Source organism: Schistocerca cancellata, unplaced genomic scaffold (assembly GCF_023864275.1).
Source record: "Schistocerca cancellata isolate TAMUIC-IGC-003103 unplaced genomic scaffold, iqSchCanc2.1 HiC_scaffold_1167, whole genome shotgun sequence".
NCBI lineage: Eukaryota > Metazoa > Arthropoda > Insecta > Orthoptera > Acrididae > Schistocerca > Schistocerca cancellata.
Genome location: NW_026047166.1, coordinates 29,815 through 299,806, shown reverse-complemented (window position 1 = coordinate 299,806; position 269,992 = coordinate 29,815). Strand labels below are relative to the sequence as shown.

The 269,992-nt window shown below is 43.7% G+C and overlaps 1 protein-coding gene and 1 pseudogene across 1 annotated transcript; both read left to right on the top strand.

Moving 5' to 3' along the window:
* The first annotated feature begins 56,463 nt into the window (after nt 1–56,463).
* LOC126160940 (aminopeptidase N-like) lies at nt 56,464–180,191 on the top strand. Its single transcript, XM_049916940.1, has 12 exons — nt 56,464–56,500; nt 71,172–71,318; nt 86,677–86,860; nt 109,567–109,673; nt 110,493–110,648; nt 126,594–126,896; nt 143,941–144,124; nt 145,409–145,565; nt 150,283–150,364; nt 161,250–161,430; nt 166,433–166,608; nt 180,074–180,191. Exons 1-11 carry the CDS (start codon nt 56,493–56,495, stop codon nt 166,544–166,546), a joined length of 1,623 nt encoding a protein of 540 aa, XP_049772897.1. The 5' UTR covers nt 56,464–56,492; the 3' UTR covers nt 166,547–166,608; nt 180,074–180,191.
* Nucleotides 180,192–256,404: 76,213 nt separating this feature from the next.
* LOC126160942 (5S ribosomal RNA) lies at nt 256,405–256,524 on the top strand (annotated as a pseudogene).
* The last annotated feature ends 13,468 nt before the right edge of the window (nt 256,525–269,992 follow it).

Here is a 269,992-nt window from a genome sequence, read left to right as displayed (position 1 = left end):
AAAGTTTTAATGGTTCAAATGGCTCTGAGCACTATCGGACTTAACATCTGAGGTCATCAGTCCCCTAGAACTTAGAACTACTTAAACCTAACTAATCTAAGGACATTACACACATCCATGCCCGAGGCAGGATTCGAACCTGCTACCGTAGCGGTCGCGCGGTTCCAGACTGAAGCGCCTAGAACCGCTTGGCCACATCGGCCGGCGAAAGTTTTGCAGTGTGTAAATACATCCTTCATGCTTGTTTTCAAACTTAGTTCAACCTGTTCCCGTGAGTTGCGCCATCACAGCATGTCTTCAAGATGGCTGCTACACTTGACGTTCATGAGAAGCAACGTGCTGTCATAGAATTCCTGTGCTGTGAAAATGAGACAGTGGGAAACATCCACAAGAGTTTGAAAAAAGTGTATGGAGATGCTGCTGTCGATCGCAGTACAGTTAGTCAGTGGGTAAGCAGGTTACGTGATGAAAGCGGGCACGGCAATATTGAGGATTGTCCTCGCAGCGGCAGGCCTCGTACTGCACACACTCCAGACAATGTGCAGAGAGTTAACGAATTGGTGACTGCTGACAGACGCATCACAGTGAACGAATTGTCACACTACGTTGGGATAGGGGAAGGAAGTGTTTGCAGAATACTGAAAGTGTTGGCTTTGAAAAAGGTTTGTGCCAGGTGGGTTCCCAGGATGTTGACAGTGGCTCACAAAGGAACAAGAAAAACGGTATGCAGCCAACTTTTGGGACAGTACGAGAATGGTGGAGATGAAATTCTGGGAATAATTGTGACGAAACATGGCTCCATCATTTTTCACCAGAGACGAATCAATGGAGTGACATCATGCAAATTCACCCAAGAAAAAAAAAATTCGAAACCACACCTTCTGCTGGAAAAGTTACAGCTACGGTGTTTTTAGATTCCAAAGGACTCTTGTTTGTGAACATCATGCAAAGTGGAACCACCATAAATTCTGATGCATATGTGACGACACTGAAGAAACTTCAAGCTCGACTGAGTCGTGTTCGACCACATCGGCAAAAGCAAGCAGGGTGTTTTGCTGTTGCACATCAATACACGGCCACATGTCAGTCAAAAAACCATGGAAGCGATCACAAAACTAGGATGGACAACACTGAAACACCCGCCTTACAGTCCTGACCTGGCTCCATGTGACTATCATCTCTTTGGGAAACTGAAAGACTCTCTTCGTGGAACAAGGTTTGAATATGATGACGCCCTTGTGCACGCTGCCAAACAGGGGCTCCAAGAGGTTCGTCCAGAATTTTACCGTGCGGGTATACAGGCGCTGGTTCTAAGATGGCGTTAGGCAATCGAGAGGGATGGAAATTATGTGGAGAAATGAAAATATTGTTCCTAAAGGATGTATCTACACACTGTAAAAGTTTCAAACATTGAGAATAAAAGATGGATTTAACAAAAAAATAGTGTGCATTTTTCTTTTTGGAGTGACCCTCGTAAAATTCCCTAATCACACAAAAGGCCACCCAAGACAGAGAATTTCACCCTGCACTGGGAGGCGAGGTCATGAAATGGCGATCACTCATTGCGTGGCGTTGCAAATTTAGTCCGCCCGTGGCTATGTCGAGAGGAGGAAAATGTTCAAGGAGTCGTTGAGCTAGGAGATGGATGAGGAATAAAGAAGGCTTTCGGCGAGACAGCGCGGAAGCGAGAGGAAATCTGCCATCCATTGCCATCATCCGCCTTCCGACACCGTGATGACGATGCTTCAGGTACGGCAACACACGCGATCTATCAACGAGGAGACCGCTACGGGCAATCGCTGCAAACGCGCAGCACACCAGCAAAGCTGCCGACTAGCCCCCCCTCCCCCCCCCCCCCCCCCCCACAGCTGATAGGCTAGACGCCGTCGAGACGTAGCGCCTGCCGCCGTCATCGCCACGCGACGAATAACCGTGAATAATAATAAGATGATTAATTTTAATAATTAACAGTCTCAGTTGCACTGTTTGCCTAGAATTTACCTAGGTTTCAGTCGGGAAAAACCCAACCTTCTTCAGAATAACAGTAACTACCGTCTTTCCATTGTGGACATTGTCAAGCTAAAACTAGAAATCCATAAATATCGACAGACTATAAAACGTATCTGGAACTGCCTCGGGCCCACTTTGAGTTCCAGTACAGCACTCTTGGCTGCCTCATCGCGGTCGCGAAGTGGGGCCGGGCTCAAATGGCTCTGAGCACTATGCAACTTAACTTCTGAGGTCATCAGTCGCCTAGAACTTAGAACTAATTAAACCTAACTAACCCAAGGACATCACACACATCCATGCCCGAGGCAGGATTCGAACCTGCGACCGTAGCGGTCACGCGGTTCCAGACTGAAGCGCCTTTAACCGCACGGCCACACCGGCCATAAAGTGGGGCCGAGGCAGTTCCAGATATGTTTTATAGTCTGCCGATAATTAATGGATTTCTAGTTTTAGCTTGACAATGTCCACTATGGAAAGACGGTAGTTACTGTTAATCTGAAGAAGGTTGGGTTATCCCGACTGAAACCTAGGTAAATTCTAGGCTAACAGTGCAACTGAGGCTGTTGTAACCTCCCCACAATAATATAAATAAATATTATGGATGATGATTCTGGTTTAGTGTAACCTCAAAACAAAATTCTTTCTGATTTAATCTAAGCTCAAAATTCATTCACATTTAGCGTAACCTCACAACGGAAAAATTCCTAAATCTCTCAATTAAATTGTCACTCACTTATAACTTTTCAATAATTGACTGTGAATTTAACCTGATAAATTTTGGACGACAGCAGTGCTGCGTCATGGCCCTGAAAGATCATTCTGAATAAAAAAAGGAAAAATTCTTACCTCAATGAAGTCGCTGGATATATCTGCTCTTACAATATTTTTTTTTTTTTTTTTTTTTTTTTTTTTTTTTTGGCACAGCTCTGTGCAATGCTGGCCGACCTATCTGTCATATATGAAAGAAAGCAACTGATTTTTCTATTGCAATAATCGGGATGATCATGGATGGGAGAAATTAGTAAATTCTTTAAATTGAAATGAATGGTTGCTAAAAGTTACTTTTAATGAGGAAGATTATTATTACGATAGTTTTAAAACATTTACATGCGACTTGAGATAACGTTACTACATATGCGCGAGGCTGCTTTTTACCTTGTACAATAATACTCAGGCTCCGACATCGCTGCACCGCGACCGGGCCAGCCAACACGATACACCTGACCAGACCAGAGCAGACTCCAGACCAGACTAGCGACAACTTACTGCTACAGCTACACCATTCCTACTGCAGTCAACACTGCTCTCTGGTCAGAGACCTTGCATATCGCAGGCAGCGCATGAGCAATACATCGAAATTACATCTGCTCGGGCCTCTTACACTGTTAATTATTAAAATTAATATTTACACAGTTGCTGACAGGCACCGAAATGTTGAAGATATTTAAATAAGATGATTCGTTTCTCCCACCTTCCCCTTAATACGAGGGCAGTTCAAAAGTAATGCAACACATTTTTTTTCTCGGCCAATTTTGGTTGAAAAAACCGTAAATTTCTTGTGGAATATTTTCAAACATTCCCGCTTCGTCTCGTATAGTTTCATTGACTTCCGACAGGTGGCAGCGCTGTACGGAGCTGTTAAAATGGCGTCTGTGACGAATGTGCGTTGCAAACAACGGGCAGTGATCGAGTTTCTTTTGGCGGAAAACCAGGGCATCTCAGATATTCGTAGGCGCTTGCAGAATGTCTTTGGTGATCTGGCAGTGGACAAAAGCACGGTGAGTCGTTGGGCAAAGCGTGTGTCATCATCGCCGCAAGACTGTCTGATCTCCCGCGTGCGGGCCGGCCGTGCACAGCTGTGACTCCTGCAATGGCGGAGCGTGCGAACACACTCGTTCGAGATGATCGACGGATCACCATCAAACAACTCAGTGCTCAACTTGACATCTCTGTTGGTAGTGCTGTCACAATTGTTCACCAGTTGGGATATTCAAAGGTTTGTTCCCGCTGGGTCCCTCGTTGTCTAACCGAACACCATAAAGAGCAAAGGAGAACCATCTGTGCGGAATTGCTTGCTCGTCATGTGGCTGAGGGTGACAATTTCTTGTCAAAGATTGTTACAGGCGATGAGACATGGGTTCATCACTTCGAACCTGAAACAAAACGGCAATCAATGGAGTGGCGCCACACCCACTCCCCTACCAAGAAAAAGTTTAAAGCCATACCCTCAGCCGGTAAAGTCATGGTTACAGTCTTGTGGGACGCTTAAGGGGTTATTCTGTTCGATGTCCTTCCCCATGGTCAAACGATCAACTCTGGAGTGTATTGTGCTACTCTTCAGAAATTGAAGAAACGACTTCAGCGTGTTCGTAGGCACAAAAATCTGAACGAACTTCTCCTTCTTCATGACAACGCAAGACCTCACACAAGTCTTCGCACCCGAGAGCAGCTCACAAAACTTCAGTGGACTGTTCTTCCTCATGCACCCTACAGCCCCGATCTCGCACCGTCGGATTTCCATATGTTTGGCCCAATGAAGGACGCAATCTGCGGGAGGCACTACGCGGATGATGAAGAAGTTATTGATGCAGTACGACGTTGGCTCCGACATCGACCAGTGGAATGGTACCGTGCAGGCATACAGGCCCTCATTTCAAGGTGGCGTAAGGCCGTAGCATTGAATGGAGATTACGTTGAAAAATAGTGTTGTGTAGCTAAAAGATTGGGGAATAACCTGGTGTATTTCAATGCTGAATAAAACAACCCCTGTTTCAGAAAAAAAATGTGTTGCATTACTTATTGAACTGCCCTCGTAAATGAGTCGTGTCCAGGCCCAGTAAAATCGGCTCTTAGACTTGTAATTTCTGTTTCGTGTGTAAACGTTGCTGACATTAATGCACTCATTTCGTGTTTTATTCATCTAAACAGTCTGTTCCATTCGCTTATCAATCCCTTAACTTCATAACCTTCTGTGTTTGATTTCAGTTAATGTCTGATGGCTTCTAATGTGGGACGATCTCACTAGTAATTTGCATTCTAGAATTCCTTGGCGCTTGACATGGGGTCGCCTGACATGGGACCGTCTCATTAGTCACCTACATGCCATTTCATGTGACATGGGAGAAGTTTTCAGTTGATTATAATGGGGCCTGCAAACGCATATTTTCCTAGAAATCGACAAAAGAATCTCTTATGACTGACTCTTTATAACGATATGTTTACGTAATGTGTATACATAAACATAACAGTTATAAATGTCCCCGTTCGTAGTCGCTAATTATAACAGTATGTTTACTTTTGTGCTGTAACATTTAGCTACAATCAGCCGTGGAAATATACACTCCTGGAAATTGAAATAAGAACACCGTGAATTCATTGTCCCAGGAAGGGGGAAACTTTATTGACACATTCCTGGGGTCAGATACATCACATGATCACACTGACAGAACCACAGGCACATAGACACAGGCAACAGAGCATGCACAATGTCGGCACTAGTACAGTGTATATCCACCTTTCGCAGCAATGCAGGCTGCTATTCTCCCATGGAGACGATTGTAGAGATGCTGGATGTAGTCCTGTGGAACGGCTTGCCATGCCATTTGCACCTGGCGCCTCAGTTGGACCAGCGTTCGTGCTGGACGTGCAGACCGCGCGAGACGACGCTTCATCCAGTCCCAAACATGCTCAATGGGGGACAGATCCGGAGATCTTGCTGGCCAGGGTAGTTGACTTACACCTTGTAGAGCACGTTGGGTGGCACGGGATACATGCGGACGTGCATTGTCCTGTTGGAACAGCAAGTTCCCTTGCCGGTCTAGGAATGGTAGAACGATGGGTTCGATGACGGTTTGGATGTACCGTGCACTATTCAGTGTCCCCTCGACGATCACCAGTGGTGTACGGCCAGTGTAGGAGATCGCTCCCCACACCATGATGCCGGGTGTTGGCCCTGTGTGCCTCGGTCGTATGCAGTCCTGATTGTGGCGCTCACCTGCACGGCGCCAAACACGCATACGACCATCATTGGCACCAAGGCAGAAGCGACTCTCATCGCTGAAGACGACACGTCTCCATTCGTCCCTCCATTCACGCCTGTCGCGACACCACTGGAGGCGGGCTGCACGATGTTGGGGCGAGAGCGGAAGACGGCCTAACGGTGTGCGGGACCGTAGCCCAGCTTCATGGACACGGTTGCGAATGGTCCTCGCCGATACCCCAGGAGCAACAGTGTCCCTAATTTGCTGGGAAGTGGCGGTGCGGTCCCCTACGGCACCGCGTAGGATCCTACGATCTTGGCGTGCATCCGTGCGTCGCTGCGGTCCGGTCCCAGGTCGACGGGCACGTGCACCTTCCGCCGACCACTGGCGACAACATCGATGTACTGTGGAGACCTCACGCCCCACGTGTTGAGCAATTCGGCGGTACGTCCACCCGGCCTCCCGCATGCCCACTATACGCCCTCGCACAAAGTCCGTCAACTGCACATACGGTTCACGTCCACGCTGTCGCGGCATGCTACCAGTGTTAAAGACTGCGATGGAGCCCCGTATGCCACGGCAAACTGGCTGACACTGACGGCGGCGGTGCACAAATGCTGCGCAGCTAGCGCCATTCGACGGCCAACACCGCGGTTCCTGGTGTGTCCGCTGTGCCGTGCGTGTGATCATTGCTTGTACAGCCCTCTCGCAGTGTCCGGAGTAAGTATGGTGGGTCTGACACACCGGTGTCAATGTGTTCTTTTTTCCATTTCCAGGAGTGTATTTGCGAACGCCGACCGTGTGCGGCTGTTTCTTGTTGGATCGTCTGATCAGTTTGAAGTTGCATTGCAGAGGAGAGTAAATGCCTATTCCAAATATAATTATTTTTGGATAGCTCAAGATGAATTTCCTAAGGGACCGTAGTTTATCATGCATTTACCAGTAGAATATGGCGCGGAGAAAATATTTCGCCACATGCAACTTCCGTCCGATTTCGACAAAAGAATTCGTGACTATGAACTCTCTATTTGGCCGAAACATAAAGAAAATTAAATAACTTCATGAAGGAGTGAGACATAGATTCTATACTAAATAAATAGTTCATACACCAGTTCCATTTAACTCTGAATTTGTGGCACTAATAGATGAGCTTACACTGCATTGAAGGATTTAACATGGATGCCGTTTTGACTGGCACTTCTCTTCTCGTAATGAAGATAATTCCATTGACGTTTCCACATACACGTCGCACAATAAATCTACCGCTATGCAGTATTGCACTTTTACTTTACACTAAAATAATATTATTTTTAACGATAATAATACGGCGACAAGACATGCGCGTCCGACACAAGTTACAAGAGACAAGAGAAGAAAAAAATGAGTAACTGAGTAACTGTTAATCGAGAATATCTCGTACATCAAAATAATGTGTAAAAGTGTTCTTCATCTGTCCGTTTTTCGCGCCGCGGTTTTCAAAGTCAGTAACTCACTGCATCTCTGACGGCGCTTCGACAATAAACAAGTTACGTCACAGGTCGTTCACCTTTTACATTCTCACAACATTATTTGCTAACTGTAGGTGTTGAAATGTTTACGTAATCTGTATACATAAAAATACAGTTATAGCTTATGCACCTGTGATGCAAATGCTGTTCAACGAAAGTGATACTGGTGTAGCGAACAAGGAGTATGTCTGGGAAGTAGAGAATAAATGTTAGACTCCGAAGTGCATTTTGCAGTTTCTTTTCTTTTTTTTTTTTGTATTTTTTCCGTTTAGAAATTGGTAGGAATGGGAGGGTTAATAAGGTGAGTAAACCAGTAATGAATAATAACAAAGTGAGCCGTACGTGGTTCGTTCTCGTGCCATATCTCAGTTGACATCCTGTTTTTACTGTACTACCACCTTGTTATGTTAAGGGGCTCCGGAAAGGCTCAAAATCATGAAAAGTTCAATTTTTACTTTTTTGCGGTTTCTGATGTCGATGTTTGGTTTGTGGGGCGCTCAACTGCGTGGTTATCAGCGCCCGTACAATTACCCAATCTTTGCTCAGTCCAATTTCGCCACTGTCCTGGATGATGATGAAATGATGAGGACAACACAAACACCAAGTCATCTCGACGCAGGTGAAAATCCCTGACCCCGCCGGGAATCGAACCCGGGACCCCGTGCTCGGGAAGCGAGAACACTACCGCGAGACCACGAGCGGCGGACTTTGCGGTTTCTGAATCTGCAGACTATTACCTTTTAATAGATACATAATTTATTCAATTCTGAAGACTACAACTATTTTTAAATTTTTTTTGAAATGTGTTCTACATGGGCGTGACCCACGGTGGCGCTGTTAAACTGCTGTCAAATGGTGTTATTATTAACGTCCGTGTTCATGAGGTACATTTTAGTGATGTGAGATAAAGTATGTGTTGTGGCTAACCTGTGATGGTTCAATATATATCGCTGGTGTGATTGTCGATTGTTTCATGTTTATTTACTCTGTTGTTATCTCGAAAATAATCGTAATTAATTCTGTTTCTTGAGTCTCTGTTTTGTTGAAGTATAATAATGAGTAAAAGTAAAGTTATTAGAAATCCTCTGAAGTGTCGACGAAATGGTGAAGGCTGTTTGGGCTCTTTTTTTTTCATACTTCTTCAACCGATGAAAATCCCCAACATAGCTTGTGTCCCAAAGAAGAAGACAGTTGGTGTAAATATAACAAAGGATTGCTAACTGGTGAAGTGTACTGTCATAAGCATAGTCTGCCTCATGCAATAATGGAGGTGATAAAACCTATTTTCAGAGACTTAGCAGCACCTGAACTGTTGAAAAAGTGTATTCACAGAAAAACTCAAAACCCCAATGAAAGTGTAAATAGTGTTATATGGTCGAGAATCCCCAAGACTGTATTTGTTGGAATAGAAACACTTCACTTTGGTGTGTATGATGCTGTTGCGACTTTCAACGATGGCAACATTGTAAAGTGCAAGGTATTTAGAAATATGGGAATGAAGATAGGTTCTAACATGGTACGAGCGATGCTTGCTTTAGACAAGGAACGCCTTCGGGCTGCAGACAGGGCTGTAAAGAGTCTAGAAATACAAGCAAGAGTAAACAGGAGGAGGAACAAGAGGAAGCAGGAGGAGCAGTTTGCAGAGGATGAAGATAATCCATCCTATGGACCTGGAATGCACTAAAAAGTTAAACCAATCTTTGTCGCTCGATTCCCAAAACTTTTATTTTCTCATACTAATTACATGTTTTCTAAGGATCTTCCAAACATATTTGTTTCAAACTTTCAGTAAATGTTACACAGTACCTTCTGCATAATTTAACACAGCCTTTTTCCAAAAAACTGTATATTTTTGAATATATAAATAAAAAATTGCAAAAAAATGTTGTGAATTTTCATTACAATTGAAAAAAAATCATCTCTAATAACTGAACTAAAATTTTGTAAAATCCCTGTGTTAAGTTGTAGCCCATATTCCAATAAATAATCTGTAAAAAGTTAAACTTCCTACCTCAAATACTTTGTGAGGAAAGATGTAATTTATAAGCGTTATTTTAACATTGCAAGTATAGGGCGTTCCGGAGCCCCTTAAGTTCAACTACTGGTGTCACTGAGTTGCTGCCTCGCCTGCCCGTGAGCGGCAGCAGCGGCGTTTGTCGATATAAGCCCTGGCGTATTATCTTTGCTGACTGCTATTACTTCCCGGTTGTCGTGTGTTGGGAGTTAGTTCGTTCTACCAGTGAGTTGGGAGGCCCTAGCAGTGCAGTTCGGACGCGGCAGAAGTTCAGTCGGGGCGCGGCTGCAATGAGGTACGGACAGCCACGACTCGCCCGACGGTTGCCGATACGTACCACTTGAGTGCGGACCACCTCGGTTGGTCGTCGGTCGGTCGTCTTGTCGGACGACGTGTGTGTCGGCCGGCGATCGCTTATGGGTTGCCTGCATGTGCCGACTCGTGATTCATCCCTGTTATTGCCGTTAGTACGAGGTGCGGCTAGAAAAGAACCCGACTGATGCTGGAAAAAACATTTATTTACAATTATTTACAATTTCATGTTATCTCCTTCAATGTACTCTCCTCCTCGGTCTCTACACCACTCCATACGAATTTTCCAGTGTTCATAGCAATGCTGCAGATCATTTTCGGCAAGTCCATACATTACTTCCGTCGCTTTTTCTTTTACTGCTTCAACAGTCTCAAATCTAGTTCCTTTCAAAGCTGACTTGACTTTAGGGAAAAGAAAAAAGTCACAGGGGGGCCAAATCAGATGAGTAGGGTGGATGATCTAAGATGGGAATGTTGTGTTTTGCCAAAAACGTCTTCACTGACAACGCACTGTGAGCTGGGGCATTGTCGTGGTGAAGGATCCATGACTTTTTTCTCCACAAATCGTTCCGTTTTCTCCGTACTCGCTCACGTAGGGTAGCCAGGACGCTAATGTAGTAATGCTGATTCACTGTTTGTCCCTCTGGTACCCAATCAATGTGCACAATCCCTTTGATGTCAAAAAAAAAAAAAAAACAATCATCATTGCCTAGAATTTCGATTTTGACATTCGTGCTTTTTTTTTGTCGTGGAGAACCAGGAGTTTTCCAATGCATCGATTGGCGTTTAATTTCGGGATCGTAAGTAAAAAACCACGATTCATCGCAAGTAATAACATTTTGTAAGAAGGTGGGATCACTTTCAATGTTTTCCAGGATGTCAGAACAAATCATTCTTCGGCGTTCCTTCTGTTCAATTGTGAGACACTTTGGAACCATTTTTGAACACACTTTGTTCATGTTGAAACTTTCATGAAGAATCTGCCTAACACTTTCCTTGTCAACTCCTGTTAACTGAGACACTGCTCTGATTGTTAAACGGCGATCTTGTCGAACAAGTTTACCGATTTTTTCAATGTTTGCGTCAGTTTTTGCTGACAATGGTCTGCCAGTGCGAGTGTCATCACTGGTGTCTTCGCGGCCATCTTTAAATCGTTTAAACCACTCAAACACTTGTGTTCGCGATAAACAATCATCGCCGTACACTTGTTGTAACATTACAAACGTTTCACTTGCAGATTTTCCTAGTTTGAAACAAAATTTGATGTTAACACGCTGTTCTTTCTGTACACTCAACATTTTCCGACGCACAGACAAAACGTCAACTACATAAAACAGACGCCACGGGCAGACTGAGTGCAGGAGGCAGATGAAAGTCGAGCAGTAGGCGGAGCGAGAGTCACGTGACAGGCCACGCGACTTTCAGCCTTATTGCATTCGTTTTATTGTTTCACTAGTACTAGTCCGGTTTTTTTTTAGCCACACCTCGTATTGTCTAGTCCTCCGTGCAAGTGTTCGTGAAACTGTGTGTAGCTCGTGATGTCGACTGCTCAGTTATTTTCGTTCTGTCTCCGTGCTGATGTGCGGTAGTCGGTCGGTTTGTGTGGATCAGCCAGGAAATCTCCGCACGACGCAATGGGCCGGGCCCGCTGGCGGTGTCTACGCAATGATGGAGTACGTGGGAGCTGTTCCGATTGCTACGAGGTTCGTGGCTCACCGACCCAGGACATCAAAGTTGAGTCGTGATTTAATTACCAAAGCCAGACTGTTCACGTTGTGCCGTTGGTTTTCATGGTTTGCTGTTGGGGGGGTATTCCGGTGAGCAACAGCGAGTGTTCGAGTTGGCGAAAGTTTGGCCACCATCCGGTGGAGTTTAACGGTATTTTGGTTATTTGAAGTCCAAGTGCTCCAGCGGAATTTTCTGCCTTGTTAGCGTTCCGGTTTACCTGCCCTGCCCTGGCCGCTGACGTAAAATTCAGGCAGTGTCCTTTACTCACCGTATTGTCGCTGTCCAACACGTGTGTGTAGTTTTGACAGCTTATGCATACTTGGTTGTGGGCGGCTACGCCTTTTACGTTTTGGCTTCGGAGTTCCTTGTGTACTGGTCGGGTCGAAAGCAAGAGGTATTGTCGGCGGGTCCGTTGACTGTCTCTTGGTTGGGTTGCCGGCGGATCGGATATAGTTGGGCCGACTACCTGTCTCCCCTAAGCGAACGTTAATATTTCAAGTGCAGACCGATCCTCGGAAACTTCTGAGCGCCGCTGGCTGTACTGCCTTTTCTTACTGGTGTTTGATTGTGTATTTTAATGGCTTATAGCCGATGGTTTGAATTTGTATGCTTTTAGTTGGGTTTTAAATAATGAGTCTTCAATCGCTTTAAAATTGTTAGTTCCTTACTTGTCAAGTCTTGCACTGTTTCGTCCTTCATCCTCATTTAATATATATATATATATATATATATATATATATATATATATATATATATATATATATATCATATATATTTATCATACATATATATATATATATATGGCCTCCTGCCTTTTGAAAATATATTGTAGTTGTCTTTTTCAATAATGGGCCTTAAGCTGCTCTACAATTTAAATTCCTTACTTGTTAAATCTTAGACTGTTTGGGCCTTCAGCCCATGTAAAATATTGTTTAAAGATAAAGATTTCTGCCTACTAAAATTATTTTAGTTGTTTTAAGTCATCGGCCTTCAGTCACTTTTAAATTAAAGTTCTTGTCTTTCAAGTATCAGACTATGTGGGGCTTTCAGCCTAATTGAAGATAAGGCCTTTGCCTTTTTTTTTTAAATTAATTTTAACTCCAGTCTTAAATCATGGGCCTTCAGCCGTCTTTAAATTAAACTTGTTTGCTTTTCAAGTGTTAGATTTGTTGGGCCTTCTGCCAAGTTATAGAACTTACTTACGTGAGGCCTTCTGCCTTCTAAATATTCTCTTTTGAGTCTGAATTTTAAGTTAATGGCTTTCAGCCGTTTTTAAATTTAAGTGGTTGTGCCCTTAAGGCATGAGATAGTGTGGCCTATTCAGCCGATAACTAAGTTCAAAAAATTTTGCTGTATCATTTGGACAACTAAATAAAGTTATATGTGTTAGAGTGTAACTGACAGACCCCTTTTGGCCCCTTTCCACAATTCCAACTTGTAAGACGTGTACATTGCCGGCGATGGGCGAGGCATGACAGAATCTCTGACCAGAGAGTAGTTTGTCGTTAGTTGTTGCTTGTCGCTAGTCTGCGCGAGTCGACAGTGGTAGTCTGGTGGAGTCGGCATGTGTCGGCTGTGTGCTCTGCTCGCGACTCTGGTCAGGACTCTGGAGGATGAGTATTGTTATAGAAGGTAAAGAAGCAGCCTTGCGCATATTTAATAATGTATGTTAATTGTGTTTTAATTTGTTCCAAAAAAATTGCCCCAATAATAATTTTTATAATATAAAGTAACTTTTTTAATGAAAAGCATTCATTTCAATTTAAAGAATATTTCCAATGCATGATCATACCTTCCAAGATAAAAAAAAATATACGCCAGCATTGCACGAAGCTGTGTCGAAAAATATCTTCTTAAGAGCAGATATATTTGCAGTTTTCATTGAGGTAAGAATTTTTGCTTTTTTATTCAGAATACAGGGCCGAAGGGCAGCGCTGCTGTCCTCATAAAATTTATCAGGTTACTAAACTTTTTTATTATTTTGGTGTTTAGGAATTTTTCAGTTTCGAACTTGACATTAAATGAGAAAAGAATTTTCTCTGCCTCGTGATGACTTGGGTTTTGTGTGATGTCCTTAGGTTACTTAGGTTTAAGTAGTTCTAAGTTCTAGGGGACTGATGACCATAGCTGTTAAGTCCCATAGTTCTCAGAGCCATTTGAACCATTTTGAGAAAAGAATTTTGAGGGAACATTAAATATGAATGCATTTCTGCACACAGACTATAAATGGGAGCCAATTTTGCTCAGAGGTTACAATATTTAAAATTCATTTAATTATTATTTTGTGGGGAGTTTACACTTGGCTCATTTTCATTTTAATTTTTAATTTTTTTAAAATTATTTTTGTGGGGAGGTTACACTTGGCGACATCCGGCTAGGATCGTATTTCTTTGTGAATCTTCTGAAAAGTAGTCATATATCTGCTCTTATTTACTCGAATGTAGTTTGCATCTGGCGCAGCGCATTTTACTAATTTGTCACTCTTTCTTTCACAGATCATCGGCAATTTGTTGGTCTTTCTTGTATTTGTGTTTGTTGCATTTTGCATTGCCCTTGTTTCGTTTGTGCTTAATTCTGATTTGTGAAAAATGCCGCGAAAAACTGTTAACAGTACATCGCGATGTGTAATGAGTGAAATAGCCGACTCGAATAATTTGACCGATAGTATTTGCGACACTCAGTGTAATGATGATAACCCCCTAATTGTAGACAATCAGTGCGTACCGACCACTAGTAATGATTTTAATGCTAATGATGGGCAAATAAATTCAATTGTGTCGTCTGTTAATTTAACGACAATGGATGACGCGGCACGTTCTGTTACAATGAACGCTGCCCAGCTTGACACACCCGGTTTGCAAAATTTACGTAATGAACAGATAATTATTTCTAACGAAAATGAACAATGTACTCAAAGAACGACAGATTTATTTGATTCCGAGGTAGTGACTAACAGTGGACATCCGTTTGGCAAACCCTTTCAAGAATCACAGAATAACCAAATGGTTACACAAAGCGTGACAAGTGCCCATACACCATCACACGGTACAGAGAAAACAGTGGCTAATATTGGCATGGATCAAGTTATGGCATTATTGGTACAATTTGGTGAAAATGTTAAACAACTACTTAATGAAAATTCCAGACAACAGAATGAAAGACAAGACAACAATCACAAACAACTTAATGACAATCTCAAACAACTTAATGAAAAACAAGACAACCTTAATGAAGATTTCAAACAACTTAGTGAACAGAATAAACAACTTAATGAAAAACTAGATAACAATTCCAAACAGCTTAGTGAACAGATTGCAGCCGTTGCCGCGCAATGTCATGATACTAAAGAACAATTACGTGAAGAAATTAAGGCTTGTGCTAGGAAAAGTAGTGAAGAAATTAGATCTGTTGCTCAAGAATTAAATAATAGACATGCAGCTACAACAGAATCACTTAGAGCCGAAATTAGTGCAGTCGGTAAACAGTGCTCTGAAAACGCAACGCAGTTACGCGACGAGTTTAAATTAATGTCAGCAGAACTTTTGCGCACACTAGATGCAAAAGTAGACGCGAAATGTGACCAACAGAACAGCCAAATTGACGAACGCTTTAATCACCACCTACAAAACAGTGAAACGCGTTACCGTAAATTCATACAGGAACAAAATAAAGTAAAACGACAAGTCATGGAAACAATTACCGCACAGAGACAGGAAGAGAAACGCAAATTGTTTACGAAAGCAAAAACATACGTAGACAATAATATTGCTACAGTATCAGACGAAATTAATACAATCAAACAGTTGAACACCGAATTGCGTGATGAAATTTCTGATCTTAAATCAAAAACAGATACACATACAGTAGACTTTCAGACAGTGACCGACAGACTTGAACAATTAGAATTAATACAGCATTCCGATGCCATCAAAGCAGACGTTAAAAAATTGAACGAAACCACACGTAAATTACAAAAACAAATTAATGCTTGTGACACTAAAAACGATGATCAGGTAAAAATACTGACTGAAAAATCTGATGAATTGGCCAGTTGTATTGACGTTATTGAAAGTAATAATGACAGCAAATCAGACGATACTTCACCGATTTCGTTTAATCAAACACCTGAATTCCAAAATTTACAGCAGACGATCAGTGAGATAGATTCGTCCAATAATACATTACGTAGAAAATTGTCAACTCTACAGCAAGAAGTGACAGAGTTGAAAAATGTTTCAGTCAATAACACGTCACAGCATACGGCACATTCCGAACATTTCTCACACTCACACAGCCTGTATAATTTAGGTAATTTACAGAGAGTACGTGACTTAGATTCCGAACAGTCTCAGACAAATAGATTTTCATACAATCCTGAACCTGTTCAAACATTCCGAGACGATAATTTTGATTACAAGCATTTTCCATCCGTGAGAAAATTTAAAGTATTTAAAAATGAAAGAACACAGATTCACCCCTTGGATTGGATACAACAATTTAGCTTTGCTTTTCCACCGACTTGGCCCGTAACACACAAACTTGAATTTATTTGCAGTTTTTTGGAAGGCGAACTGGCAACTCGTATGAGACCGATCGCGAGACAATGCTACTCAGTAGAAGAATTTCAGAATGCTTTTCTGTCAGCGTATTGGTCGAAGACGACACAGCGCGGAATCAAGGATCAATTAATTAGTTTACCGAATTATGAGAACTCAAATTTTCCCACTGTCACGCAATTTTTTGAACACATGGTCCAACAAAACCAGTACTTGAGTGAACCATACAGTGAATCTGCACTTATTCAATTATGTATTTCTAAGTTACCACGATCATTAAGAGTGTCACTTTTAACGGGTCAACAGAAAGAAAATATTTCGGCATTCAGAGATCTGTTACAGCTTTTGGAAGTGCAGCAATCGGATTATTCCTTTATAAACAAAACTTTTTCATATAATGACCAAGGTCAACAAACATACAGCAATTATGATAAGCCACGCAATTTCAATAGCAAAGCCAATAGACACTTCAGAAATGACAACCACCAGAATTTTAATAACAGACAAAATTTTAATTATCAGTATCGTCAGAATTATCAGCAACAGCAAACACATTTTGGTAACAATAGAGGCTTTTCTCCACTACAGCAACAAAACCAGCCGGTTAGCATACCTAACCAACAATACAGTCTGCAAGGTCAACCAAGCTTTAATGTTTGGCCGCCTACGCGTATAGAGTCAGCTCCAACAAACAGTAACGCACAGCAACGAGGAAACCAGTACGTACAGAAAACACACTATTTCAATTCCTATCGCAATGCACCGTATAGAAATGACTATCACGACAGACGTAAAAGTAATGAACACAATTTTCAGCGTACATTTAATAACAGTCGGTCTTATCAGCAGCAAAATCATCCGCAACAACATATTATCATGAATGAACCAGACAGTAGATATCATCCCGAACGTAATACGTCAGGACGAAATAACAGAACAGTTCAAATAGTGGAAATGCCACAGCATCCTCTCGAAAATAAAAGCACGTCAGATAGAATTTGACTAAATACAGTACAGGTTGCATCTTCCAGCAACGTAAGCGATACTTTTGACACGCAGAATCTTGTTCACGAAATGTTATTTGAAACATGCTTTGTTGAATGCACTTCTTTTATCACATCCAGATCTTACTAGAAATTTTTCCATTGCCACCGACAGTTCTAACACCGCTTTAGGCGTACATATTTTTCAGGAAATTGAAGAAGATGGTTGTACAGTAATTAAAAACATTGCTTTTGCAAGTCGCATTCTGTCATCTGCTGAACGAAATTATTCTGTTACAGAACTTGAAACATTGTGTTGTATGGGCTTTTACCAGATTTAGGCATTTTCTTTATGGAAGACACACTACCGTTTACACAGATCATAGAGCGATACAATTTTTACTTTCGGCTAAATTTACACACGACAGATTAAGTAGATGGAAACTTTATTTGCAGGAATTTAAATTTAACAATTGTTCACATTCCCGGCGCACAAAATATTGTAGCAGACGCACTATCCCATTCTCTTAACAACAATCAGCAAGACATCGCAACCAACTTCTGCAAAGCAAATTTCAGCGTCATGTACATTCAACAAGTTGCATTTGAAAATTTCATTTCGTCGTCATTACAAGACATAGCACAAGAGCAGAGTAAAGACAACGTATGGAAAGAAATTAAACACCTTTGGCAAGATAGGAATAATGTTACCATTAGAAACCATTACACTGTACGCAATGACATTCTGTTTCGCCGCTCTCATCCTGACAGCAACAATTGGTTACTATGTATTCCTGACGAGCTTGTTGACAAATTAATTTGGTATACTCATTTAAGTTACGCACATTACGGAGCCAGAAAATGTTTTCTTATACTGAGTCAGAACTGTTATTTTACCAACATGGAGAAACGTATTCGACGAGTTTTAGCGTCATGCAAAATCTGCCAGAAAGCTAAGTCAGACACAACTTCACATATTCCTCCATTATATCCAATTGTACCTGTTAAATTGAGACATGTGGCAGCTGTAGACATTTTTGGTCTGATTCCCAGAACTAATAGAGGTTTTTGCTACATCTTTGTCGCTGTTGAACTCACTTCAAAATTTGTTACCTTCACTCCGTTACGCAAAGCTACTGCTAAAACTGTTTCGAAAGCATTTGTAAAACATTTTCTATTTCATGTAGGGCATGTGTTGAAAGTAATTTCCGACAATGGTTCACAGTTTCGATCTGCTATATGGACACGTATGTTACGAGCTAGAAACATTTCTCCGATCTATATATCCAGGTACCATGCTTCTTCGAACCCTTGTGAACGATTAATGAAAGAAATTGGTAAACTGTGTAGAATATACTGCCATAAAAGACATATTGATTGGGACACACACATACTCTCATTCCAGGATGTAATTAATTCAATACCAAATGAATCTACTATGCTATGTCCGTCTGTTATACTGAAAAATGTTGAACCACCTAACAAAATTAAAGAATTAGTAACCTTTCCTACATCTTGTCGACTACTACACCATGAAGTGCTGTAAGGGTGACGCAGATGACAGCCAAAGTGGTCCTCCTATGAAATGCATTGGCATCACAGACCATGACTACTGGTTGTCGGGCCGTATGACGTAAGAGAATCTGTTTGGTGTCACACCGCCGACTCGTGCGTCTCCAGACTCGGCTTCGTCCTGGAATCTCACTGTCCAGTGTAGAATTGCCTTCGGTGATGAGTCCCTGACGACTAGCGAAGACGTGTCTGCAGACGCGCCGGGCAGCTGTGGGATGTCAGTCTGCCGCGTGACACGCGGCCCCTACAACTGGGTGTGATCGTCTGGGTGCCATTGCATTTCATAGCAGGACCATCCACTTTGCTTTTCATCCGTGACATTCTTACAGCAGTACGGTACGTTGACGATATTCTGCGCCCCATTTTGTTGTCCTTCATGTCAAGACCTCTTAGGCTTACATTTCGCCAAGGAAATGCAGGTCCACACGTGGCGATAGTTTCTGCTGCTTGCTTCCCAATCCTTCCTTGGCCAGCAAGGGCGCCGAATATATCCCCAATTCAGAACGTTTGGAGCATCATAGGTAAGGTCCTCCATTCAGCTCGGTATTTGGACGATCTAACACGCCAGTTGGTCAGAATTCGGCATGATATTCCTCAGGAGGACATCCAACAAGTTTGTCAATCAGTGCCAAGCCAAATAACTGCTTGTATAAGGGTCAGAGATGGACGAGCTCGTTACTGACTTGTTCAATTTATGAAGCTTTACTCTTGAATAAATCATCCAATTTTTCTGAGATTGTAATCTTTTGTTTGTCTGTACATACGTGACATCTACTGCTTTCCGGCCCATCTGGATAATTCCTTCGTGGAGCGTTTCTTTATTAGAGTTTAAAAATGGTTCAAATGGCTCTAAGCACTACGGGACCTAACATCTGAGGCCATCAGTCCCCTAGACATAGAACTAATTAAACCCAACTAACCTAAGGACATCACACACATCCATGCCCGCGGCAGGACTCGAACCTGCGACCGTAGCAGTCGCGCGGTTCCGGACTGAAGCGCCTAGAACCGCTCGGCCACAGCGGCCGGTTTATTAGAGCATATACTAAAACATTTGCCCAGATGGATGTGGCTGGCTCATCACTAATAAAAATGGGAAGGAGCCAGCTAGTCTAATGTTAACATTGGCTCCCCTTTCAGCTTAGAGGAGTACCGATTTGTCGCATTATTTAAGAACCCGTGCTACAGTAGCCCTGTCGTCAAACTAAAGAGCCTATCACCGATCAAATGCTTTATCACCTTTTGATCAGTATAAAAACAGTATTTAGTTAGAATATTTTACACAACTGCAGTGATCCCAAATGCGCCATGTTCTGAGAGCTGGTCATTGCAAAACAGGAATCAACGATTCTGCACCTACGTACATAATCCATTGGACATACTCTGGTGCATGGAGGATGGTACTTTGTACCACTGCTAGTGGTTAACTTTCCCATGAGGACTGAGGGAAAAACGACTATATGCTTCTGTACGGGTCCTGAATGTTTTTGCCTTCACGGTGCTTGTACGTTGGTGCTAGTAGAACCATTCTGGAGTCTGTGGCAAATGCCACTTTGGCAAACTTCCTCTGCAGTCTTCTGTGAATGGAATTTGTGAATGGAACTTCTTCTCTCCCAGGGATTCCCATTTGAGCTCATGTAGCACTTCCGTAATAATCGTGTTGATCGAACCTAGAGATAACAAGTCTAGAAACACACTCCTGAGTTACTTCAATGTCTTCCTTTAATTCGACCAGATGGGGGTACTGAACACTAACTAAACACAAGCAGTGCTTGAGAATAAGTCACGTAAGCGTTCCGTATGCCGTCTCCTTTATAGAAGAGCTAGAATTTCATGGAAGTTTTCCAGTTACTCAAAGTCTCCCATTGTAAGGAGGCTGTTTAGGTTTTTTTATTGGTAACGCCACGTAGCGCTCTGTATGAAAATCACTGGCTGTGCTGCGTGCAGTCTGTGGCTGATTTGCATTGTTGTTGGCTATTGTAGTGTTGGGCAGTTGGCTGTGAACAGCGCGTAGCGTTGCGCAGTTGGAGGTGAGCCGCCAGCAGTGGTGGATGTGGGGAAGTGAGATGGCGGATTTTTGAGAATGGATAATCTGGAGGTGTGTCCATCAGAAACAGTACATTTGTAAGAATGGATGTCATGAACTGCTATATATATTATGACTATTAAGGTAAATACATTGTTTGTTCTCTATTAAAATCTTTCGTTTGCTATATATGCCTATTAGTAGTTAATGCCTTCCGTAGTTTGAATCTTTTATTTAGCTGGCAGTAGTGGCGCTTGCTGTATTGCAGTAGTTCGAGTGATGAAGATTTTTGTGAGGAAAGTGATTTGTGAAAGGTATATGTTAATGTTAGTCAGGGCCATTCTTTTGTAGGGATTATTGAAAGTCAGATTGCGTTGTGATAAAAAAATATTGTGTGTCAGTTTAAGCAAAGTCATGTATAATTTTTCTAAGGGGACGTTTCACCATTCACGTCCCTCACAGTCGAACTTACATCCTTGTCCATTTCATGCCACTTTATCACACTATGATAAACATTTCATTGACATGATTGTGTCAAGCGGTACACCACTAGCACTTATTCAAACATTACAGGAATGATTTTCCTACTCATCTGCATTAACTTTCATTTTTACACATTCAGAACAAGCTACCACTCAGAACACCAAATCGAAATTTTGTCCAAGACATCCTATGCCCCTGTACAGTCACTCAACGATGACACTTTGCCATACTCTATAGCATCATCAACGAACATTCGCACATTGCTGTTTACTTTATCCGTCAGATCGCTTATATCTATAGAGAGACCAAGAACAGGCCTATCAGGTTTTCTTAGGGCACTCCCAACGAAACCTTTGTGCAGTTGAGAGGTTGCATGAGCCCCCTCTCGTATTTCTATCTTACGATTTACCTCTCTAATTGCATGCAGTGAAAAGTCGCTATTCCTTCACACGTGGACTTCCCACACAGCGTCTCTCGTCACCCGGGTGGTCCGGTGACAGGCGGGCTCTGCTGATCTGGAAAGCGTTAAGCCGACGGGTGTGAGGAAGTCGAGTGAATGCTTTGCAGACGCCGACATTGTCAAAAGACACGCCCGGAGGGGTCTGAAGTAGCGGCTGGGCTAGAGGTTCCGTTACTTCGCAGAAACTTAGCGAAAACACTTTCTGGCGGGCTACCAGCGAGGCGTGGGAATGACTTGTGTACCCAGGCAGCTGTGGCGGGCAAATTCCCGCGCTTTCTGCGAAATCGTAACTGTGATTGGCTTGGTCAGGGCATAGCTCCATGACGTAGCAAAATCGGCACAGAAATTGGCGCCAAGAATCTCCATTGGTGGAATGGTAGTGCTCTGGCAATAGAGTGGAATTTTCCGCCGGTTTTCGAGTTGCTCATTGGAACGTTTAACCACGGCCACTGTCGTGGGGGCGGGAATGTTGTGTGTTCGGCCTTTATGGGTGCTCTAGGTAGTCGGCTCTCGCCTTTCGGTCGAGGACGTCGAAGCAACCAGCCATCGCCTCCGGTACGCCAGATCGTGTTCTGGCAGTTAAGAAGACAGTTTGGTAATGTATGTCCGTAGCACCGGCAGATAAGGATTTTCCTAGGTGATAATCAGAGCTCAGCAGAGCGCGCCTGTTCGTCTTTTTCTAACTTTGTTCTGTCTTGAGTAGCAGCAATTAATGTTGGGTTAGCTGTGTGTCTCTCTTAAGATTTGAGTGGCAAGGAATTGGCTCCACATACCACTTCGTCTTAAACCTCACAATCTAGTTTAGGGACAACTTCACCTTCATAGCGTTTGTTTGAGTATCCAATTTGAGCCAATTTGATGTATTATAAATGTTTCATGTATTTTTGTTTATTATTTTGTGTTTAGTCTTAATAAATCATATTGTTATTTTGGACAGAACTTTCATTCTGTTAATCGGTAGAGCAACCCTATCATTCCTCACTATGTTAATGAAACCTTCGTTTATTTAACTTATTTATCAAATTAAATTATTGCAGGTGCCAAACTCTCTTCTACTCCACTGGCAGGGTTGATTACAGTCAGTTCGCATATTTTTTTTAATCCTTGTGCAACGGCAAAAGTTGGAGTTAGAATAGGGGGGGGGGGGTGGCTTAGAGCATCATTTACATATGTAGATTCTAGAAGAATTGAGTGTTAAATACACTGCTAGCCCCGGCACCTCGCACGATGAATTGACAATTCACTTTATAGATGACTTCCCTTCTCCTTAGTGGAGGCCCCAGCACAGCTCTTGTTTTCCTCTCGCCACTCGGGGTGCTCATGTTGGTGAAATTTGCAGGAACAGTGCCACGCTGAGGTGAGGTGAGGTTGGAACTGTGAGACTGTGGTCAGCAGTGGGCAAATCTTCTGTGTCGTACCGCGACCTTGCCTGGCACTCTATCTTAGCTTGTTTTGCATTGGCGTGACCAGTTCAGGGAGTTGCTGGTGGCAGCGCCGTTGTATTGTTTTTTCTTCTCATATTCTATTTTATTTTAGTTGCTGGCTGGATACTGAATTAGAGTTTTTGAAATGGAAGTGTTTTATCACTTTTAACTGTGAAGTCATAAATGGAAGTTAATGAAATGGTTAACAGCCAGCTCCCAAACAGACACCATCAAACAAATCTGAAATACTCTTTCTAGGAAAGAGTTGTTAGTTGCACTGCCTTTTCAGTGGGAACCTATACCTCTTCTTCCTGCTACAATGGCCATCTCAAATACACCCACCGTAGAAGTTGCTAATTGTTGACTGTGTCACCTAATAAAACAAACTTCTATTTTGATGCAGTGAGATGAAATGTTTGTCAAATAAATAGCCAGGCACTGTGTTCCACTTCATTTTTATATTAACTGAGAATATAATCTTATTCAGAAAACTGTTATAACAGAAAGAGCGATAGAGATGTTCGCTTTCTCTGTTCATCAAGACATACCACATGTGTACAGAGGTTGGTAGCTGCCATGGTGTCCCTTTCCTAGGATGAGGTGGTGGTTGGATGACTTAAGTTAGTAGTGGCAGTCCAACTACCCTTTCTTTCCCGCCATTTTCTTACGTTAGTGGAGATAGCCTAATTGACTTACCTTTCCTCCAAAATTCAAACTTCCTGCCAATTCCTAGGAAGAAGTGGTAGTCGGATGACTTAGGTTAGTGAAGGTAGCGCAAGTGAGCTATTTCCCACCATTTTCTTAGGTTACCAGAGGTGCGTTGCATTGTGCTGATGGAATTTGAACTTCCTGCCATTTTCTGGGGTAAGGGGGAGGGGAGAGGTTAGGTTAGTGAAGGTAGCCCAATTGAGCTATCTTCCTGGCAAAATCCGCCATCTTGGACGATGTCATGCGCTGTTGCCAAGTCTATAGGCCACCATCTTGGATGATGTCATCTCCGCCATCTTGGATACATCTGGCAACAATGGAGAGTGGGGCGACACTGGCCTAGTCCCACTAATTGCATTACTTCACTGGGCTTGGCATAGTATGCTCTGCCGAAAATTACTAAAGCGAAAATTCAGTTTATTACTGATAATGATGAACTCCAATTTGTTGAAAGGTATTAGAGGTGTTCCATTGTTCATAAAGACATGCTGTTGCCAATAGCAGATTCGTGGTCTTATGATGACAACATTTTTGCATTTTATGCTGCATATTTTTATGTCAAAGGACTGTACAGCTGGGTGGTGTTAAAGTACTTTCAAACGTTCAGTTTTGTGTGACTTTCTCCAGAAAATGTTGTCCTTTCGATATGGAAAACATGGAAATATCGAATTCCAATGTACATTACATTTAAAAGTGGCTTTCTAATATTCTGGCAATATCCACGATTTTCGTTTACATTTGTCCTTATGCCCAGAAAACATATCACCATCATCATATAGTAAGAAAGGAGAAATCTGAAACAAAGTTTGCAACATAAAGTGGTTTAAGAAAAGATCAACGAATTTTATCATTTAACCAGGATAAAACCATACGTTGAAATTAATGCACTAAATTGCATGAGCAACAGCAGCAAGAAGATTATTTTCAAATTAATGAACAATAGTCTGCTTGAAAAAATAATGCAAAATATGATAAATAAGGCTAGCGATATCCTGTCAAGTCAGATATGGAGGAGCTGTATTAATTGCCAAACCACATTTACAAAAGAGTGTCGGTTGCCAAATTAGGAAGCATATTTTTCGCTAAATCGGGAACTTCTGTAATTCATTACAATAACTGAATTTTTCGTCATTCCTTGGCAGAATACGATAATAATATTAAAAAGTAGAACACTTCACATATGCTCATCCGCGTGTGCAGGTGAAGATGCTTGCATATTTTTTAAATGTGTGTGTGTGTGTGTGTGTGTGTGTGTGTGTGTGTGTGTGTGTGTATGCGTGTGGTTGTATGTGTTTGACGCTGCCAGTTTACGGAATTCAGAGGCAAATAAATGGTTCAAATGGCTCTGAGCACTACGGGACTTAACTTCTGAGGTCATCAGTCCCCTAGAACTTAGAACTACTTAAACCTAACTAACCTAAGGACATCACACGCATCCATGCCCGAGGCAGGATTCGAACCTGCGACCGTAGCGGGCGCTCGGCTCCAGACTGTAGCGCCTAGAACCGCACGGCCACTCCGGCCGGCAGAGGGAAATAGATTTGAAAATGGCACCTATATTCGAATGAAACTTCAGTACCTTTTTGGCATGAAAATTGTATGTCTTTGAACATGACGCCATTTTAAGCAGTTCAAAGACAAATATCTTTGAACATAACAACATTTTCATATAGTTCAAGTGAAGATTGCGTAATCTGACAGCTACATTATGTTTGGCATCATCGTTTTAATACTACACTGTTATTGACTGGAGAGGGAAGACCCAGGACGAGAGTAAGGGGTGCAGAGTGCAACTGGGTTAGTTCTGCCACCTTAAAAATTTCCTGCCACCGCCATCGTCTTGTATATTTTAAAATTTCCACAACCGCTAACTTGCATTTTTAAATTTTTCTGACAGTGTCACTCTGGATTTTTTGGTGGCTGCCGTATCGACTATCGATGCACACATGAACTATGTGGCAGGTAGAGCTTTGTTATACTATTATCAAGTGTTGTGATCTCATTGCATTTGTGAGAACTCTTTACAGGGCCATTAATTTGGCGACACCAATTATTTAGATTTTACGTCACAAATCCACTGTAAGGACCAAAATTATTGAAAAACGTGTCTTTGAAATATCTCAATCTCAAATAATTCTCAGTTATAGTAATTCTCGACCTCTTTGGTGCGTACTTCACATTATTAATACATACATCAATTTTTTTGTCGTTATGGTCGCGTTTTTGAATATGCACTTTTGAAACGCTTCACAAATGTAAGCACACCGATACTTCAATCTAATTTAATCTCCTAATTGACAAATATTCAAGCAATTGTAGGTGATTAAATTGGTTACATCAATCATGCATTTCAGGCATTTCTCTCAAAACGATGAACTGACCTCCTTCAGTAATAATTCTATACAAAGCCTAACAGTCTGAGATTGATTTTTAAATTTCCTACTTTCACTGCTAACAATGCTTGTTCTTGCGGAAGAGAGAAAAAAAGATAAGAAAAGGCTGTTGATGAGATTGTCCTTTTGCCGGAATTTTTATTAAAGCGACGAATGCCCCAGGTTCTTTATAACAAACTGGTAACGGTAATAATCTACACTGGCGATTATTAAAGATGTCAAAACCAAAAACCGGCTTCTTATAATTCACGAGGACGGAGTTATAAAAATTATTTACAGTGAGTAGATGTGCCCTTCAGATTCAGTAAGGCTTGAAACGAGATGTTTTTTTTCTACAATTTTGATTAGCATTTTTACGTTTTTGAGTAAACCATTAACCTACAAGAGAGAAAAATATAGCTGTCATGACGAGATGTGAGAAGCCAATGATCTTCACTCCAATCCTAAGTATTTACTAATACAGTAATAAGCATGGATAGTGACATTTTGAGACCGTGGCTGTGTACATAATATAGGCTGATTCTTTCAAAGAAAGAAACAGAAACCAGCCACTATTAATAATGCTATTTCTTTAAGTAAATACCGCCGTAACCGGTTTCGAGATGGCTGTTCACAAGATGAACATTTAGATGCTTTTCTCATAGAAAAATATGGAGCTGAGTCATAGCTGTCAGATCCTACGTGGCTATCAAAGTTGTCATTTTTGGCTGACACCACAAGCTCATGAATGAACTGAATTTGAAACTTTAGAGAAAGAATAACCTCGTCTGTGATCCCTACCGATTAATCAAAGGACTTCAGAGAAAGCTGTCATTGTAGTACAACACGCAGAGAAAACGTTACCCATTTTCACTGCTTTAAAGAGTTTTGTGCTATAACACCGAAGATGTCAACCTTCCTTTTCCCCAAAAAATTATTTGTGGCTTGGAGAAGCACTTTTTGGGGAGACTGTCACATCTCAACAGAAATGAGAATGATATTCTTCTGTTATAGAATCCGTTTGATTGTAACTTTGATTTGCAAGCAAACGAATTGTCGAAAGAGAAGGAAAACTTGTCGAATTTGACTGGTGCATTGTATTGTATTGTACTGTATGTTAATCGGGGACCTAGAAACGACGGAGAGGCTCCGTCCCCGCCGCAGTCGCAGTGGTCCACAACCCCACGACGACTACCGCAGTCCACCCCTCCGCCGCCCCACATCGAACCCAGGGTTATTGTGCGGTTCGGCCCCCGGTGGACCCCCAGGGAACGTCTCACACCAGACGAGTGTAACCCCTATGTCTGCGTTGTAGAGTAATCGTGGTGTACGCGTACGTGGAGAACTTGTTTGCGCAGCAATCGCCGACATAGTGTAACTGAGGCGGAATAAAGGGAACCAGCCCGCATTCGCCAAGGCAGATGGAAAACCGCCTAAAAACCATCCACAGACTGGCCTGTTCACCGAACCTCGACACAAGTCCGCCGGGCGGATTCGTGCCGGGGACCAGGCGCTCCTTCCCAGTCCGGAAAGCAGTGCGTCAGACCGCACGGCCAACCGGGCGGGCTTACTGTTGCATCCTTGATGTCGTGTTTCTGAAGCTGAAGACATTTACTGCCGGTATGTATCAGCGTTTGGAACAACTAGTACACTCCTGGAAATTGAAATAAGAACACCGTGAATTCATTGTCCCAGGAAGGAGAAACTTTATTGACACATTCCTGGGGTCAGATACATCACATGATCACACTGACAGAACCACAGGCACATAGACACAGGCAACAGAGCATGCACAATGTCGGCACTAGTACAGTGTATATCCACCTTTCGCAGCAATGCAGGCTGCTATTCTCCCATGGAGACGATCGTAGAGATGCTGGATGTAGTCCTGTGGAACGGCTTGCCATGCCATTTCCACCTGGCGCCTCAGTTGGACCAGCGTTCGTGCTGGACGTGCAGACCGCGTGAGACGACGCTTCATCCAGTCCCAACCATGCTCAATGGGGGACAGATCCGGAGATCTTGCTGGCCAGGGTAGTTGACTTACACCTCCTAGAGCACGTTGGGTGGCACGGGATACATGCGGACGTGCATTGTCCTGTTGGAACAGCAAGTTGCCTTGCCGGTCTAGGAATGGTAGAACGATGGGTTCGATGACGGTTTGCATGTACCGTGCACTATTCAGTGTCCGCTCGACGATCACCAGTGGTGTACGGCCAGTGTAGGAGATCGCTCCCCACACCATGATGCCGGGTGTTGGCCCTGTGTGCCTCGGTCGTATGCAGTCCTGATTGTGGCGCTCACCTACACGGCGCCAAACACGCATACGACCATCATTGGCACCAAGGCAGAAGCGACTCTCATCGCTGAAGACGACACGTCTCCATTCGTCCCTCCATTCACGCCTGTCGCGACACCACTGGAGGCGGGCTGCACGATGTTGGGGCGTGAGCGGAAGACGGCCTAACGGTGTGCGGGACCGTAGCCCAGCTTCATGGAGACGGTTGCGAATGGTCCTCGCCGATACCCCAGGAGCAACAGTGTCCCTAATTTGCTGGGAAGTGGCGGTGCGGTCCCCTACGGCACTGCGTAGGATCCTACGGTCTTGGCGTGCATCCGTGCGTCGCTGCGGTCCGGTCCCAGGTCGACGGGCACGTGCACCTTCCGCCGACCACTGGCGACAACATCGATGTACTGTGGAGACCTCACGCCCCACGTGTTGAGCAATTCGGCGGTACGTCCACCCGGCCTCCCGCATGCCCACTATACGCCCTCGCACAAAGTCCGTCAACTGCACATACGGTTCACGTCCACGCTGTCGCGGCATGCTACCAGTGTTAAAGACTGCGATGGAGCTCCGTATGCCACGGCAAACTGGCTGACACTGACGGCGGCGGTGCACAAATGCTGCGCAGCTAGCGCCATTCGACGGCCAACACCGCGGTTCCTGGTGTGTCCGCTGTGCCGTGCGTGTGGTCATTGCTTGTACAGCCCTCTCGCAGTGTCCGGAGCAAGTATGGTGGGTCTGACACACCGGTGTCAATGTGTTCTTTTTTCCATTTCCAGGAGCGTATTTGCGAACAAACATTTTCAGAAACGCAGTATGTTGAGTCAGCACATCGAAAGAGAAGGCTGATGAGCATTCGACAGCAGTTTTCCTTATTGGAATCAACAATACCAACTGAAACATGGCTGATATCGTGAAAGCCAAACGCTAGTTTCACAAATCTCTTTAACGTTTTTGCTGCTTTGTTTGTGATATTCGGATATTTGCACAGTAAGTGTGATGTAACTCTCTTTTTGCTAACGTCGCCTTCTTTGATAACTTGTTAGTAAATAAATATCTTCGTTGTCCTTGTTTTTCTTTGTGCATTGCTTGGCACTCGCCCCTAATTAAGACGGAATGCTGCACTTAGTTTTTCGTCTTTTTTTCCCAGAGCTTTCGTTCCGGTTTGCAAGTATTATAAAGAACGGCGATGCTGCTTCTCATTTGGTCAGTTATCTTCTCCACTGTGAAAAAAGTTTGACAATCTCTCATCTACGAGACAGTGTCTTGTACCACTCATCATCATCATCATCATCATTTAAGACTGATTATGCCTTTCAGCGTTCAGTCTGGAGCATAGCCCCCCTTATACAGTTCCTCCATGATCCCCTATTCAGTGCTAACATTGGTGCCTCTTCTGATGTTAAACCTATTACTTCAAAATCATTCTTAACCGAATCCAGGTACCTTCTCCTCGGTCTGCCCCGACTCCTCCTACCCTCTACTGCTGAATCCATGAGTCTCTTGGGTAACCTTGCTTCTCCCATGCGTGTAACATGACCCCACCATCTAAGCCTGTTCGTCCTGACTGCTACATCTATAGAGTTCATTCCCAGTTTTTCTTTGATTTCCTCATTGTGGACACCCTCCTGCCATTGTTCCCATCTACTAGTACCTGCAATCATCCTAGCTACTTTCATATCCGTAACCTCAACCTTGTTGATAAGGTAACCTGAATCCACCCAGCTTTCGCTCCCATACAACAAAGTTGGCACTTCGATGTATTATTCACAGAAGGATAACCTTGTCTTATGCATGTTCAAACAGGGTTGTTATCGTTAATAAAAGGGAAGCAAAGCTGATCTCTGAACAAGATATGGTACCACAAAGTCACTGATAAAAGTACCACTACAGGTATACAGGCTCTGCTAGTGTCTAGTTAGCGTGAGTTTTCGCGGGCTCACTAGTGATTTCTCAGACGCCATCTAGTTCTGTGAGCCCATACTGTTACTGTTGTGGGTATACTATGAAGCGACTACAGCCTTGGTTTGATTCTAAATATCAACAACAATATGAAGGAGCCTGACAACGGTCTCACGCATTATTAGTCTTTCCGCAGAGCCTTTGTCTTGGACCGAACGCTACCCAACAAGAGTCTGTAAATTCCCCTAGGTCGAACATTCTATCACGCAGATACACATGTCAGATCTAGAGCTGAGACGTACAAGCTGCTTCGTACTTTCGAAGTCTGTCCATTCTGTTGCTTCGGCACGATGAGTCTTCGACGGACCGTCGGTACTCAAATGGTTCAAATGGCTCTGAGCACTAAGGAATTTAACATCTGAGGTCATCAGTCCCCTTGAACTAAGAACTACTTAAACCTAACTAACCTAAGGACATCACACACATCCATGCCCGAGGCAGGATTCGAACCTGCGACCGTAGCAGTCACGTGGTTCCGGACAGAAGCGCCTAGAACCGCTCGGCCACCACGGCCGGCCCTGTCGGCACTCGAACAGCTTTTCATGAGTGTAGTGGGTCAAAATACTTCACCGCCTATGTACTTGACCGCTTTTATCTCAACATTACTGATAGCTTATCGTTGCCTTGTGGCCTTGATTTTTCCCTAGCATATCAAGCTGGAAATATATTGACATCTCATTCGAACTACCTGCTCTAATATTCGTTGAGTAATTGCTACACAAATATAACATGATTGTATTCTACAACCTGTCACAAATATCGCAGCAGTAACAGACGTTTGACACAGAATATGAGCAGCAAATTTGAATAAAGACATATTAAAGATCAGATACCTTAGTACTTCCCCTTCCATTCATATCATCAACACTATCTACTTCTGGTCTGAGATCTTTCATCCTGTTGCAAACTTTTCATTTATTGTGCCGGCCGAAGTGGCCGTGCGGTTAAAGGCGCTGCAGTCTGGAACCGCAAGATCGCTACGGTCGCAGGTTCGAATCCTGCCTCGGGCATGGATGCTTGTGATGTCCTTAGGTTAGTTAGGTTTAACTAGTTCTAAGTTCTAGGCGACTAATGACCTCAGCAGTTGAGTCCCATAGTGCTCAGAGCCATTTGAACAATTTTTGTTTCATTTATTGTTTGTCGTTTGATCTGGACGTAGGTCTGACATTTCTGCTGAACCCATTAGAATGACACTTCATAAATGTGCAGGGACACTACACATAACCATACCTAATGCTGTGCAGGAAAACCATTCTCACGCAGACCCAATCGTCTCAGAATGGATAAATACGAGTAGTGTCTGGCTTTCGAGGCGCTCTTATACCATTGTTCCTGAAAAGCAGTGGAAACCTCAGGTAGCGATAGTGGATGTGGACAGCGATCACGCACTCTTCCCTCCAAAGTAGAGCACGAAGGCTCAATAACATGAGATCTGGCGACTACGCAGTTTCCTGATTGTGGAGCTCCCTTCGTGTTGTTTTGGTGCAGACAGGGTTCGCAAGTGCGACATTCAGTTGTGCAGCGACTTTTACAGCTGTCGTCCTCTTATTTTTCGTCTGTCATGGTCGAGTCGAGGGGCATGAAAGGGAAGCAGTGGTTGGGAAAGGAGTAAGACAAGGTTGTAGCCTCTCCCCGATGTTATTCAATCTGTATATTGAGCAAGCAGTAAAGGAAACAAAAGAAAAATTCGGAGTAGGTATTAAAATTCATGGAGAAGAAGTAAAAACTTTGAGGTTCGCCGATGACATTGTAATTCTGTCGGAGACAGCAAAGGACTTGGAAGAGCAGTTGAACGGAATGGACAGTGTCTTGAAAGGAGAATATAAGATGAACATCAACAAAAGCAAAACGAGGATAATGGAATGTAGTCAAATTAAGTCGGGTGATGCTGAGGGAATTAGATTAGGAAATGAGACACTTAAAGTAGTAAAGGAGTTTTGCTATTTAGGGAGTAAAATAACCGATGATGGTCGAAGTAGAGAGGATATAAAATGTAGACTGGCAATGGCAAGGAAAGCGTTTCTGAAGAAGAGAAATTTGTTAACATCGAGTATAGATTTAAGTGTCAGGAAGTCGTTTCTCAAAGTATTTGTATGGAGTGTAGCTATGTATGGAAGTGAAACATGGACGATAACTAGTTTGGACAATAAGAGAATAGAAGCTTTTGAAATGTGGTGTTACAGAAGAATGCTGAAGATAAGGTGGGTAGATGACGTAACTAATGAGGAGGTATTGAATAGGATTGGGGAGAAGAGAAGTTTGTGGCACAACCTGACTAGAAGAAGGGATCGGTTGGTAGGACATGTTTTGAGGCATCAAGGGATCACAAATTTAGTATTGGAGGGCAGTGTGGAGGGTAAAAATCGTAGAGGGAGACCAAGAGATGAATACACTAAGCAGATTCAGAAGGATGTAGGTTGCAGTAGGTACTGGGAGATGAAGAAGCTTGCACAGGATAGAGTAGCATGGAGAGCTGCATCAAACCAGTCTCAGGACTGAAGACCACAACAACAACAACATGGTCACTAGACACACACTTTCTTTCCGGCTTGGTGGATGATGTTTTCCTGTTACAAAAGCATCAACCATATGAGTCCCAACAATTTGCCCACGTCCGCATTCGCTTAATGCGCTCACAAGCACGTAGAATGTTGTTTTGACCACGACTGACAATTGAACACACATTGAAGACATTGCACAGGTGCCGTTCGTGGTCAAGTGTAACAACGCAACCTGCAGGCTTGGCTGTCATCTGCATTTGTGTTCAAGTATGTAGTCCTCGCTGTGTCTACATATTTTCATCCGACCTCTCATGCATTCCAAATCAGATTATCACTACCAATGACATTCCATGATTTTATTATTTAGGTGTAGACATGGACCAACTGGCAAGTATCTTCCATAGTTTCAGTTTGTTTCTACTCTCTCCTCTTTTTCCTTTCTTGGTATTCTGTTATTGTATCACATAATCATCTAAGTAGGAACGTCATTGGCAGCCACCAGCAGCGGCTTTGTGATGGGCTACGAAAAGCCGTGAACTACACTGCGCACCACAATTGAAGCGTCACTTTTTCAAAACCCCGTAACTGTCCCGCATTGCGTCGCACAATTATAAAATTCGGATGAAAGTTGCCTAAAACGACCCTCTGTAAAGAAGCAAAAGATGGCACATTGGGACCTCACACTCGGGTTCGGTGACACTCTAACCAACAAGGCGTCGACGCAAGCGAAAAAAAGACCAGGGCGCAGAAGTTCGTGTGAGGTGGGCTGATGATGTCACTTTGGCATCAAATTTCACCACAATTCTGCACAACGTCACGGTTGACGTGTTAAACGATGGAGAAGTCGGTACCACGCCTTTTACCCAACGTTCACCACTTCTATTGAAGCCTCTGTGATGGAGGACGGAGCTACGACGCCCTGTGTTGAAATCGCACTGTTTTCTCATGAGTGGGCGAGGAAATTGCTTCAGACACACCACCATTCGTAATCGATACGAAAAAGCTTGAGATAACATAAAGGACATCAATGGCACCACCCCTTCCTTTGGGGAATTGGTTCCCAAACATTTGGCGGTCTAAAACGACAGTTCGCAGCGCGATGGGCAACAGGACGACATTCTTGTCATTCGACACTGCTGACATCCCCCGGACGATTAAACCCTTCCGTGCGGACATCGTGGGGTTGCAACACCCACTGAACGTGGCTCTTGATGTATCGGCACTTTATTTCTTCATAGCGTCGCAATACTTTTTCATTTAGTGCCTATGGAATTTTGCCATGCTGTATGGGCGTTGGAACGGCATACCCGAGGCTCAATGAAACCACGTTTTCCAGGAGAGCCTCCTCGATCCAGAACGTGTTGCTCAGACCAATGCCCAACTCCGACTACTACTGCTGAGCCCGTTATGCCGTGCAGCGCCCGTGCGCATTTTCCCGCGCTCGCCTGCCATCCACCTTTTACCGCTCCCTTACAGACAGGGTATTCACCCGAGGTTTTGCATTCTACATATCCTAATACATTGCTTACGTATGGACCAGACGCACAATTACAACTTTAACATCTTACAACAGTTTCAACATTTGTTACACTTCAATTCTATTACAATATTGCTTGAAATTTGACATAAACATTAATATTCACATTGAAAATTGTTTACAGTTTCCTTAACATAATGGCATGAAACAAAAAATAAATGAAATCAGAACATCGATTACACTAATTTATCGAAAATCAGAAGAAAAAAATTATTATATGTACAATAGTACAGCGTTGTTGTTGTTACAATCTGACTCCTGTAATGAGTAACGCGGCTGCAATGTTTTCTCTGGTATACAGCGCTGAACTACTAGGGACCGTTCAAAACCATCTGAAGAAATTTGAACATGATTTGAAGCAGTGAAAGGTTTGTGAGGTTTTTCAGCCCTCTTGTTTCGTGCCCTCCTGTGATGTGATCACAGGGATGTGCAATGTTAACATGTGGGTGAGTAAAACGGCAAAGGGCCCTCCTAACACTTTCCAGTTGGGCAACATCCTCGGCGCCAGCCACGCACCCTCAGTGAGTACTTGAAAAATGTACTTGTCGAGAGACTTTGACCTCCATTCATCTGAGCAGCGCTCGGTGCTGCTCTAGCGCCTGAGGGCAGGCAACCCCTCAGACAAACTTTAGACTGCATGCCCACAAGCAGGCGCTAGAGCAACTGTGCCCAGCATCTGCCCTTTCCACCCCTAGTGTCTGTCAACTTTTTCACGTGCAAGTACTGTTAGTTGGTATACCATATTCTGTAGCTTGCATACTCTCTTATTGGGCCTAAGATCTTCCTAAAGACCTTTACATTCTCGGCTTCTAGCTTCCTATTCAGATCTTTCCTACTTATTGCGAGGAATTCTACTATGTACAGAGCCTCTGGGTGAATGACGGCACCATAGTGCCTCGGCTTGGATTAAACAACACAGATCATTTCTTGTAAAAATCCAGTCAGCAGATATGCAACTTGTTGATGCAGAATGTGAAAGCATATGTCTCGGCGATATTAAGTACTACCCATTTTCCTACGCTCCTTGGTACACCAAACAGGTTAGAACACTGTTGCAGAAACAAAGAAACAAACATGCCAAATTTAAGCAAATTGGCGATCTTTTACAGAAGCTCGAAATTTAGCACGGACATCAATGCGAGATGCCTATAACAGTTCCCACAATGAAATTTGTCTCGAAACATGGCTGAAAATCCAAAGAGATTCTGGTCTACATCTACATCCATGCTCCGCAAGCCACCTAACGGTGTGTGGCGGAGGGTACTTTGAGTACCTCTATCGGTTCTCCCTTCTATTCCAGTCTCGTATTGTTCGTGGAAAGAAAGATTGTCGGTATGCCTCTGTGTGGGCTCTAATCTCTCTGATTTTATCCTCATGGTCGCTTTGTGAGATATACATAGGAGGGAGAATATACTGCTTGACTCTTCGGTGAAGGTATGTTCTCGAAACTTTAACAAAAGCCCGTACCGAGCTACTGAGCGTCTCTCCTGCAGAGTCTTCCACTGGAGTTTATCTATCATCTCCGTAACGCTTTTGCGATTACTAAATGATCCTGTAACGAAGCGCGCTGCTCTCCGTTGGATCTTCTCTATCTCTACTATCAACCCTATCTGGTACGGATCCCACACTGCTGAGCAGTATTCAAGCAGGGGTGAACAAGCGTACTGTAACCTACTTCCTTTGTATTTGGACTGCATTTCCTTACGATCCTTCCAATGAATCTCAGTGGTCGTATGTGAAGTATGTCAGCGGCAAGAAACAATAAATGCCTTCCCTGCTCGATAGCAATGGAGATACTATCGAACACAGTGGTGCCAAAGCAGAGTTACTAAACACAGCCTTCCGAAATGCCTTCTCAAAAGAAAGCGAAGTAAATATTCCAGAATTCGAATCAAGAAAGGCTGCCAACATGAGTAACGTAGAAGTAAATATCCTCAGAGTAGTGAAGCAACTTAAATCACTTAATAAAAGCAAGTCTTCTGGTCCAGACTGCATACCAATTAGGTACTTAACAATCATATACAACCATTCGGTCGACGAAACATCTGTACCCAAAGACTGGAAAGTTGCACAGGTCACACCAATATTCAAGAAAGGTAGTAGGAGTAATCCACTAAATTACAGGTCCATATCGTTAACGTCGACATGTAGCAGGATTTTGGAACATATATTGTGTTCGAACATTATGAATTACCTTGAACAAAACGGTCTATTGACACACAGTCAACATGGGTTTAGAAAACATCGTTCCTGAGAAACACAACTAGCTCTTTATTCACACGACGTGTTGAGTGCTACTGACAAGGGATTTCAGATCGATTCCGTATTTCTGGATTTCCGGAAGGCTTTTGACACTGTACCACACAAGCGGCTCGTAGTGAAATTGCGTGCTTATGGAATGTCGTCTCAGTTATGTGACTGGATTTGTGATTTCCTGTCAGAGAGGTCACAGTTTGTAGTAATTGACGGAAAATCATCGAGTGAAACAGAAGTGATTTGTGGCGTTCCCCAAGGTGGTGTTATAGGCCCTTTGCTGTTCCTTTCCTATATAAAAGATTTGGGAGACAATCTGAGCAGCCGTCTCCGGTTGTTTGTCGACGGCGCTGTCGTTTATCGACTAATGAAGTCATCAGAAGATCAAAACAAACTGCAAAACGATTTAGAAGAAATAGCTGAATGGTGCGAAAAGTGGCAGTTGACCCTGAATAACGAAAAGTGTGAGGTCATCGACATGAGTGCTAAAAGGAACTCGTTAAACTTCGGTTGCCGTAAATTCCACTAAATACCTAGGTATTACAATTACGAACAACTTAAATTTGAAGGAACACATAGAAAATATTGTGGGGAAGGCTAACCAAAGACTGCGTTTTATTGGCAGGACACTTAGAAAATGTAACAGACCTACTAAGGAGACTGCCAACACTAGCTTGTCTGACCTCTTTTAGAAAGCTGCTGCGCGGTGTGGGATTCTTACCAGGTAGGACTGACGGAGTATATCGAAAAAGTTCAATGAAAGTTATGGGAGAGAGTGTCACAGAAATGATACAGGATTTGGGCTGGAAATCATTAAAAGAAAGGCGTTTTTCGTTGCGACGGAATCTTCTCACGAAATTCCAATCACCAACTTTCTCATCCGAATGCGAAAATATTTTGTGGACGCCGACCTACATAGGGAGGAACGGTCACCACGACAAAATACTGGAAATCAGAGCTCGTACGGAAAGATATAGTTGTTCATTCTTTCAGCGCACTATACGAGATTGGAATAATAGAGAATTGTGAAGGTGGTTCGATGAAACTTCTGCCAGGCGCTTAAATGTGATTTGCAGAGTATCCATGTAGATGTAGATGTAGATGTAGACACTTGAACTTTTCTGCCAATCCAGTTATGTTCTTATCTACATCTAGTTCTCTGGGCGCTGGTTTGATGTTAGCTATAAATTCTTATTCTCTAAAGAGATCTGGAGGCATCTCTTATTCTCTTGGGTGTCGAATTAATTGATTTTCTTAGTGGTGATGCCGAAAGAATCGCAAAGATTGCAAAATCTGCCAGGGCTAGGTCCGTTGGCAGTGCCTAACTACCCCTATTATTGAAAAAGGCGTTACGAATAGAAAGCGATGAGAAAAACATCTCAGACAATAGTTATTAAACTTGTATGGGATAAAGACCCCATCCACTGAAATGTTACAGACCTATTTGCTTATCAAGCATCTCGCACAAGGTATAGAAGCGTCTGTATAATGACTGGTTGCAGCCTCACGGGGAGCTCTTGGTGCTTAACCAGTGTCAGTGTGATTCAGGAAAAGGAAGTCTATAGATGACGAAGTGAATTAAGTTCTTCATATTGCAGAAACTTCGATGCCGGTACGTGCAATTGCTCTCATGGTTGACATCTCAGGAGCCTGTGACAATCTTCAGTGGCCTGTGATGTACGTCCTCTCCAAGATCTCCGGGTCCACAAATGCCTGTACCAGATATTGTCGATTATTATAGCGGACGTACCAATAAATGGCACCTAATTCACACCAAGGAAATACAAAAATCACTAAGAGCTGTTTACAAGACAGTCTTGGATGTTTAAAGCCACACCATAATATCAGCTTCCCTGGTATTTTCACTTCGTGTTTCTCTGTAATAGATGAATGATATCTGGCATTGACCATTACAGTAACTGACTGTAGAGCAACGTATGATAAGAACAGTTCAACGAATCCCTTCTTGATACTGATAGCGTTAATTCCTGAATGGCAGTCACTGCTGATTTCGTTACACCTACATACAAGTTTGTTCCCAGATAGAAAATAAAAATAAAAACCAGAATACAGAACAACTAAGCTTTTTATACCCGGAAGTTTAAAACTGCCAATATCACCATTCATCTGTCGCTAGGTTTTTCTAGAATTATTCTGATTCACCCATGTTTCAAAAAGGTAATACGCTGTAGAATTACCTTCATCTCTCCAAGGAATTGATCCCGTGCTACTGATGTGTCACTGTGTTATACTAAAAATTACGTTATATAACTGTTTTAACATATTTAAAACTAATATATTTTAAAACTCTTTGCATCGACGAAATACGATATTATTCATCATTTTAACAAGTTGACATGATATTAAGTCCACTTATTTCATACAAATTTCAAACACGGAGTGCCTTAAAACTTTAATGTATAACCATTGAATTTTTTTACTGGTTTCGTGGAATTTGGTTGCCTTTCAGGTGACAGGGAGCTAATATTTTCAAATGTTCCTACACCCCTAACACAATTCGCTTACAAGTCTTTTACTGACCACAAATGGTGCTACAGTCCGTTCTCGTGTCTTCCAAATGTCATGAATAAGGGCTTACTTTCAGATTCAAGTTCGAAAAAGTTGTAAACAGAAAATTAAGCACTCTCACCTGAGTGTAAAACACTTAACTTGTATTGTCGTTTCTTTATGCATCGCACTAGTTCATTTACAGACAAACATTCGTAGCTACATGACCAAAGAAAATGCCACCGACTGTTGAGATGCAAAGAATAGTTCTGTCGCACAGTGAAAGAAACTGTACTGTTGCGATGCAAGGTGACATCGCAGTTTGAAGGAGAGCAGTTCTCAGCTAGGCTCTCGGAAAGACAATAAATGTTATTGGCTGCTGGTGGTTTTGGAGGGGGTTAACCAGAACAGCTAAAAATTGGATCGCCTCCTGATCTGAAGCAAACTGTAGACACCAACAAATCTCTTTTTCCGCTAGCTTGCGGTGATAGTTGTTAGCCAAAAGTAACTCGTAGTAGCAGCAGTAAATGTCTTTACTGATGCCCTGTAGCTCTGTAATATTCTCCCTGTCCCGCATAAACTGACTACAGAAATAATTAAATTCAAGAAATAAACTTGTTGTGTTTACAGCTACTTCTTCCAATGTACGCTAGAACTAAGGGTTAATAATTAATGGAAATTAATCACAAATGAATGACACAGTTAATTGTAAAAAACTTTTCAAACAGAGAATATTTAGTCAGTGTTAAAGACTTCGCACATTGACTGCAAATTAACTTCCTGATGTAGATCAGCCCTTGGACCGTAGGAAAATAATATAAGTAAGTACTAATTCTGTAGTGGACTGACCAGACAGCCAATCCACTATGACTTGTAGCCGATTAGCACGCGTTAAGCTCACGCAGACTGGCGTGAAGTCTGGAACAATTAAAGGAGTTGAGTCTAATAAATAAAGTACGTAGTTGATGTAATACTTAACTTTAATCCATAATTGGTATACATCGGTTTGATGGTTCATGCTTCATTAGATACATAGCAAAGGATAAATGGCGCCTTGCTAGGTCGTAGCAAATGACGTAGCTGAAGGCTATGCTAACTATCGTCTCGGCAAATGAGAGCGTATTTGTCAGTGTAGCATCGCTAGCAAAGTCGGCTGTACAAGTGGGGCGAGTGCTAGGACGTCTCACTAGACCTGCCGTGTGGCGGCGCTCGGTCTGCAATCACTGACAGTGGCGACACGCGGGTCCGACGTATACTAGCGGACCGCGGCCGATTTAAAGGCTACCACCTAGCAAGTGTGGTGTCTGGCGGTGACACCACAATTTCTCTTTTGGAAGTAGCAATAGCCACAATAAGGAAACGAAAGGTGCCTGTAAAGTTTTATTGTTGGATGGATCTGAATGAGGTACTTTTATTTAAATGGTACTACTTCAAGGATATTAGGAGTTTCATGTTAAGGAAAACACTGTAGGAAGGCAAAAATTTCATGAATGCATGGCAGACGGGAATAAAGTCTTAAAAGCGTCAGTGTAATTCACTGAAGTACCAGAATGGTGACTCGAAGGTGTGAAATGGTCTGTGCAGACACAGATGAAATGTTTTCAGCTCAGCGGTTTTAGTAAGACAATGGTAATGTCAACTGGAATAGCTTTTATGAAGGGTGGACATTGGAGATATTTTAAAAGATCAATGGCGTGCATCATTATATGAGATCAGGTTGTTCAAGATAAGGTCGATTTTGTCTCATTGATGGCCACAGCGAAATCTCCCAGCACGAATTTGGCGCGTGATAAGTTGTTCTTCATTCGGGTTCTTCACAACGTTGGACATCCCGTGTTTCTCAGAACGCTTAGTATTCCATTGATTGCTTGCTGATTATACCATCCAACGTATCTCCACTTCTTCTACTGGCTATTGATGATGGAGACTTTCCATGAGTACGTACAGGAGATAATTTGCGCAATGGATATTTTAACGCTACTGTCACATGTACGTCCCCCAGTAGGAGTACGTTATTCTCATTAATTATGTAAATTGTCATGTGAAAACCTACCCGTTTCCTAATATTATCCTGTGGATACGATAGAATGTTAGGATAAGCCGACAAAATACAATCCCCCTTTTAACGAATAAATTATAAAATGTACACATGAGACATGAAAATACTGCGCACAGACAGGAAAATATTATGTGCTAAAGGATAAATGCAGTGATTTTCATACATTCATTCATCATAAAAAAACAATTTAAAAAACTAAGTAAGGACTACAAATCTGAGGTTCTCCCTTTATTAATACTGGCCCTTGAACTGTCCGGCTCTGCTGTATAATGCACCCGCGATCTGTGATTAGGAGCGGAGTAACTGACACCCCCGCATAATAAGTAGCGAGAAGGAACTACTATCTCAATCAGCAGTATGAAATCACAGTGCGGAACGGAGTAGAACACGTGATTCACCGATGTAAATTCACTTCCACACACGCCGGTGCATAAGCAAGATCATCGTAATGACCAGAAGTTATAACCGCAGCACTTCTCGCCTCAGCGAGGTGATAGCGAAATTGTACTTCACCATAATTACTGCCGAAGACGACCGTTGACTGTCGTGGACCTCCAACACGACCCTCCTGCTCCACGACCCCGTAACGACTGTCTCCTTTTTTCTACTCTCCTCTTTTCGCTGCTCAAAATCTTTTCTCCCCCTTAAATTTGGGTGGCAAATCATCTTTCCGGAAGGCGCTCGTTTCTGAACGCCGACCAATCCAGATCGAAGTTTCTGGAAGTTCTTTCTACGAGGTATGGCTAGAAAAAAACCGGACTAGTACTGGTGAAACAATAAAACGAATGCAATAAGGCTGAAAGTCGCGTGGCCTGTCACTTGACTCTCGCTCTGCCTACTGCTCGAGTTTCATCTGCCTCCTGCACTCAGTCTGCCCGTGGCGTCTGTTTTAAGTAGTTGACGTTTTGTCTGTGCGTCGGAAAATGTTGAGTGTAGAGAAAGAACAGCGTGTTAACATCAAATTTTGTTTCAAACTAGGAAAATCTGCAAGTGAAACGTTTGTAATGTTACAACAAGTGTACGGCGATGATTGTTTATCGCGAACACAAGTGTTGAGTGGTTTAAAGGATTTAAAGATGGCCGCGAAGACACCAGTGATGACACTCGCACTGGCAGACCATTGTCAGCAAAAACTGATGCAAACATTGAAAAAATCGGTAAACTTGTTCGTTTAACAATGAGAGCAGTGTCTGAGTTAACAGGAGTTGACAAGGAAAGTGTTAGGCAGATTCTTCATGAAAGTTTCAACATGAACAAAGTGTGTTCAAAAATGGTTCCAAAGTGTCTCACAATTGAACAGAAGGAACGCCGAAGAATGATTTGTTCTGACATCCTGGAAAACATTGAAAGTGATCCCACTTTCTTACAAAATGTTATTACTTGCGATGAATCGTGGTTTTTTACTTACGATCCCGAAACTAAACGCCAGTCGATGCATTGGAAAACTCGTGGTTCTCCACGACAAAAAAAAGCACGAATGTCAAAATCGAAATTCAAGGCAATGATGACATCAAAGGGATTGTGCACATTGATTGGGTACCAGAGGGACAAACAGTGAATCAGTATTACTACATTAGCGTCCTGGCTACCCTACGTGAGCGAGTACGGAGAAAACGGAACGATTTGTGGAGAAAAAAGTCATGGATCGATCCTTCACCAAGACAATGCCCCAGCTCACAGTGCGTTGTCAGTGAAGACGTTTTTGGCAAAACACAACATTCCCATCTTAGATCATTCACCCTACTCACCTGATTTGGCCCCCTGTGACTTTTTTCTGTTCCCTAAAGTCAAGTCAGCTTTGAAAGGAACTAGATTTGAGACTGTTGAAGCAGTAAAAGAAAAAGCGACGGAAGTAATGTATGGACTTACCGAAAATGATCTGCAGCATTGCTATAAACACTGGAAAATTCGTATGGAGCGGTGTAGAGACCGAGGAGGAGAGTACATTGAAGGAGATAACATGAAATTGTAAATAGTTGTAAATAAATGTTTTTTCCAGCATCAGTCCGGTTTTTTTCTAGCCGCACCTCGTATGTCCGTAGGAAAGTACGCGAATACCTGCTGCCACGTGTTTTTGGCCGACCAGGCCGCCTTCTCACGCGCTCCCCTTTTGCAGGCTGTCCAGCTCACGGGCGGGTCCCGTGCCTGTGCCGACCTATTGTCCGAAGGAATGTGTGATCTTCCTGTGTCCTTCCGCTCTACCACGGATTTCACAGCTCTGCTCGTTCCCCAGTCACCCAACGTGCAGACATTATACAATAAATTAAGTGTACTAGACGATGTCAGTCGCATACGTGTTTTTAATGAACGATCACAAAACTGATTTTTCTATCAATGAAGGGGCTTACTTATGTCGTATTGGATGCAAGCGCGGTTTCTAAGTTGTAAAATAACGCCACCTTACAACCAAAGTTGTTGATCTTGGTGATAAATACCTGATAAAGCCGTGAAGTTAGTTTATGTGCACCTTAGATCATCACCCGGTATAAGGCGTGCTGAAGTTGTTCAGACAAACCAAGATATCCCTGTTACTGGAATGCTGCATTTACATTTGATACAGGTCGAGTATAATTTACAAATACAGAGTATAATTTACAAATACAGCAGATTATCTTTACAAGATTTTTAAATAGTTTTAATTCGAAATATCAATCACTTGGTATACTAGAAACAATTCTAATGTGACCATAAAAAAGGAACAATTTAGTCGCTTTTAGGGTGGAAGTAACTGAACAGTCACTACCCAGAATGTCTACTAGTGTCATTACAATAATCTCTGTTAAAATATTCTGTCACATCTTTATCCGGGGGCACGAGCAAAAGCGTCTTCTATGCACTCGCACGCTGTTGACGTGTACTTTCCAGGTTTCACTCCATCCAAGAAGATACTCCTATTGGTCAGTTATTTTAAAATAGTAGAATCCGACGATCTACCATGACCATTGCTATGTCTACGGCACTATTTGTGCTAATTTTATCTGGAGAGTATTGGCAGAATCCGACGTTGTTGACGATCAGTTTGGAGCAGAGGAAATGTAGGAACAAAATGGTTGGCTCTGAGCACTATGCGACTTAACTTCTGAGATTATCAGTCGCCTAGAACTTAGAACTAATTAAACATAACTAACCTAAGGACATCATACACATCCATGCCCGAGGCAGGATTCGAACCTGCGGCCGTAACGGTCACTCGGTTCCAGACTGTAGCGCCTAGAACTGCACGGCCACTCCGGCCGGCATGTAGGAACACACGAGTAAGTACTGACATTATGACTTATCTTAAGACAGATTAAAGGAAGGCAAATCTGCATTCACAGCATTTGTGGGTCTAGAAAAAACTTTTGAAAATATTGACTAGAAGATTCGAAGTACATTAAAAGAAGGTAGTAAATGAGAAAGGACTGGGAAAGGCTCGATGCTGTTCTATCAGTGTATTGAACAGGCAGTGAAGGAAACCAAAGAGAAATTTGGAAAGGTCATTAAAGGTCAGAGAGAACTAAAAAAATTTAGACTGGCCGATGACATCGTAATTGTGGCTGAGATGGAAAAGGGACTGGAGTATTAGTTGAATCAATTGAACGGGATGGATAATGTTTTGAAAAGAGATGAACATGAAGCTTATGGAGTGTAGTCGAATTAAATCAAGCGATGATGAGGGAATTAGATTAGAAAATGAGACACTGAAAGTAGTAGATGACTTTTGCTATTTGTGCAGCAAAATTACTGACAATGTCCGCAATAAGACGCTATACAATGCACAGCGGCAATACCAAGCAAAGCATTTATGGACAAGAGAACTATTTTAACATCTAATACAAATTTAACTTTTGGGAAGTTTGTAACGTTGTTGCTTTAATTTGTGGTGTAAGCGGTGCTGATAGACAATAAAAGCGGGTTAAAAGCTGTGAGCTGTCTGGGGAAGTTAACCTTGCATTACTGAGCAACTGTTTCACCAGGTATCCAGTCTAGCTTACCAAATTCCCAACCAGACTAACATTAATTATAATCTTTTAATAGTCATACGACAACCGATGATATATATATAAAAGAGAATTTAAATAAAAAGAAATAAATCAGTTTATATTTGGAAATTTATTTTAACATTGATCATTGAAATTTCAGCATATTAAACTTGAGTCATCACTAAGCTGGTGCCTTATTTAGGATTGTGTAAATGTGAGTTTGTAATCGTACGGAACACATCAAATAGGGAGCCAAGATTGGGAGACTACATACAACACTGCATTCATAAAATAACACACGAAGAACGTTGAAACATATGCAAGAGGAAATTAACCACAACCAACCGATTCAATTTTCACCCAAAGAAATTACGTTCGTAGCGCAGTCCTGTCCGTCATGTAATTACCACACACTGGTATACTAAATTCATACTAACTCTCTGTGAAATCTTCCCAAAAAGAATAGCTGAGGGCTACTTTGATGATTACACCACATGCTCCACGTGGTCAACTTGGTTTACACAAAGAGTGTAACTCCACAATAATTTTGATAATTAAAATAAATTAGATCGAAAAGCAATTTACAAAAGAAAAACCTCGAACTGGTTACTAACGTCTTACTATTAACCTGATGGGTCAAACAATTGTATAAGCGCGTGGTACTGGTCTCACAAAGTACACCCCACATGGGTTGAACATAAAGAAAAGTTGCTATATTGAAAAATATTGTCAAGACGAGACGTTGTAATCTCACGCATATTCGCATTTAAGATTGATGATCTTAGTTAGAGTTACTGATCAACACATGGTTCCACTTTACTCACAAAGTAGTGACAAAGCAACTACCGGAATATATTCTGAACTTCACACTCGAATTACACTGCGCTGCAATTTAAGATAACATTAGATATTTTAGAGCTAAACCTGAAATAAAGGTGATTAAATTTTCAGTTAGGCTGAACTTAAGAAATCCATTGTCCTACGGACTTAGCAGACACGCGCTTAGCCGGAGATCTTACCACTTCAGACGCTCGCCATGGACAGACTGATCTGGTCCCTTCCTGAGGGTGGCTCCCAAATACAAACGGAAGTGGCCAGAGAGGCAGCTTCCTATACCAACATGACAAGGGACAGACAGGACCATACTAAGGATAGAAACCTCTTTGCTTTTAGAAAGCGTAGCTACCTGTTCCGACGTTGGTCCTACTGTTCTCTAGCAGACAGGCTTGTCTGCTACCCTCAAGCATGCAACTAGAAATACATTTGCTCATTCATCCTCTCACACAGAAGGGAAGGGGGATGACAGTATCTTATTATATACAGTATATAAAAGAAAGCGGATGTAGGTTCCGTATGAGACTGTGTGACATGAATTACATGTAAACTGTGTTTTAAAGTGTAGTAGTGTGACAGATCGTTCTTGTTTATGTGTAAAAGTAACACGTTCCACTACTCAGTCTCCACCCAGATAGTCAGAAACGCCACAGTAAATTTAGAAGAGGAATTTATGCCGTAAATGACAACAGATTTAAAAAATTAACATGAAAGGAATCCAGCAGTTTTTACCGAAAATATTTGTGTGGAGTGTAGTAAGGAAGCGAAAAGTAGACGATAAGGATAGAGGCAAGAAGAGAATGGAAATTTTACAAAGTGGTGTCATAGAAGAATGCTCAATATTAGCTGGGTAGAAAAGGTAAATAATGAAGAACTACTGAATAGGATCGAGGAGAAAAAGAAATCATGGCACAATTTGACTAAACAAGGTATTGGTTGATGCGATCGCAAGGCATCAAGGAATAGTCGGTTTTCGATGAATGAGGAATACAGTCAATCGGTCGCGTAAAGTTTATTGTAATAAGCCTTGAAGAGGTTTCGAACAAACATTGAACTGAACATGTAGCGACCATTTTCGATCGATTCCATGGGAATGATTGTATCCCATGACTGCGATGTAACTCAGACAGAAAGGTCAGCAGCGATCGTAATGTCATCTATCTTTTATATTGCATTGCAGAGCCAGATTTCCACTGACAATGCAGCTATCATCAGTGTTATAAATACAAGAATTAGACATAAAAACAGTTCATTAATCAACGCCAAGTCACAGTTGTACACAGTTACAATTCCACAATTACAAACCGTTATAAATCGTCACGTAGACTGAACTTAATCATAACGACACATATTTCAACCTAACTCAGGCATGTACAAGCATTACTCCAAATAACACCGCTGTTTACAAGTTAAGAATGTAAATTATAATCTTACACCGACTCGTTAATCCTGGTCCAGTGTTTTATGGAAACAAATTATATATCTATCTATTTCAAGATAATTGATTAAGTGTAACGTACAATTTGTAATTATTTTTGAACTGACATGCCTGTAGACGAAACTGTTTTTTATTACTATTCTTATTAGAATTCAATGTATACAAAAATTATATTAACCCATTCTTTTACACACTGACATAAAAATAGGGGGCGTTTGCTGTCCAGTATGACGTAATATAACACCTGTCATAATGATTTTTTGAATTTATGTGCCTCTATACAAAGTTTTATTTTAATATAATTACTAACTGAACTACCTGTATTTGTATTTTTATGTGTATAAAATTTTTGAGTGTAACCCATCCTTTTACATATGGACAAAAAATTAGTCTGTTATAGCTGTCCTTTATGTCATAATGTAACACATGTCATAATGATTCTTGTCATAACGACTTTTTGAACTGTGTGCCTGAATACAAGATTGAATTTTCTTGGTATTACTATTTGAAATCCCTGTATTTTTATGTACAAGTTGTTTTACATATGGGCAATGAACAGAGGGGGTTGGCTATCCAGCATTACATAAACCTATGTTAGGTCTGTGGATTTATAAACAGCGGACTCAGTTGGACTGATGCATGTACTTGCCTGGGTTATGTTAGAATGTGTGTCGTTACAGTTATGGTCAGTCTACATGACTACTTACAATGGTATTATGAATGTGGAATTGTAATTGTCTGCAACTGTCACAAGGGTTTTGATCAATGTGCTGTTTCTGTATCTGATTCTTGTGTTATTCGTATTCATAGCACTGATGACAGCTGCTCTGTCAGTTGAAATTTGGATCTGCAGTGCAATAAATAAAACAGATGCTATTACAACCGATGCTGACCTTCTTTTTGTTCTGTATAAAATGATTAATTACAAAAACATATGTGCTGGTGAAAAATGATATAGCAGGACTTTAACATGATATTACAAAACCCAAAAACGAAAAATATTCTTTATGTAAAATCTGTATAGCCAGATTACAGTGCCGTCTGGTGTGCTGTCATTAAGAAAATACAGAATCCGCCAAGCAGAGGGAAAACAACGTTTCCGAAATGGAAGTGAACACAAACATAAGCCAAAACAACATGCAGTTGCGAGCGAAGGCTTAAAGCTTTTCTCAAGTGTAGTTGCTCATTTAAAATAAGGCCATCTTTACTGGTTATATGTCTAAAGATCTGAAATGCTCCCAAGACAACAAGCTTCCACCCTTTCTTCTCTCTATACAGAATCGTCATTTCGTCTAGTCCGTTTGTATCTTGTCTCGGTGTTAATAAATGCTCCTTGAAAGTGTCGTTATGAACATTGGCAACTTTTCTTAACAGCTGTTCCCTGTACCTTATGTTAAAGGCCCTACAGGTCTGTAAATGTAAAACAGCGCACACGTATCGCCAACAATTTTGTAAACTCCTGCGGAACTTAAAGAGTCCTTTGAAGATTTTAAGGTTTGGATCAATATTTTTTTGGAAAACCGTTATTTGTGGAGACGACAACTATGCAGCCATATGTCTCAACCAACAGCCACTGAATCTTATACGACCCATTACCTAAGTAAGGTACTGCAATAAAATTTATTTAATCATTATCCCCATTTTGGCAGTTACCAAGAGTAGTAAGAAGGTACGATTTGGTCCATCCTTGTTTATTTATTTATTTATTTATTTATTTATGCATTTATTTTACCTGGCAAGATTAGGGCCTTCAGGCCCTCTCTTACACCTAACCAGGCATACTCAGATTCAACAAATTTCAGTTTCTACAGAACATTAAGGGCATATAACATGTTATACAGTATTAATGTTAAAGAAAAAAAATAGAGATTATAAAAGTAGTACAATGATAATTATAACAATCAAAAAATAATTATAACAATCAAGAATAATAATAATAATAATAATGACTATGTATATGAAAGTAAACATATTTTTCTTTTATGAATGTCAGTCCTATTGCTAGTTGGGAATTTTCTCGTTATATTCTCGCAGCTTGTGAGTTATTCTCATCAAGCAGAGACATAAGACGATAGAATGGGGTGAAAGAGATATAGAAGAGGTAGATAGGTTAGAGGAAGAGAAATAGAATGGTAAAATTCGAAGCTATGATGGAGAGGAGAGAGAAAAAGATGAGAGGGGCACAACAATGGTGGCTATACCGTCCCTAATATGTAAGTCTTGAGTTCCCTCTTGAATGTTAAGTGGTTCTGAATAAGACGCAGATCACAGGGGAGCGCGTTCCATAGTCGTATGGCTGAGATGGAAAATGACATGGAGAAAGATTTTGTGTTATGTAAAGGTACAGCCAAGATGCTAGACGTATCCGATCTGGTATTGCGGTTGTGGAATGATGCTTTACGAAAGACGTCAAAAGATACTGTCATCTGTTCGCGTAAAATTGAGATCCAGAAAATTAAACTCACGATTTACATTTTATAACTAGTAAGTGAAAATCGTGAGCTGAATTGTGGAGGAAATAGCACATGGATAGGGTTTTGCTGTCACTCACACGCCACTCCCACACGGGAATCGTTGACTGACTGGCGAAGCGTCCCTGCACAGTGTTACAAACAACATGCTGTATGAAGATATGGGTTACAGATTCCTGTTCAGTACTATGTAGGGCATTTAAAACGTGTATTGTACAATGTCTTTTTCATGGCAGTTTCAAGAATCGAAGCAAACCATTCCCACATAACTGTTTACGGAGAATTACCACTGATTCCTCTGACTATTTATGCAGTAATGACACCATTTTTAAAGAAAATCAGTAAAGCTGATTTATTTTTAAAAAACTCATGCATTTACAATTGCCTATTAGTGCTACGCAATTGTAATTTGAGTGGTTATGGTTTTCTACTATATAACCTAAGGCATTAGAATCAAGATTTTACTGCCAAAGCGTATGAGAATCACACAATTGCCAAACAGTTATAGCAAGTGTCAGCAGAGGTACCGCAGCACAATACCGCTGCTTGCTGGCGTTTAATACGCGTGGACAGTCCACCTGCATTCTTATTCTCTACAAAGTAGTATTGTTAAGACATTTAGGCCAGTACTACATAGTTCTATATTGTCTATAAACAAGCGCCTTGTAATGTGAAATATTCCAAATATCAGTCACAGCTCATTCGTATTGAGGGACAATACTAATAGCTTTCAGAATCCAGTGAAAGTATATATGAAAGAGCCAACCTGTACACGACAAATCACATTCTTCTAACGTAACATCAGTAATAAAATGACTCCAAGGACCATACTTGATTTGATGCATACCATGAAAAATTGGCACATTTGATGAAATGACTTTAAGCCAAAATGGCAAGTTATTAAGAGATTTTGCTATATTTAACCAGCTAAAAATTACAAATGCCTTCTTCAGCAAGAAAGTCATAAATAAATACACCCGAATTGCAAGGGATTCACACTCAGTAACTGATTGTGTAATAGCTAGTAAAAATTAAGCTTTCACATTCGAGATACTCATGTATTTATAGGTAGTGATACAGGCTCTGATCACTTACTGGTTACTTCAAAGACTGAAGTGTGGGAAGATGAAGGAAACAGACAAACCTAAAGAAATTCAAAAACTGACGCATGAAATTTAAAATTCGTCTTCTGCGGGAAGAAAGCATAAGGAATTTATATCACAAAGACTCACACACGAACTGCAAATGGTTGGCACTAAAGACAGTATTGAAGAAGAATGGGGAAGGTTAATACCAACAATGTGCAAAATAGCTAATGAGGCACTAGCGAAAAGTAATGAATTAAACAGAAAAGGGGTCTGAAAAAATGGAATACAGAAATAGCGAACAATATTAAAGAAAAAAATGCTTTAGTGCCTATTTACAAACACGAACAAATGAAGCCTGGGAAACATATAATCTCGAAAGGAAATAAAACAAAAAGTTTAGTAAAAAGATAAAAGTTGTAAGGTGCAACGGTCTTGCACCTTACATGAGTCCATTTAACGTGACTGTAATCACTTGACGAGCACTTTAGGTCAATAAAAAAGGACTGATAGCGGCGCAATCGCTTTGTAGATAAGTTGTTGTTTGTTGAAGTAATACTCTAAATTACGGTGTAGGAAATCTATGTGGAAACGCATCGGCACACTGGCTATTAATACAGCGAGAATTACGCGATTTTGTAATTATAAGATTTTACAGAGATGCAGTATGCGAGACAGAGCTCGGTTACCTCCCTAGCTTGCCGCCGAAGTCCACAGCCTGACGGTATGAATGGTGAACTGGGAAAGTTCTGTAATCCGTTTAGAGGGGCCACAGCTGCCGCCAGCCTCTGAGGGATGTGCGGCTGCAGGTGTTCAAGTGTTTACCAAAACAGAACAGTGGATAGCTGGACGGGCTTTCCTGAAAGTGCTCTCGCCTATGTCCCACTAATTTTACGCCTTCGAGTAACTCAAGTGGGGCAGGCCAGGAGTTCCGAATAACAAAAACTTTCAATGCAGGAGTCTGTGTTCGCTACGGCGGGAATCTTGCAGGGAAAATCTCGAGTGGTCTCTTAGGAGATAAATTCCAGTAAACGTGTTATTGCCCACAGCTGTGGTTCTTCCCAGCCGGCGTGGGCGGAGTTTACTAGTGAAATTTTGTAGCAAGGGAAGAATTGTGGCATTTTGCTCTGATTATTGCAGATGAAGATTAGCATCTCCAAAACGAAAGTAATGTCAGTGGGAAAGAGATATAAACGGATTGAGTGCCAAATAGGAGGAACAAAGTTAGAACAGGTGGACGGTTTCAAGTACTTAGGATGCATATTCTCACAGGATGGCAACATAGTGAAAGAACTGGAAGCGAGGTGTAGCAAAGCTAATGCAGTGAGCGCTCAGCTACGATCTACTCTCTTCTGCAAGAAGGAAGTCAGTACCAAGACTAAGTTATCTGTGCATCCTTCAATCTTTCGACCAACTTTGTTGTATGGGAGCGAAAGCTGGGTGGATTCAGGTTACCTTATCAACAAGGTTGAGGTTACGGATATGAAAGTAGCTAGGATGATTGCAGGTACTAGTAGATGGGAGCAATGGCAGGAGGGTGTCCGCAATGAGGAAATCAAAGAAAAACTGGGAATGAACTCTATAGATGTAGCAGTCAGGGCGAACAGGCTTAGATGGTGGGGTCATGTTACACGCATGACAGAAGCAAGGCTACCCAAGAGACTCATGGATTCAGCATTAGAGGGTAGAAGGAGTCGGGGCAGACCGAGGAGAAGGTACCTGGATTCGGTTAAGAATGATTTTGAAGTAATAGGTTTAACATCAGAAGAGGCACCAATGTTAGCACTGAATAGGGGATCATGGAAGAACTGTATAAGGGGGGCTATGCTCCAGACTGAACGCTGAAAGGCATAATCAGTCTTAATTGATGATGATGATGATGATGATGGAAGAATTGTGGAGAAGAGTTCTATTCCCAGGCCGTACATTGGTCGGCACTGGCAACTGGGTATTTTGACAGCTTCTAGTGATGTGATTCACTCGGTAAAAGTTGATGTGGGAAGACAGAGGTGAAGAGCGATCTTGCTCGACTCTCTGTAGATGTCTTCCGTACTGAGCTCTCGTACTGAGGGGATGTTAGCCGGCCGAAGTGGCCGAGCGGTTCTAGGCGCTGCAGTCTAGAACCGCGAGACCGCTACGGTCGCAGGTTCGAATCCTGCCTCGGGCATGGACGTGTGTGATGTCTTTAGGTTAGTTAGGTTTAAGTAATTGTAAGTTCTAGGGGACTAATGACCTCGCAAGTTGAGTCCCATAGTGCTCAGAGTCATTTGAACCATTTTGGAGAGGATGTTAGCCAAGTCGTCTCCCATCTTGGTCTTTCGCTCTGAGAGGGCCACGCCAGCTCTTTGGTTCCAGGAAGATTGTTGCAAATAGGTAAGTTTACGGACAGCGGTCTGTTGTCCGACTGTTGTAGGAGTGTACTTTCCGAGACGACATACGACGACCGCACAGCCGCGCCGTCGCCGTCGGAGACCGCTGCTGCAACGGGAATATTACAGTGAGATCGCTCCCACTTCGGCCTGTGCTAGGAGTCACCTTAAATAGTTGGATCATCTAGAATTTCTGTTTCCACAGAGGTTTCACGATACCTTGGGGTATAGTTGTTCTTCGTATTTTACGTTTTGTGTCGATGTCAGTCGGTCAGCCAACTTATAAGAGATCGCGTTTTGGACCGATTTTAACACAGTTCACTGCCAATGCCAGTTAGGAGTGTAATTTCTAAATTATTCATTGTGTATTATTCAGCATTGATCTGAAGGTTATAATAAAATTATTGTGATTCAGTAGAGCCTTTACTTTTAGTAGCTGATCCTGAATTCACCCTTTTGCTTCATTTTATTTTTGTGCATGTGTTTGATGTCACTGAACACCCTAAGTACTCGAGATCGTCCATGTTTGGAAGTAAAAATAGGTGTGATTTATCGTCAACACTAGCACCGCAGATTAATTAGGGACGACAGGACCATAGCGTTATCCATTTTAGCGTAGAGTTCCACTCCCAATTTCTCTGTAAGTTGTTTGTCAGGAGCGAACACACGCAAAATCGGACAAGCACCGGGTGCGGTGTTACAAAGTTTAATAAAAAGATACCATAATGAATCCTGAAAAGCATTTATTGCTACTGTTGGACATGACATTCATGGAAAACAGGACATAGTGTTTAAAGATACAGTGTTAAAACCCATGAAACACATGAATAAAATAGGAAATATACTGCAAACATTAACATAATTACTTAAAACCAGTGGATATACCATTACAGAAATTTGCAGTATGCTAAAGATTGTGAAGAAAGTTATAATATACAAACTGAATCGTCAGATCTAACAGACAGAAAAGAATTAAAAGTAGCCTTAAATGTAACAAAAATAAGAAAGCTACTGGTCTGGATGAAATTAGTACTGAATTAATCAAATATGGAGGAATAATTGTAGAATTTTTGTTCCTCCATTTTTTAAGTATATATCGCATGAACTATTCAATATACACAGCTAAAGTTATTTCTGTATGTAAAATAGGCAGTAGTAAAGACGCTGGAAATTATACAGGAATAAGTTTACTTAATGCAGGATATAAAATTTACAGGAAAATTCTTAATCAAAGATTACAAACTATCGCTGACTGAATAACGTCAGAAGAACGGTCAGGCTTCAGAAAGGAATGACTGTGTAACGAAAACATATTTATAGTAAGACAAATTATTGAAAAACGTCGGGAATTCGGCTTAGAAACGCGTGTAGCATTTATTGATTATGAGAAAGCGTTTAATAAGGTAGAAAGACCCCTTTTATGGTAAATATTAGAAACAGATGCATTTTCTAAATATTTTATCAATACCCTAATGAGTTTATACGTAAATACGAAAATATTTGCAGGTTCAGGTTCGAAAATGTTGGATGAAATTTTAATAAACCAGGGAATTCGACAAGGATGTAGTCCAACAGCCACTTTATTTATTATCACCCAGCTATTTTGAGCCTCAGTCCTTCTGCGTGCTCCTGTCCAAAGTTAAGTGTTTCAAGTTTCTCTTTGACATATGACACTAGTGCCCATTTATCTAGTTTGATGAACATATATCCTTCTACTTGTTCTAGTTAACCATTTCTACTTCGGTAACCATTGAAGTTATAACTGTCTCATAATCATTGATACGAATTTTAATGTGAACATCCTCAAAGAGGTCAGGTCTATTAATTACCATTAGATGCAAGATATTGTAAACTATCTGTTTTAGGTAATTTTCAGATAACTTTTAATAGGACGTCTTATTGCGCCCACTATTAAAAATCTTGGAATTTTACCAGTTAAACGTCGCAAGATTAAAATCTCGAAAGATGAAAGAATGGTTGGGAGATTTACTAGTAGGAAACTGACATTTTCTTACATTTTCGGTGCACCAGAAGGTTAGTCTGTTGGGTGATAGAAAGATTCAGTTACTACCTATATGTCCACCTTTCACGCCCAGTATTGCCCAGACAATCTCCTATGCAGCTTCAGTTTCCATCTCGACGGATCTGAGTGCCTTGTCTACTACAACAAATACACCACTTCCCTTTCCCATTAACCTATCCCTTCGATAAAAAAACTTAAATTTTTCCAAAAAATCTAATTGTTATCTATTTCAGGTTTTATCCAGCTTTCTGTACCTGATATTACGCGAGCTCGCTTGCTTCATTAGGATAGCTTTAAATTTTGGCACTTTTTTGCTAACGCTTGAGCAACTAAACACTAGAATTTTAATACTCTCGCTTGTAGGGACCTCTCTTTCCTTTCTTTGGATCTTAACACCGATACGTGTCTGCTACAGGTGTTGTTGTCTGGACTGGATGGAAATTCTCCTAATCCACAAAAAACCTCGTGTGCACCCCACACGCAGAGGACTCTATAGTTCTCAACCTAGCTTGTTACAGAACTTCTGAAGTATCTACTACAAGCCGTCCACTCGATTCAAAACCAAAGTGTAACCATCAGTTCTGGGGCAGTGCTGCAAACTAAGAGCTTGCTGAGACTGCTTAAGCAAGATCTTTCAACAAAACGACTTTCAGCACGACACTGATTAAGCGACAGTTCGCTTGTACTCTATGTTTTGTCCCTAAGTGAGCCACTGCTTCGATTGTAACGTAGAGGGACACCTTTTGGACACTCAGCTAGGGACGTCTCTGATTATCTGATTGGCGGATGCTTGAGATGAAGGAGTAAACAGACATACGAGGTCTTTACACGCACTAGAGTGGTGTCTGGGGTTTCTCAGACGTCATCGGAAAGACAATGTCAATCTTATCTCTGGTGGTATCATATATGGCATTAAGCGGCGGAAAATGTGAAGTACTTCAACTTGTATTCCACTATAAAAGCCACTCTAACATAACTTCGTTGTACCAGTCTGTTATAAACCGAGGAACTCTACGTACTTGTCTTGTGGAACCACTGGCGGCTTCAGAAATTTGAAGCATTTGTTGATGAAAAGGTACGTCATAAGAATCGTATCATAGAATTAGGTATTACATTTATAATAATCCACCTATTTAATGTTTAGACAACTGATGTGTTGGCTTATTACACATTTACATCATATATGGAAGTTGTAGATCAAATTTATCATTCTTCTTCGTTTTGTTCTTTTAGTACCGTCTTCTTATAGACGTTTGGCAACGTGTTTAGTATATTCTTCTCTTCTATAAGTACCCTTTCTTCAAAGGTAAGTTGCTTCAAAAAGTTGTTAAGAATTTACTTTTTTTGAGTTGGCTACCAACTTAACAGTTTAACACTACAGTGAAGTATTTCGTCGTCGGTCAGATCTGTTCATGCGAAGGTACGTATACATTTCAGATCCCTTTATTCATGAACGATGTCTTAACTGCACAGGTTCCTACCCCGTGCAATGTACTGATACGAGGTAACCCTTCACCATTTGCCAACAGGTGTTACGTTGCAGAGCTCGACTGCATACCAGATTCGTAAGTTTTTCTGTTGGTGTCCACTCATTGGCGATTCTGGTTTTCAACTGTCAACCAGCATCCTAGGTATTTCAGTCTTCTTACCCTCTCTGGTATGCTCCACACAAATTGATGATCCCATTGTCTAACTATTCTTTCTGGTTACCAAAGTTTTTATTTTTTGGAAACTTATATTAAGTCCGACTCTTTACTGGCGATGTTAATTCTGTCGAGAAGGAATTGTAGGCCTTATAAGACCCCAGTGTTACAGTGTATTCGGCATAGTGTATAACATTCAAGCATTTAACATTGGTTCTGAGTCATTTATTGACATCATACAAAGCATTCCCTAAAACTGCTACAGAATTTAAGTTGATGTGTGCTGGAGATAATCCGCATCCTTGAAACTTCCTGGCCGATTAAAACTGTGTGCCTGGCCAGGATTCGAAACTGAGACCTTTGCCAACTTTGGATCCCAGTCCGTCACGCAGTTTCAATCTGCCGGGAAGTTTCAAATCCGCACACACTTCGGTGCGGAGCAAAAATTCGTTCCGGAATATAAGTTCTCAGCTGATACCTTTCAGCATTCTAATGTCGTCTGAAAATTGGCTTCTTACCATGATTCGGGTCATTCTTTGCAGTGAAGTTGTTTAATTATATGAGTTGATGTTTGACGTTGTCAAACACTTTCTCAAAATCGATAAAGCAAGCGAAGGACGTTCACCTACAGGTAGAGACTTTTTTGAACTAACACCTGTTTATGAAACAGGGCATCTCTTGTTCCGATATCACTACTAAATCTGGACTGCGTTTCGTTTATGTTTCCATTTATTTTTCTGTGTAGAGGGCAGTGCAGAATTCTCAGAACACATTCAGAGCAGTGTTAGAATCAGCCTTCCTTGACAGATTTATGAAGATGGATTTAAACCTTTCTACCGGTATATTCTCAATGTTGTAAATGTTACTGAAAAAATTTAAGAGAATTTGGTCTTTACTTCATTTTGCCAATCATAAAATAATTGTGAAATATCGGGACCGTTAAACAATAGTTTCGTTTTTATTATCGAAGAATTTTCTGCTGTCAGTCACGGTATCATTTTTATTTACAGGGTGTTTCAAAAATGACCGGTATATTTGAAACGGCAATAAAAACTAAACGAGCAGCGATAGAAATACACCGTTTGTTGCAATATGCTTGGAACAACAGTACATTTTCAGGCGGACAAACTTTCGAAATTACAGTAGTTACAATTTTCAACAACAGATGGCGCTGCAAGTGATGTGAAAGATATAGAAGACAACGCAGTCTGTGGGTGCGCCATTCTGTACGTCGTCTTTCTGCTGTAAGCGTGTGCTGTTCACAACGTGCAAGTGTGCTGTAGACAACATGGTTTATTCCTTAGAACAGAGGATTTTTCTGGTGTTGGAATTCCACCGCCTAGAACACAGTGTTGTTGCAACAAGACGAAGTTTTCAATGGAGGTTTAATGTAACCAAAGGACCGGAAAGCGATACAATAAAGGATCTGTTTGAAAAATTTCAACGGACTGGGAACGTGACAGACGAGCGTGCTGCAAAGGTAGGGCGACCGCGTACGGCAACCACAGAGGGCAACGCGCAGCTAGTGCAGCAGGTGATCCGACAGCGGCCTCGGGTTTCCGTTCGCCGTGTTGCAGCTGCGGTCCAAATGACGCCAACGTCCACGTATCGTCTCGTGCGCCAGAGTTTACACCTCTATCCGTACAAAATTCAAACGCGGCAACCCCTCAGCGCCGCTACCGTTGCTGCACGAGAGACATTCGCTAACGATATAGTGCACGGGATTGATGACGGCGATATGCATGTGGGCAGCATTTGGTTTACTGACGAAGCTTATTTTTACCTGGACGGCTTCGTCAATAAACAGAACTGGCGCATATGGGGAACCGAAAAGCCCCATGTTGCAGTCCCATCGTCCCTGCATCCTCAAAAAGTACAGGTCTGGGCCGCCATTTCTTCCAAAGGAATCATTGGCCCATTTTTCAGATCCGAAACGATTACTGCATCACGCTATCGACATTCTTCGTGAATTTGTGGCGGTACAAACTGCCTTAGACGACACTGCGAACACCTCGTGGTTTATGCAAGATGGTGCCCGGCCACATCGCACGGCCGACGCCTTTAATTTCCTGAATGAATATTTCGATGATCGTGTGATTGCTTTGGGCTATCCGAAACATACAGGAGGCGGCGTGGATTGGCCTCCCTATTCGCCAGACATGAAACCCTGTGACTTCTTTCTGTGGGGACACTTGAAAGACAAGGTGTACCGCCAGAATCCAGAAACAATTGAACAGCTGAAGCAGTACATCTCATCTGCATGTGAAGCCATTGCGCCAGACACGTTGTCAAAGGTTTCGGGTAATTCCATTCAGAGACTACGCCATATTATTGCTACGCATGGTGGATATGTGGAAAATATCGTACTATAGAGTTTCCCAGACCGCAGCGCCATCTGTTGTTGAAAATTGTAACTACTGTAATTTCGAAAGTTTGTCTGCCTGAAAATGTACTGTTGTCCCAAGCATATTGCAACAAACGGTGTATTTCTATCGCTGCTCGTTTAGTTTTTATTGCCGTTTCAAATATACCGGTCATTTTTGAAACACCCTGTATCTTGCATGCAATGTTCTTTGAGATTTAATTCTATTCCCATGGCCTTTTTCACTCAAGTGCAGATAAAATTAAAAAGCGCTTGGCAATAGGAATTATTTTCTGAAACGTTTAGTGCACAAGATGAACAAAAGTGGTAAAAATCATGACTGTTAACAGTGAAGCAGTTTGATAATAAAAATGAAATTATTCGTCGTTAGAGAGTGAGTCAGCAGTCTCGTTGATAGCGCAGTCAGTTTTGTCGATGTGGGTTTATTTTCATCAGTCTGTGGAGAACAAGGTTGTTAATAAAGATGTTTTTGCTATTATCGAATTGGCTCCCCACGCTGTGGTGGTACACTTCAATAGTTCATAAGGACTCGGTGCCAGTTAAGTGTTGCCGCAACCCTACAGCCTCCCGCGAGGTCCTCGGGTTCTCAGTGAGAGTGCCTGTTAGCAATATGAGAAATCGACACCTCGTCTTTATAGAGTTTGGCTTCAGTGAGCTTCCTCTGCGGTACTGATAAAAGATTTCGAGTGGCTGAGATATATGCCTTGGCCTGCTGTTGCTCTTTATAAAGAGTGGTAATGATAATTTGTTTTTTACCTGGCATACGTGCGTCAGTACTCTAACTTTCAAGATAAGATCAGTTAAATAATGTCAGATGGCAGCTAGAGATTAAGAAATTTGACTTGCACTCGTTTTCTATGCATTCAAAAGGATATTCGTGATATTCTTAGTACAGGAAAGGGATACCAGAATGGCCTACAGTGTCCGTTCGTGAACTTCGTGCAGATCTTTGTTCAGTCTATAATGTATTAATGTAAGAAGAGAATAGATGCTGAATGATGAATGTATGAATGCTGTTTGCCGCTAACTTTGTGTAATGTCTTGTCTGTATAGACGTGTATCTGTTGCCTTTAAGATCCCTTCACTTTCACACATAAATCTATACAGTAAAGTAAGGGCCTCCCGTTTTGTCTTTAGGCTGATCCGTGATAAGACAGGCGAAAAGTTAGACTAATGGAGGCTTATGAGTATTTTCTCTAATTTCATTCGCTCTCTCTCTCTCTCTCCTTTATCTATGTACAGTTTTAAATATAATATTTCATTACGTGAAATCAGCCCAATACAATCTCTGGTGGAGCCCTTCGTCTTAGTATTCAGCGGCTGGCTTGCTGTAAAAGATCTTTACATTTATTATTATTGTTAAGCGCTGCATTCAGTTGGGAAAATCGATCGTTTGAACAATTCGTTCCTTTTACGAAAGATTTCGAATTCCAGATGTGTACGAAGCCTTTTTGGACGATTTAACAAAGACTCGGTGATTGCAGGCTCTCTTCGACACAGCTGAAACCTCCACACTAATTACAGGGCCAACGCGATCATCAATGATTCAGACAAAGAACTCATTCGTTCATTCACTCCAGAATAAAAGGGGTCACAAACCTTATTTATGAAGGAAATTGTATATTCAATCCATCTCCATTACATGTCCATATCTCTGTTGATTCCAAGTCTTAATTCTTTTCCGTTTACAGTCTTTCTTTCTCTTCAAATAACCCGCTAGTGGCACAAATGTTAATAGCTCGCTTTAGCGAGAAGAAAAGCAAATATGTCTCTTTTAGAAACCCGTCAATCTTTCGACAGATACTTCCGAAGCTGTCCTCGTTACCAGTCTAACAACCATGGAGAATACATACATGTATCTCTGTTATTCCAAAGAATAAACGTACTAGAAAATACTTTGGCGTCGACGAGCTGTCGCCGCATATGTTACTAGAAAATCAGATCAGATACTTTTCCAAAGGAAATAAATGTGGATGGTTTGATTGACAATGATTAATTGGTACGTGGTAGAGGGTAATTTTCCGTGGGGAGATTGCAAGTCGTCTGGGAATTCTAACTCTGTCATCCCTGTTGGTCAAATTATGCTCTCCTTCTAAAGTGCCGCGCGGGATTAGCCGAGCGGTCTAGGGCGCTACAGTCATGGACTGTGCGGCTGGCCCTGGCGGAGGTTCGAGTCCTCCCTCGGTCATGGGTGAGTGTGTTTGTCCTTAGGATAATTTAAGTTAAGTAGTGTGTAAGCTTAGGGACTGATGACCTTAGCAGCTAAGTCCCATAAGATTTCACACACATTTAAACATTTTTTTTTCCTTCAAAAGTAACTTTTGCCTTCCTTCGGTGAAGATTAGAGAAATAAACGGTTTGCATTTGAGTCACACCTCCATTATCATTTCAAACGAATATGTGCACAATTCTGTTGGTTGACTTGCAATATGGTTCTAACAGAAATATTTTCGTTGTATATACAATCTTTACATACACAGTCTCCGACAGTCACAGATATAATTTTCTGTATGCCCGTTATTGATGATACAGTTTGTGAGATGGGGACGTAAATAGTGTTCGAGTATATGCCCGTGTACACCAGGGTTAGCACGAATATGTGTCATGTTATAATAAAGCGAAGCTAGAGGCTGCAGAACGCTGACTATATTTTTTTAACTGAATTTATTGACCTTTAGCTTGCACCATACCAGCAGCTCATACTTTCATAGTCATTTGTTTGTTTTCACGCACACAGTGAAAACATAGTTACAGATGGACCAGTACTACATAATCAAGTGTTATAGAACACTTTCGTGCACCTCATTGTTAGAAGCGGATATCTGTGGCAACGATGAATCTGTAAATGGCGTTGAAAAGCCTGTTTTGCTAACAAAACCGTCATACAGGTAGGCAACGTGTGACCAAGCCTACAAGTTCTTGTAAAAGCATTGTCTTAAAAACTGAGCCAATGTTTTATTGTTCACGGGTGGCTCATGGTCGAAGGTAATGGCGATTACCACCTTTCCGTGAGAGAAATTCAACGCAAGTTGGACGATAAAACTATTTAGTCTAGGTCAGGGGCGGGCAAACGTTGCACGCGGCTCACGAGCGCACAGCGCTGCACGTGTGCTGCTCGCGTGCAGGCGTCGACCGGGGCTGCGGCGACAGCCGGCAGGTTGCGGCAGTGTAGTGCCAGGCTAAGCTGCGGACGTTGATGCGAAGCGAGCACTATGTAGTGAACGTTGTATTTCAAGAAACGGAGAAGTGGAGATTTGCTATCTTTTAAAAAGTAATGGGAGAATTATTTTTTCTTTGTGCAAAAACGTGAAAATTCGAAATGTTTAATATTTGGCAGTATTCTCGCTGGTCAACGGAAGTTTAGTATTGAAGGCCATTATAATAAATTTCACAAGGACGAGTACAATTTATTGTCGGATTCTGAGCAGATGGGGAATTGACTGAGCTTAAGAAGAGCGATCTGACGATACCAGATGAATCTGTGGTAGCTGGCCGGCCGGAGTGGCCGAGCGGTTCTAGGCACTACAGTCTGGAACCGTGCGACCGCTACGGTCGCAGGTTTGAATCCTGCCTCGGGCATGGATGTGTGTGATGTCCTTAGGTTAGATAGGTTTAAGTAGTTCTAAGTTCTAGGGGACTGATGACCACAGCAGTTAAGTCCCATAATGCTCAGAGGCATTTGAATTTGTCGTAGTTGCTGATGTCACGAGAAATCTGCGACTTTCTCTCGTCATGTCTCTCATCTAACTGATTTAATATTTTATGGAGCACTGTTTTCAAGTTTTCAGGACGACAACAATAATAGCCCAGCGGTATGTGCAAGTTATAACACTGCACTTAATGTAGCGAGAGCTGGAAAACCATTTGCTGAATTAATAAGTCTCAGTTAGGAGCAAACATCAGTGATGAAAATTGACGTTACTGTTTGTGTTTGTCTGTATGTAGAAATCTTGTTCCAGATATTAAACGTATTGTAAACTCCACCTGTGGTAATTAAATAAAACGTATCGTAGGTAATAGGTACTCTTTCAAACAATGAACTCTTTCAAGCACTCCTACTAACCTTATTCATTCACTCAATAAAGCAAGCTAGGACACAAAACGCATTACAGAGGAAGGAGCGGACAGAAGCTATGGTGGGGAGGGGAGATAAGCGGGTGGCCAGCTTGCCCCTGTGTGCACGCAGAACACCTGTTAACTGCACGCGTGCAAGTGCACCGCACATGTGCAGGATTCCTGCCCGCCCCTGGTCTAGGTGCTGTAATGGTCTTCTTTGGAATCTCCTGAATATCTAAATACGCTTGGACTAGGTGAGGAATAATTCTAATGATCTACAAGCTCCCAGTTAAGAATTGTATAGTTAGGATTGAGGCGATAGATTTTAGACCGATTAGATTTTTTTTTTTTTTTTTTTAGGAAAAAATTTGGGGCAGAGGCACCTCTGGCGTGTATGGTTCGGCGGCTAGAGCGCTCGAGCAGCGAAATGCGTTGATAGGGGTGCAGCGCATTGCTCCCAAGCAACCAGCCAGCGCTTTGCATTGGCTTTTATTGATTCTTGCGAGATAACCGTCAGATACAGATCCGTAGGAGCAACACATACATGGTTATTACAAATGACTGAAGCGATTTCACAGCTCTACAATAACTTTATTATTTGAGATATTTTCACAATGCTTTGCACACACATACAAAAACTCAAAAAGTTTTTTTTAGGCATTCACAAATGTTCGATATGTGCCCCTTTAGTGATTCGGCAGACATCAAGCAGATAATCAAGTTCCTCCCACACTCGGCGCAGCATGTCCCCGTCAATGAGTTCGAAAGCATCGTCGATGCGAGCTCGCAGTTCTGGCACGTTTCTTGGTAGAGGAGGTTTAAACACTGAGTCTTTCACATAACCCCACAGAAAGAAATCGCAGGGGGTTAAGTCGGGAGAGCGTGGAGGCCATGACATGGATTGCTGATCATGATCTCCACCACGACCGATCCATCGGTTTTCCAATCTCCTGTTTCAGAAATGCCGAACATCATGATGGAAGTGCGGTGGAGCACCATCCTGTTGAAAGATGAAGTCGGCGCTGTCGGTCTCCAGTTGTGGCTTGAGCCAATTTTCCAGCATGTCCAGATACACGTGTCCTGTAACGTTTTTCTCGCAGAAGAAAAAGGGGCCGTAAACTTTAAACCGTGTGATTGTACAAAACACGTTAAATTTTGGTGAATTGCGAATTTGCTGCACGAATGTGTGAGGATTCTCTACCGCCCAGATTTACACATTGTGTCTGTTCACTTCACCATTAGTAAAAAATGTTGCTTCATCACTGAAAACAAGTTTCGCACTGAACGCATCCTCTTCCACGAGCTGTTGCAACCGCGCCGAAAATTCAAAGCGTTTGACTTTGTCATCGGGTGTCAGGGCTTGTGGCAATTGTAAACGGTAAGGCTTCTGCTTTAGCCTTTTCCGTAATATTTTCCAAACCGTCGGCTGTGGTACGTTTAGCTCCCTGCTTGCTTTACTCGTCGACTTCCGCGGGCTACGCGTGAAACTTGCCCGCACGCGTTCGACCGTTTCTTCGCTCACTGCAGGCCGACCCGTTGATTTCCCCTTACAGAGGCATCCAGAAGCTTTAAACTGCGCATACCATCGCCGAATGGAGTTAGCAGTTGGTGGATCTTTGTTGAACTTCGTCCTGAAGTGTCGTTGCACTGTTATGACTGACTGATGTGAGTGCATTTCAAGCACGACATACGCTTTCTCAGCTCCTGTCGCCATTTTGTCTCACTGCGCTCTCGAGCGCTCTGGCGGCAGAAACCTGAAGTGCGGCTTCAGCCGAACAAAACTTTATGAGTTTTTCTACGTGTCTGTAGTGTGTCGTGACCATATGTCAATGAATGGAGCTACAGTGAATTTATGAAATCGCTTCAATCATTTGTAATAGCCCTGTGTAATCAGTTATTGGACGTACAATCGTATGGTAAAATTTACGAAACAATTCGCAGCTAGCGAATATACGTTGCCGTTAGTTCTTTGAGACACATGAGAAATTGCCTCGGACCGGGTCTCGGACCAATATACCCTACTTGTCGCGAGCGGTCGCCTTCACTACAATGGTCATTGAGCACTTCTCCAGGAGCGACCCAGACTCCCATATGTGAAGCAGTCACAACCCTTATGATAGCACAATTCGTGATTCCCGCACACGGAGACAAATGTTATATCGTCATGCATGTCTGAAGGACGGTGTACTGTGAAGAAACGGACACTCTATAAGAAAGGCGTTGTAACAATCGATGATGAACGTTAAAATGTTGGTGCTGTGCCGACGTTCAAGTCTACATCTACATCTACATTTATACTCCGCAAGCCACCCAATAGTGTGTGGCGGAGGGCACTTTACGTGCCACTGTCATTACCTCCCTTTCCTGTTCCAGTCGCGTATGGTTCGCGGGAAGAACGACTGTCTGAAAGCCTCCGTGCGCGCTCTAATCTCTCTAATTTTACATTCGTGATCTCCTCGGGAGGTATAAGTAGGGGTAAGCAATATATTCAATAACTCATCCAGAAACGCACCCTCTCGAAACCTGGACAGCAAGCTACACCGCGATGCAGAGCGCCTCTCTTGCAGAGTCTGCCACTTGAGTTTGTTAAACATCTCCGTAACGCTATCACGGTTACCAAATAACCCTGTGACGAAACGCGCCGCTCTCCTTTGGATCTTCTCTATCTCCTCCGTCAACCCGATCTGGTACGGATCCCACACTGATGAGCAATACTCAAGTATAGGTCGAACGAGTGTTTTGTAAGCCACCTCCTTTGTTGATGGACTACATTTTCTAAGGACTCTCCCAATGAATCTCAACCTGGTACCCGCCTTACCAACAATTAATTTTATATGATCATTCCACTTCAAATCGTTCCGCACGCATACTCCCAGATATTTTACAGAAGTAACTGCTACCATTGTTTGTTCCACTATCATATAATCATACAATAAAGGATCCTTCTTTCTATGTATTCGCAATACATTACATTAGTCTATGTTAAGGGTCAGTTGCCACACCCTGCACCAAGTGCCTATCCGCTGCAGATCTTCCTGCATTTCGCTACAATTTTCTAATGCTGCAACTTCTCTGTATACTACAGCATCATCCGCGAAAAGCCGCATGGAACTTCCGACACTATCTACTAGGTTATTTATATATATTGTGAAAAGCAATGGTCCCATAACACTCCCCTGTGGCACGCCAGAGGTTACTTTAACGTCTGTAGACGTCTCTCCGTTGATAACAACATGCTGTGTTCTGTTTGCTAAAAACTCTTCAGTCCAGCCACACGGCTGGTCTGATATTCCGTAGGCTCTTACTTTGTTTATCAGGCGACAGTGCGGAACTGTATCGAACGCCTTCCGGAAGTCAAGAAAAATAGCATCTACCTGGGAGCCTGTATCTAATATTTTCTGGGTCTCATGAACAAATAAAGCGAGTTGGGTCTCACACGATCGCTGTTTCCGGAATCCATGTTGATTCCTACATAGTAGATTCTGGGTTTCCAAAAACGACATGATACTCGAGCAAAAAACATGTTCTAAAATTCTACAACAGATCGACAGTCCTGTCCAAGTCCTCAAAAAAAAAATGGCTCTGAGGACTATGGGAGTTAACAGCTAAGGTCATCAGTCCCCTAGAACTTAGAACTACTTAAACCTAACTAACCTAAGGACATCACACACATCCATGCCCGAGGCAGGATTCGAACTTGGGGCCGTAGCGGTCGCGCGGTTCCAGACTGAAGCGCCTAGAACCGCTCGGCCACCCTGGCCGGCTCCAAGTCCTGTCACAGCTCTATGTTGTCAGGTAAATCACATTTCTTAGCCATATACTCGTATTTTATGTGCTCCTCGAGGGCTAGCTTACCGTCTTTGAAGAGTCGCAGGTATTTGAATAACATCTCCAAAGGGAAGTGGTGCGCTAATGTCGCTGACAGTTTCGCTATGTGCCTTGAGAACTGCGTTCGATTTAGCAGTGGATATGGCCGATCTGTTTCTTGAGACCCACTGTTGGAGCGCGAACATTGCAGTTCTCAGTTGTGATTTTACAATCTTCTAAATATGTACTTTCCACATAAATACATATATCGTCTGCGTTTTATAAAACTTTCACCTTCTCTGGGAACACCATATGTAGATATTAAACAGAATACGTACTAGAACAGACTCTTGCGGCAACCCCATACTCATTGTTCGTGGTCCTACTGTACGTCCTTCTTGTAAGACTAGTAGCAACCGATAAGAGAGAAAAATTAACAGGTGTTTCACAAATGGGTTTTGTAGCTATCAATAGGAATACTACTTACTGTAGGTGCTGCTTAGGTCCGTAAACAAAAGCTAGAAGATAAGCATTGCGGCTGAAACAGAACTGTATGTCACTAACCACACGTAGGAGAAAATCTGCAGTATCTTTCCCGTTGAGAAAACCCAGCTGATTACTAGAGAATAGGTAATCAATCAACCACTCTAATCGTTGTTTGACCATTCTTTCCTACACTATGTACGGACGACGTAGTAATGTTAATGGTGGGTACGACGCCACCGAACTAGAATATCAGGATTTTTTTCTGGTTTGAACACAGGAATCATTCTGCCTAGCTTCAGGGGTTGAATATCGAAGCATTCAGACCACATTTTATTTACAAATACGGAGGAGGTGCTATTGTCCTTCGTATGGCAAAAATGATAGCATATTGTAGTGGACTGGGTCGGGGACAGTATTTTTCGCAGAGGAGAAAGTTCTCTGTCGACCATTGCGAATGACTGTAGAAGACCGTGACTTCATCGGGATTTGGTCCTCTATATTAGGATATTGTGTGACGGACGGAGGTGTCTGCTTTTGTGACGTATGTTCCATAATACTCCTCGAAGGCAACGGATTGAAATGGTGAGGTGTCGAGGATTTGTTGAAGCTATTCAGCTTCTTCCACGGTGTTGACATTGTAGCGTCCTTAGTTGTAGAGTTGGAGAGGATTTTCCAATTTGTCCTCTTCTTATTTTAAAAAAATTCTTGGTTACCGCTTGTATTTTTTGTGGGCTTGTATGATTTTACTTGGTACTATGTCTCTTACATTCGCTCATTGCTTCCTTATCTTCGTTTATGGCTAACATTCGGTAATCCACCACATAGGAATAGCTCTGTTTGTGGTATAAAACGGCATCTTCTAAGGAATTTCCTTTACGGCGGCGTTAGTGGTGCACTGTGTTAGTTTCTTCGGAAGTCTGTTATTGTGGAGGTCTTACTTTTAAAACATTTGTATTGCAGTCATCTTTCCCGGTTTTCCATCTCTGAGAGTCGTGGATCAGCGCGGTTCTTCCTCTATACCAAGAGAAGTCAGAATAATTAGCATTTGAAAGGGAATCTAGAGGATCTACTTTTACCTGTGCAGTTCCAGTCTCTTCTGTACCTAAGGTCCATCACCGTTCCCTTTGGATCCCTACGTAATTCGGTGCTCTCCGATACACACGATCGAACAGCGGAGGAGTGGTGCTCAAGCGTCAACTTTAGGTTACAATATCTCCGGATGTAATTAACATTTTACAATGCAACAAACGGCACTGATTACCTATTTCTTTACATGTTCAGATGTGCTAACAAAACTAACGGGGTTCCATTTAAAAAAACGTAGGTTTCTGTTAAAAATCATACTTCTGTGCATTTTTGTACGGTTGGTATTAAACAATTACAGTAGCCCCTCTCCTCACGTTCGGTCTGTGGAATCGGTTCGTCAGTATTTGATGTGGTTTACGAAATATATCCAGCGGTAACGTTAGGTGACTCACCCTGTATACTGGATTCACTATCGCTTTTTTTCCAGTCAATTGCGACTTTGTGTTGGGCTAGAGATTCACGATAAATATAGGCTAGGTAAGGTGCCAATGCCGTTGAATACCCTTTGCAAAACCGAACTGAGATTTCATACGGACCTGGTGATTTATTTGCTTTCAATCCTTTCAGCTCTTTCTCTACGCCTCGGATTCTTATTACTATGTCGTCCATACGGTGGTCTGCCCAATGATCTAATGCTGATATGTTTGCACGATTCTCCTATGTGAAGGATTTCATGAACGTGAAATTTAACACTTTGGCTTTCGTTTTTCTGTCTTCAACTGCCACACCAGACTGGTCAAGAAGGGATGAATGGAAGCCTTAAATCCGCTTAGCTTCCCTTTGAAGTGCTCTCTGACGCCGTTGCTGCCTTGCAACTAGATGGGAAAGTAGCCGCAAAATAGAATATGTTCACAACATAATTGCCCCTTAATAGAATCAGGCAGGTTAAGATGGAGCTAACTAAACACGTGCCGACATACACCAACATTGGTGGTTCTTAAGTAATAATAATGCATGATGGACAGCCGGCAAATGTTCTGGATGTGGCCAGGAAGGCTACGTCAGGTCAGCGAGTCTCTAACGATGCCTTATGCAACACCCACTGCCAATCAGTAGCAGGATCATGTGGCCACGACCTTCCCCCTCACGCTGCAGCAGTGTGGCCAGTATCTTCTCCTGACAAAGGGCAGACTCTCTCTCTCTCTCTCTCCATGAGGATTTACCTACGTAGCGTAAGCGTAGGCCGTGCATGCTGCATAGAGCACGCCAACTCGGCCTGCGGGTCGCGCGAGGCGTGTTTACGGTCTGCAGCCGCTTCGACCGCATCGACCTTCAAAAAAATGGTTCAAATGGCTCTGAGCACTATGGGATTCAACTGCTGTGGTCATAAGTCCCCTAGAACTTAGAACTACTTAAACCTGACTAACCTAAGGACAGCACACAACATCCAGCCATCACGAGGCAGAGAAAATCCCTGACCCCGCCGGGAATCGAACCCGGGAACCCGGGCGTGGGAAGCGAGAACGCTACCGCACGACCACGAGATGCGGGCGCATCGACCTTCAATCGTACAATATTTCCCAGCGTCTTTTAAGCGAAGTATGAATCACAATAGCAACATGCGTTACATCACTATACGCGTCTTTTCCAGAGCGTTCGAATGATGGTAAAAAAAGTATAGCGTCCCATTTAAAAAACATGTACTTGCCTCATTATCTCGGTCAATACAAACGTTGTGATTATTGTGCATGTACCAAAGTTTGTGCCCCATAATCGGCTATGATTCGTCGAACACCGCTTGTCGATACGTGCAATCGCCAACGGAATAATGGAGGTGTTACGTCTTACGCGACTCACCCTATATATATATATATATATATATATATATATATATATATATATATATATTCACTTCTCGGGCCGCACTGATACTTGCTTTGGGCCGTCGGTTCGACACCCTTGTCATAGAAAACGTCTGGGACTATTTGGAATAGCAAAGGAAACGTGGCAATCATCACCACAGTTTGAGAGCCCTACAGGATCTAATCATCAGTCAGCAATGAGTGCTTTCATCTGGACATGACACACATGAAGAATCTTGTGGACTAAATTCCTCGCAGACTTGAGGCCATTACCAAGAATATATGCGGTGTTACACTGTGTAACACTGTGGTGTATCCTGGCAAATAATTTTTGTCCATTGTGCTTATTTCTTTACTCCTTTTGAGCTGTTTTGTCACAAGTTTCTTAGGTATTTGTAATTTAGTTGTTTGAGCCTGAGAATGGTCAAACACACGGCCTGGGTACGTGTTGATGAAACATTTATTTGCGTGTGCTGCGTCCAGGTGGTGCGTGATGGCAGGTGCGAGGTGCGTGGCGGCCCTGCTGCTGCTGCTGCTGGCGACGGCCCACGGACAGTACGACCGCCTGCCGGGGGAGAGCTGGCCGCTCCGACAGAGGGTCGACCTCACGGTCCACCTCGGCGACGAGGGGTGAGTCACCAGCTGGGTCTCCTGCTGCATTGCTGCCACATAGCGTAACTCAGTGACCCATGCTGCACTTGGCGGGACCACAGCCACTATCCACGCCAGTTCCTTCCACAAAGGAAGAGAGAGAAGTATAACCAATTCACTGATTTCAGTCACAGATTAGGAGTCCTGATTAAATTTTGTACAATTTGATACTAAACTCAGACCGTTCAGTTGATTAACTAACAAGTTGCCAAGCTTAATCTCCCTTTAGATTCTACTGAGTAAATTTTCTCAAAAAAACAGGCACCACCAATTTGTCTAGACAGAGCACAACCGACTGTAGGGGCGGGGTAACTTCGATATTCCCTTTTTAATTAATATAGGAAACCCCATCTGGTGAGCAAGATGTATGAAACAGGCGAAATACCCTCAGACTTCAAGGAGAATATAATAATTCCAATTCCTAAGAAAGCAGGTGTTGACAGATGTGAAAATTACCGAACAATCAGTTTAATAAGCCACAGCTGCAAAATACTAACACGAATTCTTTACAGACGAATGGAAAAACTAGTAGAAGCCGACTTCGGGGAAGATCAGTTTGGATTCCGTAGAAATACTGGAACACGTGAGGCAATACTGACCTTACGACTTATCTTAGAAGAAAGATTAAGGAAAGGCAAACCTACGTTTCTAGCATTTGTAGACTTAGAGAAAGCTTTTTACAATGTTGACTGGAATACTCTCTTTCAAATTCTAAAGGTGGCAGGGATAAAATACAGGGATCGAAAGGCTATTTACAATTTGTACAGAAACCAGATGGCAGTTATAAGACTCGAGGGACATGAAAGGGAAGCAGTGGTTTGGAAGGGAGTGAGACAGGGTTGTAGCCTCTCCCCGATGTTATTCAATCTGTATATTGAGCAAGCAGTAAAGGAAACAAAAGAAAAATTCGGAGTAGGTATTAAAATCCATGGAGAAGAAATAAAAACCTTGAGGTTTGCCGATGACATTGTAATTCTGTCAGAGACAGCAAAGGACCTGGAAGAGCAGTTGAACGGAATGGACAGTGTCTTGAAAGGAGGATATAAGATGAACATGAACAAAAGCAAAACGAGGATAATGCAATGTAGTCGAATTAAGTCGGGTGATGCTGAGGGATCAGATTAGGAAATGAGACACTTAAAGTAGTAAAGGAGTTTTGCTATTTGGGGAGCAAAATAACTGATGATGGTCGAAGTAGAGAGGATATAAAATGTAGACTGGCAATGGCAAGGAAAGCGTTTCTGAAGAAGAGAAATTTGTTAACATCGAGTATAGATTTAAGTGTAAGGAAGTCATTTCTGAAAGTATTTGTATGGAGTGTAGACATGTATGGAAGTGAAACATGGACGGTAAATAGTTTGGACAAGAAGAGAATAGAAGCTTTCGAAATGTGGTGCTACAGAAGAATGCTGAAGATTAGATGGGTAGATCACATAACTAATGAGGAAGTATTGAATAGGATTGGGGAGAAGAGAAGTTTGTGGCACAACTTGACCAGAAGAAGGGATCGGTTGGTAGGACATGTTCTGAGGCATCAAGGGATCACCAATTTAGTATTGGAGGGCAGTGTGGAGGGTAAAAATCGTAGGGGGAGACCAAGAGATGAATACACTAAGCAGATTCAGAAGGATGTAGGTTGCAGCAGGTACTGGGAGATGAAGAAGCTTGCACAGGATAGAGTAGCATGGAGAGCTGCATCAAACCAGTCTCAGGACTGAAGACCACAACAACAACAACAACAACCCCTAAGACGGCGAAGTCCAGCAAAATTCCCTGGTCATTATTTCAAATTTAGGCGACCATTGCCGGAACATTGGTGATGAAAACGTGTCGCATGCAGAGGGACAAAGAGACCATTTCTCCGCCGGAGCGATGCCGCACCAACACCTCGTTTCCACCCCCTGTCACGCTAGCTACGCGAATCTCTTTGTTAACTGCCGACACACACCGAGGGGCGGCGTCCGAGTCTGGAAACAGCCCGGAGAGACACTCTCCAGCCCACACAGATTCTGAACGAGTCTGTATCTCGATAGTCGTCATGCGACAGTTACTGCAATTTTGTTACAACTGTTACCTTCCATTTTGCTCTGATTGTTGCCAGCATCATATTTAAAGTACCAGGGAAGCAGGTTGCTAGCCTTACTCGCCCCGAGTCCCATTGGGTTTTACCCCTAACGGCTGAGGGACTAACCGGTGGATTTGGTAGTGTTTGCCGAATGAGCACAAAGGTGACCACGACTCAGAATATGTCCGAGATGCCCAGCCTTATTCCAAAGTAACTGGTATCCCGACTGTCGGGACCACTAACTTGGCCACTCATACGCCACAGGTCTTAAATGGCTACACAGGATAATTGAAATGGCATGGGAGTCGGGACATGTTCCATCAGACTGGACAAAAGCAGTAATCACACCAATCTTTAAACATGGAAACAGAAAAGATTGTAACAACTACACAGGTATCTCTTTAAGCAGCGTTGTGGGTAAAATCTTCTCAGGTATTGTTGAAAGGAAAGTGTGAGTATTAGTTGAGGACCAATTGGATGAAAATCAGTGTGGGTTTAGGCCTCTTAGAGGTTGTCAGGACCAGATCTTTAGCTTGCGGCAAATAATGGAGAAGTGTTATGAGTGGAACAGGGAATTTTATCTATGCTTTACAGATCTAGAAAAGGCATATGACCGGGTTCCTTGGGGGAAGTTATTGTCTGTTCTACAAGATTATGGAATAGGAGGCAAACTTTTGCAAGCAATTAAAGGTCTTTACATGGAGAGTCAGGCAGCAGTTAGAGTTGACGGTAAATTGAGTTCATGGTTCAGAGTAGTTGCAGGGGTAAGACAAGGCTGCAACCTGTCTCCACTGTTGTTCATATTATTTATGGATCATATGTTGAAAACAATAGACTGGCTGGGTGAGATTAAGATATGTGAACACAAAATAAGCAGTCTTGCATATGCGGATGACTTAGTTGTAATGGCAGATTCGATTGAAAGTTTGCAAAGTAATATTTCAGAGCTAGATCAGAAATGTAAGGACTATGGTATGAAGATTAGCATCTCCAAAATGAAAGTAATGTCAGTGGGAAAGAAATATAAACGGATTGAGTGCCAAATAGGAGGAACAAACTTCCTGGCAGATTAAAACTGTGTGCCCGACCGAGACTCGAACTCGGGACCTTTGCCTTTCGCGGGCAAGTGCTCTACCAGTGGTAGAGCACTTGCCCGCGAAAGGCAAAGGTCCCGAGTTCGAGTCTCGGTCGGGCACACAGTTTTAATCTGCCAGGAAGTTTCATATCAGCGCACACTCCGCTGCAGAGTGAAAATCTCATTCTGGAAACATCCCCCAGGCTGTGGCTAAGCCATGTCTCCGCAATATCCTTTCTTTCAGGAGTGCTAGTTCTGCAAGGTTCGCAGGAGAGCTTCTGTAAAGTTTGGAAGGTAGGAGACGAGGTACTGGCAGAAGTAAAGCTGTGAGTACCGATCGTGAGTCGTGCTTCGGTAGCTCAGTTGGTAGAGCACTTGCCCGCGAAAGGCAAAGGTCCCGAGTTCGAGTCTCGGTCGGGCACACAGTTTTAATCTGCCAGGAAGTTTCATATCAGCGCACACTCCGCTGCAGAGTGAAAATCTCATTCTGGAGGAGGAACAAAGTTAGAACAGGTGGACGGTTTCAAGTACTTAGGATGCATATTCTCACAGGATGGCAACATAGTGAAAGAACTGGAAGCGAGGTGTAGCAAAGCTAATGTAGTGAGCGCTCAGCTACGATCTACTCTCTTCTCCAAGAAGGAAGTCAGTACCAAGAGTAAGTTATCTGTGCACCGTTCAATCTTTCGACCAACTTTGTTGTATGGGAGCGAAAGCTGGGTGGATTCAGGTTACCTTATCAACAAGGTTGAGGTTACGGATATGAAAGTAGCTAGGATGAATGCAGGTACTAGTAGATGGGAAGAATGGCAGGAGGGTGTCCACAATGAGGAAATCAAAGAAAAACTGGGAATGAACTCTATAGATGTAGCAGTCAGGGCGAACAGGCTTAGATGGTGGGGTCATGTTACACGCATGGGAGAAGCAAGGTTACCCAAGAGACTCATGGACTCTGCAGTAGAGGGTAGGAGGAATCGGGGCAGACCGAGGAGAAGGTACCTGGATTGGGTTAAGAATGATTTTGAAGTAATAGGTTTAACATCAGAAGAGGCACCAATGTTAACACTGAATAGGGGATCATGGAGGAACTGTATAAGGGGGACTATGCTCCAGACTGAACGCTGAAAGGCATAATCAGTCTTAAATGATGATGATGATGATGATGTTACCTTCCATAACTTTGGGAGAAGCCTTGTGTTTAGCCCTCGGAAGCGGGCCGCAACTACGGATGTTACGACTGTGCTACCGCGGCATGTGTACTGCGAAGTATCGACGTTGCATATCCACATTTTGTAACGTGGTAAGCTCCAACGTCTGACCCCTGTTTTCTGTGGTAGTGTTCGTAGTTACCCATGGCAGGCTTCTTTCAATCTGGGTTACCCTCCGCACTCTGTCTAGGGAGTGCACTTAATTGTGATATTGTATCTGTTTATCGAACTGTGGTACAGCAAGAAAATTGCTCTCCAAGAGGCTGTTATTTGTGAGCGATACCTTAGCGAAGACATTGTGGTAGGACTTCATCGTAAGTTCTCAATGTACGATTTCATTACCAGAATATACGGACTTTCGGTGCTCTGTAGCTCCCATACTGCCCCTCTTTTGTTTAATTGATTTATCACTAGACAAAAAGCATCTGCAGTGGAGAGTAAGTCCAACACTACTACAGTCCAAGGGACATAAGATGTTGAAGAGTGGTCTCAAATGGGACAATGACTGTTAGTACATATCCGCATATCCGAAAGTCATTTATTCCCTCTTTTCATAGTCTGCAAAGCTCGCCCCCGGTGGTTGAGTGGTCAGCGCGACAGATTGTCAATCATAAGGGCCCGGGTTCGATTCCCGGCTGGGTCGGAGATATTCTCTGCTCAGGGACTGGGTGTTGTGTTATGCTAATTATTATCATTTCATCCCCATCGACGCGCAAGTCATCGAAGTGGCGTCAAATCGAAAGACTTGCACCCGGCGAACGGCAGAACCGCCAGGAGGCTCCAGTCACACGACATAGTCTGCGAAAAAAAATATCAGCTGCAATAGCTTACCATTCGAAAAACTAGTGCCGGGGCAAGCAGTGTATTTAACACTAAATTCCTCTAGAATCTACATATGTAAATGATGCTCTAAGGCCCCCCTATTCAAACTCCGACTTCTGCTGTTGCACACGGATTAAAAAATACGCGAACTGACTCTAATCAACCCTGCCAGTGGAGTAGAAGAGAGTTTGGCACCTGCAATAATTTAATTTGATAAATAAGTTAAATAAACGAAGGTTTCATTAACATAGTGAGGAATGATAGGGTTGCTCTACCGATTAACCGAATGAAAGTTCTGTCCAAAATAACAATATGATTTATTAAGACTAAACACAAAATAATAAACAAAAACACATGAAACATTTACAATACATCAAATTGGCTCAAATTGGATACTCAAACAAACGCTGTGAATGTGAAGTTGTCCCTAAACTAGATTGTGAGGATTATGACAAAGTGGTATGTGCAGCCAATTCCTTGCAACTCAAATCTTAGAGAAAACACATAGCCAACCCAACATTAATTGCTGCTACCTAAGACAGAACAAAGTTAGAAAAAGACGAACAGGCGCGCTCTGCTGAGCTCTGATTATCACCTAGGAAAATCCCTGTCTGCCGGTGCTGCGGACATACCTTACCAAACTGTCTTCTTAACTGCCAGAACACGATCTGGCGTACCGGAGGCGATGGCTGGTTGCATCGACGTCCTCGACCGAAAGGCGAGAGCCGACTACCCCCAAGAGCACCCATACAGAACCGAAGACAGAACATTTCCGCCCCCACGACAGTGGCCGTGGTTAACCGTTCCAATCAGCAACCCGAAAACCGGCGGAAAATTCCACTCCATTGCCGGAACACTACCATTCCACCAATGGAGATTCTTGGTGCCAATTTCTGCGCCGATTTTGCTACGTCACGGAGCTATGCCCTGAGCAAGCCAATCACAGTTACGATTTTGCAGAAAGCGCGGCAATTTGCCCACCACAACTGCCTGGGTACACAAGTCATTCCCACGCCTCGCTGGTAGTCCGCCAGAAAGTGTTTTCGCTAAGTTTCTGCGAAGTAACGGAACCTCTAGCCCAGCCGCTACTTCAGGCCCTTGCGGGCATGCCTCTTGACAATGTCGGCGTCTGGAAAGCATTCACTCGACTCTCTCACACCCGTCGGCTTACCCTTTCAAAGTCAGCAGAGCCCGCTTGTCACCGGACCACCCGGATGACGAGAGACGCTGCGTGGGAAGTCCGCATGTGAAGGAATAGCAACTTTCCACCGCATGCTATTAGAGAGGAGAATCATAGGATAGAAATATGAGAGGGGGCTCATGCCACCTCTCACTTCTAACTCAAGGATTTCCTCAGTTGGCCTCGCGACGTATTTCTGTTAACTCCAAAGGAAGATCCCTCAGAGGAATGCGAACTGAATTTGGTTTCACTGCATGGCAGTCAGACGCGCTCATCACTGTCCTACGGAGGTAGACAGATATGCTATCCTACCACTGTCCAGGCCTCTTGAGATGCGTCTTCGTCCTGGAATCTCAGTGACTGGAGTAGAATTCAGAGATGAGTCTCGCTTCGAAATGAGCGCCGATGAGCGGTGAAAATTGCCTGGAGGCGCCCCGGACAGAAATAGGCTATCTTACGGCCACAAGGCCCGACAACGGAGACTGATGGTCTAGGATGCCATTTCTTTTCTTAGTAGGACCCCGTTCATTGACATCCGCGGCGTGCTTACAACACACCAGTACGACGTCGATTTGCTACGCCCGGTTCTGTTACTCTTCCTGGCAAGCCATCCTGGGCTTACATTTCAGCAATTTAATGCCCGCCCACACACTGCGAGAGTATCTACTGATTGTCTTCGTGCTTAACGAACCATACATTGCCCAACAAGACCGCCGGATCTCTCCCCAGCTGAGAACGTTTCGAGTACTATGGGCAGGGCCCTCCAACCAGCTCGGGATTTTGACCATCTGACGTGCCAACAGGACAGAGTTTGGTAGGATATCCCTCAGGGGGACATACAACAACTGTCTCAATCAATTCCAGGTCAAATACCTGCTTGCATAACGGCCAGAGGAGGACCAACGCGTTATTGACTTGCTCAATTTGTGAAGCTCTTTCTCTTGAATAAATAATCCAATATTTCTGAAATTGTGATCATTTGTTTGTCTGTACATGTCTATCGCATCAGTGTCTATCACATCTACCGATTTCCGTCGCATTCTCGTAAATCCTGCGTGGTGGGTCTTTTTTTTGTCTTAATGTAGTAGGACAAATACTAATAATTATAGCCGGGCCGCTGAAACAAGTCACTTCAAGATCACTCCTGAAGCGCCGTGTAGTTGGCAATGTAACTAACAAGTGAGGAAAGCGAGGCACTGCTTCTTCTGAACCAACAGCACCGCTTACGGCGTCGACGCTACCACGTCGCCGGCTTCCTTGTAAACATTGTACGTTAGCGCGCGAACGCCTGCTTTTGTGTTGTGTTGTGTTACCGTCTCGACTACAGTTTTTGTTTATTAAACAGTGTCACCAAAATGATGTCGTTCACCAAGCGACAATCCGTTGCGCCGTAGAGTGCCATTAAATAGTCAGGTTTTGGAATTGCTGCGGAGGACGCGTGAGTTTTACGAGCAAGAAAAACAATTTTTTTCTGTTCATGGGCATTCTTCGATTTCTGCCGATAAATTATAGAGAGTACCTCAAGAACTCTAGGATTCAGTCAAAAAAGCCGCTACGGTCGCAGGTTCGAATCCTGCCTCGGGCATGGATGTGTGTGATGTCCTTAGGTTAGTTAGGTTTAAGTAGTTCTAAGTTCTAGGGGACTGATGACCTCAGTAGTTGAGACCCATAGTGCTCAGAGCCATTTTTGAACCAGTCAAAAAAAAAAAAAAAAAAAAGAAATGGTTCAAATGGCTCTGAGCACTATGGGATTTAACTTCTGAAGTCATCACTCCCCTAGGAGTTAGAACTACTTAAACCTAACTAACGTAAGGACATCACACACATCCATGCCCGAGGCAGGATTAGAACCTGCGGCCTTAGCGGTCGCGCGGTTCCAGACTGTAGCGCCTAGAACCGCTCGGCCACTCCGGCCGGCTAGGATTCAGTCAAAGAACAGTTGTAAGGAAAGGGGTGCTACTTCAATATTTGCAAGACACTGAAGTAAACAGTGTGGAAGAAACCCCCTGTGGGAGAAACAGTGTGTTTTTAAGTACTCCGAGAGAGAAAAAGAAAGAGGCCTCGTCCTGTTACAGATATTGATTCTTTCCAACCCGATGCAATTCGTCGGCACATATACGGATACTATAAAAAGCGAGAATACCCCACAATAGCGAAGTTGCTAATTTCTTTAAAAGAAAGCGAACTTTTCTCAGGGGGAAAATGTCACGTAAAATGATATTAAAAAGTATGGGCTTCCGTTTTAAAAAGTTAGATGGACGAAAACTGTTACTTGAATACTGTTTTACATAGGGCTGTCCCAACACTTTTCTTAAGATAGTGCAGATATAGCTGACGGCTTAACGCCACAGCTAGCTGTAAGTCGCCATTCATTTCTGTAACAGCAGCTCTATGCGCTACAAAGAAAACATGCGTCACTTGTAGCCAAACTCGTCGAAGAGGGCACAGCTTAGCATGGGAATGAGCGGTGAATCAGTTGTTGATCCCCTCGCTACAAATCTGTACTCTTCACATTATTTCACGAAACTGAGGAATGACTGAGCTGCAGATTTTAAATATACACCAATACTCTGCAAACCACTCCTCGGATTACGGCCTAGGGTACTTCCCGTCCCTATTAGTCACCCGTTTCTCTGTACCATCCTCGATTGGTGAGTGGGCATGACGACTATTTACTTTATCACTAGTTCTATTTATTCGTCAATTTTTACATATTACAACAGTAAATCTCTCCATGACGTACATCGCCTCTGCAGCGTCCGTCATTGGAGTTGGTTGGACACCCCCATAACGCTCTCACGAATACTAAACGATCACGTGACAAAGCACGTCACTCTGATTTTTATCTTCCGTATCTCTTCTGTGAATTCGAGCTGGTAAATGACCCAGAAAGATGAACAGTACTCAAGAATCGATCGATCAAATGTTTTGTAAGCCAATTCTTTGTAATGGGTAAATCTGTCATGAGAATCTCAGTGGAAGGGGCTATCTCAATTCAACAACATATTCGCCGTGAGTGTCGATGAGGTCATCCAATTTGGTCTCCTTTCATGACTATGTATTTTTGGATTCTTTTATGATGACATACTTCAATAAAATCTGTGGTGTCACCGCCAGACACCACACTTGCTAGGTGGTAGCCTTTAAATCGGCCGCGGTCCGCTAATATACGTCCGACCCGCGTGTCGCCACCATCAGTGATTGCAGACCGAGCTCCGCCACACGGCAGGTCTAGAGAGACTTCCTAGCATTCGCCCCAGTTGTACAGCCGACTTTGCTACAGATGGTTCACTGGCAAATTACGCTCTCATTTGCCGAGACGATAGTTAGCATAGCCTTCAGGTACGTCATTTGCTATGACCTAGCGAGGCGCCATTATCATTTGCTATTTATCTTGTGATGCATGTACCGTCAGACTGATGTTCACCAATTATGGATTAAAGTTAAGTATTTCCGGAGCTACGTACTTTTCTTCCTACTATAAACTCCTATAACTGTTCCAGACCTCACGCCAGCCTGCGTGAGCTTTAACGCGTGCTTTTCGGCTACCCATCATAGTGGCTTGGCTGTCTTGCCAAGTCACAACAAAATCTTCTCAGTTTACAAGCTGTGTCATTTCAAATGAAACCACTGGAGTTTTCGATAGGTGGCTCTGCCTTCGTCATTAGCCGCGCGGGGTAGCTACGCCGTCTGAGGCTCCTTGTCACGGTCCGTGTGTCTCCCGCACGTCCGAGGTTTGAGTCCTCCCTTGGGCATAGGTGTGTAGAGATGGGGGATCCGCTCCTGAACTGATTCATAGAGTTGAATCTTTCAAAGGAGTGAACAATCAGTGATTCAGAAAAAAAGAACGGTAGCTCCAAACGTTTCCCAGGGCAGAGAGAGAGAGAGAGAGAGAGAGAGAGAGAGAGAGAGAGAGAGAGTGAGAGAGACGGAGCATATCAGCGGCGCCTCTGCTGGTCAGAGCACAGTGCACGCCACACAACACAGCCGGCGCCAGCCTCTGCCCTGCTTCTACCTTGGCTGCCTGCATTGTGCAGTGCCCCATTGGATTTTGTGTTTCACATATGCCGTGCCGTCTCTGTGCGTCCTCTGCCGCGTGCAGTGTCTGGCGCAGCTTAACTTACCATCGGACTCTGTCGGCGATCGTTTCAGTCACACGTCCTGCCCTCTGGGCAGTTGATGCGAGCAACAGGACAGAGAGCCTCCTAGCGGAGAACATAAGAACTACTTGCAACAACCTGCTCGCAAGAGAACGCTCCCCCCACCCTCGGAACTCGCCCGCTCAACGCTCACCCCACCGTTCTCGACTCTAGCCAGAGCGTTGAGCAAAGCAACTCAGGTGTCACTCTGGTCTCTACGGTCTTAGCTCACGCAGTAATACAGCTCGCAGCTTGACCTACTCGACTCAGTGTCTCTGCATCGGAGTTCGTCTCTACTGGATATTGTTCTTCGTAGTAATACCGCTATGTATATTACATTATTATGTTATGTATACATCATTGTTTTATTTCATTTTTATTTGTTTAAACTGATCAGATTAGGTTCCTGCCGACTCCTCTTACTATAGGATTTTTATTATGGACATTCGAATTTACGCTTTAATTATGAGCGAACCGATAAACGTATCGCAAAATGTGATACACCAATATTTTCCTTGTTTTATTCTGCGTGAGGCTATATGCAGCACTTTAGTCTTACAGTCAAATTTATATATTTTTTTTCTTATTCTGGTACGGATTTTGCGATTTTAGGCGTCTTCAGAAGGAAACGTTCACTTTAAAAATATATGGCTTGCGATGTATTTGTACGAGGTAAATGAAATTTTAATACATTATAGCCAAATATATTGTTAATGTAAATCTCAAGTTACAACATTTTCCGATCACCCAAAAAACCACGATAGTGCAAAATATATCAATAATCAAAAACTTTGTCATATCGTGGAAATTTCAATAAACAATACAAAATTCTTACTCATTATCTGTGTTACTTCAAAATAGGATCAAATAAGATCAAAATACAGGTATAGTACTGGAATAAACCAAGTTTAAAGGGCAATGTGCCTTCCATTTATTTTCTATTGTGAATGAGTGGTGAGTCATGAAAAAGAGCTAGTTCATTTCAGGGAGTGAACAGTTCTTATCCGATTTCTGAAAAGAACAGTTTTGCCCATCTCTATAGGTGTGTGTGTTGTCCATAGCGCAAGTTAAAGATTTAGTAGTGTGTAGGCTTAGGGACCGATGACCTCAGCAGTTTGGTCCCATAAGACCTTACCTCAAATTTCCAAATTCCATCATCATTAGGAGTTAAAATTGCTGACTGCCGTGGCTGACATGGTGTTTTGCTTATATTGATACAATGTCAGCACGTGGAAGCTCCCTGAGAGAGCCGCAGGACGCATGTGCGGAAGGCGAGTTGGGCAGGTCCTAGCAGCTCTGTCCTGCCACGGGACAAAGACCCATGAGAAAGACAGGCTCGGCGTGTACGTCACAGCATGTGACCCTACAGGGCTTACGAGCGCCTTCAGCAGTCTCCGGCAGGGACCAGTAACTATTATAGATGTGTTTAATAATTCTCAAGTGCATTTAAATGCGTGCACGCTCTCGATAGCAGACTACGAAGTTAAGACCTTTAGTGAACAACTTTTTCACTGACGTACGAATTCCCGTGGGCCCTGTGTGGAACCGAGCTTTCACGAAACCTGGTGGACAAGGCGACTAGTGTGACGTCACAAGTTCGTTGCGGGCCCCGTATTTTTTGTAGACCCCGCGTGGGACCGAGTGACGTCAGATAGCGCAGGAGTCCGGCGCCACATTTGGAACTGACGGTCCCATGTTCCTACAATCGTCAAGCCTCCCTCTTTACTTTCGTCCGATGTCCAGTTTTATTGAAGGCTTTACTTTAATAACTATGGTAATAAATTTAACACTGTTTTATGGGGCGGTACTTCATTTCTTGCTTTGTCACTTAGATGCTGGGGGACAGACGTATGGGTCAGAGTCATGAGCCAAAGTCTCGATAACCACAAAGCAGAACGATTCGCTGACGTCACGAACACACCTTCTGCTGAAGGTTCATTCTTCCTGTAGCCTACAGAAAATAAATAATCACTTTTACAATTACAGTATTTACTGATTTTTAAACATTAATACAAATTAAATCACCAAATAGTTACACCCAGGTTAAAGTAAAGGCCAGAAGAAGAGTAGTCGAAGAAGTACCTGAAGATGAGCGTCTAGAATGGCGTGTTAGCAGTGACACTTGATGATAATGTGAACAAGCTGAGAGTTTTCCAGGTGATACAGTGTACGCTAGCACATACATCGTGTGGAAATGTTTTACCTTTAGTTGACCATTGCTGACAGATTCAGCGTAAACCAGGACGAGACGACGAATAAAGCAGAATCCAGTAACAGCTGCTCTGAGGAGACTGTGACGTAGCGAAGCTGTCGGTGATCTACTTGAGGTAACTCCCCCACAAGAAACTGGCGTGTGCTTGCCTTACTGCCTGAAAGCAAAGAAAAGGAAAAAAAAAGAAGCTGTGTTCCATGAAGGAATTATCAGATTGAGACGGAAATCGATGAGTGTGATACGCATGTACAAACGAATTATTACAATTTCAGAAAAATTGAATGATTTGTTCATGAGAAAGACCTTGAAAAATTGAGCAAGTCAATAATGCGATGGTCCACCTCTGCTGCCCAGGGCGTCTCCAGTGTCTGCAGACATGTCTTTGCTTGTCATCGGGGATTTATATGAAGCGGGACTCATCACTGAAGACAGTTTTGGTCCAATAAGATTCCAGGAACTTCTGGAGACGCCCCAGACAGCGGTGAGATACCAACCTGACTGTCGCCCGTCGTAGATAACCAGGAGTGATGGTCCAAGGTGGCATTTCATTTCATAGCAGGACCCTTTGGTTGTCATGCGCGGCACTCTTACAGCACAGCAATATGTCGACGATATTCTACGCCCCGTTTTGTTGCCCCTCATGGCAAACCATACTGGGCTTACAGTTCAACAAGATTTCTACCGCTTGCCTCCATGCTTGGTAAACTCTATCTTGGGCAGCAAGGTCACCGGATATCTTCCCAGTTGAGACCGTTTGGAACATTAAGGACAGGGCCTTCCAATAAACTGGAGATTTTGACGATCTAACGCGCCAATTGGGCAGAATCTGGGATTATATCCCTCAGAAAGGCTTTCGACAACTCTATGAATCAAGGCTATGCCGAATAACTACTTGCATAAGGTCAGAGGTGAACCAATGCGTTGTTGACTTGCTCAATTTGAGAAGCTTTTTCTCTCAGTGAAACTTATGTGCCGTTTCCTGATGTTACTTCTCTAGAGTGAGGTAGTGTTTTAATTGTGATCTCGCTCTGCTCATGTGACCATTATCTGATGTAATGGTGTTCCCAGTGAATGCGACGATCTGTTAGTCTTGGCCGGCCGCAGTGGCCGAGCGGTTCTAGGAGCTTCAGTCAGGAACCGCGCTGCTGCTACGGTCGCAGGTTCGAATCCTACCTCGGGTACGGGTGTGTGTAATGTCCTTAGGTTAGTTGGGATTCAAAAATGGTTCTAATGGCTCTGAGCACTATGGGACTTAACATGTAAGGTCATCAGTCCCCTAGAACTTAGAACTACTTAAGCCTAAATCCAAACTGAAGCGCCTAGAACCGCTCGGCCACACCGGTCGGCTTAGTTAGGATGAAGTACAGGGTGGCGCACGAAATGTGTTACCAATTGTTTCTTTCACAATTTACGACGCCCATTAGATATCCCGCTGCCATCTCTACAGCAGTACCAGCAGAGCTTGGAAAAACAATTGAGTTACGAAATGACGTGTAATTCACGATACTGCCGCTAGGAGACTAGTAAGCAACAATGGCTGACAATGGAAGACTGACGACATTGCAACGTTCGGCAATTATGTTACTTTTTCATGAAACGAAAAGCCTTGTTGTGGCTCAGAGGCGTTTTCGACAACAGTTTAACACACGATGAGTCCCTTGCAAGAAGACCATTCACAGGTTATACGATAAATTTGTACAGGAAGGAACAGTATTGGAAGCGAAGCGACCTCGGCCTAAGCCTGTTTGTTCGCCGGAGAATGTTGAAGCGGTACGAGTTGCTGTACAGAGAAGTCCCGGGAAATCGTGTAAAAAGGCAGTAGTGCAACTGGGAATATCCAGACGCTCCGTTCAACGCATTCTTAAAAGTGACCTCCATATGTACTCATACAAGATGACCTGTGCACAGAAGCTCACTGAAGAACACAAGCAGCAGAGACTACTGTTTGCTCAGTGGGCGGAGGATAGGGAAGAAACTGTCAACAACGTTTGGTTTTTAGACGAGGAGCTTTTTTATTTAGACGGTGTGGTTAATGAACAAAATGTACGCCTTTGGGACACTGAAAACCCACAACTGCTTCATGAACGACAACATTATGCTCCGAGGATTACAGCGTGGGCAGCAACTTCAGTGTTACTTTGAAGGAAGTTAGGAAACGAAATGGTGGACATATTGAGCATGTACTGAGTTAGAACAAATCTCCATGGACAGCTCTTCATTGTAGTATATGTTCCTTTCAGACTGTATTGACAATAAAGTTTATATTAAAAAACAAAATGGTAACACATTTCGTGCGCCACCCTGTAGTTCTTGGTCTAGGAGACTGATGACCTCAGATGTTAAGTCTCTTAGTGCTTAGAGACATTTGAACCATTTTGTTTGTCTTGTGTGACTTTACATTAATGTTTCATCGAGTTGTGTAATAAAAGTGGGCTATGTAGCCTGCTCAAAATTTATGACAATATGTCCTACCGGTTGGTGATCACAGGTAGGTGTCGGTGATCAGAAGATGGCTGACAACTTTAGACGAAACTAGTAATCAATAAAAATAATAAATTGCTATCGCGACCAATAAAGGACTTGTTCTGAATCCAATAAATGTAAACAAAGATGTAAGGAGTCTGCTGCCACTACAGGGACAGCAGCTTCACCTTCGAAGGCCGGACAAACCTGACGGTGGTTGCGGTGCGCAACACAACGCAGATCGTGCTACACGCGGCGCTCGGCGTCTCCTCCGTCACGGCATACGACGCCAGTGGCAGCCCCGTCAGCTCCAGCTACGAGCAGGGAGCCTTCCTGGTCGTCACACTTGCAGAGCAGGTGAGCAGACCTCGACTTAGTGTAACTGGGCCCGTTTATATTTCCATTTGCACGCGCTGACTATGACTACCCCCATGCCGCTCCCCCTCCCCCTCCCCCACCCCCTTCCTCTCCCCCATTCCCCTGTCGTGAACGGTCTTGCCGATGTGGATACACCGATTCCCGTCCGATCACTGAAGGTAAGCGCCACACGGCGTGGGCATTACTTGGACGTCGTAACTGCCGTCTGCTCCACGTCTGGTGTGCAGCGAGCTACCTTAATTTAAGTATTAACTGTATTTTTCTTACTTGTCACTTCTTCTTCCGTGTGTATTTGCTTTTAGGAAGCTTTAATTGTCGGGTGCTATTAATAGTGTTCCATAGATTTCGTGTTTGTTTTGAATACAGTCAGAGAGAGTCCCTTTAGTCAACCATAGTGCCGGTAGTGCTAGTGTTTGTTTTGAATACAGTCCAGAGACAGGTAGTGCTATTTTAATTGTTTTGTACAAGAAGTGGCTAGCAACCACAGTTTAGTGAATAAACAGCCGCCTTTAGTGAATTAGCAGTCTAGTTAAAGGTTGATTAACCCTCTTCAGTAAATTGATTCCTTAGGATGGATAGGATGTGTGACTGCTGTGTACGGACGCAGGAGGAGCTGGCCACTGTTCGCGAACAGCTGAGCGTGTTGATGGCCGCGGTCAGCCGTCTTCAGGCTGCTGCCTCGGAGTGTAGCGGCAGTGGGGAGTCTGGTGCGTCGCAGGGTACACCCCAGGTGTTACATGCTTCACCCACTGTCCCTGCTGTCGAGACATCTTCGCGGGTACTGGGCGCGGTTGGGCCACCCTCTCCCCAAGGGGAGTGGCGGGTTCAGCGGCGTTCGCGGCGCACGAGGCGGAGGGTCAATGTGGAGGCTGGCCGTGTGGCATCGCCCGCTCTGCCTGTGAGTGGACATGTGGCTGCTCCTTCAGCAAGGTCCGAACAGGCACACGGGGGGAGGGGTTTATTAGTTATTGGGAGCTCCAACGTTAGGCGGGTGATGGAGCCCCTTAGGGAAATAGCGGGAAGGTCGGGGAAGAAGGCCAGTGTTCACTCTGTCTGCTTGCCGGGGGGTCTCATCCGAGATGTGGGCATTACTTGGACGGGTGACCGTCCAGGTGCGCTGAGCGCTTTTCACATTTTCCCCTTTGCCTTTACGATAGAGAGGAGTTCCTGATAACCCATCTTTGCACCAAACGCTCTGGATTCAATTCCAAACCTCCCCACAGTGGACACTGTTGATGGTGATCCGTCCATCGGATGGGGTGTTAAGCTCGGCCGCTTCGGTGGTGCCCCACGAGAGGAATAAGCTATTTGCCGGCACCGAGTTTCACTTGATCTCTTCTCTCACCGTCTCCAACAAGAACATGAGACTACACTATGCACACACCCATCACAGTCGTCTGCACTTGACAGATACACTTACGTCCACAGCTCTCCCACACTGTGAAAGAAAGATGCAAGTGGGCGCAAAGGATAGGGAAAACTTTTCCACTTAGGCTGCTGAACTTGCCCTTCGGGGTCTCGCAGTCATTAATGCTAGACGACTTTACTTTTTACCCCCTGCCTTCCACAACTCTATTGTAAATAATAAAGAATAAGAGAAATATTGATATATTTTGAGATCATAACTAAGCAAAACACTATATTTAGCCGATGACAGCCTTTACTGACATTATACACTGATAAACGACGCAGGGGGCATGTATTAAAACCACAGCTAGATATACAGAACTACGATCAGGCCAACCTAGAGAGCAGATCAAGGCAATAGAGAGGAATATTCTGGTGAATCTTACGACATGGCTGGCGACGTCGGTATTACAATCGTAGCACGAGAGACTTGGGTTTACTCATCATCATCATTTAAGACTGATTATGCCTTTCAGCGTTCAGTCTGGAGCATAGCCCCCCTTATACAGTTCCTCCATGATCCCCTATTCAGTGCAAACATTGGTGCCTCTTCTGATGTTAAACCTATTACTTCAAAATCATTCTTAACCGAATCCAGGTACCTTCTCCTCGGTCTGCCCCGACTCCTCCTACCCTCTACTGCTGAATCCATGAGTCTCTTGGGTAACCTTGCTTCTCCCATGCGTGTAACATGACCCCACCATCTAAGCCTGTTCGCCCTGACTGCTACGTCTATAGAGTTCATTCCCAGTTTTTCTTTGATTTCCTCATTGTGGACACCCTCCTGCCATTGTTCCCATCTACTAGTACCTGCAATCATCCTAGCTACTTTCATATCCGTAACCTCAACCTTGTTGATAAGGTAACCTGAATCCACCCAGCTTTCGCTCCCATACAACAAAGTTGGTCGAAAGATTGAACGGTGCACAGATAACTTAGTCTTGGTACTGACTTCCTTCTTGCAGAAGAGACTAGATCGTAGCTGAGCGCTCACTGCATTAGCTTTGCTACACCTCGCTTCCAGTTCTTTCACTATGTTGCCATCCTGTGAGAATATGCATCCTAAGTACTTGAAACCGTCCACCTGTTCTAACTTTGTTCCTCCTATTTGGCACTCAATCCGTTTATATCTCTTTCCCACTGACATTACTTTCGTTTTGGAGATGCTAATCTTCATACCATAGTCCTTACATTTCTGATCTAGCTCTGAAATATTACTTTGCAAACTTCAATCGAATCTGCCATCACAACTAAGTCATCCGCATATGCAAGACCGCTTATTTTGTGTTCACATATCTTAATCTCACCCAGCCAGTCTATTGTTTTCAACATATGATCCATAAATAATATGAACAACAGTGGAGACAGGTTGCAGCCTTGTCTTACCCCTGAAACTACTCTGAACCATGAACTCAATTTACCGTCAACTCTAACTGCTGCCTGACTATCCATGTAAAGACCTTTAATTGCTTGCAAAAGTTTGCCTCCTATTCCATAATCTTGTAGAACAGACAATAACTTCCTCCTAGGAACCCGGTCATATGCCTTTTCTAGATCTATAAAGCATAGATACAATTCCCTGTTCCACTCATAACACTTCTCCATTATTTGCCGTAAGCTAAAGATCTGGTCCTGACAACCTCTAAGAGGCCTAAACCCACACTGATTTTCATCCAGTTGGTCCTCAACTAATACTCGCACTTTTCTTTCAACAATACCTGCGAAGATTTTACCCACAACGCTGATTAAAGAGATACCTCTGTAGTTGTTAACAATCTTTTCTGTTTCTGTAAACTTGGGTTTACTGAGCAAACGAAATGCCGTGCGTATTTAAGCGACATTAATGTTTTCTATCCAAGGCAATGAACATCTAAACTGCTACTAATTGCAAGACGGTAAATCCGTTTAGCACGAAGCATCCATGGCGGTGACAATACTCCAGCTTCTGGTCCGTCTCGGAGTTCAAACTGAATGTTCAGGACGTGGTGACAGCGAGACCTTTTATGGCTTACCTGGTGCCATTCTTTGGTTGAGCCGTGGCCAGCTCGCATTGATGCCGTTTGTTCTTTGGCAGTTTGTCGCAATCGAGTGGCGTCTTATTTCTCCCTGAGTTACTAGCATTATGAGTTGCTGACTTCCTCGGTCAGTGGCAGCAGCAGTGCTTGTCGATACTAGTACTGCTGTACCAGCTTTGGTGTGACCGCTATATTCCCGTTATTATATCTCTTAAAAAAAAGTAATGTAACTATTTATTTTGAGGAAACACTCTCCTAGTAAATTCGTTTGTCCTTTGATTTATCGTGATCTGTTACTGAATTTTAGTGGAGTTAGTTTTTACTTTTAGCTTCCAAAAAAAAAAAAAAATACAAAAGAGATACAATAAGCAAAATAATGAATTTCGTAGGTTGCCAATTACGTATTATATCTGGTTTTATCGAGCGCCAGGCTCCCTACAAATTACTGTAAATGCAATAGCGTAATAGTACTCAGCTCTGAAATTATTACTATCACAGAAAATAGACAAGTTTTAATAAAATTATTTCACTGGATTACTTCAATTAATCTCACAGAATATTTTTACTTAATTTCTTCCGTTCCGGCTATTAGACATAGTGCTGTGAAAAAATATTTTTAAATGTACCGCGTAATGGCGGCTAATTGTTAACAGTCAGAGATTACTGTTACTCGCTCCGCAGCAGCTGGAAACGTGCTAAATAATTTTCATTAAATATTCTTTTCGTAAGATAAACGTGGCGTAGGTTCTTGAAATAACACACGGAGATCACTTTATACTAATATATTCTTACTAGGACACAGTTTACACCATTAAATATTTGCAATTACGCTACGACAGAAACAAATGCTAGCGCAGCACAATAGCTTGCGTACCTTAATCCAGCTAACACCAGAACGAACAGAACAAAACAGACTAGACCGAAGAATGAACATTGCATTGTGTTTTATACTCTTACAGAGACGATAATACTTCTTTTAATTACTTACACATTATAATCTCATACACTAAAAATAAAGTCTTTTCTGCATTTATCGATATATATTGTATATTTTTACAGTTAAATCAATGATAAATCAATGTTTGCAATTCATTTTGAGTCACATACAGTCATTTTTATTTATTTTTCACCTCGATGATGGTGAATATTGCAAAAGGGGCACTACACCGTTTGGTGGTGTGTGTGGCAGTCAGTCGGTTGGGACAGAGCAGCGAGGAAGTTTCCGCCGCTCGAGGTCAAGGCCGGGACTGCTGGCGGCTTGCACGCACGGTCGGATTGCGAGGTGCTAACTGTGAGAGCTACAAAGTTCGTGGTGTGTTGGAGTCGGCGAAATTTTGTAGCCTTCTTCCTGTCTGGTCTTTAACTATTAAAATGGTTGTTACTTATCAGTGAAGTGCACCAGCGCTATTTTTCTGCCTTGTGGCCGTTAACGCCCCAGTTGCCTGCCCTGGTCGTTAGCGTAGTTTTCCAGCAGTGTGTTTTTCCTCGCCTTGTTGATGCTGTTCGGCACGGCACGTAGTTCGACAGCCTTTCAATTGTTTGTTCTATTTTTTTCTTGAGAGCGGTTATTGTGCCTTGGCTGTTTTTAGACGCCACTTTTAAGACGTAGTGCGGCTGGTATCTCCGTCCTCAGATGATATTTTCCGTTGTAGTACCGTTGGCCGGGCAGAAGGGAATTGATTAGGTTGTCGGTCGATCCTTCTGCCGTCCCTGGGTCGGGTTGCCATCCGATTATTTAACCTTACTCTTGGCTGCCTGTCTCACCTCACCTTACATTACGGGCTTTGGACGATTTCTTTAATTATCTAAATAAAATTCACCCAAAAATACAGTTTATAATGGAAATAGAAAAGGAAAACAGAATATCTTTCTTGGATGTCTTAGTTATGAGACGGCCCGATAGAAGCTTGGAATATAAAGTTTTTCGGAAGGCAACACATACGGACAGATATTTACATAAAAATTCTAATCATCATCCTCAACAAAAAAGAGGTGTCATAAAAAATCTCGTCGATCGAGCGGAACGGATATGTACACCTGAACATTTGGATGCTGAAGTGAAACATCTGAAGCAGTGCATGGGGGCTTAATTAAATATAATACTGCAGATATTTTTTTTTTTTTTAGTTATGCTGTGTGTCCGATTACGCAAGTCTCGTAAACGGCTGGCCCTGACTAGTTTTAGTACGCAATCTGACTGCTTAGAATGACAACAAAGAATGTAAGAAAATTTTCGTTAACACAGTTAATTAATTAAGTCCCCAGCAACTATAAAACCTACGAAACCAACAAAGCACAAGTGTAGCTGTTCTGTATGTGGTAGTATGACCCAACGCACATCTGGCACGGTTCTTCTTCAACAAGACAAGAATTTTTAAATACCAATTATACTGACGTGATAAAAGAAAATTACAAATACTATAATTGTGCAAGAAAACCAAAATTACACTCTAATACAAGAACACACGCCAGATGCTTTGTTGACTGAACCTGTAATGACACATTATTCAGGTCACTGAAAGAATAAAAGAATAAAAGAAAATACCTCCATATATATTGACGAAATGCACTCTGACCATTACAATATCTCCATTAGAACAACATCTGCTATCTCTCCCATCAAACCACTGCATAAAACATGGAACAACACTCTCCACTACCACATCTCACTCTGACTTCACGACAAGCAGTGTCCACCACAACTTCTCGGTAAGAGCTGCCTGCCGCTACATCTCAATAATCACTGCCAGTGGAGGCGCGGAACAATACTCTCTGGCGGGATCTTTGGCGCTGTGGCTCAGTGTAGCCACCTTTCAGCAGGTTTTTGAAAAAAAACGGCTACTCAAGAAAAGAGATAAATAGAATTTTGCGTCCAAGGAACAGAAACACAAAAGATAAGAATGAACCACAACGGCAGAAAAATACAGTAGTTCTCCCTTTTATTAAAAAAGTAACAGATCGGATCGGTAAGATTTTACGAAAACATGACATAAAACCGATCTTTAAACCAACAAAGAAAATAATTCAAGTACTACGATCTGTGAAGGATAAACGCCCTCCCGTGTCGACATGTGGTGTGTATAAAATTGCATGTACCTGTGGTAAAGTTTACATTGGTACTACCAAAAGAAGCGTAAACACGCGACTGAAAGAGCATAAAAGTCTTTGTCGACTTGGAAAAATAGAAAAGTCAGCTGTAGCGGAACATGCTCTTCAACCAGGCAACCACCAAGTGAAGTTTTCGGATACCGAAGTTTTATCTACAACGGCAAATTACTATCGACGGCTTTATAGAGAAGCTATCGAAATTTATAAACATAACGATAATTTTAATAGGAAAGAAGAGGCTATGAAACTTAGCGATATATGGACAGTGGCTCAACAAAATTGCTAACAATTTTTATCTTTGACAAGGTGGTAATCGATAGTTAACCTTATCTTTGCTATGGATTATCATTGCTCATCACGTGTCACCTGAACCACGCCCCCTTTCTCACAATATATAAGTCGCTCTCAGACACCCGACCAGTCAGTCGGCAAGACTCAGCGGAGCAGCGCCTCTGAGGAAGTCCAGCGCAGTCCTGGACGAAACGTAAGGAGCAGAAAAGTTCTTGGACCACGACCTCACATCCCGGAAAGTATATCAACAGCCATGTCAACCGGTCGTGAAAGCCTTCATTCTACATTACAGCTACCTCCTCAGGCAGACCCTTGGAGCACTTCTGAGCACCACTGTTCTGTTGCTTTTAGATTGTGATTTTCATTTTAGTCTGATGTACTGTGCGAAGCCTTCAGCCGTCTATTAATTTAGTTTGTTTTAATTTTAACATAAGGCCTTCAGCTGACTTAAATTAAAGTTTGGATATTGATTTGTTTAATAACTAAAATTTTGAAAGTTTGTTCTATCTGTTCTATCTGTTGTTGCTCTTCAATGTCCAGTGTGTGGCCTTCAGCCAAGCTTTTATGTGAAATGTTGTGTCTAGACAAGACAGCCTAGACACAATGAGAGGAAGCCGAAAGGCACGCGCTTAAACTCACGCAGGCTGGCGTGAGGTCTGAAACAGGATATGTAATGAATGCTATAAAGAAAAGTACGTAGCTTCTGGAATACTTAACTTTAATCCACATTTGTAGAACATCGCTCTTGATGATACATTAATAGAATCTCAATATCAATGGAATACGGCGCCTTGCTAGGTCGTAGCAAATGTAGCTGAAGGCTATGCTAACTATCGTCTCGGCAAATGAGAGCGTAGTTGTCAGTGAACCGTTCCTTGCAAAGTCGGCTGTACAACTGGGGCGAGTTCTAGTACGTCTCTCTAGACCTGCCGTGTGGTGGCGCTCGGTCTGCAATTACTGACAGTGGCGACACGCGGGTCCGTCGTATACTAGCGGACTGCGGCCGATTTAAAAGCTACCACCTAGCAAGTGTGGTGTCTGGCGGTGACACCACATGAAATATTTTTAAGATAAAGAAAATAGAACTATGTGAAATATTTTTAAGATAAAGATAAAGAAAATAGAACCGTTGCCAAACACAGGACCTGACCACGTCTATTTTGTCAAGAGAGGTTTCCTTTACAGGCTCAGTACAACCGCCAGAGATGCGGTTCTCGCCGTGTCCCTATGACTCCAAGAGGAAGAAGAACGATTCTGGAAAAGTTGTGTAATTTTTAACAGTTGCCGTCATTTTAAATAAATTATCTACTCCTCTTAAAATAGCTTCACCCTAAATCTGTTTTCAGGTTTAGGTTCCTCAGCAGGTGAAAAATCATTGTTATGGAGTTTCTTTTCCCAAGGAAATTACGTTAATGATTTAAATCGCGATTGAATTTTCAAGGAACTCGAAATGTACTTGATAGGAAAATTATGGATGCAGCAGTGGGCTGCTCACTCCCAAAGGGTTCTTACCTCTCAACTGATTGATCGATTATTAATTCTGGCTGTATTACAAACCAAAAAGCACTGGGCAGTTTACAGTTCCCATTTAAAACCTCTAGAGGCTTTTGTGGGAAAGTCGTGAATTATGGATATGTGCACAGTGTGACATCATGGCTGTAATCATGTGTGCAGTGTATGGTCAATGCAGGATGTTTCACACATAGGGGCAGCACTCTCTCTCTGTCGCTGCGCGCAACCAGTATCCCCACAGGCCGACTCTGGTCACCGCATATTCTCCGGCTCCTCCCCCGTGTAGTGTGTTAAGTGGCGTGTCTGTTTCAACTGAACGAGTCGAATTAGTAGTATAATTAGTAGTATCACTGCGTCATTCAGCAGTTAAGGCTGCTGTCACAGTGGTTTCTGTTGTATACAGACTCAAACGGAAGTCTTAAAGTAACGGTACTGCATCAACTGATCAGTTCAAACACTGTTTTTCGAAGTCAGCACTTCTTCTTCACCTCTTTACACTGGACAGTTTCAGCCCCAATCTGGGTCTGTTTGCAACAGAAGCTGACCATCTAGTTCTGTTTTCCCACCATCTTTCAGTGTTTACTCTTGCCTCTTTTTCTAACATCCACATCTTACAGCCCTCTATCCTTTCGTCTTCCTCTTGGTCGTTTCATATACATCTCCATTTCATGCATCTTCTTGGAAATCCTCTTGGTTTCGATTTTCTTTATGTGTCCATTCCATATTAACCTTGATTTTTCTGTTCTGGTCTGCAAGGGTTCCTCTTTCACTATTTCCCTTACACTTTCATTCTTCAACCTATCTCTCCATGTTCCTCTTGTTCTATTTCCGAAGAACTTCATTTCACGTGCTTGTAGTCAGCTTACGTCTCATTTCTTTATTACCCATGTTTCAGACCCATAGGTCAGTACTGGAACGTAGTAACCTATACTTATTAATTCTTTGTTTTTTTTTTTGTTGAACATCTTTGTCCTAAACCAGGCTCCGAACACTCCAACAGAATGCTTCTCCCTGTCTACCGCTTTCAGTGATCTCTTTCTCACTTCTTCCATTTCCTGTATAACGCTTCCCAAGTGCTTGACACTTTTCACCTTCTTCAATAGTCCACCGCCAATCCTTATTCCGTTAATTGGTCTATCTTTCTTCCCAGTTGTAGCCAGGGTCTCACATTTGTTGACATTAAATTTCATTCAATAATCCCTCACAGTTTCTTCCCAATCTTACAGCTGTTCCTAAATCTTCTTCTTCCTGTTTCCCCAGATCACCATTAGTACTACAGCTGGCTGTTTCCGCACATGCCTGATGGAAGATCGCTCGCGAACGGCGAATTGTTTTCTGATGAATCTTGGGTATATTTATGAAGCTATGTGAACACGCCGAAAAAACCACGGTTCGTTGTTGGCTAAATTCTGTAAGTAGGCTGTTTATGTTTTCTTATTGGCAACGTTACGTAGCGCTCTGTATGAAAATCACTGGCTGTGCTGTGTGCAGTCTGTGGCTAGTTTGCATTGTTGTCTGCCATTGGAGTGTTGAGCAGCTGGATGTTAACAGCGCGTAGCGTTCACATGAAACGTCCCCTTAGAAAAATTATACATCACTGTGCTTAAACTGACATACAATATTTCTAGCGCAACGCAATCTGACTTTCAAAAATCTCTACAAAAGAATGGCCCTGACTAACATTAACCTATACGTTTCACAAATCACTTACCTCACAAAAATCTTAGTTACTCGAACTACTGCAATACAGCGAGCGCCACTACTGCCAGCTAAATAAAAGATTCAAACTACGGAAGGCACTAACTACTGATAGGCATAGTTAGCAAATGAAAGATTTTAATAGAGAACAAACAATGTATTTACCTTAATAGTCATCAAAAGTCATAATATATATAGCAGTTCATGACATCCAGTCTTACAAATTTCAAAACTCCGCCATTTCTCTCCCCACATCCACCACTGCTGGCGGCTCACCTCCAACTGCGCAACGCTACGCGCTGTTAACATCCGGCTGCCCAACACTACAATGGCAGACAACAATGCAAACTAGCCACAGACTGCACACAGCACAGCCAGTGATTTTCATACAGAGCGCTACGTAACGTTGCCAATAAGAAAACATAAACAGCCTACTTACAATTCACTGTATCATTGCCAGCAATTAAATACTGCATTTGACGATCTAAAGCAACATTTGGCAAACATAATCCGTACCATATGTACGGAATTTACAGACCCGTTTCGCTACAAAGGGCAAATGAACTATTCAGATGTTACAAAGGAAGAAAAGTACTTACGCTTTTAAGTCTCGCTTTAATATTGATGTATGGCATCTGTTCTAACAAACAAACATTCACCGAAGAACTCGGATAGTAAGTGCGTTGTGGTCCACATAGGAATTATAGTGGTCGATTTGCGCAGTTGGCCGCTCTAATGCAACAACAGAGACTGACGGCGATTGTTGAAGGTTTCCTGACACCAAACAAACTGGCGTAACCGACGAAAGCAATATCTGGCATATTCCCTCATATGACATAACGAAGTGAGCTGTATCTGTGGCAGAGACTAAACCCTGACTATCAGAGCAAGGAACGTCGAGTTGAGTGTAAACTGCAAGACAACCTTTAGTTGAGTAAGCACCGCCGGCCGATGTGGCCGTGCGGTTCTAGGTACTGCAGTCTGGAACTGCGAGACCGCTACGGTCGCAGGTTCGAATCCTGCCTCGGGCATGGCTGTGTGTGATGTCCTTATGTTGGTTAGGTTTAACTACACTCCTGGAATATGAAATAAGAACACCGTGAATTCATTGTCCCAGGAAGGGGAAACTTTATTGACACATGCCTGCGGTCAGATACATCACATGATCACACTGACAGAACCACAGGCACATAGACACAGGCAACAGAGCATGCACAATGTCGGCACTAATACAGTGTATATCCACCTTTCGCAGCAATGCAGGCTGCTATTCTCCCATGGAGACGATCGTAGAGATGCTGGATGTAGTCCTGTGGAACGGCTTGCCATGCCATTTCCACCTGGCGCCTCAGTTGGACCAGCGTTCGTGCTGGACGTGCAGACCGTGTGAGACGACGCTTCATCCAGTCCCAAACATGCTCAATGGGGGACAGATCCGGAGATCTTGCTGGCCAGGGTAGTTGACTTACACCTTCGAGAGCACGTTGGGTGGCACGGGATACATGCGGACGTGCATTGTCCTGTTGGAACAGCAAGTTCCCTTGCCGGTCTAGGAATGGTAGAACGATGGGTTCGATGACGGTTTGGATGTACCGTGCACTATTCAGTGTCCCCTCGACGATCACCAGTGGTGTACGGCCAGTGTAGGAGATCGCTCCCCACACCATGATGCCGGGTGTTGGCCCTGTGTGCCTCGGTCGTATGCAGTCCTGATTGTGGCGCTCACCTGCACGGCGCCAAACACGCATACGACCATCATTGGCACCAAGGCAGAAGCGACTCTCATCGCTGAAGACGACATGTCTCCATTCGTCCCTCCATTCACGCCTGTCGCGACACCACTGGAGGCGGGCTGCACGATGTTGGGGCGTGAGCGGAAGACGGCCTAACGGTGTGCGGGACCGTAGCCCAGCTTCATGGAGACGGTTGCGAATGGTCCTCGCCGATACCCCAGGAGCAACAGTGTCCCTAATTTGCTGGGAAGTGGCGGTGCGGTCCCCTACGGCACTGCGTAGGATCCTACGGTCTCGGCGTGCATCCGTGCGTCGCTGCGGTCCGGTCCCAGGTCGACGGGCACGTGCACCTTCCGCCGACCACTGGCGACAACATCGATGTACTGTGGAGACCTCACGCCCCACGTGTTGAGCAATTCGGCGGTACGTCCACCCGGCCTCCCGCATGCCCACTATACGCCCTCGCTCAAAGTCCGTCAACTGCACATACGGTTCACGTCCACGCTGTCGCGGCATGCTACCAGTGTTAAAGACTGCGATGGAGCTCCGTATGCCACGGCAAACTGGCTGACACTGACGGCGGCGGTGCACAAATGCTGCGCAGCTAGCGCCATTCGACGGCCAACACCGCGGTTCCTGGTGTGTCCGCTGTGCCGTGCGTGTGATGATTGCTTGTACAGCCCTCTCGCAGTGTCCGGAGCAAGTATGGTGGGTCTGACACACCGGTGTCAATGTGTTCTTTTTTCCATTTCCAGGAGTGTAGTTCCAAGTTCTAGGGGACTAATGACCTCAGAAGTTGAGTCCCATAGTGCTCAGAGCCATTTTTTTTAGTAAGCACCGTTGTTGAGCCACGACACAAAACGGCAGTCAGTCTGCGACGAGAGCGCTGACGTCAATCACATCAAGGGCTGGTGCAACAACTGCTCAGGCTCCGACAGCTATTTATCACCCACCAAGAATTTTTGAGTAGGTCAGCCTATAACTTCTGATGTTAACACTGTAGTGATCTCCAGGTATAAATTTCGAACTATTGCGCCGGCCGTTGTGGCCAAGCGGTTCTAGGCGCTTCAGTCCGGAACGGCGCTGCTGCTACGGTCGCAGGTTCGAATCCTGTATCGCGCATGGATGTGTGTGATGTCCTTACGTTAGTTAGGTTTAAGTAGTTCTAAGTCTAGGGGACTGATGGCCTCAGATGTTAAGTCCCATAGTGCTCAGAGCCACACATTTTCACAGTGTTAGATGTTCGCTTCACGGTGTGCCAACAACATTTGAACCATTCGAACTTTTGCTTTACAAATCGTATTTCAGAAAACGAATATGTTTAAATTTTTTTTATTTTTTTGCCAGTGTATAAGCTAAACTTTCATATTTTATTATTAGAATAAAAGTTCAACCATATTTTCTGTACGTTATTGAGACTTAAAGCTCACAGTACTTAGATGTAAGCTTACTTTGCTTTACTTTCCGTGTCCAGGTGAAAACATCTGTAGTCTCTTCTTCGAAAGCTCTGTGGCTTTAATGGCCTCGTGATTCCATAAAAACAAATCTTCCGCTGTCAAACAGTCTCCATCCTTGGGCACATGAGCAAGTGTTTAACCTACGTTTCTCCGCATTCACAATAGTCTCTTTCAGAGTAGCCCCACATAACCACGTTTACTTCGCATCAGATCTACTCATACCTCCCCATGTATTATATTGTAGCTACTGCCCTTGTTTTGTGTGATTTCCTCTTTAGGATGCAGGTTTATATTTTGCACAGACTCCAACCATAAAGAGAGACGGCGGATCTCAGGTTGGCCTTCCAGCAATACTGTCCGTTTTATAAAGCTCTTCCTTGACTTCGAACGAGTTGGAAGAATTTACTTTGGTTGGGTTTGCTGTTTTTTCCTCTCTGTTTCACTGGCTACTTTTTGTCTGGTATTTTGTGGCGCTATGGCCTCAGGTGAGTATATTGTGTGGGCAGACGTACGCCTCAGACGTTCGACGACAATCTTGACGGTCTCATTTAAAGCGACGTCTACTTGTTTGGAGCGGAAAGACGTCTCACATACAGGTACTGCGCATTATCCATCTGCAAAACAGTCCTATTACCGATGATGGAAGAAATTGACACTACGGCCTTCATGTTGATCCAGTTAGTTTAAGTATAATATTAAAAACTGGGTCGTTTTGGAAATCAGCCTTATGCAAACACAATTAATTTATTTTTATATTTCCCCAGACATGTTTCGACACCAATGTGTCATCTTCTGTGGGTTAAATTCTTTATTTCTGTACAGTATAAGATCACATTTGTAATACTTTAACTACTGTAGGCCTAGGAAATACAATATTTGCAATTTGCTCCGTTTTGCTTTGGACGCTCACCTTAAAACTACACCGCTAATTGATCTGTATTATTGAACATCGATTTTAGTGCTCGTTTTCGTCGTCATCTGCAAACTAGCCTGGAGAAAATTATTGCATATTTGTGGATAGCTGCTTCGACGGTAGAGGTTATGTACGTTTCTGTACTTAACATTTTCCGTCCTGTTTCGTGTCCCTGGTTGGTGTCTCAATCAACTACTATTTAGTGGATTGCTTCCACTCAGTTTTTCATAAATTTCCGCTCACTACTTCACCTCACACGCACTTACACAAAAAGTGGTGAAGTGAGATCTGAGCAGACACTTTTGGCAATACACTCAGCGAGATGTGTCGTGTTACTTTCGTTGCTCACTTGCTCATCGTTGGAGTCTGCATATATTAGTATTTTTATTTCTGGCTGGTGTGGCTGGTTATTTGCCTGCGTATTGTACACGTTAGGGGAAAGAACGCCCCCTTGCGGTAATCGATTCGTTTGGTTTCTCCATCTACTTTTTTCCCTGGTTCTTAACATGTAATTCAGTCGAATATCCTTCGTTATTTCACAGACTTTCGTGAGGAGTCGTTGGTGATTTACTGCATCATATGCAGCGGAAAGGTTAATAAACACATCTGCGGTTATCACTTTCCTTTCAAAACCATCTTCAATGTATTGAGTCAGATTCAGTATTTCACTACAACATTTTCCCTGGTCTTGTAACGTTACGAGTATACGAGGTGTGGCTAGAAAAAAAACCGGACTAGTACTGGTGAAACAATAAAACGAATGCAATAAGGCTGAAAGTCGCGTGGCCTGTCACGTGACTCTCGCTCCGCTTACTGCTCGAGTTTCATCTGCCTCCTGCAGTCAGTCTGCCCGTGGCGTCTGTTTTAAGTAGTTGACGTTTTGTCTGTGCGTCGGAAAATGTTGAGTGTGCAGAAAGAACAGCGTGTTAACATCAAATTTTGTTTCAAACTAGGAAAATCTGCAAGTGAAATGTTTGTAATGTTACAACAAGTGTACGGCGATGATTGTTTATCGCGAACACAAGTGTTTGAGTGGTTTAAACGATTTAAAGATGGCCGCGAAGACACCAGTGATGACACTCGCACTGGCAGACCATTGTCAGCAAAAACTGATGCAAACATTGAAAAAATCGGTAAACTTGTTCGACAAGATCGCCGTTTAACAATCAGAGCAGTGTCTGAGTTAACAGGAGTTGACAAGGAAAGTGTTAGGCAGATTCTCCATGAAAGTTTCAACATGAACAAAGTGTGTTCAAAAATGGTTCCAAAGTGTCTCACAATTGAACAGAAGGAACGCCGAAGAATGATTTGTTCTGATATCCTGGAAAACATTGAAAGTGATCCCACCTTCTTACAAAATGTTATTACTTGCGATGAATCGTGGTTTTTTACTTACGATCCCGAAACTAAACGCCAATCGATGCATTGGAAAACTCCTGGTTCTCCACGACAAAAAAAAGCACGAATGTCAAAATCGAAATTCAAGGCAATGATGATTGTTTTTTTTTTTTTGACATCAAAGGGATTGTGCACATTGATTGGGTACCAGAGGGACAAACAGTGAATCAGCATTACTACATTAGCGTCCTGGCTACCCTACGTGAGCGAGTACGGAGAAAACGGAACGATTTGTGGAGAAAAAAGCCGTGGATCCTTCACCGAGACAATGCCCCAGCTCACAGTGCGTTGTCAGTGAAGACGTTTTTGGCAAAACACAACATTCCCATCTTAGATCATCCACCCTACTCACCTGATTTGGCCCCCTGTGATTTTTTCTTTTCCCTAAAGTCAAGTCAGCTTTGAAAGGAACTAGATTTGAGACTGTTGAAGCAGTAAAAGAAAAAGCGACGGAAGTAATGTATGGACTTACCGAAAATGATCTGCAGCATTGCTATGAACACTGGAAAATTCGTGTGGAGCGGTGTAGAGACCGAGGAGGAGAGTACATTGAAGGAGATAACATGAAATTGTAAATAATTGTAAATAAATGTTTTTTTCAGCATCAGTCCGGTTTTTTTCTAGCCGCACCTCGTATCTTTACAATTAGAGAAGTTAATATTTCACAGCGAATAAACATTTTCACAATTAACCTCTGAATTAACAACTTTTAAACACTTCATGCAATTCTAACTTAGGTGACACCACTTTTGTAAAAGAGCGTCAAAAGACGCTTCTGACAAGCTGATCTAAATAATTGTTTAAACAATATTAACGACAATCTGTTGTCATTTATCGTAAGCGTACTTGCGCGAGAATACTGGGTTATTTGCTTATCGACAAAACTTATTTGTATCGTCTGAGTGTCTAATGTACTAGTTTACTCCTTGAAGTAGTCAGGTAAGTCAGATGATGTCTGTAGTGCTTAAGAACGATGTATTTTCGATGGGGACGGTCTTCAGCCAATGGAAAAGCATACGGTAGTGGAACACTATGGGAGTCGAGTGGAGACTGGGACTTTACGAGTGAAGAGCGCAAGGGAACGATTCTGGAAGCTTTTACGTTGTACTTGAAGGAGGCAGTCCTGCCTGTGGTAACGAGTGGTATTCGATAGTGTAGGTAACTGATTCTGAACAGTGCACAGCCGCTACCATACTTCATCAACAGAAAGGAGTTTATACACTTCGTTAGGCTGGCAACATGTACAAGTATGTAAACAAACCAAACAGGATGAGTAACACAGTGAGGTCAAAGTAGTTGTGTGTATATTAGTGTTACGTCTATAATAATGGCAGAAGACTAATAGTGCACCAAAACAACAAGTGCAAACAAAATGAAAATTGGGAAGAAAAATGTTCGGAACACAAAAATCATGCTTTTGTTTCGTAAATAGAGCGGTAATGCGACTTCCACGTGACCAGGTGAGAGGAAACACCGATGCCAACGAAAAACAGGAAGAACACTAAGCTGGAATTGAACTGTTTTATGACCTGCGAATAATACACGTCAAAACAAAATTGTATCATAACTGTATCATTATACATCTCACTGATCATGCCTTAAAGGGACAAAAGGCGAAACCGTCTGGGAAAATAAAATAAAGTACTGCAAGAAAACTGTGCTTGCTGCGGAGAATGGCCACGCAAACAAACTCGTGATAAGTGTACTTTTGTCTTTATTGTTCGTAGGACCACTTCCCGTTTACTTGAGATGTCCTTTCCTGAATAAACACTATTCAACATAATTCTCTGTCGTCTACATTCATTGCAGACGTTATAATAGAATCCTTGTTATTAAATTGTTCATTCAATTTTTATTTTGTATTTCTGTGTATTTCATTAACACCCAACTCTACCAAAGCCTAGACTATTTGACTGCTCGAGCTATTCTTTTTAAACAGAGTCGTGCATAGCCCAAGCATCTAAAGTATGAGTAACCGCTGGTAAACACGCTCTGTGTTGCTCGTAGAAGATGCTATTTAGAAGAGCAACTCTGCAGCCGTAACCGTTAGCTTGTTCAGCTTGTTCAGCAACACATTTTGCACTGATTTTCGTTGCTATTCTCGACAAATTCTTACAAGTACCTTTTGTAGGTGATAGGTCAAGGAAATATGGCGACAACTTTTTCGCTCGATCGGCTCTTTGCCAGGCTTTAGTAATGCTACTACTTGTGCTTTCCTCCCCAGTTTGCGAATCTGAAGCGTTTACCAACATCTGTTCATCATCCTCACTAGTCTTTCATTAGGTTTTAAACAAAACTGCTTTATTTGTTCAATTTTTATGTTGTCATAGCCTGCTGCTGTTTTTTTTTTTTTTTTTTTTTTACTTTCTGTTCTCGCGCTGCTCTTTCCAGTTCCTCGTGTGAGAATGGAGCTTTTGGAGATTCGCTCCCTCCATCTGCGTTTCGCTTGAGATTCAATCTTTTCGCCATCTGTCTTGTCTTTCCATTCAGTAGCAGTTGCTGAGCAGTCTGGTTCAGGACGACGACTGAACTCAATGGCGGACTCGTAGGATCAAGATTTTTTTATCAGATTTCACGCTCTTCGACTGTTCTGTTTCATGTCCAGATAGGGTAGTAATTCAGCTTATCTCTTCTTCCTTTGTTCAGCTTTGTTTCAGAGTAGTTCTTCTCCGCTGAGAAGGATCTGCGTTGTACTTGCTACGATAGTCGACAAAGATATCTTGTGAACTTGCGTCGAGGCCAGATGTAAACTGGGTTCTACATCCACGGAATATACACTGAAGAGCCAAAGAAACTGGTACACTTGCCTAATATCGTGTAGGGCCCCCGCAAGCACATAGAAGTGCCGCAACACGAAGTAACATGGACTCGACTAATGTCTGAAGTAATGCTGGAGGGAAATGACACCATGAATCCTGCAGGGCTGTCCATAAATCCGTAAGAGTACGAGGGGGTGGAGATCTCTTCTGACAGCACGTTGCAAGGCATCCAGACATGCTCATGTCTGGGAAGTTTGGTGGCCAGCGGAAGTGTTTCAGCCCAGAAGAGTATTCCTAGAGCCACTCTACAGCAATTATGAACGGGTGGGGTGGCGCATTGTCCTGCTGGAATTACCCAAGTTTGTCGGAATGAACAATGGACAGTAATGGGTGCAGGTGATCAGACAGGATGCTTACGTAAGTGTCATCTATCAGAGTCGTATCTAGACGTATAAGGGGACCCATATCGCTCCTACTGCACACGTCTCCACACCATTACAGAACCTCCACCAGCTTGAACAGTCCCCTGTTTACATGCTTGTTCCATGGATTCATGAGATTGTCTCCATTCCCGCGCATGTCCATCCGCTCTATAGAATTTGAAACGAGATTCGTCCGACCAGGCAACATGTTTCCGTCATCTCCAATGTCGGTGTTGACGGGCCCAGGCGAGGCCTAAAGCTTTGTGTCGTGCAGTCATCAAGGGTACACGAGTGGGCCTTCGGCTCCGAAAGCCCATATCGATGATGCTTCGTTGAATGGTTCGCACGCTGATACTTGTTGATGGCCCAGCAATGCAATCTGCGGAAGGGTTGCACTTCTGTCACATTGAACGATTCTGTTCAGTCGTCTTTGGTCCCATTCTTGCAGGATCTTTTTCCGGCAGCAGCGATGTATTCACAGAACACTCGTGAAATGATCGTACGGGAAAATCCCCGCTTCATCGCTACCTCGGAGATGATGTGTCCCATCGCTTGTGCGTCGACTATAATACCACGTTCAAACACTTTTAAATCTTGATAACCTGCCATTGCAGCAGCAGTGACCGAACAACTGCGCCAGAGACTTGTCTTATAGAGGTGTTGCCGACCGCAGCACCGTATTCTGCGTGTTTAAATATCTCTGTATTTTAATACGCTTGCCTATACCAGTTTCTTTGACCCTTCAATGTACCTCCTTGACGTTATCTTTGAAAATCAACAAGTTAATTGTAGTTTTCTGCGTCTGTCTCTATGCTTTCAACTTCGAGAAACAGTTGTTTTCTGAAAGCCTTCCATTTCGCTTTCTTGAAGGTAAAACAGTCTACTCTGATAACTCCAGAAGCTGTATAAGAGGCAGGGAGATGTTTTGTCCTGGGAAAAGTTCTTTTGCTATTTTTGTAACATGAGAAGCGATGTTCTCAGTAATCGAGATGTTGTCAGGATTATACCCTCATCATTATTAAATGATGGTCTTAATTTAGGATCAAAAATAAGCTGCAGTTCATCTCTTTCTGCGTAACTCCCTAGTTCCTCCCCATTTTCAACAGCTGAGTTACGTCCCCAATTGACACTTTGACAGTTCAAGTCTCTCAATACAATCTTTAAGTTTTGGTTATGAAAATTATTTGGCGTATTTAGGGTAAAATCAACATTAGGTGGTTCGTGCACTGACATAACACTAAGTTATTAAAATTTAAATGTTTTTTTTTTGTCTGTGATACATGTTGACTTAATATCTATATCCGGTCTTCCAATGCTAGCACTACCATATTGTTCGTGAGGCTTTCTAATATCATCTTCATCGCTTTAATTATTGGTCTTCAGTCGTATACCCTCTCTGTTTCTTGCAATGACTAAATGTCCCATGAGTGTTGTTACACGTGTCTGACAGTTATATTTGCCTTTCTCTTGATAGTACTTCAATCTTTAAAGAACTCGTCACAATTATAGGCCTTGAAAATGCCCGATTTTTTTGTGTTTGCTTTCTCTGATGTTTACCAGTGGTAGAAGTATTAACCATTGACACTGGTTCAACGCTTCCAGGGTACGATTATGTTACTAAAGACATTGTGCACTACAAAACCATTTGTCGATCACCTTACTCCAGAGCTGTTGTGTAGTGCACCTTATCAGATTAACAAATAAACCGAGTAAGGACACTTCCAGCGTATTTGATTTAATTGTCAATCTTCACACTCTAACACAGAAACTTCATGTCTGCGAAAAACAATCACGTATAGCAATTAGACGTCTGCCAAGCTCAGACTGCTCACTTTGGGCTATTTAACAAGTAACTGCATTCTTTATCATAACAAGTAAGCTGCGTTTCCGATATATGGTTATCGGGCTATTTTTGCTAGATTCGACATCGCCTACGTTTCTCTGACCTCATTGTTAGTTAATTTTTACGTACCTTCTTTGTTTTTATCTTAGTACAGTGCTTTTCGGCAAACGTCAATGAAGGGTCTGGACCACCAAAAGAAAGCGTATAATATACACTCCTGGAAATGGAAAAAAGAACACATTGACACCGGTGTGTCAGACCCACCGTACTTGCTCCGGACACTGCGAGAGGGCTGTACAAGCAATGATCACACGCACGGCACAGCGGACACACCAGGAATCGCGGTGTTGGCCGTCGAATGGCGCTAGCTGCGCAGCATTTGTGCACCGCCGCCGTCAGTGTCAGCCAGTTTGCCGTGGCATACGGAGCTCCATCGCAGTCTTTAACACTGGTAGCATGCCGCGACAGCGTGGACGTGAACCGTATGTGCAGTTGACGGACTTTGAGCGAGGGCGTATAGTGGGCATGCGGGAGGCCGGGTGGACGTACCGCCGAATTGCTCAACACGTGGGGCGTGAGGTCTCCACAGTACATCGATGTTGTCGCCAGTGGTCGGCGGAAGGTGCACGTGCCCGTCGACCTGGGACCGGACCGCAGCGACGCACGGATGCACGCCAAGACCGTAGGATCCTACGCAGTGCCGTAGGGGACCGCACCGCCACTTCCCAGCAAATTAGGGACACTGTTGCTCCTGGGGTATCGGCGAGGACCATTCGCAACCGTCTCCATGAAGCTGGGATACGGTCCCGCACACCGTTAGGCCGTCTTCCGCTCACGCCCCAACATCGTGCAGCCCGCCTCCAGTGGTGTCGCGACAGGCGTGAATGGAGGGACGAATGGAGACGTGTCGTCTTCAGCGATGAGAGTCGCTTCTGCCTTGGTGCCAATGATGGTCATATGCGTGTTTGGCGCCGTGCAGGTGAGCGCCACAATCAGGACTGCATACGACCGAGGCACACAGGGCCAACACCCGGCATCATGGTGTGGGGAGCGATCTCCTACACTGGCCGTACACCACTGGTGATCGTCGAGGGGACACTGAATAGTGCACGGTACATCCAAACCGTCATCGAACCCATCGTTCTACCATTCCTAGAGCGGCAAGGTAACTTGCTGTTCCAACAGGACAATGCACGTCCGCATGTATCCCGTGCCACCCAACGTGCTCTAGAAGGTGTACGTCAACTACCCTGGCCAGCAAGATCTCCGGATCTGTCCCCCATTGAGCATGTTTGGGACTGGATGAAGCGTCGTCTCACGCGGTCTGCACGTCCAGCACGAACGCTGGTCCAACTGAGGCGCCAGGTGGAAATGGCATGGCAAGCCGTTCCACAGGACTACATCCAGCATCTCTACGATCGTCTCCATGGGCGAATAGCAGCCTGCATTGCTGCGAAAGGTGGATATACACTGTACTAGTGCCGACATTGTGCATGCTCTGTTGCCTGTGGTTCTGTCAGTGTGATCATGTGATGTATCTGACCCCAGGAATGTGTCAATAAAGTTTCCCCTTCCTGGGGCAATGAATTCACGGTGTTCTTATTTCAATTTCCAGGAGTGTAGTTATCGATCCATATGCAGAAACTGATTGGGGCCTGAACAGATTTTACCCTAAAGGTGAAGTTGAAATTAATCGTAAGATTAGTCGGTAATCTCTAAAGCCGGCCGGAGTGGCCGTGCGGTTCTAGGCGCTACAGTCTGGAACGGAGCGTCCGCTACGGTCGCAGGTTCGAATCCTGCCTCGGGCATGGATGTGTGTGATGTCCTTAGGTTAGTTGGGTTTAATTAGTTCTAAGTTCTAGGCGATTGATGACCTCAGAAGTTAACCGCATAGTGCTCAGAGCCATAATATCTAAAATAAAGAAATTTATTCGTCTTAATTCCGATTTTAACAATTCCAGTGAGGGTACAGAAACGAAACTACCTTGTCTTTTAAAAGTAATTCTACTCTTTCTGTAATTTTTGCCTTTACACCCGGCTACGTACTCTAGGTAGCAGATTACGAAAGTAAACGCTGCGGTGATAAAAAGGAAAACATAACTACGCACTTTACGTTTCTCGTGTTTTAGTTGACCTCGGGTAGCAGTATCACGCTGGAGGTGGACTTCAGCGGCGAAATCGGCAACAGGGAGGACGGCTTCGCTAGATACGACTACCTGGAGAACGGCCAGGAAAAGTGAGTACAGCAGTTCAGTAAGTACAGTTCATCCAAGCGCCACTGGTGCTGTCCAAAGGCCAGTTAATGTGCAGCCTAGAGCTCCTGGAATCTAGTGTCCCATTCTTGATCTACAAGAAACTTTGGACATTGCTCAGCACAGTCAAACGAACGAGACATTTTTATGCGATGTGTCAACTGAGGTCATAATCGTTCTACACCTTTGCTGGAACGACAGAAATGGTCGGGCTACTCTAAAGAGAGATCAAAATACACAGACGGTGTACCTGGGAATAAGGAACCAATAGTTGGAATTAAATATTCCCTATGGTACTAAGTCTCCAATGAGCAATGCATGTTTGTTTTGTTTCATAACAAACTACAGCCTACCGAATCGACGTTGGTGAAGCTTCCTTCTAAAACATACAGTCATCTGTGAAGTGAAACTACCTGGTATATTAAAACTATGTGCCGGATTGTGACTCGAATCTATAACATTTCTCCTTCTTTTGTGAAGGGCAGTGGCAGAAGTGAAACTGAGGGGTCTAGTACTGTATTGTGCTTAAATAGCTCAGTCAGTAGGGCACAATCCCTCCAAAAGCAATGGTGCCATATCCGAGTCCCAGTGCGGTACACAGTTTTAATCTGCCATGAAGTTACCCATCGGCGCTCACTCCGCTACAGGTGAAAATTCATTCTGGAGTCCCAACCTTCCATGCATCGTCCAGTCTCCCAGATGTCTTCTTCAGTACATTTGACCCATTTTTGTTGTGTGGTTCGGCACAAAAGAGTGATGACGGATGTAGCTTCCAGTGTGTGACTCGGCCGTGCTGTCGGCAGGGCGATATACGCGACGCAGTTCGAGCCCAACTTCGCGAGGTCTGCGCTGCCCTGCTACGACGAGCCGGCTGTGAAGACCTTCTACACCCTGAGCGTGCGCGCGCCAGACGGCTACACCGTGCTCTCCAACACTCCAGCCTCCAGCATCGACGACAGGTAGGCCCATCTGTGACGCTGCCACTTGTAAACCCTTCACATAAAGCTTTAGAAATCCCCACATTTGATGCTTTACTTCCGGACTTGGCCTATCTCACTGACAATTTCTTGCAGAAGGATGGAAACCTATGATGATTAAAAGTCTTCTGTTTGTTGTACCCTGTCACTATATAAAAAAACTTTAATTACAAACTTAAAACGAACGTTTTGACCGTATTGCAGCAACCTTCCCCAGGGCTAGCCTCGTTTTGGTGGAGAAAAGATGTCTACTTTAGACGAACGGTGTCAATACGTTGTATTTTTGAAACTTTGTTGGTCGTAAAATACAGGGTGATTCCAAAAGGATACCACAACTTTAAAAATGTGTATTTAATGAAAGAAACATAAAATAACCTTCTGTTATACATCATTACAAAGAGTATTTAAAAAGGTTTTTTTCATTCAAAAACAAGTTCAGAGATGTTCAATATGGCCCCTTCCAGACACTCGAGTAATATCAACCCGATACTCCAACTCGTTCCACACTCTCTGTAGCGTATCAGGCGTAACAGTTTGGATAGCTGCTGTTATTTCTCGTTTCAAATCATCAATGGTGGCTGGGAAAGGTGGCCGAAACACCATATCCTTAACATACCCCCATAAGAAAAAATCGCAGGGGGTAAGATCAGGGCTTCTTGGAGGCCAGTGATGAAGTGCTCTGTCACGCGCTGCCTGGCGGCCGATCCATCGCCTCGGGTAGTTGACGTTCAGGTAGTTCATAACTAACCTTTTTCGTAGGACTCTCCATACAGTTGATTGTGGAATTTGCAGCTCTCTGCTAGCTCTGCGAGTCGATTTCCGTGGGCTGCGAACAAATGCTTGCTGGATGCGTGCTACATTTTCATCACTCGTTCTCGGCCGTCCAGAACTTTTCCCTTTGCACAAACACCCATTCTCTGTAAACTGTTTATACCAACGTTTAATACACCACCTATCAGGAGGTTTAACACCATACTTCGTTCGAAATGCACGCTGAACAACTGTCGTCGATTCACTTCTGCCGTACTCAGTAACACAAAAAGCTTTCTGTTGAGCGGTCGCCATCTTAGCATCAACTGACGCTGACGCCTAGTCAACAACGCCTCAAGCGAACAAATGTACAACTAAATGAAACTTTATAGCTCCCTTAATTCGCCGACAGATAGTGCTTAGCTCTGCCTTTTGTCGTTGCAGAGTTTTAAATTCCTAAAGTTGTGGTATTCTTTTTGAATCACCCTGTATAGTAGGCTAGTCTGTCATATTTTTGAAACTTTACTGGCCCTATAGTATAGTGGGCTATGGCGTGCTGACACCGTTCATCTACATTCATGCTCATCAATTGCAGAATGTGGTGCCACACAACGTGGCACTACACAAAACTAGCGCTAACACCATAATCACATAGGGAACACACACGACACAGATCTGTAGGTCCACGGTATTGGTAATAAGTTGGGAAAACCGTCGCGAAACACATGTGCTACAAATCGCCACTGTTTTCTGCGCATGTACCCCGACATGAATATGGGATATGATCATCATGCACACGTACACAGGCCGCACAACGGGTTGACATACACTGGATCAGGTGGTCGAGCAGCTGCTGGGGTTTAGCCTCCCATTCTTGCACCAGTGCCTGTCGGAGCTCCTGAAGGGTCGTAGGGGTTTGAAGACGTGCAGCGATACGTCGACCGAGAGCATCCCAGACGTGCTCGATGGTGTTTAGGTTCCGAGCAAGGCTACCTGCAGTACTCCGCGGCCATCTACGGGCACTGGTGGTGAGATATCGGTCTTCTCGTGGTGTTGTACACTGTCGACGTCCCGTAATGTAGCACCTGGAAACGTTTCCTGTCTGCTGGAATCGAGATCACACTACATCTACATCTACATTTATACTCCGCAAGCCACCCAACGGTGTGTGGCGGAGGGCACTTTACGTGCCACTGTCATTACCTCCCGTTCCTGTTCCAGTCGCGTATTGTTCGCGGGAAGAACGACCGTCTGAAAGCCTCTGTGCGCGCTCTAATCTCTCTAATTTTACATTCGTGATCTCCTCGGGAGGTATAAGTAGGGGGAAGCAATATATTCGATACCTCATCCAGAAACGCACCCTCTCGAAACCTGGTCAGCAATCTACACCGCGATGCAGAGCGCCTCTCTTGCAGAGTCTGCCACTTGAGTTTGTTAAACATCTCCGTAACGCTATCACGGTTACCAAATAACCCTGTGACGAAACGCGCCGCTCTCCTTTGGATCTTCTCTATCTCCTCCGTCAACCCGATCTGGTACGGATCCCACACTGATGAGCAATACTCAAGTATAGGTCTAACGAGTGTTTTGTAAGCCACCTCCTTTGTTGATGGACTACATTTTCTAAGGACTCTCCCAATAAATCTCAACCTGGTACCCGCCTTACCAACAATTAATTTTATATGATCATTCCACTTCAAATCGTTCCGCACGCATACTCCCAGATATTTTACAGAAGTAACTGCTAGCAGTGTTTGTTCCGCTATCATATAATCATACAATAAAGGATCCTTCTTTCTATGTATTCGCAATACATTACATTTGTCTATCTTAAGGGTCAGTTGACACTTTGTGGCACACGGAGGGCCCGTGCTACGACCTGCTGTGTTTGACCAGCCTCCAGTCGCGCTAATATTCTACCCCTCATAACGTCATCAATATGTGGCCTTTGAGCCATTCTCAACACAAAGTCACCATTAGTACATCTGGAAACGTCTGCACACTTACTCGCTGCACCGTGCTCTGACATGCACCAACACACCTCTGCGTATGTGGACTGCTGTCAGCGCCACCGTGCGACGACCGCAGGTCAAATGCACCGCACGGTCATACCCCGAGGTGATTTAAACCCGCAAACCGCCCACCAGAGCGTTGTTTCACCATGTATCAGCATTATCCTTAATTTATCAGCATGAGTGTACAATAAATAGAATCATCTCTTATCCACCAAAATCAGTATTGCCCTGAGGAAGGCTGTTGCAGTACGGTCGAAACGTTGATTTAAATCTTATAATTAAATAATTTTATACAATGACGCGGAACAACTCTCGGAAGAATTTTAATCATCAAGACTTGGGCCGCAGAAACCTAAGAGGGCTGTCCAGAAAGTAACTTCCGATCGGCCGCGTAATGGAAACCACAGTGAAAATAACAAACGTTTTATTTGCAACAGTTAGGTACACCTTCTACCTACTTCTCTACGTATTCGCCGTTCCAACTTCGAGTGTTGTCGTAGTGTTGTAACAACTTTCCAATATCCTCGTCATAGAAAGCAGCCGCCTGTGCTTTCGGCCAGTTATCTGCACCGGTCTGCAGCTCGTTGTCTGTGGAAAAACTTTGTCTTCATAGCCAGCGGTTCTTGTGAGCAGAGATGAGACTCAGGGAAAGCCAGTTACGGACTGTATTGTGGGTGATCAAACACTTCTCGTTGGAAACACTGCAGGAGCGTCTTCATTGCCCCTGCAGTGTACGGCCGAGAATTGGCTTGAAGACGGAACTGCTCGACAGTTGTGTTATGTGGGCTGCATGACACAGGCGAAATCTCTAAGCAGGCCCTCCTACTTAGAGGGAGACGTTATTCCCTACGCATCTTTACGTGCTCACTTTTCGCTCAAAACTGAAAAGAACGACGCGACACGATCGACGGGCATATTAGAGACACTGCCCAACACATGCGTGCAAAACTTTTGCGGATTTTCCCAGTGGTTTACATTTCGCAACCGATCGGTACTTACTTTCTGGACAACCCTCGCAAATTCACATAATTTATGGTTTTAAAGAAATAAAGAATGTTGAAGCCACGTAGTGAAATTTTCAGTTTAGCGGGGATGACATGCGTTGTAAGGGTCGAAGGAACGAAGACGGCAGATGAAAGTCTATTCCACATCTTATTCAATCTTCAAGAAAGCGAAGGAGAAATTTGTAGAGTGAGTTAAAGTTCAACAAAAAGTAATAATAACTTATGAGGTTTGTCGATGACATGTTTAATTCTGTCAGGGACACCAAAGTTCTATGAAGATTAATTGAAAAGCGTGACTATTTCCTCTTTCCTCGGTCAAGTGAACCATTACGTGGCAGTCATTTCCAGAATGATGTATGTATGCAGACGGAAGAGACGAATGGAAATTTGTATCAAAGCCGGGATTCCCACCCGTGTCTCCCGCTCACTAGACAGATGCACTAACCACTACGGCACAGTGGCTTTGTGCAACTGCACGGAATACCCCGTCACGCCTCCATACTCAATCCAAATTGCCATTCGTGCTTCAGCCCACTTGGTACTCCCCTTAAACTTGATCAGCACTGCAGAGGCTCTGCAGCTTTACTGGTAAAGCACATCAGCTTCGAGCAAAGCGGTGAATTCTCCCTGAAACCAAGGTGTAGGTGCTTTCATTAAATGAAACTTATTTTGTCCCAGAGACCTTTTCAAATCTCAAACATCTATGATATACATATATGCACACTGTAGCGAGGAATAAAATTTTTATCGAGACCAGGTTCGAACCCTTGTCCCGTGCTTCTGAAAATTTGGACTGAGGAGGGAGAAGTGTTAGGGTAATCCGTGAAGTTATGCAAAGCCACTGTACCAGGGTGGCGAAGCTGTTAGCGCATCTGCTCCGTGAATGGGAGACCTGGATTAGAATCCCGGGCAAGGTGCAAATTTTTATTCGTCACATCAGTTCGCATATATACAGGGCTATTACAAATGATTGAAGCGATTTCATAAATTCACTATAGCTCCATTCATTGACATATGGTCACGACACAATACAGATACGTAGAAAAACTCATAAAGTTTTGTTCGGCTCAAGCCGCACTTCAGGTTTCTGCCGCCAGAGCGCTCGAGAGCGCAGTGAGACAAAATGGCGACAGGAGCCGAGAAAGCGTATGTCGTGCTTGAAATGCACTCACATCAGTCAGTCATAACAGTGCAACGACACTTCAGGACGAAGTTCAACAAAGATCCACCAACTGCTAACTCCATTCGGCGATGGTATGCGCAGTTTAAAGCTTCTGGATGCCTCTGTAAGGGGAAATCAACGGGTCGGCCTGCAGTGAGCGAAGAAACGGTTGAACGCGTGCGGGCAAGTTTCACGCGTAGCCCGCGGAAGTCGACGAATAAATTGGCTCATGCCACAACAGGAGACCGACAGCGCCGACTTCATCTTTCAACAGGATGGTGCTCCACCGCACTTCCATCATGATGTTCGGCATTTATTAAACAGGAGATTGGAAAACCGATGGATCGGTCGTGGTGGAGATCATGATCGGCAATTCATGTCATGGCCTCCACGCTCTCCCGACTTAACCCCATGCGATTTCTTTCTGTGGGGTTATGTGAAAGATTCAGTGTTTAAACCTCCTCTACCAAGAAACGTGCCAGAACTGCGAGCTCGCATCAACGATGCTTTCGAACTCATTGATGGGGACATGCTGCGCCGAGTGTGGGAGGAACTTGATTGTCGGCTTGATGTCTGCCGAATCACTAAAGAGGCACATATCGAACATTTGTGAATGCCTAAATAAACTTTTTGAGTTTTTGTATATGTGTGCAACGCATTGTGAAAATATCTCAAATAATAAAGTTGTTGTACAGCTGTGAAATCGCTTCAATCATTTGTAATAACCCTGTACATCACAGGTTTGAGGCTTCAAAAGGTCTCTGGAACCATAAAAGGTTCGTTTGATCATCAGAATGGCTACAAGGCGATGTTCAAGGCGGCACGTCTCCTGAACAGCCAAACAGAGACTTCAACAACCAGGGACTACGCCGAGTCATCATTCGGTGGGAAAATCAGCAAATTATTTGAATTGAGGGGTGTAGAAAAGGATTAATACCTCGTTTGATGGTTGTAGCTCGATTTTTTTTTCCGACATGATGATTGAAACTGTTACTGCCACTCGTAGGCCACATAAATTCACAATATGTTCTGTAGAAACGGATGTCACTGTAATATGACAGTACTTCTGTACATTTCCCAATCAGGGTGAACATACCTCTGCTCAAGAAATCTACGGTCAACTAAGGTCGATACCAAAGCCAATTCACTCCCAAATCGATGAGCGCTGATGTAGTCACTATAAAGGTTACAGGAATCCAATGTTACGAAATTCCGTAAATACCACAACAGTCTCTGGTCACGAATATTTCTTTATTCAATTGTTATTTCAATCCTTACGATCATCTTCAGACTGATCTGTCTTCATGAAGCTAACAGAGGAAGTAAATTAAATATATAGCCATAAATGGCATCGTCACATAGAGTAACATGACGTATAGTACAAAACGAACACTCCAGCAACGTCTAGCCATTACGGGTAATGAATAGTTACCATTTTATCTTGATTTTATCCTGGTCCCGGCGGAGGTTCGAGTCCTCCCTCGGGCATGGGTGTGTGTGTGTTTGTCCTTAGGATAATTTAGGTTAAGTAGTGTGTAAGCTTAGGGACTGATGACCTTAGCAGTTAAGTCCCATACGATTTCACAAACATTTGAACACTTTGATTTTATTCTATGTGACGATGCCATGTATGGCCATGTGTTTTATTCACTTATTTTGCTATCTTCTTGAAGCAGATCAATCTGAAGATGATCATAATGACTGAAATCGGTAACTGAATAAACAAATATTTGCTACCAGAGACTTTTGTGGTATGTACAAAATTTGGCAATCAAATTCTCTGTGCAGTTCAACAAGATCTCCATAGGGCTGTGCGGCATTCTTGAGTAGTAGTGATTTAAATAGCTTTTAACACCACTGGTACTGATTATGATATTAATCATCTCATTAGCTGTAAGACCTTTGAGTCGGTACTTTCCATTTTGTTACCTGGACCAACATTTCGGTCACTATTGCAAGCGGTCTTCGTAAGAATCATCCATTTATAAGTGGACTAGTCTCCAGGTCAGCTCTTATATAATGTCATTACATCCAGTTCGTAGTGACAGTTGTCAAGAACTGCAGGAAACTCGGTTTCAGTAGCACGGCAGTAGGGTTCAAATGGCTCTGAGCACTATGGGACTCAACTGCCGTGGTCATAAGTCACCTAGAACTTAAAACTACTTAAACCTAACTAACCTAAGGACAGCACACAACACCCAGCCATCACGAGGCAGAGAAAATCCCTGACCCCGCCGGGAATCGAACCCGGCGGCAGTAGGGGGTAGATGGGATCTGACACCTTTTATGAATAGTAGTTACTATTTTCATATTGACTAGTCTTGACGAATGACGGCCAAGCCAATACAACGAAATCGCACTAGCGTGGAAGAATGTATCTGATACTTCAACACTTACATGTTTGTCTTATAAATCTATGTAAAATTTTTCTCAACAACCGAACTTCATAAAACTCAAAAAATTTTACATATGACACCATCACTTCAGAAAATGGCTTCCCTTAGCGGGAACTAAGTCGTAATAATGGGTGACCATTTAATCTGAAATCAACAAACTGCCGTAATGTAAGAAGGCGTTATCATCCCACCACACACACACGCACTAGGAGATGTGCGCCAGTATCTTACCTGTAGATTGTGACGAAGGTCGTAGAATCATTTGTATTTCAGTTGTTGATCACAGACATGCTCTTTTGCAGCGACCTTCAGATGACTGGCTGGAGATGGTGACGAACACTTACCCAGTAAGACTTTTTTTTTACCATTAATCTCTTCCATTACATTTCTCTATTGTAGATACAGTTTTTCGACTATGTTTTTGTTTCTGTGCTTACAGAAACAACTGTGGTCTTCTTTCCTATACAGACCTCTTATTTATCGTCGGATCCCAATCCGGAAATGAACAGTAATAGCACGAACACTGTTTCTGATCTAAGTAAAAAATTCTCCGCACTGTTATCTAACGCAGTCATATGTTCAAAATTATGTCTTCAACGGGAACCGATGACCTGCACCAAAGTGGCAGAGAAATCACAACCTTCACATCTTGAGAAGCATGATTTTGGAACTATCCTTCACTGTTGTTCTTATAGCAGTGCATAATAAAAATAGTAGTAGTAATACTAATAACAATAATAGAGTGATGTAGTTCATGTGTAGAACATTTAAGAGTAAGACAATGAAATGTAGTAGAGAGTTTCTTCTATTGGTGTGTCAACATCATCATCATCATCATCATTTAAGACTGATTATGCCTTTCACCGTTCAGTCTGGAGCATAACCCCCCTTATACAGTTCCTCCATGATCCCCTATTCAGTGCTAACATTGGTGCCTCTTCTGATGTTAAACCTATTACTTCAAAATCATTCTTAACCGAATCTAGGTACCTCCTCCTCGGTCTGCTCCGACTCCTCCTACCCTCTACTGCTGAGTCCATGAGTCTCTTGGGTAACCTTGCTTCTCCCATGCGTGTAACATGACCCCACCATCTAAGCCTGTTCGCCCTGACTGCTACATCTATAGAGTTCATTCCCAGCTTTTCTTTGATTTCCTCATTGTTGACACCCTCCTGCCATTGTTCCCATATACTAGTACCTGCAATCATCCTAGCTACTTTCATATCCGTAACCTTAACCTTGTTGATAAGGTAACCTGAATCCACCCAGCTTTCGCTCCCATACAACAAAGTTGGTCGAAAGATTGAACGGGTGCACAGATAACTTAGTCTTGGTACTGACTTCCTTCTTGCAGAAGAGACTAGACCGTAGCTGAACGCTCACTGCATTAGCTTTGCTACACCTCGCTTCCAGTTCTTTCACTATGTTGCCATCCTGTGAGAATATGCATCCTAAGTACTTGAAACCGTCCACCTGTTCTAACTTTGTTCCTCCTATTTGGCACTCAATCCGTTTATATTTCTTTCCCACTGACATTACTTTCGTTTTGGAGATGCCAATCTACATACCATAGTCCTTACATTTCTGATCTAGCTCTGAAATATTACTTTGCAAACTTTCAATCGAATCTGCCATCACAACTAAGTCATCCGCATATGCAAGACTGCTTATTTTGTGTTCACATATCTTAATCTCACCCAGCCAGTCTATTGTTTATGGATCCATAAATAATATGAACAACAGTGGAGACAGGTTGCAGCCTTGTCTTACCCCTGAAACTACTCTGAACCATGAACTCAATTTACCGTCAACTCTAACTGCTGCCTGACTATCCATGTAAAGACCTTTAATTGCTTGCAAAAGTTTGCCTCCTATTCCCTAATCTTGAAGAACAGACAATAACTTCCTCCTAGGAACCCGGTCTTATGCCTTTTCTAGATCTATAAAGCATAGATACAATTCCCTGTTCCACTCATAACACTTCTCCATTATTTGCCGTAAGCTAAAGATCTGGTCCTGACAACCTCTAAGAAGCCTAAACCCACACTGATTTTCATCCAATTGGTCCTCAACTAATACTTGCACTTTCCTTTCAACAATACTTGAGAAGATTTTACCCACAACGCTGATTAAAGAGATACCTCTGTAGTTGTTACAATCTTTTGTGTTTCCATGTTTAAAGATTGGTGTGATTACTGCTTTTGTCCAGTCTGATGGAACCTGTCCCGACTCCCAGGCCATTTCAATTATCCTGTGTAGCCATTTAAGTCCTGACATTCCACTGTATTTGATGAGTTCCGACTTAATTTCATCCACCCCAGCCGCTTTATTGCACTGCAATCTATTGACCATTTTCTCCACTTCCTCAAATGTGATCCTATTTCCATCATCATTCCTATCCCATTGTACCTCGAAATCTGAAACATTACTGATCGCATTTTCACCTACATTGAGCAACTCTTCAAAATATTGCATCCATCTGCCCAAGGCATCCTCAGGATTCACCAGCAGTTTTCCTGACCTGTCCAAAATACTTGTCATTTCCTTCTTACCTCACTTTCGAAGACTGCTAATTACACTCCAGAATGGTTTTCCAGCAGCTTGACCCATAGTCTCCAACCTGTTTCCAAAGTCTTCCCACGATTTCTTCTTGGATGCTGCAATTATCTGTTTGGCTTTGTTTCTTTCTTCAACATAACTTTCTCTGTCTACCTGGGTTCTGGTATGTAGCCATTTTTGATACGCTTTCTTTTTCCTTTTACAGGCTGCCTTGACTGTATCATTTCACCAAGCTGTTTGCTTCATCCTACTTTTACACACTACTGTTCCAAGACATTCTTTAGCCACTTCTAGTACTGTGTCCCTGTACCTTGTCCATTCCTTTTCCAATGACTGTAATTGACTACATTCAACTAACTGGTACCTTTCTGAGATCGCTGTTATGTACTTGTGCCTGATTTCCTTATCCTGAAGTTTCTCCACTCTTATCCTCCTACATATGGACCTGACCTCCTGCACTTTCGGCCTCACAATCCCAATTTCGCTGCAGGTTAAATAATGATCAGTGTCATGAAAGAATCCCCTGAATACACGTGTGTCCCTCACAGCCTTCCTGAATTCCTGATCTGTTACTATATAGTCAATGACAGATGTGGTTCCCCTGCCTTCCCAAGTATACCGGTGAATGTTCTTATGTTTAAAAAAGGAGTTTATGATTACTAAGCCCATACTGGCACAGATGTTGATGTATGTGATTGTGAAACACACAGCATGAACATCATTGATTTATTGAACCGGAGTGGTGTGCTCTTACGTAAATTTCCTTATAAATTGATCTGAATGTATTCAGAGATTAATTTTCGACACTTATCATTCAGAAAATATTTATATATAAAGGTTTCATCTTTCCTCTAAGTCAAATCTAAAGGCAGGTATTGAAGTCGCTAATAAGAAACAATATATATATTCCAATTTGCTGTTAAGAATGTGTATCAACCATTATTCCTACGCATTCCAGAAAGAAAAGTAGGAGACGTCAATCATTTTCTGTTTTTATGCAGTTTTTTTTCTAAAATGGCAAGATCGTCGTACGTTCTGCACGGTTTGCATTAGGAAGTTCACACTGGACGGTTGGCCGCTGCACATGATGGGAATTAGTACGCGCATCATGGATTGGTTTAGCGACGAAGCCCACTTTAATTTGAATGGGTTTGTAAATAATCAAAATTGCCGCATTTGGGGACTGAGAATCCGCAGTTTGCTATCGAGAAGTCTCTTCACCCTCAACGGGTTACTGTGTGTTGTGCGATGTCCAGTCATGGAATAGTTGGTGCCATATTCCTTGGTGGCACGGTGACTGCCGAAGGGGTACGCGAAATTTTTGAAGCACGATTTCATCCCCATTATCCAAAATCACCCTGCTTACGACAACATGTGGTTCGTGCAAGACGAAGCTCGACCCATCGAATCAGGGGAGTGTTTGATGTCCTGGAGGAGCACGTTGGTGATCGCATTCTGGCTGTGTGGTACCCAGAGTCCACTGACATGCTCCCCGATTGCCTGCCATATTCTCCGGATCTGAAAACATACAATTCCTTTTTGTGGAACTATATTAAACGCAAGGTGTACAGCAATAACCCCTACCCGTAGCATAGCTGAAAACAGCCACTTATGAGGTCATTGTGTAACTAACCGGTTACTACGGGTTATTACGTTATTATTGGGAATGTAAATGCTTATTGCTTGTGAAGTTAACTTGAGAAGATTAGGATCGCCACCGACTCTAACCATACAACTAATCGAAGGTTTGGTCGAGTCGGAAAATAAATTAATTTGATCACAGATCAAAAACTCACAAAAATGCATTCGTTGTGAGGTCGCTCATAGCGGATAGAATGTAATTAACAGTATTGCCCGTGCACTGTTCACGACAATAAAACATTTAAAATAAAATAGAAAATGCATGAACACAGCATAAGATCAGCTCCCAGCAACACACCTGAAAATAAGACTTAACCTAAAGAATTTGTTATGAAATACAAGGGGAGACTAATCACTGGACCTGTGCATAAGGAAACGCATTGGATGTGCTAACGGGAAAGCTACGAGGTGAGTGGCTTAGGGGCAAAACCGTAATCTCGGAACACAAGAGAAAATTGTAGATAAAATCATTTATTCCTAAGATAAAGATGTGAGGCATGTACACGATTCCTGATAACACGTGGTTCGTGGAGACACAATTTCTAGGTATAGTGCCAAATTCCAACAATATCACATCACACAATCATGTTAACATTATCTAAAACAAACATGCGATCGGACAGTTAGTGATGCCGGTAGCCCAACAACTATAATGTTCTACCACGTGGTTGGCTCCCCACGGACGAAAGACACATAAAGTAAGGAAAATTTACGAGAAGGCAAAGCTCTAAATACACTCCTGGAAATGGAAAAAAGAACACATTGACACCGGTGTGTCAGACCCACCATACTTGCTCCGGACACTGCGAGAGGGCTGTACAAGCAATGATCACACGCACGGCACAGCGGACACACCAGGAACCGCGGTGTTGGCCGTCGAATGGCGCTAGCTGCGCAGCATTTGTGCACCGCCGCCGTCAGTGTCAGCCAGTTTGCCGTGGCATACGGAGCTCCATCGCAGTCTTTAACACTGGTAGCATGCCGCGACAGCGTGGACGTGAACCGTATGTGCAGTTGACGGACTTTGAGCGAGGGCGTATAGTGGGCATGCGGGAGGCCGGGTGGACGTACCGCCGAATTGCTCAACACGTGGGGCGTGAGGTCTCCACAGTACATCGATGTTGTCGCCAGTGGTCGGCGGAAGGTGCACGTGCCCGTCGACCTGGGACCGGACCGCAGCGACGCACGGATGCACGCCAAGACCGTAGGATCCTACGCAGTGCCGTAGGGGACCGCACCGCCACTTCCCAGCAAATTAGGGACACTGTTGCTCCTGGGGTATCGGCGAGGACCATTCGCAACCGTCTCCATGAAGCTGGGCTACGGTCCCGCACACCGTTAGGCCGTCTTCCGCTCACGCCCCAACATCGTGCAGCCCGCCTCCAGTGGTGTCGCGACAGGCGTGAATGGAGGGACGAATGGAGACGTGTCGTCTTCAGCGATGAGAGTCGCTTCTGCCTTGGTGCCAATGATGGTCGTATGCGTGTTTGGCGCCGTGCAGGTGAGCGCCACAATCAGGACTGCATACTACCGAGGCACACAGGGCCAACACCCGGCATCATGGTGTGGGGAGCGATCTCCTACACTGGCCGTACACCACTGGTGATCGTCGAGGGGACACTGAATAGTGCACGGTACATCCAAACCGTCATCGAACCCATCGTTCTACCATTCCTAGACCGGCAAGGGAACTTGCTGTTCCAACAGGACAATGCACGTCCGCATGTATCCCGTGCCACCCAACGTGCTCTAGAAGGTGTAAGTCAACTACCCTGGCCAGCAAGATCTGCGGATCTGTCCCCCATTGAGCATGTTTGGGACTGGATGAAGCGTCGTCTCACGCGGTCTGCACGTCCAGCACGAACGCTGGTCCAACTGAGGCGCCAGGTGGAAATGGCATGGCAAGCCGTTCCACAGGACTACATCCAGCATCTCTACGATCGTCTCCATGGGAGAATAGCAGCCTGCATTGCTGCGAAAGGTGGATATACACTGTACTAGTGCCGACATTGTGCATGCTCTGTTGCCTGTGTCTAAGTGCCTGTGGTTCTGTCAGTGTGATCATGTGATGTATCTGACCCCAGGAATGTGTCAATAAAGTTTCCCCTTCCTGGGACAATGAATTCACGGTGTTCTTATTTCAATTTCCAGGAGTGTATTTAGGAAGGTGAAAGCTTATGCAGGCACAGCTGAAGGCAAACAGACATTCATACAGAAGCGAGTGCTCACTTCTTATCGACACCTTTGTGTGGCGCTCTTCCGGCGGATCCAAGTCTGCTACAGAAATTTGCTAAAAGAAAAATCTGCCAAAGTTTAGCATTCCTTGCTGCGACAAGGCAAAGCAATCTTCCAGATTTTAAAATCGAGACCAAAAGCTTACAGCTCTCCCCTCGCCAAGTAACAACGCGCCACGCGGTCAGTCTATAACTCACCCTTCTCCGACTGGAGCACAGCTGTGGACCCTTCCCGTACCGGCGGCAGACTGCCCCCTTTTTCCTCTCCAGCCTCCTCCACGCTCCGCGTGGACCGGAAAGCCCAAAGATGCCATTTCCGCCACCAACCCAACGCAGGTGGATTTCTGACAAGTAGTGCAAACCTCTTTGCCTACTTGACCACTACGAGAGTTGGCTATTCTGTACCAGTGCTGCTGAATCTCTACGACTATCGCAGACTTTCTGCAGCAGACTACGCCACCGTCTAGCAACGTGACACACAACCACATTCATTCAATCACGCCACTATGAGAGTAAACAGAAAAGAGAAACAAGGAAAAGAAGGAGAAATACTTGTGAAATTGGGCTACCGGACTAATGAAAGGTGGCTACAGGACCCTTTCAATTGACATTTCAGCGAGTCTTGCAGAATTTCGCTATTCGTCTGCGCCACATCACCGCCAATGACGGCAGGCATATCGAACAAGTCATAACGTAAATCCGAATATCTGTAGTGACGTTTACATTTTGAAAAAATTGTGTGCACGCGGCAGTTTGTAACTAATTTACTTTTTTTTTTCAAATAGTTCACTAATTCCAGTATGAGATTTTCACTCTGCAGCGGAGTGTGCGTTGATATGAAACTTCCTGGCAAATTAAAACTGTGTTCCGGACCGATACTCGAACTCGGAACGTTTGCCTTTCGCGGGCAAGTGCTGTACCATTCGAGTTACCTAAGCACGACTCATGACCCGCCTTCGCAGCTTCAATTCCGCCAGTACCTCGTCTCCAACCTTCCAAACTTCACAGGAGCTCTTCTGCGAATCTTGCAGAACTAACACTCCTGGAAAGATATTGCAGAGGTATGGCTTAGCCACAGCCTACTAGTTTGGAAGGCAGGAGACGAGGTACTCGCAGAACTGAAGCTGTGAGGGAGGGTCGTGAGTCGTGCTTGGGTAGCTCGGTTGGTAGAGCACTTGCCCTCGAAAGGCAAAGGTCCCGAATTCGAGTATCGGTCCGGCACACAGTTTTAATTTGCCAGGAAGTTTCATATCAGCGCACACTCCGCTGCTGAGTGAAAATTCCAATTCTGGAAACATCCCCCAGGCTGTGGGTAAGCCATGTCCCGCAATATGCTAGTTCTGAAAGATTCGCAGAAGAGCTTCTGTGAAGTTTGGAAGGTACGACACGAGCTACTGGCAGAATTCAAGCTGTGAGGACGGGTCGTGAGTCGTGCTTGGATAGCTCATTTCGGAGATTACTTGCCTGCGAAAGGCAAAGGTCGCCAGTCCAACTCTCGGTTCGGCACACAGTTTTAATCTGCCAGGAAGTTTCAGTTCACTAATTGTCACTCTGTACCTTGAGAAACTAAAGGTGCTCCACCCAGCAAGTGCACCAGGTCTACTCCTTCATGAAGATATTCGAATTTATAAGGCCCTTCATGATTCCGCATGGCAGAGGAGGCCGTTCATAAGATTTGCAATACTATCAGAAGTTGCATAACTAATGCCATGATGGGCGTATATTTCCAAAGTCTAAGGTGTTCTGGTAATTTTTATTTCCCCTTGAAGGTACTTTTCCGTCTAGAATTATTTTCAGAATTGATTATGTGCCTATGCGGATTCATTAATTTGCAGATACCTGCTATTGTGAAATTTCCATATGTTTACTTTAAGTTTCTATCAAATTGTTGGCGGTATAGAGCTGATGGTACGAAGTTCTGTAGATCTCGGCATTAACTTACAGCCGGCCGGTGTGGCCAAGCGGTTAAAGGCGCTACAGTCTGGAACCGCGTGACCGCTACGGTCGCAGGTTCGAATCCTGCCTCGGGCATGGATGTGTGTGATGTCCTTAGGTTAGTTAGGTTTAAGTAGTTCTAAGTTCTAGGGGACTGATGACCTTAGAAGTTAAGTCCCATAGTGCTCAGAGCCATTTGAACCATTAACTTACACTGCTTTCTCATTCCAGCCCAGACGAGGATGGCTTCCGCACATTCCAGTTCGAGGAGACGCCCCCAATGAGCGCCTACCTGCTGGCCTGGGTCGTGCTGAACACGTCCAGCGTGGTGTCGCCCTCCGACCCGGCCACGACCATTTGGACGGTGGACAACACACTGCCCCAGGCCGTCTACTCCAGCATCATCACGCCCAGTACCGTCTCTGCGATGGAGCAGCTGGTGGGCGTGCCCTACACACTGACTAAGCTGGACCATGTGGCCATTCCCAGCTTCATAGAGGGGGGCATGGAGAACTGGGGGCTCATCACCTACACGTGAGTACGGCTACTGTGCCCCACACTCGTATACCAGAGCTCCAAAGAGGGAGGAATGGATAGCGAGGAGCTGATCACACGCACAGGAGTACAGCTGTAGATCTAATTGAGGCAAACGTGGAAGACTCGGAGCAAATCCTGGCTTACTTCCAAATCCCAGAGATTTATAGAGGGAAGCAAGGAGAAATGGTGCTCCTCACGTGCACTTCAATACGGTTGTTCTTTCACTTCCCAATATCAGACTGCAAGCACACTTATAACGATTAATTTGAAAAAGTAATTCATGTAGTGAAGGTTTTATTACGCTATCCAACCTAAGGAACTAATTCTTTTCAATAAGGTTTACTAGCTCTAAAAACATTCATTGAGTGCGGCATTTGCAGGCAGTATGAAATACACATAAGGGGCTATCAAAAGGTTTCCGTTCGAAGGCCATACAGTCCTGAACTGCTACGCCAATCGGGTAAAATATCAGTGAGCATTGGGTCAGCCATCTTACCGACGCACCAGGCTGAGGAAAAGACTGCGTCCAGCAGCGCGAAGAAGTCCGCAACCGCCTGTTGCACATCCTCGTCCGACAGACATGATTGACACTTCCAGGCCTCTCTTAAGGGACAGAAGGCGTGAGGAGAGATCAGGACTACAGGGCGGATCCTCGAGTGTCTCCCACTTGAGTGGGTGTAACTTCTGCGTTACGAGGCACTGTGGTGCTGGCCTCACAGATCGACCGCCGTCTTGTGTCGAATCGTGACCAGCACAGAACTTGGCGCACCATTCCATAACGGGGGTTTTCGACACTCTTGATTCTCCGATGGATGTCTACAGTTGTTTGCCCATCGGCAGCCAGGAAAAGACTAACAGCACGCTGGAGATGTTTGGACGCATCAAGCAATACCGTCTTCGTAGTTCAAGTTTCTACATTTACCACACCTCGTTGGAGAGACGCGAATGCCACACTAATGCCTTGCCTGGATGTCGGTGCTTACATACCCTCATTGGAATTGCGCTACGTCGCACATACGCAGTAGACTCTGCGACGGAATCGGATGGGAATATCTCGACCTCCGGTATTGGGTGCGGAATTGTAGGGTTCCCATTAATAGGGCAGGCGTGCACTACACGCAGAAAGCGGCTACTAGAGTAGCGGAGTACGTGTGGCGTGCACATGGGGCTTTTTTAGATTACCCCACCCTTGGGATCAAAGACGATTTGCATGTTAAATCAGCCACAGGGACCTCGGAGAGTCTTGGTCCTCGCAGATCAGAGATAGAGAAGATAAATATGATTTTAATAAACTGCAGGAGCATCTAAGGAAAGGTCCCAGAATTAGTATCACCTACTGAAGGTTATAATGCACAGATAGTATTGGGAACAGAAAGCTGGTTGAAACCAGACTTCAATGACAACGAAATCCTAAGTTCAGACTGGAATGTTTATCGTAAGGATAGGTTAGTCACCATTGGAGGTGGCGCGTTTATTGCAGTAAAAAATCGATAAAACCTAGCGAGATTATCACAAATTCCGAATGTGAATTAATCTGGGGAAATTAAGTATCAAAGAACAGTAAAAAATGGTGATAGGAAGCTTTTGTAGACCACCTGGGTCAGGATCTGTAGTTGTAGAGAGCTTCAGACAGAGCTTGCAGAATAGCATTAGTAATTTTCCTGATCATGCCATTATAATAGGGGCTGATTTCGACTTTTCAGGTCTAGATTGGGAGAGTTATGCCATCAAAACTGCTGCCAGAGACAGGGAATCGTGTGGCATTGTTATGGGTGTCTTGTCCGAAAATTACCTTGAGCAGATAGGTGGAAAAATGGTTCAAAGGGCTCTGAGCACTATGGGACTCAACTGCTGTGGTCATGAGTCTCCTAGAACTTAGAACTACTTAAACCTAACTAACCTAAGGACATCACACACACCCATGCCCGAGGCAGGATTCGAACCTGCGACCGTAGCAGCAGCGCGGCTCCGGACTGGAGCGCCTAGAACCGCACGGCAAGAGATAGGTGGAGAACTCACTCGTGAGCGTAATGCCTTAGACCTTAAGGCAACAAACAGACCTGAACTTATTGAATCAGTTAACGTAGAGGAAGGTGTCAGTAGCCATAAAGCTGTGACACCATCAATGACGACGGGTCCTGCAGGGAACGTTAAGAAAGGTAGGAAGATATATTTGCTCAGCAAGGGTGACAGGATACAAATTTCAGAATATCTCAGCAGTCAGCATCAAATATTCGGTGATGAGGACTAAGGTGTGGAGAACAAATGGAAAAAATTCAAAGGCATCGTCCAATATGCCCTAGACAAGTATGTTCCGAGTAAGGGTGTAAGGGAAGGGAAAGATCCACCATCGTTTAATAGCAGTGTTAGAAAAGCGCTACGTGAAGAAAGAGCACTTCATCTCAGATTCAAGAGCAGTAAAAACCTAGCTGACAAACAAAAGCTGAAGGATGGGAAAATGAGCCTAAGAAGAGCAATGATAAAAAAAATTGTTCAAATGGCTCTGAGCACTATGCGACTTAACATCTATGGTCATCAGTCCCCTAGAACTTAGAACTACTTAAACCTAACTAACCTAAGGACAGCACACAACACCCAGCCATCACGAGGCAGAGAAAATCCCTGACCCCGCCGGGAATCGAACCCGGGAACCCGGGCGTGGGGAAGCGAGAACGCTACCGTGCAATGAGAGAAGCTTCAATGATTTTGAGGGTAAGACGTTGTCGAACTACCTGAGTAAAAACCCTAAGAGATTTTGGTCGTATGTAAAATCAGTAAGTGAGTCAAAATCATCTATTCATTTCTCTCAGCGACCACACCGGCTCCGGGAGGGAAGATAATAGAGAGAAGGCCAAAATACTGAATTCGGTCTTCCGAAGTTGTTTCACCGCGGAAGACCATAACACTGTCCCTCCTTTCAATCGCCGCACGAACATCGAAATGGCGGAGACTGAGATAACCGATAGCGGAATTCAAAAACAAGCTACAATCGTTTAGTAGCGGAAAAGCTTCAGGACAAGATGAGATACCTCTAAGATTCTATAAAGATTATGCGAAAGAACTTGCTCCCCTTCTAGCAGTAATTTATCGTAGATCGCTTGAGCAACGAAAGATACCTAACGACTGGAAAAAATGCGGGCACGGGTCATTCCCGTTTTTAACAAAGGCCGTAACACAGATCCACACAACTATATACCTATATCGTTGGCGTCAATCTGTTGTAGAATTATGGAACATGTTTTCTGCTCAAGAATTATGACGTTTTTGGAAAAATAACAGCTTATCTATAAAAATCAACGTGGATTCCGCAAACAGAGATTCTGCGAAACTCTACATCTGCATCTACATCTACATTTATACTCCGCAAGCCACCCAACGGTGTGTGGCGGAGGGCACTTTACGTGCCACTGTCATTACCTCCCTTTCCTGTTCCAGTCGCGTATGGTTCGCGGGAAGAACGACTGTCTGAAAGCCTCCGTGCGCGCTCTAATCTCTCTAATTTTACATTCGTGATCTGCTCGGGGGGTATAAGTAGGGGGAAGCAATATATTCGATACCTCATCCAGAAACGCACCCTCTCGAAACCTGGCGAGCAAGCTACACCGCAATGCAGAGCGCCTCTCTTGCAGAGTCTGCCACTCGAGTTTGTTAAACATCTCCGGAACGCTATCACGCTTACCAAATAACCCTGTGACGAAACGCGCCGCTCTTCTTTGGATCTTCTCTATCTCTTCCGTCAACCCGATCTGGTACGGATCCCACACTGATGAGCAATACCCAAGTATAGGTCGAACGAGTGTTTTGTAAGCCACCTCCTTTGTTGATGGACTACATTTTCTAAGGACTCTCCCAATGAATCTGAACCTAGTACCCGCCTTACCAACAATTAATTTTATATGATCATTCCACTTCAAATCGTTCCGCACGCATACTCCCAGATATTTTACAGAAGTAACTGCTACCAGTGTTTGTTCCGCTATCATATAATCATACAATAAAGGATCCTTCTTTCTATGTATTCGCAATACATTACATTTGTCTATGTTAAGGGTCAGTTGCCACTCCTTGCACCAAGTGCCTATCCGCTGCAGATCTTCCTGCATTTCGCTACAATTTTCTAATGCTGCAACTTCTCTGTATACTACAGCATCATCCGCGAAAAGCCGCATGGAACTTCCGACATTATCTACTAGGTCCTTTATATATATTGTGAAAAGCAATGGTCCCACAACACTCCCCTATGGCACGCCAGAGGTTACTTTAACGTCTGTAGACGTCTCTCCGTTGATAACAACATGCTGTGTTCTGTTTGCTAAAAACTCTTCAATCCAGCCACACAGCTGGTCTGATATTCCGTAGGCTCTTACTTTGTTTATCAGGCGACAGTGCGGAACTGTATCGAACGCCTTCCGGAAGTCAAGGAAAATAGCATCTACCTGGGAGCCTGTATCTAATATTTTCTGGGTCTCATGAACAAATAAGCGAGTTGGGTCTCACACGATCGCTGTTTCCGGAATCCATGTTGATTCCTACATAGTAGATTCTGAGTTTCCAAAAACGACATGATACTCGAGCAAAAAACATGTTCTAAAATTCTACAACACAGCTCGCTCTGTTCCTCCATGAGATCCACAACGCAGTGGACAGCGGCGCTCAGGTTGATGCCGTGTTCCTCGATTTCAGTGAGGCATTTGACACCGTCCCGGATTGCCGTTTAATGAAAAAATACAAGCTTACGGAGTATCGGAGAAGACCTGCGATTGGATTCAAGGCTTTCTTGCAGATAGAGCTCGTCACGTCGCTCTAAACGGAATAAAATCGGCAGATGTAAAGGTAATATCCGGAGTAGCGCAGGGAAGTGTCATAGGATCGCTGCATGACCTAGTAGAAAGCGTCGGATGCTCTTTAACGCTATTTGCAGATGATGCAGTTGTCTTTATCAAAGTAGCAACGCCAGAAGTTAGTAAGAAATTGCAGAACAACCTGCAGAAAATTGATGAATGGTACAGGCTCTGGCAGTTCACTCTGAACGTAAATAAATGTAACATATTGCGCATACATAGGAAAAGACATCCACTACTGTTCAGCTACACTATTGGTGACAAACACCTGGAGACAGCGTCTGCCGTAAAATACACTACTGGCCATTAAAATTGCTACACCACGAAGATGACGTATTACAGACGCGACATTTAACCGACAGAAATAAGATGCTGTGATATGCAAATGATTAGCTTTTCAGAGCATTCACACAAGTTTGGCGCCGATGGCGACACCTACAACGTGCTGACATGAGGAAAGTTTCCAACCGATTTCTCATACACAGACAGCAGTTGACCGGCGTTGCCTGGTGAAACGTTGTTGTGATGCCTCGTGTAAGGAGGAGAAGTGCTTACCATCACGTTTCCGACTTTGATACAGGTCGGATTGTAGCCTATCGCGATTGCTGTTTACCGTATCGCGACATTGCTGCTCGCGTTGGTCGATATCCAATGACTGTTAGCAGAATATGGAATCAGTGAGTTCAGGAGGGTAATACCGACCGCCGTGCTGGATCCCAACGGCCTCGTATCACTAGCAGTCGAGATGACAGGCATGTTATCCGCATGGCCGTAATGGATCGTGCAGCCACGTCTCGATCCCTGAGTCAACAGATGGGGACGTTTGGAAGACAAGAACCATCTGCACGAACATTTCGACGACCTTTGCAGCAGCATGGACTATCAGCTCGGAAACCATGACACTTAACGCTGCATCACAGACAAAAGCGCCTGCGATGGTGTACTCAACGACGAACCTGGGTGCACGAATGGCAAAAAGTCATTTTTTCTGATGTATCCAGGTTCTGTTTACAGCATCATGATGGTCGCACCCGTGTTTGGCGACATCGTGTTGAACGCACATTGGAAGTGTGTATCATCGCCATACTGGCGTATCACCCAGCGTGATGGTATGGGGTGCCTTTGGTTACACGTCTCGGTCACCTCTTGTTCGCATTGACGGCACTTTGAACAGTGGACGTTACATTTCAGATGTGTTACGACCCGTGGCTCTACCCCTCATTGGATCCCTGTTAAACCCTACATTTCAACACGATAGTGCACGACCGCATGGTGCAGGTCCTGTACGGGCCTTTCTTAATACAGAAAATGTTCGATTGCTGCCCTGGCTAGCACATTCTCCAGATCTCTCACCAATTGAAAACGTCTGGCCAATGGTGGCCGAGCAACTGGCTCCTCACAATACGCCAGTCACTACTCTTGATGAACTGTGGTATCGTGTTGAAGCTGCATGGGCAGCTGTACCTGTACACGCCATCCCAGCTCTGTTTGACTCAACGCCCAGGCGTATCAAGGCCGGTATTACGGCCGGATATGGTTGTTCTCGGTATTGATTTCTCAGGATCTATACAACCAAATTGCGTGAAAATGTAATCACATGTCAGTTCTAGTATAATATATTTATCCAATGAATACTCGTTTATCATCTGCATTTCTTCTTGGTGTAGCAATTTTAATGGCCAGTAGTGTATCCAGGCGTAACTATCCAGAGCGACCTTAAGTGGAATGTCCGTCTCGAGCAGTGGGAAAAGCAGGCGCCAGACTCAGATTCATCGGAAGGATCTTAAGGAAATGGAACTCATCCACGAAAGAAGTGGCTTATTAGACGCTTGTTCGCCCGATTCTTGAGTATTGTTCATCTATCTGGGATTCCTACCAGACAGGACTGACAGAGGAGTTAGAGAAGATCCAACGAAGAGCGGCGCGTTTCGTCACGGAATCGTTTAGCTGGCGAGAGAGCGTTACGGAGAATCTAAACGAACTCCACTGGCAGTCGTTATAAGAGAGGGGTTGTGCGCCACGGAGAGAGTTACTATTGACATTTCGGGACAACACTTTTCAGGAGGAGTCGGACAACATATTACTCTCCCCCACATACATCTCGCCTACTGGCCACGTGGAGAAAATTCGAGAAATTAGAGCCAATACAGAAGCTTACCGACAATCATTCTTCGGAGGGATCAGATAGTAGTACCGTAAGTACCCTCTGCCACACACCATTAGGTGGCTTGCGGAGTATGATGTAGACGCAGAGGTACATGTAACAACCCCCTCAAACGCAAACTTCTTGATCGGTCCTCGTCGTCCGGCTGACAAACCTGATTAAGGAATATTGTACTTGCTTTTGTTTTTGCGGAATTTTCCTAGTTCTGGATCACAGCTAAACTGATTGCAGATCCCCTCGAATCTTATTCTGAAACCATTAACACATTTCCATCATATCGTTACATTGAGAATAAAACATGAACGTGTCCACTGTTAACATCATCATAAGTTATTCTAACGATTCACAGGTTACTGTCACCATTCCTATCTTCATTTGATCCTGACCCTGCTTGCGTCTTATACATTTGGAATAATAATAATAAATGGTAGTACTGAAATAATACACCGCAATAACAATACGTATTGCTCCTTCCTATTTTGTTCTCTCCGTCCACTCTACCTTCCATAGGTGTTTTTAGAATTCCTTTTCCTTGGAGTATTTGTTCCACTCAGTTTCCTTTCCTTTTCTTAACCAGGTTCCTGTATCATTTCCATTACTTCACTGCTCTTCACTTTATCTACCTATTCTACTTTTTCCATCCTCCACAAAATCCACATCTCGAACGTTTCTATCTTGTCCGTTTTTCTTTCCTTCAATGTCCACCCTTCACAGATAAGCACCCCACCTGAAGCACTTGATCAAAATTTTCCTGAACTCCAGTTCAACTTTACTGCATCACAAAAGCTTCTTTTTCAGGAGAGCTAACTTTCCCATTACAGATCTTGATCTTATTTCCGTTTCACTGGCCTGGTTAGCAGCTAGCAAGCACCCCAAATATCTGTTGGGGGAGAGTGTTGTATAATGGAACACTTTTCAGACATAGGCTCTGTAATAGAAGTCTAATATATTTTCTTATGTCATTCTGAAATGACGACATTCACTTTATTTGTACTGCATTTTTTTCTGAAATTACAAAAACGATTCCGGGAAAGTAAGGTTTTTCTAAATGTGAAAAACTGTTAAAACATACAACATTGCCATAGATCAAGGAACAAATATTCTATTAAAGATAAATAATACTGCAATCGAGAAAATCTTCTCAATTTGTATTTAATAAATAATGTGTTACATTTTTACTCTGCTTCAAGCCAATAATCAGTAAGTTGGAAGAAGTATTATCTAAAACCAGTTACAAGATAGAAACATTTTGAAATATAAGCCATTGGTAACTAACACAAATATCCATTGTCGAGACAGGGAAAATGGCAGAAGTCATTAAAGAAACTTTGTTTATTTGGCAATATCATCTGTGCCATGGTAGAAGACCTTTCAATTCGAGGTGCAAAATGGTGCATGACTGGAAGTATGGCTTAAACGTCCACACGTTCTGTAGCTAGTTTTAAGAATATACAGAGTTTTCCTTACGACAAAACTCTGTACTCCAAGAGCAGACCCAGAAGAAAGCCACTGCGACCATCGAGAAACCGTTAGTTTTTACATTATGATGCGGTACCATAATCATAAAACTTTCATGCTAACTGACTCTTGCTGCGGAAGCGTACACAGTTATAAATATCTTCCAAATAGCTTTAATATGTATATCATACGGCATTTAATGTGTAGGACTCATAATATTTACAAAGGCAGCACAGTACACAACCTCGTATCTCACAACTACAAAAACAACAGAAAATGCTTAAGGTGGTTTGTTGTGCATGTTCCTTCATGTGATTCTAAAATTGGTCACTACACTGAAACACCGATCAGGAAATAACATGTCTTTCTGTATACACTATCCTTCAGCTACGACACTTTCTCTTACAGTGCGATAAGTTCAGCTTGACCTTCTGTTGTTTTCACTTTCATATTTTCTTTGTCATGAGCTATACATCTTAGTTTAATTTGTATTAATTTCAGTTCTGTTCTCTTGCAATGCTTCTTAAAGACTGCACGGTGTTCTTTGAAAACATATTGTTCTACCTTCAAGCAGTACAGTGTCATCAGAAAATCTGATGCAATTGATCTTGTGGCCTTCTATACATACTTCTTTTTCCTACACATACTACTTCTAGCATCTTCATTATCTAGTCTTTGATAAACATGGTAAACAGAGTGGCTGAAAGACAACTACCCCTATTAACTCTTCTTCCGAATTCAAATCTAGCTGCGATACCATTTTTTTTAGCTTCTTGGCTGGTTGCTGCTTTGTGTATAAGTCCTTACATAGTCTCTTGGCCTTCCAATTCACTTTCTAACCAATTAATTAGGTTGACAGAGGGTTCGCGGCCGTGTGGTTTCGTGTGTCTCGCACTTTGTACTGACACGAGCAACGCTGTGATATCTAGTGCATGGATCTTAATACTCTCAAATGTGACATACACAACATAGATTTGTTGGTCATTCTTCTTTAGTTTCACCGTTATTACTGTTAAACATAAATTATCGTGAAATCACAGGCTGACTATTTTGCTTTGTAGAGGAAGAGGCACAATCTTATAGCGTTCTTATTTAATTGACTTTTGTATGACTGTTAATTCCAGTGGTTTCGTATTATTTCATTGCACGTATTCTTCGCATGTGCTTTGTTCACTTTACCTTCGTTAGGCTGAAGTGCAACAGTTACAGCCATCACTTAGCTAACAATAATATATTTGATATTGTCTCAACAGCATGTAATCTGTAAAAATTATGCCATAGCGTGTATATTATTTTAATGCATGGCATTAAGTCTGTAAATATTTATTTTATTGATTTTTAATAGGTGTTGCATTAGTCTGAAACTACATTGTTTTATACTTTAGAAGAACCCTTGCATTTTTGAGCTTGGTAAGGACAGCAAACGTTTGTAAAATAATAGAATTAATTGTATTTATATTCTGAGGAATACGTGATACGTTTGTGCCGCACTTCATCTTAATCTGAGAGCGGCGTTCCAGCAGTTTTACATTAACTCTTGATGACGCCACGATTTTTCTTATAGGTTGTCGCAATAAAGGTTTCTGTTCCCTTCCTATTTTGGTAAAAATCGCTATTCACGAGTATCTTGATAGCTCGACAAAGTATTGTACCTTAAAACATCTAATTGTCAGTGCTAGCTAAACAGACAGTATGAATACCGTGGAAAGTGGGCTTGGTCTGGATTTCACGTGATAGCAGAGATAAACATTGTCACCCCCACTTTTCACTGTATTTAGGCCACTCTTCGACGTGTGACTCGTCAGTCGGCAAGTCTCAGCACAACCAGGAGCACCTCCGAAGATGTCCAACGTAGCCTTGGACGAAACGTCAGGGATAGAAGAGTTCCATGGACCTCGAGCATTTTAGCCACCCACAGCAAAGGAGATTGTGTGCTGTTTTATGTAGTGAACTCTTGTTTAACCAATAGCATGCAAGGATGTTGTTTCCAAGTGGATGGCGTTGTCGCATGTCAGCAAAATGCCGAGCTGTAAGCTGCACTTCCTTCCACCGGACTAGAGGCCTTGTGGCATACTGCGCCATATTAAGAACATTCTTTACCCATTACATCACATGTGTTAGACACATCCACCCTTAACTTTTTTAAAGCTGGAAATTCTCGTAGACAATAAAAAGTTTGGGAAACTAATGAGTCTGGAACACCTTTCCCAGCTCGTAATAAGCTCCCTCAGTTTCAAACCTGTTACTACGTAAAATAATTTTCTTAGCTATTCTCAATCACATTTTATCAATTCTCACATTTTATTAATAACTAGTCTATCATTTTTAGCATATTCTGTCCATGTAGTTTTTTTTTTTTTTTTCATCAGTCTACTGACTGGTTTGATGCGGCCCGCCACAAATTCCTTTCCTGTGCTAACCTCTTCATCTCAGAGTAGCACTTGCAACCTACGTCCTCAATTATTTGCTTGACGTATTCCAATCTCTGTCTTCCTCCACAGTTTTTGCCCTCTACAGCTCCCTCTGTACCATGGAAGTCATACCCTCATGTCTTAGCAGATGTCCTATCATCCTGTCCCTTCACCTTATCAGAGTTTTCCACATATTCCTTACCTCTCCGATTCTGCGTAGAACCTCCTCATTCCTTACCTTATCAGTCCACCTAATTTTCAACATTCGTCTATAGCACCACATCTCAAATGCTTCGATTCTCTTCTGTTCCGGTTTTCCCACAGTCCATGTTTCACTACCATACAATGCTGTACTCCAGACGTACATCCTCAGAAATTTCTTCCTCAAATTAAGGCCGGTATTTGATATTAGTAGACTTCTCTTGGCCAGAAATGCCCTTTTTGCCATAGCGAGTCTGCTTTTGATGTCCTCCTTGCTCCGTCCGTCATTGGTTATTTTACTGCCTAGGTAGAAGAATTCCTTAACTTCATTGACTTCGTGACCATCAATCCTGATGTTAAGTTTCTCGCTGTTCTCATTTCTACTACTTCTCATTAACTTCGTCTTTCTCCGATTTACTCTCAAACCATACTGTGTACTCATTAGACTGTTCATTCCGTTCAGCAGATCATTTAATTCTTCTTCACTTTCACTCAGGATAGCAATGTCATCAGCGAATCGTATCATTGATATCCTTTCACCTTGTATTTTAATTCCACTCCTGAACCTTTCTTTTATTTCCATCATTGCTTCCTCGATGTACAGATTGAAGAGTAGGGGCGAAAGGCTACAGCCTTGTCTTACACCCTTCTTAACACGAGCACTTCGTTCTTGATCGTCCACTCTTATTATTCCCTCTTGGTTGTTGTACATATTGTATATGACCCGTCTCTCCCTATAGCTTACCCCTACGTTTTTCAGAATCTCGAACAGCTTGCACCATTTTATATTATCGGACGCTTTTTCCAGGTCGACAAATCCTATGAAAGTGTCTTGATTTTTCTTTAGCCTTGCTTCCACTATTAGCTGTAACGTCAGAATTGCCTCTCTCGTCCCTTTACTTCTCCTAAAACCAAACTGATCGTCACCTAGCGCATTCTCAATATTCTTTTCCATTCTTCTGTATATTATTCTTGTAAGCAGCTTCGATGCATGAGCTGTTAAGCTGATTGTGCGATAATTCTCGCACTTGTCAGCTCTTGCCGTCTTCGGAATTGTGTGGATGATGATTTTCTGAAAGCCAGATGGTATATCGCGAGACTCATATATTCTACACACCAACGTGAATAGTCGTTTTGTTGCCACTTCCCCCAATGATTTTAATTTGTTACCACTTTTCATATCTCGACACATGGTTAACCTTTTTCCAGAAGCTGCCATATATAATTAAATAGTAAACAGAAAATATAATAAATTCGCCATATCGAGTCCCTTTGCCATCTAAGGAGATCTCTTCACTTATCAGATATTCCTTGTTTAGATGGGAGTCATCTGAAGTTCCAATTGAGGGACAGTTCATACCGATACTGTTGTTAAAAAAAAAAGGCTCTGAGCACTATAGGACTTAACTTCTGAGGTCATCAGTCCCCTAGAACTTAGAACTACTTAAACCCAACCAACCTAAGGACATCACACAACACCCAGTCATCACGAGGCAGAGAAAATCCCTGACCCCGCCGGGAATCGAACCCGGGCGTGGGAAGTACTGTTGTTACCTTCCCTCGCCAATACTGGGCAGTTCAGCGAGGCCCGCCCCGGTAGCTGGGTGCTGCCGGCACAGTAGCTCATCGTCTTCAGTCGGAGGGCTGCTCGCCCTCTGTAATAATAAAAAAAAATTAGTGAAGGAATCGATGATCAGCATGAACAGATGTCTTAATACATCCGCCCAGACCAAACGCAACGAACAATACCGAGCAAAATGAGAAAAAAAGGCGGTCAGCGCGACTGAATGTCAATCCTAAGGGCCCGGGTTCGATTCCCGGCTGGGTCGGAAATTTTCTACGCTCAGGGACTGGGTGTTGTGTTGTCCTGATCATCGTCATTTAATCCCCATCGACGCACAAGTCGCCGAAGTGGCGTCAAATCGAAAGACTTGCACCCGGCGAACGGTCTACCCGACGGAGGACCCTAACCGCACCACATTTATTTACTTTAGTTCAGTGAGATTCTCTCCAGTCGCCATCAGATGGATCAATTAGCAACTTATTATGCAGCGTGTTATAATTTTGTACCACAGGTGTCATGGAGATGATATCGAAACGATCATAACGAGTGAAATATGCTACTGGCCATTAAAATTGCTACACCAAGAAGAAATGCAGATGATAACGAGTATTCATTGGACAACTTTATTATACTACAACTGACATGTGATTACATTTTCACGCAATTTGGGTGTATAGATCCTGAGAAATCAGTACCCAGAACAACCACCTCTGGCCGTAATAATGGCCTTGATACGCCTGGGCATTGAGTCAAACAGAGCTTGGATGAGGTGTACAGGTACAGCTGCCCATGCAGCTTCAACACGATACCACAGTTCATCAAGAGTAATGACTGGCGTACTGTGACGAGCCAGTTGCTCGGCCACCGTTGACCAGACGTTTTCGGTTGGTGAGAGATTTGGTGAATGTGCTGGCCAGGGCAGCAGTCGAACATTTTCTGTATCCAGAAAGGCCCGTACAGGACCTGCAACATGCGGTCGTGCATTATCCTGCTGAAATGTAGGGTTTCGCAGGGATCGATTGAAGTGTAGAGCCACGGGTCGTAACACATCTGAAATGTAACGTCCACTGTTCAAAGTGCCGTCAATACAAACAAGAGGTGACCGAGACGTGTAACCAATGGCAAACCCATCCCATCACGCCGGGTGATGTTGCCAAATACGGGTGCGACCATTATGTTGCTGTAAACAGAGCCTGGATTCATCCGAAAAAATGACGTTTTGCCATTCGTGCACCTACATTCGTCGTTGAGTACAGCATCGCAGGCGCTCCTGTCTGTGATGCAGCGTCAAGGGTAACCGCAGCCATGGTCTCCGAGCTGCTAGTCCATGCTGCTGCAAAGGTCGTCGAACTGTTGGTGCAGATGGTTGTTGTCTTGCAAACGTCCCCATCTGTTGACTCAGGGATCGAGACATGGCTGCACGATCCGTTACAGCCACGCGGATAAGATGCCTGTCATCTCGACTGCTAGTAATACGAGGCCGTTGGGATCCAGCACAGCGTTCCGTATTACCCTCCTGAACGCACCGATTCCATATTCTGCTAACAGTGATTGGATATCGACCAGCGCGAGCAGCAATGTCGCGATAAGATAAACCGCATTCGCGATAGGCTACAATCCGACCTTTATCAAAGTCGGAAACCTGATGGGACGCATTTCTTCTCCTTACACGAGACATCACAACAACGTTTCACCAGGCAACACCGGTCAACTGCTGTTTGTGTATGAGAAATCGGTTGGAAACTTTCCTCATGTCAGCACGTTTTAGGTGTCGCCACCGGCGCCAACCTTGGGTGAATGCTCTGAATAGCTAATCATTTGCATATCACAGCATCTTCTTCCTGTCGGTTAAGTTTCGCGTCTGTAGCACGTCATCTTCGTGGTGTAGCAATTTTAATGGCCAATAGTGTATAAAATAAATATTTTGGCGACAAAAACAAAATTTGTTTGCACCAAACATGGTCTCAGATACGCTATAGAACTTCTCTTCGAAAGTAATGAAGCTGTTTTTCGGCTATTACCTAGTCTTTTTCTCTACCTATTCTTGTGTGTATTTTGGACAGCAAATTATGATTTGCTAGACAATTATCGTCTGGTACTCTCCATATATATGTGTGCGCATGTCTTCTTCGCTAATGAGATGATAATGTTAGTCTGGAACTGTCATGGGAAGTCTCCCGTTTCTTAGATACTTGACATCAACTAAAGTATAGCCTCCCTTTAGCAGTGTCACTGCCTAGTGAGGAATGGAATCAAAATCCATAACTGTTGGCTTGTGTAACTTCGTACTTCACATTTTGCTCAGTGTGAAACACGTATGAGCTTATTAGTAATGAAAGTCATTTATTTGAATTTTTGATTCAGACTGAACATTTTTTGAGTCGAAATTCATGCTTCAGTGCCTTCTTTTCTTAGAGTGTTTTCGACTGCTGTAGTTACTAAACACAATTTCTTTCGGTTTCCTCTTGAAATGTAAACATTATTTAGAGATTTTAATATTCGACGTGTACAGCTGAACTGTAACAGATTACAGTCTGACTAATAGTGCTAACTGATTCAAGATGATTGGCAGATACAAACAAAGGCATTTTCACAAAGCTGAGTTATTTTCATGTAGCCGTTTCTGAAATTTTACGGGCATTATACGCAGTATCGTTTTCAGACGGTAACAAAGATGCATTTTCGGTTTGTCATAGTTTTCACGTTTTCTGAGTACTTATGTCTGTAATGTACAATATGTTATCACGTGTTCGTAGGTACACTATCCTCTAGGTAGAACATTCACCTCTACACTATGTTCCCTCCACCCTGGTCAGTACATACAGGGTGTTTCAAAAATGACCGGTATATTTGAAACGGCAATAAAAACTAAACGAGCAGCGATAGGAATACACCGTTTGTTGCAATATGCTTGGGACAACAGTGCATTTTCAGGCGGACAAACTTTCGAAATTACAGTAGTTACAATTTTCAACAACAGATGGCGCTGCAAGTGATGTGAAAGATATAGAAGACAACGCAGTCTGTGGGTGCGCCATTCTGTACGTCGTCTTTCTGCTGTAAGCGTGTGCTGTTCACAACGTGCAAGTGTGCTGTAGACAACATGGTTTATTCCTTAGAACAGAGGATTTTTCTGGTGTTGGAATTCCACCGCCTAGAACACAGTGTTGTTGCAACAAGACGAAGTTTTCAACGGAGGTTTAATGTAACAAAAGGACCGAAAAGCGATACAATAAAGGATCTGTTTGAAAAATTTCAACGGACTGGGAACGTGACGGATGAACGTGCCGGAAAGGTAGGGCGACCGCGTACAGCAACCACAGAGGGCAACGCGCAGCTAGTGCAGCAGGTGATCCAACAGTGGCCTCGGGTTTCCGTTCGCCGTGTTGCAGCTGCGGTCCAAATGACGCCAACGTCCACGTATCATCTCATGCGCCAGAGTTTACACCTCTATCCGTACAAAATTCAAACGCGGTAACCCCTCAGCGCCGCTACCATTGCTGCATGAGAGACATTCGCTAACGATATAGTGCACAGGATTGATGACGGCGATATGCATGTGGGCAGCATTTGGTTTACTGACGAAGCTTATTTTTATCTGGACGGCTTCGTCAATAAACAGAACTGACGCAAATGGGGAACCGAAAAGCCCCATGTTGCAGTCCCATCGTCCCTGCATCCGAAACGATTACTGCATCACGCTATCTGGACATTCTTCGTGAATTTGTGGCGGTACAAACTGCCTTAGACGACACTGCGAACACCTCGTGGTTTATGCAAGATGGTGCCCGGCCACATCGCACGGCCGACGTCTTTAATTTCCTGAATGAATATTTCGATGATCGTGTGATTGCTTTGGGCTATCCGAAACATACAGGAGGCGGCGTGGATCGGCCTCCCTATTCGCCAGACACGAACCCCTGTGACTTCTTTCTGTGGGGACACTTGAAAGACCAGGTGTACCGCCAGAATCCAGAAACAATTGAACAGCTGAAGCAGTACATCTCATCTGCATGTGAAGCCATTTCGCCAGACACGTTGTCAAAGGTTTCGGGTAATTTCATTCAGAGACTACGCCATATTAATGCTACGCATGGTGGATATGTGGAAAATATCGTACTATAGAGTTTCCCAGACCGCAGCGCCGTCTGTTGTTGAAAATTGTAACTACTGTAATTTCGAAAGTTTGTCCGCCTGAAAATGTACTGTTGTCCCAAGCATATTGCAACAAACGGTGTATTTCTATCGCTGCTCGTTTAGTTTTTATTGCCGTTTCAGATATACCGGTCATTTTTGAAACACCCTGTAGATGTACACTTAGACGCACATGTAGATAGATGTAGGTGCTGACACCCTGTGAGCGTTGGCGGTGCAGTGGACGACAGTGCGGTGCCTTCTGCAGGCAGGGCAGCCTGCTGGTGCTGGAGAACTACACGTCGGAGGCGACCAAGGAGCAGTCTCTGGGCACCATCCAACACGAGGTGGCGCACCAGTGGTTCGGGGACCTGGTCACCTGCGACTGGTGGAACGCCCTCTGGCTCAACGAGGGCTTCGCCACTTACTTCCAGTGGATCGCTACCGATGTGGTGAGTTCCCACGCGCTGCTGTGCAGGTCTCACGACGCGTGTTCTCACAGCGGTCGCAGAGAGTGTTAAGGGGCTCCGGAACGCCCTATACTTGCAATGTTAAAATAACGCTTATAAATTACATCTTTCCTCGCAAAGTATTTAAGGTAGGAAGTTGAACTTTTCACAGATAATTTATTGGAATATGGGCTACAACGTAACGTAGGGATTTTACAAAATTTTAGTTCAGTTATTAAAGATGATTTTTTTTTAATTGTAATGAAAATTCACAACATTTTTTTGCAATTTTTTCTTTATATATTCAAAAATATACAGTTTCTTTGGAAAAAGGCTGTGTTAAATTATGCAGAAGGTACTGTGTAACATTTACTGAAAGTTTGAAACAAATATGTTTGGAAGATCCTTAGAAAACATGTAATTAGTATGAGAAAATAAAAGTTTTGGGAATCGAGCGACAAAGATTGGATTAAGTTTTTAGTGCATTCCAGGTCCATAGGATGGATTATCTTCATCCTCTGCAAACTCCTCCTCTAGCTTCCTCTTGTTCCTTCCTCCTGTTTACTCTTGCTTGTATTTCTAGACTCTTTACAGCCCTGTCTGCAGCCCGAAGGCGTTCCTTGTCTAAAGCAAGCATCGCTCGTATCATGTTAGAATGTTATTATTTACAGTAATAACACATACCTTTGGCTTTCCAACATTTCTCCTTTTCTTAAAAGCCTTCAGAGGATTTCTAATAACTTTACTTTTACTCATTATTATACTTCAACAAAACAGAGACTCAAGAAACATAATTAATTACGAATATTTTCGAGATAACGACAAAGTAAATAAACATGAAACAATCGACAATCACACCAGCGATATATATTGAACCATCACAGGTTAGCCACAACACATACTTTATCTCACATCACTAAAATGTATCTGATGAACACGGACGTTAATAATAACACCATTTGACAGCAGTTTAACAGCGTCACAGTGGGTCACGCCCATGTAGAACACATTTCAAAAAAAATTTAAAAATAGTTGTAGTCTCTTCGGAATTGAATAAATTATATATCTATTAAAAGGTAATAGTCTGCAGATTCAGAAAACGCAAAAAAGTAAAAATGGAACTTTTCATGATTTTGAGCCTTTCCGGAGCCCCTTAACTGTACAAATACGGTAGACGTGTGACATCTTACCGGTTATGCACTGCTGGGAAGTCAGCATCTGTATCTTTACTGAGGTACGAATACCATTGATGTTAACTGTACAAATACGGTGTGTCTGTGTGCGCAGGTGGAGCCCACGTGGCGCCAGCGCGAGGTTTTCGCGGTGACCACTCTGCTGCAGACCGCCATGACGGCCGATGTCAGCGGCGAAGGGTACCCACTCACCAAGAACCCCAACATCACAGCTGACCAGGCCTTCATGGATTACAACATTTACCAGAAGGGTAAGCGGTACAGCTCGTTGGATTTTATCTTTTCCTTTCACACTGCTTCAAAATTTAGAGGAAAATATTGCTTTGATTGGTTCAAATGGCTCTGAGCACTATGGGACTTAACTTCTGAGGTCATCAGTCCCCTAGAACTTAGAACTACTTAAACCTAACTAACCTAAGGACGTCACACACATCCATGCCCGAGGCAGGATTCGAACCTGCGACCGTAGCGGTTGCGCGGTTCCAGACTGTAGCGCCTAGAACCGCTCGGCCACTTTGGCCGGCTATTGCTTTGATTCTTCTTCTCTTTGAGTAAATGAAAATTTGTATAAGTGAATTTCAATTTACTCGAAATTATCTGATGACTATTAAAACAAAGTGTACATAGTGACAGGTATGTCCACAACTGCAGCATGTGTTATCTATACATGTCAAGCAGGCAGTGTTCTGTTCTTCCTCATACTTACTTTCCGTGTCCGGAACTAGACTTCACACTTCCAAAAATCAGCAGCCAATATGGCCTTGTCATTTGCCTCCCATAAGCCATTCATTGTGCAGGGCTGGTCTAAATGTGGACAGATAAGCAGGTGTTGAGGATCCTGGACAGAACCACACAGACAGTGTTCTCATTCTCTTTTAGGAAACCCCACTGCTGCAGGTTTGTCTTGCACTTAGGCACTTCTGCCCTCATACGGTTTAGGGTTCTCCAGACTGAGTATGGTAGGTCTCCACCAGGCGTCAGCAGGCTGGTGTCCATATAAAGGGTGACGCATGTCTTTTTCTTGCTTGGTTTTTTTCGGCTTCGGCAGCGATGTCACGTCGTATGTTGGGCGGTACGATCCCCATCATTAAGTACATCTTGTGCATCCGGTAGCAATCCGTGCCACTTCATTCACCGCGACATCAACTTTTCTCGCGTGTGTTGATGCAGACCATACTGGAGCGGCGTATTCCGCGGCTGACACACTGAGCACAAGGGCTGAAGTTCTCAGGACTTTTGGGTTTGCACCCCAGGATCCGCTGGTTAGCTTCCTGATGATGTTGTTTCTAGTTGAGACTTTTTCCCTTGTAGCATTACAATGATGTTTGTAGGCCAGTGTGCGATCCAACGTGACACCAAGATACGAGGTACATTCAAGTTCTAAGGCCTCCGATTTTTTTTCTCCGGACTTGAAAGAGATAGAATCATGCGCATTGTTTTAAAATGAGGCCGCGTTCATTGTCAATACATCCCAGAGATGGCAGCACCGTACAGCAGATGGCATTTTACCGCCAGCGGCGAGAATGAGAACTGTTTCAAATACTTAAAATGGCGACGTTTTCCTTACTTGAACAGCGTGCAATCATTCGTTTTCTGAATTTGCGTGGTGTGAAACCAATTCAAATTCATCGATAGTTGAAGGAGACATGTGGCAATGGAGTTATGGATGTGTCGAAAGTGCGTTCATGGGTGTGACAGTTTAATGAAGGCACAACATCGTGTGACAACAAACCGAAACAACCTCGGGCTCGCACAAGCCCGTCTGACGACATGATCGAGAAAGTGGAGAGAATTGTTTTGGGGGATCGCCGAATGATTGTTGAACAGATCGCCTCCAGAGTTGGCATTTCTGTGGGTTCTGTGCACACAATCCTGCATGACGACCTGAAAATGCGAAAAGTGTCATCCAGGTGGGTGCCACGAATGCTGACGGACGACCACACGGCTGCCCATGTGGCATGTTGCCGAGCAATGTTGACGCGCAACGACAGCATGAATGGGACTTTATTTTCGTCGGTTGTGACAATGGATGAGACGTGGATGCCATTTTTCAATCCAGAAACAAAGCGCCAGTCAGCTCAATGGAAGCACACAGATTCACCGCCACCAAAAAAATTCCGGGTAACCGCCAGTGCTGAAAAAATGATGGTGTCCATGTTCTGGGACAGCGAGGGCGTAATCCTTAGCCATTGCGTTCCAAAGGGCACTACGGTAACAGGTGCATCCTACGGAAATGTTTTGAAGAACAAATTCCTTCCTGCACTGCATCAAAAACGTCCGGGAAATTCTGCACGTGTGCTGTTTCACCAAGACAACGCACCCGCACATCGAGCTAACGTTACGCAACAGTTTCTTCGTGATAACAACTTTGAAGTGATTCCTCATGCTCCCTACTCACCTGACCTGGCTCCTAGTGACTTTTGGCTTTTTCCAACAATGAAAGACACTCTCCGTGGCCGCACACTCACCACCTGTGCTGCTATTGCCTCAGCGATTTTCCAGTGGTCAAAACAGACTCCTAAAGAAGCCTTCGCCGCTGCCATGGAATCATGGCGTAAGCGTTGTGAAAAATGTGTACGTTTGCAGGGCGATTACGTCGAGAAGTAACGCCAGTTTCATCGATTTCGGGTGAGTAGTTAATTGTAAAAAAAAAATCGGAGGCCTTAGAGCTTGAATGCACCTCGTATTTGGGCGTTTTACAATGCTCGAGACGTTCATCTTTCCATATTACATTTAATTCACGAGTTGCCTCCCTGTTCTTTAAATGTAATGCACAGACCTGCGTCTTGGAAGGGTTCGGCCTTAGGTGGTTTGCCTCATAATACTGGGAGAGAGCTTCCAAGGTACTGGTTAATTTCTCCTCTACATCCATAAAATTGTTACCTTGGGCTGCAACTGCAGTGTCATCGGCATACATAAATTGGCGCGTGATTTTTGGCACTGGTTGGTCATTTGTATATACATATATCCAGCTTGTTTCCCCCCTTGATTAAGATTCGTTGTTTTACTATACACTTGGTGATGATCTTAGTGAATCTTAGTGAATGTTTTTACATTACGGAGAAGAGAATCATCATGCCTTTGTTAATGTTTACATCTTTCAAGACACTGCTCATTCCGTTCAACTGCACTTCCAAGTCCTCTGCTGTCTCTGACAAAATTGCAATGTTATCAGAAAGCCTCAAAGTTTTTTTTTCTTCTCCCTGAACTGCAATTCACTTTCACTTTCTCTTTCCTTTGCTTCACAGCTTCTTTACTGTACAGACTGAATAAATGTTGGGACAGGTTACAACCTTGTCTCACTCCCTTCTGAACCACTGCTTCCTTTTCATGCTGTACGACTGTTATAACTGCCCTTTGGTTTCTGTACAAGTTATAAATAACCTTTCGTTCCCCGTATTTTACCCCTGCTGCTTACAGAAATTTGACGAATGCGTTCAAGTCAAACAGTGTCAAAAGTTTTCTGTATGTTTACAAATGCTATAAATGTAGGTTTGCCTTTCATTAACCTTAGGTAAGTCATAGGGTTAGTGTTGCCTCACGTATTCCAATATTTCTCCAGAACTCCGCAATGATCTTCCCTGCGGTCGACTTATACCAGTTTTTTCCTTTCTTTTGTAAATAATTCGTGTCAATATTTTGCAACCGTGACTTAATAAACTAACAGTTTTGTAATATCCACACATGTCAGGACTTACTTTCTATGGAACTGTTATTATTAGATTCTTCTTGAAGTCTCAGATTATATCTTCTGTCTCATATAGCCTCTACATCAAGAGGAATGGTTTGGTCATGGCTGACTCTCCCAAGGATATCAGCAGTTCTGGGGGAATGTCGCCTACTCCAGGCGCCTAATTTCGTCTTAGGGCTTTCAGTGCTTTGTCAAATTTTTCTCGCAATATCGTATCTCCTATCTCATCTGCACCATCTTCCCTACCTACAATATTTGTTTCATTTCCCTTGCAAAGTCCTTCCACTTTTCAACTCTTCCCTATGGCTGCAGGAGAAATGTAAGTCTATAGAAGCATGTATAACTAGGAGAAAGCTAGACAACGCCTACAGGCAAATTAAAGAAGCCTTTGGAAGAAAGAGAAGTAGCTGTACCAGCATGTATGCATTAAAAAATTTCGGTGACATGTCTAAGAAATGTGCTGAAACTGAGAGCCAAGTCGGCCTTAGTCCGCTACTGTGGTATGAACGCCTCCGACCTTGTTGCAAATAATAATCTGGTACGAACTACCGCTTGGCGGTGTTGATCGAAGACCTCGCTCTGATGTAGTCAACCATTCTGAAAATAAAAATTGCCTTCCGTCTTATCCGATGTGTTCTCTATTATGTGAGATTGTTCATGAATATTGTTGACTTGTCGTTGCATGATATGCCGTTGTGATCTCCGACCTGAAAATCTGAGCTGAAATTTCCGAATATTCCGGATGTCGGCTTAAATGACACACAAGCGGATTGCCTTTGGAGCTGATGATACAGGTAGGTGGCTGGATGGCGCCACTGTCTCGCTGTCTTTAAAAATGTGACAGTCAAAAATGGCTCTGAGCACTATGGGACTTAACGTCTGAGGTCATCAGTTCCCCTAGAACTTAGAACTACTTAAACCTAACTAAGGGCATCACACACATCTATGCCCGAGGCAGGATTCGAACCTGCGACCGTAGCGGTCGCGCGGTTCCAGACTGTAGCGCCTAGAACCGCTCGGTCACACCGGCCGGCGATGTGACAGTAGCAGGTGGCTGTGTAGATTTGTGTGCAACTGAAATATAAACCTGTAATAAAGATTATCACATTAGAACGAAATGGTGGATCTACACTATGAATAATATGAACTGTTCTTGAGGCGTTTACAGCACATGCAGTAATTATAGCTTAATTAAGAATTGTCGACCATTCTGCCTTAGTTGATTTTTGCTGACAAAGTACGCTGTTCCATCGAAACATAATCTGTGTTTGTGGCAGGTGCATCAATAATCTGGATGATAGAGAACGTCATGGGATCTGATGCGTTCTTCAGAGGCCTCTCCAACTACCTCAGAAACAAGTAAGTACCATTCAAAAATTGGTAATACATTTTCTTGACCCTGGATATAACATAACCTTATTAAAAAAAAGAAAAATGTGCGTTACAAAATTACGGACGTGATGTAGCCCTAAGAGTTATTCTATATTCTAGTTTTCTGGATTCATTTGGTTTCATTTCTTTAAATGTGAAATCCTGTAAAGTGGCTAATACTAGTACATTTACACTGTATTGTGATTTAATGAATATGTCCACTTCAGGGGTCGTGTGCACGCAGAAACTTTGAAAACTGTTTGTTTACATATATTATTGTACTTTAGTTTCACTCTTTAGCTACTTCATTCAGTGTACAAGGGCGTCTTTGCGGCAAAACTCGAATCAAATATCTACCTCTATGCACAGATGAGGCAAAACGTTTATCAGCACCTGCTTGATATCGTGATGTTCGACTTTCGTAACGCAATACAACATCGACCTGCGTGGCACGCATTTGAAAAGTCCTTGGGAGATTTTTGGAGGCGTATAACAGCAGACATTGCGAAGTGGCAACCATTTTCATGCCTCTCTCCTCACATTTTATCCTATTCGCATGCTGAATTGCCTACGAGATTCTCTTGCTTCATTTACTTTACGATTCGGTTTTTACTGTGTTGCTCACCGATTACATGAGTGGTTAAGGGGGGTCGTTTAGCAGTGTTGGTAAGCCACTCCTGTGTATGTAGTCTAACATTTCATTCCTATGGTAGTTTCTCCAATAATGCTTCTGGCATTGACCGGGGCAGTTCCTCTTCGCTGGGTCAAGAACAGGTGAAATTTTCGCAAGCTACCGGTGACTCAGACTGTAGGTCTACACTAGCGGAGGGCATGGACAGTCGGGCGAGCCTTTCAGGGATTATCAAATGGTTCAAATGGCTTTAAGGACTATGGGACTTAACATCTGAGGTAATCAGTCCCCTAGACGTAGAACTACTTAAACCTAACTAACCTGAGGACAACATACACATCTATGCCCGAGGTAGGATTCGAACCTGTGACTGTGAAACGTCCCCTTTGAACATTTATACAGGACTGTGCTTAAACTGACACACAATATTTTTTAGCGCAACGCAATCTGACTTTCAGAAATCCCTACAAAGGAATTGGCCTGACTAACATTAACCTGTACCTTTCACAAATCAGTTACCTCACCAAAAATCTTCGTTACTCGAACTACTGCAATACAGCGAGCGCCACTACTGCCAGCTAAATAAAAGATTCAAACTACTGAAGGCACTAACTATTGATAGGCATAGTTAGCAAATGAAAGATTTTAATAGAGAACAAACAATGTATTTACCTTAATAATCATAATATATATGCCATCCAGTCTTACAAATTTCAAATCTCCGCCATTTCTCTCCCCACATCCACCACTGCTGGCGGCTCACCTCCAACTGCGCAACGCTACGCGCTGTTCACATCCAGCTGCCGCTGCCCAACACTACAATGGCAGACAACAATGCAAACTAGCCACAGACTGCACACAACACAGCCAGTGATTTTCATACAGAGCGCTACGTAACGTTGCCAATAAGAAAATATAAACAGCCTACTTACAACTGTAGCAGCAGCACGGTTCCGGACTGAAGCGCCTAGAACCACTCGGCCATAGCGGCGGGCAGAGATTACCCCCTGGCCGAACTTCCTTGGACAATGAGCAGTGGAAAGGAAGACTGGTGTCCTCTATATGAGGACCCTGCTTCTTAGTAAACTTCGAGTGGAGGTCTTAGCTGTCAACTTCCCATTGTCCTTCTGTGTGCGGTCTCCAGACACTTTTCCTCAAGCGAAATATGCAGCCATTCGTGTCTCCAAATTTTTGAACTTCCTCCTGTCGTGAGAGTACCGTGCGAAGCCCAACAAAATTTTCAGTATTTCCGACTATCAAGTCTAGACGTAAGATAGGGAGGCACTCGTTTCCTGTTTCCATACACAAGTATGTCTTTGGCGGATACATCTTTAACTCTTTATGTTGGGAGCCAGTGAAGGGACTTCCTGATTCTGACTGGAAGAGCACCTAGTCCCTTTCTTGGACTGGCTACAAATGACTGTGCAGGGTGCTTTTCTGAGGTCCGAAGGAAGGCTACCAAAACTGAGAGAGGCATTCGCGATTCTAATCCGAACTTCTACTTTGTGGTTTTACTTTGAACTACGCCGTCATACGTGTTTTTCATTGACTTCAGGATTCTGCAAGTCTTCGGAGTTTCACTGTGAACTTACTCATATCCACGATCAGTAATGAGGAGCATGATGAGGTCCTTGACTCGCAGTCACGTCTCGTCGGCTCAGCCCCAACAACAGTTACCTCGGCGCACCGCGACTTGCCGCAGCAACCTCGCCCGCCAACAATCACGGTAGACCGCATTTGCAATGCGCGCTCCCGCCTTTGACAATCGGCGATATAGTGAGCAGAAAAGAACTTCATCCCGGTTTCTATATTTAGTTTCCATAACTCTGTCTACCCGTCTCACACACTAGTATAGCCGGCCGGTGTGGCCGTGCGGTTAAAGGCGCTTCAGTCTGGAACCGCGTGACCGGTACGGTCGCAGGTTCGAATCCTGCCTCGGGCATGGATGTGTGTGATGTCCTTAGGTTAGTTAGGTTTAATTAGTTCTAAGTTCTAGGTGACTGACGACCTCAGAAGTTAAGTCGCGTAGTGCTCAGAGCCATTTGAACCATTTGAACACTAGTATACAAGTTTTCCTGCAATCTAATTCTTGCTTCAAAAGGAATCTTTTCCGTAACAACTCGTTTTGTTTCCTTATCGACTTAATTCATTGGAGCCCACGCGCCTGGTGATATTTCTTTCTGGCTCTTCCTTTATTTATCGATCTGTTGCGTGCTCAGTTCGGGTTCATACTGTTTTGCAATCATGGTTGAAAATGTAATTTGCGTCCTTTACGTGTATGGGCACCATCTCAATCGCAATTGTCCAGTATCGTGCTGATGGCGACCCTAACAAACATTAACTTACCTTACCATTGTTCTATTTTAGTTGTGTAAATTCGCTCTCAGATTGTTCCATAACCTCGATGTTTATGTTGGGTTGGGTTGGGTTGTTTTGCGGGAGGAGACCAAACTGCGCGTAATTGTCCAGTATCGTGCTGATGGCGACCCTAACAAACATTCACTTACCTTACCATTGTTCTATTTTAGTTGTGTAAATTCGCTCTCAGGTTGTTTCATAGCCTCGGTGTTTATGTTGGGTTGGGTTGGGTTGGGTTGTTTTGCGGGAGGAGACCAAACTGCGAGGACATCGGTTTCATCGGATTAGGGAAGGATAGGTAAGGAAGTCGGGCGTGTCCTTTTCAAAGGGACCATCCCGGCATTTGCCTGAAGAGATTTAGGGAAATCACGGAAAACCTAATCAGGGTGACCGGACGTGGGATTGAACCGTCGTCCTCCCGAATGCGAGTCCAGTGTGCTAACCACTGCGCCACCTCGCTCAGTGTTTATGTGTTTTGAGTAATTTTATACATTGTTTGAATGAACATTAATTTACGAGATTAAAGAGAGCAACCATTAAAGTAAATTATCCAACTGAAATGCCCAGGTCCTCCAACCACAAGCAGTAGACGATGTACCTGGCGAGTTCAGAAACTTGTTAAATAACGTTTTTCGACGCGCGTGGCAGTTTATTTCTATGTGTCATGCTTGCCTCAAGGGGTAATCTATCATTTTGTATGAACTGGGGTCATAGATCCAGCATCAGTCTAATATGCATACCCACGGCACAACTGATGAGCAAGAGATCGTGTTGCCGGCCGCTGTGAACGAGCGGTTCTATGCACTTCAGTTTGGAACCGCGCAGCTGTTATAGTCGCAGGTTAGAATCCTGCCTCGGGCATGGATGTGTCTGATGTCCTTTGGTTAGTTAGGTTTAAGTAGCTCTAGGGGACTGATGACCATGGATGTTAAGTCCCATAGTGCTCAGACCCATTTGAACCAAGAGGTCGTATTCACAAGTCACGTAATTGTCGTAAAATTCGGACCTCTGGTCTGTGGGCGCCAAGCTGGTGAACGATAGCGTCGCAGGTGTGTTCCTTCAGTTCAGAGCAGACCAATAAGGAGGCCAAGGCATCTACCTAAGTTCGCCAACACTCTCATCAAACGTTTACAACACGATTCTCGCCTTGTCACAAGGACATCCTTCTGGATGACGGCATCGCCTTCGGAGAAGACATCAGGAGTGAACAGGTGCAGGTGGTCCACAATAATTTTGACCTACCTTTGCACAGACATGAATTACTTACACGTGCATGCCCTCACCACCACTCACGTAGGTTATCTTACCTGTGGAGACACTATACTGCACACACTGCAACTTATGCGTCATCATCATCATCATCATCATCATTTAAGACTGATTATGCCTTTCAGCGTTCAGTCTGGAGCATAGCCCCCCTTATACAGTTCCTAGATGATCCCCTATTCAGTGCTAACATTGGTGCCTCTTCTGATGTTAAACCTATTACTTCAAAATCATTCTTAACCGAATCCAGGTACCTTCTCCTCGGTCTGCTCCGACTCCTCCTACCCTCTACTGCTGAATCCGTGAGTCTCTTGGGTAACCTTGCTTCTCCCAAGCGTGTAACATGACCCCACCATCTAAGCCTGTTCGCCCTGACTGCTACATCTATAGAGTTCATTCCCAGTTTTTCTTTGACTTCCTCATTGTGGACACCCTCCTGCCATTGTTCCCATCTACTAGTACCTGCAATCATCCTAGCTACTTTCATATCCGTAACCTCAACCTTGTTGATAAGGTAACCTGAATCCACCCAGCTTTCGCTCCCATACAACAAAGTTGGTCGAAAGATTGAACGGTGCACAGATAACTTAGTGTTGGTACTGACTTCCTTCTTGTAGAAGAGAATAGATCGTAGCTGAGCGCTCACTGCATTAGCTTTGCTACACCTCGCTTCTAGTTCTTTCACTATGTTGCCATCCTGTGAGAATATGCATCCTAAGTACTTGAAACCGTCCACCTGTTCTAACTTTGTTCCTCCTATTTGGCACTCAATCCGTTTATATTTCTTTCCCACTGACATTACTTTCGTTTTGGAGATGCTAATCTTCATACCATAGTCCTTACATTTCTGATCTAGCTCTGATATATTACTTTGCAAACTTTCAATCGAATCTGCCATCACAACTAAGTCATCCGCATATGCAAGACTGCTTATTTTGTGTTCACATATCTTAATCTCACCCAGCCAGTCTATTGTTTTCAACATATGATCCATAAATAATATGAACAACAGTGGAGACAGGTTGCAGCCTTGTCTTATCCCTGAAACTACTCTGAACCATGAACTCAATTTACCGTCAACTCTAACTGCTGCCTGAGTATCCATGTAAAGACCTTTAATTGCTTGCAAAAGTTTGCCTCCTATTCCATAATCTTGTAGAACAGACAATAACTTCCTCCTAGGAACCCGGTCATATGCCTTTTCTAGATCTATAAAGCATAGATACAATTCTCTGTTCCACTCATAACACTTCTCCATTATTTGCCGTAAGCTAAAGATCTGGTCCTGACAACCTCTAAGAGGCCTAAACCCACACAGATTTTCATCCAATTGGTCCTCAACTAATACTCGCACTTTCCTTTCAACAATACCTGAGAAGATTTTACCCACAACGCTGATTAAAGAGATACCTCTGTAGTTGTTACAATCTTTTCTGTTTCCATGTTTAAAGATTGGTGTGATTACTGCTTTTGTCCAGTCTGATGGAACCTGTCCCGACTCCCAGGCCATTTCAATTATCCTGTGTAGCTTATGCGTAAGTTACGAAATTTTAAAAGACGTTTTTCTTGCATGATGTTGCTTCCCCCACCATCGCCTACGAGTTTCAGTAACTGCCGCTAGGTTCATATGCCTTCATTTTTCTCTTGTTCGTTGGACAGTACAAGTCTTAAATCATTTGCTTGCGTACGTCAACAGTTAGCGCCATGACAAAATAATGGTCTTAGTTTTCAACTAACTAAATAAATACTTTGTCAAGTGGAAAAACATTCTAAAACCGCCCGACAGGCACCTCAGCACTCAGCATTCTCTGTAATCAGGTTTGTAATAGAGTAACAGAGCATCGTTTAGAATGACTTGCTGACGTACATCATCATCATCATCATCATCTTGGACAATTTCCAGCCACTGGCTGGGTCTGTCGGGAACACAAGCCTCTCCATCGTGTTCTGTCTTTCCACCATTCCCCCTCTTCCACCTTCGTCCAGTTCTCTCCTCTTCTCATCACACATTCCTTCACTCCCTTCACCCATCTATCCCTTGGTCTTCCTCTGGGCCTCTTCCCCTCCAGTTGCAGATCAAACATCCTCTTTGGAATTCTTCCCTCATCCATTCTCTTCATGTGTCCATACCACTGCAGTCTTGATTTTTCTATCCTATCCTGTACTGGTTCCTCCTTTAGTCTTTCCCTCACATACACATTTCGCAATCTGTCTCGTCTTGTTACACCCAACCTGCTCCTCTGGAACTTCATTTCACTAGCCTGTATTCTACTTTTGTCACTTTTGTGCATTACCGATGTCTCACTTCCGTATGCCAATATGGGGACAAAGTAGGTTCGGTATATAATTCCCTTGGATTTCTGTGGCACCTCCTTGCTCCATATGAGCCCCCTAATGCATCTGTAGAACTGCCTTGCTTTTCTGCACCTTTCATTTATTTCCATTGCGTTTTCCCCCTTACTTTCAATCACGCTTCCCAGGTACTTGAAGTTCTCTACCACTTGTAGTTTTTCCCCTCCACAAGTTATATCCACATGTGGCCTATTCTTCTTCCTTGTTGTGACGATTATTTCACTTTTCTTTGCAGAGAAATGCATTCCATATTGTGCTGCCGTTGCCTCCCATGCATCTAACTGCTCTTCCACTTCCTTGTCGCAATTTCCCCATAACATCAGGTAGTCGTCAAAAAGCACTGCTTTCATTTTATGATCTCCAATTGCATCTGATACTTGCTGTAGGATTTCATCCATAACAATAATAAACGATAAAGGCGAAAGTGCACTTCCCTGTCGCAGCCCATTTTACAGCTTGAACCATGCAGTACGTTCCCTCCCCACTTTCACACAACTCTCACTTCCCTCATACATTTTTCTAACTTTTCGTGTTATCTCTTCATCTATCCCTTTTGCGTTCAGCACATCCGAGAGCTTGTCCCTACAGATACTGTCATACGCCTTCTCAATATCCAAAAAGGCCATGATTAAGTCCTTCCCGTACTCATAGTGCCTCTCCTGCAGTTGCCTTACCGCAAATATGAGGTCCGTTGTTGATCTTCCCGGTCTGAAACCGTACTGCTCCTCTTGCAGTCTACTTTCAATACTGCTTCTTATTCTCTTCTCCAGGATCTTTTCATAGATTTTTCCACAGTGGCATAGCAGGGTGATTCCTCTGTAGTTCTCACATCTCCTTTTATCCCCTTTCTTGAAGATCAGGACTATAATTCCTTTCTTCCAATCCTCAGGAATTTTGTTCTCCTTCCACACCACCCTCAGCACTCTGTATAGCCACTGGGTTCCTACTTCTCCTGCTGCTCGTATCATATCCACTGACGTACAATGAAAATAATTTTTTGCTTCAATCATAGAGTATAAATTTTATGATGAAGTGTAAACAAAAAACTTGGCGCAATCACTAAGTAATGATTGTCTGTGCAGTAGTACAAAATTTGGTTACAGAATTAAGTATTATCGACAAACGAAACGTGTACTTCGCAGCACCTGTGACCAGTGAGAATCTTGAGTAACTAGAAATTAAAAAAAGAAAAAAACAGAGCTGTTGAGATAAAACTCTTTCCGATGTTCTTTAGTGTGCTGTAGATAGCATCTAATTATTTAACGCAAAAATTTAGAAATATTACTCTTCAAAATGCGACACGTGTATTCCAGTGATGGTAGAGTCTCGAGTTGCCAGACGTCGTAATGTTAGTTGTAATTTAATGCAAGCTGGCGCGGCATGTGAAATACATACAGGGTGATTATAATTAAAGTTAACCTTTCAAAACGCTGTAAGGTCACGCTGAAACCACCTGTCATAACCAGTTCTCGAAATACTAATCTACGCCGATGACGCTTTCGTGGCAACTTACTGATGTATTGCCTGTTGTTCGTCTCGTGATCTTCGGCCAATGTCCGTCTCCAGCAATGAAGGGTGATAACTTTACTTAAAATCCGTCTTGATTGCAAATTTTTTTTTTATTATTCATATGACCGGTTTCGGTTCATTCATAACCATCTTCAGATATGTAAAAATAATTATACTAATTTACTATTTCACGGAAGCAAATCTTTTTCATCCTATCTAATCAACATCAAATGTACCAGGACGTACCTGATATTTCAGTTACAGGAGTAACCCGTCCAAATCCAGCAACTTTCACATGCTACGTCACATAAAATTGGTTGGCAGAGTGCACGTCATTTATATTAATTAAAACACTATTACCGACAGGTGGCGTCTGGTACATTTGTTACATTCCATTTGTACATACTGTATTCAGTAGTACAGATTTTAATTTTGACATCTACATATTTTAATTAAATATTTTTAATATAAAAAAGATCTATTGAATACAGTATGTGCAAATGGAATGTAACAAATGTACCAGACGCCACCTGTCGGTAATAGTGTTTTAATTAATATAAATGACGTGCACTCTGCAAACCAATTTTATGTGACGTAGCATGTGAAAGTTGCTGGATTTGGACGGGTTACTCCAGTAACTGAAATACCAGGTACGTTCTGGTACATTTGATGTTGATTAGATAGGATGAAAAAGATTTGCTTCCGTGAAATAGTAAATTAGTATAATTATTTTTACAGATCTGAAGATGGTTATGAATGAACCGAAACCGGTCATATGAATAATAAAAAAAAATTTGCAATCAAGACGGATTTTAAGTAAAGTTATAAAATCACTGATTGCTGTTATCCCATAAGACATTATGTCTGTTTTTGCAAAATGAAGGGTGAATCCTTGACAATGCCCGACACTGATACCAGCAAAACGTCAGAAAAATCGTTAAACAGAATATGCTGACCTAAGATGCCGTGACGAAAGGCAACGGGTAATACGTTCACACAACGTGTCAGCACTTGACACAGGTCAGCGCTGCTATCTGCTGAGGTCAGTGCATGGAAATAATGCTTATCGTTCAAGCGTCACACACTGTTAGTTTAGCTTTTTAACACGTATTTAATTCATATAGAATACCGTGGAAATGTACAGGGTGTTTCAAAAATGACCGGTATATTTGAAACGGCAATAAAAACTAAACGAGCAGCGATAGAAATACACCGTTTGTTGCAATATGCTTGGGACAACAGTACATTTTCAGGCGGACAAACTTTCGAAATTACAGTAGTTACAATTTTCAACAACAGATGGCGCTGCAAGTGATGTGAACGATATAGAAGACAACGCAATCTGTGGGTACGCCATTCTGTATGTCGTCTTTCTGCTGTAAGCGTGTGCTGTTCACAACGTGCAAGTGTGCTGTAGACAACATGGTTTATTCCTTAGAACAGAGGATTTTTCTGGTGTTGGAATTCCACCGCCTAGAACACAGTGTTGTTGCAACAAGACGAAGTTTTCAACGGAGGTTTAATGTAACCAAAGGACCGAAAAGCGATACAATAAAGGATCTCTTTGAAAAATTTCAACGGACTGGGAACGTGACGGATGAACGTACCGGAAAGGTAGGGCGACCGCGTACGGCAACCACAGAGGGCAATGCGCAGCTAGTGCAGCAGGTGATCCGACAGCGGCCTCGGGTTTCCGTTCGCCGTGTTTCAGCTGCGGTCCAAATGACGCCAACGTCCACGTATCGTCTCGTGCGCCAGAGTTTACACCTCTATCCGTACAAAATTCAAACGCGGCAACCCCTCAGCGCCGCTACCATTGCTGCACGAGAGACATTCGCTAACGATATAGTGCACAGGATTGATGACGGCGATATGCATGTGGGCAGCATTTGGTTTACTGACGAAGCTTATTTTTACCTGGACGGCTTCGTCAATAAACAGAACTGGCGCATATGGGGAACCGAAAAGCCCCATGTTGCAGTCCCATCGTCCCTGCATCCTCAAAAAGTACTGGTCTGGGCCGCCATTTCTTCCAAAGGAATCATTGGCCCATTTTTCAGATCCGAAACGATTACTGCATCACGCTATCTGGACATTCTTCGTGAATTTGTGGCGGTACAAACTGCCTTAGACGACACTGCGAACATCTCGTGGTTTATGCAAGATCGTGCCCGGCCACATCGCACGGCCGACGTCTTTAATTTCCTGAATTAATATTTCGATGATCGTGTGATTGCTTTGGGCTATGCGAAACATACAGGAGGCGGCGTGGATTGGCCTCCCTATTCGCCAGACATGAACCCCTGTGACTTCTTTCTGTGGGGACACGTGAAAGACCAGGTGTACCGCCAGAATCCAGAAACAATTGAACAGCTGAAGCAGTACATCTCATCTGCATGTGAAGCCATTCCGCCAGACACGTTGTCAAAGGTTTCGGGCAATTTCATTCAGAGACTACGCCATATTATTGCTACGCATGGTGGATATGTGGAAAATATCGTACTATAGAGTTTCCCAGACCGCAGCGCCATCTGTTGTTGAAAATTGTAACTACTGTAATTTCGAAAGTTTGTCTGCCTGAAAATGTACTGTTGTCCCAAGCATATTGCAACAAACGGTGTATTTCTATCGCTGCTCGTTTAGTTTTTATTGCCGTTTCAAATATACCGGTCATTTTTGAAACACCCTGTAACTAGCTCTGCTGTCACCTCACGAGTAGTAGTGAATCTGCTGTAATGTAATGTGATCTGTCCATAGCATGTTCAGCGCTGCGACCGACGACCTCCTGCTCAGGACACTGGATTACGTGACGCCTGATTCTTACCTGCCCGAGGGAACCTACCTAGAAGAGGTCATGCTGCCCTGGGTGCGACAGGGTGGCTTCCCTTTCATCTCAGTCTCCAGGAACTACACCGACGGTTCAGCTGTCATATCACAGGTGCTTCGACTTTCCCACCTCGGGAGACGCTGGATTCACACCTCGATAACACTTCTACGTGACGTCACTACTTCTGCATATTCATTCTCGACTGTCGGGGACGTGCATCGACTTCCGTGGTAATATCGTGTTCTAAGAAGTGGGGGCAAACATGTCTGAAAGCTTTTATACTACTAGGTATGTCCCCTGAACACAGGCTGCTTCAAGTATTGAGGACCACTCCAAAACGTGTCGCTAAAAGCGTAACGGCAGTTGAAGTTTCGAGGCGTAAGCTGCAAGGCTCTACAGTAGTGTAGTTCTTAGAATGTCGGAATGTGGAAAAGAATGTAGCTGGTACCTCCAACTTTTTTTCCCGCATTTGCTTTCTTAAAAAATCATCGGACTTTATTAAGCTGACTACAGTATGTTCTGCAGTATTTGACGTTATGTCCATATAAGAGCGCTCTATCCCAGGAGTGACCTGTAATTGTCAATAATTTACAAATTAAGCATAAATCACCTAAATATCAGTAAATTTTCGATACAAGTTGTTCATCGAGTAAAACAAAAAAAGTACAACTGAAAATAAAAAGCGTAGAAAAGACTGATACATAAAAAGAACTAAAACACAGCATAGTCTCAAACGTCTATAAAGTACAAAAGAAGATTTGCAAGATAGTTATTTTAGGATACTTCTGTTTCAAACGAGAACGTATGTTATGTACGAATGCACGCTTTCGTGGCGATATCGGTTACTAAAATGTTTTCGGGTTTCAAGCCGCATCAATAGGTTAACTGCCCTAGAGCTTTCGGCAGAGTCCCGGAACCAAAACATGGTCATATATGGTGCTGGACTAGGCACCAGTGGCATCACTGAGGGCGGCGCAGCTGTATAAGCACGGCAACGGCATTCAGAGGACAGTCAGCCACTTGACAATGACAGAGGAGATCTCTACCTATAGCTCGTCAGCAGTTAACCACTTGGTGCGGCTCGAGACCCAAGAATATTTTATTAAAGAACATACATATGCAGATGATTTTAGACCTATTTCTATGCCATCGGTGTTTGCTAAAGTTATCGACAAGGTTGTATATACAAGGTTACTGGAGCATTTAAATTCACATAATCTGCTGTCAAATGTTCAGTTTGGTTTTAGAAATGGTTTAACACTTGAAAATGCTATATTCTCTTTTCTCTGTGAGGTTTTGGACGGATTAAATAAAAGGTTGCGAACGCTAGGTGTTTTCTTTGATTTAACGAAGGCTTTTGACTGTGTTGACCACAAAATATTACTGCAGAAGTTGGACCATTATGGAGTAAGTGGAGTAGCTTACAATCGGTTCGCCTCTTACTTTAAGAAGAGAAAGCAGAGGGTAATTCTCCGCAATATTGAGAGTGGTAGTGATGTTCAGTCCCAATGGGGCACTGTTAAGTGGGGCGTTCCCCAAGGGTCGGTGCTGGGGCCACTGCTGTTTCTTATTTATATAAATGATATGCCTTCTAGTATTACAGGTGATTCAAAAATATTTCTGTTTGCTGATGACACCAGCTTGATAGTGAAGGATCTTGTGTGTAATATTGAAACAGTAACAAATGATGTAGTTCATGAAATAAGTTCGTGGCTTGTGGAAAATAATTTGATGCTAAATCACAGTAAGACTCAGTTTTTACGGTTTCTAACTCACAATTCAACAAGAACCGATATTTTGATCAGACAGAATGGGCATATTATAAGCGAGACGGAACAGTTCAAATTCCTAGGCGTTCGGATAGATAGTAAGCTGTTGTGGAAAGCCCATGTCCAGGATCTTGTTCAGAAGCTAAATACTGCTTTATTTACCATTAGAACAGTATCTGAAATAAGTGACACTTCAACACGAAAAGTAGTCTACTTCGCATATTTTCACCGGTTATGTCGTATGGTATTATTTTTTGGGGTAATTCTTCTGATTCAAAAAGGGTATTTTTGGCTCAAAAACGGGCTGTTCGAGCTATATGCGGTGTAAGTTCGAGAACCTCTTGTCGACCCCTATTCAAAAATCTGGGAATTCTGACATTGCCCTCACAGTATATATTTTCTTTACTGTCGTTTGTTGTTAGCAATATTAGCCTATTCCCAAGAGTTAGGAGCTTTCACTCAGTTAATACTAGGCAGAAATCAAATCTGCATGTAGAATGCACTTCCTTGACTCTTGTGCAGAAAGGAGTGCAGTATTCTGCTGCATCCATTCTCAATAAGCTACCACAAGAACTCAAAAATCTTAGCAGTAGCCCAAACTGTTTTAAGTCTAAACTGAAGAGTTTCCTCATGGCTCACTCCTTCTATTCTGTCGAGGAGCTCCTGGAAGAGCTAAAAAATTAAGCAAATTCCAGTGTTACATTGTTGATTGTCTTCATTTAAACTTACGACTTGTCACCTGAATATGTTTTTTTTATATTTCATTTTATCTGTTTCTAATATCGTGTTATAATTTCATGTATTCACTCGTTCCATGACCATGGAGACTTCTCCTTAATTTGGTCCCACGGAACAATAAATAAATAAATAAATAAATAAATAAAATAAATAAAATGTAATATATTCTGTACCTACAGCTGCTTTTTCTCATTGTTTCAGTTACTTTCACAAGTTCGTTTTCTTTCGCGGTGAATTGTAATTTTTCGCACAAATTAGAATATACTTCCCACAACCACCACACTTTTTCCATTGTTAAGTACTTTTAGTATTACATAATTATGTATTTTAATTACTTTTGATATTACATAACTGCATCTACATCATACTCCGCAAGCCACGTAATGGTGTGTTTCGGAGGGTACCTTTTGTACCACTAACTGAGCCCTCCAATCCTGTTCCACTCGCGAATAGCGCGTGGGAAGAACGATTGTCAGTAAGCCACTGTATTGGCTCTAATTTCTCAAATTTTCTAGTCATGGTCATTACGAGAGACATATGTAGAGGGAAGTAATATGTTGGCCGGCTCAACAACCGTATGTAAAAAACGAGTATGGAGTTGGCTGGTTCTCACTTTCCAAGAAAGAAAAGACAACAATAGTTTTCAAAACTGTACTAATCGAAGATATGAAATGCTGCTTTAATTCGTGAGCAAGAGTGGTTACAACAGTCAAAACGATACTCCATATTTACAATCCTTTTACGGTTTGAGAAAAGCGTTATGGTAATGTTAGATTTATTATTCTGGTGTACAAAGCACTTATAATTTTGTATGCGAAACTAGACAAAAGTACTTTACCTATATAGTCTTCAAAATGAATAAACATATAAATTAAAACGAAGTCAATAAACATGTCAAATGGAATAGGGTAAGGGAAGATGTGGCTTATCCATTGGTATGGAGCAAATAAATCGGTTCAGTTTTTAATGTTAATGAGGCGCACACATACTGATTGGGTATTTACAGACAATTTCTGAAAAGAACATAACTGTTATGCACAAATTACTTTCATTCTTGGGAATAATAAGGTATTGAAAACAGCAGACAGTCACCATATTTCAGATCGAACGTTTCCTGGGTGGTGTCACGTATCAACACGATGATGGTGCCAACTCCCGAGCGAAATCGTGAGACTGTAGGCTCACCACAGTGATACCTCTGCGTAAACACAAGATGGATGACCACTGCAAACGGGAGGATGCTAAGTTCACCCAACCTGGATATGATGTGACGTCATTATGACGTATATACACTTTAGTCGATTAACACACCTATCGACTTTTACGAACGGTCGAGATTCTAAACTGTCGTCAGCTAGTGGTTTGTTTTGACACGTTCGATTCTGATAACAGCTCAGTGTGGCAGCGTATATATATTTCGCCAAAATAAAAGAGCTGGATATTAATAGAAATATTCCTGATCGTGGCCTTGAAAACACCACGGACAACACGTTTGGTAAAAAAGTGAAGTCTTCTTATGTCCCGACCAGATTAAATTGTGTGATTGTTGTATTGAATGCTTACGCCGAAAATAATATTTATTTATTATCAATATTTTAGCATGGTTTCATCGAATTGGTCTTGTTAGTACATATTAGATTATAGCAGCATACTCTTGCTGACTTTTTTTCCTTAATTTATATAGCTGAAAGAGAACTCGTGCAAGTTTGTTAGCTAAGTAATTTATATGTCCATCCCATTATCAACCATAATTCCAAGTAATTTTACACTCGGACCGCAGAGACAGGTACCTTAGTGTCCAGTAATGACTGGTGTGTAGAATGATTGAATTTCGAACTTAAAAAGAAAAATATGAGGCATTGTTGAAGAAAAATCGTCTACCGGAGATGAAATACGAGGGGAAGTGGATTTCTCAATGTAATCTTAACGAAAGGTTAGTGTCTTGACGCATCTAAAGATTTTGGCTGCTGAGTGCTTCTTCTCACCGAGTACGAATAGCCGACGCAATTCAGCTGGGTCAGAAGTACATCAATTTCTGCTTGAGATTCACAATAACCACGCAATTGCCCGTCGTCATCGATGCTGAATTCTTTTCAGCTTTTCTCTCATTAGTCTCTCGAATGCTGAACACATATTTAGAGACGAGCAACGAAAAACAACGCACAGGACACACACACAGTACAATACACGATTTAAACGCAAGGAACGCAAAACACATTTAAACGAATGGCGCAGAGCACAGCGCTACCCTGTCACAATCTCTCGAAAGGTCACAAAAGTCGAATAGTCGATATACGGTTTCTATCGTTTTCGATGTAGCGTGTATACGTCATGATGACGTCATATCGTATCCAAGTCCGGTGAACTTAGCATCCTCCCTGCAAACGAGGCCCATCACGCTCATGCTCGACACGACCACGAAAGTCGATAGATGTCCACGACGGTCGAAACCGCGCACGTCCACGTCATAGTGACGTCACGTAGACGTGTTATCGATGTGAACCTGGTGTTTCCCATCCCACTTCCCACTTCCCACTCCCCACTGAGGTCTACGCAGCTGATCCCCTTGGTGACGCACTGTAACCCTCACCTGTGTGGATTTGCAGGCACCGTACCTGTCGGACGCAGACACCGTGTGGCCAGTGCCCATCACCTACACGTCCCGCTCTGAGGCGAACTTCTCCGCGTCCCCCCCCGCGGCTCTGGCTGCTGGAATCTGAGCTGGAGGTGCCGGCCATGGCTCAGCCAGACGACTGGCTACTCCTCAACCTGCACGTGGCTGGTGAGTGACCGATTTCTATTCTGGAGCTTAAATTAAGGGGCTCCGGCTCGCCCTATACTTGCAATGTTAAAATAACGCTTATAAATTACATCTTTCCTCACAAAGTATTTGAGGTAGGAAGTTGAACTTTTTCCAGATTATTTATTGGAATATGGGCTACAACTTAACACAGGGATTTTACAAAATTTTAGTTCAGTTATTAAAGACGATTTTTTTCAATTGTAATGAAAATTCACAACATTTTTTTGCAATTTTTTATTTATATATTCAAAAATATACAGTTTTTTGGAAAAAGGCTGTGTTAAATTATGCAGAAGGTACTGTGTAACATTTACTGAAAGTTTGAAACAAATATGTTTGGAAGATCCTTAGAAAACATGTAATTAGTATGAGAAAATAACAGTTTTGGGAATCGAGCGACAAAGATTGGATTAACTTTTTAGTGCATTCCATGTCCATAGGATGGATTATCTTCATCCTCTGCAAACTCCTCCTCCAGCTTCCTCTTGTTCCTCCTCCTGTTTACTCTTGCTTGTATTTCTAGACTCTTTACAGCCATGTCTGCAGCCCGAAGGCGTTCCTTGTCTAAAGCAAGCATCGCTCGTACCATGTTAGAACCTATCTTCATTCCCATATTTCTAAATACCTTGCACCTTACAATGTTGCCATCATTGAAAGTCGCAACAGCATCATACACACCAAAGTGATGTGTTTCTATTGCAACAAATACAGTCTTGGGGATTCTCGACCATATAACACTATTTACACTTTCATTGGGGTTCTGAGTTTTTCTGTGAATACACTTTTTCAACAGTTCAGGTGCTGCTAAGTCTCTGAAAATAGATTAGCCACAACACATACTTTATCTCACATCACTAAAATGTACCTGATGAACACGGACGTTAATAATAACACCATCTGACAGCAGTTTAACAGCGCCACAGTGGGTCACGCCCATGTAGAACACATTTCAAAAAAAATTTAAAAACAGTTGTAGTCTTCGGAATTGAATAAATTATATATCTATTAAAAGGTAATAGTCTGCAGATTCAGAAAACGCAAAAACGTAAAAATTGAACTTTTCATGATTTTGAGCCTTTCCGGAGCCCCTTAAGCTTTTTTTCCCAAACAATCCGTGACATTTCATTCAAAGTAGATACGTAAAACTGCAACCAGTCACTTTTTGAAGTAGTGATTTATTCATTCAATGAACCGGTTCTCGAATCTTTTCAGGCTCATCTTCAGATGGTGCACAGAAAATTACATGTTACATAGCTATTTCAAGCGTAATGCTGGATGCTGACTTGCGACTATGGATCGCTTTTGTTGTTAGTATCTGTCTCCTTCGTTTGTGATGGCCAGTTGCTACCACATCTGTACTGCAGAATATGTATCTCCTGACTGGTTTGATGCGGCCCGCTACAAATTTCTCTGCTGTGCCGACCTCTTCATTTCAGAGTAGCACCTGCAGCCCGTGGCCTCAGTTATTTGCTGGATGTATTCCAATCTCAGTCTTCCCCTGGACGTATTCCATCATGAAAGTTATTCCGTGGTGTCTTAACAGATGTCCTACCATCCTGTCCCGTCTCCTTGTCTGTGTTTTCCGTATAGTCCTTTCCTCGCCGATTCTCCAGAGGACATCTCATTCCTCAACTCATCACTCCAACTAATTTTCAACATTCTTCTGTAGCAATGCAAAACGAATTACTTATGGTCATTACTATTCACTTTATACACGAGATTCAACTCTTCGACGGAACGTTAGATGTTTTTGAGCTGAACATCACCTAAAAACTGACACATCGTTTTTCCGAATGGAATATTCAATTGAAACACTTGTTTCAATTGAAACCAATACGTTAACAATTAACTAGCGGTAATTAGATATTTGAGATTTGGGGGAAATTACGGTCGCCAGTCCTATGGACAATTACTATAGTAACTGAAAAAGAAAGGTTATTACACATATAATTATCACTAGAAGCGTTGCAACTGAAGGTTGAAACGTGTAGTGTGAAAACTGAAAGTTTGTCAGAAGTAATCAATTTCGCTACACTCCGACTTAATTTAGCAAAAGAATTAATAAAACCGGTAAATTGAAAGTTAATTTAGTGACTGAAATTAATAGTGAGCTTTGTTTCTGAAGCACATCGAAATGCAGTAAAATACGGTTAGTCTTGGGCTACCTCAACAATCATTTCAAAAGCTACTTGAATCTACGCAATTTAGAAATAAGAGATTTAACTTTGAACTTGAATTAAATGATTCTGAACAATTAACAGTAGTAAAATTTAGTACGTACCACGCTGAGCTGCAGTCACAGGTAAGCTAAAATATGGTAACAAAACTCGCACTCTTAATTTGTGCCTGCGTAATCTAAATACCATAGCCAGCTATGAATACATTAACTGAACTTTGAAATTAAAGCAGTCAAATGGAATGATATTACTTCAACGCTGGCGTCTGTATTTCAACGACACTCAGGTTCATTCCGGAAAAGGAAGGGACCCTGCTTGGTAATGCAATTGGGACAATGAGCAACAAAGGTTCATGCTACATTGCTGTAATTTTGTGATTTGAACAGTTTGAAAAGCTGAGGTCTGCGATACAGTTCTAAAACTTTACGTGCTTCCAGTCTTCCTTGTTGGTTGATTGAAGGTTTGAAGTTGTCGATCGAGGAGGTTGCGACAGTCACTCATTGTCGGTTGTCGCTGTTGCAGAAGCTGTATGTTGGCGCGCCTTCTTCTCGACACGGTCACCAGACGAAACGGGCTCTTGATGTGCGCCAGCTAATGCTTCCCGTCCGCGACACCATGTCAGAAACTATCATAGCAAGTCGAGCGCCATTACGTGCTGCCAAACCCCGAAAGCGCGGCAACTCGCGGGAGCGTCACACAACACACCTACTCCACTGCACTACTCCAGTCAGACTCCCCACTGTTCGCGCTCCACGCGGCCGAGTTCACACTACCAAAGATCCTAAACACTTTGGTTCTCCACACGACCTGTCGATGTATTCGTTCGATAGCATAGTTTTCCCTAGGCACGACCCAGCGTAAAAACACAAATAATATTTACAAAACAAACCAATAATACATCGACATAAATGCATAAATATATATATATATATACAAATAGTAAAACAATTACAATATATAAAGACACAGAAAAGTCATATCTTCAGGTAACAAAATAAGGAAAAAATATATAGTACGATAGATGGAAATAGGAGGATATGCGTTTCCGGCGTTACAACATGACGACTAAGTGATCGACATCTGGTGGAAACATTAGTGAAAATGAGATTCAGATGCATCTGTTGTCTCCTCTTACACCAATAAAAAGGGACCATACTGAAGTCAAGGAGGGGCTGAAGTTACCTTCTCCAAAACTTGCAAACATTCCAAAGGCGTATATTCCCACAGTTGCCTCATCTGTGCCAAGTGGGCTCTTGTTCTCGGAGATTGCGGTAATCTTCACATAAGAAGGAGACGAGACTGCTTGGAACTACGAGGATGGTTTGAAAAGTTCTCGGAAATGAGGAGAAAAAAAGTACTTGCATCACTGAAACATTTTGTTTATTTTCCAATGTAGTCTCCCTGTAGATTAATGCACTTGGTCCAACGATGTTCTAGCGGCTTTATCCCATCTCGGAAATGAGTTTCCTCCAGGCCTGCAAAATAGTTAACTCCTGCCATCAATTCTTCGTTTGAAGTGAATCTTCGTCCACCAAGAAAATTTTTCAGTTTTGGGAAGAGATGGAAGTCTGACGGAGCCATATCAGGTAAATAAGGCGGGTATGTCAACAGTTCATAACTTAATTCGTGCAATTTTGCCATAGCGACGGCACATGTGTGCGGGCGCGCATTGTCTTGATGGAAGATGACTTTCTTCCTCGCTAAACCTGACCTTTTCTAGCGTATCTTTTGTTGCAAATTGTCCAGGGGGTTAGCATAGTATTTTCCAGTAATTTTTTGCCCAATGGAGAGGTAATCTACAAACAGAATCCCCTTCACATCTCAGAGCACTGATACCATGACCTTTCTCGCCGAAGGAATTGTCTTTCCTTTCTTTGGTGGCGAAGAATCAGCATGTTTCGACTGCTTTGACTGTTGTTTTGTCTCTGGGGTATAGAAGTGTACACGAGTTTCATCTGTGGTCACAAACCGGCGCAAAAAAACTGTTCGTTTCTCCTAAAACGGGCCAAACATTGATCCGATATGACCATTCTCATTCGTTTCTGATCCTGCGTCAAGAGTCGCGGCAACCATCTTGCGGATAATTTTTCATGTCTAATTCTTCAGTTAAAATGTGATATACCCTTTCAGATGACACCTGGCAAGCGTGAGCAATTTCACGCACTTTCAATCGTCGATCCTCCATGACCATTTTGTGCACATTTGCAATGATTTCTGGAGTAGTGACACATCTTGGCCGACCACTGTGCAGATCGTCATCTAAGTTCTCCCGACTAAATTTAAGCTCATTTGCCCACTTCGCAACTGTTGAGTATGAAGCAGCGAAGTCCCCCAGTGTATTCTGGATATCGGCACGAATGTCCTTCGCTTTCATACCTTTCTTTACGAAATACTTAATCACTGCTCGAATCTCGATTTTCTCCATCTTCGCAAATCACTACATGAGAACAACAGAGCCACCTCACTGCCACAGCTCTCTTCCAAGAGCACTGACGTGGCTCGTGTTTACAGGCAACAGTCCAATGAATATCACGTGAACAACTCGTTGCGCTTGTGCTGACCTCTCGTGTTGATTCCAAGAGCTTTTCAAACCACCCTCTTAGATTAACTAAGCTTCTTTCCCTAAATTCGCTTTCAAAAGTGTTTAATCGTTAAAAAAATAAAAAAAAAAAACGAATTTTCTGCACGAGATCCATTTTATTTAGTTTCGTAATCTGATTTACGAGGGCAGTTCAATAAGTAATGCAACACATTTTTTTTCTGAAACAAGGGTTGTTTTATTCAGCATTGAAACACACCAGGTTACTCCCCAGTCTTTTAGCTACACAACACTATTTTTCAACGTAATCTCCATTCAATGCTACGGCCTTACGCCACCTTGAAATGAGGGCCTGTATGCCTGCACGGTACCATTCCACTGGTCGATGTCGGAGCCAACGTCGTACTGCATCAATAACTTCTTCATCATCCGCGTAGTGCCTCCCACGGATTGCGTCCTTCATTGGGCCAAACATATGGAAATCCGACGGTGCGAGATCGGGGCTGTAGGGTGCACGAGGAAGAACGGTCCACTGAAGTTTTGTGAGCTCCTCTCGGGTGCGAAGACTTGTGTGAGGTCTCGCGTTGTCATGAAGAAGGAGAAGTTCGTTCAGATTTTTGTGCCTACGAACACGCTGAAGTCGTTTCTTCAATTTCTGAAGAGTAGCACAATACACTTCAGAGATGATCGTTTGACGACGGGGAAGGACATCGAACAGAATAACTCCTTCAGCGTCCCAGAAGACTGTAACCGTGACTTTACCAGCTGAGGGTATGGCTTTAAACTTTTTCTTGGTAGGGGAGTGGGTGTGGCGCCACTCCATTGATTGCCGTTTTGTTTCAGGTTCGAAGTGATGAACCCTTGTTTCATCGCCTGTAACAATCTTTGACAAGAAATTGTCACCCTCAGCCACATGACGAGCAAGCAATTCCGCACAGATGGTTCTCCTTTGCTCTTTATGGTGTTCGGTTAGACAACGAGGGACCCAGCGGGAACAAACCTTTGAATATCCCAACTGGTGAACAATTGTGACAGCACTACCAACAGAGATGTCAAGTTGAGCACTGAGTTGTTTGATGGTGATCCGTCGATCATCTCGAACGAGTGTGTTCGCACGCTCCGCCATTGCAGGAGTCACAGCTGTGCACGGCCGGCCCGCACGCGGGAGATCAGACAGTCTTGCTTGACCTTGAGGCGATGACGACACACGCTTTGCCCAACGACTCACCGTGCTTTTGTCCACTGTCAGATCACCGTAGACATTCTGCAAGCGCCTATGGATATCTGAGATGCCCTGGTTTTCCGCCAAAAGAAACTCGATCACTGCCCGTTGTTTGCACATCCGTTACAGACGCCATTTTAACAGCTCCGTACAGCGCTGCCACCTGTTGGAAGTCAATGAAACTATACGAGACGAAGCGGGAATGTTTGAAAATATTCCACAAGAAATTTCCGGTTTTTTCAACCAAAATTGGCCGAGAAAAAAAAATTTGTTGCATTACTTATTGAACTGCCCTCGTACATGAAGATAGTTAATCATCGCATCGCGCCTCACGTAACTTAACGTCAAGAAAAGTGGGTAGATATAAGTACATTTGTGAAGAAACAGGTGACTATTTCCAGTTCCTTTGTGCTTTAAAATACCTCTAACCTCACAACTCACATTCATTTATTAAGCTACTCACAAATAAAATCATGTTGACGTGCTGCTTCTTAATTTTCTAAAATAAATAAAAATTGCGTAAAAACATCGTCGTATGATTTTTAAGAGCGATTTTTTTATTAAATATCGATGCTTCTTCGTGCGAACATCAAGGTCTCAACGTCGATGTTTTTAAGAGAGATGTTGCAACTTCATTTGCACAAGGACCATCAGAGGATTGATGAATGGTGCAGAGTCCGGCAGTTGGCCCTGTTCGAAAATAAATGTAACATGTTACGCACACACTGGAAAAGAATTCCACTACTGTGAACAACGCTACTGATGAGAAATTGCTGGAAACAGAAACTACCATAAAATATCTAGGAGTAGCTATCCAGAGCGACCTGACGTGAAATAACCACTTAAAACAATTAGTACGAAATGCAAATGCGAGACTGAGATTCACTGGAAGAATCTTAAGAAAATTTAATGTGCCTACTAAAGAAGGGGCTTACAAGGTGCTTGTTCGACCGGTTTTTGGGTGTTGTTAATCAGTCTGGGACCATTACTAGGTAGGATTGATAGAAGAGATGGAGAAGATCGAAGGAATGGCGGCGCTGTCCAGCATGGGATCTGTTTGGTCCGTGCGAGACCTTTACAGAGACGCTCAACAAACTCAAAGCGACGTGCGCCACAAGAGAGCCGTTGTGCCTCACGAAGAACTGTACCGGTGAAATTTCAATAGAGTCTGGCAACATATTACACCCTATAACACTCCTAACTGCTACTGCTATACCTTAACCTCGAAGCTGGAGGCAGATTGAAAAACAGAATTATTTTGTTATAGCAATTATGGTATAAAGCAACAGAGCAGTGTTACCCTCTGAGAGGAATTTTGTTATGTTGACCGTGTTGTTCCTAACGGAGGTGGCTTATCGGAAAGTAAAGTCAGAATTACGTAAATATTTGAATAGTAACAAACAAATTTTTGCCTAGCTATACTGTTTATAGAATAAGGGAAACGGTCGCCAGCCTAATTAGGCAAGAGAAAGATTAACGTTCTCGTTTATGAAAGTAGGTATAAGTAACTATAATGGACAAACACAACCTAGACTTAGCCACACGCGAGTGCAATGAACTCTGACACACACATATGTTTTAAGATTGAAGCTAACAACTGGAGCAGCACTAACTATTTGCAAAATTATAACATGTACCGACACACACTATTACTTGCAGGGCTTACATAAAGTGAATGGTCTTTATAACATTACTATTAATATGCACTTCTAATACACAAGGGAGACAAACACTTAGCAATCATGAACATATAGTTTTCTACTATTGCAGTTTCCCACTTTTACTACAGTGAAACACAATGTTGACAAAATTGCAAGAAACTGCCTCACCTTTTAGAATTTACTACAGACAACCATGTGATCATTTACTTTATAAGCCTCAGTCTTAAGAACTTTTAATTTTGAAGTTGGAAACAGCACTTTAATAAGCAGTTTTAATAGGAATATTTTCAGCAAACAACATTTACTTTAACCCACTCTCTTGCCACATTAACTTTAACTTTCTTTTTACTATGCTGAAGAAGCATTAATGAGCAAAATACTGGGCTTTAATGTTCTTTTAGTAAGGACACTCGGATACCACTTTAGCTTAAACGGAGAGGAACCGCCGGCCGAAGTGGCCGAGCGGTTATAGGCGCTTCAGTCTGGAACCGCGCGACCGCTACGGTCGCAGGTTCGAATCCTGCCTCGGGCATGGATGTGTGTGTCGTCCTTAGGTTAGTTAGGTTTAAGTAGTTATAAGTTCTAGGCGAGTGATGACCTCAGATGTTGAGTCCCATAGTGCTCAGAGCCATTTGAACCATTTTTTGGAGAGGAACCTGAGAGGTGTTATGATGAGGAGAAAAGTCATGGTAGGTACATAAATTCAGATATAAATTACCTTATATTTGAGCACACTAACACATCCTTCACTGTACATCATTGTAGTATTCCGATGTAATGATTGCGCAGTGTGGTGGCAACTGCATGTTGGTAGGTGGATTCGCAGACAGAATTGCTGGACTCTGTCATTTCTAGGTGGCGACGACAGATACAAATTCCAGAATAGTTCCAGCTATTTATCCATCCATCCGAGGCATTGGAAAGCAGTAGGAAAAACCTCTCTCGGAACCAGCACGATATGCAACATTTACATGACAGTGCACAGTTTCGTAGCTCGTCTCCGACTCGTAGCTCGTCTCCGACTGACTATCAGTTCCACCTTTTCCACCTATGCCAACCACAATTTGCGCGCGCTACACAGTTCCGTTCCTGAGGGGAACCACTACACCATTTACATACAAACTAACTAAGAACCCTAAGTGAGGATCAGCAATTTACATAACAGCAACCAAATGCATTAAATAAAACAAAACATTTACACATATTGACATCTCTACAAAAAATTATTCACACAAAATTACAGTCATGTACAGTAAGTTTTGTTCCCTCCAAATGGGCCAAAGAATTTTAAATTACAGATACACTACTTTGCATAGAATCAAATCACGACATCAAAGGTTTGACAAAGAAAACAGTACACAATTTTGTGTTATCTGTTCAATCAAACACATTTACAGAAGCTCAATGACGTAATATTAAATGAAACAAAAGCACAATAAATCCGTACAGCATAAGAGCTGTGGTGTTACAACCCTTCCATGTACATCTCGAGAAACGACCACAACAAGAAAGCTCTGGCAATTGAGGTAATACAGACGTTTACCAACAATCATTCTACCCTACGCTCGATTCGCGAGTGGGGTGTGGAAGAGGGGATCAGTTAGCTGCACCAGATGTTACCAGATGTACTCACGGCTACATACCGTGCGGGGTACTGACGTAGACGTAGACTCGTACTGTGCGTCCATTCTACATGATGCGGCTATCATTGGAGTCAGAGGGCGAAGTGGTAGACTGACTGATAATGTAGTGTTTGTTTATTTACAGTGAAGAATATCGGTGTTAACTGATTTTCTTCTTCCTTTTGGAGGTGTGTGTGTGTGTGGGGGGGGGGGGGGGGGGTGGTAGGCGGGAGAGGGCATCTTCAGTCTTCTGAGTGGTTTGATGTAGCCCACCACAAATTCCTCTTCTGTGCCAACCTCTTCATCTAAGAGTAGCAGACGGCCGGGGTGGTCGAGCGGTTCTAGGCGCTTCGGTCTAGAACCGCGCGACCACTACGGTCGCAGGTTCGAATCCTGCCTCGGGCATGGACGTGTGTGATGTCCTTAGGTTAGTTAGGTTTAAGTAGTTCTAAGTTCTAGGGGACTGATGACCTCAGAAGTTAAGTCCCATAGTGCTCAGAGGCATTTGAACCATAAGAGCAGCACTTGCAACCTACTTCCTCAATTATTTGCTGGATGTATTCCAATTTCTGCCTTCATCTAGAGATTTTACCTTCTACAGATGCCTCTAGTAGCATGGAAGTTATTCGATGACTTTTTAACACGCGTACTATCGTCCGACTCTTCGGAGAACCTCCTCATTCCTTATTTTATCAGTCCAACTAATTCTGAACCTTCTTCTGTACTAGCACGTCTGAAATCCTTCAGTTCTCTTTTTTTCCCCGATTTTCCCACAGTCCATGTTTCACTACCATACAACGCTGTGCTCCAAACGTAAATTCTCAGAAATTCATTCTTCAAATTAAGGCGCATGTTTGATACTAGTGGACTTCCTTTGGACAGGGATGCCCCTTTTGCCAGTGCTTTTCACGTCCTATATACGGACACCCGGCTGAAAATGACTTACAAGTTAGTGGCGCCCTCCATCGGTAATGCTGGAATTCGATATGCTGTTGGCCCAACCTTAGTCTTGATGACAGCTTCCACTCTCCCAGGCATACGTTCAATCAGATGCTGGAAGGTCTTTTGGGGAATGGCAGCCCATTTTTCACGGACTTCTTCACTGAGGAGAGGCCTGGCACAAAGTCGGCATTCCAAAACATCCCAAAGGAGTTCTATAAGATTCCGGCAGGATTCTGTGCCGGCCAGTGCATTACAGGGATGTTACTGTCGTGTAACCACTCCGCCACAGGCTGTGCATTACGAACAGGTGCTCGATCGTGTTGAAAGATGCAATCGCCATCCCCGAATTGGTCTTCTACAGTGGGAAGGAAGAAGGTGCTTCAAAACATCAATGTAGGCCTGTGCTGTGATAGTGCCACGCAAAACAACGATGCGTGCAAGCCCCTCCATGAAAAATACGACCACACCATAACACCACCGCCTCAGAATTTTGCTGTTGGCGTAGTCACGGTGGCAGATGTTCACTGGGCATTCACCATACCCACTCCCTGCCATGGGATTTCCACATTGTGTACCGTGATTCCTAACTCCACAGAACGTTTTTCCACTGTTCAATCGTCCAATGTTTACGCTCCTTACACCAAGCGAGGGGTCTCTTGGCATTTGCCAGCGTGATGTGTGCCTTATGAGCAGTTACTCGACAATGAAATCCACGTTTTCTCACCTCCCACCTAACTGTCATGGTACTTGCAATGGATACTGACACAGTATGGAATTCCTGTGTGATGGTCTCGATAGATGTCTGCGTCTTACACATTATGACACTCTTCAAGGGTCGGCGGTCTCTGTCAGTCAACAGACGAGGTCGGCCTGTACGCTTTTGTGCTGTACGTGTCCCTTCACGTTTCCATTATCACATCGGAAACATGGGTGTTTACGAGTGTGAACCTAGTCAAAAAGGTTCAAATGTGTGTGAAATCTTATGGGACTTTACTGTTAAGGTCATCAGTCCCTAATCTTACACACTACTTAACCTAAATTATCCTAAGGACAAACACACACACCCATGCCCGAGGGAGGACTTGAACCTCCGCCGGGACCAGCCGCACACTCCATGACTGCAGCGCCCTAGACCGCTCGGCTAATCCCACGCGGCTGAACCCAGTCACCCGACCACGTTCGAAGTCAGTGAGTTTCGTGGAGCATCCCTTTCTGCTCTCTCACCATGTCTAATGTCTACAGAGATCCTTGTTATGGAGTACCTGGCAATAGGTGGCACCTCAATGCACCTAATATGAAAAACGTCTGTTTTGGTGGGTGTCTGGATACTTTTGATCACATAGTGTACCGGTGTTACACTATTTTTAGTCTGATTGGTTCTTTCTGGTGTAAGACGTCATGGTGTCCTGACCTTCATTGCTTACATATTCCGCCCTCACAGTCATATTCTGCACATCAAGACGCTTCATTCGAACCCAAACTCGATAAGACAAAGACAACGTTGTATGAATTCATGTAAACAATATGCAAATAACTATAAATCGCAAGAGCGCACCGTGGTTGAAATACTCGAGGCTGGCGTAAACGTATACATTCCAGACACGACGGTCGCAGGAGCTTTTAGTGCGAGAGAGGCACCCGCATGCCAGGAGGCCAGTCCCAACCCATCTATGTCGGTCGGTGGCCGCCCATGGAGCGGACAGTGTTCGCCCGAAGGAAAGTAGGAACGACCCCTAAAAGCAAATTCCGCTACATTGTGTGGGAGCGGCTAGCCTACGCATTCTTTACACATAACATGCAGTTTCAGAAATTTTCACAGGCAGACAGCAAACACCAAACGCCGATACTACAGGTTTCGGATTGGTCGCCTTAAAAGAAACGTCATTCTCCCATTTTAATAGAGCAATGCTGATTGGCAGACGATATTTCTAACGCCTTGAGCTGAAGGAGTAATGGAAGAGGCCGAAAGATATACCCCTTCACGTGTGGCGTGGAGAGGCGCCGTTCCGTTGTCGCTCTTGGAGTGAGGAACAAGTCTCTCCTCAGCACTTCACTGGGAGAGCACCTCTGTCGAGAGCGAATCGAAGTGCGACTCTCTATATTGAGTCCTTGCGATTAAGCGTTGTTCACTGTGTTGGCCGACACACTTATTGTGCGGTGTGAACGGACAGAATTATAGTTAAACGCCTGCGAGCAAATTTTTGAGTGGCATCGCGGTGGACTGGTTATCTGACCGGTGTACCACGCCAATAGTTAGACTATGGGCGAATAGGAATCCTTGACTTCATCAAGGCGTAGGGAGAGTTTGATTGGCGAAGGTCAATCCAGATAGAACGAGACTTAACTTATTTGACAGCAGCGAACGGCGCAGAGAGCAGTCATCGCAGCTTACGGTATTGTGTGCTACAGCTATTGCGAGTCCCATGTTTCCTCCACAACAGTACACTTCACCGCATTTCACATGTGACAGCCTCGACCGTACCTAGCAAAGTTCTAAAGGATAATTACTCAAGTTGAGTAGGTGTGCCTCTCAGTCATTCTGCCAAGTCAACAACCATCTTAAACTTTGTATAGAAATTTCATTAGAGAATCCTATCCTTGAGAGGTAACTTCACATTCCGAAAAGAACCAGGATATAGCTTGTTCAATTCAAAACTAAAAGTACCATTGTGATTTCTCAGAATTTTTGTAAAATAAATAACAACTTTCGTTAGTTTCATGTTTTTCTTAACTAACTAGCACTACTCCAGTACCCAAGTATCCCATTAGTTACGTAAGAAATTTTGTGAATTTTTGTGCCATTTCCTTACAGCGAATAACTCCAGAAGATATTTATTGCTGAAAATTTTTTAGACATTTCTCTTTAGAACGTTAGGAGCGTCTGTCTGACTTGTGTAGTAGTGTGGGGGTGGAAATTGCATCTTGCAGGAGCCACAGGGTAAAGGGTACATTTCATATTAATCCGTTGCGCAGAATAACAGAGTAATAGATCAACCCCACACCACAGGCTTGGTCTGCCACTGTTTTTGTTCCCCTTGGTTTAATACGTATTGTGCATATCCGTTTTTCCCTGTAGCCTATCTCAGTTTGTCTCAGTATTTCGAATACATCGTCAAACACTTTTCCCAGGTCGACAAATCGTATGAACGAGTCTCGATTCTTCTTCAGTCTAGCTTCCAGGGCGGTGGAATTGCGTTTGGCTAGTTTCTGGGAGGCATAGGATCGGCAGAACGCTAACTGACAGAGGAGAACAGCTGCCGGTAGGAGTGCTGTGCCCGCAGGCTACTACCGGGTGAACTACGACGAGCAGAACTGGGCGCTGCTGACGGAGCAGCTGCGGTCCGACCCCGAGGCCATCCCGCCTGCGAACCGCGGGCAGCTGCTGGACGACTCGGCCAGCCTGTCAGGCGCCGCCTACGTGCTGCCCGCCGAGGCGGCGCTGCGGCTGCACTCGTACCTCAGCCGGGAGCGCGACTACATCCCCTGGAGGGTCGCCTCCGGCACGCTGCTCAACATGGAGCGCCTCGTGGGCTGGGACGCCCCCGAAGAGTACAACGTAAGTCACAGCCTCGCATTTTGCCTAAGTCACCTCCTACGAGGGGTCATCAAAGAAACCACAATTATTTTTCAAAAGCTATATATTTTCTAATTGTTTACAAAACAGTCTTCTCTTTTAAAAATACTCGACATTACAACTAACACACTACTGGCCATTAAAATTGCTACACCACGAAGATGACGTGCTACAGACGCGAAATTTAACCGACAGGAAGAAGATGCTGTGAAATGCAAATGATTAGCTTTTCAGAGCATTCACACAAGGTTGGCGCCGGTGGCGATACCTACAACGTGCTGACATGAGGAAAGTTTCCAACCGATTTCTCATACACAAACAGCAGTTGACCGGCGTTGCCTGGTGAAACGTTGTTGAGATGCCTCGTGTAAGGAGGAGAAATGCTTACCATCACGTTTCCGACTTTGATACAGGTCGGATTGTAGCCTATCGCGATTGGTGTTTACCGTATCGCGACATTGCTGCTCGCGTTGGTCGATATCCAATGACTGTTAGCAGAATATGGAATCGGTGGGTTCAGGAGGGTAATACGGACCGCCGTGCTGGATCCCAACGGCCTCGTATCACTAGCAGTCGAGATGACAGGCATCTTATCCGCATGGCCGTAACGGATCGTGCAGCCACGTCTCGATCCCTGAGTCAACAGATGGGGACGTTTGGAAGACAACAATCATCTGCATGAACAGTTCGACGACGTTTGCTGCAGCATGGACTATCAGCTCGGAAACCATGACGCTTAACGCTGCATCACAGAGAGGAGCGCCTGCGATGGTGTACTCAATGACGAACCTGGGTGCACGAATGGCAAAACGTCATTTTTTCGGATGAAATCAGGTTCTGTTTACAGCATCATGATGGTCGTGTTTGGCGACATTGCAGTGAACTCACATTGAAAGCGTGTATTTGTCATCGCCACACTGGCGTATCACGCGGCATGATGGTATGGGGTGCCATTGGTTAGACGTCTCGGTCATCTCTTGTTCACAGTGAAGACACTTTGAACACTGAACGTTATATTTCAGATGTGTTACGACCCGTGGCTCTACCCTTCATTTGATCCCTGCGAAACCCTACATTTCAGCAGGATAATACAAGACCGCACGTTGCAGGTCCTGTACGGGCCTTTTTGGATACAGAAGATGTTCGACTGCTGCCCTGGCCAGCACATTCTCCAGATCTCTCACCAACTGAAAACGTCTGGTCAATGGTGGCCGAGCAACTGGCTCGTCACAATACGCCAGTCACTACTCTTGATGAACTGTGGTATCGTGTTGAAGCTGCATGGGCAGCTGTACCTGTAATTGCCATCCAAGCTCTGTTTGACTCAATGCCCAGGCGTATCAAGGCCGTTATTACCGCCGGAGGTGGTAATTATGGGTACTGATTCCTGAGGATCTTTGCACCCAGATTGCGTGAAAATGTAATCACATGTCAGTTCTAGTATAATATATTTGTGCAATGAATGCCCGTTTTTCATCTGCATTTCTTCTTGGTGTAGCCATTTTAATGGCCAGTGGTGTAGATTTGTCCCAGCGGTGCCTTCATTGTTTTTAGAGTCATCTCTAGAAATGGCTACAGCTCCTACCTAGTTTTTTTCTTGAGTTCTTCAATGTTGTCAGACTGGTGTCCTTTCATACCCCTTTTCATGCGTGGAGACAAGAAAAAGTCTCAGGCGAGTAACGTGCGTCGGGCAGCGAAACCATGCTATTTTTAGTCAGAAACTGTCATAACAGAGATGTCTGTGTTTTCAGGTGCGTTGTCGTAATGGAAGAATCAGTCTCCTGTGAGTTACAAACCGGGTCTTTCTTGACGAACACACTCGTACAAGTACGCTGATCAGCCACAACATTATGACCACGTGCCTAGTAGCTGGTACCTTTGGCACGGACAGTAGCTGGGACGCGTCGTGGTATGGAAGCAGTGAGGTATATCGCTAGGGGGAGTTGGCGCCACATCTGCACACACAAGTCACTTAATTCCCGTAAATTCCGGGGCCGTGGACGATGACATCTGACGCCACGTTCAGTCAACTCCCAGATGTACTCAATCGAGTTCACATATGGAACTCGCCACTCTGTCCCTTGAACAAATCCATCACATTTCTACCCTTGTTATATCGCGAATTATGTTGTTGAAAAATGCCGCTGCCGCCGGCAAACATGATCATCATGAAGACGTGTACGTTGTCTGAAATTAGTGTACGACACTCCTCGGCCGTCATGGTGCCTCGCACGGGTTCCACTGGACCCATGGGTGTCCACTTGAATGTTCCCCGGAGCACAATGGAGCCGCCGTCAGTTTGTCTCCGTCCCGCAATGCAGGTGTCAAGGAAGACCACTTTTTTTTTTTTTTTTTTTTTTTTTTTTTTAATAGAGGTGGAGCCCCTCCACGCCCACACCGGCATGATGGCCAACACAAAAGGTCTACTGCCATCTCTCCATAATGGTTAGTATTCACTAAAGTGAGGTGTCGCAGGATGTGGGTATTGCGATGTTTGCGTACGTCTGGTTAGGATTAACCATTAATACGCGCTCATCTGGAGATAGATTGGTCGAAATCTAACGAAGGGTAGCGGTTTGAAGGGCAGAGGAAAAAAAGTGCCAAGGCAAGAGCCAAGGGAAAAAAACCTCTGCGAAAGTTAGGTCGGGCGGCAAGAGCAGTAGCGGTTGTCTTGCTGCCTGCGATAGGTTGTGCAAGAATAGGCTTTGTTAGTAGTGGGTATCGTGCATGTCGATACCTTGACGTTGTGCGTTTGTGCTGCTCGGCGGCTGGCGCTGGGTGCTGGTACAGAGTCCTCGTTCAGCGTCCTGCAACCTGCAACAGTTAGGTTTGTTATCGGTCTTGTGTCCGATAGGTCATATACCGGAGGCACAGTATGAGGGAATGTTGGCAGATTGTTCATGCGTCTGTGGGCGAGCTCGTCGGTGTCCCTGCTGTGGCCTGTTGGTCGGCTCTAATAGCAGCTGGTAGTTGCCAGTCAGTGTTGCTGATATGCAGGGGCTTGCCGACGTTTTGTCGCTGTTTGCGTATGTTAGTTTACCATAGGTGGCTATGCCCTAGCTAGCAGTGTCTTTGGTCGCTTATGCTTCCACCTGTGGTTGTGATCGTAGTTTCCCAGAGTGAGGATGAAAGGATTGTTCGAGTGTGTCGAGTTCCTGTATAGTCGTGTGGCGTGTTTTTTGAATACTTCCTTGAGGGTATCAAGGCGGTATTCATGGTGAAGATCCACGGTGTAGCGTGGAGCATTGCTAATGATTCGTAGCACTTTGTTCTGTATGATCTGCAGGCGGCGCAGTCGTGTGGGAGCTGCATATCCCCAGACGGGACCTGCGTACGTCATCAGAGGTCTTATCAGTGTCATGTATAAGGACCTGGACACCCTCCTATTCAGTGTGCTTTCCCTGTTGAGCATTGGGTAGAGCTGTTTGAGCCTCGCGTGCGCTCGGTTGGCAACGTATTCGATGTGGTCCCCCCATGTAAGTTTCCGGTCCAGCCAGACACCAAGGTATCTGACTTTCTCTCGGAAACGTATTGGGCGTGTATGTAGTGTTATCGGTTTACAGTGTTGGTGTTTGCGCAGTAGTTTCGGTCTGCGTGTGAACAGAACTGCTTCGCACTTGTCGACGTTTACTTTAATACGCCATCGCTCCAGCCAAGGCTCAGCTGTTCTGAGTGCTGTCTGTATTCGTGAGTTGATGTTCGACGGTTTCCAGTCTTGCGCGAGGATGGCAGGAAGACCACGTATTCGTGTCCTCCTGTCGGCGTGATGAAGTACGTATCGGGATCTATCAGCCTACACTACGCTCTGCCAGTACACCAACGTCCAGTGCCAAAGATCACTTGCTCGTTTCAGTCTTAATTGTCGATGCTTACATCGATACATGCATGGCTCGTCGGCTGCAGACGCTCATCGTTGGGAGTGTTCAGAACACTGTGTGTTCAGAGACACCTGTACTCTGACCAGACTAAAGTCTGGTGTTAGTTCCGCCACAGTTCGCTGCCTGTCTTGTTTTACCAGTCTGCCCAACCAACTACAATCGACACCTAGATGCTAGGCTGTTAATGGAAGAGGCCATACCTACGCAATTTGATGCAATTGAAATCTCACCGACTTCTCCCTCTGAAATTAGGAAAATAATAAACTTGCTTAAAAGCAGAAACTCACATGGAATTGATGGCATTTCCAACAAAATACTAAAAGCTTGTTCTCAACAGATAAGTAAGATTCTCAGCCACCTGTGTAATAGCTCTCTGGAACAGGGCATTTTCCCTGATAGACTGAAATATGCTATTGTTATACCTTTGCATAAAAAGGGGGATAGATCTGATGTCAACAATTACCGTCCAATCTCCCTTCTAACTGCTTTATCCAAAATTTTTGAGAAAGTGATGTGTTCAAGAGTAGCTTCACATATCTGTAACAATGAAGTACTAACAAAATGTCAGTTTGGTTTCCAGAAAAGGTTTTCAACAGAAAATGCCATATATGCTTTCACTAATCAAATTTTGAATGATCTGAATAACCGAACACCACCCATTGGGATTTTTTGTGATCTCTCAAAGGCTTTTGATTGTGTAACTCATGAAATTCTGCTAGACAAGCTCAAGTATTGTGGCATGAGTGGAACAGTGCACAAATGGTTTAATTCGTACCTAACTGGAAGAGTGCAGAAAGCTGAAATAAGTAGTTCTCATAATATGCAAAGATCAGCACATTCCTCAAACTGGGGAACTATCAAGAATGGGGTTCCACAAGGGTCAGTCTTGGGTCCTTTGTTGTTCTTAATATATATTAATGACTTGCCATTCTATATTCATGAAGAGGCAAAGTTAGTTCTCTTTGCTGATGATACAAGTATAGCAATCACACCTGACAAACAAGAATTAACTGATGAAATTGTCAATACTGTCTTTCAGAAAATTACTAAGTGGTTCCTTGTAAACGGACTCTCACTGAATTTTGATAAGACACAGTACATACAGTTCCGTACAGTGAATGGTATGACGCCATTAATAAATATAGACCTTAAACAGAAGCATATAGCTAAGGTAGAATATTCAAAATTTTTAGGTGTGTCCATTGATGAGAGATTAAACTGGAAGAAACACATTGATGATCTGCTGAAAAGTTTGAGTTCAGCTACTTATGCAATAAGGGTCATTGCAAAGTTTGGTGATAAACATCTTAGTAAATTAGCTTACTACGCCTATTTTCACTCGTTCCTTTCATATGGCATCATATTTTGGGGTAATTCATCACTGAGGAATAAAGTATTTATTGCACAAAAGCGTGTAATCAGAATAATAGCTGGAGTCCACCCAAGATCATCCTGCAGACATTTATTTAAGGATCTAGGGATATTCACAGTAGGTTCTCAGTATATATACTCTCTTATGAAATTTGTTATTAACAACCAAACCCAATTCAAAAGTAATAGCAGTGTGCATAACTACAATACTAGGAGAAAGGATGATCTTCACTATTCAAGATTAAATCTAACTTTGGCACAGAAAGGGGTGAATTATACTGGCACTAAAGTCTTTGGTCACTTACCAAATAGTATCAAAAGTCTGACAGATAACCAACAAGTATTTAAGAAGGAATTAAAAGAATTTCTGAATGGCAACTCCTTCTACTCCATAGAGGAATTTTTAGATATAAATTTAAAAAAAAGTATTATAAAAAATAAAAATAAATCATCATCATCATCATCATCATTTAAGACTGATTATGCCTTTCAGCGTTCAGTCTGGAGCATAGCCCCCCTTATACAGTTCCTCCATGATCCCCTGTTCAGTGCTAACATTGGTGCCTCTTCTGATGTTAAACCTATCATTTCAAAATCATTCTTAACCGAATCCAGGTACCTTCTCCTCGGTCTGCCCCGACTCCTCCTACCCTCTACTGCTGAATCCATGAGTCTCTTGGGTAACCTTGCTTCTCCCATGCGTGTAACATGACCCCACCATCTAAGCCTGTTCGCCCTGACTGCTACATCTATAGAGTTCATTCCCAGTTTTTCTTTGATTTCCTCATTGTGGACACCCTCCTGCCATTGTTCCAATCTACTAGTACCTGCAATCATCCTAGCTACTTTCATATCCGTAACCTCAATCTTGTTGATAAGGTAGCCTGAATCCACCCAGCTTTCGCTCCCATACAACAAAGTTGGTCGAAAGATTGAACGGTGCACAGATAACTTAGTCTCGGTACTGACTTCCTTCTTGCAGAAGAGAGTAGATCGTAGCTGAGCACTCACTGCATTAGCTTTGCTACACCTCGCTTCCAGTTCTTTCACTATGTTGCCATCCTGTGAGAATATGCATCCTAAGTACTTGAAACCGTCCACCTGTTCTAACTTTGTTCCTCCTATTTGGCACTCAATCCGTTTATATTTCTTTCCCACTGACATTACTTTCGTTTTGGAGATGCTAATCTTCATAGCATAGTCCTTACATTTCTGATCTAGCTCTGAAATATTACTTTGCAAACTTTCAATCGAATCTGCCATCACAACTAAGTCATCGGCATATGCAAGACTGCTTATTTTGTGTTCACATATCTTAATCTCACCCAGCCAGTCTATTGTTTTCAACATATGGTCCATAAATAATATGAACAACAGTGGAGACAGGTTGCAGCCTTGTCTTACCCCTGAAACTACTCTGAACCACGAACTCAATTTACCGTCAACTCTAACTGCTGCCTGACTATCCATGTAAAGACCTTTAATTGCTTGCAAAAGTTTGACTCCTATTCCATAATCTTGTAGAACAGACAATAACTTCCTCCTAGGAACCTGGTCATATGCCTTTTCTAGATCTATAAAGCATAGATACAATTCCCTGTTCCACTCATAACACTTCTCCATTATTTGCCGCAAGCTAAAGATCTGGTCCTGACAACCTCTAAGAGGCCTAAACCCACACAGATTTTCATCCAATTGGTCCTCAACTAATACTCGCACTTTCCTTTCAACAATACCTGAGAAGATTTTACCCACAACGCTGAAAAAATAAAAAAACACAAAAAAATGAAAAAGTTGTTATATTAACTTAAGTATATTGTTAAATTAACTTAATTATGTCATGTATTGGAAAATTTGACTCGTTCCACATCATTACGAAATATCGTATTCATGATCCATGGAACTAGTATTAATCTAATCTGATCTGATCCAACCTGTAATGAGGAGTGGACGCCCAACTTCACGGCGTCTGGATGAGGTTCCAGCTTGGTCCCGCCACGTGCTGAAGACGCTCACCACAGCCGACGTGTCGTGCAGCTTCGTCAGTGCCCGTGGCGAGCCTCCGGGCCATCACACTCTTACCTTCCGTCAAACTCAAACAGATCCGAGTGCCGAACCCACTCTACACGCGGCCAGCACGCTCGCTCATACTGCGTGCACTGGCTAGCCGTCATTCCTAACCGGGTGACCCTGCTATCGCCTGAATGGGTTTATGTCGATAGTAGGTCATAAAGTTTTGGCCGATCAGTGTATATTTAGGGTTAATTTATAGTTAAAAATCACACCGTTCTTCAGGCCACGAATGGCTTACCGGGACCGTCCGACCGCCGTGTCATCCTCAGTGGAGGATGCGGATAGGAGGGTCGCGAGGTCAGCACACCGCTCTCCCGGTCGTTATGATGGTATTCGTGACCGGAGCCGCTACTATTCGGTCGAGTACCTCCTCAGTTGGCGTCACGTGGCTGAGTGCACCCCGAAAAATGGCAACAGCGCATGGCGGGCTGGATGGTCACCCGTCCAAGTGCCGACCACGCCCAACAGCGCTTGTTAATTAATACGAGGGCAGTTCAATAAGTAATGCAACACATTTTTTTTCTCGGCCAATTTCGGTTGAAAAAAAACGGAAATTTCTTGTGGAATATTTTGAAACATTCCCGCTTCGTCTCGTATAGTTTCATTGACTTCCGACAGGTGGCAGCGCTGTACGGAGCTGTTAAAATGGCGTCTGTAACAGATGTGCATTGCAAACAACGGGCAGTGATCGAGTTTCTTTTGGCGGAAAACCAGGGCGTCTCAGATATTCGTAGGCGCTTGCAGAATGTCTACGGTGATCTGGCAGTGGACAAAAGCACGGTGATTCATTGGGCAAAGCGTGTGTCATCATCGCCGCAAGGTCAAGCAAGACTGTCTGATCTCCCGCGTGTGGGCCGGCCGTGCACAGCTGTGACTCCTGCAATGGCGGAGCGTGCGAACACACACTCGTTCGAGATGATCGACGGATCATCGTCAAACAACTCAGTGCTCAACTTGACATCTCTGTAGGTAGTGCTGTCACAATTGTTCACCAGTTGGGATATTCAAAGGTTTGTTCCCGCTGGGTCCCTCGTTGTCTAACCGGACACCATAAAGAGCAAAGGAGAACCATCTGTGCGGAATTGCTTGCTCGTCATGTGGCTGAGGGTGACAATTTCTTGTCAAAGATTGTTACAGGCGATGAAACATGGGTTCATCACTTCGAACCTGAAACAAAACGGCAATCAATGGAGTGGCGCCACACCCACTCCCCTACCAAGAAAAAGTTTAAAGCCATACCCTCAACCGGTAAAGTCATGGTTACAGTCTTCTGGGACACTGAAGGAGTTATTCTGTTCGATGTCCTTCCCCGTGGTCAAACGATCAACTCTGGAGTGTGTTGAGCTACTCTTCAGAAATTGAAGAAACGACTTCAGTGTGTTCGTAGGCACAAAAATCTGAACGAACTTCTCGTTCTTCATGACAACGCAAGACCTCACACAAGTCTTCGCACCCGAGAGGAGCTCACAAAACTTCAGTGGACTGTTGTTCCTCATGCACCCTACAGCCCCAATCTCGCACCGTCGGATTTCCATATGTTTGGCCCAATGAAGGACGCAATCCGTGGGAGGCACTACGTGAATGATGAAGAAGTTATTGATGCAGTACGACGTTGGCTCCGACATCGACCAGTGGAATGGTACCGTGCAAGCATACAGGCCCTCATTTCAAGGTGGCGTAAGGTCTTAGCATTGAATGGAGATTACGTTGAAAAATAGTGTTGTGTAGCTAAAAGATTGGGGAATAACCTGGTGTATTTCAGTGCTGAATAAAACAAACCCTGTTTCAGAAAAAAAATGTGTTGCATTACTTATTGAACTGCCCTCGTAGTTAGGTGTATTTAATTTTATTTATTAACTTAGAGCGGGTTTATCGCATATATAACCAATGCACAAACCTTTTTCCCTTAACTAGAAGTTGTTTTATTTGTTTGTCTATAAACCTGTCTTATCATCAGTTCTTCACACGAGACTTCCATTTTTAACTTCGCTCCGTAGTTCTGTGAACGTTCCACACTCAAAATTTTCATTTTCTTTAGAGCTATATTGTCAGTTGAACGTAATGTTACGCCTTTTCGTTGTGTTTTTGTCACTTACTCTTTTTTTTATCCATGTAGCTTTCTCTGTTATACTGCAGTTGTTTCACTTATAAGTTCTGCACATTTCACTCGCAATAAATTTCTGCAGGAGTTTGCACTGTCTGTGTTGGAGCACATGACTGATGAATTAGGCTATCGTGAGGTGCCAGGTGAGGACCACGTGACACGTATCCTGAGGGCCATCATTGTCAGCCTTGCTTGCAACTACGGACAGCAGGCTTGTCTCAATTCCACACTCGAGCAAATGGAGCGATTCATGGCCGACCCTGCCAACCCTGACAACCAGTGAGTAGTTTTCTCATCGTGGTGAATCCATTTGCATGGACACAGTGTTTACATGTCAGCTCTGCAATTTAAGATGCTATACACAAATTTATGAAACCGTTTTAGGGAAATGGTTGACGTAACTTTTTAAATTTGGTAATGTTTAGTAACATGTGAAGGTGTGTGTGTGTGTGTGTGTGTGTGTGTGTGTGTGTGTGTGTGTGTGTGTGTGTGTTGTGTGTATGTGTATTTAGGAGTATGTGAGTGTGAGTGTAGGAGGCAGTTCTCTTTTGTGTGTGTGTGTGTGTGTGTGTGTGTGTGTGTGTGTGTGTCTGTGTGTGTGTGTGTGTGTGTGTGTGTGTGTGTGTGTGTGCAAGTGTGTTTATGAGTTTAGGTCGTCTGACATTTCTTTGGAGGCAGCGAACATAGTTACATTGAAACAGCTGTGTATTCGTTTATTATTTCTTTGCCTTCAACTATTGCTTTCTGTATTTAGTGGCTTTCCTAAATTATTAGTTTTTGTGAGGGGCTGTTGGTGCATTTGAGAATTTGAGAAGTCGGTGTTGATGTCTGTTGGTCTGTGGTCCATATCTATAAGGTGTTCCGTGAATATAAAATGACAGCTGTTGTTTTTAGGGTTTTATATGTATCTAACACTGTAATTTCTGCTTGTCTGTCCAATGTAAATTGAACTGCAGTATTGATGTGTCTGTTGATAAATACTGGAAGTGTTGTGCTTGTCGTTGTTTGTATTGGTTATCCTTACTTGTCTCTGTGTTGAGTTACCTATGCTGTAGGCTATTGTTAGTCCTTATTTTTTATCTATGTTGCCTATGCTGTGAGGTGCTTTGTTGTTCTAAGTAAGAGTGTAGCATTTCCGTGTAGCTGTGCCTACTTCTTTCTGGTGCGTCTTTCGCACAAATAAGCCGTTTTCCAGTACATACTGCACGGACTGAATGAAACTCTACAAAAACGAACTACAGATAATGAAACAAATAGCTGTGATCAGTGGCACAAATACTGTAAACAAACTGAATCACAAAATTATGATTTGTTTGCTTTTGTGTGCTAGGTGACCCATTCACATAGCACACAAAAGCAAACAAATCGTAACCAACACACAAACACAGATATACCAGACATACAGGACGAGCAGCAAATGGCACGAGAACTAAATATAGTCTACAGGATAGCTAACTTTGCACGGAGAAAACAAAGGACAGCCAAAACCAACGAAGACAATCAACACTCCGTGTATTTATGAACTGACTGTCAGGACTCGAGTTCAGTCTACATTGGACAGTCAAGCAGAAATTGCAGTATTAGATATACACAAATGCACTAAAAAGTAAGAGCTGTCATTCTACATTCGCAGAACAACCAACGGATACGGACCACAGGCCAGTGGACATCAACACAGAACTCAAATGCAACTCTACCACACAGACAAATACAAACACAAAACACAGTCTTCCATACAGTGTAAAATAAAGCTAATCGCAATATTCCCAGTCGTAAATTTTTGGCACAACAAAGTTTCTAGATTAAGTCCTTTATGGTTACAGAAAAACCGTGAAAGAGAAACAACTCTAAAGGGTAGTGCAGTACACCACAAAACCACAGAATGTGGCGTATGTATGTATATTTTGTTGTATATTTTGTCTGTTACCAAATCTATAAGTACGAGTTTTAACAACTGAAATTTCTAAGTTTATAGATATTAAAGAGCAATTTTCCTGTTATTTCACAAAAAAGAAACTAAAACTGTCACTGCTGACGCTGTAACATCAACGAAACATGTCTTGCAAAAAAGAAGAAAACATTGTGTTTGCTCGAAGCGGAAACAAATTTTATGCGAAGAAGCATGAATACATCAGTATTTATACACTTTGCCGTATTTCACGGTCAGACCTCTGGTCATGTTATTTGAGGCAGAAGCAGACAGAACTCGTAGATTTTTTTAGGTGTGTTAACTTTTGGTTGCAGAGTGACGTAACTTTAAGCTAACTGTTGACAGGGTGGACCCAGACTTGAGGCGCATCGTCTACTGCCAGGGCGTCCGATATTCTGGCGCTGATGTTTATAACTTCCTGATGGACCGCTATGCGACCACTGAGGTCATCTCCGAGATGAACGACATCCTGCTGGGCGCAACTTGTTCAGAGATGGTGGCTGGTTTACGGTAAGGGGATATTATATCTCTTAAAAGATATATAATGTTATGTTGTTTATTTAGTTAGCGGAAACATTCTCCTAGTAAATTTGTTTGTCCTTTGATTTATCGTGATCTGTTACTGATTTTTAGTGAAGTTAGTTTTTACTTTTAGCTTTCAAAAAAAATACAAAAGAGATATAATAAGCAAAATAATGAATTTCGTAGGTTGCCAATTACGTATTATATCTGGTTTTATCGAGCGCCAGGCTCCCTACAAATTACTGTAAATACAATAGCGTAGTAGTACTCAGCTCTGAAATTATTACTATCACAGAAAATTGACAAGTTTTAATAAAATTATTTCACTGGATTACTTCAATTAATCTCGCTGAATATTTTTACATAATTTCTTCCGCTCCGGCTATCAGACATTGTGCTGTGAAAAAATATTTTTAAATGTACCGCGTAATGGCGGCTAATTGTTAACAGTCAGAGATTACTGTTACTCGCTCCGCAGCAGCTGGAAACATGCTAAATAATTTTCATTAAATATTCTTTTCATAAGATAAATGTGGCGTAGGTTCTTGAAATAACACACGGAGATCACTTTATACTTATATATTCTTACTAGGAGACAGTTTACATCATTAAATATTTGCAATTACGTTACGATAGAAACAAATTCTAGCGCAGCACAATAGCTTGCGTACCTTATTCCAGCTCACACCAGAACGAACAGAACAAAACAGACTAGACAGAAGAATGAGCATTGCATTGTATTTTATACTCTAACAAAGATAATCACATTATAATCTCATACAATAAAAATGTCTTTTCTGCATTTATCGATATATATATTGTATATTTTTACAGTTAAATCAATGATAAATCAATGTTTGCAATTCATTTTGAGTCACATACTGTCGGTTTTATTTATATTTTACCTTGATAAGGGTGAATATTGCAAAAGGACACTACAGGGAACGTACTAAAATGTGTGTTGTTTTCTCTCTTCTTCGTGTGGAAGTTCTCTGTGCACACTTTTCCCTTATCACAGGTCATACTCTTAAGCAGTGTTTCCACCAAGAGAATTGTTCTTTGAGGATTGATTTTCGTCAAATAGCCTATAGGACTACAATGTGCCGCATTAATGGCTGACTGATGTTATTTGAGATGTGCTGATATTCTATCGCTAGTAAAAATTGTGTTAGGAGTCTGTGATGCACGAAGGAAACGATTTGTTGCGCATCACGAAGCTTCGTGCAGATAAAACTGTATGCTGGACTGGAACTCAAACTCGGGACCTTTGCCTTTCGCTGGAAATTGCTTCACCAACTGAGCTGCCCAACCACGACGCAAGACTGTTCTCACAGCTTTAGTTTCGCCAGGAAGTCGTCTCCTAGCTTGGAGGGTATGACACTGTCTCCATGTTTAGGGGGTAGGAGACGAGTTACTGAAGAAAGTAAAGCTGCACAGAGGGACCGAGGGTTGTGATTGGGCATCTCAGCTGGTAATGCAGTTGCCCTCAAAAGGCAAAGGTCCCAATTTCGAGTCCCGGTTCGGTAAACAGTTTTAAACTGTTTTAATCCACATCAGTACACACTCCGCTGCAGAATGAAAGTTACATTCTCATTCAGCTCATCTTGTAAATCGACAACAACCCTTCATTTCTTACTGACATTTAGCTTGTTTCCGAAAGCAACAATCTTTTCCTAGATATTTTAAGTCTCTTCAGTGTTCTAAAACAGAAAAAATTGCTGTAATTATTTCGTTACAGCAAAAATACATAGCATCGAATTGCTTAGTTACAGTATGTAGAGTTTCTAAGAGCCATTTTTGAGCTATATTGTTAGTTACATTTGAAGAGGAACTAGTTGATACCTGTCTTACTACACAACATAGATCGGGGATGCTGAAGATAGTATGGCCAAATGTTATCCTAGTTACGTTACTTAGTAAATTATTTGTATGTACTGTTGATTAGGACAAATGACACGATTACTTCTTACGTTAATCTTAAGAAATCTTCATTTTTTAAAATATATTTTATAATTTAATTTGTAGCGTCGGATTTCGCTGGTGTAGGTTCTGGACTGGGGGCTGTACAGGTGTAGGCTTAGTTTAACATTTACTTTCTTGAATGTAAAATCTTCTTGACAATATAACAATAACAATAAAAAGTAACTTAATTTTCTGCCCACTATACTCGTACACACATCAAAAAGTTTTGTATCACCTCGGTTCCGAGAGTTCCGGAAGCTGTACAGAAAATTGGAATATATCAACATAAACATCATTTCCACCAGAATGAGATTTTCACTCTGCAGCGGAGTGTGCGCTGATATGAAACTTCCTGGCAGATTAAAACTGTGTGCCCGACCGAGACTCGAACTCGGGACCTTTGCCTTTCGCGGGCAAGTGCTCTACCATCTGAGCTACCGAAGCACGACTCACGCCCGGTCCTCACAGCTTTACTTCTGCCAGGAGTGCTAGTTCTGCATGGTTCGCAGGAGAGCTTCTGTAAAGTTTGGAAGGTAGGAGACGAGATACTGGCAGAAGTTAAGCTGTGAGGACCGGGCGTGAGTTGTGCTTCGGTAGCTCAGATAGTAGAGCACTTGCCCGCGAAAGGCAAAGGTCCCGAGTTCGAGTCTCGGTCGGGTACACAGTTTTAATCTGCCAGGAAGTTTCATATCAGCGCACAATCCGCTGCAGAGTGAAAATCTCATTCTGGAAACATCCTACAGGCTGTGGCTAAGCCATGTCTCCGCAATATCCTTTCTTTCAGGAGTGCTAGTTCTGCATGGTTCGCAGGAGAGCTTCTGTAAAGTTTGGAAGGTAGGAGACTAGATACTGGCAGAAGTAAAGCTGTGAGGACCGGGCGTGAGTCGTGCTTCGGCAGCTCAGATGGTAGAGCACTTGCCCGCGAAAGGCAAAGGTCCCGAGTTCGAGTCTCGATCGGGCACACAGTTTTAATCTGCCAGGAAGTTTCATCATTTCCACCCTTTTTATTGCTCATGAAAACCACACACTACATGTTGTACAGCGAGACCTTCAGAGGTGGTGGTCCAGACAGCTGTACACAACGGTACCTCTAATACCAAGTGGCACGTCCTCTTGCATTGATGCATGCCTGTATTCGTATCATACTATCCACCAGTTCATCAAGGCACTGTAGGTCCTGATTGTCCCACTCCTCAACGGCGATTCGGCGTAGATCCCTCAGAATGGTTGGTGGGTCACAGCGTCCATAAACAGCCCTTTTTAATCTGTCCCAGGCATGTTCGATAGGGTCCATGTCTGGAGAACTTGCTGGCCACTCTAGTCAAGCGATGTCGTTATCCTGAAAGAAGTCATTCACAAGACGTGCACGATGTAGGCGCGAATTGTCGTCCATGAAGACGAATGCCTCGCAAATGTGCTGCCGATACGGTTGCACTATCCGTCGGAGGATGGCATTCCCGTATCGTACAGCCGTTACGGCGCCTTCCATTACCACCAGCAGCGTCCGTCGGCCCCACATAATGCCACCCCATAACATCAGGGAACCTCTGCCTTGCTGCACTCGCTGGATAGTGTGTCTAAGGCGTTCAGCCTGACCGGGTTGCCTCCAGACAAGTCTCCGACTATTGTCTGGTTGAAGGCGTATGCGACACTCATCGGTGAAGGGAACGTGATGACAATCCTGAGCGGTCCATTCGGCATGTTGTTGAACCCATCTGTACCTCGCTGGATGCTGTCGTGGTTGCATAGATGGACTTCGCCATGGACGTCGGGAGTGAAGTTGCGCATCATGCACCCTGTTGCGCACAGTTTGAGTCGTAACATGACGTCGTGTGGCTGCACGAAAAGCATTATGCAACATGGTGGCGTTGCTGTCGGGGTTCCTCCGAGCCATAATCCGTAGGTAGCGGTCATCCACTGCAGTAGTAGCCCTTGGGATGCCTGAGTGAGGCATGTCATCGACAGTTCCTGTCTCTCTGTATCTCCTCCATGTCCGAACAACATCGCTTTGGTTCACTTCGACACGCCTGGACATTTCCCTTTTTGAGATCCCTTCCTGGCACAAAGTAACAATGCGGACACGATCGAACCGCGGTGTTGACCGTCTAAGTATAGTTGAACAACAGACAACACGAGCCGTGTACCTCCTTCCTGGTGGAATGACTGGAACTGATCGGCTGTCGCACCCCCTCCGTGTAATAGGCGCTGCTCATGCATGGTTGTTTACATCTTTGGGCGGGTTTAGTGACATCTCTGAACAGTCAAAGGGACTGTGTCTGTGATACAATATCCACAGTCAGCGTCTATCTTCAGGAGTTCTGGGAACCGGAGTGATGCAAAACTTTTTTTTGATGTCTGTAATTTTCAAAGCAGGGCTCAGGCAAGAGAACAACAATTAGAGTGCCCTCGTCCTACAGAATTCAATGAAACAGAAATAAACTAAGCTTTGCCTCAGCACAGAAACTCTGACTATGACAGTAATAATTACACTATATGAACCTTGACTACATACAAAAAAACACGTTCAATATAGCTTCTGCAATTAACCATAGGACGCTAAGACAACCCTCAGAATTCTACCTCTACCTCTACATCTACATTTACATTTATACTCCGCAAGCCACCCGACGGTGTGTGGCGGAGGGCACTTTATGTGCCACTGTCATTACCTCCCTTTCCTGTTCCAGTCGCGTATGGTTCGCGGGAAGAACGACTGCCGGAAAGCCTCCGTGCGCGCTCGAATCTCTCTAATTTTACATTCGTGATCTCCAAGGGAGGTATAAGTAGGGGGAAGCAATATATTCGATACCTCATCCAGAAACGCACCCTCTCGAGACCTGGACACCAAGCTACACCGCGATGCAGAGCGCCTCTCTTGCAGAGTCTGCCACTTGAGTTTGCTAAACATCTCCGTAACGCTATCAAGCTTACCAAATAACCCTGTGACGAAACGCGCCGCTCTTCTTTGGATCTTCTGTATCTCCTCCGCCAACCCGACCTGGAACGGATCCCACACTGATGAGCAATACTCAAGTATAGGTCGAACGAGTGTTTTGTAAGCCACCTCGTTTGTTGATGGACTACATTTCCTAAGGACTCTCCCAATGAATCTCAACCTGGTACCCGCCTTCGAAATGGTTCAAATGGCTCTAAGCACAATGAGACTTAACATCTGTGGTCATCAGTCCCCTAGAACTTAGAACTACTTAAACCTAACTAACCTAAGGACATCACACACATCCATGCCCGAGGCAGGATTCGAACCTGCGACCATAGCGGTCGCGCGGTTCCAGACTGAAGCGCCTAGAACCGCACGGCCACACCGGCCGGCTGTACCCGCCTTACCAACAATTAATTTTATTTGATCATTCCACTTCAACTCGTTCCGCACGCATACTCCCAGATATTTTACAGAAGTAACTGCTACCAGTGTTTGTTCCGCTATCATATAATCATACAATAAAGGATCCTTCTTTCTATGTATCCGCAATACATTACATTTGTCTATGTTAAGGGTCAGTTGCCACTCCATGCACCAAGTGCCTATCCGCTGCAGATCTTCCCGCATTTCGCTGCATTTTTCTAATGCTGCAACTTCTCTGTATACTACAGCATCATCCGCGAAAAGCCGCATGGAACTTCCGACACTATCTACTAGGTCATTTATATATATTGTGAAAAGCAATGGTCCCATAACGCTCCCCTGTGGCACGCCAGAGGTTACTTTAATGTCTATAGACGTCCCTCCATTGAGAACAACATGCTGTGTTCTGTTTGCTAAAAACTCTTCAATCCAGCCACACAGCTGGTCTGCTATTCCGTAGGCTCTTAATTTGTAGCACACAGTTATACACTGGTCTACGATTACTCCCATAGCCACCTAGTTGCTATGACCTACTGTCAACCATATGAAGAATCAGCCACACATACATCTCAATACAGTCTTGTGTAGGACAAAACATATAAATGAATCACTCTCACAGAACTAAATAACAAGGTAGCTTTCGTAGTTCAAATGGCATATCAGTGAGGTTCTCATTGTAATAAATCATACAAATCAGAACCGCTCATGGCGTTTAACTAAGAAAATCAAAACGGGCTCTCGCACACCCAGCGCTCAACCACTCAACTACCACCACCACCACGTCGGATTGTTGCTACGTACATTCCGTGCGTAATAGTACTTGTTAAACAACGCACTCAATGCACCGCTTGTTCTCTGTATGTAATCTATGAGTGATCACTTAACCACCGAAATAGGGGTGTTACTACTACATCACGTAGGTAGTGCTCCTCTTGAAATGCAGAAGCATCCGTCTCCACATACGCTGGAACTGCCGTCCTCTGCCTCAGGAAAAGACGCCATCCACTCCACTGGATTGTTTGTACCCACAAAGCGGCCACGCACCATGCGATGTCTGGCAGACAGCTCCTTGGCGTATTAGCTTGGAGAAGGCATTCCGTTTTTTACAGAATTAATAAGTATTTGAATTTATTTGCAAAAACAGACATAATGTCTTATGGGATAACAGCAATCAGTGATTTTATAATGTTACTTAAAATCCGTCGTGATTGCAAAAAAAAATTTTTTTTTTTGTTATTCATATGACCGGTTTCGGTTCATTCAGAACCATCTTCAGATCTGTAAAAATAATTATACTAATTTACTATTTCACGGAAGCAAATGTTTTTCATCCTATCTAATCAACATCAAATGTACCAGAACGTACCTGATATTTCAGTTACACGAGTAACGGACGGGTTACTCCTGTAACTGAAATATCAGGTACGTTCTGGTACATTTTATGTTGATTAGATAGGATGAAAAACATTTGCTTCCGTGAAATAGTAAATTAGTATAATTATTTTTACAGATGTGAAGATGGTTCTGAATGAACCGAAACCGGTCATATGAATAATTAAAAAAAAATTTTTTTTTGCAATCAAGACGGATTTTAAGTAACATTATTTGAATTTAGCCATCGTCCATACTGTCGAAAAAGTCGCCATCGAGCACGTCTCATAGATGGGACCATCCTTGCCGGTCAGGAGCTCACCCCGGCCTTCAACTTCCTTGGGAAAAGTCGTCGTTTACTTTCCGCTGGCCGTCCCTATTTCGGATGACCGTGAAAGCGCCGCCCGTCATCTCCTGCATCTCCTCGCTCAGCCGGGGCAACTCTTGCATTCCAAATGTCAAACTTTAATCTGGCAGAATTCTCGCCGACATATTGGTTATGTTACACTGCGAACCAGCCAAAACAGACATGCAAGTCTGGCAACAGAATGGACCAGAGAACTACCTTCTGTACTCGACGACCGGTCTCGATTTGCCAGACGGTTTAAGCACAAGAAATATTCGTGATTTGCAGGAGCGAATAACTTCGTACTGAAACATCTCCTCCACTAGACCTCTCCATCCCTTCAATCACGTTGGCAACAGATGATACAGTGGCATCCTTACCAGGACGGTATCGATTAACAAGGTCAGTTCGAGAAAATTATTTCACACTGCGGCGTTGCTGGGTTAAAATTCGCGTAACTGTTTACTGCTTCTTTCGTCGTACTGTCAACCACAAAAGTTCCACCTACCTCAGTACGGCGTCTGGTCACGAACCCGCTTCTCTGCAACGCAGATACTGTTCTGACGATGTTAAAAGCAGCGTTGAAGAAAACAATCGTCAATACTTACGTTAGCACAGTCCGCGTAAACTCTGTAGCTAAATGGCATGTGAATATCTTATAACAATTTTCGGGTGGAGGGTGATTATTTCATCCCCTAGAAAAATGTCAAAATTCGGCAAATAGTTCTTTATTTGCTTTAGATGCCAAGTCAAATTCTTACTTAAGTCTCTATTACAAAACAAAAAATAGTGAAAGTTATTTAAGTATAAAAATTCAAACATACTGACCTAACATTTTGTAAACTTCAGTAATGATTCCAACTGATAGCAAAGGACAAACTTTTATGCATCCGAACTGACTTTAATCTTACTAGTGTCGGTGTTTGGTATTTTTGGTAATTTTCTCTAACTCTGAAAGTATCCCAGCCAGAAAGCTGAGATTTTGCAACCAGCTTCTTTTTAATAACAATGGCTAAATACACTACTGGCCATTAAAATCGCTACACCAAGAAGAAATGCAGAAGATAAACGGGTATTCATAGGACAAATGTATTATACTAGAACTGACATGTGATTACATTTTCACGCAATTTGGGTGCATAGATCCTGAGAAATCAGTACCCAGAACAACCACCTCTGGCCGTAATAACGGCCTTGATACGCCTGGGCATTGAGTCAAACAGAGCTTGGATGGCGTGTACAGGTACAGCTGCCCATGCAGCTTCAACACAATACCACAGTTCATCAAGAGTAGTGACTGCCGTATTGTGACGAGCCAGTTGCTCGGCCACCATTGACCAGACGTTTTCAGTTGGTGAGAGATCTGGAGAATGTGCTGGCCAGGGCAGCAGTCGAACATTTTCTGTATCCAGAAAGGTCCGTACAGAACCTGCAACATGCGGTCGTGCATTATCCTCCTGAAATGTAGGGTTTCGCAGGGATCGAATGCTGCTGCAAAGGTCGTCGAAATGTTCGTGCAGATGGTTCTTGTCTTGCAAACGACCCATCTGTTGACTCAGGGATCGAGAAGTAGCTGCACGATCCGTTACAGCCATGCGGCAAAGATGCCTGTCATCTCGAATGCTAGTGATACGAGGCCGTTGGGATCCAGCACGGCGTTCCATGTTACTCTCGTGAACCCACCGATTCCATATTCTGCTAACAGTCATTGGATCTCGACCAACGCGAGCAGCAATCTCGCGATACGATAAACCGCAATCGCGATAGGCTACAATCGGACCTTTATCAAAGTCGGAAACGTGATGGTACGCATTACTCCTCCTTACACGAGGCATCACAACACGTTTCACCAGGCGAAGGTCGGTCAACTGCTGTTTGTGTATGAGAAATCGGTTGGAAACTTTCCTCATGTCAGCACGTTTTAGGTGTCGCCACCGGCGCCAATCTTGTGTGAATGCTCTGAAAAGCTAACCATCTGCATATCACAGCATCTTCTTCCTGTCGGTTAAATTTCGCGTTTCTAGCACGTCATCTTCGTGGTGTAGCAATTTTAATGGCCAGTAGTGTATAAAGTTTTTCGAAATTGAATAAGATTTAGTATAGTTTATTTAGATTCTTAAGGGTTTGGGTATTCTGTCGCTGGAAGTGACACAAGTAGCGCTTCCCACGGCCGTGCTAGCGACAGGTGCGAGTGAATCACGCCGAGATACAAGCAGCTGTCACCGCCACCGACTTCAGAGCTACGAGCCCGTACTGCAAGGTAGCTTACTGCAATAAGCTGCTATTGCGGTTTCACTCGCGACGTTACAACACAAGCGACTTATCATTTGGCGTCATCCCCCCCCCCCCCCCCTCCTGACCTGCCTCCTCCGTTTTTCCCTCATACACTTTCACCCATACTAACTGTAATAGTCACCGTATGCAAATCTTACTTTTGGTGACCCTCTCAGTTTGGCATCCCATGAGGCCGCTATTAATGAATTGCGTTACATCCTGTATAGAAATCGTACACTTGTGGCGGCTCCATCACCCTTCTCACCTTGCCGCACCAAGTGGTGACTTGTGTCGGTTAGGCCTTAAAGCAGACCTTTCGGTTAATTCGATCTAGTACTTAATTAGGTTAGTCAACCCTAACCCATCCATTAGCACATCGCCAAATTCACTGATCAGTTGCTGTGCAAGCTCCCTCTGACTCCGTATAAGGCGATCTAATTGTGCCACATCACCTCCCCAATCCCTCTGATGCCAATAGCGGTGCTTCAGAATGAAGGCAAAAGGAGAACGTCATATTTTTCAAAATTGGAATGCGTAGTAGCACGTGAATAAGACAGTCAAACAGTTGCAATAAATGGAGGTATGCAATTAACCTTAACCATGGTTTCAACGGATTTAAACCAGTCTTCTACAGAAGAAGACATGCCGGCATGTAGCTCTTAAAATGGTCTGGCATTTAATGTGATTGATTTTACTAATGTGACAAGAACTCGATTTTAGGGCCTTAACTTCTACAAATGGATGTACAGATCGTTGCCGACGCATTTCATGTGGTGATGTTAGATCGCTTTACTAACAGACTGTTTGCTGATGTGAAGTTAGTTTGTCGTCCTTATGAAGGCGATGGGTTTAAATCTGTTGAAACCATGGCTAAGCTTAACTGTATATAACCATTTATTGTAACTGGTTGGCTGTCTTATTCACCTGCAATTCTGTGACAGTTGCTGAAGTGCAGCCATTTCAAAATATGGAAGGTGAAGTGATATAGAGCCAAATTCGGGATTAATTCAATTTTCTTAATTACACCTACCCAGAATCAGTTCAGTAGATAGCCTCTCCACTACATTTAATTTGATTTCCATGTAAAATCCCGGACTTCAACTTAACGACAACCCACACAAACATCTGCGAGGCGCTAGAATTGGCCGTCACATGTATCGTGGCATCCAAATCAAATCCAAATTCGACCACCCACACACTGCTTGGTGTGTGCAAATCCACTTGTTACTTGCTATAGTCACAGAGATTACTGGTGTCCAGTAGCCCAGCTGTCGGTTCATTATTAATTCCAGAGCAGAAGCGCGAACCTAGCCTGTGTTCCTATAGGGGCAGTGACAGAACTTCGGTGCACCGCTAGGACACCACCACCGCATCTCCTGTGGTGGCAGTCCTTCCGGAAACGTCCCACTGCCCCCACATAAGAAACAACTCATACATTTTTAACTTGCCTCTCACAGCACCTTGTCACCTATAATGCTTGCTAGGATTCATGCTCCCGACAGCGGACAACGTATTTAAACCCTTCGATTTGATATGCTATTTCTTCTAAATTCCTGAATGCATGAGGGGACCAGGCGAACATCACCTGCGAACGATCCGATGGTTTAAATCCTCCAACAATATTAGCCATTAGATCAACCTTAGAAGCCACAACACAATCTGCACGTGCGGCTGATAACAAAATCTCTAAATGTTTCGTTTATCCCCTGTTCATGCCCGTAATTTCCACACTGCCCATACTGGAACTACTCTCTTACATAACTCTTGTCGAAAATTTGCTACGCATCCCCTTAAAGTATGGCCCTTGCTGTCCCACTCGCCAAGCTGCCTATGCTATGGGGACAAGTCCTATATGCATTGACGCAAACATTCCCCTCTTTTTTGTCAAGAACACCATATTGTACAGTCACTTCACAATATCTGAAATTGAATCTATCGATACTTCTTGCTACTGAACACTGCTGGTAATGGGTGGGAATCCTAGCAAAATGTATTTTACATGATTTACCCTCTCTTTCCAGCAGCTGTCTTATTCTGTTGCACTCCTCATCTTCCACTACTAAGTTTTAATTCGTCTGACTACCTTGCACAGAGACTGCTGTTCACAAATCACCATTTGTTACATCTAGCCTGGCCGACCTCCTGTGTAACTCATCCAGCTCATGCCTAGTCTCTTCGTCAGCTACTACTAACAGATCATTAATTCTACTCCTATAATACACAGCCCTTGCTTGTAACGTATGCACTGTGAAGACGATGCACATTCCAGGCTGGCAATACTAATTCAAATTACAAAAGAGTCGGCCAATTAGTTTTACTTCTCATACTCATGTCCTGGTTCTGCCGCTCCATGAACTGCACCAACACGCCCCCACAACCAACTGAAGTTGCTGTCATAGCTCTGCTACTGTGCTCACCAGTAATTGGCTGCATACTGTCACCTAATAAGAGAAATGGTTCAAATGTCTCTGAGCACTACCGGACTTAACATTTGAGGTCATCAGTCCCCTAGACCTTAGAATTACTTAAACCTAACTAACCTAAGGACATCACACACATCCATGCCCGAGGCAGGATTCGAACCTGCGACCGTAGCGGTCGCGCGGTTCCAGACTGAAGCGCCTAGAATCGCTCGGCCACACAGGCCGGCGACTAATAAGAGAGCTCCTTGTTATTAAGCCTGGACACACCCATCACGTCCCTGCAAGCCATGACTGGAACAGCACATAGGAATGCAAGACACAGGCTTTTATCTATGGTTTAATGTTTCTAGGCTTCCTCCCCACGTCGACACAATGCGCAACCACACTCTGCTACCAGTTGTGGCATAGAATTCTGCTGGAGTTGGATTCAGGCTGGGGGCTTTGCAGGTATGGGCTCAGTTTGACAACTAATTTGATGGCAATAAAACGATAAAAAAAGGAAATTAATTTGCAACCTAGCGTAGTCCTCTACAGTAGAGCTCAAACAAGAGAAAAACAATCAAAATGATTTCAACATAATGAAACAGAAATTAGTGAAAGAGAATTAAAATCAACTTCGCCTCAACACACAGAACAAACAAGAACAATCATAATTAAAATATATGGTCCTTGACCACAGAAGGAAAACACTATAAATATATACCTTCTACAACCAACCACAGGACAGCTCTTAGACTTAGTTAACATCACCCACACAACAATGAGCTAAACAGTGGTATAGTATTACTACCTTCACCCATCACTATCAAGCCACTACGACAAGCTGCTATCGACGATCTACAGTATTATATATCATATATCTGAATACAATCTTTTCTGCACAATAAAACACATAAGTCAGTCACTCTCACAGAGCAAAATAATGAGGTAACTTCCTTAATACAAATGCTCAGAGCATAATAAAAAAACAGACCATCTTCCTTACAACAAAACGTACAGATGAGGCACACTCAAGGCAGGTAATGGCTAAAGCGGAATGTCCATCGCCTTTAGAGGACACATTGGCACACTGAGCACGCCAATACACAACAACCATAACACAGTACAGTATAACCTCTGACTTTACGAGCATAAAATTAACCAATACGCCCGGTACATCGCTTGCACTCGACACGGTACACCATATTGGAGCACTGAACCGTCGAGATGTGGCAGTCAGCTACTACAGCACACAGGTACTGCTCCTCTTGAACTGCAGAAACGTCTCTCTCTCTGCCTCCACTCACTGGAATCGCCATCCTCTGGTCTGGAGGGGTTGGTGTGCAGTGAAGCATGTCAGTTCTGTCGCTGCCCTTGTAGGAAATGACGCTAGGTTCACGCATCAGTATCAAAGATCCGTTGCGTTTTGGACACCAGTAACTGTGTGACTGTAGTCATTCATAAGTGGTTTTGCATACACCAAGCAGTGTGTGGGTGGTCGTATTTGAATTTGCTTCGGATGACACGCTACATGTGACGGCCAATTCTTAGTGCCTTGCAGATGTTTTGGTGGGTTGTCATTAAGTTGGAAGTCCAGGATTTTATATGGGAAATCAAGTTAATGGTAGCAGAGAGGCTATCAGCTGAACTATTTCTGGATCAGGTGCGATTAAGAGAATTGGATTGATCCAGAATTCGGCAAAAGACACCTAATACTCCATGGAGTTCTTCGTGTTCACATACTGGGAACGTCACGCGTCGGCTGTTACTGATGTCTGGTACACAAGACATTGGCGCCCCAAATTGGAAAAAGTAGCCCGTTCTTGGCCGTGCACCAACTGATTTCCAGTCGCCCGTCACTGCTCCACCTCAGCCCCAAATGTATGCATGTAGAGTAATTACGGTGTACGCGTACTTGGAGACAGTGTTTGGGCAGCAATCGCCGACGTAGTGTAACTGAATTGGAATAAGGGGAAGCAGCCCGCATTCGCCGAGGCAGATGGAAGGCCGCCTTAAAAACCATCCACAGACTCGCCGGCACACCGGACCCCGACACCAAGCGGCGTGGCGGCTTCGTGCCGGGGCCCGGCACGCCTTCCCACTAGGTAAGCAGCGGGGCGGGCACAGTAGGTGGTAAGGCATATATAGAAATTTTTAGTTTCCATGACCGCATGTTTCCATGCATGCATAATAACGATAGCATATCTGACTGTATTCTGCAGATTGTGGAAATGCCGCATTGTTGTTGTTGTTGTTGTTGTTGTTGTGGTCTTCAGTCCTGAGACTGGTTTGATGCAGCTCTCCATGCTACTCTATCCTGTGCAAGCTTCTTCATCTCCCAGTATCTACTGCAACCTACATCCTTCTGAATCTGCTTAGTGTATGCATCTCTTGGTCTCCCTCTACGATTTTTACCCTCCACGCTGCCCTCCAATACTAAATTTGTGATCCTTTGATGCCTCAAAACATGTCCTACCAACCGATCCCTTCTTCTAGTCAAGTTGTGCCACAAACTTCTCTTCTCCCCAATCCTATTCAATACCTCCTCATTAGTTACGTGATCTACCCACCGTATCTTCAGCATTCTTCTGTAGCAGCACATTTCGAAAGCTTCTATTCTCTTCTTGTCCAAGCTAGTTATCGTCCATGTTTCACTTCCATACATGGCTACACTCCATACAAATACTTTCAGAAACGACTTTCTGACACTTAAATCTATACTCGATGTTAACAAATTCCTCTTCTTGAGAAACGCTTTCCTTGCCACTGCTAGTCTACATTTTATATCCTCTCTACTTCGACCATCATCGGTTATTTTACTCCCTAAATAACAAAACTCCTTTACTACTTTAAGTGTCTCATTTCCTAATCTAATTCCCTCAGCATCACCCGACTTAATTTGACTGCATTCCATTATCCTCGTTTTGCTTTTGTTGATGTTCATCGTATATCCTCCTTTCAAGACACTGTCCATTCCGTTCAACTGCTCTTCCAAGTCCTTTGCTGTCTCTGACAGAATTACAATGTCATCGGCGAACCTCACAGTTTTTACTTCTTCTCCATGAATTTTAATACCTACTCCGAATTTTTCTTTTGTTTCCTTCACTGCTTGCTCAATATACAGATTGAATAACATCGGGGAGAGGCTACAACCCTGTCTTACTCCCTTCCCCACCACTGCTTCCCTTTCATGTCCCTCGACTCTTATAACAGCCATCTGGTTTCTGTACAAACTGTAAATAGCCTTTCGCTCCCTGTATTTTACCCCTACCACCTTCAGAATTTGAAAGAGAGTATTCCAGTTAACATTGTCAAAAGCTTTCTCTAAGTCTACAAATGCTAGAAACGTAGGTTAATGCCGCATTATGTCATCCTATTCTCATTCACACTGACATCGTGTTTTGGATTTTAAGTTTCGGAAAATGATGATGATGATGATTAGTGTTTTAGGGCGCACAACAGCGAGGTTATCAGCGCCCGTTCCCAAAAGTTCAATTCAGAGCCAAATGCTGTGGGAATTGGTATCGTTCAAATGGCAAGATTGGACACTGCACATCAAAACAGGGAGATAAAACTAAAAATAAAATAGCAGTACAAACAGGTAAAAATAATTAACGGTGGCTGAGTGACCACTTACAAATAATGGGTGACCAAAGCACGGGACAGCACATTAAGACCTTAATCCCAATATTTTGGGACGCAGGCCTGACATCACACAAAAACGTAAAACTCTAGCGACACTCGCCTCACTATTAGTTAAAAGAGAGGGTAGGTCTGGTGGGAAACTGAAATCTTCCCTCAAACCCGCATATAAAACACACTCAGTTAAAATATGTCGTATCGACAGCTGTGTCCCACATGTCTGACACGTTGGTGGCTCCTCACGACGTAACAGAAAACCATGTGTCAAAGGACAATGTCCTATTCTAAGCCGTGTAAGGGCTACTTCCTCAGCGCGTCGTTGTCGGAAGGAGGTGAGCCACGGTCGGACAGAATCCTTCACCGCTCGCAACTTATTATCCCTCACGTCCAGCCACTGAGCCTCCCACCAACGCATGACCTTCCGAGTCACGAAAGACGTCATGGCCTGCAGGGGGACGGAACAGCGAGTAGGAGGTGGGATGGAGCAAGCCTCCTTGGCAGCCGCATCTGCAAGTTCATTTCCAGCAATCCCTATGTGCCCTGGAACCCAGCAGAAAATTACATCCTTACCCTGCTGTTGCAAGAGCAGGAGTGCGTCCTGCACCTCTTGCACCATCCGATCTGCTGGGTACATCTGTTCAAGAGCGTGTAGAGCACTTTGGGAATCGGAGCAGATGATGAATTTCGTGCCACGATGTCGGCGCATATGCTCTAATGCTTGCAGAATGGCAAACAGTTCTGCATAGTAAACTGAGAACTGCTCTGGGAGACCTATCCGATGAACAGTATCGGGAAACACAGCAGAGCAGCCCATCAAATCCCCCTGTTTAGACCCATGCGTGTAAACAGTAATAAAATCGGAATGGCGTTCTAAAATCACAGTAAGTTTAATTTTAAAAAGGTGGTCCGGGGTACAATACTTCCTGTAAGCAGCCAGATCAAGAAGTAATCTTGGCCTTTGTAGTCGCCAGGGAGATCCCCTACTCCATCGCAGGAGTACCACATTGTACTAATACATCTATAAAAACACCCGAAAAATTGATTATGAGAGTTCAAAGAATAAGAAGATAAACAGAATGTGGTTATAACTCGCTCCTAGACATCCAAATGATTAACTAGCCCACTTCCCTATATGATACGTCAACGATTTGGGTCTTAAAAACAAAATTGAAAAAACGCATTTTCGAGAGCTTCCTGCAGTTCGTCGAAGTTTATAACATGCATCTCATGTATATGGTGCTACAGCCTAAAAACATTACTACGGTGATCTTTCACTCTTGTCTACTGTTGTTGAGGATTCGATCGCAGATAATTACTTGTGACAAGTAAGATTATGAAGATGACTGCAGCTAGTTACATTCCCAGTAATTTAAGTTGTGCTCTTAGATTCCTGTCTAACCGCGTTCTCGGAAATCGCTACATACTCGTAAAAAAATGTTGAATTATTTATGACAAGAAAAAATATAAAGGGCATTGTCGGTTGTTTTCAAAAATGGTTCAAATGGCTCTGAGCACTATGGGACTTAACATCTATGGTCATCAGTCCCATAGAACTTAGAACTACTTAAACCTAACTAACCTAAGGACATCACACAACACCCAGTCATCACGAGGCAGAGAAAATCCCTGACCCCGCCGGGAATCGAACCCGGGAACCCGGGCGTGAGAAGCAAGAACGCTACCGCACGACCACGAGCTGCGGACTCGGTTGTCTTGCTCACAGCAATGTCATCTCCAGCAGTTTCATATTTCGTTTTTTAAACGCATAGAAATCACGAAATAATTACTGAGGAAGTGCGCTCTTACATGTAAGTAATAACGAATATTGCAGAAAAATCTTAACTTACACGAATAACAATGTCTCAGAACGTGTTGCATTTATGAAGATGAGAAAAAAACCTTTGAACCCATCCGTGCGCGAACCCATGTCCTTTCGTATTGCACTCCTGAGTGCTAACCACTTGGCCACGCCGAACAACTGGCAGCTGCTGCTCAATTCTTGTACTATTGCATAGAGGAATGTAGGCTGAGTTCGTTGCCAAACGGTGCTGCGTAAGTCATAAATGCATGATAGTTTGGAAGGCTCAAATGGCTCTGAGCACTATGGGACTCAACTGCTGTGGTCATAAGTCCCCTAGAACTTAGAACTACTTAAACCTAACTAACCTAAGGACATCACACACATTCATGTCCGAGGCAGGATTCGAACCTGCGACCGTAGCGGTCGTGCGGTTCCAGACTGTAGCGCCTTTAACCGCTCGGCCACTCCGGCCGGCGCCATTAGTTTGGAAGGTTTCCAATATCAGGCTTCACATAATTGCTTTCCATTGTTACTTGAAAGTTGTAAACACGTTTCGATAATTACTAACTAAACCATTTGTGGGAAAAAGTACACAAAGTAGCTAGTAACGTCAGTTCACACTCATGTAATATACGAAAGCAGAGCCGACGTCTTGATATTTAATGATGTTTAAACTCTTATTTGCATAAAAATAACATGTATGTCGACAGAATGTTGACCGAAAAGTTTTTTTTGGATGTAATCATTCACAGTAACAACCTAACATAACCATGTTTCTAACAAAGGAAAATAGTCTAATATGAACTCACGCTCCAACCGTATGCGTCCTCTGGTGAATCTTTAGTAACACAATCACTAAATCCAACGCTAAAACCGCTAAATATATTTAAAATAACAAATTATAGGTGTACATAAACCACAGGTCACCGATCGACAGGGCCACACCGAAATCCAAAACCTCTCGGTACAATTGTCGTAAAATCGGTGGGAGGACCGTTCGGTAACAGGTCTCAGAAGCTTACTGAATAGGATTTTTGGATAAAGAACCGAAAATGACGTCACTACCGAGACTAACCTACAACACCGATCGGTATGAACGATACGGAATAGGCCGGCCGCGGTGGCCGTGCGGTTCTAGGCGCTACAGTCTGGAGCCGAGCGACCGCTGCGGTCGCAGGTTTGAATCTTGCCTCGGGCATGGATGTGTGTGATGTCCTTAGGTTAGTTAGGTTTAAGTAGTCCTAAGTTGTAGGGAACAGATGACCTAAGATGTTAAGTCCCATAGTGCTCAGAGCCATTTGAACCATTTTTGATACAGAATAGGGCCCCTGGAGTACAATTAGGGTGACGGCCGCCCGCTATTGTAACAGGACCGGAAGGATAATCGAGAACTCAACAAATCTTAGACGCAGGTGAGAGGAATGAAGAAGTGGCACCTTGGAAACCACGCAGGCTGGGTTATTTCCAAGAATTTTTACTCAGAAGCGTACGAGTATAGGTTTTCCCTCGCAAACTTTTCGCGCTGGACGACAAAAGACTAAAATATGTTTGGTCGGCGTTAGGAAGAATCTGCAGAGAGGGAGAACACTCCGTGGTTTCGGGAATATGATTCGTTTTCGGAATTAGAAGGGTGGGGAGCCGGGCCTTGCTGGGAAGCCAGCGGTGGAGAGACAGCGCTTCCACTGTGAGCGCCCGTGTGTGATGGTCGCTCAGTATCAGTTTCTTTTTGGTACGGACGAACTTGCTGTCTTTGCTCCCAGGAGAGTTTATAGTTAGAACAGTTAGGCACTGTACCGTTGCGAACCTATACGATTCTGGGCTTCACCTCCTGGTTGGAAATCGTCGTTGAGTATGCAGCGTTCAGTAAATGAGAGCACTTCTTCTGCCTTTACTTACGTTGAGACGTTATCTGAACTCCGTCCTTGTGGCTGGGAGTTCGCGCTTCTCGTCTGTAGAAGACAGAGAGGAGAAGACAGTTGTTGTTGTTGTGCTCTTCAGTCCTGAGACTGGTTTGATGCAGCTCTCCATCCTACTCTATCCTGTCCAAGCTTCTTCATCTCCCAGTACCTACTGCAACCTACATCCTTCTGAATCTGCTTAGTGTATTCATCTCTTGGTCTCCCCCTACGATTTTTACCCTCCACGCTGCCCTCCAATACTAAATTGGTGATCCCTTGATGCCTCAGAACATGTCCTACCAAACGATCCCTTCTTCTGGTCAAGTTGTGCCACAAACTCCTCTTCCCCCCAATCCTATTCAGTACCTCCTCATTAGTTATGTGATCTACCCATCTAATCTTCAGCATTCTTCTGTAGCACCACATTTCGAAAGCTTCTATTCTCTTCTTGTCCAAACTATTTATCGTCCATGTTTCACTTCCATACATGGCTGCACTCCATGCAAATACTTTCACAAATGACTTCCTGACACTTAAATCTATACTCGATGTTAACAAATTTCTCTTCTTCAGAAACGCTTTCCTTGCCATTGCCAGTCTACATTTTATATCCTCTCTACTTCGACCATCATCAGTTATTTTGCTCCCCAAATAGCAAAACTCCTTTACTACTTTAAGTGTCTCATTTCCTAATCTAATACTCTCAACATCACCCGACGTAATTCGACTACATTCCATTATCCTCGTTTTGCTTTTGTTGATGTTCATCTTATATCCTCCCTTCAAGACACCATCCATTCCGTTCAACTGCTCTTCCAAGTCCTTTGCTGTCTCTGACCGAATTACAATGTCATCGGCGAACCTCAAAGTTTTTATTTCTTCTCCATGGATTTTAATACCTACTCCGAAATTTCTTTTGTTTCCTTTACTGCTTGCTCAATATACAGATTGAATAACATCGGGGAGAGGCTACAACCTCGTCTTACTCCCTTCCCAACCACTGCTTGCCTTTCATGTCCCTCGACTCTTATAACTGCCATTTGCTTTCTGTACAAATTGTAAATAGCCTTTCGCTCCCTGTATTAGACAGTAGACAGAAGACAGTATTAGAGTATATTAGTCAGAGGACCGCCTTCTGCCGTCCTAGTGTCTGAAAGCGTTTATTTGTGGCTGGAGTTCTTCCATCGTCGCTGACGAGTATGAGAACCATCACTTCGACGCTCTGGGCGCAGTACATACGATGATATCGCAAATTGCTCCGGCTTACTAGGGCTTCTTTGAAAGTAGCGTCTTCTGGTGTTTACTACGTACATGATGTCAGTCATTTCGCGTTAGTGATATTAGAGAGCGCAGTCATAATAAGGGGCAGAGTTGAGCAATTGATTAATAATTTTAGCTAGGAAATATAGACAATTGTACTTAAAAGGTTGATTTTAATCTATAATAAATATATATTGAACAACAACGTTTATTATTCAGTAGTATTAGTTGCCTTCATCATTCATTTATGTTTAGATTGTAGTTTATATGTAAAAAAGAGCATTAAGGGGCTCCGGAAAGGCTCAAAATCATGAAAAGTTCAATTTTTAGTTTTTTGCGTTTTCTGAATCTGCAGACTATTACCTTTTAATAGATATATAATTTATTCAATTCCGAAGAGTACAACTATTTTTAAATTTTTTTTGAAATGTGTTCTACATGGGCGTGACCCACTGTGGCGCTGTTAAACTGCTGTCAAATGGTGTTATTATTAACCAATTATTAATAATTATCAATAATAATTAATAATAATAATAATAATAATAATAATAACTGAACTGTTGAAAAAGTGTAACTCAAAGCCCCAATGAAAGTGTAAATAGTGTTATATGGTCGAGAATCCCCAAAACTGTATTTGTTGGAATAGAAACGCTTCACTTTGGTGTGTATGATGCTGTTGCGACTTTCAATGATGGCAACATTGTAAGGTGTGAGGTATTTAGAAATATGGGAATGAAGATAGGTTCTAACATGGTACGAGCGATGCTTGCTTTAGACAAGGAACGCCTTCGGGCTGCAGACAGGGCTGTAAAGAGTCTAGAAATACAAGCAAGAGTAAACAGGAGGAGGAACAAGAGGAAGCTGGAGGAGGAGTTTGCAGAGGATGAAGATAATCCATCCTATGGACCTGGCATGCACTAAAAAGTTAATCCAATCTTTGTCGCTCGATTCCCAAAACTTTTATTTTCTCATACTAATTACATGTTTTCTAAGGATCTTCCAAACATATTTGTTTCAAACTTTCAGTAAATGTTACACAGTACCTTCTGCATAATTTAACACAGCCTTTTTCCAAAAAACTGTATATTTTTGAATATATAAATAAAAAATTGCAAAAAAATGTTGTGAATTTTCATTACAATTGATAAAAATCATCTTTAATAACTGAACTAAAATTTTGTAAAATCCCTGTGTTAAGTTGTAGCCCATATTCCAATAAATAATCTGTAAAAAGTTCAACTTCCTACCTCAAATACTTTGCGAGGAAATATGTAATTTATAAGCGTTATTTTAACATTGCAAGTATAGGGCGTTCCGGAGCCCCTTAAGAGATCCTAAGATCTGCTTCAGGGGGTAATCAGACAGGGACAAATCTTCATTTTAGCGTTTATTATTTTCCGTTGCGCTCATTCATTTTTACACCCGTCTGGAGTAGCATCTTGGAAAATGTGAGTCTGCTAGTTTTTTTCCTGTATAGTTATTAATGATACAAAGCGGTTTGATTACACACTCCTGAATGCAGATACAGTGCCACCTTGAAAATGGGCAGAGAATGTGCGTCGTATACCACTGACTCAGTCCCCGCGTTGAAATCGGTAACCAACGTATTCTGAAGACTTTTTCGTAATATTCACGCGGCCTTTTTTCTCAGTTTCATACCAAGGTAACTGATCTGGTCTGACACACTCTACATATCGTTGGATGAATGTTTCGTGTGGATGGCATGTACATGAGTTTCTTTAATGCGATGGCATCCTCTCCGTTATAATTTTTGCTTGTTCATTAAAATGTAACACGCCCTCCTCCAGAAGTAAGGGGTCAGCTGTCTGGCTATTGTGTGGAGGACTTGGGTTCTTGTTATCGTCAAAGAGTTTTTCCTCCGGGGGGGTACTGTAATGGGGTGGAATCACCATCGCGATGCAAACTGAGGAGTTACTTGAATATTAAGTAGCAGCTGCAAAGTCTGGAAAACTAACAATGGTAGAGAGAACGGTGTGCTGACGACATGCCCCTCCGTATCCCCGTCGGAATAACGCCACAGGCAGAAGATAACACGGTGATCAGTGCACAAGGGGTTTAGGTGTCACTGAAATGTAACGTAACTCCAGGCAATATGTTTTGCTAATTGTCTTAATCGCTTACTCAGAAGCGCTGAGGTGTAGATTTGACTGCTTGGCGCCTCTGAAAATTTTATACGACAAATGTGTTTCTTGTTGGATTTCTTCTACTTCATGTGTGCTACTCACATACCGTGCCTTTGAAATATCCTGTGAAAAATATCCTTGATCGCACATGTTGGTTTGTGGTCTTAAGATCTAAATTTCATTTGATGCAGCTTTCCAAAATCTTCTATCGTATGCATCGCATGGCTCCTGACAGCTACATCCATTCGAGCTTCATTAGTGAATTCACACCATTATCTCGCTTCACAAACATGTCTTCCGCACAGACTCAAAGTTCCCTCCACTTCACTACGGAATAAGCTGCTCGTAGTATCTCAAATTGCATCTTCACAATTCGATTCAGTACTCCTTCAGTGGTTATCTGATCTAACCACTATTGTTCTGTAGCATCATATTTTAAAAGAGTCGGTTCTTTTTGTCTGTACTGCTTATCATCCACTCTTCGCGCCCATACATATGACAAATTCACGAAAATGGGTCATTTGACATCAGATTGAAGGAAACACGATCGCGCTAAGAAAGAAATACGAGCTGCATTCAAGTTCTAAGGCCTCCGATTTTTTTTTCTCCGGACTGGAAAGAGATACAAACATGTGCATTGTTTTAAAATGAGGCCGTGTTCATTGTCAATACGTCCCAGAGATGGCAGCACCGTACGGCAGATGGAATTTTACTGCCAGCGGCGAGAATGAGAACTGTTTTAAATACTTAAAATGGCAAGGTTTTCCTTACTTGAACAGTGTGCAATCATTCGTTTTCTGAATTTGCGTGGTGTGAAACCAATTGAAATTCATCGACAGTTGAAGGAGACATGTGGTGATGGAGTTATGGATGTGTCGAAAGTGCGTTCGTGGGTGCGACAGTTTAATGAAGACAGAACATCGTGTGACAACAAACCGAAACAACCTCGGGCTCGCACAAGCCGGTCAGACGACATGATCGAGAAAGTGGAGAGAATTGTTTTGGGGGATCGCCGAATGACTGTTGAACAGATCGCCTCCAGAGTTGGCACTTCTGAGGGTTCTGTGCACACAATCCTGCATGACGACATGAAAATGCGAAAAGTGTCATCCAGGTGGGTGCCACGAATGCTGATGGATGACCACATGGCTGCCCCTGTGGCATGTTGCCAAGCAATGTTGACGCCCAACGACAGCACGAATGGGACTTTCTTTTCGTCGGTTGTGACAATGGATGAGACGGGGATGCCATTTTTCAATCCAGAAACAAAGCGCCAGTCAGCTCAATGGAAGCACACAGATTCACCGTCACCAAAAAAATTTCGGGTAACCGCCAGTGCTGAAAAAATGATGGTGTCCATGTTCTGGTACAGCGAGGGCGCAATCCTTACCAATTGCGTTCCAAAGGACACTACGGTAACAGTTGCATCCTACGAAAATGTTTTGAAGAACAAATGCCTTCCTGCACTGCAACAAAAACGTCCGGGAAGGGCTGCACGTGTGCTGTTTCACCGAGACAACGAACCCGCACATCGAGCTAACGTTACGCAACAGTTTCTTCGTGATAACAACTTTGAAGTGATTCGTCATGCTCCCTACTCACCTGACCTGGCTCCTAGTGACTTTTGGCTTTTTCCAACAATGAAAGACACACTCCGTGGCCGCACATTCACCAGCCGTGCTGCTATTGCCTCAGCGATTTTCCAGTGGTCAAAACAGACTCCTAAAGAAGCCTTCGCCGCTGCCATAGAATCATGGCGTCAGCGTTGTGAAAAATGTGTACGTCTGCAGGGCGATTACGTCGAAAAGTAACGCCAGTTTCATCGATTTCGGGTGAGTAGTTAATTAGAAAAAAAATCGGAGGCCTTAGAACTTGAATGCACCTCGTAACGCCACAAATCAGCAGCACGCACCCACCTGCGTGAACAAAACACCCTGTTAATAACATAAGCATCAGTTTTCTACATATCCAAACACAAGGAAAAAGAATTAGACACATATGAAATATTCCAAATACACGAACACCAAAGGAAACAACGTGAGTCCATCCTAACTGAGAAGAATGATGTTTACAACATTATCGTCTCTGTTTTTAACAGCAGCCTAACTATTATATATAAAACCATTAAATAAAAAACGTCTTCTCCACCCTCTCTAGCCCCTTACCTCCTCTCCCCCCCCCCCCCCCTGCTTTCGGTTTGAGTTGGATTAGAATGGATTTATTCGAAAAGTGTACGTTCGAAACACTCTTATGCTAAGTAGGACGATAGTTTGTACTGAAGTCAGCGGCGTCCCGTAAACACACATTCGAAATTACTTCGCAAACGGCCCATTTACGAACTCAAGTTTACTAGAGCGATTTTGCTTACATTATCGTATAATTTCAGCTCTGTTGGTCTTCAGAATAAATTACGATACACACAGTATGTAATATTATAATTACATCATCCATTACTAGACGGCAGCCTTATGTTTTGAAACAGAGAACCCGCATTGCATAGCTCAATTTTATGCGTACCTCCTTGACTCCCTCATCCCCCATGATACTCATCCATCGTAACCATCGTGTGTGAGTTAAATCTGCAGTTACGGTGTTGAGCCACCTTTTTTTTTTCTTTTAAGCAGTCCTGAATGGTTCGAGATTCTCCTATGTGATGGTAATCTCAGTTCATTAAGCAACACGTGGGGAGGGGCATTTAAAAACTTGGTTTTAGTGAATAAACTCAGTGGTATAAAAGGTTGAGTTGTAAGGGTCGCCTGCACAGTCTACAGAATAGATGAGAGATTACCGTGTGCAGGATGCTGGAGTTGACTGCGGCTGGAGCCCAGGGTGGCTTCCGGAGAGAACACCTGCTGCGCCTGCTGGAGGGACTTCTCCAGCAGAAGCAGGGCGTACCCACGGCCCTCCAGTTTCTCAGCCACAGCGCGCATCTCCTCACTTGGTGAGTACCGCTGCTTTCCCCTTCAGGGGGCATAGTGTATGTTTACAAAATCTCAAAAACTAAGGCTCACCTAGATAAGTAAACAGTAGCGTGTTATCGTTCGTTTATATGTTTGGCAAATATGTTGTTTCGTTCTGGAACAAAGCGTGGTGGTCAAATAATATGAAAACGTAGAAAATGTGTTAGAGTATCAGTTTATGTGTATACAGAGTAAAGTTGGTGATGCCCATCAGCCACACATGTAACCAATCTGTCAAGCGAGCTATTACTTCTATTTGAATAAAAATGTTACTGCCGTGAATTTTCCATAGTGTTATACACTTTTGTTAGTGAGACGACGACACGTCTGGTATTTGCTTGAAGTTAGGAATACATCTACATTTCTAGATCTATATAATACTCTGCAGTTCACAGTTAAATGCCTGGCAGAGGGTTCATCGAACCACCTTCAAGCCACTTTTCTACCGTTCTACTCTCGAGCAGAGCAGGGAAGAGGAACACTTAAATCTTTCCATGCGTGCTCTGTTCCTCTTATTTTGTTATGGTGATCATTTCTCCCTGTGTAGGTGGGCGCCAGTAAAGTATTTCAGATATTTTCATATTCTGAGGAGAAAGTTGATGGTTGAAATTTCATGAGAATGTCCTGCTGAAACGAAAAACGCCTTTATTTTATTGACTGTCACCCCAATTCGTGTATCATATCCGTCGCATTCACTCAAATATTTCGCGGTAAAACATAACGACCTGCACTTCTTTGGCCTTTTTCGATGTGCTATCTGATGCAGACCCCATACTCTACAGCGATATTCCAAAGAAGACGGACAAGCGTAGTGTAAGCAGTATCTTTAGTAGACCTGTTAAATTTTCTAAGTGTTCTGCCAATAAATCGCTGTCTAGGCTTTACTTTGTCAACATTATCTATCTGGTCGTTAAAATTTTAGTTATTCGTAATTGTAATACCAAAGTATTTAGTTGAATTTACAGCCTTTACATACGTGTGATTTATCGTGTAACCGAAATTTAGCGGATTCATTTTAGTACTCGTGTGGATGACTTCACACTTTTCACTATTTATAGTCAGTTGCCACTTTTTGCACCATACAGATATCTTGCCTAAATCATTTTGCAGTTGATTTGCATCAGCTGATGACTTTAAAAGACGGTAAATGAGAGCATCATCTGCAAGCAATCTAAAAATGCTGCTCAAGTTGTCTCCTAAATCACTTATGTGGATCAGGGACTGCTGTGTGCGCATAACACTCCCTCGAGAAACGTCAGATATTACTTATGTTTTACTCGATGACTTCCCGTCAGTAATTTCGAACTGGTGACCTTTTTGACAGGACCACGAATCCAGTCTCACAACTGAGACGATATTTAATATGCACGCAATTTGATTAGAAGTCGCTTGTGAGGAACTGTGTCAAAAGCCCCCAGGAAATCTGAAAATGTGGAATCAATTCGACGTCCCGTGTTGGAGAGCACTCTTTACTTCCAGAATTCGACATAATTCATAATGTTCCAGCACAGTGTATGTTTATATGTTCCAGAATCCTACGTGGTCACATCGGTGAACCAAACAGAAGGCACAAAACTACAGGTGGGCTATTTTAATTAACTCCGTATCCTGTATATACTTTCCACGAAAAACTTCGTGAAGTGGAACGTGTTAACTGGACGAAAAGATTTCACAGACAATTAAAAAAATTTTCGTACTAGCTATGTTGGGTGTTGGCTACGTGTCTGTCTTGACTACGATAATGCGTTCTCTAAGCTGTTCATAGTAGGTTATCCGCATTCCTGTTTTCTTGTTCATTGTTAGACCCACTCCTGCATTAACGCTATATGATTTTGCATTCATAAAACTGTACTCGCCTGACCAGGACATCTGCTCCTCCTGCCACAGAACTTCACTATTTCCCGCTACATCTGACTTCACCCTATCAATTTCCTATTTAAATTTTCAAGCCTACCTGACCGATTTCGGGATGTAATATTCCACTCTCTCACCTGTAAAAGGCCCCGTTTTGTCTTTTCTAATGACAACATCCCCGTGAACAGTGACCGTCCGGAGATCCAAGTCGGGGACTATTGTGTCTTTGGAATATTTTACCAGGGAGGATAACATCATTATTTAATCACACAGTAGATCGGCATCCCTTGCCTTCAGCCGTTCGTAGCACCAACACAGCAAGGGTATCTTGGCTGATGCTACAGGGTGTTTCAAAAATGACCGGTATATTTGAAACGGCAATAAAAACTAAACGATCAGCGATAGAAATACACCGTTTGTTGCAATTTGCTTGGGACAACAGTACATTTTCAGGCAGACAAACTTTCGAAATTACAGTAGTTACAATTTTCAACAACAGTTGGCGCTGCGGTCTGGGAAACTCTATAGTACGATATTTTCCACATATCCACCATGCGTAGCAATAATATGGCGTAGTCTCTGAATGAAATTACCCGAAACCTTTGACAACGTGTCTGGCGGAATGGCTTCACATGCAGATGAGATGTACTGCTTCAGCTGTTCAATTGTTTCTGGATTCTGGCGGTACACCTGGTCTTTCAAGTGTCCCCACAGAAAGAAGTCACAGGGGTTCATGTCTGGCGAGTAGGGAGGCCAATCCACGCCGCCTCCCGTATGTTTCGGATAGCCCAAAGCAATCACACGATCATCGAAATATTCATTCAGGAAATTAAAGGCGTCGGCCGTGCGATGTGGCCGGGCACCATCTTGCATAAACCACGAAGTGTTCGCAGTGTCGTCTAAGGCAGTTTGTACCGCCACAAAATCACGAAGAATGTCCAGATAGCGTGATGCAGTAATCGTTTCGGATCTGAAAAATGGGCCAATGATTCCTTTGGAAGAAATGGCGGCCCAGACCAGTACTTTTTGAGGATGCAGGGACGATGGGACTGCAACATGGGGCTTTTCGGTTCCCCATATGCGCCAGTTCTGTTTATTGACGAAGCCGTCCAGGTAAAAATAAGCTTCGTCAGTAAACCAAATGCTGCCCACATGCATATCGCCGTCATCAATCCTGTGCACTATATCGTTAGCGAATGTCTCTCGCGCAGCAATGGTAGCGGCGCTGAGGGGTTGCCGCGTTTGAATTTTGTATGGATAGAGGTGTAAACTCTGGCGCATGAGACGATACGTGGACGTTGGCGTCATTTGGACCGCAGCTGCAACACGGCGAACGGAAACCCGAGGCCGCTGTTGGATCACTAGCTGCGCGTTGCCCTCTGTGGTTGCCGTACGCGGTCGCCCTACCTTTCCAGCACGTTCATCTGTCACGTTCCCAGTCCGTTGAAATTTTTCAAACAGATCCTTTATTGTATCGCTTTTCGGTGCTTTGGTTACATTAAACCTCCGTTGAAAACTTCGTCTTGTTGCAACAACACTGTGTTCTAGGCGGTGGAATTCCAACACCAGAAAAATCCTCTGTTCTAAGGAATAAACCATGTTGTCTACAGCACACTTGCACGTTGTGAACAGCACACGCTTACAGCAGAAAGACGACGTACAGAATGGCGCACCCACAGACTGCGTTGTCTTCTATATCTTTCAAATCACTTGCAGCGCCATCTGTTGTTGAAAATTGTAACTACTGTAATTTCGAAAGTTTGTCCGCCTGAAAATGTACTGTTGTCCCAAGCATATTGCAACAAACGGTGTATTTCTATCGCTGCTCGTTTAGTTTTTATTGCCGTTTCAAATATACCGGCCATTTTTGAAACATCCTGTATATAAGACAACAATTGCCTGGCACAGTTTTCAGATCGGTTACTGCTGCTAAAATGGCAGGTTATTAGGGTTTAAGTGAGTTTGAACGTGGTGCTACAGTCGGCGCACGAGCGATGGGACACAGCGTCTCCGAGGTAGTGGGGATTTCCCCGAACGACCATTTCACGAGTGTACCGTGAATATCAGGAATCCGGTAAAACATGAAATCTCTGACTTCGGTGCGGCCGGAAAAACATCCTGCAAGAACTGGACCGACGACGACTGAAGAGAATCGTTCAGTGTGACAGAAGTGCAACACTTCTGCAAATTGCTGCAGATTTCTATGTTGGGCCATCAACAAATGTCAGCATGCGAACCACTCAACGAAACGTCATCGATATGGGCTTTAGGAGCGGAAGGACCACACGTGTACCCTTGATGTCTGCACGATACGAAGCTTTACGCCTCGCCTGGGCCCTTCAGCACCGACATTGGACTCTTGATGACTGGAAACATGTTACCTGGTCAGACATGTCTGGTTTCAAATGGACGTGTACCGGTATAGAGACAACCTCATCAATCCGTGGATCCTGCATGTCAGCGGTGGACTGTTCAAGCTGGTGGAAGCTCTGTAATGGTGGGCAGGTGCAGCTGGAGTGATGAGGGACCCCTGATACTTCTAGATACGACTCTGTCAGGTGCATTTACGTAAGAAACCTGTCTGATCACCTGAGACTATTCATGTACATTGTGCCTTCCGACGAACTTGGGAAATTACAGCAGGACAGCGCGATACTTCACACGCCCAGAATTGCTACAGAGTGGCTCCAGGAACATTCTTCTGAGTTTAAACGCTTCCGCTGGCCCCCAAACTCCTTAGACATGAAAGTTATTGAGCATGCTGGGATGTCTTGCAACGTGCTGTTCAGAAGAAATCTCCACTCCCTCGTACTCTTACGGATTTATGCACAGCCCTACACGATTCATGGTGTCAGTTCCGTCCAGCACTATTTTAGACATTAGTCGAGTCTGTGTCACGTCGTTTTGCGGCACTTCTGCATACTCGCTGGCCGTACACGGTATTAGGCAGGTGTACCAGTTTCTTTGGCTCTTCAGTGTAAATGAACGTTGTGTAATGAATATTTTGTGCCACACCAATACCTCGCTAAAACCTCTCCTAGGACAAAAGTATATATGAACATTTTGTCTTAGTTTGATCGTAAGAATCTTCTCACAATGTTGGTTATAAATATTTACAAACAACGTGTATGATTTCGGTCCGCACTACTGACAATCGCATGAAGTGCTGCTGTCGTTTTGAGATGCGAGCTTGCTGCTTGTGCTGGAATCTGTACACACTGCATATAGCAGATCGATTGACATTTCTTCTGCTTTGTTCACAGGCCAGGCGAAAAGGCAGCGGTCAGAAAGCTGGTGATGCGAGCCACGCTGAACATGTACGAACTGGAGCTGCTGGATCAGGTGAGTGGTACTGTTGGCTGCTGCTTGTTGCCTGGGGCCTTGTCGTGTGGTTCATACTGTGATAGAGACCAAATATCTCACAATGTTGCAATAAAATGACAACACACACACACACACTCATTACCAGAGGTAGAGAACGGTGGGCTGAGAGAGAAAGAGAGGTATTCATACTGTCATCAGGATGTATGCACTTACATTCTATGATGTCTTTCTTGCCACAAGTATTGGTTGTCTGCTGTACTTACGTCTCTCCATGAGTTACCACTTCAGATTCAACAACCTTTGACATTTTCTAATACGTTGGGGAAAGTACTGAACCTTCTCACACTTTCTGCCCTAACCAGCCCTGCAATAAAAGTTTAATATGTTTTATTGTTGCATCTTGAAATGATAAAATTCATGCTATGTGTGCTACAGTCTTTTTTCTGTAACTGCAAAACTTACTCCAGAAAATTTTAGTTGCTCCAAATGTGAAAACGTGTTATAAGGTACAACAGGGTCATGTACATAGGATCAAATATTCTATTCAAATTTAGAAGTGTTGTAACCGTGAAAAAATTGTCGGTAGTATATTTCGACATAGGTGTGTTACCTTATTACTCTACTACACACTAACAATCGGTAAATAAGATCAAATTTAGTAGTGTTATCAATAACCTGTTAAAATTTAAAAACATTTTAAAATAGGAGCTGTGGACACTTTACACAAATTTCCATTTTGAAGACAGTGAAAATTGTTAAGACATGAAATAAACTAAGTTCATTTGCAAATACGATGTGTTCCATGACAGAAGACCTCCTGTTTCAAGGTATAAGATGGATGCAGACTGATGTGTGGCTTAACCGTCCATACATTATTTAACGTGTTTTAGAAACATCCAGAAATTTACTCACTATAATACTCTGTATCTGAAGAATTAACTGTAAACTTCAAATAGCTTTAATATGTTATACATTAATCAAATGTGTAGAACTCATAATTTTTATAAACACTACACAAAACACCGCCTCACGTCTCATAATATGGAAAACAGTAGAAAATGTCAGAAACTGCTTACGACAGTCTTTAGAGGATATTCCTTCACGTGATTCTAAAATCATTAAGGGGCTCCGACAAGGCTCAAAATCATGAAAAGTTCAATTTTTAGTTTTTTGCGTTTTCTGAATCTGCAGACTATTACCTTTTAATAGATATATAATTTATTCAATTCCGAAGAGTACAACTATTTTTAAATTTTTTTTGAAATGTGTTCTACATGGGCGTGACCCACTGTGGCGCTGTTAAACTGCTGTCAAATGGTGTTATTATTAACCAATTATTAATAATTATCAATAATTAATAATAATAATAATAATAATAATAATAATAACTGAACTGTTGAAAAAGTGTAACTCAAAGCCCCAATGAAAGTGTAAATAGTGTTATATGGTCGAGAATCCCCAAAACTGTATTTGTTGGAATAGAAACGCTTCACTTTGGTGTGTATGATGCTGTTGCGACTTTCAATGATGGCAACATTGTAAGGTGTGAGGTATTTAGAAATATGGGAATGAAGATAGGTTCTAACATGGTACGAGCGATGCTTGCTTTAGACAAGGAACGCCTTCGGGCTGCAGACAGGGCTGTAAAGAGTCTAGAAATACAAGCAAGAGTAAACAGGAGGAGGAACAAGAGGAAGCTGGAGGAGGAGTTTGCAGAGGATGAAGATAATCCATCCTATGGACCTGGCATGCACTAAAAAGTTAATCCAATCTTTGTCGCTCGATTCCCAAAACTTTTATTTTCTCATACTAATTACATGTTTTCTAAGGATCTTCCAAACATATTTGTTTCAAACTTTCAGTAAATGTTACACAGTACCTTCTGCATAATTTAACACAGCCTTTTTCCAAAAAACTGTATATTTTTGAATATATAAATAAAAAATTGCAAAAAAATGTTGTGAATTTTCATTACAATTGAAAAAAAAATCATCTTTAATAACTGAACTAAAATTTTGTAAAATCCCTGTGTTAAGTTGTAGCCCATATTCCAATAAATAATCTGTAAAAAGTTCAACTTCCTACCTCAAATACTTTGCGAGGAAAGATGTAATTTATAAGCCTTATTTTAACATTGCAAGTATAGGGCGTTCCGGAGCCCCTTAAATAGACTGAAACAGTGACAAGGAAGCATCAGATTACCTAGTATACTGAACTCCAGCTGCAGCGCTCTCCGCTACTCCGGTATTTGTCCCCCTGTGTAATGTTCTCCTGCTCCCTCACCCTTTCTAGTAATGTTACCAGCTAAGCTTTCAATTTCTGCTCGCTGCCTTTATCAGGTGGAGCGCGTAGCTGACGCTTTGGAGGACAAGTCACTACACAGAGCTGCACAGAGGCGCCGTGACGTCATCGCCCGTGGAGAGACGGCGCGCAAAGACGCAGCCCGCTGGCTCAGAGAGAGGCGATGGGAGCGCCTCTGAGTGGGGAGGGCCGTGTCAGCAGCAGCAGCAGCAAGCTTACGCCAAGTTTAGAAAATAAAATTATCACTGTTACTGGATTACGATTAATCGTTTTTCCTTCAACAATAAGATACCTCATATCTTGCTACTTCAACTACTGTCTTTTTGTAAGAAATAATTCTTTACAAAACTCAAGGGTCATTGGAGAATGCTTTTCATCAGCTAACATCAAGAAATGTCGCAGAGAAAGAAGTAAAGGTGGTGAACGCTTGTAACCTCCCCCTCACTTATCGACCTTAATGACAGTGAAAAATGAAACCGCGTGTACCTAATGGGAATTTTGGAAAAGCAATCGTCACCGAAGTTAACCTGTCGGTAAAGAGGGAGGAAAGGGTTACATCTAAATGAAAGGAAAAATGCAAATGAAACTGGTGGAAATTAATTTTGGAAAAGGGGTAAAGTTAATAAAGAAAGTAAATGTGCGGCCGTTACGTTAACAATCAACTAGTGGTAATTAGATATTTGAGATTTGGGGGAAATTACGGTCGCCAGTCCTAAGGACAAGTACTACAGTAACTGAAAAAGAAAGATTATTACACATATAATTAGCACTAGAAGCGTGGCAACTGAAGGTTGACACGTGTAGTGTGAAAACTGAAAGTTTGTCAGAAGTAATAAATTTCGCTACACTTTGACTTAATTTAGCAAAAGAATTAATAAAACCGGAAAATCGAAAGTTAATTTAGTGACTGAAGTTAATAGTGAGCTTTCTTTCTGAAGCACGAAATTCAGTAAAATACGGTTAGTCTTGGACTACCTCAACAATCATTTCAAAAGCTACTTGAATCTACGCAATTTAGAAATAAGAGACTTAACTTTGAACTTGAAATAAATGATTCTGAACAATTAACAATAGTAAAATTTAGTACGTACCAAGCTGAGCTGCAGTCACAGGTAAGCTAAAATACGGTAACAAACTCGCACTCTTAATTTGTGCTTGTGCAATCTACGAGTAAATACTGTAGCCAGCTATGAATACCTTGACTGAACTTTGAAATTAAAGCAGTGAAATAAAATGATGCTGGCATTTGAATCTCAACGACACTCGGGTTCATTCCGGAAAATGAAGGGACCCTGTTTGGCAAAGCAATTGGGACAATGAGCAACAAATGTTCATGCTAAGTTGCTGTAATTATAGTTACGAAAATGGTACAGTTTGAAAAGCTGAGGTCTGCCATACAGTTCTAAAACTTTACGTGCTTCCAGTCTTCCTTGTTGGTTGATTGAAGGTTCGATGCCGTCGATCGAGGACGTGGCGACAGTCACTCATTGTCGGCCGTCGCTGTTGCAGAAGCTGGATGTTGGCGCGCCTTCTTCTCGACACGGTCACCAGACGAAACGGGTTCTTGATATGCGCCAGCTAATGCTTCCCGTCCGCGACACCATGTCAGAAACTATCATCGCAAGTTGAGCGCAATTAGATGCTGCCAAACCCCGAAAGCGCGGCAACTCGCGGGAGCGTCACACAACACACGTGCTCCACTCGCTACTCCAGCCAGACTCTCTCTCTGCTCAGCCCGCGCTCCACGCGACAGAGTTAACACTACCAAAGATCCTACACACTTTGATTCTTCACACGACCTATCGATGTAATCGTTCGATAGCAGTCTTCCCTAGGCAAGACCCAGCGTAAAAATACAAATAATATTTACGAAACAAACCAATTATACATCGACATAAATGCATAAATATATATTTACAAATAGTAAAACAATTACAATATACGAAGACACACAAATGTTATATATTCAGGTAACAAAAGTAAGGAAAACAAATTTTTAGTACAATAGATGGAAATAGGAGGATATGCATTTCCGGCGTTACAAGTCTTCGGGAAAAGCTTGTAGAAGTAGTAAAGCAATTCTTAACATAACTTACCTTTTTCGGTTATGAATACTTCGATATATTTTCTTCCTCCCTTACTTACTGTTGTGTTTCGTAGTTAGAGAGGGCAATCCTCTAGATTTCTCGAGAAAACGTTGACTGTACTGCATCCGTTGGAAACAAGTCAATGAGTGAGAATCTATATTTACACTCTCATCCATACCTGGTAATGCACCTTCCGTTCCGGTGTGTGACGGATGGTACTTCTGGTGCCGTACTTCCCTATTCTATACATAATTGCTGCTCGGGAGGAACGACTGTGGGTGTGCCTTCGCATGACCTGTGATTCTTTGATTTTTTTTTTTTTTTTCGTAGTGGTCATTTAGTGAAATGCGAATGAACCACTGACTTAAGGCGTCTCGCTTCCACGCATTTGCTCTAGATCCTGCATTAAAACTATCGAGTAAATGAGCCCGACTGACGAGCAGTTCTTGAGAACCGGTCGAACAATTGATTTTAATCCCCTTTTACGAGGGTGAATTACATTTCCTTAAGATTCTCCGAGAGACTTTCAAGGTTTTACTGTGTGATACTACTGGTTTCAGTAAATTATCGGCAGCACTTACGTGGACACATTGTATTTACTTACGTTCAGAGTCAACTGCCAGTGCTTCCACCAATCGTCAGTCCACAGTAGGTCTCCCTCCATTTCGCTGGAGTCTTCCGGCGTTGCAACCTTCCGTCTGCGAATAGTCTCAAGGAGCTTTTTTGATCTGTTACACTAAATAATACACCACATTATACAGGGTGAGTCACCTAACGTTACCGCTGGATATATTTCGTAAACCACATCAAATACTGACGAACCGATTCCACAGACCGAACGTGAGGAGAGGGGCTAGTGTAACTGTTTAATACAAACCATATAAAAATGCACGGAAGTATGTTTTTTAACACAGACCTACGTTTCTTTTAAATGGAACCCCGTTAGTTTTGTTAGCACATCTGAACATATAAACAAATATGTAATCAGTGCCGTTTGTTGCATTGTAAAATGTTAATTACATCCGGAGATATTGTAACCTAAAGTTGACGTTTGAGTACCACTCCTCCGCTGTTCGATCGTGTGTATCGGAGAGCACCGAATTACGTAGGGATCCAAAGGGAACGGTGGTGGTTCTTAGGTACAGAAGAGACTGGAACAGCACACTACGTCCACATGCTAACACCTTTTTATTGGTCTTTTTCACTGACGCACATGTACATTACCATGAGGGGTGAGGTACACGTACACGCGTGGTTTCCGTTTTCAATTACGAAGTGGAATAGAGTGTGTCCCGACATGTCAGGCCAATAGATGTTCAATGTGGTGGCCATCATTTGCTGCACACAATTGCAATCTCTGGCGTAATGTACACGCCGCAGTACATCTGGTGTAATGTCGCCGCAGGCTGCCACAATACGTTGTTTCATATCCTCTGGGGTTGTAGGCACATCACGGTACACATTCTCCTTTAACGTACCCCACAGAAAGAAGTCCAGAGGTGTAAGATCAGGAGAACGGGCTGGCCAATTTATGCGTCCTCCACGTCCTATGAAACGCCCGTCGAACATCCTGTCAAGGGTCAGCCTAGTGTTAATTGCGGTGCAGGTGCACCATCATGCTGATACCACATACGTCGACGCGTTTCCAGTGGGACATTTTCGAGCAACGTTGGCAGATCATTCTGTAGAAACGCGATGTATGTTGCAGTGCTCTCCGATACACATGATCGAACAGCGGAGGAGTGGTACTCAAGTGTCAACTTTAGGTTACAGTAGCTCCGGATGTAATTAACATTTTACAATGCAACAAACTGGACTGATTACGTATTTGTTTACATGTTCAGATGTGCTAACAAAACTAACGTGGTTCCATTTAAAAAAACGTAGGTTTGTGTTAAAAAACATACTTCCGTGCATTTTTGTATAGTTTGTATTAAACAATTACACTAGCCCCTCTCCTCATGTTCGGTCTGTGGAGTCGGTTAGTTATTTGCTAACTATCGCTATCAGTAGATAGTGAGTTCCGTAGTTTGAATCTTTTATTTAGCTGGCAGTAGTGGCGCTCGCTGTATTGCAGTAGCTCGAGTAACGAAGATTTTTGTGAGGTAAGTGATTTGTGAAAGGTGTAGGTTAATGTTAGTCAGGGCCATTGTTTTGTAGGGATTCCTCCCACACTCGGCGCAGCATGTCCCCATCAATGAGTTCGAAAGCGTCGTTGATGCGAGCTCGCAGTTCTGGCACGTTTCTTGGTAGAGGAGGTTTAAACACTGAATCTTTCACATAACCCCACAGAAAGAAATCGCATGGGGTTAAGTCGGGAGAGCGTGGAGGCCCTGACATGAATTGCTGATCATGATCTCCACCACGACCGATCCATCGGTTTTCCAATCTCCTGTTTAAGAAATGCCGAACATCATGATGGAAGTGCGGTGGAGCACCATCCTGTTGAAAGATGAAGTCGGCGCTGTCGGTCTCCAGTTGTGGCATGAGCCAATTTTCCGCGGGCTACGCGTGAAACTTGCCCTCACGCATTCAACCGTTTCTTCGCTCACTGCAGGCCGACCCGTTGATTTCCCCTTACAGAGGCATCCAGAAGCTTTAAACTGCGCATACCATCGCCGAATGGAGTTAGCAGTTGGTGGATCTTTGTCGAACTTCATCCTGAAGTGTCGTTGCACTGTTATGACTGACTGATGTGAGTGCATTTCAAGCACGACATACGCTTTCTCAGCTCTTGTCGCCATTTTGTCTCACTGCGCTCTCGAGCGCTCTGGCGGCAGAAACCTGAAGTGCGCCTTCAGCCAAACAAAACTTTATGAGTTTTTCTACGTATCTGTAGTGTGTCGTGACCATATGTCAATGAATGGAGCTACAGTGAATTTATGAAATCGCTTCAATCATTTGTAATAGCCCTGTAAAGGTGTAGTACGCTTCATACATAGCAGTTGGGAACAGAATGTTAAAGACTGTGAGTGTGCCAATGATAGAATTTTAATAGCAACAACCAAATCAGAAAAATGGTTCAAATGGCTCTACGAGCTATGGAACTTAACATCTGAGGTCATCATTCCCCTAGACTTAGAACTACTTAAACCTAACTAACCTAAGGACATCACACACATCCATGCCTGAGGCAGGATTCGAACCTGTGAACGTAGCGGCAGCGCGGTTCCGGACTGAAAATCAAAACAGAAAGCCAGAATTTAGCTTTGATTGTTGTATGCAGTCCAGAAGTAGATAAATATCACGAATTCAAAGCCTTTAATGAAATTCGTCTAAAATGTATTCAACAATTGCAATCAAAATCATCAAGTAATTTAGTTAGGCAATCTAAATGCAAGAGTAAGACATAACCTTACATGCAATATAGTGGGTGTATTTGGATGAATTTCGTATGACATGCAGTAACCGAAACGTTTCTTAAGAAATAAGCTCAAGGTTGCCGTAGAGCTATAGATTATTTTATTGTGAAGGAGCGAATATAAGGTCATGCAAAAACCAAGTTTATGTAGAAGCTGTGATACAGTTTTCGAGCATTACATTTTAATATGGATGCATACGCTAAATGTGAGAATACGAAATAGAAGATAACAAAGGGAAGTACAGAAGGGTGTTTCAAGTTTATTTAGTATAAGGAAAAAGTAAGATGGACTCATACTGCAACCGATTAACGACAGGACTGGAATATCTGTATACTGAGAAATGTACTGAAGAACGGTCAAATATCAAGGCAGAAATGGAAAAAAGGTAAAAAATGAAGGAATGCGAATGAAATATAAATACTGCGAATAGCGAAGACTTCTTCCACTAGAGTTTAATAGAATGATTTCCGAGAAGTAAGCCTGTTATCAAAATACTTCTGAAATTTTACTGATAAAATAGCTTGAAAAGAGATTACTTAAAGGCGTCCACAATAGAGCTCGGGAACGATACGTTATTAATATAAAAATGGCATTCATTAGGGCAAACAATAGTTTATAATGGTTTCAAAGCATTAAACAAGTTGGAAAGAGAAAAAATTCCAATGAAACACCACAAAGCAAGAACGTGTAAAAACAATTTAACCCATGTAATAGCTGGTACACTTTGTTTACTTTGGGCATTCTGGCGCAGTTTGTTTACATTTGTAATAAAGCTAGGCCCACTTTATTTATGACATTATTATCATCAGGTTACAACCCCCACATCCTTTCCCCCTCACCTCCCTGTTCACTAAGCATTTTAGTTGCCTTTAAAATGAAACAGCCAATTACAGTGGAGTATTTTATCAGCTAATAAAATGAAAAAAACAATGCACCCCAGAGCACCCACCTTGATTTTGATCAAAAATACCCAAACAACCTGAATGAATTATCGAAAAGTCACGTTTGGATATTCCTACATCAAAAAAACACATCATCAAATGATAGAAACTTAAAACAGTACTTAACCTCCATTTGAATCATGGTTGAATGGAGCAAAAAATTGCCTACTGTGTTTTCATTCCTGACTACAAAGAGTTTTTCACAGGTTGTCTCACCAGGCGCATCCGTAAATATTATCGGAAACTACAAAGCATTTGCTATTAAATGTGAGAACTAGTATAAAACATACTTTCCATAAGTAGATAAAGCCCACATTTGCTTGTACAATGCAATTAACAAATTAGTAATTCGTAACTGGTGAAGATGATTTTCTTTAAACACTATTCCACAAAACTTCAAAAAGCGAGAGAAAATTAACTACCACTTTATGGTATTCTTGCTTGTCCGCACCAACAGATGGCTGCACTTGCGAATGTTCAAATTTCGATTATTATAGCACATTTCATTGAAGATACAAATGAGCATCAAATTAATTATTTTCCATGACTAAATGCTTGTCATGTATCACAAAGTTCTTTCTAAATCTAAAACATCGGCAAAAATGCCTCATTAAAGCAATTTTATTTTCAACATACAGACTTCCGTCAAAGTGATGCCTAACTGCGGTTGTGTACTCTAGAAGAATTACCCCAATTCTATTTCCATTCCTAAACACTTACAAATAATATTCAAAACAGACACTTGATATAACAGGGTGAGCCTAAACATGGTCACAGTAATACTAATCTGACCAGGCTTATAACTGGAGAAAATATATGCTAGCTAAAATAATTTGCTAAACAAACAAACTGTCAGTTTGAATTACTGTTAGCTACTGGAAGAATGTAAATAATTCTGTTATTAAGATCTACTCTTGGTGTAAATAACAGTACACCCTTAAACTAAATATTACATATCTATTTATTGTGATGTTTGACAAGTTTTGCAGTAATATCTCCACGTCTGAAATACCTAAAGGTTGCTGCCATTTCTATCTGATAAAATGTTGTTCTTGTTTCATAGAGCATGTTGTCATTGTATAACGCTTTCCGAATTTTCAGTAATCTTTCACCTTACAGAGCACCAAATTAGGGGACGCAAGACAAGTATCACTAGAAAGATACATTCGACGGTTCTGACTGGAACTTACTAATTTTTATTATAAATGTTTGGATCTCGTTGGGGTTAAGTACAATACGAACTTTTGGCGATGGGTGCAATATTTTCAATCAGAACAAAGGTGCCATAGTACTCCGAACGTTTGTAAACTGCAACTATTGTACAAGGCATTCTAAAACGTTTACAGAGAGTACTTCCTACAATCAGCTACTAAATAACATCAACATCTAACAAAAATGCATGATGTAAAAGCTCCCTCTCCTTCTCTCACATTCTCTCTCTCTCTCTTTCTCTCTCACTCTTATACACACACACACACACACACACACACACACACACACACACATACACCATAGCCAAACACCATTTCAGGAAGGAATGAAGACATCATCATCATTTAAGACTGATTATGCCTTTCAGCATTCAGTCTGGAGCATAGCCCCCCTTATACAGTTCCTCCATGATCCCCTATTCAGTGCTAACATTGGTGCCTCTTCTGATGTTAAACCTATTACTTCAAAATCATTCTTAACCGAATCCAGGTACCTTCTCCTCGGTCTGCCCCGACTCCTCCTACCCTCTACTGCTGAATCCATGAGTCTCTTGGGTAACCTTGCTTCTCCCATGCGTGTAACATGACCCCACCATCTAAGCCTGTTCGCCCTGACTGCTACATCTATAGAGTTCATTCCCAGTTTTTCTTTGATTTCCTCATTGTGAACACCCTCCTGCCATTGTCACTATCTACTAGTACCTGCAATCATCCTAGCTACTTTCATATACGTAACCTCAACCTTGTTGATAAGGTAACCTGAATCCACCCAGCTTTCGCTCCTATACAACAAAGTTGGTCGAAACATTGAACGGTGCACAGATAACTTAGTCTTGGTACTGACTTCCTTCTTGCAGAAGAGAGTAGATCGTAGCTGAGCGCTCACTGCATTAGCTTTGCTACACCTCGCTTCCAGTTCTTTCACTATGTCGCCATCCTGTGAGAATATGCATCCTAAGTGCTTGAATTCATCCACCTGTTCTAACTTTGTTCCTCCTATTTGGCACTCAATCCGTTTATATCTCTTTCCCACTGGCATTACTTTCGTTTTGGAGATGTTAATCTTCATACCATACTCCTTATATTTCTGATCTAGCTCTGAAATATTACTTTGCAAACTTTCAATCGAATCTGCCATCACAACTAAGTCATCCGCATATGCAAGACTGCTTATTTTCTGTTCACATATCTTAATCTCACCCAGCCAGTCCATTGTTTTCAACATATGATCCATAAATAATATGAACAACAGTGGAGACAGGTTGCAGCCTTGTCTTACTCCTGTAACTTCTCTGAACCATGGACTCAATTTACCGTCAACTCTAACTGCTGCCTGACTATCCATGTAAAGACCTTTATTTGCTTGCAAAAGTTTGCCTCCTATTCCATAATCTCGTAGAACAGACAATAACTTCCTCCTAGGAACCCGGTCATATGCCTTTTCTAGATCTATAAAGCATAGATACAATTCCCTGTTCCACTCATAACACTTCTCCATTATTTGCCGTAAGCTAAAGATCTGGTCCTGACAACCTCTAAGAGGCCTAAACCCACACTGATTTTCATCCAATTGGTCCTCAACTAATACTCGCACTTTCCTTTCAACAATACCTGAGAAGATTTTACCCACAACGCTGATTAAAGAGATACCTCTGTAGTTGTTACAATCTTTTCTGTTTCCATGTTTAAAGATTGGTGTGATTACTGCTTTTGTCCAGTCTGATGGAACCTGTCCCGACTCCCAGGCCATTTCAACTATCCTGTGTAGCCATTTAAGACCTGACATTCCATTGTATTTGATGAGTTCCGACTTAATCTCATCCACCCCAGCTTCTTTATTGCACTGCAATCTATTGACCATTTTCTCCACTTCCTCAAATGTGATCCTATTTCCATCATCATTCCTGTCCCATCGTACCTCGAAATCTGAAACATTACTGATCGTATTTTCACCTACATTGAGCAACTCTTCAAAATATTCCCTCCATCTGGCCAAGGAATCCACAGGATTCACCAGCAGTTTTCCTGACCTGTCTAAAATACTTGTCATTTCCTTCTTACCTCCCTTTCGAAGACTGCTAATTACACTCCAGAATGGTTTTCCAGCAGCTTGACCCATAGTCTCCAACCTGTTTCCAAAGTCTTCCCACGAGTTCTTCTTGGATGCTGCAATTATCTGTTTGGCTTTGTTTCTTTCTTCAACATAACTTTCTCTGTCTACCTGGGTTCTGGTATGTAGCCATTTTTGAAACGCCTTCTTTTTCCTTTTACAGGCTGCCTTGACTGTATCATTCCACCAAGCTGTTTGCTTCATCCTACTTTTACACACTACTGTTCCAAGACATTCTTTAGCCACTTCTAGTACTGTGTCCCTGTACCTTGTCCATTTCTTTTCCAATGACTGTAATTGACTACATTCAACTAACTGGAACTAACTGGTGCCTTTCTGAGATCGCTGTTATGTACTTGTGCCTGATTTCCTTATCCTGAAGTTTCTCCACTCTTATCCTCCTACATATGGACCTGACCTCCTGCACTTTCGGCCTCACAATCCCAATTTCACTGCAGATTAAATAATGATCAGTGTCATCAAAGAATCCCCTGAATACGCGCGTGTCCCTCACAGCCTTCCTGCATTCCTGATCTGTTATTATATAGTCAATGACAGATCTGGTTCCCCTGCCTTCCCAAATATACCGGTGAATGTTCTTATGTTTAAAAAACGAGTTTGCGATTACTAAGCCAATACTGGCACAGAAATCCAAGAGTTGTTTCCCGTTCCTGTTGGCCTCCATATCCTCTCCAAATTTACCCATAACCTTTTCATAGCCTTTTGTTCGATTTCCAATCCTGGCATTAAAATCACCCATGAGCAGAACACTGTCCTTGTCCTTATCTTGATCTGTCCCTTCACAATGCGAATATACTGACACAATCCTAATTTTCTTGCTAGACGCTGTCAAATCTATCCACATCAGTCGTTCTTTTACATACCTTATTCCAACTACGCTGGGTTCCATTTCTTTCCTGATGTAAAGCCCTACACCCCATTGTGCTATTCCTCCTTTGACTCCTGACAGGTAGACCTTGTATTCTCCCACTTCCTCTTCTTTCTCACCCCTTACCCGAATGTCACTAACAGCTAAAACGTCCAGCCCCATCTTGCTTGCAGCCTCTGCCAGCTCTACCTTCTTCCCAGAGTAGCCCCCATTGATATTAATAGCTCCCCATCTCATTACTATTTGTTTACCAAGTCGTATGAAGAAGGTGTTTTTATTACAGTGTATCACTTAAACTACAATACACAATGGGAACATCTGCTGTGTTTATAAAAAACACAACCAAAGATGGTCATATAGATAAAACATCTGAAAAGATGATAATGGAGTTGATAGCTGAAGAGTAAAATATTCTTCAGTGAAATAAAATTAGTTGTCAAAACATGTGGGGGATTTATGCTAGTATAATTCCAGAACTCGAAAATTCAAACTTTGCACACAAAAAATTGTTTATTTCTCTGAATATGGAAGTCTTTGAGCACAACGTACATTTTGCAACCACAATGGACCTTAAAATTAAATATTACCACATCTAAACTGACTGTATTAATTATTAAAAATACCTGCAGCTTGCAAATTGGCATTACTGATAAAAACTAGTAGGTTTTGGAGTACTTACTAACGACAAAAGTTGAGTTGTTATACCACATTTTGCAACCTCTGTGGACCTTAAAATGAAATATTTTCACCATTAAATTATCTGTGTTATATATTAAAATACACAAAACTCGTTTATTGACAATACTGAAATAAATTATAGGTTAGTCGACGATTATTGTTAGATCTTAGTCCTTATATTAAATTCATCTACATATGTAAAATTTAGTTGCAGAACATTCACACATGAGCACTACTGCAGGACTAGATTACAACTAAAAGTGCATTGAGAAATAACAAGGTAAACACTGACAAAATTTTATGCTCGCAAAAGAAAGTCACCATACATCCTGGAATGCACTTTCTATAATAATACGAACCAAACGTCTACCTACTAAACACGCATGGGAACTACAGTAAAACTAACTTAAAGCATAAAGTACGCTTGTTGAAGAGCTTTACCGAAGTAATTAATGTTATTCCTCCATCGCTAAAACTAAAAGTTCGATATTTCTATCACGTTTTACAAGCACAATCAACCCTCAAATTAAATATTTCCATATTGTCTGCATAGTTTCTTAAAATACAGGCAACTGCATTACTGACAATATTAAATTCATCTGAATACATAAAATATTACAAAACACCCAGAAGACGTTTCTCGTTGTGTACGGAAGTTTAAGTGATATGTTGTAATGAAATAATAGACTGTGATTGGCTGGAAAGGGGAAAGGATGGAAGGTGAGGGAGGAGGGAACAGATTTCAAACCACAAGTGAGCTAGTCCACTCTCTTGGATTTTTAATTTATTTTATCTGTTTTATTTGCTTATTTATTTATCTTATTACAGACACTACATTCTCATTGGATGCCTCATGTTACTGCTATGCTGTGGTGCAGAGGAGAGGAAGAGGGGGAGGAAGGGCAGGTGAAGGAGAAGAGAGGGGTACAGTGAAGTGGGCGATGGAGATGGGGAGGGGAGGTGAGAAAGAAAGTGGGTCGAGCTTGTCACTTGATGATCATGATCTCATAGATGAAAGGGGCATGGTTTCATCACTTGCACCAAAAAGTACATCTTAAAGTGCCACACATAGCACATGGGTTACTCCACTGGTAAAATGTTATAAAATTTTACGGTGTGGTAAAACTATGCACGAGCTGGCAGGAAAAATATTTTTTTTTTATTAGAAAGCACTAAGACCAGGTGATATTAATGTAGAAGAAATGTGATGATCACAAAGACCACAAAAATAAGAAATAATATGGACAGAATAGTGTAAAGTTAATTATGGGAGGATGCTGCTAAATTTTAGATTGAAACGTTTTAGAATATGTTGAATCAAAAGGAAATACATTAAAAATGGAAGACGGCAAAATAATTTCACTGCATGTGGGAAGGAACAAAAGAGTATGATATATTTACAGAAGAATAACCTTCCTTGACAGAATTCTCAAACTGCAGTTCAATTTATAAACACCCCATTCAAAGCAGTTCTGCTGAATATTTGCTTCTCAAAGAACAAACAATTCATTTTATAACACATTCAGTTACTGATATTACCTTTTCTTTAAGGCAAGTTATTGAAAAAAGTGACAGCTGCATTATCTCTCAATATTAAAAGTATATATTTATGTTTGTGAAATTACCCTGTTTTCTGGGAAAGAAAATAAGCTGCAGATAAACATGTTATGAATAAAATTGGAAAATTCAATGCAGAAAACTAAAAGACTGTTATAGTTAAACACATGACTAGGACTAAAATTGATGTAAGCAATAAAACAACAGAAAAATTAAAGTGCTTTGAATATCTTTTCTGGAGACTAGAAATCTACTCTGTAGGAATCAGCATGGGTTTCGAAAAAGACGGTCATGTGAAACCCAGCTCGCGCTATTCGTCCACGAGACTCAGAGGGCCATAGACACGGGTTCACAGGTAGATGCCGTGTTTCTTGACTTCCGCAATGCGTTCGATACAGTTCCCCACAGTCGTTTAATGAACAAAGTAAGAGCATATGGACTATCAGACCAATTGTGTGGTTGGATTGAGGAGTTCCTAGATAACAGGACGCAGCATGTCATTCTCAATGGAGAGAAGTCTTCCGAAGTAAGAGTGATTTCAGGTGTGCCGCAGGGGAGTGTCATAGGACCGTTGCTATTCACAATATACATAAATGACCTGGTGGATGACATCGGAAGTTCACTGAGGCTTTTTGCAGATGATGCTGTGATGTATCGAGAGGTTGTAACAATGGAAAAATGTACTGAAATGCAGGAGGATCTGCAGCGAATTGACGCATGGTGCACTGAATCTCAATGTAGACAAGTGTAATGTGCTGCGAATACACAGGAAGATAGATCCTTTATCATTTAGCTACAAAATAGCAGGTCAGCAACTGGAAGCAGTTAATACCATAAATTATCTGGGAGTACGCATTAGGAGTGATTTAAAATGGAATGATCATATAATGTTGATCGTCGGTAAAGCAGATGCCAGACTGAGATTCATTGGAAGAATCCTAAGGAAACGCAATCCGAAAACAAAGGAAGTAGGTTACAGTACGCTTGTTCGCCCACTGCTTGAATACTGCTCAGCAGTGTGGGATCTGTACCAGAAAGTGTTGATAGAAGATATAGAGAAGATCCAACGGAGAGCAGCGCGCTTCGTTATAGGATCATTTAGTAATCGCGAAAGCGTTACGGAAATGATAGATAAACTCCAGGTGGAAGACTCTGCAGGAGAGACGCTCAGTAGCTCGGTACGGGCTTTTGTCAAAGTTTCGAGAACATACCTTCACCGAAGCGTCAAGCAGTATATTGCTCCCTCCTACGTATATCTCGCGAAGAGACCATGAGGATAAAATCAGAGAGCTTAGAGCCCACACAGAGGCATACCGACAATCCTTCTTTTCACGAACAATACGAGACTGGAATAGAAGGGAGAACCGATAGAGGTACTCAAGGTACCCTCCGCCACACACCGTCAGGTGGCTTGCGGAGTATGGATGTAGATGTAGATGTAGATGTAGATGTAGATCTTCACTCCAATTTAACATACGATTTAACGAAGCCATGCACGGTAAAGCTAATATGTTTAGTGCAACAATAACAAGAGACCCGAAAAATTTTGTTGTGACAGTCATCAGTTAAAAAAATGGTGTGATACAGCACCTAGTGCGAGTCTATCATATATAATTCTTTTCATATCTGCATAACTGTTCCGTCTTAAATCCATTTGTGCTTGCTTACTGTATTTGAGCCTTGGTTTCATTAGACAATTTTTATCCCCCCTTTCAACACACACTTTCTTTATTACCAAATTAACTACACTGACGTATAAAGAAGAAAGTAACTTCCACATTATGTGTAACTGCCAACAAACACTTCTCTATGAAACTTCGACCATACATAAGAAGATATGCTACAGTATAGTGCAGTAGGTAACTGAAAGGAATGCGCAAGGAGACGAACAGCAATAACTTATTTAAAGATAATAATCACATTGAAGTCACCGCGATTTATGACGGACCCCAGGACATAACAAAAGGGGGGACATGATTTTTAATAGGGTGAGTGATCACTACGGATGGTAATGCTTGCTCCACGACGTGCTCTCATGCAGGCCAAAAGTTTGGTAAGGAATTCCGGTGGTAGGGCTCTCCATTCCTCCTCCAGCGCTCTTGACAATTGCTGTGTAGTCGTTAGTGTTTGTGGACGTGATGTAATGCGTCTCACAAATGCATGCCACACGTGCTCGACGGGATTTAAGTCGGGGAACGGCCAGGCCGGTTCATTCGCCAAATATCCTCTTGTTCCAAAGATATATTTCACCTGCGCAGTTCGATACGGTCGCGCATTATCATCCATGAAAATGAAATCATGGCAGAATGCACCAATGAAGAGACGCACCTGGCGATGGAGTGGAGTGTGAGAAAAACGTTGGCCCATGAGTTCACAGCATTCAAAGATTTGGAAGTCAGTAGAGATATGCAACATTACACTTCCTCCTGGCCCACCAAAATTATCACGTTCGAGAATGTTCCTGAGTGCATTACGTGTTCCCACCTCTCGTCATACGTATTGAAATCAATGTAGCTGCTGATGTCTGTTTTCGCAGCTGTTATCTGTACTCTATGGCAGTCTTCCATTTGCTGATGTAGATGTGTTGTCAGTTCTCCTAGATTCCATCTTGCATTCTTAGTTGACTTCATCGATCTTATACCTTAATTCTTCCTTCGCGTCATCCACCTTCTCATCTTGTTTTTGGAGCGTTTACTAAACTCTTGAAGTGCTACAGTGCGATATACACTCCTGGAAATGGAAAAAAGAACACATTGACACCGGTGTGTCAGACCCACCATACTTGCTCCGGACACTGCGAGAGGGCTGTACAAGCAATGATCACACGCACGGCACAGCGGACACACCAGGAACCGCGATGTTGGCCGTCGAATGGCGCTAGCTGCGCAGCATTTGTGCACCGCCGCCGTCAGTGTCAGCCAGTTTGCCGTGGCATACGGAGCTCCATCGCAGTCTTTAACACTGGTAGCATGCCGCGACAGCGTGGACGTGAACCGTATGTGCTGTTGACGGACTTTGAGCGAGGGCGTATAGTGGGCATGCGGGAGGCCGGGTGGACGTACTGCCGAATTGCTCAACACGTGGGGCGTGAGGTCTCCACAGTACATCGATGTTGTCGCCAGTGGTCGGCGGAAGGTGCACGTGCCCGTCGACCTGGGACCGGACCGCAGCGACGCACGGATGCACGCCAAGACCGTAGGATCCTACGCAGTGCCGTAGGGGACCGCACCGCCACTTCCCAGCAAATTAGGGACACTGTTGCTCCTGGGGTATCGGCGAGGACCATTCGCAACCGTCTCCATGAAGCTGGGCTACGGTCCCGCACACCGTTAGGCCGTCTTCCTCTCACGCCCCAACATCGTGCAGCCCGCCTCCAGTGGTGTCGCGACAGGCGTGAATGGAGGGACGAATGGAGACGTGTCGTCTTCAGCGATGAGAGTCGATTCTGCCTTGGTGCCAATGATGGTCGTATGCGTGTTTGGCGCCGTGCAGGTGAGCGCCACAATCAGGACTGCATATGACCGAGGCACACAGGGCCAACACCCGGCATCATGGTGTGGGGAGCGATCTCCTACACTGGCCGTACACCACTGGTGATCGTCGAGGGGACACTGAATAGTGCACGGTACATCCAAACCGTCATCGAACCCATCGTTCTACCATTCCTAGACCGGCAAGGGAACTTGCTGTTCCAACAGGATAATGCACGTCCGCATGTATCCCGTGCCACCCAACGTGCTCTAGAAGGTGTAAGTCAACTACCCTGGCCAGCGAGATCTCCGGATCTGTCCCCATTGAGCATGTTTGGGACTGGATGAAGCGTCGTCTCACGCGGTCTGCACGTCCAGCACGAACGCTGGTCCAACTGAGGCGCCAGGTGGAAATGGCATGGCAAGCCGTTCCACAGGACTACATCCAGCATCTCTACGATCGTCTCCGTGGGAGAATAGCAGCCTGCATTGCTGCGAAAGGTGGATATACACTGTACTAGTGCCGACATTGTGCATGCTCTGCTGCCTGTGTCTATGTGCCTGTGGTTCTGTCAGTGTGATCATGTGACGTATCTGACCCCAGGAATGTGTCAATAAAGTTTCCCCTTCCTGAGACAATGAATTCACGGTGTTCTTATTTCAATTTCCAGGAGTGTATATATATAAATTAAAAAAAAACGCAACGTACCCACGAGACATATCACCAGTATCTTCTCTTTTGGGTTACATCAGTAGGTAACAACCGGATACGAACGATCCAGAATCGACGCAGCCAGTAATGGTATCACTGCTTAATAACGGTCGTTTCCGTTAGCCCACTAGGACGGGTCCATGTGCCAGCGTTCCGTTGCAAGTAACGAAACTTTTGCCACCAACGTTGGCGCCGGAGGCAGTTCTTCCTACATTTTGACGACCGCCTCCCCACACCACAACCAGACAAAGACAATCAAACGCAGCACCTCTAGAATGGTACTCCGTAACTGTCCGTTCCATCACTTTACTACGGTGGAATGCTTTTGTTGTTCTCCTTAGCAACCTTAGCGACAAGAAGGTTATCAGGTAAAGCTGTTATCGGAGCCAATCCTCGCAACAACTCACAACCGCCGCACCACAAAGGAAATCAACACGTCCAGTCGTTACCGCCACTTTAATACGATATAAAACACCACAAAGAAGCTAAGAAACCGACGCAGCTGTCTTAGCTAGCTCTCGCAATCAACCACCGTGGTGACACCACGAAGCTTCTTATCGTCGACGTGGGACACAAGCTTCCGTCGCAAGTCCTCAGGTCATTACGCATATTGGCGGGTCCAGATCTGCTGCCAGAACAATCTTTAGGGTACTGTGGCTACGTAAACTGCCAGCCGTCATCAGCGCCATCATCGCAGCACGAACAGATGTACCGTTAACGACATTAGCAAAGAAGGCAGACATCATAGCAAATACACTCCTGGAAATGGAAAAAAAAACACATTGACACCGGTGTGTCAGACCCACCATACTTGCTCCGGACACTGCGAGAGGGCTGTACAAGCAATGATCACACGCACGGCACAGCGGACACACCAGGAACCGCAGTGTTGGCCGTCGAATGGCGCTAGCTGCGCAGCATTTGTGCACCGCCGCCGTCAGTGTCAGCCAGTTTGCCGTGGCATACGGAGCACCATCGCAGTCTTTAACACTGGTAGCATGCCGCGACAGCGTGGACGTGAACCGTATGTGCAGTTGACGGACTTTGAGCGAGGGCGTATAGTGGGCATGCGGGAGGCCGGGTGGACGTACCGCCGAATTGCTCAACACGTGGGGCGTGAGGTCTCCACAGTACATCGATGTTGTCGCCAGTGGTCGGCGGAAGGTGCACGTGCCCGTCGACCTGGGACCGGACCGCAGCGACGCACGGATGCACGCCAAGACCGTAGGATCCTACGCAGCGCCGTAGGGGACCGCACTGCCACTTCCCAGCAAATTAGGGACACTGTTGCTCCTGGGGTATCGGCGAGGACCATTCGCAACCGTCTCCATGAAGCTGGGCTACGGTCCCGCACACCGTTAGGCCGTCTTCCGCTCACGCCCCAACATCGTGCAGCCCGCCTCCAGTGGTGTCGCGACAGGCGTGAATGGAGGGACGAATGGAGACGTGTCGTCTTCAGCGATGAGAGTCGCTTCTGCCTCGGTGCCAATGATGGTCGTATGCGTGTTTGGCGCCGTGCAGGTGAGCGCCACAATCAGGACTGCATACGACCGAGGCACACAGGGCCAACACCCGGCATCATGGTGTGGGGAGCGATCTCCTACACTGGCCGTACACCACTGGTGATCGTCGAGGGGACACTGAATAGTGCACGGTACATCCAAACCGTCATCGAACCCATCGTTCTACCATTACTAGACCGGCAAGGGAACTTGCTGTTCCAACAGGACAATGCACGTCCGCATGTATCCCGTGCCACCCAACGTGCTCTAGAAGGTGTAAGTCAACTACCCTGGCCAGCAAGATCTCCGGATCTGTCCCCCATTGAGCATGTTTGGGACTGGATGAAGCGTCGTCTCACGCGGTCTGCACGTCCAGCACGAACGCTGGTCCAACTGAGGCGCCAGGTGGAAATGGCATGGCAAGCCGTTCCACAGGACTACATCCAGCATCTCTACGATCGTCTCCATGGGAGAATAGCAGCCTGCATTGCTGCGAAAGGTGGATATACACTGTACTAGTGCCGACATTGTGCATGCTCTGTTGCCTGTGTCTATGTGCCTGTGGTTCTGTCAGTGTGATCATGTGATGTATCTGACCCCAGGAATGTGTCAATAAAGTTTCCCCTTCCTGGGACAATGAATTCACGGTGTTCTTATTTCAATTTCCAGGAGTGTATATACGGTGTTTCAAAAATGACCGGTATATTTGAAACGGCAATAAAAACTAAACGAGCAGCGATAAAATACACCGTTTGTTGCAGTATGCTTGGGACAACAGTACATTTTCAGGCGAACAAGCTTTCGAAATTACAGTAGTTACAATTTTCAACAACAGATGGCGCTGCAAGTGATGTGAACGATATAGAAGACAACGCAGTCTGTGGGTGCGCCATTCTGTACGTCGTCTTTCTGCTGTAAGCGTGTGCTGTTCACAACGTGCAAGTGTACTGTAGACAACATGGTTTATTCCTTAGAACAGAGGATTTTTCCGGTGTTGGAATTCCACCGCCTAGAACACAGTGTTGTTGCAACAAGACGAAGTTTTCAACGGAGGTTTAATGTAACCAAAGGACCGAAAAGCGATACAATAAAGGATCTGTTTGAAAAATTTCAACGGACTGGGAACGTGACGGATGAACGTGCCGGAAAGGTAGGGCGACCGCGTACGGCAACCACAGAGGGCAACGCGCAGCTAGTGCAGCAGGTGATCCGACAGCGGCCTTGGGTTTCCGTTCGCCGTGTCGCAGCTGCGGTCCAAATGACACCGACGTCCACGTATCGTCTCATGCGCCAGAGTTTACACCTCTATCCATACAAAATTCAAATGCGGCAACCCCTCAGCGCCGCTACCATTGCTGCACGAGAGACATTCGCTAACGATATAGTGCACAGGATTGATGACGGCGATATGCATGTGGGCAGCATTTGGTTTACTGACGAAGCTTATTTTTACCTGGATGGCTTCGTCAATAAACAGAACTGGCGCATATGGGGAACCGAAAAGCCCCATGTTGCAGTCCCATCGTCCCTGCATCCTCAATAAGTACTGGTCTGGGCCGCCATTTCTTCCAAAGGAATCATTGGCCCATTTTTCAGATCCGAAACGATTACTGCATCACGCTATCTGGACATTCTTCGTGAATTTGTGGCGGTACAAACTGCCTTAGAGGACACTGCGAACACCTCGTGGTTTATGCAAGATGGTGCCCGGCCACATCGCACGGCCGACGTCTTTAATTTCCCGAATGAATATTTCGATGATCGTGTGATTGCTTTGGGCTATCCGAAACATACAGGAGGCGGCGTGGATTGGCCTCCCTATTCGCCAGACATGAACCCCCGTGACTTCTTTCTGTGGGGACACTTGAAAGACCAGGTGTACCGCCAGAATCCAGAAACAATTGAACAGCTGAAGCGGTACATCTCATCTGCATGTGAAGCCATTCCGCCAGACACGTTGTCAAAGGTTTGGGGTAATTTCATTCAGAGGCTACGCCATATTATTGCTACACATGGTGGATATGTGGAATATATATATATATATATATATATATATATATATATATATATATATATATATATATATAATACAAATTGGGCCGTTAAAGACCGTGAAAACAGTTATTTCTTGCGCTTCTGGGAAGTCTTCTTTCTCTCAGTCCACACTTCTTTCATTCTTGCGCTGAAGGCGGCTTTTCTCTCTTCAGACCATTTAGTTCCACAAGTCTTCTTAATTTTCACACCGAAACCCGTGAATGAATTCAGTTTTTTTCTACAAAGGTCTCTGTTAAATATTGTTTCCTGATCTATGTCAATTTCTTTTAGATCTCTTTCTGTGTTGATAAACCATAAATTTTTATTTTTTAGATTTGCGATGTACGAAAATATTTGTTTTGTAAGCCTATTCGGGTTCATCCTCATGATGTGAGCATATATATATATATATATATATATATTTTATTTTTTTTTTTTTTTTTTTGCTGAAACTTGGCCTGTGGAAACTTGAGTCGTCTCTGTGCTGAGTTGTGTGGTCAGGCCGTTCCCTGGTCAGCGCTTTTATCGTGTTTTTCCATTCGACTTAGCTCTAAAGTTTTTAATATAAAGTGTATATGTCGCCCTTTGGGGCGGCGTATTGCGGAGTGTGTACTTTGCAGTAGCGGTCTTCGCTTCTGTAGAGAAGTAAATTGGTGCATTGGTGCACCACCGCAGTTAGTAAACTTTAAGTAAGGAGTGCTTGACCGCAACTGGTGGGGTGGGTACGACGTCACGGGCTTACTGTCCGCACGGTTACAGCGTGGCCAGCGTTCGGTCTCGCTTCCGTGGCTACGCCCCGTTAAGGTTAAGATGTCGCATTGCGACTGTTGCCCTCTGAGCGTATAGCGCATCCAGATGACGGAAGCTTATGTTTGAATGTAGTGGTCATTAAACTTGACCAATATTAAGATTAGCGAAGTAATTTTTAAAAGCCTTGTTGGTCAGCCCTGTTAGCTTATTTTGTTTGAGTGTGGTAATCATGCCCTTGTCCAGTATATATTTTTAGCATAATAAGTTTTTCAGCCTTGTTGCTATAATTGGAGCCTGGTAGCTTAACTTAGTTATCGTGCCCCGAAAAAATTCAGTGCAGCTTCTGAAGTAAACATAGTTTATAAATTTATGTCGTGGCTTTCATGTTATTGAAGTGGAACAGAAGAAAATGATAGTCTGTCAAACTGTCACCTACATCTGGCTACAGTAAAGGAAGCACAATTTTATATGCTCTATTTCGTACCGATATCCATCATCAGTTACATAATAAGGTAATATTTTTTAATAAGACAATTAGCCCATCAAACACATCTTCATTACTATGCAGCCTGACTAATACGAACTTTTAGCTTTCTTTAAATCAGAAATAACTGATTACAGCTGTTGTCCTGAACGTTTTGTAATTGCAATATCAATAAATAAGCAGTATTATAACCCACAAGTACACAACGCAGTCTATTATAGAACCATCAAATGTCACTTATTCATCAATGAAAAGTGGTATTTAACTTTCAATACATACCTGCATTTCATATGGTTCCTTCAGTTTACTTTATTCCGTAGAAGGAGGAACCTGCTGTAAGGATTCCAACACTACAAAATACCTCTACTCAGACGTCACTGGAGCATCATTTGTACGCCACCGGGTAGTGCCAAATGTGGTATGGGTTCATGACCAGCTTACACGAAGACCTTCAGCAAAAATTATACAAGAGGCAGTCAATAGGTAATGCAGCACATTTCTTGGTTTTATGCAAGATTCTGATGTATCACACCATTCTCCACTTTTTTGCTACACTCTATTTTTCTCTATTTTCTCTGTTCCATGTGACAGCCTTATACCACCTTATGGAGAGGGCCAGTATGCTTACATGGTACCACTCCACCGTTTGACGTCTCAGCGACATCTTGCTGCATCAGTAACCTCCCTGTCATCGATGTACCGCTTCCTGTGGCATGCATCTTTCATTAGGACAAACAAATGGAAGTCAGAAGGTGAGCAATCCGGGCTCTAGGCTGGATAGAAGAACAATCCAATGGAGTTTTGTGAGCTCCTCTCGGCTGCAAAGCTTTATATGAGGCCTTGCGTTGCCATGGAAGTGTGGTCCATCGCTCACCTCGAATGAGAGTGTCTTCTAACATTACAGGAGTCACAGCTGTGTAAGTCCAGTTTACATGTGCCGGGTCAGACAAGCTCACGCGATTTTGCTATAATGATGATACGTCTCGCCGTTTGTTTACTTCCAGGTCGTAGCCACTCTGCAAGAGTCTATGAATATCTGCAGTGTTCTAGTTTTCCACCAAAGGAAACTTAATGACAGCTCTCTGCTTGGAACACACTTCCATTACAGAAGCGAATTTTTAGGCTGCGTATAGTGTCTTGACCTGTCATAACTTCATGAAACTGTAGGGGTGAAGCGGGAATAGCCCACGATGTCCCCTAACAAATTACACATTTTTTCTACTGAAACTGGCAGAGAAAAAATTGTGCTGCATTAATTATTGAATGCCCATCGTACGAGGGCAGTTCAGTAAGTAATGCAACACATTTTTTTTCTTAAACAGGGGTTGTTTTATTCAGCATTGAAATACACCAGGTTATTCCCCAATCTTTTAGCTACACAACACTATTTTTCAACGTAATCTCCATTCAATGCTACGGCCTTACGCCACCTTGAAATGAGGGCCTGTACGCCTGCACGGTACCATTCCACTGGTCGATGTCGGAGCCAACGTCGTACTGCATCAATAACTTCTTCATCATCCGCGTAGTGCCTCCCACGGATTGCGTCCTTCATTGGGCCAAACATATGGAAATCCGACGGTGCGAGATCGGGGCTGTAGGGTGCATGAGGAAGAACAGTCCACTGAAGTTTTGTGAGCTCCTCTAGGGTGCGAAGACTTGTGTGAGGTCTTGCGTTGTCATGAAGAAGGAGAAGTTCGTTCAGATTTTTGTGCCTACGAACACGCTGAAGTCGTTTCTTCAATTTCTGAAGAGTAGCACAATACACTTCAGAGTTGATCGTTTGACCGTGGGGAAGGACATCGAACAGAATAACCCCTTCAGCGTCCCAGAAGGCTGTAACCGTGACTTTACCGGCTGAGGGTATGGCTTTAAACTTTTTCTTGGTAGGGGAGTGGGTGTGGCGCCACTCCGTTGATTGCCGTTTTGTTTCAGGTTCGAAGTGATGAACCCGTGTGCATCGCCTGTAACAACCTTTGACAAGAAATTGTCACCCTCAGCCACATGACGAGCAAGCAATTCCGCACAGATGGTTCTCCTTTGCTCTTTGTGGTGTTCGGTTAGACAACGAGGGACCCAGCGGGAACAAACCTTTGAATATCCCAACTGGTGAACAATTGTGACAGCACTACCAACAGAGATGTCAAGTTGAGCACTGAGTTGTTTGATGGTGATCCGTCGATCATCTCGAACGAGTGTGTTCGCACGCTCCGCCAATGCAGGAGTCACAGTTGTGCACGGCCGGCCCGCACGCGGGAGATCAGACAGTCTTGCTTGACCTTGCGGCGATGATGACACACGCTTTGCCCAATGACTCACCGTGCTTTTGTCCACTGCCAGATCACCGTAGACATTCTGCAAGCGCCTATGAATATCTGAGATGCTCTGGTTTTCCGCCAAAAGAAACTCGATCACTGCCCGTTGTTTGCAACGCACATCCGTTACAGACGCCATTTTAACAGCTCCGTACAGCGCTGCCACCTGTCGGAAGTCAATGAAACTATACGAGACGAAGCGGGAATGTTTGAAAATATTCCACAAGAAATTTACGGTTTTTTCAACCAAAATTGGCCGAGAAAAAAAATGTGTTGCATTACTTATTGAACTGCCCTCGTACATTATATTATGTGCTATACGAGAGCTCCAACATGAGTAGAGAAATTCGTTTCACCATGTAAGACGTTTCAGTGATGCCATCGTATCGCATACGACAGATCACAGATTTACCGAACGTACTCTACGCAGTCGGAAAAAGAATACAGACGAACATATTTATTAGAATTTGAGGCATACTGCGGCAAGAAATTCAAGTTGTACCTATAACCTTACATTTTTGAGGGGTGGGACCAGACTTTAAACACATCGTCTACTGCTACAGAGCACAGCAAGTTAGGGATCATGCATACAGTTTCTTCATGGAACTGTACCAGACTACCGACATCGTGTCTGAGCTAAACGAAATCGTACTGGGGGCCACCTGCTCACAGTTAGTGGATGGGCTACGGTAGGTACAACGCCATAACATTATCTGTATGATGATTTAATTTTCAAAAAAATGGCTCTGAGCGCTATGGGACTTAACTACTCAGGTCATCAGTCCCCTAGAACTTAGAACTACTTAAACCTAACTAACCTAAGGACATCACACACATCCATGCCCGAGGCAGGATTCGAACCTGCGACCGTAGCAGTCACGGGGTTCCAGACTGTGGCGCCTAGAACCGCTTGGCCACACACGGGCCGGCATTTAATTTTCAACCATATTCCAGCAATATTCTACAAGTTTAAATGGGGCATATGCAGTTGACTCAGAAAGCTTCTTGTGCTTCAATTGGTGTTAAAACATTCACTGCATGCAGTTTTTTCGCAGTCACGTTTTGATATCTGATTATTTGCTTTGCTGTCGTTTCTCAGTCCACAAATTACGAACATCTGGAGCAAACTACAGGGTTATTACAAATGACTGAAGCGATTTCACAGCTCTACAATAACTTTATTATTTGAGATATTTTCAGAATGCTTGGCACACACATACAAAAACTCAAAAAGTTTTTTTAGGCATTCACAAATGTTCGATATGTGCCCCTTTAGTGATTCGGCAGACATCAAGTCGATAATCAAGTTCCTCCCACACTCGGCGCAGCCTGTCCCCATCAATGGGTTCGAAAGCATCGTCGATGCGAGCTCGCAGTTCTGGCACGTTTCTTGGTAGAGGAGGTTTAAACACTGAATCTTTCACATAACCCCACAGAAAGAAATCGCATGGGTTTAAGTCGGGAGAGCGTGGAGGCCATGACATGAATTGCTGATCATGATCTCCAGCACGACCGATCCATTGGTTTTCCAATCTCCTGTTTAAGAAATGCCGAACATCATGATGGAAGTGCGGTGGAGCACCATCCTGTTGAAAGATGAAGTCGGCGCTGTCGGTCTCCAGTTGTGGCATGAGCCAATTTTCCAGCATGTCCAGATACACGTGTCCTGTAACGTTTTTTTCGCAGAAGAAAAAGGGGCCGTAAACTTTAAACCGTGAGATTGCACAAAACACGTTAACTTTTGGTGAATTGCGAATTTGCTGCACGAATGCGTGAGGATTCTCTACCGCCCAGATTCGCACATTGTGTCTGTTCACTTCACCATTAAGAAAAAATGTTGCTTCATCACTGAAAACAAGTTTCACACTGAACGCATCCTCTTCCATGAGCTGTCGCAACCGCGCCGAAAATTCAAAGCGTTTGACTTTGTCATCGGGTGTCAGGGCTTGTAGCAATTGTAAACGGTAAGGCTTCTGCTTTAGCCTTTTGCGTAAGATTTTCGAAACCGTCGGCTGTGGTACGTTTAGCTCCCTGCTTGCTTTATTCGTCGACTTCCGCGGGCTACGCGTGAAACTTGCCCGCACGCGTTCAACCGTTTCTTCGCTCACTGCAGGCCGACCCGTTGATTTCCCCTTACAGAGGCATCCAGAAGCTTTAAAGTGCGCATACCATCACCGAATGGAGTTAGCAGTTGGTGGATCTTTGTTGAACTTCGTCCTGAAGTGTCGTTGCACTGTTATGACTGACTGATGTGAGTGCATTTCCAGCACGACATACGCTTTCTTGGCTCCTGTCGCCATTTTGTCAAACTGCGCTCTCGAGCGCTCTGGCGGCAGAAACCTGAAGTGCGGCTTCAGCCGAACAAAACTTTACGAGTTTTTCTACGTGTCTGTAGTGTGTCGTGACCATATGTCAATGAATGGAGCTACAGTGAATTTATGAAATCGCTTCAATCATTTGTAATAGCCCTGTAATGAAGTTTAATAGGAAGAGGTCGTATCATGACTGTACTTGGAAGTGGCACAAAGTGTAGACCCGAAAGGAATAGGGTGCCGTCGACTGCGAGACTGTGAGCGTAAAGCGCCTCCTTTGTACAGGCTGCTGGAGCTGACTGCCACTGGAGCCGAGGGCGGCTTCTGGAGAGAGCACTTCCAGCGGCCGCTGTAGGAACTGCTGCTCCCCAGTTCCTCAGCCCCGGCGCAAACCTCCTCTCAAGGTGGGTACAGCCGCCTTCTTGCCGAGCAAGCACGCTGCGTTTCCCTCCAGAGAGGCATCAGCGCTGCATCACAATAACAAAAACTGCAGTAAGTAGGCTGTTCAGGTTTATAGGTTGGTAACGCCACGCAGCGCTCTGTATGGAAATCACTGACTGTGCTGTGTGAAATCTGTGGCTGGTTGCCACTGTTGGAATATTCGCTATTGCAGTGTTAGGCAGTTGGATGTGAACAGCGCATAGCGTTGTGCAGTTGGAGGTAAGCCGCCAGCACTGGTGGATGTGGGGAGAGAGATGGCAGAATTTTGAGAGCGGACGATCTGGAAGTGTGTCCGTCAGAAAAACGAAATGTCATGAACACTATTAAGGTACATACATTGTTTGTTCTCTATCAAAATCTTCCATTTGCTAACTATGCCTATCAGTAGTTGATGCCTTCAGTAGTTAGAATCTTTTATTTAGCTGGCAGTATTGGCGCTCGCTGTATTGCAGTAGTTCGAGTAACGAAGATTTTTGTGAAATAAGTGATTCGTGAAAGGTATAGATTATTGTTAGTCAGGGCCATTCTTTTGTGGGGATTATTGAAAGTCATAATGCGTTGCGCTAAAAATATTGTGTGTCAGTTTAGTGATGATCAGAATAAGTGCCGGCCGGTGTGGCCGAGCGGTTCTAGGCGCTTCAGTCTGGAACTGAGCGACCACTACGGTCGCTGGTTCGAATCCTGCCTCGGGCATCGATGTGTGTGATGTCCTTAGGTTAGATAGGTTTAAGTAGTTCTAAGTTCTAGGGGACTGATGACCTCAGAGTCCCATAGTGCTCAGAGCCAATGAGAATAAGTAAAGTGAGAAATGTCTGCGTATGTTCAGTTTTGCTCAGATGTCTGAAAATCAAATAAGGTAAGAGGTTTACCAGCACAGTAATTCATAATTTCTTCCTAAGGGGATGTTTCACTGCTAGTGAGTGGTGGTAATGCAAGATGAACTTCGATGGTCAACCAAGGAACGTGGCTTCGACTTGATAATGCAGAGAAGCTAATTGACCCTTGTTGCTAGGTCATCTGTCTGTATGGTTTCAGTCTGTATTAATTAACATAAAAAGTTTTTCAAGTTATCCAACATACAGACACATCCTCGGTGGTTATATCAAGCCCAATATAAACCAACACTGCCAGCGTAAGAGCAGAGATAAACATCCATCTCTCAGCATCAATGAACAGGACAAGCCGGGACGGAAAGGGACAGGTGCGAAAGGGCTGTGTAAATTACGCAAATATCTTGAAGCGCGGCGTGTGTCAGGTGAGAAAATTTCGGTCGGCAGCAGGGGCGCCCTCCAGCAGGACACTGTCACACCCTGCGCAGCCCCCCCCCCCCCCCCTTCCGCCTGGCCGCGCGCAAGCCCTCCAGCGGATAACACAGGGGCGGGCAGGAATCATGCACGTGTGCGGTGCACTTGCACGCGTGCAGTTAAGAGTCGTTCTGCGTGCACACAGGGGCAAGCTGGCCATCGCTTATCTCCCCTCCCCGCCATACCTTCTGCCCGCTCCTTCCTCTGCAATGCGTTTTGTTTCCTAGCTTACTTTATTGAATGAAGGAATAAGATTAGTAGGAGTGCTTGAAAGATATCGTGGTTTGAAAGAGTACCTATTACCTACGATACGTTTTATTTAATTATCACAGGTGGAGTGGAACAAAATTTCTACATACAGACAAACGCAAACAGTTACTTAAATTTTCATCACTGATGTTTCCTCTTAACCGACACTTACTAATTCAGCAAATAGTTTTCCAGCTCTCGCTATATTAAGCGTAATCTTATAACTTGCACGTACCGCTGGGCTATTATTGGTGTCGTCGTGAAAAATTGAAAACAGTGATCCATAAAATGTTAAATCAGTTAGATGAGAGACATGACGAAAGGAGGTGGCAGATCTCTCGTGACCACAGCAACTACGACAGATTCATCTAGTATCGTCAGATCGCTCTTCTTAAGCTCAGTCAATTTTCCCGTCCGCTCAGAATCCGACAATAAATTGTTCTTGTACTTGTGAAATTTGTTATAATGGCCTTCAATACTAAACTTCCGCTGACCAGCGAGAATACTGCCACATATTAAACATTTCGAATTTTCACGTTTTTGCACAAAGAAAAAGTGAGTCTCCCATTACTTTTTAAAAGATAGCAGATCTCCGCTTCTCCGTTTCCTTGATTCACTCTGCATTTTCCGGTTCTTGAAATACAACGTTCACTACGTAGTGGTCGCTACGCATCAACGTCCGCAGCTTAGCCTTGTACTACACTGCCGCAACCTGCCGGCTGTCGCCACTGCCCCATTCGACGATTGCACGCGAGCAGCACACGTGCAGCGCTGTGCGCTCACGGGCCCCGTGCAACGTTTGCCCGCCCCTGGGATAACAGGTACAAGATGCGTCGCCCGCGAATGTCGGGGGCCGCACGCACCAAGCGAATGACAGGCGGTGCACCGAGCAGCTGTGTTGTGTGTCTCACGCACATGGCGGCGCGCCCTCCAATTCGGCAGTCGCCTCTGAGACGCCGAGTGCGCAGTCCGCGCCGCCTTCGAGGCTCTAGCTGTTGCGCAAGGACATGCCTTGCGTCAAATGTGTCACCGAAAACTGCGATTGTGTATGTTGGGAGAATGAGGCGAATGTGTCTTCTGCCGTGCAGCTACATGGTAAAGATGCCAACGGCCGTACCGTGTTGAATACATCGGTTCTCGTCCGATCACCGAAGTTAAGCAACATCGGGCCCGGTTAGTAGAGATGGGTCGAACTCGTTCATTCCAGGGAACTACTTCATTCATTTCACTCTTTGCCGTGAAGCGTTCAAATGAAGTAGTTCATTCGTGAAGTACGGAAGCGTGTCGAAGTTGCCCAGTTCGCCGCTCAGCCGCGGCTACGCTCGCTTCGCCTCGCTCGTACAATAAAGCTTCGTAGTACTTCATAATTTTACCAACAGATGGCCGAACCATGCAGTAACGTGCACGCAACGTTTTACGCTCTTACAGTGTCTGAGAGTTAAATAGAGCATGGTCGAAGGGGACAAAGGAAAGATAAACAGAGAAGCATGTCACATATAAAGAAGGTATTACATTTAATCTTGCTCGAAATTTTCTCATGAAGCGTCCAAAGACGTCTTTATCTGCCAAATGAAATATTATTTCTTGTATTCATGAACTGAAAAATAGGGCTACCAACGAAATGCAGTCCAATTTTATGTTCCTTGTAAAATTTAATCCAAAATAGATTGAGTATGTTTACCACTGTCACAGTCTATATACCTACGTTAAGTAATTATTCACAAGTTTTCCTGTAAATTTTATTTTTGTTGAGAATAATAACCCTCCAGATTCAAAACGTAAACTGTCACCTGTAGTCATTGGTACGATTTCAGGTAAAATACCTCTTTCAGTGTTATTAACAAACCTTTTATTTTCATGTTGGCTGTGCGTGCTCGTGCCTTCGTTTATATCTTTAATATTCATTTGTCTGCAAGCGCTGCCAACGGTAGGCTACCCGTAGACGCGAAGTATAAATACACAAATAGTCACGAGTAATGTCAGCACTGTACTTAGCAGCTGACGCCGCCTTCCCCTCACCTCCGCAACCCCTCGTAAACCTATCTTTCCCCACAAACCCCGCGCGATTCGTCAACAGGCAGCAGAGGGAGGACTGAAGTGAAGCGAGAATGAGTGACGTAGCGCCGATGTAGTGGGAGAGGGAGAGGGAGAGGAGAAGAGAGTGAGTGAACTAGAAAAAAGTGTGGAGTGTGCTATCTGTGAAGAGTTTGAAGTACCAGTTCATTGAAATTGAATGGTTAGTTCACACTTCACTGAAGTGAAGCGTCCATTTGAACGACTCATTCACGAGCTCCCCATCACTACCGGTTATTACTTGGCTGGCTGCCCTCCGAGGAGGACGTGTGCCGCTGCCCTCCGTGCTTCCCAGGTAGCCGAGCAACACCGGCCGCCGAGGCGTCGCCGCGCGACATTCAGCCGCGCCCGCCGCCTACCGGCATATGGACCGCGACCCGAGCGGCAGCGAGCGGCAGTCGAGCAAAGTCGGGACAAGTCGGGACGGACGGGGAGGGCACACGACAGGCGAGAATGCACCGCGCAAATTACGCAAATATCTGGAAGCGCGGCGCGTGTCAGGCAGGTGAGAAAGCCTCCGCCGGTCCAGCAGGACACTGCCGCACCCCGCGCAGTCCCCCCGCCGGCCGCGCGCACGCCCAACAAGATGCGTCGCCCGCGAGTGTAGTGTCGGAGGCCGCCGCACGCACCAAAGGAATGATAGGCGGTGCATCGAGCAGCTGTGTCGTGTGTCTCGCCTACTTGCATTGCGTCAAATGTGCCACGGAAAGCGGCGATTGCGTGTGTTGGGAGAAGAGGCGAATGCTTCCTCTGTGGTGCGGCTACAGTATAAGGACGCCAACGGCCATACCATGTTGACTACACCGGTTCTCGTCCGATCACCGAAGTTAAGCAACATCGGGCGCGGTTAGTACTTGTCTGGCTGCCCGTCAGCCAACACCTCGGTGCTCTGCGCTCCGCCGGCCCGTGGTGTTTACGTTCTGCGCGCCGCAGCGTGTGGTGTTCGCGAGGCGACTTGCTTGCTTTGCTTCTTTAACGGTACGTACTGACCATGATGGAAAGTGAAGATAGGAACAATAATATTCAGTGCGAATTTAGCCGATCGGTACCTCGTCCGACCGCTTTCGAAATTCATCATTGGATCCTTAATGATTTGAAAATCCCGGCTAGTGACATTTTCGGACTCCAATTGGACACTTTTTTAAATTCCGTGTTTTTGAAGTTAAGTAGTTCGGAACTATGTGATGCAGTTGCTAACGTAAATGATGGTGTGCGGCAATTTAAGCACGATAATCAAACCGTGAGTGACGTTAAAGTGACGAACGCGGGTTTTGGCATACGAACTGTCAGGGTGTTTAATCTGCCTTTCGAAGTAAAAAACGACACCATTTCGCGATGTCTCGGCCCTTACGGGACTGTGCTTTCCGTTGTTAAAGAAAAATGGTCTGCCGCGTACCCCATACAATGTGAAAATGGGGTGCGAAGTGTACGAATGATTGTGCGAAAGCATGTGCCATCATTTGTTTACATGGCCGGGCACCGTGCATTTGTTACGTACAGTGGGCAGTCCCAAACGTGTTCCTTCTGTAATCGACCGGATCACTTTCGCCAAAATTGCCCACGGCGTAAGGGTCCTTTACAACTGCCTCTGGGTGAACACGGTAGCGAACCTATGAATTGGGCGGCGCCGTGTAGATATTCCGGCAGATATGGACGCGTCCCCTGCCACTGTTCCGGAGACCATGCAGACTGATAGTGGTCCCGTAATGTTACACGCGGTAGCCTTAACGGAGACCGACGAGCGTGCCACAACACCCGTCACAGGACCCGAACCCGCCCCGGCCGTTGCCGCCCCAACGGCCGTAGAACCATTACCAGAACTGGTCTCTGAAGCGACACCCACCCCCACGGCCAGTCACAGTGTGGTGGCGGTAGATCAATCAGTGTCTTTAGAGGACGTGGACCGTGCGGTTTTTGTCCCGCCCGCTCAGGTGACGGAAGTGTCTCATGTAGTCACGGCTAGCCGTGCACACGTGGACACCCCCCCCCCCCCCCCTCTCTCGACAGACAAGACTCGTCTTCTTCTGTCGGTGCGTCGGTTCGGTCGCGTAGTGACCCCGACAACGATAGGCGCGACAGAAGTAGAAGTTCCTCGACCGATTCTAGACGGTCGTCCGCGAGAAGGGAGCGTAGTCCGTCACCTGTTAGGAGGCTGCTATCTCAAGGGAAGCCAAAACGGCAGCGGCAAAGGGGGGGGGGGGGGGGGGAAGCGCGAGAGCGCGGAGGTTCGGCCCGGCGCGGCCGCTCACGTGACCCGATCAGCTGTAGGCGCGAGAGCGGACGGCGGCGATGCTGGCGGCGGCCGGGCTGCGGGCTCGGAAGCGCACAGGGCCGAAGTGGTCCGGCATCTGCAAACTGTCATCCACGAGTCGGACGCGCTACCTCCCAGTGAATCGGTTCCACAACCTGCCGTGAAAGATACACCTCCGGTTACGAGCGTGCGCCCTGTTACACAGGACGCTGTAGTAGCGCAATCTCGTAGCGGCTTGTCCACGATGTCTGTCGCGGGGGCGTCCCCACCTGTTACCCGACCGGGGACGTGGGGTGATGAGCCGCCTGATGATTAATTTCCAACTACTTCAAGTGTGGCATTCCGTCTTTTCCGTCTTTTAAGCTGAGTCGTATTTGTATTTTAACGTTCTATCTTGTGAGTGTTTTCACTGTTTTAACTGTGTTTTGTTTTCTTATTTTATGGTTGCTGGTAATCAGTTCACGGTACTCACGGCCAACATTAATAAAATGCGTAGCCATCACAAAGCGATAGCACTGTATAATTTTTTAACTGACAGTTGTTGTCAGGTAGCTTTTTTACAAGAGGTGACCGCTGAAGCATTATCTTTTATCCGCGATTTTAACGAGTTCACCGCGTACGATAATATCATCGCGGATGACAGCACAGGCACTGTTATTTTAGTCCGATCGGACATCGAGGTGCAACATACAGAATGCTTACCGAATGGGCGGGTCATAGTTTGTGAAATTAATGGCTACGCCTTTGTTAATGTTTACGCGCACTCTGGAAACAAACCTGCGCGGAATAATTTTTATGCTAAAGAACTTTGCCAGGTTTTATATCAAAATAGAGATAATTTTATCCTCGGGGGTGATTTTAATGGTGTAATTGACGATCGCGATCAGGAACCACAGCCAAACCGGTGTGACGAATTGAAGACGTTGGTTACTGGTTTACAGCTGCGAGACACGTGGCGGGTTCTCAACCCCCACCGCACGGAATTTACGTATTTTTATGCTACCGGACATAGTCGTTTAGACAGAATTTACGTCTCGCCACAGCTTGCACATGCCGTTGTCACTGCAGAGGTGCAACCGGTGATTTTCTCCGACCATTGTAGTTACATTTGTCAGTTCAATTTAGGCATGTGCTCACGTTCGTCACTTAAATCTGTGTGGAAATGAAACTGCAGCATTTTAAATGATCACTATTTTAAAATGAGTTTTTTAACTATGTGGCACAACCTTGTGCGGTGCCGACCGGTCGGTTCCACCGCTATTTACTGGTGGACCACGGTGGCCAAACCGGCGGTCAGAAAAATTTTAATTGATTTTAGTCGCGAAGCGGCACGGCGGCGCCGGGCTACGGCCGACTTCTACCGCCAGTGTTTGCGTGAGCTCGCGCAGCGCGTTACTGCGCAGCCGGAACTCTTGCCCACCCTGCGCGAATTTAAAGCAAAGTTGCTGCGGGATTTGCGGCAGAAATGTGAGGGGACGGTGCGGCGGAGCCAGCCTGTGGGCGCCGTGCCCGGCGAGACGGTCTCTGCGTACCACCTCCGTAGGGAGAGGTACCGCCGCGCAAAGTTACGGCTCAACACGTGGATGCTCGCCGCCGGGATCAGAACCACGGACCACCAAGCGATTCAGGCGGAATTGTATCAGTATTTTACTTCACTTTTTACCGACACTGCTGTCGATGCCGCCGCAATCAATGATCTTTTAAGTCACGTGCCGCATCTTTTAACGCGACGAGATAGACTCAATCTTAATGCAGTTTATACCGCGGATGATATAGAGGATGCCGTTAAAGGTAGTCAGACCGGGAAATCCCCCGGGAAAGACGGCATCCCAGCGGAGTTTTATCTGACATTTTTAGACTCTTTTAGTGAACTTTTAACGGAAATAGCTAATGACATCCGAAACGGCGCGGCAATCCCGGAGGACTTTGAAGAAGGACGTATCGTTCTCATTCCAAAATCGACTGCGACGCCGCGTGTAGAAAATGTGCGCCCTATTACACTTCTCAATTCGGATTACAAAATAATGGCCAGGTGCATTGCCAATAGACTTAAGCAAGTTCTGGGAAAAGTTTTAGATGACTCGCAGTCGTGTGCTATTCGGGATCGCAATATTTTTGACGCTATTTTAGCTTACAGGGATTGCATCGGCCACGCGAGAAGTAGCAGGATTCGCTATGCCGGAATTTTGTTAGTCGATTTTAAAACAGCGTTCGATCGTGTCAGTCACTTTTACCTTAGCAAATTGATGACTCGCATGGGTTTCGGGACCAAGTTCACCGCCATGATAAGTAATATATTACGTAGTGCCACGTCGCGCGTTATCGTAAATGGTATCGCCAGCGCCAAGATCCACATTAGCCGCTCGGTCCGACAGGGTTGCCCCCTATCTATGGCACTGTTTGCGATCGCCCTGGACCCGCTCCTCCGTACCATTGGCCGCACTTGTAGAGGGATTCGCGTGGGCGACGACCGGCTTGTGTGTCGCGCCTATGCCGATGACTTGGGCGTCTTCATCGAACGGGCAGACGACATCGACCGCCTCTATGGCGTCCTGCAGCAATACGAACGGGCGACAGGCGCCGTAGTCAATCCGCGTAAGACGGTTCTCTTCCCGTTGACGGAGCGCATGCGTACTGAATACCGGCACTGGTACTGTGTCAAACGCCAGTCTAAGGTGCTCGGCGTGACACTGTCGGATAACTTACAACAGATGCAAGCTCTCAATTGGCGGTCCACTCTATATAAAGTGCGCGCCGTGGTAAAGATTCATGCGCCGCGCAACTTGGCACTGGCGGACAAAGTTGCGCTCATTAATACCACCATTCTGGCAAGGGCGTGGTACCTGGCGCAGATCTTGCCGGTACCAAAGCAGATCGCACGGTCCATCAGGCATGCATTTTATTGGTTTTTGTGGAAAGGCGATATTTTTAAGGTCGCTATGGCCACATCCACCCTGAAACCTTCGGAAGGCGGTCTAGGACTTGTCGATTTTAACGCTAAATGTGAGGCACTATTTTATAAACGGACCAACGTTTTAATTGGCATTGGTTTAGGCAGCCCTACGGCGGTTCTCTTTCACCAGCACCGGCCACGTTCTGTCACCGCCCCGGTCTACGTCCCCAGCATCCCCTTCTTCTCTATCTCCCACGTGCGCCGTTACTACCTTACGCACAGCCACGTAAGTCTCCACGACGTGCGCGGCCATGCGGTCGGCGATATTGCGGATGTCATCCGCGGACGACCACCGCCCAATAAGTGGGAGCTACGTCTGCCGCAACACGATTGGAGCGCCGTGTGGACGAACATCAGTTCACGCGTCATACCAGCTGAAGTGAGGGCCACGTGGTACAGGGTGGTCAACCGCACTGTTGCCACAAACTGCAAGCTCCACTCAATAAACCTCATCCGATCCAGCCAGTGCGAGGCCTGCGGAGTCCCGGACGACATCGAGCACCGCTTCGACTGCTCCAGGTTCCGGGACGACTGGTACTGTGCGCGGGATATGATTCGTCTCATAAATAGAGTCACAGTCAGGCAGGTTACTGTGACGGACGCGCTAGTGCCACAGTGGAAGCCTTACCCGTCCACCAAGCGGAATGCCACCATCTGGATATATGGACACACTATTCATGCCATATTTAGTCTTGAAATTATCGATCCTGTGACTTTTCTCACCCGTCTATGGACTTTCCACAATGAAGAACGCGCCAGAAATACCTATTCCGCGACGTTCGCTAACTTTCTGCACGTGGCTTTGTCACATGCATTCCACTCGATCGTGACCCCTCCTTAAAAGTGACTTATCTCAATGTGTGTATAATTATATACCTATTCCTGTGACTGTGTTATAATGGAACGAACACTGGAAGAGAAATTTTTGGACACGTTTTTTTTTGTATTTGGACTCACCTTGACCATCATAATGATGACGAACTGTGACAGTTTTTTGTTTCTTGTTTCTTGTTTTTTACGATCTCCGGAAAGTGTCAACTACCTTACAAGTGTCACGTCGGAAGTTTTGTTTCTGTTAATCCTTTGTGTTACAAATTTTTGTGTGCCTTTGTCGTTTCGCTACCCATCTTGTGTGTGAAAGCAATGCCCTGCCATTTTGGTTGTTTGTTCTCTGCATGGTTTTCGTGTCTTGGTGCTACAATCGAAAACCATATTTTGATTTTGATTTGATTTTGATTTTTGATTTTTATGTTGTTCCTTACCGCCTGTAGAAATGTGGCGGTTCGTTTCTTTTCCTACTTCCGTTCAATTTAGGGCATACGTCTCCTTTCTGTTATTCATTTCATTTTCTCTTCGCCACAAGTAACGACGAGAAATGGCTTTGTTACTTTACTTTGCTTTCCATACTTCGTTAGAGGGTCCTCCCGGGCCTTATTTACTTTTGACGCAGGTTTGCGAATTGTTCCTTTGTTGCGAAGTCATTCTTCATCGTTTTCTTTCCCCCACATTTGGTCGGTCGAATTCTTACCGCCGATCTATGGAAGAACTATCCCGTTTGGCTTTCTTTATTTACCTTTCATTATTTTCAACGTTGTTGAGTCTTGCCCTCCCCTTCGATGAACGTGCCGTACCTACGTCATCAGACGAGGACCTTTCCCGTTCCATCCGGCGCATACCATCTGCGGCCAGCGAGAAGGAGCACCTATTCCGCCCCCTCTTCGTTCTTCATCCTGCACTACCAACAGCATCGTTTTATAGCTGAGAAGCTCGCCGGCGAAGGCGTATTGTGGAGAGCGAAAAGGCCGGGCTATAAGGGGAGTTGGGAGGCCGTAAATAAAAAAAAAAAAATCACCGAAGTTAAGCAACATTGGACGCGGTTAGTACTTGGATGGGTGACCGCCTGGGAACATCGCGTGCTGTTGACTACCCTTGATTTTTTTTTCTTATCCGCCATCTTTCCATACCACCTATCCGTTGTGACAAATATACTTCCTTGAGCATTTTAAATTACTGTAATGACCATAAGGTACGAAATTTGCAGTAAATATCTCAGTTTGCGGGAGAATATGCTAACCAAGTTCGCCAGGAAGTCTTTGAAAACGACCAAACAGATCGAATCGGCAGATATGTTCTGAAATACGTCAGCGCCTGTTGTTCTGTAGCGGTGTACAATTCCTAATTCGATATGTAATCACAAAATTTATTCTTTAGTCGTCTCGTCACGTCATCTCCTGCAGACGTTTCTTGTGCTTGCGCTGTTATATGGGCCAGGACCCGAGCGGCAGTCGAGCAAAGTCGGGATAGAGATAGGGATAGGAAATACACTGCAAATGACGCAAACATCTCGTGTGGGGCGAGGCGAGGAAGCTCACATCGCTAGCAGTGGCGCCCTCCAGCACGACACCGCACAGGCCATACGCCGGTCGGCCGCGCGCCAGCCCGGACGTGTGTTAGGCTCGTGCCTGTCGACACACTCGTGTTCTGCAGGCAGTGTCTCTGTCGCGTGTTTGGTGCTGCGCCTCGCAGCGTTTCTCTTCTTCTACAAATTACTGTAAGTTTATTGCCGCATTATAATGAACCGTGATAACTCAGTACAGTGTATTTTTGATAGGAACGCGGCTAGGCCGTCGCCGTTTGATGTTCACGAATGGGTGTTTTCCGAATTGCGTATTCCCGAATCTGATTTGGTCGGCATCCAGCTTGACTTTATTCAAAACTCTGTATTTTTGAAACTTCCGACAGCGGATTTTGTAGACAAGCTCGTTACCGAAAGCGGTGGCGTCAAGAAGTTTAAGCACGTGGACGGTGCTTTGTCTGACGTTTTGATTCTGCCGGCAGGCTTCGGCATTCGAAATGTGAAAGTTTATAATGTTCCGTTCGAATGCCCAAATGAGGCCATTGCTCGTAAACTCGGAGAATTTGGCACAGTGCTTAGTGTGGAGAATGATGTGTGGCCTGCAGGTTTTCGGTACCGGGTTCTGAGTGGTGTTCGGACGGTCCGTGTAGATTTGAAGAAACATATACCGTCGTATTTGCTCATTGCTGGCACGCGAGCTTTCCTCAGCTATAGTGGGCAGCCGCAGACGTGCTCCGTGTGTGGCAAAACAGATCATTTGCGACAAACCTGCACTTTGCGCAGGCCGGCTCAGCTGCCGCGCGAAGCTGCTGACACCACGTATGCGGGCGCGTTGGTTGGACCCCCCTCGATCACCCCGCCCGACCGACAGGTTTCTGCCGCTCCTGCAGCTGTGACTCCTGTGTCCGACAATGTGCCTCCGCCCACAGTTGTCGTTCCCCCGGTTGTGTCAGAACAAAGTTTACCTGCCGAACGCACCCCTCGCGAGGTCCGTATTGCTGATTTGCCAGCCGTCGGTGTTCCGGACGTGCCCGTTGCGGAGACTTCTGAGATGTTGGTCGCGTCGCTGCGGCCGATTTCAGTCCCCGCCCCGCCGACAGACAAGCGGAAATTGCCCTCTCAGCCGGGCCCGTCCACCGCCGGCGAGGCGGATGCTAGCAGTGCCGAAAGTGAGGTGTCCCAAGTTTCCACTCAGTCCGCCGCTGCCGATCCAAAACCGAAGCGTAAAAGGTCAAAGAAGCGTTCGAAAACGGCGCCCACTGAGGGTGTCGACGTCACCTTCGACCAGGCGGTTGAGGGACTGACGGATACTTTGGTCCAAGAGCGTCGCGACGCACCTTTCGTACACGGTCCACCTGTGTCGGTGCCCGCCACCCCCGCTTCCCGGGCCGTTCCGGACGCCGCACCTGCTCCTTCGGACACCATGCAGTGGTCTGAGGATGTGGAGGGGGATCACTTTTTCTAGTTCCGCTTAAGTTACAGAGTCCACCCTGACGCGTGCATTCCACCAGTTACGCGTCCTCACACTTAATATCAATCACATCCGAAGTGACCGTAAAGTTCACGCCCTCTTACACTTTTTGCAATCTGCTCGTTGCGATGTGGTTTTCCTTCAAGAAATAACAGCTGACGTTGTCCCGCATCTTACTGCCTATAATGTTATTCTTAATATTGATCCGGAAGCGACCTTTGGTACGGCTATTTTAATCACGCCCGGTTTAGAATATAAACACGTAGAAATTTTACCGAATGGACGAGGGTTGGCATGTGTTATCTGCGACATATTTTTTGTTAACGTGTACGCCCCCTCTGGAACTGACAATAAACGTCTGAGGGATACTTTTTTCAATCATGATTTATGTCAGCTCTTCCATCGAAACCACCGACGGATCATCTTAGGTGGTGATTTTAATTGTGTCTTGTGTGATGCCGACCAGGAGCCGACGGCGAATAAGTGTCTTGCACTGCAAACTTTAGTTGACACTCTTAAACTTGAGGACACGTGGCTTTGTTTTAGTCCGACTGCTTCAGGTTTTACTTATTTTTATCCTACTGGGCATAGTAGATTGGACAGAATTTATATCTCGCCGGACCTCGCTGCTCAAATCTTGCAGGCAGAAGTTGCTCCCGTCGCTTTTTCGGATCATTGTGGTTATTTGTGTGCTTTTAATGTCCCGGCTGTTCGCCCGGAACGTACACGCTCCTATTGGAAATTATATGTTAGTGTTTTGGATGACGTCAGTCTTGTCGAACAGGTGCATTTGTTGTGGCACCAACTTCTTCAGAGCCGCCCACAGGCGTGTTCTACTGTCGATTGGTGGCTCCGTCACGCTAAACCCGCTATTCGTACTCTGCTCATTAATTATTGTCGTGACAAGGCCCATTGGGAAATGATGACGGTCGCTTTTTATCGTGATTGTTTACAGGATTTAATTACTCGGGTTACCGACCGCCCTGAACTCCTTCCCACGTTACGGAACATTAAGACGAAGATTTTGAACCATCTGCATCGGAAGGCACAGGGCTCTGTTGTCCGTAGCAGGCCTTTCGATCCTACTTTGGAGGAACCACTTTCATTGTATCATTTACGACGAGCCCGTCTGCGGCGTGAAAAACTTTTATTCACGGACTGGATAACGCGTGACGGTCTTAGGACTTCAGATCGACGGGTGATTCAGGACGAAATTTACGATCACTACTCTAACCTCTTTCAATCTCAACCTTTGAATGACGCCTCCTTGCAGATGTTTTTACACGACCTGCCTTCCATTTTAACGCGTCAGGATAGACTTCTTTTAAATGAGCGTTTTACAGCTGCTGATGTTTCTGCCGCCGTTAAGGCTAGCCCGAAGGGAAAGGCCCCTGGCAATGACGGAATCCCTGTGGAATTTTATGTGAAATTTTCCGGTCTTTTAACTGACACTTTTGTTGCCATGGTAAATGAAATACATAATGGTCTCGATGTGCCGGAAGAATTTTTAGAGGGTCTCATCGTCCTCATCCCGAAAACAACTGGCATCCCAAGTGCGGTGACTTTACGGCCGATTACACTATTAAACGACGATTACAAAATCATAGCACGCTGCTTTTCACACCGTTTGCGGCCGGCGTTGAAGACCGTCATTAGTCCTTCTCAATCGTGTGCCGTACCTGGACGGAATATTTATGATGCTGTCCTCGCGTATCGTGAGTGTATCGCTTCTGCCTCGTCACGCCGTGGCGGCCGGGCTGCGATACTTTCCATTGATTTTCATAACGCGTTTGATAGAATCAGTCACGAGTACTTGCGGCGGGTCATGTCTAAGTTTGGATTTGGTTTAAAATTCACGCATGTGATGTCTAACCTTCTGAAATCGGCTACTTCCAGAATCCTTTTTCATGGCCAGGCCGGTAATGTCCTCAGGATGAACAGATCCGTCCGCCAAGGGTGCCCGCTTTCCATGGGACTATTCGTTTTAGCGTTGGATCCTCTGATCCGTAAAATAACAAATGTTTGCCACGGTGTCCCGTTTGGTACGGGTTCGCTTGTCTGTCGGGCGTATGCGGACGACTTGGGTGTTTTTATCCAACGTCCCGATGATATTGATACGCTACGCCTCATTCTTCACCAATTTGAAACGGCATCGGGTGCGGTTGTGAACCCCCGTAAGTCCATCTTTCTGCCGCTTACTGCGACCATGAGGGCTGTCCGTCGTGATTGGTACACCGTAAAGTTGCGACATAAGATTCTCGGGATCCAGATGACTGCCAATGTACAACAGATGGCGGTGTTGAATTGGCGCGCGGTGTTATATTCTGTACGAGCGGCGACTCAGGCTGCCGCCAAACGAAATTTGTCTTTGCTGGAGAGAGTTTCGGTTGTTAATTCCCAGATGTTGGCCAAGGCCTGGTACCTGGCTCAAGTTTTGCCGGTGCCGAAGGAGATCGAACGGGCCATCAAGCATGCTGTTTCTTGGCTGGTCTGGCGAGGCGAAATCTTTAAAGTCGCCTACAATATTTGCACGCTCCCGCCGGACAGGGGCGGCATCGGTATGGTTGATTTTCCTTCCAAGTGTGCTGCCCTTTTGCTCCACCGAACCAACCGTGTAATAGCCAATGCGGGGCTTAGCCCCACGTCGGTACTCTTCGACCTTTACCGCCCTGCTTCTCTCCGCGCGCCTGTCTCTGTCCAGGCTATCCCGTACAGATTGAATTTCGTTCGCCAGTATTTCCTCCACACTAGCTATCTGATAGGTGACGACCGGCGCAGGGGTAGCGTCAGCGCGATCGCAGAGGCCCTCCGCGGAACTCCGCCGACTAACAAATGGGAGTTGAGGCTGCCGCAATGCGATTGGCGGACGGTGTGGTCCAACATTTCCAGTAAATTGTTGACATCCGATGTTCGGGCCACCTGGTATAAAGTTGTGAATCGCACCGTTGCCACGAATGCGAAACTTCACGCAATCAATCTCCTCCCGAGTGGCCTCTGCGGGCGGTGCGCGGCTGAGGACACGATCGAACACCGTTTTGTGTGCCCCCAGTTTCAAGAGGTATGGGATGCCACCCGTGAGATGTTGGCATTGATCAATCGGACTACCCCGTGTGCCATACAGCCTTTGTATATCCTGGTTCCCGACTGGCGGCCGTATCCTGCCACCAAGAGAAACGCTACCGTGTGGATCGCTGCGTATGCCGCACATGCGATTTTCTCTCCGAATCATGGATCGCTTGCAGTTTTTGACGTATCTTTGGGACTACTATGGACGGGAGAAACGTAACCCGCAGTATGTTTCCAATTATGCCCGATTTTTAGATGTCCCTCTACGGACCGCTTTTACCAAATTACATATTTCTCTCCTGCCATGATTATGTACTTTCCATTCCACTGTTCCCTTTGGCGGAATGTGCGGAATGATATATTGTTCTATTTTCTTGATGTATGACAGTTAATTTGTCTCACCGGCTCGACTAATCTTCCGCCATTTTGGGAGGTTGTCCTTAGGATTGCCATATTGGTTTTTCTCTCCTGGATTTAACGCTTGTTCCCTATAGCTGACTTTTCCTAAATTTTTGTGACTATTGCAGGACTGTCAATTGACTTGTCCCTGAACTCTGAGACGGTGCTTAAACATAATTTTGTGTTGAAACGGTTGCCTCTTGGGCACGGAAATCAAGCTTATCGAGAAGACGAAATATGTTTGCTGCTGCCGGAATTGCGTAGACTTCACCTTTCCCGTGCGCCAGACATATCTGGCATGTATAGTGTGGTCGTTTGTGTGTGTTTTTCATTTTTATTTTATTTGAGAGTCTCTTTTTTTTTGCCTATCTGTGGCGGCGGGAGGCCTCCGCTGCTGACTTGTGGTCATTGTCCTCCTAGAATGGTTTTTATTTGTGTTTCGCGTTTGCGTTCTTCCTTCCTCACGTTATATCCACACCTTCAGAGGATGTTATTCCTTTTTCTCACATCGTTTTGGACATGTTTCCGCTGGCCACAATGGACCTCTGTTCTCCTGAAGGATCACCATAAAAAAAAACAAAAAATATAAAACAATCAAAAAAATGCTATGTCACACAAATAATAAAGAGAGTACAATACACCACCTTTTCCGTTATTCCATGTTTCTCGGGTTGGGAGGGCGAGGGAGACACTGTGGCCAGGCCTCGGATTGCGACCCCTGCCCCCTTTGCGTCCACCGCCACCCTGGCCTGATCTTAAAATGAAGTATATTTAGTAAAAAAAAAAAAAATCATCGAAGTTAAGCAACATCGGGCGCGGTTAGTACTTGGATGGGTGACCGCCTGGGAACACCGCGTGCTGTTGGCTCTATCTCATTTTTTCATTTTTACGTCGCTGCACCTGCCACGCCTCTTTTTCATACTAACTATCAGGTGTGACAAAGATGCTTCCACAAGCATTTGAAAGTACTGTATTAACCGTAAGATACGAAATTACGGTAATGAACTCGGTTTGAGTAAGAATGCGCGAAGGAAGAGTGCTAGGAACTCGTTGAAAATGACAAAACACTACCAATGGACAGATGTGTTCTTGAAATGCGTCAGAGCCTACTGTTACGTAGCAGTGCTAAATTCCGAAAACTAACTAAATAAATAAAAAAAAAATCAACCGTTCTCGTGCCATCACCCAAGTTAAGCAACAACGTCAGTATTCGGATCGGTGACTGCCTGGGACCTCTGGCTGTCTTCATATTTTGCTTTCTTGTCGCCACCCCTGCCAGCCGTCTCTTCATGCTACCTTTCCGATGCGACAAAGATGTTTCCACAATGACTTAAATCTGTTGTAATAAACAAAAGGTACGCTATTAGGGAACTCAGTTTGAAGAAGCGTGTGCCAAGGAAGATTTCCAAAGTGTCTCTGGAAGTAACAAAACAGTATGAAGCGGCAGAAATGTTCCGAAATACGTCAGGGCTTATTGTTTTGTAGCAGTGTACATGTGCAAATTTGTAAACAAAAAATTATCTTTCGTCGCTAGAAGAGATGGATGCTTTGTCGAACCGCCTGTGTCTTCTGTGCTTGATTTCGCACCTTTCCTCGGCACGGCACAGCGCTGCTCTAGTAGCTCCGAACGGCCGCCCACGGCGTCTCGGACACGCCGGTCAGGCCCGCGCCCGTCTCGCAGATGTTTCTCGTGCTTGTGCTGTCATATGGGCCGCGACCCGAGCGGCAGCGAGCGGCAGTCGGGACAAGTCGGGACGGACGGGAAGGGGAAGGGACACGACAGGCGAGAATGCACCGCGCAAATTACGCAAATATCTGGAAGCGCTGCGCGTGTCAGGCAGGTGAGAAAGCTTCCGCCGGTCCAGCAG

Bases quoted from the DNA above. Each gene is read 5' to 3' on its own strand.
- LOC126160940 (XM_049916940.1), top strand. The intron at 109,674-110,492 runs GTGAGTACAGCA...TGCTGTCGGCAG, and splicing joins CTGGAGAACGGCCAGGAAAA to GGCGATATACGCGACGCAGT. The intron at 126,897-143,940 runs GTGAGTACGGCT...TGCCTTCTGCAG, and splicing joins TGGGGGCTCATCACCTACAC to GCAGGGCAGCCTGCTGGTGC.